The 288358-nt window shown below is 37.4% G+C and overlaps 14 protein-coding genes across 35 annotated transcripts in view; 6 read left to right on the forward strand and 8 right to left on the reverse strand.

Annotated features, from left to right (window-relative positions):
* Positions 1-1513: 1513 nt before the first annotated feature.
* On the reverse strand, positions 1514-22451 carry rfx6 (regulatory factor X, 6). Of its 3 annotated transcripts, XM_088625833.1 has the most exons (20): positions 21792-22450; positions 21537-21690; positions 21154-21277; positions 20391-20452; positions 19241-19318; positions 16642-16669; positions 10287-10394; positions 9966-10043; positions 9774-9887; positions 9627-9676; positions 9001-9160; positions 8567-8711; positions 7684-7793; positions 7483-7600; positions 6630-6752; positions 6031-6237; positions 4717-5220; positions 4018-4227; positions 3228-3440; positions 1514-2452 (listed from the first exon to the last, which is right to left on the reverse strand). In XM_088625833.1, exons 1-19 carry the CDS (start codon positions 21991-21993, stop codon positions 3256-3258), a joined length of 2760 nt encoding a protein of 919 aa, XP_088481959.1. In that variant the 5' UTR covers positions 21994-22450; the 3' UTR covers positions 1514-2452; positions 3228-3255. The 3 variants fall into 3 exon arrangements, with proteins under 3 accessions (XP_088481959.1, XP_088481960.1, XP_088481957.1); XM_088625834.1 differs by having other exon boundaries at positions 1514-3440; positions 7684-7778; positions 21792-22451; XM_088625831.1 differs by having other exon boundaries at positions 1514-3440.
* A 5151-nt stretch (positions 22452-27602) lies between these two features.
* LOC148674986 (G protein-coupled receptor family C group 6 member A-like) lies at positions 27603-43721 on the forward strand. Of its 3 annotated transcripts, XM_088625837.1 has the most exons (7): positions 27603-27959; positions 30808-30925; positions 33350-33656; positions 34478-35308; positions 40372-40581; positions 41156-41273; positions 42363-43721. In XM_088625837.1, exons 2-7 carry the CDS (start codon positions 30876-30878, stop codon positions 43295-43297), a joined length of 2451 nt encoding a protein of 816 aa, XP_088481963.1. In that variant the 5' UTR covers positions 27603-27959; positions 30808-30875; the 3' UTR covers positions 43298-43721. The 3 variants fall into 3 exon arrangements, with proteins under 3 accessions (XP_088481963.1, XP_088481962.1, XP_088481964.1); XM_088625836.1 differs by lacking the exon at positions 27603-27959 and having other exon boundaries at positions 30664-30925; XM_088625838.1 differs by lacking the exons at positions 27603-27959; positions 30808-30925; positions 33350-33656; positions 34478-35308 and having other exon boundaries at positions 39929-40581.
* Positions 43722-47873: 4152 nt separating this feature from the next.
* gprc6a (G protein-coupled receptor, class C, group 6, member A) lies at positions 47874-55118 on the forward strand. The gene is made up of 6 exons (XM_088625835.1): positions 47874-48132; positions 48665-48959; positions 49606-50403; positions 50628-50843; positions 51447-51570; positions 52311-55118. Exons 1-6 carry the CDS (start codon positions 47951-47953, stop codon positions 53435-53437), a joined length of 2742 nt encoding a protein of 913 aa, XP_088481961.1. The 5' UTR covers positions 47874-47950; the 3' UTR covers positions 53438-55118.
* A 7365-nt stretch (positions 55119-62483) lies between these two features.
* On the forward strand, positions 62484-71036 carry LOC148674988 (protein FAM162B-like). Its single transcript, XM_088625856.1, has 4 exons — positions 62484-62904; positions 63425-63524; positions 69716-69824; positions 70513-71036. The coding sequence occupies exons 1-4, from the start codon at positions 62742-62744 to the stop codon at positions 70630-70632; spliced, it is 492 nt and encodes a 163-aa protein (XP_088481982.1). The 5' UTR covers positions 62484-62741; the 3' UTR covers positions 70633-71036.
* A 378-nt stretch (positions 71037-71414) lies between these two features.
* Positions 71415-86802, reverse strand: kpna5 (karyopherin alpha 5 (importin alpha 6)). 2 transcript variants are annotated; one of them, XM_088625844.1, is made up of 14 exons: positions 86652-86802; positions 83719-83852; positions 83428-83529; positions 82256-82355; positions 81828-81922; positions 81148-81279; positions 80455-80543; positions 79846-79945; positions 79209-79372; positions 78953-79031; positions 78148-78273; positions 77282-77409; positions 76907-77085; positions 71415-74876 (listed from the first exon to the last, which is right to left on the reverse strand). In XM_088625844.1, the coding sequence occupies exons 1-14, from the start codon at positions 86653-86655 to the stop codon at positions 74689-74691; spliced, it is 1620 nt and encodes a 539-aa protein (XP_088481970.1). In that variant the 5' UTR covers positions 86656-86802; the 3' UTR covers positions 71415-74688. The 2 variants fall into 2 exon arrangements, with proteins under 2 accessions (XP_088481970.1, XP_088481971.1); XM_088625845.1 differs by lacking the exon at positions 86652-86802 and adding an exon at positions 86343-86587.
* Positions 86803-86956: 154 nt separating this feature from the next.
* zup1 (zinc finger containing ubiquitin peptidase 1) lies at positions 86957-101251 on the forward strand. 5 transcript variants are annotated; one of them, XM_088625841.1, is made up of 13 exons: positions 86957-87190; positions 89012-89591; positions 90292-90390; positions 91475-91554; positions 94646-94772; positions 95393-95506; positions 95624-95733; positions 97586-97754; positions 98503-98691; positions 99662-99827; positions 100007-100170; positions 100591-100811; positions 101062-101251. In XM_088625841.1, the coding sequence occupies exons 2-13, from the start codon at positions 89033-89035 to the stop codon at positions 101107-101109; spliced, it is 2046 nt and encodes a 681-aa protein (XP_088481967.1). In that variant the 5' UTR covers positions 86957-87190; positions 89012-89032; the 3' UTR covers positions 101110-101251. The 5 variants fall into 5 exon arrangements, with proteins under 5 accessions (XP_088481967.1, XP_088481965.1, XP_088481969.1 ...); XM_088625839.1 differs by lacking the exon at positions 86957-87190 and adding an exon at positions 87327-87489; XM_088625843.1 differs by lacking the exon at positions 86957-87190 and adding an exon at positions 87327-87489 and having other exon boundaries at positions 94649-94772.
* A 310-nt stretch (positions 101252-101561) lies between these two features.
* LOC148674991 (amine sulfotransferase-like) lies at positions 101562-117784 on the reverse strand. Its single transcript, XM_088625846.1, has 7 exons — positions 117494-117784; positions 117068-117222; positions 116444-116649; positions 105308-105434; positions 104560-104654; positions 104182-104362; positions 101562-102398 (listed from the first exon to the last, which is right to left on the reverse strand). The coding sequence occupies exons 1-7, from the start codon at positions 117559-117561 to the stop codon at positions 102280-102282; spliced, it is 951 nt and encodes a 316-aa protein (XP_088481972.1). The 5' UTR covers positions 117562-117784; the 3' UTR covers positions 101562-102279.
* Positions 117785-122431: 4647 nt separating this feature from the next.
* On the reverse strand, positions 122432-132938 carry LOC148674992 (amine sulfotransferase-like). 6 transcript variants are annotated; one of them, XM_088625849.1, is made up of 7 exons: positions 132783-132938; positions 130895-131046; positions 129916-130121; positions 125905-126031; positions 125240-125334; positions 124844-125024; positions 122432-122691 (listed from the first exon to the last, which is right to left on the reverse strand). In XM_088625849.1, the coding sequence occupies exons 2-7, from the start codon at positions 131043-131045 to the stop codon at positions 122573-122575; spliced, it is 879 nt and encodes a 292-aa protein (XP_088481975.1). In that variant the 5' UTR covers position 131046; positions 132783-132938; the 3' UTR covers positions 122432-122572. The 6 variants fall into 6 exon arrangements, with proteins under 6 accessions (XP_088481975.1, XP_088481979.1, XP_088481977.1 ...); XM_088625853.1 differs by having other exon boundaries at positions 130895-130967; positions 132783-132913; XM_088625851.1 differs by lacking the exon at positions 132783-132938 and adding an exon at positions 132239-132462.
* Positions 132939-137421: 4483 nt separating this feature from the next.
* Positions 137422-145925, forward strand: LOC148674993 (amine sulfotransferase-like). 2 transcript variants are annotated; one of them, XM_088625847.1, is made up of 8 exons: positions 137422-137569; positions 140196-140324; positions 140421-140582; positions 141242-141450; positions 141720-141846; positions 142301-142395; positions 143655-143835; positions 145079-145925. In XM_088625847.1, exons 3-8 carry the CDS (start codon positions 140426-140428, stop codon positions 145195-145197), a joined length of 888 nt encoding a protein of 295 aa, XP_088481973.1. In that variant the 5' UTR covers positions 137422-137569; positions 140196-140324; positions 140421-140425; the 3' UTR covers positions 145198-145925. The 2 variants fall into 2 exon arrangements, with proteins under 2 accessions (XP_088481973.1, XP_088481974.1); XM_088625848.1 differs by lacking the exons at positions 137422-137569; positions 140196-140324 and adding an exon at positions 141059-141141 and having other exon boundaries at positions 140442-140582.
* Positions 145926-159091: 13166 nt separating this feature from the next.
* rwdd1 (RWD domain containing 1) lies at positions 159092-164699 on the reverse strand. Its single transcript, XM_088625857.1, has 7 exons — positions 164539-164699; positions 163918-163983; positions 162591-162721; positions 160772-160915; positions 160342-160474; positions 159521-159583; positions 159092-159416 (listed from the first exon to the last, which is right to left on the reverse strand). The coding sequence occupies exons 1-7, from the start codon at positions 164609-164611 to the stop codon at positions 159304-159306; spliced, it is 723 nt and encodes a 240-aa protein (XP_088481983.1). The 5' UTR covers positions 164612-164699; the 3' UTR covers positions 159092-159303.
* A 3451-nt stretch (positions 164700-168150) lies between these two features.
* On the reverse strand, positions 168151-178269 carry LOC148674995 (calcium homeostasis modulator protein 5-like). 2 transcript variants are annotated; one of them, XM_088625858.1, is made up of 2 exons: positions 177393-178153; positions 168151-174270 (listed from the first exon to the last, which is right to left on the reverse strand). In XM_088625858.1, exons 1-2 carry the CDS (start codon positions 177933-177935, stop codon positions 173881-173883), a joined length of 933 nt encoding a protein of 310 aa, XP_088481984.1. In that variant the 5' UTR covers positions 177936-178153; the 3' UTR covers positions 168151-173880. The 2 variants fall into 2 exon arrangements, with proteins under 2 accessions (XP_088481984.1, XP_088481985.1); XM_088625859.1 differs by lacking the exon at positions 168151-174270 and adding an exon at positions 174290-174573 and having other exon boundaries at positions 177393-178269.
* A 5776-nt stretch (positions 178270-184045) lies between these two features.
* calhm6 (calcium homeostasis modulator family member 6) lies at positions 184046-187718 on the reverse strand. The gene is made up of 2 exons (XM_088625860.1): positions 187064-187718; positions 184046-185042 (listed from the first exon to the last, which is right to left on the reverse strand). The coding sequence occupies exons 1-2, from the start codon at positions 187601-187603 to the stop codon at positions 184623-184625; spliced, it is 960 nt and encodes a 319-aa protein (XP_088481986.1). The 5' UTR covers positions 187604-187718; the 3' UTR covers positions 184046-184622.
* Positions 187719-194332: 6614 nt separating this feature from the next.
* klhl32 (kelch-like family member 32) lies at positions 194333-275988 on the forward strand. Of its 4 annotated transcripts, XM_088625861.1 has the most exons (11): positions 194333-194531; positions 208740-208840; positions 211850-212030; positions 232706-232813; positions 241140-241238; positions 249463-249678; positions 261775-262501; positions 266790-266848; positions 270656-270848; positions 272197-272291; positions 274247-275988. In XM_088625861.1, the coding sequence occupies exons 2-11, from the start codon at positions 208818-208820 to the stop codon at positions 274406-274408; spliced, it is 1863 nt and encodes a 620-aa protein (XP_088481987.1). In that variant the 5' UTR covers positions 194333-194531; positions 208740-208817; the 3' UTR covers positions 274409-275988. The 4 variants fall into 4 exon arrangements, with proteins under 4 accessions (XP_088481987.1, XP_088481988.1, XP_088481990.1 ...); XM_088625862.1 differs by lacking the exon at positions 208740-208840; XM_088625864.1 differs by lacking the exon at positions 272197-272291 and having other exon boundaries at positions 274247-274381.
* An 8860-nt stretch (positions 275989-284848) lies between these two features.
* The window catches only part of mms22l (MMS22-like, DNA repair protein), a 65815-nt gene continuing 62305 nt past the window's right edge, over positions 284849-288358 (reverse strand). For 2 of the 3 annotated variants that reach the window (XM_088625866.1, XM_088625865.1), the window contains exons 23-24: positions 288120-288287; positions 284849-287194 (exon numbers count right to left, since the gene is read on the reverse strand). In XM_088625866.1, coding sequence (XP_088481992.1) covers positions 287119-287194; positions 288120-288287 — 244 coding nt within the window. In that variant the 3' untranslated portion in view covers positions 284849-287118. The remainder of the gene's footprint in view (positions 287195-288119; positions 288288-288358) is intronic. The other variant, XM_088625867.1, reaches the window with a different exon arrangement.

Raw genomic sequence — 288358 nt, forward strand, 5'->3', positions numbered from 1 at the left:
AGTGACACTGATCCATTTTTCCTGTTTATCACCTCCATACATCTAGATATTTTTTAAGTCCTCTGAATTTTTACTTCATTACATTTTTTAAGAAAAAGTTTACAATAACTAAGCTGAAATACTATGAAATAGGAAATTCTTTAGGTTAAGGAATGTTTATTGAATGAATGAAAAGACAGAAACATTTTTATGTGGTAAAGTTTGTACACTTACTTCACTAAAGTGTAATAGATATATCAGATTGGAACAAGGATGCCTTCAGAATTAGGCCAGTGGCACTAAAGTATTGTGCATACTTTATAAACTGTCTAGTAATCACATAATCACACTGCGAAGTTATAAGCAGGAAACAGTCATGAAGTAAAGAACAACTGTACTTGTGCCTGTTTAAATATTTGCATCATATTGTAACGCTTACGGCCGACAGGTACTGTGTAAGAGCCGGCGTACCAGAGCAGGTGACGTCACCGCCCTTCCCGGTGATAGCAGGACTACAGCTACTGGGCTGTAGAGAGATCTCTCTTTAGCTCACGGGGCTGGGTCGCTGCAGACGACGCGGGAGTCCCGGGTTCGAGCCTCAGTCGGGATGGGGCCGACCTAATGCGGCAAGGGTGCCCGCCTGAGCCCCTGTTGCGTTACAATATTTATACTGTACCTGTTTTCACCTGGCAGTTTTTGGAAATATTTGTGCTTCTTTTGTAGTTTCCAGTAATAATTAAGCAGTTCAGTATATATCAACTGACAAAGATTAATAATTAATTATTTCACTATTTTCCAAATAAGAATTGTTTTAGCAAAACAAGTATAAAGGTGAATAACATTTTCTAAGCCATAAACCATTCCTTCAGTGCCTGAAATTGTCAATAATTGTAAAAGGACTGTAAATACATCCTAGAAGGCAGAAGAAAATTAAAATAATTAACTGATAAACTTCATGAAATGTTCTAAATCGGTTAAGACTTATCAAATAAAGATTTGTCCTGTCTCATAGCCTATCAGTTGGGCAAATATGGAGATGCTCTTTTTCTTTCTTCATATACGTTTTATACACGTTTCGCATTAATAGTAGACACAGAGATGTTGTCAATTAATGGCTTTATCAATAATTATAATTACCCCCAATAAATTAACGCTCATTTATAGATATAGGACTTTAATATTTTACAAAAACTCACAAAATCAAATAAACACTGGCAACTTTTGTGTGGTAAACGTTCATTAGATTGTTTAAAATGTGTCTTTAAATTCTGTCTCAGATTTCAATTTGCTCATATTAAGTTCTTTTGGGATTACAGAAGATTATTCAAAGATTTTTAATTTTTTGTTTCTGTAAATAAAAAAATGAAATCAATGATTTTGTGTGCCAAACCCAAATACGTTTCCTATTGCAATATTTTATATATTCCTAACCATTTAAAAGCAACTGTTATATCCAGACATTTTTCCATCATCTTTTTAAGTTATTAATGCATCATTATTACGTTTAATAAAGAATAACAGTAATTGTAAAAGATAAGAATAAAAATGTATTTCATTAAGTGCTACCGAGCACCTTCAAAATCCAAAATGTTTTATACACTTTTTTCTTTGTAGATTAATCTGATTAACAAAATGTATATATTCAGTTTGCCTATCCCATTTTACAAGTAATGCATAAAATAACTAAGACTACTACTTTACATACAGTATCTTATACAGCATATACAGTATTGCTCATGAAGGACCTAAGTTTTTGAAAAAATATATAGTTCAGCATAACCATAAGAGGTCTAAATGGATTATAAAAAACAGTCAACCTTAAATGTAATAAAAACCTTTTTATACTTTATTAACAGTACAATCATTATGACAGCTCAGTTCATTATGCCCAAAAGCCACACTTTCATGCAGTCAGCAATAGCAATTAATTTAGAAATGTATAAATTTTGTAATACATTTTTTATTAACACTGGTTGAAGAAGAGGAGAGGGAGGCACTTTTGCGCACTATCCTTTCAAGCGCTGCAGTATTGATTGATAAAGACAAGCCACCGAGTACAAACAGGCTTAGATGTAATAATTTAAATGACCAAAATTAACATTAAGAGCACATTAGTTAAGTTGTTAACTTAAGTGGCTTATTGCAGTACTTTATTGGAGGTTTAAGAAAGGTTGAACATGTAAAGACCATCAGCATAGGTTGGGTTCTCCAGGCCAGAGATCAGGGCATTTTGCTTCAGTACTGGCCTACAGTATGTATGTCACCACTTCACTAAGTGGGATTTCCCTGCTGGTGGAAACATCCTGTCAGAGCAGAGAGCACGACAACAACGCCCCTTGTTTCTCGGGCTCTCTGTGCTTTCAGTAACTGCTGCTTTAGTTCTCCATCCGAAGATTCAAATGCTGCTTGTTAGCCGTGATTCCTAAGATGTTTCACTCCCAGTGTGCCATCAGCAGCAAAGTCCTGAACCAAGCTGAAGAACAACAGGCATCACAAACAGGGGCAAAATTAACTCCTGGTCTCCAGTGAAAAAATATACTTCTGACTTAATTAAAAAACACTTATATTATGTTGGTCAGACAACAAAAGAAGCAAATATATTTTATGGAAATGGCTTGTGAGGTAAATTTAATACTGTCAAACGTTCCATAATATTATTAAGGTTCTTAAAATATTGCTCTATGTTTTTTGCTTATTTCCTACATTTTCCAAAAGAGAACATAAAAAAAACATTGGTATCAAACTTTCAAGGTTATGCCATAGCAAACCACGAGATGTCATAAACTGAATAGCCCGTAACCCCTTTGGGCCACTCTTTGTTGTAGACTTCAGAGAACATCAATCCGTTTTCTAACGGCTTGCAATTCAGGGTCACAGGCGAGCCAGACCCCATCCCGGCAAGCAACAGACACAAGGCAAGATATGCTGAACATTTCAGAAAACCTTTTGAGTAAACATATTGAATTTTAAATAAATACATGGCCATATTGCAAAGCCTTTAGTGGAAAATGTAGCAGACAAATAAAGCAAAAATTAAGATTTTTTGTCTAGCTCTCCTTGTCAAAATTAACTATTTAATTGCAACATTAATATGTTGATTTTATTTTACTGTCGTGTTTCATGGTACTTTGCACTTGGAGCATGTGAAATCACTGGATGATGAAGTTGAGGCAACCTCTTCTGGTATTCTTCCAGCAAACAAGATATTTTAATTTCTGAGTGCTACCCAAAAAAGGTATTTTTTGTACCGGGGTTAGTTCAGTTTCCCTGGATGGGTCAGGATCCCCCACTTGCAGTACCCATGAAGACTGTATTGATGGGAGGAAGAGACGGCACCATTTCCCTGACTTCAGAAGATTGCCTCTGAGAGGCCATTATATCCTGGGAGGGATACTGGCCAGATGTTCCATACATGCATTGGGAGGAGCCAGAGGAAGGAATTGCACTTGGTATATTTGAACCTGTGTACAAATTCAAACAAACAGAGAAGGGAGATCAGACCTGTCAAGTCTTCCAGTTTACCTCCTAAAACCAGGAGCATTGCTTCATAATTACAAAACTGCAATTTCAAAATTCCACAAGTAAAATGGGATGTTTTTATGTACCATCCTTTGTTTCAGACATTAGTCTGTTATCCAGACTTCAATCATTTAAGTTTTTGTGACACTCTTATGACTAACACTGAGAGATCCTATTACTAAAGTCATTACTCATCTGCAGTGTGTTGATACTAATGGTGGAGAATAGCCTGCATTTTAGTGGTGGATGAAGTCGGTTACGACTTATACAGATTGCAAGGAAGTCCTTCAACCAATCAGACTAATATAATTCTGTAAAGCAAGATGGCTGGCAAAACAATGTCCACTGAAGCTTGTGCCTTGAGATTTTAAACAGCATTGACCATGAGCAGAAAGACACAAATGCGCATCAAAGCAAAAAGGATAGGCTTTTGAAACATGAGCTCTCTTTTTACTCATGAAGCATTCATTGCAGATATTAATATTAATAAAATGTAATCCTTGGCCGCAATTTACTCACCTAGAGGAGCTCGGCAAACTAATCCTGAGGAGTCTGTGTAAAAAGTGCTTGTTGACTTCCTGCCAGTGTCATCTAAGATGTTGAGAGGATCATGGACATCATTGTATGCTGGGACTGACCGTATAGTGCTTACGCTGCTAATAACAGAAACATGTTGGTCTCTCATGGTGCCGATCCTCTGAGTGTCATAACTGCCATTTCCATAGTAACCTGGAAAATTCATGTTAATGTTAATATTTAAACTTTAAAGGCAGCGTCCATTAGGCCTTTAAGCTATTCAACCAAGGTTCAGATATGCAAGACTGCAGAATTCAGATCATTTCACAACGCACTTCAAGGCGGCAGCCTAAGAAATTCAGTTTCATTGTCGTGAACAAAACAAAATGAGGGAGCAGCTCAATACTTCAATTGAGTGCTACAAAAACACACAGCTATCATAATATTTTGACATGACAGAAAGGGCATAGGTATGACAAAATTCCAAAAGAATAAGACATCCTTCTTTCAGAAATTCAACACAAGCTTCAAGGAGTCACAGAGCAAATGCAATAAAAAGAAAAGTTTTAGGCCAAAAAAAGCTGAAACCAGAGAGAAAGATTCTCTCATAAAGGATGGAGTTCATATTACAAAGACACTTTTGACATAAAAAGCCAACAAGCAGTTAGATCTAAATCTGTCCAAAAAAAAAAAACCACTCACCATTTGGTCCAGCAGCTGGATAGGATGTTCCCTGACAGCTTCCACTCAGCGAGTTTCCAATAAAACTGTAGTTCCCCGAGTTAACAAGCTGGAGGCTCTGTGCCTCTGCACCGCTATCTGGCGGGGAGCCAAAACCTGATGTGGTCCTGGAGTTGTAAGGTGAAACAGCGCAGCTGCTGCTGAAATAGTCCTTGGACAGCTGCTGTTCATTGAAAGACGGGTAACGACTGCTGTCCACGCGGTGGGGATACACCACTGGAGGGGCCTGCGCCTGAGACCGGAACAAGGCCTGGTAGTCGGAGCCCTGCGCATAGTAGTTGGGATTGTTCTGGTACATTGGATCAGAGAACGAGGGGCAGCTGCTGTGAGCCTGTAAGGTTGTACAGCCACCCTGGGCTCTCCCTGCCATGGGACCCTGATTTATCACACTCCCTCTGTTCACCAGCGCTGGAGAGATGGGGGGAGTCATTAGTGGGCCGCTGCTCTGGGAAAGATCCATTTGTCCTAAAGGAAGGAGGGAAGGAAAGGAAGGAAAGACAATGTTTTGAACTCTACAAGTTACAAAGTGATACTGTACATGTAAATCTCGATATTAATGCTCTAGTTGTACAATTTGCAGAATTAGGATATATTATGACTATCACGTTTATCCAATATATTCCTAATTATTATTAGAACTATTGTAATTATCTAATGATTTTATTTTACTCTTGTTCAATTGTTGTAATTGCTTTTCACACACATGAACCCACTATGCATCATTTAACTCTCCAAAATATTTACTTACAAAACACTGAATTCATATTACATTATCAACAATGGTTTTATTATTTCAGTATGGTTTATCAAAAAGAAACACCAGTCCTGTTGAAGCCAGGGAATTATTTTTGTGGCATCGGGATCTCTTTAGGTAACTACGACTGGGAAATTTTGAATCATCCTGTTTCAAACATTATCCTGAACTCTGTGTTACTTATGGACAACAAAGAAAGAGCTGCAAAGAAAAAAAAGCTTCATTACAGCAGCAATAATTCACATCAAAGAGAATAAGTATTGCATATCACCTAAAACTAGCTTAAACCTTTATAGTAAAAAAAAATCTTAGTTCACTTTTAAATGTGAAATAGTAAACAGAAATAACACACTTAAATGGGAGTGAAAAATCAAAGCAAAAGTAATTTCTCACTGTGACAAATGTAAATCTTGACAAGTCAGTAAAATGTTTCTTCTCCATTTTGCTAGTTGAGGTTTGGGCTATGTTCTCTGTGGTGCAGCCACCCTTTGGCTCCCAACAGACACCATGTGGTGGAGTACCTGGGATTTGCAGGCTGTCTGATTCTCCACTAGGGAAGACGGCCATGTTTGCGCTCATGCTGTGCTGGCTGGCTGTGAGAGCCAGGTACGTGTGCTCTGACAGCGATTCACTTTTAACAGACGAGTCGTTGGAAACGGAGCTGGATTTATTACGGTTGGCTAAAAAGCAGGAGCTTGGAGATGCTGTGAATGCTGCTTTGCTGGCATCTGAAAAGAACAAAAGATTTTAGTACATTTATGTCCTTAGAAATACTCAACTCAAGTTATTGTACTACACAAGTCTGTGTTCAGATCACTAAAAAGGGCTAAGCAATCATTTTAAAAGTTTTTCTCTGCTTCCCAGGACCTTTGTCTTTTTTATGCATAGTTTTACTAGATTTCCTAGTAGTCACAGTACTGAGTTCAGGTAAAAAGGCTGAAAACAGACAAAAGAAATAAAAGGTAAGGTCAGTAAAATAAATAAGGGCTTTGAACTATATAAAATAATAAAACAATTCAAAGAACATCTCTATATAATATGCTCATAATCAACAATAATTCATATCCCACTAAGCTTGTCGCTGGTAAAAGCGCAAGTTAATACAGAAGAGGTATACTACCGGCATTTCTCATATACTTGTCTAGCAGATTCTGGAGCTCTTGTTCTTTGTCATTGTTGAACTGTGTTTCAATAGCCAATAGAATATACTCATCCAACAGCATTCGGATCAAGTGAAATGAACCTGTCACAGGCAGAGAGAAGATTATCTTGGTGACCATCTCTTACACTTCACTAATACAACTCCAAACACACAAAGAATTACCAAGACATCAAGTGATTTGCTGTCAGTTCCCATTCAAACAATCCACAATTGTTGAAACTCCTCTAGTCTTTAATCTCTGCCCACTGTTTGACCTATCAGTTTGCTTGATAGCTTTTCAGAGTGTTTGGCAACGACACCAAAGGGCAGTTCAGATGAAAGTGGGAGAGCCTCTCTCTTTCCAAATCAGAACACACAAGAAGCTGATAAGAGTTTGCTTATTCGGGACAGGTCATTTCATTTTATTGCTCATGAAGTTATTTTACACATAAACCTGAGGCCACAGCAGATTGTGTTTTACCATGACATAATAAAGTGTAACATTTTTAATATTTAATTTTTCTTGCTTGTTTATGCATGCTTAAACAAACGCACATCTTTTTTTTTACTTTCTAAGCAGTACTTGTAAGTTAATTAAACCACCATAAAGAAAAAGATGTATTGCTTTTTGTTTATAGATCCTATTACTTTCAAATGTCTGTCTTTTTATGGAAAATGCTTCCAATGAGATACACAACAAAAACATTCAAAATAAATGAAACAATAATATTCTGGTGACAATTTGTGTTTACAAAGTAACCAATACCATACCTTTCAGTATGTTAAACCTAGACAGAGGAGGGTGAAAAAGGAATGTGAGGCTTTTCCTTACCAAAACTTGTTGCATTATTCAAGGTGAGGTTGTGCATCACTCTTGCCCCAAAAAAGCTCCATTTTAAAAGGAAATCTTGAGCTCTCTTTTTTAAAGATCGTCCATTTTGTTTACTTGGCTACAAATAGAAGAGGAAATAGTAACGTAAATAAAATAACCAACATTTTAAGCCTTTGAAAAACACATGTAAAGAAAGAATACCTTGATAACTCTGTGTTCCACCACAGTGTCCAGCCATTCAATGAACGATTCCACAGTCGCATTTTTCTTAAGAAGTTCCTTCAGCTCTTGAAACACTGTAATAGAGTCATCTAGTATGTATGAAGGAAAGCACAAGGAATTTTGTTTTCAGAGATTTATAATGATATCACATTTACTTATAATGCAACAAAGTTTTAACTTTGTTTCAGAAAATGATTATTTGATATATATGTAGGTATACAGTATATAGAAAAGGCCTATTGTTCTAAATTATACATAATTACACATTTCCTCAAGAAGACATCTTTTGCTCGATGGAATCTAATAAGTAGGTCAAAATAGAACAGTGCTCTTTGAAACATTTTGCATTTCTCTCTTTTTGAGAAACAGTAGAACCTACTTAGAATATCTAACTTAAAACTGTATGCATTTATTTTTTAATAATATTTAAATATATTTAATAAATAACATCTACTTTTTCTTAGCTTTCTTTTCCACCCTCATTTACTCAGCAAGCAGTAAATATATATTTATATACAGTACACAAAGATATGCATGCACCTTCATATACAGTACATGCATTTTCAATAAGGAAATATCTAAATGAACTACTGCTATGTGTGAATTATTCTGCTTCTCCTAGCTATTATTTAACATATTTTATTTTCCTTGTTTTCTAAGTCATTTGAAAATGCAGGATAAAATGTCATCCACACTTTTTGTTTAAAAAGGAACATTCCCTAGAGCTCAGAGAACAATGGACAGTAGACATATCTGTTGATGCCATTAAGTGAAAAAAACGTTCTTTGAAGTATTATTTTTACCTGAACGGAAATGCTAAAATAATGTCTAGTGAATAATTTTAAAAGCTCCCTTTACTTACATTCTGAGTACAGGTCTGAGTCTTGGTCACTGCTGCTGGACACAGTGAGAAAGGCTTGTGAACCAATGCTGTTTAAATCCACCTTTTCTATGTCACACACCATTGAGTTCACAATATTCTGGTCAAACAAAGCTGGTCTGGCAATCTGACAGAAACACGCAAACAGCAAATACACAACGATTTATTTACACAATAAATGAAGGATTAAAATAAAGTACTTAAGAGAACATGCATTTGTTATGTGGTATCAAATCCAGTCTATTAATCTGAATTAACCAGCAGAGTCTAGGAAGTACATAACTTTAAACAAATAGAGATCTGACTGGATCCCTCTTGGAATATGATTTACAGGCCATGTGAAAGTCCTGTTCTACTCTTTTTAATAATTTCAAACAATATTTCTTTTTTCAGTTGGATTAGGCCTATTTTACAACCTGTGCGAGATGCAAAAATGATGTCTGGCGTTTTAAGGAGGACACAAATCTGCGTGCGATAGGCAGCTTTTTCTCAGGGAGGGTCTCTGGAAGATTTTCAAAAGATGAGACCATCCAGTGTTCCCAGTGTTTTGCGAAATTCCTGATTTCAGCGAGCAGGCTGACACAGACAAAACAAATCAACACACTATCAATTTAGATTTCAGACAGTACCATATTTAATGGTCATATCAAAATATTTTTTAACTAGATCTGCTTGCCTTTCTGTCAAATGGAAAAGTTATAGAAAAACAATAAAGCCATATTAAGATTAACACAAAACTCTTGATTTCCTACTTTACAGTGCAACCTAAGTGAAATAATTCTCAATTTATTCGTTGAAATATTTGCTATTTGCAATTTGTAAAGCATTTAAAATCTGACCCATTATTTGCCTTTGTTTAGAATTTACCTTTTACAAAACACACATTAGTAATACCAATTAACATTACCTTAACAATGCCAGCTAGAACATGGCTACAGACCCACAACAACCCAAAGAAAAAAGCAATATTGCCTTGAATTCAATAGTTTAAAAAAAAAAACATAACAGCAGATATAAAAGGATGTACTGTACTACATTTTACCTTTCTGGCATCTCCTGCATTGTAGCAGGAATTAGGACATCTGTCAATACCTATAAAACACAAAATAGGACCTAAGTTTTAGGCTTTTTTTTTTTAAAAAAAAGGACCACAAAATCCATTGGATTTAAAGATGAAGTAAATACTTACTTTATACAGTATTGAGTCACAGACACAAAAAATGTCAACAATAATGGGATTATCCAATAGAGGTAAGAGGTGATCTGGCATTCCCTGCCAGAAATGGAGCAAGAAATTCTGTATCTGAAACAGAAAAACTAGTATAAGGAGCTTTCCTTCAATTACAATAAGAAAGGAGAGAATATTTTTTGTGATACTTACCTCTTCAAAGTTGCCATTTATTGCATTGTCCAAGATGCACTGGCAGTGGGTTTTGTACATCATGATAAGCGTGTCAACCTATTTTTTTAAAAAATATATATTATTAAGTCATTATGTACATACTGTAGGTCCTACAGTGGCAAAATAAGCTCAGTTTGTAAAGAAAAATGGGACTATTGACATTTCGAAGAACAGTGAAGCCATTGCTAAGAACACAGCAAATTATATAATGCAATACTGGAATTCCTGTCCAATATTACAAGGTTGATAATGCCTCTCTGAATGGAGGCATGAGCAGGGTATAATTCCTCTAAGGCATACCTTTTCTTTAGAAATGGACCCTTGAAGCAGCAGATGTTGAGCACTTGGAAATTCGGGGAGTAGAGTCCCTGTCTTTGAGCTGAGGGAATACTTGCGGGTGAACCCTCCCTGCAAAATGCCATCGAGAAAACAATTGAAATTCAACATTTAAAGGAACTTTTCATCCATAGAGCACACACTGCTATCCAATCCTGATCTTGGAAGCCAAGTATGTCGACAGATCTTCTAAGCCTCTTTATAACAGCTGGGAGAAGCCGTTAAATTGGCCAGTTAAGCTAACAAGATCATTTCGTTTAATAAGAGCTAGTTTAAACCAAAGCTGTTTTGATCTTTGGGGCTATGTACCATTTCACTGTCTAGCACCGAACGGCACTGAGCCTGTCAAACATGATTTAGATGGATTGATATTTTATTGTCCACTGCTGTTGAAATTTGTCAACTTCTCCCACAGATGTACTAAACACATAAGCAAAACATAAGAGTCACATAAAATCACATGAAATCACAACAACAGTATGTGATACATAAATAAATAGGTAGGGGGGACTACATTCACATATCTTTATTGAGTAGTTTTACTGTGGATATTGTAGTAGTTTAATGTAAGACTTCTTATAAATGTTTTTATTTGAATTTGGTAGCCTTACCATTTCCCTGATGGGGGTATTATGAACTGAGAATGGAGGGGGTGTGTGGAATCATCTGTGAAGTTCCTTGCCATTCTGAAAACTCTATTATGATATAAATTGCAGAGCTGAGCTGATGTTTCCCAATTATTGTTCCTGCCATTTTCACAATCCTGGACAGTTTGGTTTTGATTTTTCAGCCCCAGGTTTCTATGCCAAACATCATGTTAAATGCCAGGATGCTCTCAACTAGGCTCCTCTAGGATATTTTGACTAACATGAAAGTTCTTGGGTCTTTGAATTAAAAACAGTCACTGATCAATTTGTTTCCAGATATTAAAAAATCTCCACAGCCTCTACAGACTGACCATTGAGCATTACTGTCTGCAAAGATTACCCTCCATCAGTTTTAGCATTGAAAAGAAGCTCTTTAGTTTTGGTTTAATTTCCAATGTGCTGGATTGGCACCAGTTTCAGGATACTGATGTTTTTAAAGTAAGTTTGCTCACTTAGAGCTTGGTCCTCTATCTGATCTGCATATTTAATCAGACTGGCTGCGCCATTCTGAATCTGCATCTCATTAGTATATATTGAGAACAGAAGAGACAATACAACCCTGGGGAGCACCTGTATTTAAAACCAATTCGTCTGAGAATATGCCATTCATGTGGACTCTCTTGAGGTCGATCTGTAAGGAAATCTTTGATCTAGCGTATAACATTCCCATTCACATTCAAGTCAAAATGATGTTGTAAAAGAGTATTTGCATGGTTATAGAAGCAGAGTTAAAATCAATGAAGAGAGCTCGAACAAAAGAATTTGAGTGTTGAAGGTGCTCGGCTATGGAATGTATTAATTTTATCAGAATTTAGAAATTCTTGAGCCTCATATTTAATAGGAAAACAAAAACAAAACAATTTAAGAACAGCATATTCATCCAGCCATTTTATAAGCACTTTATCCAATACAGCGTTGCAGGGGAGCCAGAGCCTATCCTGGCAATCAACAGGTGCAAGACAGCATACAGCCTGGATGGGATGCCAGTCCCAGAGCACCTGGCAGAAACCCAGACCGACACAGGGAGAACACACAAACTCCACACAGGTAGCACCCAGGGCCCTAGTGCTGCAAGGCAGCAATACTAACTTACAGCCTTGCCGCCTGCAAGGCGCCTGTTCATTTTATCAGAAAATTAGCCCATAATTACAAACAATATGAGTAATTATGCAGATAATATTGCAACCATTAACTTAATGTTAAATGGTCATTAGAACCAGATGGTACAAAACTAAATGTTGCACGGTAATGCACATCCAAAAAGAATGCTGCTTCAGTCAGGCAAATTAATGTAAGTCCATTAGTGCTACCAAACGATTCAAAAGCCATCCCTTTAAAAAACACTAATGAAATTAATGCCCTACCTCCTTTCAGTACTGGTACATAATGAGTATAGAAAGATTTCATTGTGCTTCAGACAGCTAATGCCATTTATATATAATTTAGACGCCAAGGGGCAAATGTGCTTACTCCTTTCTTTTTGTTGTTATTGTCAGGTAGGATGTTCAACATCTTTACCACTACAAAAAATGAACACCCAACTAATTAACACATTTCCTGTTTTAATGTTTGTTTCAGAAGGTGTTAGATAAAACACTGGGTACAAAAGAAAAAAAAAGTACAAAAGTACAAAATTGACATCAATAATATATAGTAATTGTACAATGCCCAATTAACACCTTATTTAGAAAATTGTACACAATTGCAGTCAGCCGGATACCACAACTACATTTTACAGTTATGGAAACCAGTCCAAGGAAAGCCAAGGAAGTACATTCACAGACTCAAAGGAATGTACTGCACTGAAGCGTGAACAGACTAGGAGAAGTTCTGATTCAAGTATTAAAATTCAACATCTTTAGACTCAGCAGGGAAACAGGAACCAGAGGACATGGTGTTTAGCCCTGGTGTGAGTGTGTACATGTGTCTATGTTCGGGTCTGGCCCACCATGGATTCAGGGTGTCCTGTGCCCGCTGCTTGCCAGGATAGGCTCAGGTTCTCACTCCACTCTATACTGGATAAAGCAGTTAAGAAAATGGATGGATGAACAACAGTATATTTTAAAATCCTTGAAATGTATCGATTATAATGTGAAACCTCTTTATACTGCTATTACTCCCGTGCCAAAGAAGCCTAACATGGCTCTCGACAATCTTAACAACTTTCGCCCCATCTCCAACTTACCCTTTCTCTCTAAAATTCTAGAACGTGCTGTCACACTTCAGTTACATAACCACCTCATGACAAACAACCTTTTCGAACCCCTCCAATCTGGCTTCCGTCAACTTCACAGCACAGAAACCGCCCTAGTCAAAGTCACCAACGATCTCCTAATAGCTTCTGATTCTGGTTCTCTTTCCATACTCATCCTTCTTGATCTCAGTGCTGCCTTTGACACTGTTGACCATAACATCTTACTTTCTCGTCTCGAGACTGTGTTTGGAGTCTCTGACATTGCCCTCAAATGGTTTAAGTCTTACCTCACTGATCGCTGTCACTTTGTCTCTCTCAATGGGTACAGGTCTGAAATTGGTCTTGTCAAGTCTGGTGTCCCCCAGGGCTCAATACTGGGCCCCTTGCTCTTCAGCATTTACATGTTCCCACTTGGTCAGCTTTTAAGATCACATGGCCTCAGCTTTCATTTTTACGCTGACAATACTCAAATATACATCCATACCAAACCCGACACTGATGTGGCTGTCTCTATTCTATCTAATTGCATCTCTGACATAAAAATTTGGATGACTCAAAACTTCCTTCATCTTAACTGTGACAAGACTGAAGGCTCTGTACTTGAGCTTAAATCAAAATTGAAAAACCTTGGGGTTATATTCGATTCTGGCTTAACATTCGACCCACATGTACAGCATACTGTCAAAACATCTTTTTTTCACCTTAGAAATATCGCAAGACTACGCCCTATGCTATCATTAACTGTGGCTGAAAAGCTGATCAACATATTTGTATTCTCTAGAATTGACTACTGCAATGCTCTACTCCCTGGGGTATCTAAATCTACTCTGAACAAGCTGCAGTATGTCCAAAATTCTGCAGCCAGAATCCTGACCAGGTCTTGTGCAAGTGTTCACATTACTCCTATCCTGGAGTCCTTGCACTGGCTTCCGGTCAAATTCCGTGTTGACTTTAAAATCCTCATGCTCACCTATAAGGCTTTACATGGCTTGGCACCTCAATACCTGTCTGAACTTTTATCGCCCTACTCCCCACCTCGGAACCTCCGCTCTTCAAATTCTGCCCTCCTTACTGTCCCCTAAGCCCGCCTTCTCCTGCTATGCCCCCAAGCTCTGGAACTCTTTGCCCAAGGATATTAGAGAGTCACCTTCTCTAAACTCCTTCAAATCTAGACTCAAAACCTTCTTCTTCAGAAAAGCCTTTACTTAACTGGTTCCACTCTTCACCCCTCTGCTCTTCTTAATACCACCTTCCACGGTCTCCTCTATTGTTATTGTTGTATTGTTGTAATTATAATTGTGTCCTATCTTGTGAAATCTTCTTAATTATTGTTGTAGTCTTCTTATTTATTGTTATTGTCATCCTGTAAAGCGCTTTGAGAAGCCACCTTTAAAGGCGCTATATAAAATAAAGTTTTTTATTATTATTATACTCTACATGCACAAGATATATTTGCAATTCTCTATATTCATTTTTCCATAGTTCACTATTACTGATCAGCTCAAGACAAATATTGTACCTCCTGTCAATATATCATGTCATATTTTTACTTTTGGTAAAGTGAAAACTTAGCAATATCTAAAGTTTTTATTTGAAGAAAAAATAAAGCACACGAGTTTATCAGAATTTCTAAATTTAGAAACGGTATTCAATTCTGCTTTAACCCCAAAGTGGCACTGCCACTTCTGTCACTGGCTCCATCACTGCGGGTATGGCTGGTGTTACCATGGTAACCTGCCACACCTCCACTCTCCTGTCAACGCTGGCTACCACGGACGTATAATCAGACAGAAAGCTTGATCACCTGTGTATGACTAGGGGCATCCCAGCCTTAGACAGAGCACATCCTTAGACAGAGCAGGCTACTTGACGTCAGGTCAGAGTGCACTCGGGAATCTGGCATTCTGTTTCTGAGCCTTGTTCTTCCTGTTTCCATGTTACCTAGTTTGCTGCTCTTGTTCCTCTGTTTCTGTGTTGCTGTCTCCTGTTCCTGTGTTCCCCAACTTGTGATATGTCTGGATTTCCAACCTGCCCTTTCTAGATCTGCTCCCCGGTTCTTCCCATGTCTGTGGCTTTCTCGATGTTTCCTTGGTCAGTGACTTTTTTCGGATTTTCCCCTTGTGCTCTCTCACTGAGATTCGCTGGATCTGACCCTCGCTTTGCTGTAACCCCACAGTTCTCACGGATCCCTCTTGCTGCTTAGGATGGTGTGGTACTCTTCGCAGCCTCAGTGCTCAGACCACTTAGCCTGGCCCCCAGTGTGCGCACAGCACTGCTGCCACCCTGTGTGCTTTGCTTAGGATCAGTCAGCGCTCTGCTCACGCCTTGCTCTCTGGTTGGTCTGTGTCTACCCGCCTTTGCTCGTTCAAACCCCAACAGAGGTCCGCCCCCCCAGTCACCCAGCACATAACACGTACTTGCAGTGATTCTGGAGCATGCAGAGACAATGTTTATCAAATTCCTGCATTTATATAGATGTTTTTCATCCCAGTGGATTCCAAAAAGGCTCTGCAATTAATTCTCTCACATCCTTCTCTGGATATACAAATCGCCATCTTCACGGAAGTTGCTATGAAAATGTGTGTGTGTGGAAAAGATTACTCTTCGTATATAATTAACACCAAAGTTATGGAGGAGGCTTGTGAATAGAACGGGTCTTTTCGCAAAGCTACAAAACCATTTTAAAAGCTACTGTTTATGTCTCAGTCTTACAATTTTATACTGTGCCATAACATAAAAAAAAACATGGGTTTGAATGTAAATTGGCGTCTCTCACCAAATATTCCACAAGGTAGCAGATGCATACAGCTACAGTATGCTGACCTCATGCACCTGAATCTCCATCACTGGTTTCCAAACAATTTATATCTTAAACCAAATCAAAACAACTGGAGAACCTGAGATACTGTACATGTATCAGTAATTAAAAATCCTTGCAAGTGTAGGTATACACTTTATTTAAGTACTTTATTAGATACTGAGTTCACTACATGATCACGTGTATGTTAATTAAAATGTTAATGTAAATCATATGCTGGAAAATGAACAGAAACATTGCATCAAAAAGTAAAAAGCACTAGTAATTAAACTTGTACAACTTAGAAAACAGCTAGGCATTATCCTATTAATGTTAGCAACCACATTTGACAACTTAATTACTTATTTATAGTTTCCCCACTTACCACTTACCACTTCAGGACTGGTCTATAAGTAGAAATTAACCCTCTTTAACTGCCTCTGTCCTAAACTTCATACACTAGTAATGTCAATGGGAGACACTTTCACTTTGTGAGGCTACAAACTAGATCAAGAAAATGAAGGATGATTCCTCAAGGAGCTCTGTAACCATAGTGTGAAATTTTCCCCCAAAAAGCACTAACACCATAAACAATCAACATATTCTTAACTTACACTTCTTTGACTAAAATTAAACCTACATATACTGTACAGTGTCATAATTCAATAACAGTAATCTTACCTCATTCTTTAGCTTGCTTCCAGAAAATCTAAAATAAAAAAAACTTTAGATGGTGACAAAGTAACATTTTGAAGAGTAACTCATGTGCCCTTTGTATTTATTCATACCTCAAGTTAGAACAAAAAGTATCATATAACAGAAAGATCTGCAGATTGGATAATGTGTCCTGCTGAAAAAAGTCATACTGTAAACATAATAGCATCACACAGAGAAAAAAACACATTTGTCATAATTCAAGTCCAGAAAACATAGGAGTCACACTTATTCACATCTATTAGTAAACCTTTAAATAAAACCTAGTTAAAAACTCCTTTCTCAATCCTTCTCTTAGTTATGGATTACACTGACAAGACACCCCCTGTTGTGTTCTATAAGGTTTTTGCACTTCTGATGGGAGATTATTGTCTGTTTCTCTAGGCAGAGTTGATTTCAATCCACAAATGATGGACCGAAGTCTACAGATTAAAGTTCTGAAGAACATTTATTTTGTGTTCAGCTTAGCTAAGCACTGACACCCAATGCACTGTATGGTTTGAATCACTGTTATACTATTTTTGCCTAAGCTTGAGTTTCTTGGCAGAAGGAACCAAGTGTTAACCCACTCATGTCCTGGTGCATGTTGGTATTCATGATTTCCCCAATTTTCCCTGTTTTATCAATGAATACAGGACCAGTAAAAGCAGAATAACCATAAAACATGACAGAACCCCCCCCCCCCCACTGTCACTGTGAATGTTGTCTCAATGTAAGCACATTCCAACCATTTTCTCCCTGCTATATCCAATTCAGGGACGCAGAGAAGCTGGGAGCTGGAGCCTATCCCGGCAAGCAATGGGTGCAAGGCAGGATTCACCCTGGACAGGACACCAATCCATCGCAGGGCACACACAGAGTCATAAACATACACACTCTCACTCCAAGGCCACTTTTCTTCCTAGAAGCCAATTAATCTACCAATAAATCGTTGGGCAGTGGGAGGAAACTGGAGAACCCAGATGAAATAACTGCACCGGCATGCTGCCCCGATAGCATGTTCAAAAAGCTCAAATGTTGTTTCGCCTGACCATGTCCTGGGTCTAATTGTCATGCAAAAATATTGGACTTTTTGTCAATAAAGAGACTTCTGCCACAAAAGAGACCTACCCCTTGCAACTCAGCCATGATTGTTCTATTAATGCACGTTTCTTGAAGACACCAATTTGTGTTGGAGATCTTCAACTGTTGCCTGATTTACAGTCTCCTGAACCACGTGTCTCACAGCTCATGGTAGCACGAAACACCTGCATTCTCTTCATGGCAGGGTTGCCATTATACCAGTAAATTTATATTTCCTAATAATGGACACTACAACGTAGATTCAGCTTTTAGTGGATTCTTTTACAGACATCTCCCAGTTAGTGGATGTCAATGCGCATTTGCCTGCAGTCTTTGAAGAGCTGTTGGACCCTAACCATCAAATCTAATCCAAGTTTGTTTATCGAATGCACAACAATACAGTGTGCAGCGGTAGTTGCTGGCAATGAAATGTCTTTTCTGCGAGCTCACAAAAACCAAGAATCACAAGAATCACAAAAATAAAAAGAAATCACAAAAATCACAAAATTAATGTAACGAAAATAAGATTACATAATAACGGATAATAATGTGATAGAAAGTGAATAAAACTCAATATGAATAGAGCTGCTATGTGTCCATGGTGTATGCAATATATACAAGTAGGGCAGTATGCTGAATACAATGAAAACAGAATATCTTTGTAGCCATTACGGGTGATTTGCTATAGGAGCTGCAGGTTGGCTGAGACGGGTGCTGCTTCTGAATCTCTTCCATGTGTTACCTTCTTTCACACCCCAGAGAAACAGAGAACCTTCAGAGGCCTCTACAAAGCCGCAATTTTAGGATGTTATTCTGGAATTGTTTTTGTTTTTTTATTTAAAACAAGATCAAAAGGAGCAAATAAATGTGGCCTTCATGTTTTCCAGATTTTGTTTAAGGATTTATGATAAATATGACTTTGTTCTGAGCAATGATATAATGATGTCACTAGAAGACTTTTGTAATTGTTTTAAAAAAGACACATTATCTAACCCAAAAATCTTTCAATTACGTGACGTTTCTGTTTAAGGGTATGCATCTGGAAGTCATTTAATATTTGTGTTTACTATGTGTTAAGAAAACTACCAATGGTGCAGTTTATTTCAGTCTTTTCAGTTTTTTATTATGCAACAAATACTTTTATACACAATATACTCTCCCTTCTACTGTATTTGTATATATTAGTTCTAGGGTATGAGAAAAATACTTTTCCCAAACAAATATTTCTTGGTAAATAAGAATCAAGATATCATTATTGAAGTCTAAAATGAAATATAGTATCTTTTACGCAGGAAAGATGAACGCAGATTTAATTTATAGCATGGAAACAGATTGCTCTTTGTTTGGTACACTGGACAGCATGTGATGCACTTTTCCGGCCTGCTTCTCCTAAGACAAATACCATTTATGCTATCAAGCGGTTGACTAATAAAGAAGGCTATACTGATAACAGCAATAATAAAAAGAGAAAAAAGGACAGTTGGTATTCACTGCCTGAACTTACCTCGTCAAACCTTTTCCTGAGTACACGGAGTGGTAGTATGCACTGCTTTCTTTAATCCCAATTCCGTAATAATGATATCTGTATGACATTAAAAAAGGATCATTGTATTTTGTTGTGGAAACAAAACAAAAACACTTTTTCTCCTAACTACAACGGAAACCTCAAAAATAGTAGGCACTGACGGCTGTTCAAATACTGGAGAGTTTACTTAAGGATTAAGGAACTGTAACACTTTTCTGACCACCAAAACTATGAAAACATTTTATGACTGGAAAGTAACCTTAAGGTTTTTTCTTATTCCTTTATATTCGGAATGTATACTGCAAATTCTAAATTGTTAGTTTACAGTATAAATACTATTATTACTAGACATTTTTAAAAAGAAGCAATGAGCCAATTTAACTTTATGTTTAAGCCACTACTACATATAATCTATACACAGAATATAAGCTTTTAAAACAATTAAGTGCAACAATTAAGCACTGAATTGTATATATTTTATTATGCTACTTAAATAACACGCTTTGGAAAGCTTTGGAAATGTTTCCCTCTATGCAATGACTAAATTGATGACAATATAACAAACTTTTAATATAGATTTTCCTAAATTATGGCTAATGCAAATATTGTAATTAAGTTTGAACTCTAAATAATGTATTCCCTGTTTTACAATTAGACCCTTATTAGACCCTATAATACAACATCTCATTAAACACAACATATGTTACACTTCCAATACGAAGGCAAATACATTTAAGTCGTTTTTAAAAAGCATATACTGTATACTGACGTTCCTGAAGTGACTGTATTATTTGTACCACTAGAAAGATAATAAATAAGAAATAAAATTGTATCACTGTTCCTAACACATTCAGGAAACTTCAGTACAAAATTAAAACCTCTTTCATCTTGTTAACAAAATAATTCACAAAGCTCAGGGAAGTTGATAACTGGGGTCCTACTTGCCTATTTTAAAAATATTCGTTATTTTTAATATCAGAATTCATTTCTCTGAAAGCAAATCCATTACATCATCTTACTTAACCATTAATGACTGTAACAATATCATATCTGATATTTTTCTTTAAAAAGTATGCATTGCATTGTAAAATTAACATGAATTAGGTGCTGCATTTCAATCTGTCCTTACTTTGAGTGGCCTCTAGTCCCAAGTCTCCTTGTAGTAAGAAGAGGAAATTTTTGTCGAATAGTCTGGAAATAAAAACCAGAGTTTAACTGTAATGTCCCATAACTTTATTGTAACTAACATGAGAAAATAAAAAAAATTAGAAAGTCAAGGTGTAAAGCACAGATTAATACCCTTCATTGGCTATAGGTTCAGCAAGTACTTGTTGACTGTGCTTAAAGTTCTGCTTTTAGCTTTTTTAATTATAGGAATGATTAGTAAATATTAAGTTTAAATTCATGTATCAACACACATTAAAGGTTTTTTTAAAAAAATACAATCAATTGTGCAAAAAATGGCGAACACGTGACGTTCAAAGTATGTCATAACAGATGCACTGTAAATATTAATGATCACTATAAATCACAGGCAAAGGATTTTTGCAGTGGATCTGAATAATTTAATGAAAATAAGTCTAGGAAAAAAGTCTGTCTATGTGTTGGCCAGTTTATATTTGTTGCACAATATCAAATGCAACAAAGTTACAGTATACAATGTCTCCAGCATTCACACAATCTCGACATATTCGCACTCCAAATTGTATGTGCATCTCCAAATCGATCTTTTGTATGAATGTGACGAATGTTTCTTTCGAAAAATTGCCGTAAAGCATTTTCAGTGAAATTTCATGACGATGTTAGAAGTGCAATATATATATAATTAATAATATGAATAATATATAATTATTAATTATTATCATAATATGAGCAGACGGAACGTATTTCACCTTCCCAAATGTCGCGGCGCAAGCAGGGTCTAGTTTTTCTTTCCTGCAGAAATCTAAGTAATGAGCATACAAGATACATCTTGGCAAACACACTCCTTCACATACGATATAGTTTTCTTCAAGCCTAGAAAAAGAAATACATAATTACAAATCTCTCTAAAACTATAAATCCTTCTTGGTGTTTAAAATGTAAATATGAACAAAAAAATCAGTTTTAGTGCTGAAACAGAGAAATGTCAGTTTCTGCATGTCTCCGTGTATTGATGGGTTATTTGAAAGATCTTCACAGGTTTCTGAGATAAATAATTTCCAACTTTTCATCTAGTTTTGCAAAATTGTAATATTATTAGCTAAAAAATATGTTAGAACGTCTTTAAACATACCACTGTAAAGTCAGCTGTGTCTGTTTTTTCTTGTCTTTGATAATCTGAGTAATACTTTTCTTCTGAATGGACCGTTTGAAAACCAAATTCTTTCTGCTTTCTGCCGACTCGAGATCCTCTTCAGAAGAAGGCGTTTCATTGCAGTCATCGATTTCTACCAGACATTAAAAAAGAAAATTCATTGAATCCAAATATTGCTTATTAGTACCGTCTGAATGCCTCCTAAAGCAGACAAAATCAATTTGTAACCCTCACCTGACTTAATCCCTAAATCCTCGTCTTCCTCTTCAAACTTCGAAACGGAACTAGTTGTTAAATCTCGACTGGGCTCCTTTTCATCGCCCAGGAGAGTCAAATAGGGCTCCTCTTCTGTTCTACAGTGGATCTTCGGGGGCGGTTGCAGGTGATGGAAAGCGTCCTCGCCATTTGAGCAGTCAGAACTTCTTTTCGTTGGCATTTTAAAATAAATATGGTAAAAAAAAGAAAAATAAATATTTGGTTCAAAACAGGGATGATGAAGATCCTTAATATTATTGCAGTGGACTCATTCCAAAACAATACAGTCCTTGGCATCCCAAACTTAAAATTTCTGTAATATCTCGACTATAATGGTTTGCTCCCCAGACCCGGTGGTATCGCAGGTTTCCCGTGTAAAGAAGATGTCATTCTAAGCTGTACCGAGTCCATCTAACCTGGGAAGGCAGTTTAACTTCATTGACCCTTTCGATACTCGTGTTTACATTAGAAATTTAAAGTAAATCTAAGGAACACGCCTTTTTGTTGGCACAACGTTAATATCAGAATAAAAGCTGGTGACAAATAACAACGTTTTGCTTTGATCCATTAGCTTTTACTACGAAAACGACACTGCCTTCAGTCCTAATTAAAACTAAAGGCAACGTCACAGTGGTGAATAAGATTTATCATTTGCAAAACACGGGGAGCAGATTCAGGCGTTAATGATTAACTAAAGCAGACAACCATATCTGATTGTGCCTGTGTATATTGTATTCTAACAAGGACCGCTAAACCTTGGGCACAGCAAGGGACGAGTATCTATTCAGAAGTTATTTTAATAACCTCTGGCCCCTGGATACAATTCTCATCTTCTGAGCAGTTAGTCATGTTTAGTATAAGCCTTTTTGTTTTCTGTCACTAAAAGATCATGGTAAGATCAATGCTTAAAGATACTTTGATTTTCTGTACCCATTTTTGTGTTAACATCTCTCCAACAACAGGCCTATTGCAGCCCATTACTAAGGTGCTCAAAATTAGTATACAGTAAACCCATTATGTCACCTTTCTACAGTATATGTCACCAAGACCAGTCTAACACATTATAACTACACAGTAAACGATCCAGTGCTTCATGGTCTTATCTATGTAATTATCTAGATCACATGATCTGAGGTTTACTGTAATTAAATCAGTATTTACATACGTTTTGAGAAACAATATTAAACATATAAGAAATCGGTTATTTAGTGTTGAAATGTAATCATCATCATCGTCATTTATTTTTACTTTTCAATAAACTTTTTTTCTTTTTTGCTCCATCTTATATTAAAATGACACTGATCCAGGTTGTAAATATCCAAAGATTTTCAAAACTTAGAAATAACCTTTCTTTTTCCATGTTTTAAATTGTATAGTAAAAATCTGCAAAATAATTTTATTTCAAACAAAAGTTATAGTAAACAATAGTAATTAACTGAAATATAATGCAACCAACAGAACTAAATTCTGCTTTTCAAAAGATTTTGAAGAATAAATGGTAAAACATTGATTGCAAAATTGTATAATTGTTACATTCATTCTATAATCTTTTCATTACAGGCATTTTAAAATATTCACAGCTGTATGGTGTATTCTGTACTTTATATATTTTTTATCAACCAATATCAATGATCAATTAATGCTTATTGTTGTAGATAAACTATTAATCACATCCATCAAAGCAACTTATTGCTTCCTAAATTAAAGTTGCTCTTTATGAGAATAAATTACCCATCATTTTTAATTGAAGACTAAATTTAAGTATTTTTTAAATGAATGGAAAAAAAGTATTTGTTTTACATGCTGATCACTAAACTGCTAAAAAGTATGTTACTGAAATTAAATCTAATTCAAATTTAATACATGAGTTTTCTTAATAATTAACCTTGTATACCTTGTAAACTTGTATAATTTGTAGAAATTGCATAATTTTTACTGAAGACTTTTTCTTCGGTTTTGCTGAAGAATTGATATGAAAAGTTTTAAAAGCATCATCACAAAGTTGCATGAAAGTTTTGTGACATTGGGAGATAACTGGGATAAAATAGTCATAACTTTTACTCCTCATTCACTCATTCATTCTTCCCTTGACTTTCCTTTTTTAAAGGAAAGCCTGAGTAAACTGTCTCTCAGATATGAGTTTTGCATCAGTTCAGGAAGATTAAAAATGTAATCTCAAGCAGCACAGAAACACGTGGGCACATAAAATCCAACATATTTTTCTGTTGAAGAAGAGTGTTTTTACAAGAGTTTACAGGAGTAAACAAATTTTTTAATGGATTTTTTTTCTAGTTTTTACAAAGCATTATGTAATCTGTTCAACAAAATAAGCAACAACTTCAGTTTTATATGGAAGAAAACTCCAGCTAATATGGAAGAAGGACAGGGCAATTTACCTACCTTTGTTACAGCAACAGCCTGGAATGATATGGCTTGAAAGCACCAGCCTCTTAGTACATGGTCAGAAGAGTGGAAGGGGGATTATGTTACATTTTTTTCTGAGAATGAAAGTCAAATTCAGATCTTTATGGATGTTTCAGATCCTTAATATAATGTAATTATATATTATTTACTTTGTTTTGGGCAGTTAGTTAAGAAAGATATACACATCAGAGTTCACATTAATAATAATAATATCACTTTACAATTTCTTGCATTAGGAATTATCTTTCTGCATACCCCAACTTGCTCTCCATGAGACACACAGACAGGGAGAGAGCCTGGGGTCAGAGTACAGGGTCTGCCATTGTACAACACCCCTGGAGCAGTTGGGGTTAAGGGCCTTGCTCAGGGGCCCAACAAAGTAGGATTCCTTTGCCGGCTGCAGGATTTGAACCAGCAACCTTCCAGCCACAGGCACAGAGCCACCACTCCGCCCTGTTCTATTTGTTAAAAAATATTTTAGAGTAAAAATAATTATGAGCACTTGAATAACATTAATTGATAAAATTACATTCCCAGTTCTTCCACGGTTTCAGCAATGAATCTTTAGTATGTACTTTTAATATCCATAGATTGGCTCATTGATCCATTTAATATGTTGTATACAGCTTTACTCTGAAATGAAGTTACATTGGCATTGTGATCTGATTTTGAGCCGTGCTGTGATATACAGGGTGTGTGTATGAAAAGAAACCAGAAAAGATTTATGCTACTTTTCTTAAACATATTATAATTACTGTTATTTTTCTTTGTTTTTGAAAGTGAGAATTCCATAAGTCTTGAGTAGTTTCAAAGGGAGCTACAGGGTGTGGAAGCTCTGTTTTCTAGAAGAAAAAGCAGAAAGAATAAATAGATGAGTGAATTTTATATAAAAAGTAAAGAAAACAAGTGTAAAAACTAAATGTAAAACAATGGACTATTGTGTGGTACATTAAATGATATGATTGCCTAGTAAAGAGATACTTTATGACCGCCACAGGCTGTACTGCAGATAAGACAGCTTTTTTTAGAGCATTATCAAGAGAAACTGACATATTCGCACATATTATGAGGCTTTGCCACTGTCACTGAGCGATAGATGCTAAAGGTGGAATGTAATACCCCACTTAAAATACTTATGTTGATGTTCAAAGTATTAAGTGGGGAATACAGTACTTGAAAAGAAATGCTGGATTGTAATTGCTGTAGCCTTTAGTGACCCCTAGTGGAGCTTTTCTCTAAGAATGATTAACTGTCTTCATCCTGTTACACACCTGTACATGGTTCATTCCATAAACAGCATATTATAGAGCTTGTTTTCATTCTTTAAATTAATATGTTTTTATGTTACGTTAATCTAGAATATTCTTATGAACTCTCAATTCTGTATTTATTACTTGTCCTCCATGAAAGTGGTCATCAGCCCTCACCCTGTAACACCCAGCAGGGTGTTCTGAAGCTCTCAGTTCTATAATGGAAACATTGGCTTAAAACTTTAGCTTCATTGCTATTTTCTTTTCATAAACTAATTTAACACAATGAATAAAGGATATCCGCATAACACCAGTGTTAGGAAGAACATTAGAAAGTTTAGAAGAGCGGTGGCTAAGGAACTGCCCCTGTGGCTTGAAGGTTGCCGGTTTGTATCCCGCGGCTGGCAGAGGGATCCTACTCTGTTGGGCCCCTGAGCAAAGCCCTTAATCCCAACTGCTCCAGGGGTGCTGTATAAATGGAGGGCATGTTGGGGTATGCAAAGAGACAAATTCCTAATGCAAGAAATTGTACTGTATATGGCTAATAAATTGATCTAATCTTATATAGCCAGTTTAATGCATTTGCCATTAGCTACTGTAAGTAATCCCAGCTACTCCTTGTAAGAAAACAGGGTATCAGCTGCATTGTAACATAACATCCCGTTAGTTGTATCATTCTCTTATACAGTAACTATCTAATCTAAAATTATGTTTGCATGTTTTATTACTTCATGACATTGTTTACAATATGAAAACAATACATCAACATAGACACCTGAGTCTTTCTAATTAGTAGCTTCTTTAAGCTCATTGTTTTCAATCTTCTATTTTGTATGTTTTTACTACTAAGTGTCCATTCGCTATCTGAACAGTTTCCCATTTATTAATTAGTTCTGAATCCAATGGCTTAGATTTCCTTGAATGTTTCTGCCTTCAAATTAATAAATAATCATTATTAATGAGGATCTTAACTAAAATCACTCTAAAAATCTTAGAAATGGCATGTCATTTTGTCTGTTTGTATCCATTACTGCCGTTCCTAACTCTCTGTTGATTATTACCTAGAATTAACATAGAAATGATCATCCAGTTTAATTAATTATATTATTTAAAGACTTCACTTGTACTAGACATTCTACATTAAGATTTATTGGTCTATAATTATCATACAGTATATTATATATTGTATATTCTATATAGTTATTATTGCCTATTTTATGTATGAGTGCTGCTTTCCTTCACCTGTCTGTTGGGAGAGCTTTGTTCACAGTCTATGAATAACATATTTTGTTTCCTGAAGTACTATTGTGAGAATGCCATCTGTTCCATGGGGTTTTTTGGATTTTACGTGATTCTAATATCTATAAGATTTCTGCCTGTTTTTTTGTGTGTCAATGCTGTTTAATACTTTAATATTTAGTACTTCGTTTTTGCTTAACTAGCAGCATGTTGCTAATTTCTTCCTTGATAAACACCTGAGTGAAATATTAATTTAATTTACGAGTCATTTCCATTCTTTATCAAATTATTAGATTTGTGGTACTTCTTCCTTATCATGTCTTCAGCTGTTGTAATATTGAAAAAAATATATATTATGTATTAGTCTCAAATGTTTAGTCTCAAATGCAATATTCTTTTTTATCTCCTGGCTTTTCTATAACACCATTTTACCTGTGCTTTTCATTTAATTTTCTCCATGTCACTCAACAGGATTCTGTTCTTTTTCGTTCATTTTATAAAGTTTTTTTCTTTATCCTTATATTTTTCTTATTTGATTAATTAGATCATTTGTACCTGTGCCTTCTAGTTCTTCTAATTTCTTCTGTGCATCAAACATGTCCATATCATTCCTATCCAGTTCACTAGGGGGCAGTGAAATATTAAATAATATTTATTTTTTTTACCTTGAGCCAATAGCACATCATTTATTGAGATACCATTGTTTCTGTGCAACATGGGGAAGGAATTAAAAAGACAAACAAAATGTTATGATAAACAGTATAGTTGAAAGTGTAGAATTTCAATCAAGAAATGTTATGCTAAAACTGTACAATGCACTGGCAAGGCCCCATTTGGAATACTGCACAATTTTGGTTACTACTGTACATTAAAGACAAGATTGCTGCTTTGGAATCAGTCCAGAGAAGAGCAACCAGATGGGGCTGAATGAAATGTCCAACACTGACAGGATGAAGAAACTGAACCTTTTTAGTCTTGAAGCTACAAGTATTAAAAATCCTCAAAGACATGACAAGCTCAACCCAGGAGCTTTCTTCAGAATGAACAGTAAAATGTGAACCATGTGGCACAACTGATAGCATGTGGAAGTGTATTTAAAACTGAGACCAGGAACACTTCTTCTTTACCATTATACCAAGAAAGATTGCTGAAACAGACAGGTTCAAATGTTTCCAACGTAATTTGAATGAGTCAAAGAAATTGAATCAGATGTTTACAAAGAAAGTGGAATAAGGTAAGACGACTAGCGATATAAAAATATTATATTTAGATCCTTAAATTAATGTCATTATTAATTTATTCAGATACGCGATTCCATATTATATTCCTTTGTATTATAAACCTTTTAAGCGGATTCTAAAAAGTACACTGTTTTTTACTGCAGTAACGACAGCAAATATTCATAGAAAAGGTTAAAACATTCTAGCTCTTTATAAAGTATATAAACAATATAATCATAACGAGCACGTCAAAACTTTCCCAAAATAACCACGGTAAGTAAGCGAGTTAAAGACTTTGATTCATAAAATGTTAATGAAGAAAGTGGAATACTGTAGTAGTTCAGGTGGGTGGAATACTGTTGTGTATTTTTTTTTTATTTTAGCTACCACTACCAGCCATTTACAGTATGTATATTTATATAATATTTTTATATAATAATTTATATAATATGTATTTATATAATATATTTTTATTTCTAAATTAATATAGTTTATGACGTTCAGAGACGTTATGCTCCTGTTAATTTTATGCTCAACTACCAACATTTCCCTTTAGTTGTAAAATTCCATATTAATATTCCATATTATATAGAGGGGTTAAATGAAACAATAGTTTCACTAACTCGAATACACCAGAAGCGCCACCTGTCGATCATTGGCCAGCGAAAGTGTTACGGGATTATAACGCGCATTCTGAATGGTTAAATCTGTGTCTCTAAAGTATTTTACAGAACAAAAATGAGTTATACTGTTTTCAAACAATTAAATGTAGTAATAGTGTTTGATTTGTCAAATATAAAGTCTAGAACACCCCCAAAATAATAATAAGCTCAAGTGACATCCGTAAAAGCTTGACAAAACATATAAAATAAGGACATAGTTTGGTGAACGATGGGTTGCAGATTTAATTTTTTTTTTGCCTCCAGTGATGTGCAACCAGATAATGTCTTTTATACTATGAAATTTACTTAAACTGATTGTGACCCAATACTTACTGATGGTCACTTAAAATCACCTGGTTTAACAAAAAGTATAGTACTGTATGTTTTGTTATGATACGATTAAATGTATGCATAGAATCTAAAGTTGTGTATTATACTGTACTTATTAATTGCAACATCATAAATTCAAATTGATTGTGTTAGTAAAAATAACATTTTCACTTTACTGCTCTGCGAGTTGTACAGGTTGTACAGTACCTTGTCTTGCGCTCGTTGCTTGTTGGGTAGGCTTCCCGCGACACCGTATGGTATACGGCGATTTGGCAGATGACATGACATGACTTTACTGCCTCAATACCTTTGGAGGGCGCTTTGTAATTTCATTGACAGCATCAGCAGCAAGAATAGGCGGCATATACTCTTCATAGCAGTGCCATAATTATTATGCAAAAAACATCTTGGCTTGTGTAATGCTCAAGCACCTGTAATAAGCTTACTGTTATGTAAATATACTGTTATGTCAGAGATGAAAGATATCCAAAACACATGTACAGTATGAAAATACCTAAATAAAATTGCAAGGATGAGGGACGCAGAATGCCATATGTTAAAAGCATAGAGTCAAAAGCTCAACAAAACAAACAACAAACCCTTTAACCAGCTTGGAGAGTAGCCAAGCTACTATACGGTCAGTGCACACAGGCAAAATGTAATTCAATACTGTATAAAATTAATTGGGATTTTTTACATGTAAGTGGTGTTTATCTCTGTTAACTGTTGTTTTACCCATATTACAGGGATGATTAATAAGATTATAATGTAACTATAGCTTTACCCGATGTGTTATTATGTATTGAAAGACTGAAAGCACTCTTTCCAAAGACTTTCCAAAGAATTTTTAATAATACTAATGTAATATCTGCGTAAGTTATCTTTATTTTAGATAAATATTAAATATAGATATAAAGATTTCAAGTAAAACATTTAACATAAAATGTGAGCAATAACTTGAATGTTTGTTTGTTTTATATGAGACATTAAAGGACACTTAAAGTATAACATACAGTGACTGAGATGCTAAGGTATAAACAAATATACATTAAAATGTGTGCTTCTTCTGCTGAAATGTTCAATCTTAAGATTTCTAATAAATATTTTATTAAGAAGAGTACTACAGTACCTAATTAAAAAGGTGGTCTTATCTTGGTGTTATAAATCTATTATTTTTACACATCATGATTTTTAAGAACCTGTTTCCAGATTTTTCTTATAACAGTTGTTAGAGAGTTTCTGTTTCCTTCCTTGCTCATTGAATACTCGGATCAACAGGTTTTAGGCTTTTATTGTGGTAGCTTTACTGATCAACAGATTATTTCATCCTACATTGGAGCTTTCAGACACAAGATGTTTGCATACTGGAATTCTAGGTATGACATTACCACAATGTCTGTTTTTGATTTCGTGTCAGATTATACTACTGAGCATGAATGTCATACTTTTCATTTCAGATGTTATTATAGATTTTGCAGAGGCTTAATGTCTGCGCAAAATATCTTCATATGTGTCTAATATTATTGGATACAAGTCATCTTATTAAAACATAATTAGCAAAACCTTAATTTCAGAGGAACATTATGATGTGCTCCAAATATAACACCAAAGAGGTACAAAACTATGCAAATCTTTGGTGTTCCTTTTTTATGTTAGTGAGTTCTTTGTTCAGCACAAGAAAGCACTTAAAGCATACTATATAAAGGTTTTCCTGTTAGTTGGCTGAGCTCGTGCTGTGAGGCAGCAGACATTTTCAAGCTCTGTAGATCTTTGTGGAGTGGGATCAAGATGTGGGGTCAATCGATCCTGCTACTTTCCACTGTGTTTCTCTTTAAATGCTCCACACCCCTCTCTGACTGCACACTTCCAGGAGGTTCGAGAGGTGTCTGTGTGCCTGGAGACATCATTATTGGTGGACTTTTTCCCGTGCATCAAAGAATGAAAAATGAAACCACCTCAGAATCGTTGAAGTCTTTTACATGCATTTTGTAAGTAAACTCTAGACGAAAAAAATACCTGTTTACCTCTATTAACATTTATATATTTGTGCTTTATACCATTGACATGTTATTAACCATTAGTGGCTAAACAAAATCTTAGTATTTAGTTTTATCACAGTACAAAGACAGAGGAAAGATACAGTACATAGCATGTTAAGAATTGTTATCCACAGGCATTCTGACATTTATCAGACTTCTGTAAAGATAATATAGGTGTTGTATTTTGCATGTATGTTTTATACATAAATAATACATTAAAAACTATACAAATTTAATGGTATACCCTTTAGTATAGAGTGTGTAAATACACACTTAACAGAATATCACAAAAGTGTGTTAAGGCATTATCCTGGAAGCAAGTGATCTTTAACAAAGAATAATGACAGGATTATTATCAGATAATTACAGTATCATGCATATTATATCTATGAAATATACAGTAGATATTATAAGCATTTATAAATACTTGAGTAATTGTTGTTCCAGTTTTAACAACAGTGTTTCTTATGAATAAAGTACAATGAACAACTTTGAAAAAATATACCAAGTGTCAAAGATCCTGGATAGTTTGAACCTCATGCACTGAGAATAAGTGAGCTTGGACCTATGTCCTCATTGGTTAATTCAATAACATTATGAAAGAAACAAACTTTGTTTACACATACAAAAAGCAACAACTGATATTCTATGCCATGATCGTTACATGTCGATCTTAAAACAAAGGTTCAGGGAAGATCCATCCCTAGTCTTGCCTATTCCTGCCTGTCTGTGTATAACTGTCATGCCTGTTGCTTACCCCCTTGCAGGTTTTGTTTTAGCATTAGGCATTGGCTCTCAACAGAGAGGCAATACCATGCTATTCTCAGTGGCTCTTTTTCTTATGCTTTCTCAGAGGAAACTGAACTTTAAGGTTTCCACTGACTAAGCAAGTGACAGATCTGAAAGTGAGGCCAAACTGGGCGTGAAAAAAAGCTTCTGCAATTCCTCCTTCCAAGTCTCCCAATGACTGGTCTCGCCACACCGACCTCCATCTACCCTTAGCCTGCTATGGCAGGACTCGCACAACTTTTCCAGCCGCCGAATCCATCTTCGCTTTCCAAGCATGCCACTCTGGCCCTGCCTCTCAGGACACCACTCCTCCACGAAGCTCCAGCACACGTCCCCCACAGCAGTCCTCCACCCTGCCCTCTGAGCCCGTGCTTTCCTTTTCTTCAAGTTCCAGTTTAAGTTCAAGTTTATTGTCATTACACTCATATACATGGTATATGGTATAACGAAATGCTATTTAGCTAGCTCTCGGACATAAGTAGTACAAAGAGAAAAAACAACAACAACAACAACAACAATACAATTGAGTAGCAAAAGAAAGATAGAGACAACAGGCAGTGTGCAAAAACAACAACAGACGATGTGCAAAAAAACAACAACAGGCAATGTGCCCCTCTTGCAAGGATGGAGAAGGAAGGGAAAGGCAGAGAGTAAAAATACTGTAATAAAAACAAGAAATGTGTAAAACTGATTTTAAAAAGTAGTTAATTTCACATGACACAATTCCTCCCATTAAAGGCAGAATATGTGACAAATGTCTAAGTTACTGTAGCTCAAAAACAAATGATTATATAACAGCATGCAATAGCCAAAATCAAATCCAAAAAGTGAACTGTAAAACTGGTGTCAAGAACACATTTTAGTCTTGCTTTTTGTAATTACTGTATATAATCTCATTCTCAAAAATAATATTCTATTATTTGTGTTTCTAGCCATGTTATTCTTCTAATGTTTAATGTCTAATGCTTGGCAAAGGTGTGATTTGAATTAGTTGCTTTATTGACTTAACTCATCTACTGTAGCTGAGGGAAGGACAACCAGCCTGTAAGGACAAGGCTAACCCCCTTTTATGTGGGGAATAAACCAGAGAAATGCTGCAAGGGTGATAATGAGATGTGAGTGAAGATGTGTGAGTAGCTGCTCTGGAGTGAATGTATATACTGTATAAGTAAGAGAATGGAAGGGGGAGAGATTAGGGATTGACTTCCTCCAACATTTTATTTTAAGACTCCATAAAGGCCTGTGCTTGTGTAAAGATGGGCAAGATGGGCATATGGATTTTGGAACATAACAGGAAAAATCTTACCCTATGGCAGTAGTATTATACTGAACTTGTGAACTTATAAATAAAATAGTAAAAGAACATCCATGTTGTTAAAACGCTGCAGAAATGAAATGCTAATGTTTGAGGTGTCCTTGGGCAGTTGCATTTTGGATTTGGCTACTGTGTTTGGTTACGTTATAAAGATATTTTTCACATCCTTATTCATTACAGACTTTTATTTATCTACTGCCTGTTATTCACAACTGTGGTTGCTGAATCCTTTATATTGCATTTCTAAATAAATATTTTTGTCCTTTCAGATTTGATGTGGAGACATTTCTCGGGACGCAAGTAATGATACATTCCATTGAAATGATAAATAAATCTCCTTTGTTACCCAACGTGACACTGGGTTATGAAATTTATGACACATGTGGAGATGTAACCATGGCAATTAAAACTGCTTTGAAGTTCATGGAAGATCAACGTGACTCATTTGAAAACTGTTTTCCACTGAGGAGTGATTACAGCAACTATGAGTCAAATGTAAAAGCAGTCATTGGAGAGAGTTACTCTGAAATATCAATAGCAGTAGCCCGTTTACTGACCATAGCGCTTATACCACAGGTATGTCTAATAACAGTACAGTAAGAAGACATATCTTCTTATCTCCATAGACAGAATAAATATAAAACATCATGAATACTGCAGTAAAACAGATGAAGAAAAAGTGGATATAATTTCAAAGACTGTAATTTTTGTTGCTAGAATCAGGCATTTTTGGTGAAAATGCATTTTCCTACTGTAGAGTGCTTCTTCGAAATGAATGACATATTGCATTATTCAAGCAATATTAGACAGCAGAATATGAGTAATCATGACTTATCACATCTTCAAAGTATTAATTTGTAATTACTAACTTATTCCTTGTGATCAACTGGTTTGGAGTCCCTACAAATAATTTAAAGCATGTTGTGAAATGTTATTTCCTCACGAAAATCTCACCCAGTGGGTCACAAGTACATTAGGATGGTTAAACATTTGAGAAAGCCATTTAGGCCAATCTAGCCTGTTTGGTTGCTAATAGGAAAAAAAAGTGGATCAGCTTAAACAACATGTCTGAATAGCTTGTGCCAGACTCCCACACCCCAAACAAATCGATTGCAAATGGGTAAAATATCAATGATCAAATTCTGCTCAGCAGATGAATTAATAAATGTCTGCTTATCATTAACAATTTTGTACAGCATTTGTACGAAAATTTACATATTTATTTTTGAGACTGATCATCATTTTCTGGCAACACTTATTGTAATAGTTGTTTGTTCTGTAGATCCTTTAGGAGCAGAGGCAGCATCTGAAATAGTGCTTTTTACAGTATACTAGACATTACAAATATTATCTTGGGTCTATTATTTTTTAATTGGCTGTATTTTGAATTGTTTCAGATTAGTTATTCATCCACAAGCGAAGTTCTCAGTACGAAGTCAAAATTCCCCTCTTTTCTGCGTACAATCCCAAGTGATGCTCACCAAACAAAGGCCATTGCCCTGCTTGCAGTCAATGTGAGATGGAACAGCATTGGAGTAATTGGAAGTAATGATGAATATGGGAAATATGGAATTGAAGGTTTCATTGATCATGCTACGAAATATAAGTTGTGCATTGCCTTCAAGGAAATTCTTCCAGCACTCTTCTCACAAAATGATACTGAAACTCGAAGCGTATTAAATAATTTAATGAAAACCATTAATGAGTCATCCGCTGAGGCTGTATTAATTTTTACAAAAGATGCAAATGTCCAGATCATAATTGAAGAAGCAGTAAAGCTCAGTATAAATAGAAACTGGATAGCAAGTGATGCCTGGTCCACTTCAAAAGCTGTAGCAAGTTTGAAGGGGATTCAGAATATCGGAAACGTTATTGGATTTATTGGGAAAAGAAATGTAGTTCCTGGGTTCAAGGAATACATACATAACTTAAAAGATAAAGAATATAATTCAAGCTTTTTTCATGAATACCTGAAAAACTATCCACCATGCCAAAATTCTATCTTAAGTTCTGAAAACACAGAAAGCTGTGCATTTTATCACACAAGAGATAATTTGGGAAATCTTACAAGCAAATGTGTGGACGTACGCTTCCTTGAAAATTGCATTGATAGTGATGGTTTTTACAGTGTGTATTTAGCTGTGAATGCAATTGCCAATGGCTTGAAACAACTTTTAAAATGCAACAGCACAGGATGCGTAAGAAATTTCAACTTTTCGGCTTGGGAGGTGAGACAATTATATTTTTTATCATTCACATCAGTATTATGTTCACACCACAACTGTTTTCAATTTACAGGATTACAATTTAATACATTGTGACTGCTTAATTCCTTTTTATGGTGTTATTGACCAGAAGTACAGGTGGAGGTCAAATTATAAACTTGCACTTTGGCTTTCCTACGCATGAGAGCTCCTTGACTGTACACAGCACTATTTGCATCTTTGTACCACGTTGAATTTAATATGAGCCATATGTACTGTACCTCTCACTTGGCATTGCTAGGACCTTGCCTTCATCTGGAATCACTTTCTCACTTCTTCAGCCTCTATCCTCCCCTGAAATTAAGCTGCTCTTCTCCCACCATGTTGTCTGCATTTTTCCTTTTTGCTGTCCTAGACAGCACCCTCAGGTGCTGACTCCCACTGCGCCCCGCAAGTGAACCTACTGTAGGCTGCTACAGCAATTAACCCCTACCCCCCCAGATTCCCACCTCCCTTGGTTGGTGTCCAGCTAGTATGGTCCAGCCCTTGTCTCCCCCCCACCCTGAGATTCCAGCTGCATTCTGTCTTCTTTTGGGGGTTCTTGTCACGCCCTCTGCAGCCAGAGGGCGCTCCTTCTCTGTCCTGTCCCTAGTTTCCGGTCTGCTGTCCTTCCTGTCCCTCTCTTTCCCTTTCCCTTCCGCTCTCCTTCTCCCCACGGTTAGTCCCTTTGGACGTCCGTGACAGAATGCTGAGCCCATTTTTTCGACCCCGCGAGCGGCGCCTTTTGTTTTTTCTTGTTCTCTGGGCTGTTTTTTTTTTTCAGTTCCTCTATTCTAATCGCTGGATATCACTCCGAGCATCTGTGTCTGTGAGCGGGTTTCCGTACCTGGCTCTCCTCAGGTTGTTCATTCCGATATCAGTGATTGAATGTTGAGCTGGCTTGCCTATTCTTATTACTGGATATCACTCCGAGCTTCTGTGTCTGGAGCGGGTTCTCTTGCCTGGCTCTTCCTGGTCTTGCTCTCTCCGATATCAGTGATAGAATGGTAAGCTTTCTGCCGTTCCTCCATGCCTTTCGCTGGATATCACTCCGGGCATCTGTGTCTGTGAGCGGGCTTCGGTCTGGCTTTCCTCAGGTTGTCCACTCCGATATCAGCGTTAGTATGCGAACGTGCCCATTTGCCGTTCCTCCATTCTTTTCGCTGGATATCACTCCGGGCATCTGTGTCTGTGAGCGGACTTCGGTCTGGCTTTCCTCAGGTTGTCCACTCCGATATCAGCGTTAGAATGTGAACGTGTCATTTGCCCAGTCTGCGGTATTTTTCCCCGGGGTTTTTGTGTTTTTTTTTCTTGTTTTTTGCCTTTTTTTTTTTTTTTTTTAATTTTTATTAAACATAAAGAAATTTACAAATACAAATACAACAAGAGGATCAGAGTCATGTACAAGAGAAAAATAATGTAGCAGAAAAAAATATTTAACTATCAGAGGTAATTAAGTAATTATGTGATCAAATTGTATATTTTAAACGTATCATATTTCCCTTGTTTTAATATTTCTCAATTATTTATAAACTTTAGTTTCAATATGCATGCGTTCCCTGTAAAAACTAAAATTCAGCTCACAGTTTTATACAAAAAAAATGTTTTTCTTTTAACAACATTTCGAGTACCTCTGACATTCATGAAAAAAATATACACAAAAGCAAATAACTAACTCTAAGACTGTCTAAACTATTGAGTTTTTCAAAGAACTAGAACTATAACAGTCCTTAACACTTAACTACAGCATTCCAAACTAACACTAAACAAACACTAGTATATACTGGTATAACAAATAAAACCAAACAATCATTAACTGAGCAGTCACTGGGAGCGAATCTCCTTCCCGTCCACAAAGGCCCTCGCTCCCACAAAGTAGGCTCTTCTCCCCTCTCTTCTGGCAGCTTCAACCTGGGGCCACAGCTGGTTCCTGGTGCTCCTGTCCGCGGCAGACAGGTCCTCTGCAAACCTCAGTTTGTTCTCATTCAAATACTCATTCCCTCTCGCCGCTCGCCACAGCGTGTCCCTCGCCGTCCTCTTGGTGAACTGTATTATAATCGTTCTGGGGCGCACTTGCCCAGACATGTTCGCTTTCCCGAGCCTGTGAACAAAGTCAATGGCCGATATCACGTCCTCCTGGTCCGGCAGGGTCCTTTTACAGATACCCTTCACTGTTGCAACAAGGTCCTTATCACGTTCCTCTTTAACTCCAAATAATTTTAAATTCCATCGTCGACGGTATCTATCTACATCGTTCACTTTCAATTCAAGTTCTTTAATATGCTTTTCTTGTTCGGTATTTACTTGTTTAAGAACTTTTACTTCACTCTTTAAGTCTTCAACCTCTTTAAACACACAGTCCATGGACTTTTTAAGACCTTCGATTGCGACTGTATTAGCTCGAATCATTTCCTTCAGCTCACCCAAGCTCTGTGCCATCATGTTGAAGATGTTGGTCTGGAGCTCCTCCAGCGTCAGCTCGCCCCTTCCTCTCTTGGCAGCCGGGGTTTTCACAGGTGTGCTGGGCAGGGACTCCGGCTCTACCTCCTGCAGATGAGTCTCACTCGGGCTGCGAGCACTCGCGTACGAGTGCATCTCCAGCACTCTTTCCACGTCCCCTCCAGCTGCTTCACTTTTCCCTTTAGTTGCCATCGATTTTCTTGTAGTGCTATACATATACGATTGAGGTATCTTAGACTTCTCCTTCGAAGACCCAGTACTCTCTTTTCTTTTCCCAGTGTTACTCATATCGGAATTCTTAAACCTAAAAAAAAAAATCGTTTTTTTTTTCTTTCAATTATAACTGAAGTTTGAACAACTAGTGTTAAGTCCTTATTTTTCTGTAGTCAAAAAAAGCAAAAATTAACATTCAGGTCATGAAAAATTCAAAAAAACTCCTCAACCACTAAACTTTACCTCCCACCTGAACGCCATCTTGAACGCTCTCTGTTTTTTGCCTTTTGTTTTGATTTTTTTCTTCCTGGTTTCCCCTCCTTTTTGGTCCCCCCTGCTCTCTGTGTCTCGGAAATTTGGTTCCTATTTTTTTTTTTGTGGTTTGTCTCCCTGGTCTTTCTCAGGTTTTTGTCTGTTGTGTTTGTGCTTGTGTACTTTTTTGTTTTAAGTCTCCGGAGCTCTTCTCTACCCCCCCTTCCTCCACCCAATAAAGGTTTATACCCCGGAGGAAGGGGTAGCTCTCAGCCGTGGATTCCCGGAGGTTTCCTTTCAGTTAAATGAGGTTTTTCCTCCCCCCAGTGCTGTGCAGCTTATTTATTTGTATGGGCGTCGGGAGCCGCCCATGAAGGCTCCTTCTCTGTCCTGTCCCTAGTTTCCGGTCTGCTGTCCTTCCTGTCCCTCTCTTTCCCTTGGGCTTTATATTTCCGGGTCTTGCACTCTGTCCTCGCTCAGCATTGACGTTCGGATGTCCTGAGACCCGCCTAGCACCAGGGCGCCCCACGTCCGCTCCCTGAGGGCATAGGTTTCTATACGGCATTCCTGAACTCTTTGCACTATGAGCCCGGGCCTTTTCCCGTCTCGCCGCTACGCATATGGGTCTTTTTCCGCTCTCCTTCTCCCCACGGTTAGTCCCTTTGGACGTCCGTGACAGTTCTGCTTGTATACATTCTCAGTCATTCCGTTCCGTTAAACCTCAGCAAGAGATTCTACTTTCCTGCTTCCACAGCAAACTACTCTTCTGGGTCACCACAGATTTTTCTGTTGGCCACAGAGTTCCACTTTAAGCTAGCTGGTTCTGCTTCTAGGGCTGCCTGTTAGCTGACTTGTTCCATCAACCGCATCATAACGCGCTTCCCATATACTATAATGTATATCCAAATTTACTTAATAAAACAAGCTCAGGATGGCATCGGACACGTTTGACATTCATTCCATGCTACACAAGCGTTTTACTAAGTTCCAGCTAAACCAAAGCTGAACTGACTTGGTCTTAGCTTAGTGTTCAAAATCTAGTGTTTTTGAGACTAGTTTTGGGGAAGAGAAAGCATTGATCTACAGCCAGCAATGTAATTTTCTCAGAAAGTTAAACCTGAAAGATTTAGCAGGGTATCCCTTTAAAAGTCTACACCACTATATTTGTATACCACTACTATATTCCCTTAACATAGTCATGCCCTCACAAAGCACATCAAATGAATTGCTAGTTTAAGCATCTTGTTCCTTTAAATGATAGTAATAGTTGTCAATAAGCTTTTTGTCAAGAATCCTTAGTGAAGTTTGACCATTTGACCCTCAACACCAAATCTTTCCACATTTCTTGTATTCAACTTATTCTAAAGATTCTCAATTGAATTTTTATTGGAATTCTATAATATTTATTTTAGCCATTCTGAAGAAGATTGTGACATATGTATTCTGTTATTGTCATGTTAGAATATCCACTTGTGCTCTAAACACAGTTTAGAGTTCTGAGGATGCTTCGAATGACTGGGTAGTATTGTGGGGTATACTATGGAATCCATTTCACCACATACTGTAAAGACATTTCGTCTTCATTAATAAAAAAGAACATTACAACCTCTTTAGTAACAGCAGATGTTGTTTTATGTACATCACACCTTAATTTCACCTAGAAATGGTGATGTGATGTGGTGATGTGGTCTTAAACGTTTTGAAAACTGACTCTTTTACTCTCAATCTTCAACCTTTGGTTGAAATGTAAACCTCAGTCTTAATTTCTGCTAATCCACTTTGAATATGATTTCAAGTCAATTTCAGATTGTTGTTACTCTTTCTCTAAAATGTAGAATTTCCAGGAATGTTTTAGAATTACAGTTAGGTTACGTGTTATCATATTGCTAGTGCACATCAACACATATTAAATTATTTGATCAAAGGGTGTGAATATTATGATATTTCAGCTAAGGGTTTTTTGAAAAATAATGCTGTAATAAATAATGGTAAACTCTAAAATCTTAACGTTTCTCTTAAAAGTACTTTCTAATTTCTAGAAAATAGTTTCTATTGTGGGTTTCTTTTGCTTGGCACTGTAAAAATAATACATTAATTCTCAGAACCATATCAACTCTTTCCAGTTACTTGAAGAAATAAAAAAAGTCACTTTCACTGTGGACAATATAACACATGTGAAATTTGATGACAACGGAGATCCCAGTCTGGGATATGATATTGTCTTTTGGAAAATGTCAAAAGAAACTGTGAACATCACAACCATTGGAGAATATAAACACACTGGGGACATTTTTTTTAAAGATGAGTCTTTTTATACATCTAAAAATATTGTGGTATGTGCTTCCTTCTAAGTCCTTTTTGACAGTCGTATCAGGAATAAGTCAGAAAGACATGATTATACAGTATATGTAAAGGTTAAGAAGTGTACATAAAGAATATTCCGCACTATTTAATCTAAAAATATTGTGGTATGTGCTTCCTTCTAAGTCCTTTTTGACAGTCGTATCAGGAATAAGTCAGAAAGACATGATTATACAGTATGTAAAGGTTAAGAAGTGTACATAAAGAATATTCAACACTATTAAAGGGTTTCAGCATATGCACATTATGTATTGTATTATGTTTTATTTGCATTGTACTATTGTATTGTTTCCTGCACGAAAAGAATAAATATCTTTACCAAACAAAATTAAGCACTATTTCTAGAAAGGCAAATTTCTAGCAAAGTCTTTCGTTATTTATTTGGAAACTATAAATGAATCATTTTCTATTTTTTATTTATTAAACTTTAAAAATGCTTTGCTTTGGTGATAAACATTTTATAAAATAGATTTGATAAAAATTGAACAAATACTAATGAGATTAATCTTTTCTACAGTATCTAATGTATGTATGTTTTCACCTCAGGTAACATCTGCTCTGTGTTACAAATCCTGTATGCCTGGATTTGAGTTACGTCCATCGCCAAAGAAATGCTGCCATGTTTGTGAACCATGTGAAACAAAACTATATTCACTTGGAGGAAGTAAGTTTCAAGTCTATCCATTGTATAACAGCTAATACAGTACTACAACTTCCCCCTTCATACCAGCATACTGTAAATAACACCACACAATGGAGAACTACTGTACAACCTAAACATTAAGAGCCTCACAGCATTTGTGATGGAGGGATAACATGAATCTGGGATGAGGTCAGGTGATCTTCTGCTTGTTTCATGCAAAGTGTTTTTTTTTTTTTATTATGACTCATTTCCATGAGTCACTGCAAGGGTCACAGGTCACCTGTGAACCCAAAGATGGCTGTCTGTGTTGCCACTGCATTTCCCCCAGGTACAGCTCACCTACAGTATATCTGATATTTTCTAGACGCCATGGCCCAGCTTTACACTATATATTTTTACTAACACATCTAAAACAGGAACAAAGATCTTACACAGAAGTAAATTCGTGAAACCTGAGAAGTTGACTGAAAGCAACAAAAACCAGTCATGCTGCATTTATTTAATTTACTTACATGCCTTTGGATATTTATTTTTAGAAGAAAACAATACATCTTTCATTGCAGAGTATTGCACACTCATACTGTAGATATCTAAATCTGAGTTACACAGGTCACTTTCAATCTCAAACTCAGGTTTTCAAGTCGTAAACAAGAGATTGGAACAAAATAAAGCATAATTCAAACATTAATATAAATTAGCAGGGACAATACAAAACCTAACTTTCAAAACAGTGTCCTGAAAGTCCCAGTTAATACTATCTAGTCCAACCTCAACTGCTCTGTTCCTCAAATACACAAATCTAAAGAGGCCTCCAGAACTACAGAATATATTTTCTGAGGTTTGGTCATGGAAAGGCCTTTTACATACTTTCAAGTTTTGAAAAGCACTTAGCAATAGCTGTGAATAACACATGATACTTCCACCTGGATATCCTGGGGCTCGTAAAGCATAATATTGGAAATTGTACCTTGACAGGCCCTATACTGAAAATCAGGTGGTCTGGTTGATATCCACCTCAAAGTGGCTAGTCGAAACATAGCATCATTCGTATTAAAGAAGGTTAAAACTGCCTTTTCATTATCCTAACAACATGCTTCTTTTTGTTTTCAGTGGAACCTTGTAAATCCTGCCAAGAAAATGAGTACCCATCTCCTATGAAAGACAAGTGTTTGAAAAAGATGGTTGTTCTCTTGCAGTGGTATGATGGCTTTGCCATTGTTCTGGCAGTATTTGATTTAACAGGGATAATTATCACCCTCCTGATTGGTGTTCTGTTTGCAAGACACTTGAATACCCCTGTAGTGAAAGGTGCGGGAGGGAACCTCTGCTTTCTGACACTTCTTTCACTGTTGGCTAGCTTTAGCAGCATATGGATGTTCATTGGGAAACCCACTCAATTGACTTGTCAGATTGGCCTCCCACTTTTTGGCATTAGCTTCGCCCTTTGTGTGTCATGTATTTTAGCGAACCTGTTTCAGATATTTGTTGGTTTCTCGTTTGATGTAATGATCAATGAAAACTTGAAAAAACTGAACAAACCAGTTTTAATTGTAATGGTTTGTACAGGAATTCAGGTTTCATTATGTGTTTTATGGCTTACACTGGATCCGCCAACTGCCAATGAAAATACTGACAAGGAAATCACCATTTTACTTGAATGTACAACAGGTTCAAAAGAAGCGTTTGGGGCAGTGCTTCTGTACATTGCTGTACTTGCCATAATCTGTTTTCTCTTTGCTTTCAAAGGAAAACATTTACCAGACCTTTACAAAAATGCTAAATTCATTACAATAAGCATGCTTATTTACCTTTCTGTGTGGATCCTTTTCATTCCTGTATATATTAATATGTCCGGAGAGTATCTTGGAGCAATCAAAGGTGCTGCAATATTAGTATCAAACTACAGCATTTTATGTTGCCATTTCGGTCCTAAATGTTATATAATAATTTTTAAGAAAAAAATCAATGTGGAAAATGTAATTGTAGAATATATTCGCAAGCACTATGAAAATAAGGGTATTCAAGCAGTCACATCAAAAACCTAAACACAAAACACCAGTCAGCCATATGTTTGCCTATACTGTACCTCTCAATTTCCAAACTTGCTTCTCAAAAACTGCCCCACTAGTTGTACATTCCCTTCCAAAAGTGTGTATTTTTCCTCTTTATGATATAATGAGATACTACATTAATATCTGCTTTACAGTATGTCTGACTCTCTTCTTGATTTTCACTTATTTGCAATTAATGTCAATTAGAGTTGCTACACTTGGGTAAAAGCATTACTGTGATTTTCAGCGATTTTAGTGTTGATTTTGTTGAACAATGTATTTGTACACACTCTTAATTGTAGTTTTAGGTGTTGTTGAAATATTGTATAGGTGAACAAATCATTCATTTTACTACAGTAATTTAAAAGGTGTACTGTATATACTGTAATATTTGCTTAATTAAATGTAAAACCCCTTATTCTATAAGGTTAATTTTGTTATGGATTTTTAAGAGCTACCCTGTACAAAGATACCCACTAAATAACAGTAGTAGAGTATCAGTGTCCTAGGAATCATTGTGATATTGCATATAGTGTAAAGGGAGAGACAATGAGATGCAGATTTGTTATAGTCTGAAACCTGATTGTTAAAACCGACAATACTGTCCCTTCCTTCAGACTCTATTAGTGAAGAAGCATATCCTTTCAAGGAAAAGTTACATCTCCAGGAGTATGCATTTTCTAGCATCAGAAATGATGTTAGCAACTGAAACTACATGGTCAAAATCCTATCAGAATCAAAATGTATTTTTGGAAATACATTGTGTTTTATGCAGTTTTTTGTTATAGCTTCTGCGTCTCATTTAATTTATGTTTCACTCATTTTTCTTCACTCTGTATTCTAGGATAACGAAAACATACACGTTCTTTAAAAATAATGTTTATTAAGGAATATCACAAGGCACTTGTTTAGGTTAAAGTCATAGCTAGAGAAAGCTGAACAATCTGAGACAGCTTGGCTCAGGGTTTTAGCATGAGCTGATGGAAGGCAGTGATGTAGTCACATGAATCTCATAGCATTACAACTAGAAATGTTGAAACTTAAGAGTTTTTAACTACCTCGGGGTATGACCTCTGTGATTGACAATGCTACTATTTTGTACAATATAATAATACTTCATTGTCTGATTTCTCAGAAACCTGTCTTACATAAAAGCAGCTATTGCATGTTTTACACACACAGAAACCTATAAAACATGCAAACAGTACAAGGTAACATTATGTAACAGACATCAACCTTTACATATTTATTTCACGTCACTCCTACAGGAATCCACATGACTACACAAGAAGCCTGAAAATTTACCCCCCCCACACACACACACACACACACACACAATTACACTCAGTCCATATAATTACACATAACCCTTTTACTTTAGCACATAATGCACTGATGTCACTTGCCCATATTTTAACATCGATACTATTGATATTACTATTATAAAATTAAATCATTGTATTGACAAATGTCATTTTGCTCTTACCACTTTCAGATATTGATTTTGCCCTTAATATTTTCCACTGATAGTTCAGAATGTGTGTTTTTTGGATAAAGGCAGGATTGGGGAGGGGAAGTTGAAAACACATCTGATAAAATGGGGCTGAAGATGAGAGAGGTGGCACACCCATGGATGAAACAGGGCAGAAAGCAGGGAGACAAGGAGAGAGAGTGGGTCAAGAAGAGATTGGAAGGAACATGACGCTGCCCTAGGGGTGTGTTGTGCCAGAGCTACAAAAGGAAGGGTGACATCATCAGAAGGAACCCAGAAAAGAAGAGCAGATATTATGAAAGCTACAGGGAACCTCTTGTTTGGCACAGAGCCTGGATAACTAGAGGTCAAGTGGACAGAGAGGGTGTCTTGGAGGAAGTAAATGGAAGTTGGACCACCAGGTCCAGCCATGCTAGAAAAGAGCACAAGAAGATGGTGCAGAGCAATACACCAATGGATGGGGACTGTGTGATCTAGGGGCAAGCGTGGGGATGAACAGGAATGAACAAGGATGAAAGTCATAGAAGCGGAATTGGAAGGAAAGCTCTGTCTCTGGGAAGAACGAATGCTGAGTGACAGAAAAGATGCACAAAGTCATGATAGCAGTCTAGAGGTTTATATAACAAGCTAGGAGTATCAGAAATAAATTTGATTAGATAGAATATACTGTACAACATTAATAGGCAATTATGATGTTTCTGGAATCACAGAAACCTGGCTAACCAAAAACAATGGAGAGGCATGTACAGTAACATTAGCAGATAGATGCCAGAGAGACTTCAATTTCCCCAACATAAAGGGGAAAAGACCTATATGACTATCGGCAACGGAACCGTTTAAAAATCGGAAGGTTTAAAAATTGCTTTCTTACCTTGAGCACCTACAAAAGGAAATGTTTGCGTCGATCTTGTCTTTTCAAACAATCAAGACAAAGTGAAGCAAGCGGAGGAGACAGAAACAGTTGGGATTTGTTATTATAATAAGATGTGCTTTGAAGTATATGAAACTGAACAGGTTAAGCATCAGCTTGCATTTTCTGGAAAGCAGACTGAAAGAATGAGACACATTTTAAGAGAAGTAACATTGGATTGGAAAGATGAAATCAGTGGAAAATTGATGAAAACACTTTAAATAATTTCTTGAGCACTGAACAATTTTATAACAAAAGTCAAAATAAATTGAAAGCAGAAAAAAGTACCCCAAATAGTTCAACAAATCAATTAGGAAAACATTTTAGGGGAAAGACAGCACTTTATAAAAATAAAAATAACAGGATCCAGGTAAATAAAAAGAGAGGTAAGCAGAGGTCAAAAGGAAATTAGAATGAATAAGAGAGAAATTGAAAGGAATATTGCAATGGTGGCTAGAATAAATAATAGAAACTTCTGTTAGTACTACTGTACAACAGCAATAACCATCAAGGATTAAGTCAAATATATCATGACAAAAACAAGAAGCTTCTAGAGACAAATGGAATGGCTGATGTACAGTACTGAATGAGCATTTCAGGCATTCTCAGATATACACTAATTCAACAATAGGTCCTAGGCAGTAGAATGACAAAGTTCTGTATTCCATACATTTCCATAATATTATCCACTGTATGATCATAGAAGAGGTAGGGGTGTTTCAGGTATTAGAAGCATTCAAGATGAATAATTTCCCTGATGGCATCATACCAATTGTACTCAAGGAAACAAGATACAGTATGTTATTCAGAATCTATTGACACAGCACTTCCAACAGTCACTCAAGACAGGGTTAGTATGCAGAGACTGCAGAATTGTTATTGTAGTGATAATCCTTAAGATTTGTGAGAAAAATAAACCACGTAATCATAGACCTATAAAACCATAAGTTTGACCTAATGATCATCTAGGTCACATTATCATTACCATAACCTTACATGTAACGGAAGTAAAATTTATTGGTCTGTAATTATTTTGGGTTTATCACCATTTTTAATAGTTGTGTGTAACAATTAGAAATTGTATGGTCGGTGGGTACCCTGTCTCAGATAACTGTTGGAACAGTTTTCTTGGCAGGCCATGGATAACATCTCTTGTTTTCTTAAGCACAAACTTCCCAGGGACAATACATAACCTTTTACTTTCACATATAGAAGCTCAGTGTGCGCGATAGACAGAAGCTTTATTTGTCAAACGAGACTAGATATCTGACGTGGCCTCAAGCGTGACTGGTTAATGTGTGTCAAAAAACATTGCCACAAACCTTTGCTAAAAGCTGTCAAGTACTTTATTCAATCTGTGTTCATTTGATTATTATTTTATTTTCTAAGACTAGAAGAAGACACATGCCTGGCAAAGGCAATGCCAGGAAAAAAGTCTGTACTCTGTTCGGACAGAAATGAAAGTATAATGTAAAAGTAATGCCTTGCGATGGACATGCGTCCCGTCCAGGACATCGCCTGCCTTGTGGCCATTGCTCGCCAGGAGAGACTCCAGCTCCCCTACAACCCAGTATTAGATAAAGCGGTTACAAATGGTTAGAAGGATATGAAACTAACTCCATACCTTTCATTGTTTTTTTACAAATAAATGAACCTGCTGCGCACATGAAGAATGGTGAGCGTGAAAAAGAGCAACACGAATGGTTCTACAAATGACTGCTGTAACAGAGTGTGGCTACTGCAGGCTCCTGCCATTTGTGTAAAAGGTGGTTGGAGTTACTTTCAAGGGGATTTAGCAATAAGTATTATAGTGTTATAATGGCCACTTGAGACTAGACTGCAATAGATGTCTTCCAGCCTCCACCCTGCCGGTTTTGTTTCAAGTCATTCATGGAAACACTTAAGGTTTTTCTTAGGGGAAAGGACTGTCTAACCACAGCCAAGGCATCTTCTTATTTATAGGAAAACGCTTTAGTGAAAATGCTTTAGTACTGCAGCTTAAAGCAATTGTGAAAAATTCCAGTCATCTGATCCCTCAAATATTTGTTTGGCATTAAAGCAAGGAGAAAGAAATCATTGTGGCAGCAAAGTAAAGTCAAATTTCTATTGCTCGCCAGTGGAGCAGTGTACATCCCTCTCCCAAAGACATGCAAATGAACCAGGAAGCAGAGTGTTGCCTGTAAAGGGAATTTCGAGAGAGGTTTTCGCACTGTGCAGCGTGTAAAGGCAAGCTGAGGCACAAGAGATGAGTTCTTGGCTCCTATGGTTGTGGTTTATCTCAAGGCTCTGCCAAGCCAGGTCTGCTGTTCCCACTTTAATAGGAACAATAGCCCCAGGGGATATCGTCATTGGTGGTCTGTTTCCAGTTCATCAAGGGGTTGTCAATAGAGTGAACTTGAGTCAGCCACAGGCTCCTGCATGTACCAAGTAAGTATGTAGGCTCTTTTAACAGGTTCATATCATATCATATCATATCATAAAGACGGATTCATGAAATTAAAATTCTCTTATTGATTCATCTGGACAAACATCTCAAATAGATTCTTTGCAAGAGAAAACGTCCAATGCAGAAAATCTTTGAAATTTAATTTTCTCAAATTTAAGTGTCCTCTCTTTACCCAGATGCACTGTAAGTAGCTCGACCATTTGGCTCTCTTATTCCCAAAGAAAACTTTGAGACAGTCATTTAAAATAAGGATGCCTTTATTTTTTCTTGTTAATGTTTAATGTTTTGATTTAACAGTATTGAATATTATGCAATACAGTATATTTAATTTAGCAATAGTGTAGAAATGAATTTCTCTTTAAAAATAAAAAAATCCTGTATCAAAGAGTTACAAATATTATTAAAGCTGTTACTTTTAGAGCCTTTAAATATAACTCTAAAAATTTTCCAATTATTTGCTATAATTTTGATATTGAGTCTTAATGTTCCTTTTTTTTCCTTTGGTGCTTTTAGATTTGACATTGGAGGCTTTACCCAACTGCTTGCTATGATACACGCTATAGAGGAGATTAATAATTCTTCATTACTTGATGGCCTTAAACTGGGGTATGAAATTTACGACTCGTGTTCAGATGTCACCACTGCAATCAGAGCTACCATGGCATTCATTAACACACCTGGGAACTGTGCAGGAGCTCACTGCAGCACAACAGAATGCAACCCTAAAGTGAAGGCTGTCGTGGGAGATTCACATTCTGAAATCTCAATAGCTGTGGCAAGGCTATTAAATCAGGAAATGATTCCACAAGTGAGTTTTCTTTCACCTAAGTTTAAGATGGGACATCCTTTCTGTCAGCATATTTTTGTTGGTGTATTTTATTCTTAGACACACACGTATGCTCTTGGGTTGATATTTAAGGATGAAAAGGAACTTTACTTTTTTCGGAAAAATTGAAATATTTAATTGTCAAGAGTACAATTAATGAGCGTGTGTCTACTTCGTAGAAATTCAACCAGATGATTTTACTTTTTTTTGGTCTTCTTTATCTTTTGGAAAAATCATTGCTGGTGGTCAAGCAGGTCAGAGTATTCAGAATTTAAAGGATGTGCCTTGATTACACCCACACTCTTGAAATACTTAATGCTGAACAATGTATCAAATCATTTGTTTGGTTACATGAGAGTTAATGAAGAATACTAAACATGCTAAGACACATGACTGCTGCCCATCAGTAAGCGAGACTTTCACCAACCTGACTTATCTTGTAGTTTTTAAATAATTACTCAAAATCTTTGATGCTTAAGAATGCAGCAAAAGTACAGAAAGAATTAAAATTAAGTGTTGTAAAATAATTAAAAAGTAGCAGTAGGATTCTTGTAATATTTTAATTGCTGTAATATAGTGCAGGGGAATGAAGTATACAAGTATGCCTCACTTTCATTCTCTTTCTTAGATAAGTTATGCATCATCTGCTGTGATTCTCAGTGACAAAACCCGTTTCCCTGCATTTATGCGAACAATACCCAATGACAATTACCAGACTAAAGCCATGGCGAAGCTGATAGAGAGGAGTGGCTGGAACTGGATCGGGGTTATTTCGACTGATGGAGATTATGGCCGCTCTGCGGTGGACAGCTTTGTGTCACACGCCGCCAAACTGGGCATCTGTGTGGCGTTCAAAGAAATTCTCCCTGACCTCCTCTCCGACAGAAATATCGATACCAAAATAAACCAGACCGTGGAAACTATTCGCAGTAATAACAAAGTAAAGGTCATCGTTTCCTTCGCGAGGCCCCTGCACATGATACAAATCTTACATTTCTTTAACAAGCAGACCCTCGACAAAATCTGGTTTGCGAGTGATGGCTGGTCGACGTCCAAGGACGCTTTTGAGAAACACAACGTGACCAACGTTGAGACAGTTGTTGGATTTACGTTTAAAAACGGAAGTCTGGATGAGTTCTATACCTATCTGAAGAATCTGAAAACCAATGCTGAGACAGTAAAGAATAACATCTTTTTAAAACAATACGCTCTGTATGGAAGCTTGAACGACACTGTAAACCTAACCAGCCTTTTAGAGAAAGATTTTCCACCACTAAATGATACAGGAGTGAAGGCCTTAATTGACAACACATATCCTGATGATGTGTACAGTATACAGATGACAATTAATGCCATTGCCTATGCTCTTGTAAACCTTTGTAAAGAAAAGAACTGCAAAAATGGAAGCCATGTTCAGCCCTGGGAGGTAAATATTCTTCTTGATTTTTGGTTTTTCTATTATTTAAATAAATATTCAAAAGCATTTCAGATTAAAATGCATTAAAAAAATGTTGTTTTAGTTTAAGTGATAAGAAAAAGAGACTTCGGTATGTTGTCCTCATTACAGTTGTGATAATTGGTTGTCTGCACTATAACACCAGACAATAAATCTTGTTTTAACTCAGACTCTTTCAACATAAAATATTTCAGTTACTTGACGCTCTCAAGAAAACGGAGTTCAAGCAAGAAGGAAAAACATACATGTTTAATTCTGATGGGGACATTAACAGTGGCTACAATGTTGTCCTTTGGAAAACCTTTAATGGAGTCATCAATATGTATAATTCTGTGGCTGAGTATGTTATTGAGAATGACACGTTCACTTTCAGCAGCAATGACACAAAAAGACTGCTTGATGATCTACGGGTAGGTTAACTGTCATTTTCATTAAACCCAGCTCAGGTTGTTCAGGTTTCACATCTCCAAAGCACTGTACTTTGCAGAGATCTGTTTAGAAAATCTGTGAAAATTCATAGCAGGTCCCTAGTAATTTGTGCTGAAAAGGAGGTTCTGTTGATTCTAGTGTTAAAACGTCTGTATTATCTTCCTCAAGACCTTATTATTTTTTAATTAGAGCATACTCAATTATTATTAACACAACGTTTTTAACACCTTAAAGTGATATCTCACGTGGTTGCAAGATGTACAGAATTTTACATTTTGGGTTGCCAAAGACATGACTGTTTAATTTACCACTGATATGGTTTGATTGTCAGTAAGTGTATGCTGCTTTAGACCTGATTAGATATGGCAATGTTTTCAAATTAGGTTGCTTATGCATATTATAATTATCAAAAAGACATTGTTGGTTCAAACCTATGATGACAAGAATGTTGAGTTTGTCTTTAAAGAGCAGAAGGATCCTGTAAGTTTGACTTGTAAAATAACCTGATTAGTGATATCCGCCACCAACTATTAATAGTTTTCAAATAAAATAAGGATGAGATAATATATGTGTCTTTTTTCTAGGGTGTAATTTCAAAGTGCTCAAACAGTTGCACACCTGGCCAAGTTAAGAAAACAGCTGAAGGGCAGCACACTTGTTGTTATGAATGCATAAATTGTACAGAAAACCAGTATTCTAACAACACAGGTAAGTATAAACAGAACAACCTCATTGGCTGTAGTAGGTCAGGTGGGTAGCTGCGTCAGCATGCGTAGGCTGCAAAGGAACAAGTAATAGGTTTATTCTATGCTGAAAAAAAGAAGAAAGAAAACACAACGTTTCGGCCATGGAGCCTACTTCAGGTGTGAGAAAGACAAGGCAGTAAGCAAAGGTAATGTAGCGGGACAACAAAAGCTTGGAGAGAGGAGGAGCGAGAGGCGGGAGCAGGGGACAGAGAGAGAGAGGCCAATCAAGAAGTGTGGAGACAGAATAGGTGAAGGGAGGTGTGAAATGAAACCTTCAATGAATGGAGAAAATTGGCCCTTTTTAATCTACCAGCAGGTCCATCTCCAGGGTACCTTGAGCTTGTCCATCCATGTCCCTCCACCAGCTTTCCTAACTCCACCCCCTTTCACTAAGCTTCACATACCAGAATGGAAATCTATCATTTAGAGACATTTCTTGAAAAATAACTAACATTGAGAATCAATTTTTTAGCAAGAGCCTGGTCTTGGAAGATAAATGATTTGTACATCTTTTTGCAAAAGTAAAAAACCACTAAATAAAAGATCTTGTCAATTTATTGTAGTATATGGTGCTGTATTTTTAGTACTTGAAGTTTTTTGTATAGTATAGAATTCTGGAGAAACTATTAGATCTGCCACAATGATGTGCATTATGTGTCATGAGTTTGTTTCTTGATATTTTGTATTGTTATTATATTTTAGATATGCTTCAGTGTTACAACTGTGACACATCCGTGGAATGGTCCTTGCCTGGAAGTTCAAGCTGCACTTCGAAATTGCTTGAGTACTTCTCATGGAATGATGGCTTTGCAATATTCCTCCTGGGAATTGCGGCTCTTGGCATGCTGGTTGTCGTGGTCATTGGGATCATTTTTATGGTACACAGACAAACTCCCGTGGTGAAGGCATCAGGCGGTCCTATCTGCTATGTGATTTTGTTGTCCCTGATGATCAGCTTCATAAGTTCTTTTTTTTTTGTTGGGGAACCATCAAATCCGAGGTGTAAAGTCAGGCAGGTCCTTTTCGGTCTGAGTTTTGCTTGCTGTGTCTCTTGCATTTTAGTGAAGTCCCTGAAAATAATCCTGGCATTCCAATTTAATCCGGAATTTAAGAACTTTTTAAAAAAAACGTATAAGCCTTATGTGATCGTTCCATGCTGTGTAGGGATTCAAGTTATAATTTGTACAATGTGGTTAGCGTTTAAAAGTCCAGAAGAAAGGAAATTGCCACTTTCTACCACAATCTTGGTTGAGTGCGAAGAAGGCTCTTATGTGGCATATGGTGTTATGTTAGGCTACATAGCTTTGCTTGCCTTAATATGTTTTATATGTGCTTTCAAGGGAAGAAAGTTACCAGAAAAATATAATGAAGCAAAATTTATCACTTTTGGGATGCTTATTTACTTCATATCATGGGTTATCTTTATTCCTGTTTATTTAACTACAACTGGTAAATATCTTCCTGCTGTAGAAATGGTTGTCATACTGATATCAAATTATGGTATTCTTTGTTGCCATTTCTTCCCCAAGTGTTACGTAATTCTTTTTAAAAAGGAGAACAACACCAAAGATGCCTTTTTACAGAACATATTTGAGTATTCCAAAAAAAGTGCAAGTTTAGTAACACTGCCCTGCCCCGATTCAGAAAAAACCCTAGATGCAGAAAAGACAACAGATCCCACGTCTTCCACACATAGACCATCATGTTCTGTACTTGACAAGAAAACACTTGCTGTTTTTAGAAACTTTGATAAAATAACACAGAAACAGTGTGCAGCAGAACGTAAAACTGATGATTATTTTTATCGAAAGAGATTTGCCAGTATATGAAGCAGCTTAAAATAATAGGTATAATAAATGGATAAAATGCTAGTATAACAATTGCATAGTATGCAATGACTGTTTCTGATACTTAAGCTTTTAATTGCTTCCACATGATAATACAGATATGACAGGAATGCTTGTTTGGACTTTTTGTGTCCAAAATAAATATCACCAGTGTACATCCTGTATTTACACTGTTTTAAGAGTTTTACATTTTTACATTTTTTTACATTTCCTCAGCCTTGTGGTTAATGCCAAAGTATTAATGTGAGTATACCTATACAGGTATATACCTGTATATATATATCTGTATATTCATAATCTTGGGTATTAGAATATGACCAAACTACTAAAGTAACAATTAAGGGTTTCCTAGTTCATGGAAACTGCATTTGAGGGGACTTCTCCCATGAGTACAGTGTTAGAACTTGTAATTTGCAGTAAGCATCACTAATTTAGATGTGAGTACCTAATTTTCCAATCATGGTGTTACAGTGTTAAAAGGTAAGGCTGAGATCAGGACCTTCTAATCCTGGTCCTGAAGGGCAAATGTTTCTATAGGATTGTAGATGTCCTTAAAGGACCAGCATCTGACATTGTTAAACTGCTCTTATTTGGGTTTTTTAAAGCTAAAATGGAATGAAAACCTACAGATACACAGATATACAGATACCTTCCAAGAACTGAATTGAACACCCATGATTTAGTCTAACCTCCCATGAAAGCAAAGGACACGTGCAAAACAAAGACATTGATATTCACAATGCTGTATATTTCTCAGTGGAGCTGACGGTCAAAGAAGCACATCTGCATTTTAGAAGGTTCTAGAACTATTGTCCCACACTGGATTGGGGCTACAAGAGGGACTGGATTGGATAGGAGTGTACAGCAGAAGAACTAATCTGGGAAGCAGACTTCATGGGTCACACTGCTGCTGTGCAAATCAGAAAGGAAGTACAAAGAGCTGGACCCACAGTAAACTGTCAAGTCAGGGGGGACTGCACCAATTGCATTTACAATAATATAAAATGTTACCGACCACTCCTTACAAAAGCATAGTTGTTGCTTTAGAAACACTGTGTTTATGGCTTCACAGCTATGCTCAGCTATGGCTGTAAGTTGAAAAATAAGGAAAAAGACCAAATTTAGCCTGGAGTTCCATTAATAAACCACAGTTTTCATTTATCATGCCCTGATTATTTTTGGACAACCATATATATTAACACAGTATATGTGCTTCTCTGAAACAATATTACAGTTAACGACCTGATATGGTACAAAAAATAACCAGTATGTTGCTTACAATCTTATTAATTTTGTGTTGGCATGCAATAAAAGATATTGGTCAATACTTATTCTTACGTACAGTAGTCTTTTGGTTTCCTTAATTTGAAAAATCAGACCCTTGCTAACTTGTACAGATTTCCTGTTGTACACTTTAATCTACATATTTTATGTTTACAGCCATTAAACTTAAATTACTGTCCTTTTAAACATCTCTTCTTAATTTTAAGTCTTTTTTACATAAGATCAATAATTTGTATTTCCAGTCACTTTTTGACATGTATTTCAAATGTTTTACTTTATATATTTTTAAAATGCTTGGTATCTGTTTAGTACTTACATATTCAAAGTTGGTTTTCATACCATTTTTATATTGTACTTAAATAAATATTTTTTAAAGATACTCATGTTTGAGTATTTGTATTACTTGATCTTCCTGCCTTTCATCACATGAACTTGTGAACAGTTGCTCAGAACAGTTTTTTTTTTTACAAATCTTAGGATTTCACCTGTTGGATTTTCTTTCATTCGTAAGAATTTTCTGAGCATTATAGTGGTGAAATATATTATGAAGATTACAATTGCAAACATCACTTGAAAATCTTTCTTCAGTTTTTTCTCTTATTCTTCAATTTTTTATCTGCTTATCTGTTGTTTGACCTATAATGTAACTTTTAAAACACCTATCATCTTTTCTATCGCCTACTATTAGCTTACAAACAAATGGCTACAGTACAACTCCTTTACTCCTCTGTCTGGGTAACAGATACTCAGTTCCATTAAGTGGGAATTACATTACAACCATACAATAGGTGACTTAAGGGACAGTTGCAAAAAACAATCAGTCAGTAGGAATAACAATTTTCAAAATGGAAAGCATCTTCATGTCTGCATAGAGCATTTCTATATTATCAAAATTAATTAGAACCTTTCAATCATCTTTGATGTGTTTCATTTATTTCTGCTGTCAAAATAACTTAATGGCTCCAGTTTTCCAAAAGCCTGTTACAGGAGAAAAACAAGAAAGGATTTGCATTTTCACTGCAAACTCAAAAGAGGAGTGAATTTGTAAAAGCTGCATCATTTGATGCAACACACATTTGCAGTTCGGAATATACACTTTAAATACGGAATATACCATTTATCTACATTTGATAATTCCCTGCTACCAAGCAAACAAATTATCTTTACATTAAACAATAGCTATTCACAGGTATCCAAAAAGCCTGGTTTTCTTAACTATATACTGTATATTTCATAATTCATTTCACGAATGAACTGCCAGAAAGTAAAGCTATTTCCACTCTTCATTGTCGTCTTTCCCAAATGTTTTACGTATACTGTATATTGTAATAGCGACAAGATTGTGTGGGTTTATGTAATCCGCAAAGACATACTGTATACTGTACCAGTACAGCATGTCTTTTGTTTTAGTACTGTAGTTGTCAAGCATTTGATAACAAACCGACTCCACCCTTTTCTCGATTTGTTTTTCCACAGAAAGATAAACAAAATTGTGTCTTCTTTCGAAAACGGGAAAGTTCGGTTTTTTTTTTTGCTTTAAAGAAAAACCTACAGCATACTGTATCTTCTTCAGCCTAAATGTATTTATTCAAGAACACTCGGTTAGTTTCATACACTTCCAGTTAACACAACTTCTCCTCAGTGTCACCCTACGCCAGTAAAACAGTTCCTGTTGTGAATCTGTCCCGCATTTAGCTGTTTTACACACTGCCAAATTGAGGAGTTGCTTAGGAAGTGTTGCGAGCGTTAATAAGGAATAATTAACAATACACGGATTTGTTCTTTATTTTCAACAAAATGCCTTTTAAGTTTTGAGGAGCTCGGGAAAATCGTACTTGTTAATGAAGAATTGTTTTAACGGTGATATGAAAGAGTTGAATATACAGTAGAGGGGGAAATAAGGGGAAATATACAATATAAATATGTTATATAACTTGAGTAATAAAACCGTATGCTGTGGAAGTACGGACGAGAAGATAATCGAAAGATTATTAAAACTGAATGAGGAAACCTCGTGACATTTTGGATACCGCAAAATAAAAAAAATATACTGTATACAGTAGCTAATTGATCCTCCTCACTCACCAGGAATCGGCGGTTTAATTGTTCATACCAATTTACATAATAATTGCCACGTTCTCGCATAAAGCAATGAATTAAGGAATGAGAGAAGCACATAAACGAATCAATGATGCACATCACATGAAAGATTACTGCGTGCTAGATAAAAACTATCCGTACACATAAAATATGATAAATTATTCACACGACGGCTTCAACTTCGGAGCCTCTTTTATAGCATCAGTATCAGGATACATGTTGTTAAACAAAACTGACTGCGAAATAAAGCAGAACTGTAAGTGCCCACATCAGCTAACTTTGAATACGTCCCAAATTGTCTGGGGGGACCAATATTTACTGTATTTTTTCAACTGTCTGAAACTGCGAAGAAAAATTAAAAATAATACACAAAATGTGTTTGTTACCAGGAAAATATTGGCTGCATTTCCACTAAAGAACACACCTATTTAAATAATATATATACGCTGTGTTGTGTCTTTTAGAAACTTGCACATTTCAATGCTTAACATTTCTGAGTTATAATTAAGGAGGAAAGTTCTCCTATTAAACTTTAATCCATTTACTAAACGCTTTTGATGAACGCAGTTAATAGGGGGTTTTGTACTGGTCAAAGAATGTTGTTGTTCAGGTCCTCAGTTTCACTCCCTTTTATGTAACAGCTAATAGGGACATTTTATTTTACTAACAGCCCTGCAATAGCAATCCAGAGCCAAAAAAACACAGGGGATTGGGGGATGGACAGAGACACACACTAAAGTACACCAGCACACAAGGGCATTTTAGAGACACGCATTAACCTTGCCTGCCTTTGGAATACAGGAAGAAACTAGAGAAAACCCAAACACATGGGGAGAACATGCAAAATCCACCCCAGTCCAGAATGAAACCCAGGATCCAAGAGCTTTGAGGCAACAGCAATATCTTCTGCACAAGTGCACAGCTCACTAACAGGCACCTGTGTTGAAAATATTGCATTTCTGTTTTTATAGTTCCATCTACTGGCAAGAAGTGAAAATAAGAGGCTTTACTTAAGATGGCAAAACATTAAGCTGCAACAACAGGAATTAGCATCTTTATTAAGGCTGAAAACACTTGATTACAGAAAGCCACAGGGATACTACCTGAACAGAAGTGAAACACAGGTTTCCCTGCTGTTCTGTTCTTCTCAAGACTTTTCTCAACGGTAGCCAACACATCTTTGAGAACCCTGGGGGAGCTACAGTATGACTTTTGTTAAGGAAGACAATATATGTACTGTATGTCACCTACAATACAGCTTCCTGTAAGTGAGCAGCTCAGCCTATTCTTTGTTTTATTTCCAATGGGCAAATTACAATGTGACTTTTAATTTCTTCCTGACTGTACTCCTAACCCTTTTCTATGCTGCTTTTTGTCCAGTTTAATGCCAAATGGTAAAATGGAGTTTCTTTTTTCCACTTATTATTCTTGTTGTTGTGTTAAATTCCTTTCTACTCAGCATTATATAATATTATATACTGTATAAGGGAACAAGTAATAGGTTTATTCCATGCTGAAAAGAGAAGGGAGAAAACACAACGTTTTGGCTGTGGAGCCTTCTTCAGGTGTGAGGGTATTATATATATAATATTATATATAAGTTGTGTATACATTTTGTTATTCACCTCATGTTAAGCTACATATTCATGTAGTAGGTATGTAAGTAGGTGTCTCCAGGTCAAATAAAGTACCTCGGAACCTGACGCAGAACAAAAAGCAAAAGACTCCAGGGCTACAGGAATTGAATTAAAGACCCCTAAAAGTTTTATGCTTTTGCCCTTGACAATCCAAAACGGGGCAGCACAATTGTGTAGTGGTTAGCATTGCTGCCTCACAGAGCTGATGCCCTGGGTTCAATTCCTAGGGAGCTATTTGTGTAGAGTTAGTATGTGTCCTCATGTTAATGTGCGTTTGCTCCAGCTGCTCCAATTTCCTTCCAAAACGAAAGACATACTGGTAGAGTAACTGGCTTCTGGGAAAATTGTCCCTGGAGTGTGTTCGTGTCTGTGTCCTATTCAGGATGTATCCTGCCTAGCGTCTGGTGCTTTCTTGGTTAGGTTCCAGCTCCCCCATGACCAAATATTGGATAAAGCACTTAGAAAATGGGTGGATAATCCAATACTTTGTTACCATTTGATTGTTATACTTGTGCCGCTACAATAATCTACAGCAAGGGCCTCCAACCAGTGGTCTAGAGTCTTACAAGGCCCCCTAAATTTTTAAAGACTATGAATACCACACTCTCGGGGGACCCTCTAACCCCTAGAGAGCGCATCCCCCTTGTGGCGGATGGGGGAGCCCACCATAACAGTGGGGTGGCCCAAATATGCAGAATAAGGGCCCACGGACCAACAGGGATCCACTGGCTTGTGGATAGAGGAGGGATCCTCAAAGGCTAAGAGAGATTACCCTAACAGAAAACAATTTAGTGCAAATGCTTTAAGGGGGCAGCCCCTCCATCACACTTGGGCGTGGGACTAACTACCCCATCCTGTAAAAAGTAAATGTTACGAAACCAAAACCAAGCCTCGGAAACCGGCCTGATCCTAGGAATCAACCAAAGCGAGGAAAAGGATACTATCTTTGGATGGCGACCTGGAAAGTTCTCAGTCTATATAGAGAGGGGGCTCTTAGAAGCTTAGTAAATGAGCGAGACAAGTACAACTTGGAATAGCGGCACTACAGGAGATTAGATGGAGAGGTACCGATATAATGCAATGCAAAGACTATGCTTTTCTATACCGGTAGAAAGACCCATATGCTTGGTACCGGCTTTGTGGTCCGGAAAGAGTATAACAGTGCAGTTATTGCTTATAGAGCCAGGAACAAATGCCTCTGCACTTTACGTCTCAAGACGAGGATGTTTAATGTAATATTGATATGAGTGCAAGCCCCTGTAGAAGAAGACGAAGATGCAGAAAAAGAGAGTTTCTATAATGACCTTGAGGCAGCATATGATGAAGCACCACGTCATGATGTTAAGATCATTCTCGGAGATATTTCCCCACCGTAGGGAAAGAGAGCTTGCATGACGAGACCAATGATAATGGATTTATGAAAATGTATCAGTTTTGCAATGAGCAAAGGAATGACCATAAGTAGCATAAGGTTCCCTAATAAGTGCATCCGCACGGCAACATGGGGGTCACCTGATGGAGCTACACAGAACCAGATTGACCATGCACTGATTGACACGAGGCATGTATCTGACATACTGGATGTCTGAAGCTATCGTGAGGCCGACATTGATTCGGACCACTTTTTTGTTAAGATCAAATACCGACAATGAATGCCCATCTTAAAGACGAAAAGAGGAAGTAAGAACTGAAAGTACAAGAGGCAAATAGTGGCAAGAGATCCGACAAAAGCTGAAGAATATCAAAAAATGGTGAAAGATCAACTTAATGAAGAGTGACGAAAGATACAAAACTCTAGTATTGAAGAGGAATGGGGCGTAATTAAGAGAGTGGTTCTGCGCACATCTGAGGAGGTAGTAGGGCGTCAAGTAGTCAATAGGAGAGAGACCTGGTTTGATGATGAGTGTAGGGTAGCGATCAGAGAAAGAAACGAAGCAAGGAAGAAAATGCTACAAAGACCTACGAGAACCAGCACTGCCGAGTTCTCCAGAAAACGCACATTAGCCAAGAGGTTATGCAGATATAGGAAGAGAGAATGGCAAAATCGAATGTTACAGGAAACTGAGGAGTTATACCGTAACAAGGAGATGAGAAAAGTGTACCAGAAGATAACAGAAAATAAAAATGGTTTTCAACCAAGACTGGCCATGTGCGTGGACAAAGAAGGGAATTTGATTGGTGATGGAAGAAAGATACTAGAGCGATGGGCAGAGTACTTTGAAGAATTGCTGAATGACGCCGGCGAGATGGATGAGACAGGAGAAGAAGAGGAAGCAGATGAAGATACCACTGAGAGAGAATCATGTTGGAACCCCACCTACTGTCTTTGAAGTCAAGGAAGCTATAAGGAACATGAAGAATAATAAAGCGCCAGAGGAAGATGCGATAACGGCTGAGATGCTGAAGTATGATGAAGAAGAACTGGCGGACAGATCGTACAAGCTCATAAGCATAATTTTGGGGGAAAAAAATATACCAGACTAATGGGACTAATGGAGCATTACCCTTGTTTGCCCCATTCACAAAAAGGGGTCAAAACTAGACTGCTTGAACTACTGCAGGATCTCCCTGCTGAACGTTGCGTATAAGGTTTTCCCAAAAGTACTAGCTAGTCGTTTAGAAGCCCACGCTGAACAAGTCCTTGGACACTCCCAGTGTGGGTTTCGATGTAATCAGTCAACGACGGATCATATATTCACTATCAGATGCATCTCAGAGAAGTGCTATGAATATAACATTGATGTTCATAAACTATTCATAGATTATAAGCGAGCATATGATAGTGTTGATAGAGCATACTTGTACCAGACACTAGGACAGCTCGAAGTAGCGTGGCAGTTGATCAGGCTAGTAAAGATGACCATGACCAAAACAAATGGTTAGGTGAAGGTGCAGAACCAGGAATCACACGAGTTTCAGGTGAGACAAGGCCTTAGACAAGGACATGCGCTCTCGAGCTTATTAGTTAACTTGGTTCTAGAATCTGTGAAACGGAACATCGATATCAACAAAGGAGGAACATTACTGAATAGATTGGGCAATATTTAGCCTATGTGGATGATATCGATTTATTGGGTAGGAACGTTTGGACACTTAAAGAAAACTTTATTCAGCTGGAAGAAGCATTGACCAGGGCTGGGCTGACCATCAATATGGCGAAGATCAAATACATGGTGATGACCAGGAAGGGCACCATCACCGGCGCTGCACTGCTCGAAATCCAGGGCTACCAGTTCGAGAAAGTCAGTACTTTTAAATACCTGGGTTCGCTGATCTCAGAGAAAAATGAAAACAGCCTGGAAATTAGAGAGAGAATCAATGCAGGAAATTGATGCTACTTTAGTTTACAGGATCTGATGAGGCCAGACTTTTGTCAAGAAGAATAAAGAAGATGATATATCGGACCGTTATCCGCCCTGTGGTTACCTACATATGCAGCGGAGACATGGGTACTGACAAAGCGAGATCTGGAACTCCTTTATACGTGGGAGAGAAAGATCTTCTGAAAGATCTACAGGCCAGTCCAGGAAGGAGGAGAGTAGCGAATAAAAACGAACATCGAGCTCTACGAGCTGTATGAGGATCCCCCAATAACAAGCAGAGGTAAGAGCAGCAGGACTACACTGCCTTGGACATCTAGAGCGGACAGACAATATCAGAGGGGTACGGAGAGTCTTCAGTCAAAAGCCTGAAGGAAGCTGGAAGAGGCCAGGGCTCTACAAGGGCCGTAGTGCCATGTGATTAGGTTAGTTATGAATACCACACTTTGGTAACTCAGGTTCTTGTGGGTTGAAGATTGAACATTATGATTTTGAGGTTTTTCAAGAAAACTCTAAATTATTTAATTTTACAAATTCAATTATCAACTAGTTCATTTCCAAATCGAAGCCACATCAGGACCAAAGTTTATCCTGGTTTCCATGGCATTAAGCAGAAGACTCCCCAGCAATGCTTATTTACAGTATGCATCTACAGTAGGTGAACTGGAGTAATTGGGGTAAAGTGCTGTAGTTTGCTCCAGATACAACAGCAGTTTGCAGTGGAAGCTTGAACCCACAACTCACCAGTTGAGAGATCAGAGACTTACCGACTACACTACGCTTCTTAATCTGTTAAATTGGTAATTTCATGCTGATATATAGTACGAAACCTGCTGAACTAGAGCTGTTGTTCTCAGAGTCTGTACTGATGTCATGAGCCAGCGGACTTGCCTATAAATACAGATGTAACATCAAAGTGACTTTGGAGAAACAAAGGCTGCTGCGATGCTGAGCGCAACTCTAAACAGTTTTCCTGAGCTTCTGCTCAGGAGGGTGAAAAGATTTATTTGTGCAAGGGTCCCATTCAACAATCAAATGCGTCTTTACAACAGCAATGCAAAGAAACCTTGTGACAAAATTGTTCTTAAACCAGAAGTGACAGATCCAGGTAAGTTGTCTGCAACTATTTTAGATTTTTTTTGGCATGTATCAAAATATTTCTATGTACTGTATATTGTTGACAAAAGTGCTGACTCAAGCCATTGTTTTTCATCGAAGGCTGTGTCAAATCAGTTCATATATATTTGTAACTTTTAATTGTCTAAATTTTTGCATCAAAATACTGCTGATGTGATGTGAGCTAAAATTAAACGCAAAGTCACAGCAGATTAAATTCACTCTCCTTACTGTTTTCAAACTAAACTAATATTATAATACATAAGGAGGAAATTCAGACTTATTTTCATGTACTTACTGTACAGTACGTTACTCATGTATTAGTTTTACCCTTCTATTTCTGTATTGCTCTGGTAATTGTGTCATTTTGAAAAAAAAAAACATTATTCTGTAAGTTTTTTTTCCACACTGCCTTTCCAAAGAGTTACAAATTATGTAAAAAGTGTTGTTTTCTTCTCCACCACACTTTTTCTTTTATTGTACTCTCTAAAAAAACTTTTTCTTGGTATCAGTTCACAGGACTCCTGGCTATAAACCCTCCAGATTTGATAAAAAAATACTTCTGTGGTCTGGCCGTTTCAAAACTGAAGATGATATACCTGCCATTGTATCGTGAGTTACCATAAATTCCATCGCTCTAAGTCATTAGACTAATGCTGCAGCATTAAGCATGAAAATACTCATAGGATTTTGTTATTGCCAGGTTCCATTTGGTAAATGTTAAGGCTCAAATCATTCTTCAATATGCATATAGGGCAGCATGGTGGAATGGTGTTTAGCAGTGCCCTCACAGCTCTTGAGTCCTGGGTCCGATTCCTGACTGGGGTGCCCTTTTCTGTTTGTCTTCATGGGTTTTCCTTGGGTGCTCTAACTACCTTCTACCTCCCAGACAAAGGCTATATGGTGTAACTGGTGCATTTAAATGATCCCTGTGTGTGCCATGTATTTTGTTATCCAGGGAATAGACCTGCCTTCTGTCTTCTGGGAATAGAATAAAGGTTGCATGACTCTTGTCAGGAATAAGGGATTTCGAAGACTGATACTGTATATGTGCATATTTCCAGAACACTACTGCTGTATATTAAATGTGCAAAAGTAATATAAAGTTATAAAAATACTATACCATACATAGCTTTTGATATTTCCTTTCAAGAGAGACAGTTTAATTAATTTGTTACATTTATATAGTATAGCACTTTTCAAAAGTGCTTTCTCAAAATGCTTTCCATTTAGAAGTCTGTTTATATCAGAGTCAATAAAGATTACCCTAGAAGATTATCAGATACAGAAAGGAGTCCTGTAGGGCTGGATACCTTACAGATAAATACAGCGGTGTATTCATCCACAGTGGTGTATCCGTCTTTACCTACAATGCTGTAGACAGAAAAGTAAAACTACAGACTTCATCCAAATAACTTAAGCTTTCCTTAAGTGTTTATTCCACAGTTTAATTTACCCTTAATGCTGGAAACCGTTACAATCGCTGTTATAAGGCTATAAGAACATCTAGCAAGTCCATGAAAACACTGTCATCGCTGGGGAATATCTGGTATTACATCTTAAAAAAAAAGATTCATGGAGTTTATAACAAAAGTTCGGGAGGGATGACAACAACCAGGTTCAATCAGATTCAGCTGTCAGCAATGAGCAATCGCTCCTGACACCCATTCCTCTTCTAAAACACTAAAAATACCTACGAGATGCCTATCTCTCTCTCTTGCACGTCTCTCGCATCCCACCTCCACCCCATCTCCACCTCTGCGGCTTCCCCTTGGTCACCCTGCATGGGAGTCCTGGTCTCCCTGTCCCAGTCCCAGCCAGGAGGTCAGCCCTCAGCCAAGCGGGTTAAGCCACGATTTCGCTCCACGGCGCTTTCATCTTGGGTGTTGTCATTCCTAGTGAACTAAAGTAAAACATTGTTTTGAAAATATTTATATATTTTTAAATCTGTTTGACCATGAATGAAATATACTTTTTATACCTCACAGAGGATGAGATGGACAGTAATGCCTTAAGATCGTGGGAATGAATCTTGGAATGGATCAGAGATACAAATAAAGATTTGCAGGGCACAGCTAGTAGCAAACAATATCCTTGGATGTTTTGCAAATATTTATACTAATCATATATTTTTCAAAATGACTAGACCCTTGGGGTTTAGTGAGAAGACAGTTGTTGGCACACTGTAGCTGATAGCTGTATTGCATCAGAAAACACTGTAATCCTGATAAGAAAAACAACAGTAGAGCTATTAGTAGAACGGAACTTACATTTGTTATCTGTGGGGTACGCGCAGGAATACTTTACAGAGAGAAAACACTTTCAGATCTTTACACTGCTTTTTACATCTTTACCTTTTTATTTCCTGTTGTTGTTGCCTACCCTGCAAGTAGTGGTTGCAGCCTTAACAAATAAGAATATTTTCTGCATCATTACCACTGGGAATTTAAGTTGTTTTTTAAGTTTAAATCGAAAAGCTAATTTAAGGTTAGAAACAAAATTAAATTAAAGATTATTTTAATGGACTTTTTTAGAAAGCCAGACTTTATAATGAAGGCATTCAGATACTATTTTTTTTTTAATTCAAAAATAAAAAGGGAGGGCTCTACCTTAAAAAGAAATAACTCAGTCCACTAAGTAGTTCAGCTAGCAAAGGAGCTGGCTTCCAGTGGCCCATGTTTCTTGAGTTTTGGTTTTGTCATTCTGGCAGTAGATAGTCATTAGTGGGTTAACTAAATAGATGGTGCTGCTGAATTATCCCAAAGGGCCTGAATATTCATATACTGTATCAAATGTTTTTAAAATAAAAACACCTCGAATACATTTCACTTTCAATTGAACCTACCATTTACTGCCAACCTTATACTGTATGCAGTCAACATTGTCTTCATAATGCTGTTAAATGAACCCTAATTTAATTTGGACAGCCTGCAGATTAAATAGATAATCAGATGTGTACTGTTCCTTTTACTGTTAGATTGGTGGTGAATGCAAACTAGGGTTATACAGTACTTTAATCTGGTCACTGCTGTAAAAACGGATAACTGTGAATCATCAGGAAATGCAAAATAATTAGTCCAGAATTTTTTTTTTATAATTTTACATTTATGTAACACAATGCTTATTGCATTGTAGCCCCGCATAGTAATAAAGCAACAATATCAGTCTAGTAAAGGCTTAGTACTCAATTTGCATGCCATTTCAACTCAGTTTCAAGACAACTTTAACATTATGTTCTGTTTCAAAGAGTTAAGGGCCGTCAAAAGATGAATAACTTTGATGGATGAGCTGGTTGAATGAGTGCATCTGCAAATCTGCACTCACTCTGTGTCCCTTTTCTGGAACATGAGTAATTTTGGTCATTAAAACTGTAATTTTACATGCATCTCAGTTCATCTCTCCATTTCCTGCAGGTGACCAGGGTTTGCGCCCAAACCACTTAGCTGGGAAGCCTACTGCAGAGACCCATGACACTTTGTATAAAGACCTTTCTAGTCTTCTGTCCTAAATTAATTCCCTTTTCATTCCCCAATATTATAACATGTTTTGGTTTCACTACTGAGTGTGAAATAGTCCCCCTGGGTAACTCTATCTTAAATTAAAATTAACATTTTATGTACAGTAGTTGCATCATGTCTTGCCTCAGTCACCTTTATTCTAAAATAAGCTATCTTTATATCACAATCTCTTGCAACCAGGAATCATTGTTGTTGCTGCTCTTTGAATCTAAGACTGCAATATCATCTTTGGTAAAATTGTTTATAAAGCCTGAGCATAATTTCTCTGGATTTAAAATCCACACTTCATGCTAGAAAACCAGGCATTCTCTGAGCTTTTTCTGTCACTTGCTCACATTGTCTTAATGAGGACATTTAAAAATCTTAGCTCAAATTCCTTTAATAAAGTTTTTCTGCAGTTCAGAATCACCCATGTGATATACAGTAATGTACAATAGTATATATTACTGCTAACTCGGTGGATCACTTTGTTTTTCTTAATGTTAAATTTCATTTGCCAAGTGTCTGCCCAATCCATTACTTTGTCTAAATATGTTTTATAGCCAGCAGCCATATCACTCTGCAACTCACAACTGACAGCCCACTGAAGCTCAGCAGGTGTGAGCCTGGTCAGTACCTGGATGGGAGACCTCCTGGGAAATACTAAGGTTGTTGCTGGAAGAGGTGTTAGTGGGGCCACAGGTGGCGGTCATCCTGTGGTCTGTGTGGGTCCTAATGCCCCAGTATAGTGACGGGGACACTAAACTGTAAACAGGCACCGTCCTTTGGCTGAGATGTAAAACCGAGGCCCTGACTCTCTGTGGTCATTAAAAATCCAAGGGCATTTCTCGAAAAGAGTAGGGGTGTAACCCCACCATCTTGGCCAAAATTCCCATTGGCCCTTACCAATCATGGCCTCCTAATACTCCCCATCTATGAATTGGCTTCATTACTCTGCTCTCCTCCCCACTGATAGCTGATGTGTGGTGAGCCTTCTGGTGTACTATGGCTGCCGTCGCATCATCTGGGTGTTCACATGTTCACTTTTGTCCCCTTTTTATGAATTTCTTACTGTTACTGAATTTGTTGATTAGAGCTCCAGTCCTTCGTAGAACATCACACTTAAAAGTGCAACTCTTGTTTCCTTAAATCCGTATGACAAAAAATATGAAAATAACATTTGTGATTTCTTAGTTTTAAGCCACCCCAGATCATGATACTAAAATTACTCTCAGCTATGGAGCTTCTTCTATAACATGGGGTATATTATTGATGTCTTCTGCTGTAAAAGCCTGTGTTAAATATTCACTTAGAATATCTATATCTTTATCATTTTAATTTTTAATCCCGTGTTATGACATCACCATGTTTAGTTTTAACTGAAATATTTTTTTGCAGTATTTTCTGTCTCTCTTTAGTAATTCTAATATCTTTTGCACTTTTTTCCAAGTTTACTCTTGATATTCAATGTTGGGCTCTAGAGTACTCTCTTGATTCTGATTCATTCCACTCATTTCTGCATTCAGTGGTTTGAATTATGTTTCAGTGGTTCAGTGTAACCCTAATTTAAGGTTTAGCAGAGGCGTCATTTGGCTTTATTAGCATACTTTCTTGGTTAAGAAATTGACAACCTGGCCTTGAGGGCACAGCTGTCAGAACCAACCTCCTACCTCCCCTTAAAAGAGATGAACAAGGGAGGTGCTGTAAAGGCAAAGCGGGGCAGAAGAAAGGATGCAAAATGCACAAACAAGCTATAAACATGAGATTTCAGTGTATGTAGGTGGAAAAGGGTAAGATTAGGGTTTGACCTCCTCCCAAACTTCTGTTTAAAATGTAATTTCAGTATTTCCCTACATGCACATCTCCTAAGTTTAAGCAGAACAGAGGCATCACTTGAACTAGTTTGTTTTATCGGCAGTAACCAGTCTGGCTAAGAGAACGACAGTATGTCCATGAGGATGAGGCTGTTGTGAAGAATTAAGAGAGACCCCCGTCACAAAGACTATAAGTAGAATATGACAAGGGTACAGTTAGCAGTTTGAATTAATAAATGTTATATTAAAAATTCAATGAAAGCTTTACCAATATTCCAAGTCAACCTGTTAGAGTGGAGAATTCAGGAAATGATGGGTCAAAAGAACATTGTTTTGAATGAGGTTGAAGAAGGGTTTAGTGGAATAATTTCTGAATGGGAATGAGTCAGCATCAGTGCTGCGTCAGTTTCAAAGCAAAGTTTTATGTACACCCCCATGTCCCTCCAAAAGCAAAAAAGAGGTGGTGGAGTATTAGTGGTCTGGCAGGCTCCTATGTGACAGAATAAAGAGGGTATCGAGGAAAGGAAATAGACAAAACAGAGAAGATATTTCTGCAGCTGAAAGGTTGTGGGTAGGCATTAGGTGGTCTCTAAACTGCTTAACCGTTTTCCTTTAGTTCTCTTGGATGGAGATCATTTTTGATTATTTATTTTGATTCCACACAACCACCACTCTTTCCAAACTGCTCAAGTCATTTTAAATTAATATTAAGCCAAAGCCATCATTCTACCTTAACAATATTTCAGTTGTTCCTATAATCTCATAGTTAACTTTGAATGCAGTAGCCACAAGTTCTTCATTTTATATATTGTACTTTTGAAAGTACTGAATTTTATTTTAAAAGAAAAAAAAACAGAAAGACATATATACTGTAGATAATATGAAAGAAATATTGAAAAATGGTGAATGTGTAAGTATTCAAACCCATTGCTGTGGGAAACATAATTAATTTAGGTGCACAAAATTACCAAATTATTAAATTATCAAAGAGCCATGAAATTAAATTAGTAATAATAGTGGTTCACATGATTCCAGAATAAATACACCTCTACATGAATTTAAGCAAAGATTCAACTACAAACACCAAGGAACATTCAAAACAACTCGGAGATAAAGTTGTATAAAGACACAGATCAGAAGAAGGGTAGAGAAACATTTCAAAGTTCCTTAATAGCTCTTTGATCATGGTGAAGTTGACCATTTAGAAGTAGAAAGCACCCAGACATTGACTACATTAAGCTGTCCCACCAAATTGAACATCCTGTCAAGCAGAAAACTCGTCAGGTTTGCCACTGTTATTAGGCTAATGGCAAATTTGAGGAAGTTACTGGACATATTTCAATAGCTGAGACAGGAATAAATGTCTGTGGGTCAAGCAATATCCCAGACACTCCACAAAGTGGGCTTGCGTGGAATTGAAAGAAATGCCTTAAAGTATTTTATGCAATGAACTAGAAAATATTTTACTATAAATTGTCTTATTTTAATTTAGGTTTGAAATGCTGGCAACGGCCAGAAACAAAGCCCGTGTCAAGATCTGCTACATCATGATTGGAATGACTGTCGTTGCCTGCTTTGTGATGATTGCTTCTGGGAAACGGGTAGGAGATGATTCATTTGCTAGCAGGCATCACACAAGCAAGGTGGGCTTAATAGCCTCTTCACATTTGTAGCCTTTGTTACAAACCATACTGTACAGTGTCAGGTATGAATTTTCCATGGCCATTTCTATTTAGAAGTATACTGTATAATCTTCTTGAATGTTAAAGGCAGACCATTTTTCTCAATTTGAGATCTGCTACACTGTGTGAAATCTCTGTAGTGGCTTAATTGTGAGAAACAGTGGCTGCTACAGCAATGACGTCCATCTTATTTTTGACAACACTGGATCCTTGCCCTCACAGACTGTATTATTAGAACTCTTAAGGGCCAGAGGTAAACATGACTGGATTTGGATCATGGGTTTTAAACAAGTTATTCGTGTGGGGAGGGGGGGTGTGGAGGTTTAAAGTGAGTTGCTCAGAGATGGGGTATTTCATTTGATCATATTTGTATGGATTGGTTGCATTATTTTAAAATTAAATGCGAACAGAAAAAAAGAAATTGCAGCAGATTAACACTGCATATTGTGTATTACATTAATTTCTCCAGCTGAGAATGTTACTGTTCTGTAAACCTTTTGTACCAAACAGAATTAATATGACCCACAATCGTAGTTACATAAAGGTATTGCACAGTGACTGTGAAAAATGTAGCGTGAGGTGTTTTTACACCTATTTGTCCCTTTAGGCTGCAGAACGCCATGAAACTCTCACCAGCTGGAATCTTGCCAAAAAAGCCAAATGGAAGGAAGAAGCCAAGCATGAGCAGCAACAGCTCATAAACACAGCTGCTTCCAAGAACCAGTAACTGCATGTTGTAGCACTGGGGTGACAGGCAGCCATATAAAAACACAATTACTTTTATGACACCACAGGTCTGTCACTCTGGGCCTGGAGCGCCATAGTGTCTTCCGCTTTTTATCGCAGCTGAGCTTTAACTCACTGAATTAAATCATTCTGTTGCCTTATTAGAAGACATTAAACTTTACAGATCTCTGCTGCTACCTATAAATCCTACAGCATTATGGTTTTCCAGAACCAGAGTTGCACACTCCTCTATTATGCATATAAGTAGGCTATGTACTAGAAGCACAGTTCCCAGGATCACACCATATATACTGTATACACATACACACTTGCGCTTTCAAATGAAATACTTCCTTTGAAATGTAATTTGGTATTTTGAATAAAATCTTAGACTACTTTTAGGAATGAACATTTACTTATATTTTTGCATTCACTGCTTTGGAAATGGACAAAATGTCTTCCATAGCACAACAACTGACAATGTACAAAAACAACTGGTGCTATAACTGAATGCTGAAGGTAATCACAGAAACTACAAAAGTTAGCATAGATTCCTTGGCAATTTGACCTCCCATCTACACAAAACTGGCAAGGACAGGGGGGAAGAAGTAGCCGAGTACACTGTACACGCCCTCTTGCTACAGTTAAGAACGACATACACTATTCAATTGAATTAAGATTCCTGAGCAAACGGCAAGCTTCAGTGAAATTATTGATTGTGGCCTGTCTTCTACAAGTTTGTGAAACGTCTGCAGCCAAACCCATCCAAATGGTGGTAGCAGGTTCCTTCAGGTAAGGTTTTATTGAGTGCTATGGGGTACAACAGGGTGGAAAATCTGGTACAGCTTTCAATGGGATTGTTGAGTGAGAGATTGTTTTGGCCATGGGCTCCTAAAACAATGTGCATTTCCTGTCACAGAGTACAATACATGCATTTGAGCTCCTAAGATTTTAGACAGTGAGTATAGTTAGTTTTGAGATGGGTGTAATACTTTTTATAGTTTTCATCCCTCAAAAGGCTGCCTTTTTCCAATGAGGGAATGACTGTGATAAGATGCTATTCTTTGGAGAGTAAACATTTTAGAAGTACTGAGTAATTTGACCAGCAGGGCTTAAATAGTGGGGTAAAAACCATTACACAGAAGAACCAAACCATTGAGAAGCTGGTAGACATAAGCTTTCCTCTCCATCAGTAAACAAAAATAGTTCTACAGATTGTGTAATTAACATTCCTTTGTAAAACATACTTTGATGGTGTCCAATTTCTTTATTACATATACAGAAATTACCACTCTCCCATAAGACTGCCTTTTTTAATTAAGGATCTTAACTGGCTGAAAACACAGTCCGCACAATAATTTTCAAGCTCAAGTCTTGGGGCAGGACTAGGACAGCAAAGTTTTAAAGCCAAAAAACAAAACAAAATGTACCTCAAGCATTTTGGAAACAAAAAAAAATACACGACTAAGTATATCCAGCAAGTCAAAGAATTTTGATTCCGCATATCAGGAATTTTTCCCCAATATGACCAACCCATTTAACAATCTTGTCAGAATATACATGCACAAAAACTCAAGATCAACAGGGGTGTTAAAAAAATGAGTTGATTCACATAAAAGGCTATTCAACAGCATAACATAGCTTGTTGCAAAGTTATTACATATTTTAAACTAGTGTAACTTTTGGATTTTGATTACCAATAGTCCTAAACTTTAATTACCAGTGTTCAAAATGCAAGGATAATGAGCAGTCTGTACCTTTTTTTTTTTTACATACCACCAAACGATTTGCATGTAATAAATTAGTTTTAAAAGGTAATTCCATATTAATGTTGAAATGCAATGTGCACATACAATAGTTATTACCTGGTAACACTCAATTCCCATAAAATTTAAGAAACAATGTAAAAACATGGTACCTAACACATTTTGCTTTGTTACTGAGCTATATATAGATTAAATGAAACACTTCAAAAGTGAGGTATACCAGGTGTGACTACAACCCAGTTAACAAGTTGCATATGTAGCTTAGAAGTATGTACAGTACATTTTCACATTTACCCAAACGGTTCTATTTGAAAGAATAATACAAATGAAAAAGGTTATGTAAAAGAAACAGAAAAACCTTCACCATAATGAAGAAAAGAAAAAAAAAACTGTTCTTTATTATGCTTCATATGCTTTCCCATTATGTTACCAGTAGAATATAGCTACACCATGAAACCAATTTTGACAGAACATATACCCAAAGAATAATTTAACATCTATCTTCAAAGCAATAGGTCAAAAATACAATTAAAAAGGAAGATCAATCAAAATAAAGATGACTTTTCAGAACACCATTTAGGGCACCACAATGTCTGTGATATTGCGCAATGAATCCACAGTTTTACACTTGTACCTCACCCTGTTGCACTTTGCCAGGACTGCATTTCATAGCAGACCATTGGCCACCGGTACCTTGGCAGCCTACAGCATCTTGGGGCTTTCCCATTACATCCCGGCCCTGCACCCATTAAGCAGATGTATTCCTGGAAGTTTTTCCCTAACTTCCCCCAAAAAGAGGACCTACAAGATCCACGTCTTAACCCATAACTACAGCTATATTCAGGGAAATGGGGAAGAGAAGAGAAATCATTCCTAGAGTGTAGAGCATAAATAGAAAATCTTTTCTGAAAAAGAAAATCAATAGCACAAAAAAAGTATAACCCCACTTCCTTCCCTGCAACATCATATATTGGGGGGGGTTGGGGGGAGGAGGAGAAGAGAGAAGTGGTGGACGTCAGGTGTTGGTATATATTTCAAGAAATGGCAAAACGTTCCGAAGCCAAAGAAAAAAAAACTAAAACTGGAGACCAATTGAATGTCAACAGTAAAATGCCAGCAGACAGTTCCTGAACTGTCACGCTAACTACTCTTCGGCCATTTCTTACCTCTACTTACATATCATTAAGTAGGCAGAGACCATGATGCCTCTGTGTATACATACAAAAATACAAAGCATTTAAGATTGTGTACATCTTTAATTTCCTTCCTTAATTTTCCAACTGAGGAGATCATAACATGAATCTACCACCCCAAACTCACTGATAAAGTGAAGTTCCTTTAGTGCAGCTCTGGTTTGAAGAATCAAAACACACCTAAAAACAGGCTCTACTTAAGGGAGGAAATACACATGAAAAGAAAAGGCATTGGAATACAAAAGCCAGAGTGCATCATGTACTATTCTCCCTTTTACCTTAATATAAATTTTCCACAAACGCATTGCATCAAACAAGTGTTCAGTGGTACTGCTGTATATGCATGTTTTAGAGATAACTTGTCAAAAATATTTCAAAACAATAAATATCAATCATGTAATGTGGTCAAAATGCTGTCCAAATCACAATCTTCACTGCCAACTTAAAAAAACAAAACAAACTGCAGCTTTGAGTCCAAACTCATCAAGTGTATGCATAATTTGATTTAAAAATAATGATGCAAGATCTCATAACTGTATAAGACATTTTGCATTAAAAAATGAAGTATGAGAATGAGAAATGCTTAAATTTAAAACTTTTGAAAAGTGGAAATTTAATGTACACCCACCTTATTATGTTTGTGCATGGTTCTATGACATCTCTTTATATGGAATTTAGTCATCCCAAAATGTACATTATTCATTCCAAATGAAATGATTCACAGAAGAGGTAGTTGATACTCTGAAGGAGCTGGAGGCCAATGTCCAGTGTCAAACAGTTTCACTGTATTATTAATGGTGGGGAAACCCCCAAAAAACGCCTTAAATAATTACATTGGTTTCCGCTTGCCTTTCGCACGGATTACATACGGAGAAAATTTTAAACCGATATACACACTAAATACATGAAAGGTACATGTTGACCTAAAGAAATTTTGTTTTAAAAAAAAAAGCAAAAACAAAAGTGCTGAGCTGCCTCATATTTAGTCCACTAAATTAAAACAGACCCTTTTGTCCAGGTGCCAGCCTTGTGCAACTGACACACTAGTTTAAACAATCAGGAAGCCTGGGCTGGGGAACTGTGTGGAGTATGTAGTTGTTATAGCTGAAAGCCCTCCATTGGTGCCTCCTGCTGCTGAAAGATGAACTGCTGTTGGTTCTCATCCACCTGGGGAGCAATACTGGAGTCCTCCTCATCCACACCAAAGTAGTGTTCTATTAAATCAAATGCCTTCTGGTAGATCTCCTGATTTTCATGGCTTTGTAAGAATTCAATTTTATCCAGTCCTGCAAAACAAAATGGGCAGGAGTAACATTATACGTGACAGATGGTATTTTGCTATTTCTGTCTGTATTATCCTAGGCTACAGGACAAACAAGGTGGCCTACAGATTTTCCTCACAAAAATTCTGGAAGCACCAATTTGTTTATTAATAAGAGTGGAGAAAATATGACTTGATATTGAAATATTAAAACACTAGTTACAAGATGTAGGTTGTGCTTCATTAGACAAGTTATGGGACGTTTTTAAAGTTGCAAGGTCTTTATTTTCCCTTGAAGTGAATGAATGCCTAAACAATGGAATGAACCTGCAACATTCCAGTTTCCAGAGCCTTAACCAAAATTGGCAAGTTCTACAGCATGGCCTACTGCTAAAATACTGTATAATGGAGTGCTCTTTAAAAATGACAATTTTTAAAGAAATCTCTTCTCAGGCCAGTGAGTGATTTTGAATCTTAAAATAAGATTCTGTTGCTGAAATTATTCGGATACATGGTCTATAACTGCCTTAAGTCATGCACACATCAACTTGTTGACAGAAGTGTAAGGTTCTGGTCATAACTAGGGAAATAAGCATACACATTTTCAAACATCCAAATTCAAGATGAACCCTACAACTTAAATCACAAAGTCAAAATCACACTGTGACAAACTAAAGCAAATGTTACTATACCTCCCCGTTTTAAAGTCAGCAAGAAGATTCCTAATATGCTGCACTGTGCAGCAGTGGCTTCCTACTGTCTGTGGCTCAGACCCACCAAACCCAGAATTCATTACAGAATCCCATGAAAAAAAAATGGCATTCCTAGTACACATACAGGCATACCTCGACATTGGTGAACTAACTGAGGTTTTAATTAATATTAAATCACAAGATTGTACAGAGCCCCGATGTCTTTCATAAAGACTGAGGAACTGGTCGTAAAATCTGCCAGACTGCAAAAGCAAAAAGCAGCTATCTTGAATGTGATAGTGGATTGAAAATCCCAGAGATTTCATAATTAAAACCTGTTTGATTGATTAATGATTGCAAACAACCGCACTGTGTAGCTTGAATGTTTTAACAGTAAGCGATGTTTTGCAGGAGGTTGGCAATATTATGCAGCTATTCAGACCAAATTTGTATAGACATACAAACTGTAGCTATAGAGAGTATTCTTCTTCTTTCAAAGATGCACTAAATAAGTCAGTGTTTTGTGAGGAATTTTATTTCTGAAAAGGGGCATAACGTTGTAGAATGATTATACTATTTCAATTTGCTGAAAGCTGGTAAATCCTATAGACAGAAACCATCCCTAAGATGGAGTGAGAATCGGCCTTTAGGGATACACTGGGCACAAAGCAGGATGAAACCCTGGATGAGACGCCAGTGCAGCAGAGCACACATACACATGAGAGAACAACTGAGACACCAATTAATACAACCAGCATGCCTTTGGACAGCTGGAGAAACCTGTGGAAAACCCAGCTGAATGCCAAGATGCTAATCAAATCTTAAAAATTAGAGCAACACAAAAATAGGACTGCACGATTATTCATGTTCCAGATACTGGTATTTCAATCACCTCATCATGAATATACTTTTGCTGCATCTAATGAAACGGGGATGTTTCCGAGATTAAACACTTGCACTGCATGTTAAAACTTTTCGCTCATTTTAGATTTGAAAACTATAACATCACTAAATTCTAAAGAGCACACAGACACTTAGACCACACTTTAAACTTCAGTTCCCCCCCCCCCCCATCACTATGCTTGATCAGGATAGATGTTTCTTCTTGAACAGTTTCTAATGAGAATGAAACCTTTTCAAATTAATTCATTAGTGTGCAACTCTTTAATAAAATGGAAAGCCTTTTTTATTTTTCTCTTCCATTTTATGCCAGAAAGGTGTTCAGTTACTCTTTTTTTAAATCTGTTTAGTAGCAAAATCACTTGCAAATTAATGTTGTTAACCAGGTGCTTGGTTAAAAGCAACACATTACACGTACAAACCAACAGTAAGTTAAGACCGGAAACAAAACAAGAAGGCATACCATACGCTTCTTCAATAAGGGCACAGTATGGATTGATTCCCGTTCCATTCTGTTTGGCTTCTTGCTCTCCCAACCTTAAAATATTCTCAAGCCCATTTAGAGCCACTTGAACTATCTTGGAGTCCATGACTGTAAGTAGGTCGCAGAGAGGCTTGATTGAGTTCAAGGATACCAAGTACCTGGTGAGAAAAACGGTTTAGGATGAAGCAACAGCTGAAAGTTTCAATATTGATGAGAACTGCCTACTACATATGAAATATTTCACATCCTGCTTTTCAGCAACCACCTTTGTGCAGTGAAATTTAAGGCTAATTTGCTTTCTACATTTGACCAGAGCACGGAGGTAAACCGTCCTTCAGAATTAGATTATCATACCTTATTTGTTCAGGGGTTCCTCCTGAGGTGGCATTAGTAATGGCCCATGCTGCTTCCTTTCTGGTTCGAAACTCGGCTTTTTGGAGGATCTCAATTAGTAGAGGAAAAATATTTGCATCTATTACAGCCTGAAAGAGGAATGACAAATTATTAAATACTTGTATTTGAAAACCATGACAGCAGAGAGATATTTATAGATGGTCCATATTTACTTATGGGGAAAAAAAAGAAACATGACATTTCCTGGAATGAGAATGCTATAGTTATAGCTTATGTACTTTCGCAAAAAGTTGTCAATTTGTTTTAAGTCCCGTGACCAGCAATACAGCTTGTGCAGTGAGGCACTGCAACTTCCCCAATCACACAAAAGCTTGTTAGGCGCACTTTAACCAGATCAGATGGGTCCAGATGGAACACTGCCTGATCAGGTCACCTTTAAAAAGGCCTTAATTTAAAGCTTAGGTTACAACAAGAAAGGCCACACTTGGTTCTCTGTGCATTCTGTAATGCCTCAAGTCACCAGAAGCAAGGGAGAGGACTGTTGGCATGCTGCAGGCAGGCATGTCATGTGCCAGCGTGCAAGACACTATAGAGTAAGCCACTCCCACTGTGTCCCAACTGCAGAGAAGGTTTCAGCAGACCGGCAAGACAAACAGCCGTCCAAGATCAGGTAGCCCGCCAGTGAGCACACCAGAGCAGGACTGACAGACTGGTCCATCTGAGAGCTTGTTTCACATCTGCCACCCATATTGCTGCTGAAACTGCCGGTAGACGCAATGCCCGCATCAGTGAGCTGGGGAAAACGGAACAACTCGAAAACCCTATTGCCAGAAAATGGAGTCAAAGAGACAAAAAGAATGAATTACCTGGATCTGAGCTCTGTTTCCTGCAGTAATATTAGAGACTGTCCAACAGGCTTCCTTCCTTATAGATTCTTTAAGACTACTCAACAAATGTAAAAGACACGGTAAAGCAGAGCAATTAAGTATAACCTAAAAAAAGAAAGGTAAACAGAGTAAAGCATTTTTCAATCTATAGGTTCTATATGAAAGCTTTCCTTTCTCCAGACACTGGCCATCGATAAATTATTGCAATGCATAGTGACATTGGTCTTTAGACGTTTGAAGCTACAGTACCAAGAGGATAGGCCAACTGTTAGCCCCATGTCCTTATGTGTAGTAGAATGAAATCTATTCTGCACACTAATTTAAGAGAGTAATGCAAGTACACAATTGCTAAAAGCAAAGAATTAAGAAACGGCAAAATGTCACTACTGAGAAAAGTCGGACTTAGACCTCCCTTTTATAGTCCAAGCAATATGAAAGACTTTTTAGAGGCATTAGGAAATAAATTAACGTCGATAAACTATTACAGCTCAAAAACTACATCAGGGTATCAAACGCACCATGCATATTCTCATCAACTCTTTTTGTCGTTTTTACTTTCTATCAGCAACTACAATCTTTCCTTTTTTTAACTTAAAGTCCTTATTTTCTAAAGCTTTGGGACATTCCTGAAACAACCTCTTTGGCAGCCTTGGCAAACCTATTTTATTTTAGATCTGAGGTTTTACCTAGTTGCTCAGGGAAAGAAGAAATCAGGGGAATCACTAACGCTTCACTGCCAAAGATTTTCTTCAAAATAAATACCTTTATTCTGATGCATCATTACCTGAGTCTGAATATCGTCTCCTGTAACTATGTTCCCTACGGCTCTTAAAGCAGGAGATACCACCTTATAATCGCTGTGCCTGTGAAACAACAATGGGAGTTTTATTAAAATAATTCACAAACTTACAGCACTTTTACAAGAAAGATCTACTATTAATGTAACTTTTAAGTACTGTACTACAAGGACAGCATTGCTCTGAATTAAGGTTTCAAAACCATTAACAGTTTATATAAACAGATAAAATAGTCCTTCTTACATTAACAGCTCCACTAATCTTCTGCATACGCCCGAGTCAATTACTGCTTGAATTTTATCATTGGGTCCATCCGAGAGGTACGACAGAGCCCAGCATGCATCTGCTAAAACATCTGGATCACTACTGAAAAGTAGTCTTGACAGCACATTCAAGCACGGAGATACCTATAAAAAAAAAAAAAAAAAAAAAAAAAGAGGGAGGGAGGGAGGGCCCCCCCCCCCATTATAAAAGATTAAATTTAGTACCAAAGGTTATGATCTTTGTCGAAGGTCAAACAATTAACTCTTTAATAGACAAATTATCAAATTCTTATTTACGCTGAAATGTAGTATTATTAAATCAAAAACATTGTTATACAAACGGCATTAAGAAGTGGAATTTTCATACTGGACTAACATGGAATTCAACATCTTTAGTCCAGAGGTGTGCTACAATTTACCACACAAGGTTAAAATACCATTTTCATGTAGGCCTTTGCAACATTTGTGAAGTTCAAGGCTTTTATCCATCTTTGATCCCCAGATGTAAACACATGAAATATTTATCAACATGCATCTGACACGTTGGAAAAAATTTAACTCAAAGAACCTGCTTCTTTTGTTTATTTGAGAAAGTTTGATGCTGTTGCGACACATACCTTTGTAAAATCAGGAGGAGGATTTTTCCCCCTGCATAAGTTTGATAGTGCCCAAACAGCATTTCTTGTAGTTGTAAGCCGACTGGATTTTGTCAGCAATCTAAATCAAGGAAAATGTCAGATTAATGTATGCAAGCGGCAATTAATATTCACATACTCTAAAAATACATTAATAGAAGTCAATGTCTATGGGTGACAGCACTGTTAAAACATGATTAACACTGTAATAAAAATACTTCATTCAAAGGTTTGATAATTTTTTCCATCACTACCCAGATTACATCAATTTTGACCAACAGCACATACATTTAATGAGCATTTCATTTTTGTAAATGTACACAATCCTCCTCAAATGCTGAGACATTTCATCACAATGAACCATAAGATGAGTTTAAACAATTTTTCCCGAAATAATGTAAACTGCCTCAAGGGGTGCTATCTGTTACCATACATGGAATACAGGAGCACAACCGAAAATAAAAAACATGCATTAACAACTAGAAGTGACACTGTCCAAGCTAAAAAGTTGCCTCCATTTCTAGAAGATGTTTAACTTTATCGTCTAACATTTTGTCTGAATGAACACAAAGCCCAATATAGCTTGCTTACTGTAAAAGAGAAGGAAGTATTCCACAGTTTAGCACATAGTCTCTGCATTCTGCATTGTCGCCAGCAATATTCCCCAATGCCCAGACTGCCTGAGAAAGGTTATGCAGAAAAGCACTTCAAACAAATATCTTAAGGCAAAGTTTTCCCAAAAGAAAGCTTCCAGTTCACTAGAAAACAGCAATCAGGAATTCAACCAAGCTCCTACCCACTCACATGAATGGTACTGATGAACTTCAAGTAAACAAGGGGAAAATTCAAACTAGAATTATACCTAACAAGTTAAAAAGCTTTAGTACTACAGGCTGCAAAAAAAAAGTCTGGCTGCCATCTTGGTTTATGCAGATACTTATCCTGTTGGCACTAGTATAGCACCTGTAAAGTTTGGCTTTTGAGCAACAAGAATTTGTGCGATAGCCTGCACAAAGTGAAATGAATTCAGTTACTGCTTGGATGCCAGCTTCATAAAATGTTCACAATACATAGGTCAGGCTGCTATCATGGTGGACACAGGACCCAAATTCTTGCCACAAATGCAGTGTCTGTCCCACTTTACCTGTGCAGTATTACATTCCTAAACACCCGCTGTTTCAAACAGGAACAACTTTACAATAGTTTCCAGTCACTACCTGGAGATCTACAGTATATGACTTTGCAATTTATAGAGACATCAACAGAAGTGTATATAATAGTTACCTGCTCCTGTACATCTTCATATTCTGAAGAGAGAAGCTCAATAAAAATTGGGACTGCACCAGTTTCAATAACTACTTTAGTATGTAGGAAAGTTCCAGATGCAATATTTGTCAGAGCCCAAGCTGCTTCAAACTGTAAAATGAAAAGTTTTAAAACAAGTCACAGGCTTATATATACCACAACTTAGCAAATCAATTACTCATGTGTATGCATAGCTATATATGGCCTGTTGCATCAAAGAGCAGCACTTTTGACTTAAAAGTAGGTACGGGAGACAATACCAACCAAAACTACAGGATTTGGCTGCCTGGAGTTGTGCACATGCAGGGCCCAACACAGATGCTCATGCATATTAAACTACAAGTAAACAGATCTGGATAACCCTGACATATTTTGCATAGAACTTTGCATAGTCTTGTTTTCCAAAAGTACAAAACCATACGCGTGTTAAAACTAGAACTAGCTAAAGTAAGAGGATTAATTAGTGTCCAGTCATCATCTACTGTAAAAAAAAACACTGGAAAAGGATCGCACAAAGTTATAAATATGTATGGCCAGGTGCACAACTTGGATTAGCATGCTAAATGTGGTAAAAGTCGAAGCACACTTGGAATTGGTCTCATTTAGCAAAAAACAAGAAAGCGTAAATAGCAGAGAGGTTATCACTACTAGTAACATACCTGTAATGTACAATTTTCACTTCTTTTGAGGAACTCTACAAATCTGTTTACAACTCCTTGTGTAAGAATGACTTCATCTATTGGTGGATTGGGCTCTGATTAAAAGATAAGAAGATTAAATATCAGAACTACTAGCTCATGCATCGAAAAATGACATTACATTGCGTTTAAATCCTTTTAGACATTTTGTGGATGAAAGTGTATAGAGTTAAAAACATTTCTCTTGACTTTTTGCTCATTAAAATACAAAAAAAGCAAAGAACAAACTTGATGTAAAAACTAAGAAACTGATTTCTAAGAGCCTACTAACAAAATCAGAAAAACATAAGTTTGTTTTTAAGTGTTATTAAACATTACAATGATTAAAGATTAGAAAGTGACACTAATGCATTAGTAACTTGCACAGCTTATCATAAACTAACACTTACCTTTAGACAATAATTTCCTAAATCTCTGAGTTGCTATCAATTGCTGATCTGGGTCATCAGAGAAAATCATCTGAATCATTTCAGGTGTTATCACCCCTTCCTACAAAATTAAAAGCACAATTAGCACAGATGCAACCTGCAACAGCACACCACACATGCAAGGCAAAACATGACCACAACAGGAAGCGCATTCTGTTTTATAGCTTTCACAACAACAAATAAAAATTAGAAGCATATGCATAATGGAAATGTGGTCTCTTCTGAACACACCAAGGATGTACTTAAGTTTAAGTAACATCTACCACAGAGAGGAGGAAGTAAAGCCCATGCACCAGGCGGAAACATATACCGGAGGCTAAGATAAAACTTCCACTCCACTGCAGCAGCCAGCCAAATCTTTCACTGACCTGCAGTGATCAAATAAGAGTAGGAGGGAAAAAAAAAAAATACACTGCAACAGAAGTGCCAAAACTATCAGGCTTGGAACCAGGTAAAGAATCCAGGATCGTAAATGGACAACCACAATATGAAAATGTGGCAGTTTATCCACAAATATATATAAACCATCCAGCACGAACACCACTCACATTTGTTTTGAGAAGAATGTGATGTCCCCCCCCCCCACAAGTTACTTAAATAATGCTTAAAGGAAAATCGCATAACTCACTAGATCTTTCAAAAACAGTTTTGATTTCTAGGGGGGTGGGGGAGAACAATGAAGGGCTGACAAGCTCCTCCAGTCTGCTCACCCACCGAGCCATTCATCTTTCTGGCAGGCCTCAAGCTCCACAGCACCTTGCAGGAGAGCCGACACTGACTGGACAAGGGGCACGTCCTTCACTGAAGTCCCTACACACCCAAGAAGGGCTCTGCCAACCAATCTCAATACTACCATCAGCAGCACAACTGAATTACTAAGGTGCGGACAGTGAATGAGTTACATGGCCCAGCTGTCTCGAATTCTACACCACAGTGCTCAACCTGTGCTCAAAGTAGGGATTCTTCAGTTAAGTACTGACTCAGTTGGCGTTCCCCCCCAAAGAGGATTAAAAATGAAAAATGTTTAATCTAGGTGTAATAAACATGCTTGATTTTCAGCTAAGTGCTTTAACATCTTAAATACAATCAAAAAACCATGAGGCCTCAATATATGGCGGCATGTAATAACTTACACCTGAAACAGGTACCGTTGAGCTGATATCAGGGTCCTGTATTGGACTTTCCAACATCGATTCGTCATTAACAGGAAGGGAAACATTCCTCCTCTTGAACAGCTGCAGAAATAGAAAGACAGTGTCTTCTGTATGGTACAAACTCAACCCATTATAAAAAAAAAAACACATTCATTTAATAGGTACTATAAATATTACATTATAACTAGCACAGCTTGCAGTTCACATTCCACTCAGGCAAGGAAAAGACAGGGTGAGGACACATTCCAAGTGAAGAGGAAATGACCCGACCTGTTCCTCCCGCTTTTGTTTTCGGAGCTGAATCCCTTCTTCTTCTCTTCGCCTGCGCATTTCCTGCGGATTCAGCGCTTTGTTCTTGTAACTCTTCATTCGGCAGTTGTCTTTCACGGGGCTTGCCATGGCGTCTGGTTTGAATACAGAGAATAGACTCAGGAGGAGAGAATAAAAAAGTTCACGGTGAAATTTTAGCTGACGCGTCCCAGTGTCTTTGTGCACTTCAATACACCTTTCCCCTCATTTCACATGGGGGTTCACTCCTGGAAAGCCCCCTGGCTGAAGAAATCACATGTAATGAATATTTAAGTTCATGTGGGGAAAAAGGGGTTGAGGTGCAGATGACCAGCATTAGACTCGTAAACCTCATAATAGACCCCACTTCTTTCTTTCAGTCATGTATAACACATCCCTACAATTACTAACCACTTCACCCAATTCAGGGTCACAGGGGAGCTGGAGTCTATCCTGGGAAGCAATGGGCGCAAGGCGGGGAACACCCGTGGTGGGACTCTAGTTCATCATGGGGCAGACACTGATACACACACCCACCCACACCAGGACCAGTCTTCCCAGAAGCCAATTAACCTACCAGTGTGTCTTTGGACTGTGGGAGAAAACCAGAGTGCCTGGAGGAAACCCATACAAAGCTCCACACAGATAGCACCCCAGGGCACGTAACAAGTAAATCAAGTGTACATACACAGCAGAAATAAAGGTAATTTGACAAATTTCCCATACATTAATAAGAGAAAGTTTGAGATGTATCATTACTGTCTTTACCACCATTCATCTTTCCACTGTAACACATGATTCTAACTAACTAGCCACATGGCGCTACGGCCCTTGTAGAGCCCTGGCCTCCTCCACGCATCTCGGCCCCATACCAGTCTTCGCCATCCTCTCACTCTCAGCTTTCTGAGGTCTTCTTCAACATCGTTTATCCATCTTTTGAGGACCCTGTAATCCCTAGAGAGTGTGTCCCCCGTGTGGCGGATGGGGGAGCCCACCATAACAGCGGTGTGGCCCAAATATACAGAATAAGGGCCCACGGACTAACAGGGATCCACTGTCTTGTGGATAGAGAAGAGAGCCTCAAAGGCTAAGAGAGACAACCCTAACAGAAAACAACTTAGTGCGAATGCTTTAAGGAGGCAGCCCCTCCATCGCACTTCAAGGTGGGACTAACTATCCCATCCTGTAAAAAGTAAAAGTTACAAAACCAAAACATGATTCACCCGACTCAAACTGATCCAACACATCTGACGTTATCACAGATCACGAAAGCTAAGAAACACAAACGACTTCCTCACTTGTAACAATTAGGAGCCATGGCTTGTCACTAGATAATTAAAAAAAAAAACACAGGAGGGAGCCACAGTGAAAATGAAAGAGACAATATGCAGCAAGCATCAACACAAACAAAAAAGGACACGCTGCTGGTTTTCTGGGAAGGTGCAGAGACGTGCCACCAGTGACTGAGTCTGCATTAGACCATGTATACACAAGACTCTGCCAAAACTTGCTGAAATTCTGGCATCAATGAACGCTATGTACATCCGTTTGTAAAATCCGAAACTACATGAGACAGGGAAGACCTCTAAGCTGGAATTGTTACCAATTCATATTGCAGTAATACAGTGCTATCCCATTTCAGTCTCCACAAAAATGATATCCACTTTAGACCTTTCATTCGTTTTTTTTTTTTGATGGGGGCGCTGAACATTCTTTGACAAGTTGGTACACAAGCAACTCTGGGACCTTCACTTTCTTTTACCTTGGGAAACCACTACTGGTCATTCCCCCCATATTTTACTCAAAGTATACCCACGTTGACTGAAATACATAAAGCCATTTCAGCTTCGAAGAATGCAGTCTAGATATTACAAGCGTAGATCATAGACAACGTGAAAATATTAAATGACTGCTTTAATGCACAAAAAATAGTGACATTTTAAACTTAAGTGACCTTCAGCAACAGCTAGCGACATTTGCAGAATTTATGACAGGGGTGTCGTCAATCAACAACAGGAGAGACAAGAACTGGAAAGTGTAGAAATGTGAAGCAGCGTTATTAGTAGCTTGAGGGGTTCAAATTCCGGGAGAGGCACTGATGTTGCGCACTGATCATTAACTCTGTTTCCTGCCCATGCCCAGCTCTATAAATGGGTACAAATGGACCAAAACTGTCAGCCAAATAACGTTAACTTGGCGGAGAACACAGACCCGAACCTACGCTTAGAGGAATGCCAATTATTTTATTCGAAAAACATTACTGCCTGACCCGTCATCGCCCATCAACTATTTGTTCATACGGTCACTGTACATTTACGATACACTTCAAACCAGACCTATCACAGGTACGAACTAAGGCTAGGTGACGTTACCAGATAAGATAATAATAGGTAAAAATTACAATATTCAACATTAACCTATAGAGACAATTATATACCGCGTACAATTCACTAAAAAAAACGCAAGTCGCCAAGGTTCCAGTACAAATGGCAAACACATTTAAAGACCACGGTTACCTGTGTCTTCAGGTGGGCTGCACCAGGCGTGCTCACTAGTATCACAAGACACTAAACAAAACCAAGGTAAAATGCAAGACCGCAGCCAACCTTTAGATCTTCTTCCACAGCCTGTCTAGGACTTCCAGTGACCCCAAACGCCTGGTTACGAGCCAGTTGCCAGCCTCTGGGGCCTACACTCTCCGCCAACTGGCCACCTAACACCGGAGCTCAGAACTGCAGGCACTACAGATTTTCTAGTTACATCCCCTCCCACGAAAGCCACCTTAACTGTAAATAAACAGCTGAAACTCCTTCAGCCTGGCGCCCGGCCTCCCCCGTGTACCTTAAAGAGCACGGCATGCCCCGCTTGTCAAACAAGTGACTACGATGACCGTGTAAAGGTTAGGAAGCGCTTACCCATGTACTGCCTTGCGTGCTTAGTAATTGCGCAGCTCTATTTCCGAGCACTGCCTCACCAGGATTGCTAACACAGTTGAGCGCAATATGGCGCACCTCTGTCAATTGCACAGAGGACTCCCAGCAGCCCCCTTATGTCCGTCAGCAGGAGATTGTGGCCAATCAGCGCTGGAGCTCGGTAAGATCCAGGATCCACGACTGCTGCAGGTTTTTCTGACAGGCGAAAACGCCTGCATTGCACAGGGACACTGTGTTATAATAAAAGCAGAACATAATTTAAAAGCCTGACCCGATCAGGGATTTAGTAAAAGCATCTCCGTGCGTTACGGATACTTCAATGCGAGATTTTGAAATAGTATGAAAGAAGTATGAGGTATAGACTCGTTGGGTTAGGATGCCTCCGTCTTCAGCATTGCACACAGGGACATTGAGTCGCCAGAGTCCCGTCCTGACCACATAGGAGGTACACGGAGTACATTAGCACTTATTCCCAACACAGGGAATACTCTCGGAGCACGGTTTACTCATAACATAAAAGGGTAAGCATGCTACAGAGCGTGTTTTGTACGAACAGTGCACAGAGAGGGTTAATGTGTCTATTTCTTCCCAAGCGTCGAGATTCCGCATTACGTCACCCCCACGTTCTCAAATGGCCACGGCCAATGACGTGACGTATTTGCACTCAATTGGCTCGCGGCCTTGCCCGGGCGGGTGGGATTCACGTGCGGAAGAGAGGAGTCGGCTGAATGGAAAATGAAAACGCAAGTGCCTGTGTTGTTGCTGCAATAGTAAGTGTACAGCGGCGGCGATCAAAGCGGTAGAAATACGAGAAAGAAGGGTGAGGAAGCGAGGCAAATTAAAGCGCACCTTTCGGTGTCTTTAAAGAGGATTTTAAGTTGTTATGCTTCTCTACCTTTCCGGAGAAAAGCGCGAAATAGTCTTAACTATATTCTTTTTATCTTTGTTATGCATTGTTATTCCCGGTTAGCTCTTGGCCTTGGTTCTTCAGGATTGTTGTCATTCACGCCGCGGTGTTTTATTATTTGTTTTGTTTTGATTCAGCTTTAAGAGATTTCTTTTAAAAACATCATATTTTCAATGTACAGTATGTTGTGGTGTCCGGGTTCAGGAGCGAATTTGTTGAAACTTTCTATTCTTTCGTTCATAGTTACTGATAAGTACTTATTTCGGATTACATGTGTCAATATTTTTGAACTGAAACGTATACAATTTATGTAACAGAATAACACTCAGTTTTTGGATGAGGACCGAAATATACACTGTGTGCTTATGTAAACGACCATGAAACCTCGCAGTCTCTGGTCCAACTGCACCTTGAGTCTCGTACGTATTTTGTATTTTGCATACGTAATCCATTTCTTAATTTCATAAACCCTTTCCTGTTAAACGCCTTTTGTCAAGCATCTGTAAGTTTCTTTGGATAAAAGTCTGAAAATAATATTGCTATTTGGAATAGTATTATTAAGATACGGACTCCAGCTCATGTCAATTCACGATGCATTTCCACTGGTGTCCTCTGCTGTGTGTTTTTATTCGGAAGACGTCCATGAGGTTAACTTGGTTAACTTTACTCTCAGTGCCTTTGAGGATTTTGAATGTCTGCAAGAAGTCCCTTCATGGTCTTCTGTACCGAAGAACAGCAACAAAAAAAGTTTAGCTCTTTAAACCTGTCAGTGCAGATCAGATCATTACTTCAACCCAGGGATGTGTTAAGTGTAACTTCTCTGGAGAGATTCCAATGTAGCAATATCCTTTTTTGTTATTTGGTTATCAAAGCTGTACACTTAATGTAAATGACATCTTGTGCTTTGTACCATTTTAAGGTTCTGTAACATCTCTTGATATGATTTCTAAGCTGTGACTGTATTATTTAACATTTTACTGCCCTTTCAGAGCTTTTTACAGTGTCAAGAATATGTAAATGATGTCCATACAAACACCTAGGCCTACCGAAAGTCGTGTTTTATGCTGCACAAATGACAATTCATTTTGAACTAACCTTTTCTACGTATTGTGTCCTTTCCACAGATTTTGTACTACTTGTAAATTATGCCAGAACTGTGGTATATATCGTACAGTGTTTAAAACCAACCAATTTTACCCATCGTGGTATAATGTTATAAAAGTTGAAAATACTGTCATCTTTCAATCTTTATTTTCTTTTTGTTCTGTACAGTCAGGGTTTGTGTAATAATGCACGACACTTACATTGTTTGCTTTTTATTAACGGATTTAAAGTTTTTGTAAATTATTTTTGCTATTAGAGGTTGATGTCAGATGTTTGTCATTGTGTACCTCTGTGGCAAGATCTGATCACGCAGCTTTATTTTTTATTTCAGATATAATTGAAGGCTGACATCATGTTTGCTTGTGAAATCTGTGGTGAGGAGGGGCTATCTGAAGCTGACATGAAGACTCACCTCCTCCTCAGCCATTTGGAAAATGAAATTAGGTGCCCGATCTGCTGTCTGTCAGGTGTGACCTACGATGAACTGCTATTTCATATTGATGTAGCCCACTCGGAGAATAACACTGAGCTATCAGAGACCTCCACTTGGACAGAGGTTAAATCGGGTTTGGATATAGAGGTGGTAGAAGCATCCACCTCTGGCCACACGGACAACACTATGGAAGTATCCGATCCTGAAGGTCCCCAGAACTCAAAGCATGTAGTTGGTATGTCTCAAGATGCTGCACACGTGCTAGAGGGTTCTTTTACATGGAAGGAAAATGGATTAAAAATACAAGATCAAGGAGAATCCACAAAAGTCCCCCAAACGCCGAGAGAAACTGGGATGGCTGCTTCAGAAAGAGCTGTGAGTCACGCAGCATGTACATCCGAACGGGAGCATGTGGCGAAGGAATGCTCAGGACCAAAAGTAAAGGCAAAACAAAAACGCATTCATTCACCCAAGAAAGGTAGGTATTGTATAGCAGCGTTTTAACGCTTGTCTCTCATGTAGTTCCTTTCCTAACCATGTGTATCTGGCATTTTCCTTATGGATCAAAGAAGGAAAAATAAGTGTGAAATTAAAAAAAAACCCTGCAAGTTATTTATTAACAGCTAGGCCTTGCACAAATAAGAAGAGTGCCATAAATAATAATATTTCTTCTAAATTTTTTCTAGAATATTTATTCATTATTCTAGGTTTGAAGTTCCCAGCAGGCACCAGGTTTGTTACTGTATGTGTTTGTTACTCTGCTGCAAACACTTGTCATCTGGATTGCATTTCCTGGAATTAGGAGCTAACAGAGTTACGTTCAGTGTGACGCAGATTGCATTTAGGGATGCATCGGATAGATAAGTAGATATTTAACAGAGTTCTTCCCATTCAGTGCTTTTTGTGGAGTTTTGATCCAGTACTTTTAAACCTGTAGCACAATAGGACCGAACAGTATTGACAGTATTGTTCACTTTGGTGTCTCTGAACTTCAAAGCTGTAGTAGGTTCTTAGCGTGGAATCTTCTTCAAGTTTATGACTGCATAAGTGCAAGAAGTTGGTCTTTCCGTTTCCCTTTTTGCAGACAATTTGCATTAGCAGCTAGGCATGTTGTCTATTTTGCTCAGAACTATGTGTCCTTTGTATTTTAATCTTTTGTTATTCTTATTGTTACAAAGAGAGGATGTACCCATGTCCAATGTGTTCCCTCGTCTGCGCCGATTGTTACATTCTGCAGGAGCACGTTGAGCTCCACCTACAAGAACAACACACTGAAGGTATAGTTAGCACAACCGTAATTGTAAGATACTGTATTAGTATGTCCTTTATAGAACATTAAACAGTGTACTGGCCATGGAAAGCCAGGTGATGATTCAACATTAGGTAACTGCTACTTTTCCAGTCCCCTTCAGGATTCTCGGATCCTGCACGTTCCTTAAAATGTCAGTTTTGTTTAACTAGTATGTAACTCCCAGTCTTAAATTTAGTCTTTTTTGTAGTTTGCAACTCTTTCCTGGGTAGTTTTTTTTGCCCCGATTATCCATTGTGTTTCTGGCGTGCAGGTCAGTTTAACAGTAAATTATAAGAAATTATTGGCATTCTTTTATTTACAGTTTTATAAATAATTTTATATTCATCCACTGGTCTGTACAGCTGACTCCACTGGGTTATTACTGGAGTGATAGAATAGTTACCGGAAGTTTTACATCTTCAAACGTTTTAGAACGTAAAATTCACAAAGAAGAGGAAGCCATTTGTCCATTAGTTTGATTGGTTTTTAGTAGATCACAGCCAGAAGTTTCTCAAAAAATGCTGTGGCTAGGTAGATTTTTCCATACTCCCACAATCCTTTGTGTAGAGACGTGCCTCCTGTTCTTAGTTTTAAATGAGCTTCCCATCAGTTTCCACTCGTGTCCTGATGTTTGTGTTTCACTGTTCTTTCTGAAGTGAAAATACACGGTTCTTCTCTGAACAGAAAAATGACTACACATAAGAGTAGGACATTCAACTAATTTATCATGATTAATAGTAATTTATTGATCCAGGGATCTCGTTCAGCTGTTTCTTGAAGGAGCCCTTTCCTAAGATATCATCTTCCAGACTCCAGAGCAGCAAAATGTTTTGCATGGTGGTGACCAAAATACACAGTACTTTGAAAGAGGCTTTAATTGTGCATTGCACAATTATAACACAACATCCCTTTTTGTGTATTTTACACTTTAGCCTATCAATGTTTCCATTTTGTATTGCTTTTCTTTCATTCATTTCAGGTTGCTTCTTCAAGCTTCAAACTGTATATTCTCTAACAATAAAATAAAAGGCTATATCAGCATTACAGTATGTTTTTCTTTACATTTCTAGAAGGACCGTGCTTTACATCTAAAAGCATTTTAAGAGAAAAAATAAAGAAAGAGGATAGAGAAGGACCAACCAATCATTTGGTAAGTTGGAAAAAAATATAATAAGTGTAACCATAGATAATGAGTTTTTAAAGATGTTGTTAAAATATGTTTTCATATATTTTGATCCTCACAACAGAATCCCCCTAACTTTTTACTTCCTTATTAAAAAATGTCCCAGGAGTAATGTTTTATTTGTTTTCCTTAAGTTCTTGTTTTGGTAGATGTACTTGATAACCTTTTGAACCTTTTTAATCCACAATCATGGTTAATTTTGATAGTGGAAGCATGTTAATCTTTGGTACATCTTTTTTTTTTTCTTCTTCGTTTCCTGTGTCAAGCTTTGCCCCAGATAGCAATTTTGCAAATGCAAACAAAACATGTAAGCTGGCTTGGGTTTATTATCATAAGTAGTAAAAGTTTCTGACTGTCTTTTGGTTTGATTTAAAACACCTTTCATATTGTCGCATTATATTGTAAAATCACAAAATTGTTTACTTTTTTAAATTTAATATCGTCTTCAAAACCTGAACACTCACAATAAGGACTTCTAAAGGTAAGATACGTTACTGTAACTATCCACAACAACTAAATAGGAAAATCTAAAATATGTTGATTGTTTAATTATTAAGACTTGTCAACTTTGCACACTGATGTGTCAGACCTCATTGGGACCAGAGATTTTGAAGAAAATAATCACAAATCAATGATTTGCCGTATGGTTGCAGTATCGCCTAGGTGCTTTGTTGCAAACTCTGTGTTGGATATTAAATATTTTTAAGGACATTGTTGATTTTGTTGGACATTGCCTCCTATGTCAGTCACGGACTCCATAATTCTTTCAAAGTCAGCATTTACCTCACAGTGGTGTCTCTAACTAGTTTTCTTCCTTGCCCAGCTGCTCAGTTTGGAGGGACAGCCTGATCTAGGCAGTGTCTGTGCCTCCAAACTGGTTATGTTCTGCTTCACCATTCTAAGAGATATTAAGGTTTTTTTTAAATGTTTTTATACCTTTCTCCTGATCTCTGCCTTTAGACAGCTTTATTCCTGAATTATTTTGAAAGCTCCGAGATTGAATCTTTGCATGTCCCTGACAGGACAGGTGTATATATAGTTTTTCTGAAATACTGTGAACAACTATTGGACACGGACAGAGGTCATTTTATGCCCCTAAATTAATTTAGGTTTGCTACAGCAAAGGGTTTGAATTTTTATGCATTCATGCCTTTCCATTTTTTTTTCATATTTTAATAATTTATGTCAGTGGTTCTCAAACTGTGGTACGCGTACCTGCAGTGGTACGCGGAGTGCCGCCAGGTGGTACGCCAAATTACCCTGGAACTGTCGTGTGCGCTGAAAAATCGGGACGGGTTTTCATATTTTGTATTTTAGTACGTGTCGAATACGCAGCCTACGTACTACGATACAGTGCGCGCTAATACTTCGGTGGACACAAGAGATAGTCTGTAATTCTATACCACTCTATAGGAATGCGTGCTATGGACGCAAGTGACCAATTGTATTTAAAAAAAAGCTACTGTATCTCCAGCAAATAGGGAGGTAGGAGAATGTGCGTGATTTTGGAACGATGCCAATGTCGTAAGTACAGGAATGCATAATAATACGTGCTACGAATGCTGGTAATCTTGTGAGCACAGGAAAGCGTGATAGATAACAGAAAAATATTTAAGAACTGTTCTAGGTTAATTTGAGAAAAATACACTGAGCGTCTCTGTGTTTCGCTCCCATGCGCATGAAATAAAAACTTAAAATAAATACGGAAATAAAAATGGAAACGCAGAAAAATGCAAGCTTGCGGATTGCTAAAGCAGGTAAGCCACACTATTTTTGAAGAACCTTATTTACCGTTGGCAAAAGAGCTGACATGTATTATGTGTGGAGAAAAAGCTGCTAAACAGCTCGACCTGCTGCCCACCGGAAGACACAGTCACTCATAGAACTATTGAAATGAAGGATTATATCAAAAGTATGCTGATAGAGCGCGTTAAGATGAGCAGATGTTTTTCACTGCAATTAGATGAGTCTGTAGTCGATTTGGCCAACTTGCTCGTTTACGTTAGATACGAGTTTGAGGGCATGTCCCATGAGGACTTTCTGTTCTGTAAACAGCTACCAACAGGAACTACAGGAGTGCACATATATCAGTTTCTGAATGAATTTATCGAAGAGAAGGGCATCGACTGGATAAAATGTGTCGGAGTTTGTACAGACGGTGCTAGAGCGATGACAAGCCGACACAGCGGTGTAAATGCATTAATTGGAGAGGTTGCTGCAGAAATGAATGGGCGCATTGCAAAATCCACCGCAAGACTTTTGCAGTCAAGAAAATGCCTGACGATTTAAAATCTGTTAGACTCTGTTGTGAATTGTATCAAGGCTCGAAAAATTAATTCACATCTGCTTTGCTCGACTAAACAGGCTCACCCTTCTTACTGAAATGGTGCTTTTTTATTATTTTTATTTGTTGTTGTTACTGTTTGTTTCTGTAAAACACTTTGCGAAGCCACCTTTAAAGTGTTATTATTATAATATTTATAATATGTATGTGTGAGTGTGAGTGCACGCCCGCTCATGTTGGTCATTGAGAATTTCTGGGGTTCCTATGAGATGATGACTTGTAGGTGGTACTTGGATGCTTTGGTCGGATTAGGGGTGGTACTTGGTCCAAAACGTTTGAGAACCACTGATTTATGTAATACTGGAGTAGCTGGGGTGTATACCAGATTAATAGCGGCTTCAAACTGCCATGACTGAAGGCTTTAATGCAACAGCTTCCAAGGCCGAAACGTTGTGTTTTTTTTCTTCTCTTTTCAGCATGGAATAAACCTATTACTTGTTCCTTTGCAGACTGCATATGCTGACGCAGCTACCCACCTGAACTAAAATTAAAAATGTGCAAGGCACTGTAATGTCCTGTGTCATGCTAAATAGTTCCTAATTTAGTTTTTTTAGTTTTGAAGATCTGTCAATATGTTCCCTTCTCTAAGAAACAAAACGTAAAACAAGTTGGAAAAGCCCTGCAAATCAAGTAAAAAAATAAATAAAATAAAACCGGTTTTGGAATTGCCAGTGGTGTTTTAGATCAGCGAGCAAATTTTATTTTATATGTAAGCAGGCAGTGAAAACGGGAGAAGAAAGCATGGCTCTCCAGGATCCTGATGGAGACGAGGAACCAGTTGAGCTCTCAGGAGCATACTGCTCAGCCAGTGACTCAGCGAATGCAAAATATACAACTTCAAGTATGTATGGGCATTCCTGTAGTGTAAGTGTGATGGATGTTAAAGTGGAAGCTCAGTATTCAGCTGCCCTCTTAGTATTACTGTATACATTCCTGGCAGAATAGGTTTAAAGAATAGCCGTTTGAGCAGAAGGACCTAAACATTCCACTGGTTAATTTTTTCTGTTTTTTAAAATGTTAATTACGCTGATGAATTTCATGGGACAGAACTGTGGGCAAGACTCAATAAAAGCAGTGGACAACAAAATATAAATTAAAAAATATCAAATATGGTAGACTTTCACTCTTTGTAGTTTAGGTACTCTGAGGATCAAAGCTAAAAGATTTGTTAGAAGGCAGTGGTTCTTTGTAAGGCATAAACTAATTTTAAAAAGTAGAAGGGATTTAGGTACTGTACAAATCAGTACTGAAATAACACATGCTTCCATTTGCATAGTAGCTGCAGTGAATACAAATTTAGTGGTTTGTTGTGTTGTTGCTTGTTAGTCCTTGTAACTATTCACATTAACATAAAGTAAAATGTAACATTTATACTTTGAGTGTTATTTACTGTATAACTTCATATCTTCTGTGCACTAAAGTTCTGTATTGATTAACAGATATGCATGTTTTTATTTCTAGAGAGTCAAGCAAAAAAACTGTACCAGTGTCCTTTTTGTTCCTTGATCTTCAGAAATAGCATCATCCTGCAGGAACATGTTGACCTCCATCTTGTGGAAAACAGCATGGTTGCAGGTACAGCGTGCTTTCAGGATGAAAAACTAATAGCTGAGCTTTTGGGAATGCAAACTCTCAAGACAGTAGTCATTAAAATTCTCCAGCTCTTTTGTATTTGATTTAATTTTCTTTTAGAGAATGCCCCTTCCGATCTGGGTTTGGCCATGAAGCTACAAGAGGAAGAGGAAATACAAAGAAAAAAAGAAGAGGCACGGCGAGAAGCTGAGGAATTCAAGAAACTGCAGGTTATTGTGTTTTAATCTGCAACATAGCATTGCATTGGAGCACACACTCTTTTCATTAAAAAATGAAGAGTGAGACTTCAGTCATTCAGTTGTTGTAAGTGCTTTAAAGTTATTTTCATGTATCTTAACTTACGTTAAACTCATATATTGTCGCATAAAAAAGTTCATAGACGCATTGATCATTTTATTTAAAACACTTCATACAGTATTTAATGCTGTGGCTCTGTTTTTCCCACGACAGTGCCTTGCAAAAGTATTCAGACCCCTGCAATGTTTTTACAATTTGTCGCTTTAAAGATTGCAGTCGTGACACTCTGAAGTAGCAATTAATGTATATTTCTTATGTACATAACTTGTACAAAGCAGTCAAAGAAAAGTCATGATTGCATGAGTATTCCAAACCCTATGCTGTGACAAACCCGCAGTAAATTAATATTCCCCAACGTATCTTAATGAGCCATACATTTAGTTTAGTGGCCTCTGTCTGGGTTTAATAATAGCAGTTCACATAATTTCAGAGCAAATCTCTGTAAAGTCTCAGTCAGGTAATTAATTTTAAGCAACCTGGTTCCCTGGTTCAACCAGGAAGGCCATACACAGGCATATTCAAAGACAATGAATATCTCTTAGAACATCCATCCATTTTCTGACCAGTTCAGGGTCGGGGGGGAGCTAGAGCCTATCCTGGCAAGCAAGGGCACAAGCCAGGGTGTAGCCTGGACGGGAAGCCAGTTCATCGCAGGGCAGACAGACAAACATACACTCCACCAGGGCCAGTTTTCTTAGAAACCAACTAAGCTAACAGTATGTTTTTGTACTGTTGGAAGAAACCAGAGCACGCAAAGGAAACCCTTGTGAACATGGCCAGAACATACACATTCCACACAGATATCACCCCAAGTCCAGAACTGAACCTGAGGCCCCAGTGCTGTGAGGCAGGAGAACTAGCCACTGCACCACCATCCCGTCCCTTTTTAAATATGATAAATCCAGTCAGTAAGAAATGGAAGGCACCCAGATGCTGCCTAGATTAAGCTGTTATTAAGATGTTCCTCCAATCTGAGCAGCTGGGAATGATAGAAGCAGTTTAGGTATGTCAGTCTGGAGTTAAAGATTACATGATAGAGTTACAGATTTCAGTTGCTGAGATGGGAAACAGTCTTATGTAAGTTTGTCACGACTGATATATACTGAGCAAAGTGCTGGCAAAGCTTGGAGGAAAACCTGCTTCAGACCTAAAACTAGAATAAAAATGCACATTTCAGCAAAACAATCACAAGCACAAGGCCTATCATCACGCTTACACTGGAATGGCTTAAGAATCAGAAAGGGAGTGTCCTTGAGTCCCAGTCAAAGTCATAACTTGCATCTGTTTGAGAATCTGTGGGAAAAACCTGAAAACTACTGTCTATAAGCAGTCCCCAGCAACGTGAGAGAGTCTGAGTGAATCTGCCAAAAATAATCAACAAAAAAGTCAGTAGGTGGTAAAGACTTACCCAGAAAGACCTGAGGCCGTTATTGCTACCAAAGGTGCTTCTACCAAATATTGCGTTGATAGGTCTGAAAGCTGATGTAATCAACAAATTCTGGATTTTTTTTTCCTTTAGTTTTTGCTGGTATTTACTACAACATATCTTACCCTTAGTCTTCAGTTTTCAGAGTGAGTATTCAGGTTTTGAATAAAATGTTGTTAAAAAAAACTCAGCCTTATTTTATAGGATCACAAAATGGGACATCGTACAAAGGTTGTGAATACTTTTGCAAGCTCCCTGCTTTAATATTCAGATGAGCCAAAATTCATTTTCTGTAGATGTATACGATTAAGAACTATTTGCTCCTTTTTCTGTGACAGGCGCAGTTTGGTTTAGATGGCAGTGGTGGATATAAGAAGCAGCACGTTCGGAACATGGAGAGGGCGGTGTCCCGTGGCCAGATGACAGCTGTTGAGTTCCACAGAAGGAAAGCAGAAATGATGGAATCCTTAGCTTCTGGGGTAGATGACGGGAAAACAAGGACATCAGGTTTGTAATATTTACAGTAACATTTACCTACTTAAATGACGGTTTTGCAGTACAGTCAGCTGCCTTTATATTGAAAAATTGTTGAATTGCAACCTAGTTATTACATTAAATATTGATTTTGATTTTTTTTTTCCCCCTCAATTTCAGAAATGTAGGATAAATGTCTTTGTACGGGTACAAAATACGTGTGGGTGTCTTCGATAAGAAAATTGCATTTGTAGTTCACAAGGAAAAAAGCATTGCTAGGTACTTGTAAAATTGTGAAATTTCCAGAATTTATGTCTTTTAATTATAGAAGCACTAATGAAATGAAGTCGATTATAATGCAGTATTTAGGAATTAAGTGCACTCCACTTTCTTATACTTTTCAACAAGTATTCAAAAATAGTTCCCTCTTCACAATAGTCCCCAAGTCATGAAGAGTTCATCCAAGTTCTATAAGAAGGTAGTCCACTGCAGGGTCCTGGTGAGCCTAGCCTGGCAGGCTGTGGGCACCAGCCAGGATCAACCCTGGACAGGATGCCAGTCCAGCACCACACAGTGAACAGAATCATTTGAACTTCTAAAACTGAAATTCAGTCCCATTTTTGAAAACAAGTCATAGAATATATATATATATTAAGGTAAGGATTCATTGTGTGCATATTATTGGATTCATAGTTTATCAATTATTAATAGGCATTTTTGAATTTGGTTCTGGGATATATGATGCCAGGGTTCAGTGAAATATTATTTTTTTATGTTGTAGGTGTAATTGGAGCATTATATGAATACTATCAGAGAGAAGGAAGAGACACTGCACATGTGTGGCTTTGTGCTGAAACAGATCATTTCCACTCTTCTGCTGGAGATAAGGGCTGGGGATGTGGCTACAGGAATTTCCAGATGCTTTTGTCCTGTCTTCTGAAGATGGATCTGTACAAGGACTGCCTCAAATGTAATCTGCATCTCCTTCTGTGCGCTTTATCAATTTCAGATGTTTGTTACATTTGTGTCTGATCTAGTAACTTCAAAAGAAACTATTTCCAGGGTACATCTTCTGGCTGTAGTTCCAAAGTGGCAGTATTTCCCCACAGATTACTAACAGGTTGCCCTTAGTTTCTTATTTCAGGGATTCCCAATTCAGGTCCTAGAGGTTCACACACCTGCTGGCTTTTGTTCCATACATTTAAAAATGATTTAATAATAATTTAAACTGTTTGACTATATTTAGCTCTTTAATATGTTAGGGGGTGCCTTTTAACGACTGTATTTTATAAATAAAATACAATCCTAAACTTCTGATTAAAAAAAACCTTGCAAGTGTTCAATTAAAAAACGTATACAGTAGTTCGGCTAAAGCTTCAGTTAGGTAATTATGTTCTTCAGGAATGAAAACCAGCAGTTGTGTATTTAATAAAAACAGTACTTAAGTAACAACATTGTAAGAATCATCTGAGCATCATGATGAAGATGAGAGAACTTCTCCATAAAAGTTTGGAAGCAAAATGCTAAGAAGCACTGTATTTATATAGACTATACCGGAGAAATACAGACTGTGCTGGGTCTCACTCGTACTGCCTAACTAACCAGTTGCTTTAAAAAAATTGTTTCTCTTTAGGAAATGTTTGGGCTTTTCTCGCATATGAAATTTACATCTTCAATTTCTGCGCTTCACAATGCTTAATCATCTCAAAAAACAGAAAACTGAACCATACAACCTGTGTTTTACACTTTGAGCCATTAAACCTGAACAGGACACGGGTGGATAACTGATTAGAGTTATTCAGTAGTTATTCAACATTATTTCAACAATAACGATATCTTTTATCAGTTTCTTGAGAAATGTTATGAACCGATTCTACCACCGAAGCTGAAAACGGGACTCGGTGACATGTGCTGGTTTTATGTCGTTCTTTGTTCCGGAGGCGGGGCAGTCCCATGTATTCCAAGAGTGCAGGCGATGATTGAAGATGCTTGGAGAGAAGGTGCTGATCCCCAGGGAGCCTACCACTTCAACCACAAGCTGCAGGGCTCGCGCGCCTGGATAGGAGCCACCGAAATCTATTCTCTGCTGACATCTCTCAGGGTGAAGTGAGTGGCTCTTCACGAGACGGGCGAGGTGCAACAGCAAGTGCACGCTATACACTATAGCAAGAGCAAGGACCAGTGACTAACAAAGGCTGTGCCAGTTAAAACAGAGCAGTTCTAACAGGAGTAATGGGCACATGTTTAAAACGATAAGAGGGATTTCTTTTGATTTCTTTCAACAGGTGTCGCATTGTTGACTTCCACCGGCCCTCAGGCCCCTCTGACACCCATCCCAGGCTCTTTGAGTGGGTCAGGAGCTACTATTCTGTGGCCACAAGCAGAGCAGCAAGACTTCCTCCCAGGGTTGTCCAGACCACCAGGCCTCCAATATACCTGCAGCACCAAGGTAAATGTGCACTTGTAAGTGAAGGTGTGCACATCCTTTGAAAATATAAGTAAACTCAGTTCTTGAGGAAAAATGCCTGTTTTCCGAAGGAAAGAAACTTTTGCTTGCAGATCTATACGAGGTTCATAAACCTAACATCATTAGCAAGGAAATAAGGTTAACCAGGATTTTCCTTTAAGTCTCTGTACTCTGAATTCAGTTCTCTGCAGTACTTCAGAAAAAGAAATGCTACTAGTTAGAGAGTTCATGAATGTTTTAGGTGGACTAGCTACTTGTTTGTGCTCTTCTCACCAAATGTGATGCAATCTGAACTGTTTACAATATCAAAACATTCGTCTGTTCTTATTGACTTTTAACAGTTCTCGTTTTCTTTGCTGATCAAAATTTATGTTCAGCTTAAAATTGTTCTTGTCTCTGCAGGTCATAGTCGTTCAGTTGTGGGGATTGAAGAGAAGAAGAATGGAAGTCTTTGTATTTTAATATTTGACCCAGGTTGCCCTTCAGAGGACATGAAGAGGTTTTTGGGAAATGACCTGAGACCTGGCAATCTTAGGCACCTCCGCAGATTCCCCAGTGGATTAAAGCATAAGCAGTACCAGCTGGTGGCAGTAGAGGGAGTGCTTTCCCCAGAAGAGAAACAAGTAACCTTTTTTGTGTCAAATCTACTTTATAATATCCATAAAATATGAATTCATAAAATGTCATTAAAATTCAGATTTCCTCAGATCTTCCTTATTTTGATCTTAGTTATTTTGAAGAATAATGCTTTATGGTATTATTTAACAATTTTAACTTTGAAAAGGAAAGTGTAAGCAAGTACAGACTATAACTTGGAGTAATTGGTCCACATTACATAATACAAATGCTCTTTGTTCTTATTTACTACCACAGGTTCGACTTCAAAGCTCAAGAAACCTATGTGCAGAGAAAATCCCCTGAGTCAAGTTCAGCTCCGTTTACGTCTACAGGAAAAAGTTCAGTTGCTAATGTATGTATAAAGGTATTCATATTGTAGATATGGATTCTTACTTGAAATATTATATACTTTTTAACTTAAATAAATCTTGGCTTTTTTACTCCATTGGTAGTCTAAAAGTTATATTTCCTCTGAAGAACTGTTTTTAGAAGAACACAGGTATTATTATTCAAATAATTCATTTGTTATTAAATTTATTTAAATATGTAAAATTAAGCTAAAAACATGTATTTAATTAGTTAAATTAGTTAAATAAATTTAACAGCTTATGTGATTTAATTACTAAAAATTATAGTCTTGAGAAATAGCTGATGCAATAGTTACTGTAAATATTCCTGATTTGGAGTTTTCCAGAACCAGAGATGATATCTGGTTTTGATTCAGTTTTACAAGCAAGAAAACCAAGATACTCATGTAGCTCTAATTGTACACTTTATAGAATATTAGAAGGATAAAGCACAAAAAGAGCAAATTAATTAACAAGGTAATCAAAGCTTAAATAACTTTGGTAGTTGTTCACTAGTTTTATTAATTTAAACTGGGATTAAGGGCTCGATACTGCTTTAAGATCAACAGTGAAAAGGATGAAGAAGAAAGTGATTTTTATTTCCACGGATCAACCACTGTCGAGATTAATGCTTCCCACAAAGTACATAGTTAATTATACTTATGATTAAGTGAGTAAGGTGTGCTTACTAGGTGCACTGTACTCAGGGCTTCTAGTTCTCGATTGTTAATGTCTACCATGTGTATCACTTAGTATTTTTTCCCCATATGGTTTCTGGCATTAAGTTAGATTTTTATTTTTCTGTAATTCCCACCTAAGCTTGTGAGTCCTGAACTTTTTTTATATTGTATGGGAACACTTCTGCTAGTGAGCCAATCAATCAAGCACCAGTGAGCAGCATAATAATGGGACAGAGGCTTATAACCACCACCCAACTGCAAATTCACACTTTTGATTGAGTTACATTGGTTTTGTTTACAAAGTTGAGGTTATAAATGTTACAATATGTATTAGTATTCAATTGTGTGAAAGTTTCTGTATGGCAAATACACTTTATATTTCAATAGATTCAATATCTTACTCTGCAGAAGAAGCAAAAGTAGGTTGAAGTATACAGTAGGTGGCTCTATTCACAAAGATCCCAAATGAAATCTAGAGGAACATCTTTCATTTTCTTCCAGTAGAACTCATCAAACTTCTCATTGTGAGCCACAGTGAATATGTTCTTCCAGTCCCCAACTTTTCCTGAAAGGAAATTAAATAACAGGTTTTGCTTTATTACCTGCAGACAGAGCATTAATATTATCACTTAACCACTGCAAGCAAAAGGAAAGCCAGTACCACCCCATCTTTTGTTCTGTTCTGCTTGTTTAACCATCATGAATTATTTTTTTTTCATTACAATCTACCTAAAGTACCTTTAGGAAATGCAGTTTCTTCATTATGAAACATTAGCTGGGTTATTAAGGTAGCTTTTGATTGTTTTATTCAGAGGAACAGGTTTTACACTTCAATACTCATTTGTTCAGAGTGGTATTGAAAATGATCTCTATCTTCCACCAGTTGTTCCCCTCCCCAGATTTTCATCTAGAGAATAAACTTCACCAACACTGGAAAATATTCAAAAGGAAACATGTTCCAGTGAAAAATGGTTAGGGCACTTTTTGCCTCCTGTGTGAAAGGCAATCCATTAAGGCCCAAATATTACCAATTATTGATATCCTGAATTTTTTCATCTTTCACAGCAATGTCTGTTGAAAGGAAAAGGGTTAGCAAATATTTGCAGGTTAACAGATCGCACCTTACCATCACTGAATGCAATATCCAACTAACTACCAATACTGACTTCCCACTAAATGAAGTGCTCTTTACAGATACATGAATACACTCTATACATTTCTAAGTATTGCTGCATTGTAATTTTAACATGAATATTCAGTTCTTTATCAGAATAATAGCATGCTGTAGTACAGTATTATTCATATAGATTTTTTAATAAAATAGTTTGGGAGAGCATGCCAGACTCAGTCTCATATTGAGTTTTGTGTTAGAATTCAGGCACAATTGGCCATTCATTTGTGTGAGGAAAGGGTATTATTATCACTAACAATGGGTTTCCAATAAAATAGGAAAGATTAAAGTGCTTGTTCAAGAAGGATTTTCTGAAAATAATAGCATTATTCTTCATGTATGAGAATTCTTTTCATTACTGGTTAACAGACTGATGAGAGAATATTTTGCAAATCAGCCAAGTCAGGAGATGATAAAAAACAGTTAAATCTGAGGACTGTATTAAGGTAACTGTGTTTAGATATAGGTGCTGACAACTATGCCATGTCCACAGGTTTCCTGAAAAGCCTAAAGTCATGTAAAAAAAAAAGCACCAAGTGAGCTTATTTTAATGAGGGGGGGGGTTTGATGTCTATACATCCAGCTGATTTCTAACCACTTTATCTGGTAGATGTCACAGGAAAGCTGAAGCCTGTCACGGCAAGCAACAGGTGCAAGGTGGGATACACTCTGGATCCATTAAACAGCACCCATAGACAAAACTACACACACTCACACCAGGGCAAATTTTCCCAGCACCAATTAGGCTACCTATGTTTCCTTGAACTATGGGAGGACATTAAAGCACCCAGAGGTAACCCAAGCAAAAACAGGGAGAACAAAAATCCACACAAATAGCACCCAGGATCCAGAATTGAACCCAGCGTCCCAGTCCTGTGAGGCAACAATGCTGAACACTGTACCACCATGTCACTCATATCTGCTCGGAGTCCTTTTTATTCAACCTGATGGTAGAAATTGTTTTAACAAGGTTTTACAAATATCACAAGAATTTCTCAAAGTAATGTACGTCAACATGTATTTGTTTGTACCTGTAAAAGATACTGGATGGACCAGTGAGACTTAGTTTCATCTCACGCTTTCTTAAATCCATGTTTCACATCCTGACATGTAATAAGAGTACACTAAGCGTTGTGCACTCTGCTGTTACCTTAGGTTAAGTATAACAATCGATTACCTTTTCTAAGAAAGGAGCCTTTGCTACGTTCAAAATATTCGGAAGAAAATCTCTCTGAATTGGCAACTGGATTGTTCTTCATGTTCTTGAAAGAGCCGTTTTCCACAATCATATCAACTGTTTTGTCATCCAGCTTCTTGCCAAGAAAGTGTGAGATTTTGAGTACAGAACTCTGCAAGTCCTACAACAAAGGTTGTAATTTCACATTGTAACTGAAGTACTTTTTTCAGGACTGAAGTAAAAAGTACCATAAAACAATTATAACTGTGTTTAAAATACCATTTTTCATCATCATCAAACATCAACAGTTCAATTAAGTTTAATTTCTATTAAAACTTAAATGATTTTTCCTGATCTGGAATGCAGCAGTGTCTTTACCTTGATCATTTCCTCATATGTGATGTACAGGAAGTCAAACTCATGTTTATGACTGTTCCAGTCTTTAATGTGGTCAAACCAAGAGCTTCCAAAAACTGTATATATAAAAAAAAAAGACAAAAATATGGATGTCTGGTTCAAGGTGAATTGTAGTAAGTAAAATGTGTACATTAATATCACAATGAAAATAATGGAATAAGGGCATCGCTAGTTAACATTACATAGACATCGATGCACAACATCTTCAGGATTCCACCCAAGCTTCTTATCTGAAACAATTATTATCCCTGTTAAACCAATTTTACATTTTTTGTTAGAAAATAATTTCAAAGGAGATATAAAATTGTGTCATTTGGGATCTTCAAGTATCAGAGTTGTGCACTGTCAGCTCAGGGAACAGATAAAGCAAATTGTTCATCTAGAACTGCTTCTACACAGTCAGAGAATATGACCCTGATTATAAAATGCAAATGTTATAAATGAGAAAAAAAGCAACTCAGGCTTATCCTGCAAATGTTCTGATCTATGCTCTAAATTCAATCCCAAGAGGGTGTTAATTCTTTTTAGTAAACATGATTTGAATGCTGAAACAGTCATTATATTTTAGAACACTGCTAAAAAGTAATGTGTAGAATAACTAGAATTAGCAACAGCACACCTGGTAATATATACTGTACCTGAATAAGAACTGACTTTATTAATACACAACATTTAAGTTGTTGTTGTTGTTGTTAACGATAAAGCTTACCATTCCCATGAAGAAACTTATTCAAAAAATCATCAAAGCTTTCTTGGTTTTCCAGAAAATTAGAAAAATTATGGAAATGGAAAAATGACACAGCAACATCTTTGGGATTTCTGGCAACATAAATGACCTACAAAAGTGTAAAAAAAAAAACCATAACAGGACACATAATATTTGGCTTTTACAAGTCACAAAAATTAATCCAGTATATCGAATCTTAAAAAAAAAAGTGAAGGAACTGAAAACAAAATACAGCATTTCAACACCTAGTCTGTCACAAAAATCCCTTAAATCCTACCAAAGGTTCCTTAAAATAAAATGAAACAGCTACATTAGAGCACAGTAATCAACACTGCCTCAACAGCACCAAAACGATCTGGACGTCGGAGAGCTACATATACTCTAAATGACAACAGGACAGAATCCAATGATGTCGGGGATGGGAATAAAAAGGCTCCTAAAGCATCATATTGTTTGCTGTAGTCAGACCAGCCAAGCAGAGCCATCAAACCTACTTCAAGGGGTCAAGAGTAGAGATTGTTTAGCAAGATTTTTAGGTGAAAACAAGGACTATGCTAATTTAGATTAGTACGGGGGGGAAAAAAAAACAAGATTTGATTTTTGTGGAAGACCAAGTGATGAACTCCTGAGAAGGGTCAAGACAGTGACTATGCATGGGAAAGGTTTTCTGTTTGCACCTAAGACAACTGTCTTTCTCCATGCCAAATGGCATGTTCCTGTCCTGTTTGTGTTTGAGAGACTTCTGACAGTGTCCTGTGCCTTGCATGTTCCTTTGATAGGTTAAAGTCTAGCCTACATTTAATGTATAAAAAGGAAAGTGTAACTTCAGTCAAGAGAGCATATTTACGGAGTGCTAGGGGAAACCCTGACTGCGTGCTATGCTCCCCTTCAGCGGATTGAATAAAAGATTTCTGTTTGACAATCTCCTAACCTGAGTGAAGACAGTTTTTTTCCCCAACATTTGTTTCCAAAACATCACCATATGTGGGTGCTCTCAAAAATATGCGGAAAGAGGTGCTGTTACAAACATCAGCACACATCTCCACAATCCCAACACTACCAACAATTCACTTCAGTTTGTCATGTTTTGAGTGGTCTGTCCCTAGTCTTTCAGACACCTGCCAGAGTCAGAACTCTCCCATTGTTCTCCTTTTGAGCAAGAAAGCAAGTCTTCTTCCTTCTAGGCTGCGCTTCACTTGGCGATACTCACAGAAGTCATTAGATCTTCTCACTAACTTCATTTTCGGTCTTCATTAATCACCAGGAGCTGTAGATGACCATCACAATCCCTAGATCTTGCCAGCTCTTCATGGGGCACTGGACTATTCAACTTGATTAACTTTTGAGTTGCCCTGTTCTTAATCTTAACTTCAATAAAACACTTCAAGTTGGATACGCCAGTGCCTGGTTGTGTTAATTCTCAGTCTCCACTAAAATCTCTTTGATTGAAGACTGACTGCAAAAGAAAGGACTAGAAATATCTTTGAAAACATTGATCATTTAAAACATGTTCCCCATCCCTACAATCCAAATGTAAAAATCAGAGAACGCAATGTAACAGTTTCTTTAGAGCAGGCAAATGAGTAATCAAACAAAAATACCTCACTGTAAAAACACTGAAGTGTTTGAAATGTGTGACACTATCACGTCAAAAGCAGTTATGTTGGCTTCTCCAAATTATGTTTTTACCATTACAAAGCATGGGAATCAAAAAAAAACTAGAAGATGTAAGAACTTTAGATTGCAGTTACTCTCCCTTTGACAGTGAATTCAGCAATAGCACAAGACCATCATGAGTATCACGTATGCAGTGGGTTGACTGCTATCATATGAAGATGTAATTGATGATTCTGCCTCCTGAAAATATTGGCAAATTAATTTATAGATTCTTTACAAAACTATCCCATCTGCTCAGCCTTATTGATCTCACCTCCCTTATTATTGAGTGCACTTGTTTTTTATGTCTTACTCAATTTCATTTCTACAATTCCTTCCTACAAAGGAGGAATAAGTTTCCGCTGAACCCTGTTTCCATCCAGGGTGAGGACATAGAGGTGATGCAGTCCTACAAGTACTTAGGGGTACACCTGGATGATAAGCTGGAGTGGACTGTTAACACTGACACTCTGCACAAGAAAGGTCAGAACCGGCTCCATTTTCTTCGGAGGCTCAGGTCCTTTGGTATAAGTGAAACACTGCTACACATTTATTTATGAATGAGTGGTGGCAGCGGCCATCTTCTACACTGTTATGTGTTAGGGCAGCAGCATCATGACAAGAGATGTATAGTAAATCGACTCAATAAACTCGTCAAGAAGGCTGACCGTCGACCCCCTGGAGGTGGTGGCAGAGAGAAGGTTGCTGATCAACCTCACAGCCATTATGAACAATGCCTCTCATCCGCTTCATGGGACTGTTACTGGGCAGCGGAGCACTTTTAGTAACAGACTGCTCCAGCTACGGTGTTGAAGGGAACGTTACCACAGGTCCTTCCTCCTGGTAGTTGTCAGGGTGTATAACACTGCACTAGGCTAGGACTGCTAGCCCTCCATCTGCTCATCTATGGACAGCATGTTGCACTAATGTACTTTTTGGACACTGCATTGATATACTGTTTAGAATAATAATAATAATAAAATATACTTTTATATAGCGCTTTACAGGATGACATTAACAATAAATAAGAAGGCTACAACAATAAATAAGAAGATTTCACAAGATAAGATAAGCTTTTCAGCCACAGTTAATGATAGCATAGGGCGTAGTCTTGCGATATTTCTAAGGTGAAAAAAAATATGTTTTGACAGTATGCTGTACATGTGGGTCGAATGTTAAGCCAGAATCGAATATAACCCCAAGGTTTTTCAATTTTGATTGAAGCTCAAGTACAGAGCCATCTACAGATAGGGTTACAGGACTGGCTTTACGAAGTTGATGGGGGGTACCAATAAGCATGACTTCAGTCTTGTCACAGTTAAGATGAAGGAAGTTTTGAGTCATCCAAATTTTTATGTCAGAGATGCAATTAGATAGAATAGAGACAGCCACATCAGTGTCGGGTTTGGTATGGATGTATATTTGAGTATCGTTAGCGTAAAAATGAAAGCTGAGGCCATGTGATCTTAAAAGCTGACCAAGTGGGAACATGTAAATGCTGAAGAGCAAGGGGCCCAGTATTATACTGTGGTACTTTCAATCTATATACACACCTATGCACTTATTTTATTGTTTTACAGTGACTATTAGCATATTTTGCACACACCTATTTTATTTTGCAGTGCTGTACTTATTTTACGTTTTAGTCTATTCTGATGTCTGTTTTTGCTTGTCTTGGGCTGGGCTACTGTAACATCTCCATTTTCCTTCAGGATCTATAAGGAGCAGGACTTGGTACAGACGCAGCCATTCAAATGGGTGAGGTATTTCGCGGCATACCCCGGTGGGCGTGTCGCGGTGTCACGCGGTATCACGTGGTGTCACGTATCATTTGACGCTCTGCCGGAAACTATCCGCCGTCGCCTTGTAAAACCGCCAGGGGAAGCTTAACCTCTCATTTACAGCATTTGAGCCTTTAATTTTGAACTGTGTATTACAGCATGTTAATCATCAGTCATTAAAATGTTGGTATATTTTATGAAAGCAAGATTGCTCAGTTGGACAAAAGTACACAACCTACCTTTATCAGAAATATTTATGCATCAAAGCCTTTACTGAAGATATTACTAATAGTATTAATAATGGATGACTTTGGACATACTTGGAAAAATACACACCGGTATTCCATTTCTCCCTAAACATTGTAAGCTTCGAAGTCTTTAACGAACGTGATACAGGAGTCAACAAGCATACTTTTAGAATTTAATTAAAAGGGAATATAATATGGAATCGCGTATCTCAAGAATTTAATAACGGTATGATTATATCCGTGTGCTGCGGCAGGGCTGTGTAGGGCCGTTTCGCCTGCCTGTTCATGCGAGCGGTCTTGTAGCCTACTGGTCTAGGTGCGTGACTACCAACTGGCAGGTTGTGTGTTCGAATCCAGCTGGTGCTGGACCTTTCAGTTTTATTTATTTATTTTTTAATCGCGTAACATAAACATATTACCGTATGCAAACTGTACTGTATACAGTATGTATATGTATATTTAATGTCTTAACTGTGCCCGTTTAAGTATTGAATATTCATATCTAATTTTACCACTGAAGGGAAATCTTAGTAGCTGAGCATAAAAAAATAGGAGCATACTGTAACGCGTGTGAAGGCCATAAACGATATTAATTTTGGAACATAAACATACAGTATATGGCTGGTCTCGGTACTTTAAAGAAAAAAATACACACCAGTATTCCATTTCTCCCTAAACATTGTTAGCTTCGAAGTCTTTAACTAACGTGATACCGGAGTCAACAAGCATACTTTTCGAATTTGATTAAAAGGGAATATAATATGGAATCGCGTATCTCAAGAAATTAATAACGATATAATTATATTCATGTTGCAAAAGAACTGCAACGGACATAAAAACTCCCTTGCTTTTAACAGAGCGTTCCATAATTTCTAACTACGAAAATGCCAGGTGAAAGGATTTGTAAACATATTTTGTTAAAGCAAGTCAGTTTTTTCCGCAACGCGTAAAATACATTTTTCCAAGAAAGTTTAGCCTTTGTCACTAATGAAACCACTAAATAAAGACATAAATATAGAAATCTTAAGATTTGTTTTATTTAATGTTGGTAGCAGGATGAACTGTCAGAGTGTATATTTTGTCGCAGAGTTGCTGCAAGATGTTAACAGTGAAAAAGGTATTTAGAAATGAGTTATTTCAAGATGAAAAAGAAAACATACACGAAACATGGTTTCATTATGACCAGAATCGGTCTTGAGATATTTTTAACTTGATTTACAGTATTTGAGAGGTATGTCTTAACACCGATACTACAGTGCTTAAGTACTGTTCACGTACAGTGCCTTGCGAAAGTATTCGGCCCCCTTGAACTTTTCAACCTTTTGCCACATTTCAGGCTTCAAACATAAAGATATACATTTTTTATTTTATGTGAAGAATCACCAACAAGTGGGACACAATTGTGAAGTGGATGAAATCTATTGGATTTTTGAAACTTTTTTAACTAATAAAAAAAATGAAAAGTGGGGCGTGCAAAATTATTCGGCCCCCTTGCGTTAATACTTTGTAGAGCCACCTTTTGCTGCGATTACAGCTGCAAGTCGCTTGGGGTATGTCTCTATCAGTTTTGCACATCGAGAGACTGAAATTCTTGCCCATTCTTCCTTGCAAAACAGCTTGAGCTCAGTGAGGTTGGATGGAGAGCGTTTGTGAACAGCAGTTTTCAGCTCTTTCCACAGATTCTCGATTGGATTCAGGTCTGGACTTTGACTTGGCCATTCAAACACCTGGATACGTTTATTTGTGAACCATTCCTTTGTAGATTTTGCTGTATGTTTGGGATCATTGTCTTGTTGGAAGATAAATCTCCATCCCAGTTTCAGGTCTTTTGCAGACTCCAACAGGTTTTCATCCAGAATGGTCCTGTATTTGGCTGCATCCATCTTCCCCTCAATTTTAACCATCTTCCCTGTCCCTGCTGAAGAAAAGCAGGCCCAAACCATGATGCTGCCACCACCATGTTTGACAGTGGGGATGGTGTGTTGAGGGTGATGAGCTGTGTTGCTTTTACGCCAAACATATCGTTTTGCATTGTGGCCAAAAAGTTCGATTTTGGTTTCATCTGACCAGAGCACCTTCTTCCACATGTTTGGGGTGTCTCCCAGGTGGCTTGTGGCAAACTTTAGACGAGACTTTTTATGGATATCTTTGAGAAATGGCTTTCTTCTTGCCACTCTTCCATAAAGGCCAGATTTGTGCAGTGTAAGACTGATTGTTGTCCTATGGACAGACTCTCCCACCTCAGCTGTAGTTCTCTGCAGTTCATCCAGAGTGATCATGGGCCTCTTGGCTGCATCTCTGATCAGTCTTCTCCTTGTCTGAGCTGAAAGTTTAGAGGGACGGCCAGGTCTTGGTAGATTTGCAGTGGTCCGATACTCCTTCCATTTCAAGATGATCGCTTGCACAGTGCTCCTTGGGATGTTTGAAGCTTGGGAAATCTTTTTGTATCCAAATCCGGCTTTAAACTTCTCCACAACAGTATTACGGACCTGCCTGGTGTGTTCCTTGGTCTTCATGATGCTCTCTGCGCTTTCAACAGAACCTTGAGACTATCACAGAGCAGGTGCATTTATACAGAGACTTGATTACACACAGGTGGATTCTATTTATCACCATCAGTCATTTAGGACAACATTGGATCATTCAGAGATCCTCGCTGAACTTCTGGAGTGAGTTTGCTGCACTGAAAGTAAAGGGGACGAATAATTTTGCACGCCCCACTTTTCATTTTTTTATTAGTTAAAAAAGTTTCAAAAATCCAATAGATTTCGTTCCACTTCACAATTGTGTCCCACTTGTTGGTGATTCTTCACATAAAATAAAAAATTTATATCTTTATGTTTGAAGCCTGAAATGTGGCAAAAGGTTGAAAAGTTCAAGGGGGCCGAATACTTTCGCAAGGCACTGTATATGTTTCTAGGTTTATATTATGCATTTCATACGGTCAAATTACTTTTGAGCAACTAATAAGAAGCGCGAAACGGTATGCGTTTTAGTTTCGTTTTGTGCTGGGACCCGTGGATTGATTAGAGATATCAAATACATACAAGTCATTTTTTAAATGTTGTAGTTCGTCTTGAAAAAATGTTACGAGTACATCATCTATCAACAATTACACAGGTTCTGTTTCCATATTGCGGATTGTGGTTAGGTATTATCAAATCCGGTGGCGCTGTGTGTTAGTTTTCTGACTCCCATGTCACATGGTCTGTGATTGAAACCTGTAAAACCGGTTTAATTCGTCACAGCCAGCACTCTTCAGGTGTGAGGGTCTTCTGCTCAGAATGAAACGCTAAAATGTTTGTGTATATTCTAATGGTAGTGGGGGCAGGGTGTGTGGCAACAGGTTTGGTTGAAATTGCATTGGAGATCTATGTTCTTCACACCTGAAACATCTTCTCTGAAAGCATTTTCTTCGCAGTTTAACCGATCTTGTTACAGCATGTTACAGTTTACTATTATTAACCATATTAATTTTAAGTGCTTAATGTAAAATCTTGTAAAAATATATTTTCATTGTTCAAATATACATTATGTCTGACTATCATATAAGAAGTTAAATACAAAACTAAAGAAAAAATAGGGTTAAATATAATTCAAAATATTTTGCTAACAATGTTAACTGTTTATGAATAATAAAATGTATTAACTAAGGAGTAGGATGGCACAGTTGTTAGTATGTTTTTTGTTTTGTTTCTTTTTCATAAATACAACAGTAGAACCTGATGTCTCAGTGGCTTTCAAAATTAAATTATGCATGCAAACCTGTGAACTAGAAAGATAACTAAGATATCCATCCATTATATTCCATAATATCCATGAAATATATGGCGCTGAAATATGTGTGACGCAGTGGTGGCCTGACACGGTGAGGTGCCCCGGCAGCTGTGTGATGCAGTGGTGGTCGGGTATGTAGAGGCGCACTGGCAGCTGTGTGTTGTGACACAGTGGTGGCCTGGCACGGTGAGGTGCGCTGGCAGCTGTGTGATGCAGTGGTGGCCTGGCACGGTGAGGTGCGCTGACAGCTGTGTGGTGTGACGCAGTGGTGGCCTGGCACGGTGAGGTGCGCTGGCAGCTGTGTGGTGTGACGCAGTGGTGGCCTGGCACGGTGAGGTGCGCTGGCAGCTGTGTGGTGTGACGCAGTGGTGGCCTGGCACGGTTACATGCGCTGGCAGCTGTGTGTTGTGACGCAGTGGTGGCCTGGCACGGTGAGGTGCGCTGGCAGCTGTGTGATGCAGTGGTGGCCTGGCACGGTGAGGTGCACTGGCAGCTGTGTGGTGTGACACAGTGGTGGCCTGGCACGGTGAGGTGCGCTGGCAGCTGTGTGGTGTGACGCAGTGGTGGCCTGGCACGGTGAGGTGCGCTGGCAGCTGTGTGGTGTGACGCAGTGGTGGCCTGGCACGGTGAGGTGCGCTTGCAGCTATGTGACACAGTGGTGGCCTGCCAGTGCACCTCTACATACCCGACCACCACTGCATCACACAGCTGCCAGCGCACTTCACCGTGCCAGGCCACCACTGCATCACACAGCTGCCAGCGCACTTCACCGTGCCAGGCCACAACTGCGCCACACCACACAGCTGCCAGCGCACCTCACCGTGCCAGGCCACCACTGTGTCACACCACACAGCTGTCAGCGCACCTCACCGTGCCAGGCCACCACTGCGTCACACCACACAGCTGCCAGCGCATGTAACCGTGCCAGGCCACCACTGCGTCACAACACACAGCTGCCAGTGCGCCTCTACATACCCGACCACCACTGCATCACACAGCTGCCAGGGCACCTCACCGTGTCAGGCCACCACTGCGTCACACATATTTCAGCGCCATATATTTCATGGATATTATGGAATATAATGGATGGATATCTTAGTTATCTTTCTAGTTCACAGGTTTGCATGCATAATTTAATTTTGAAAGCCACTGAGACATCAGGTTCTACTGTTGTATTTATGAAAAAGAAACAAAACAAAAAACATACTAACAACTGTGCCATCCTACTCCTTAGTTAATACATTTTATTATTCATAAACAGTTAACATTGTTAGCAAAATATTTTGAATTATATTTAACCCTATTTTTTCTTTAGTTTTGTATTTAACTTCTTATATGATAGTCAGACTTAATGTATATTTGAACAATGAAAATATATTTTTACAAGATTTTACATTAAGCACTTAAAATTAATATGGTTAATAATAGTAAACTGTAACATGCTGTAACAAGATCGGTTAAACTGCGAAGAAAATGCTTTCAGAGAAGATGTTTCAGGTGTGAAGAACATAGATCTCCAATGCAATTTCAACCAAACCTGTTGCCACACACCCTGCCCCCACTACCATTAGAATATACACAAACATTTTAGCGTTTCATTCTGAGCAGAAGACCCTCACACCTGAAGAGTGCTGGCTGTGACGAATTAAACCGGTTTTACAGGTTTCAATCACAGACCATGTGACATGGGAGTCAGAAAACTAACACACAGCGCCACCGGATTTGATAATACCTAACCAAAATCCGCAATATGGAAACAGAACCTGTGTAATTGTTGATAGATGATGTACTCGTAACATTTTTTCAAGACGAACTACAACATTTAAAAAATGACTTGTATGTATTTGATATCTTTAATCAATCCACGGGTCCCAGCACAAAACGAAACTAAAACGCATACCGTTTCGCGCTTCTTATTAGTTGCTCAAAAGTAATTTGACCGTATGAAATGCATAATATAAACCTAGAAACATATACAGTACGTGAGCAGTACTTAAGCACTGTAGTATCGGTGTTAAGACATACCTCTCAAATACTGTAAATCAAGTTAAAAATATCTCAAGACCGATTCTGGTCATAATGAAACCATGTTTCGTGTATGTTTTCTTTTTCATCTTGAAATAACTCATTTCTAAATACCTTTTTCACTGTTAACATCTTGCAGCAACTCTGCGACAAAATATACACTCTGACAGTTCATCCTGCTACCAACATTAAATAAAACAAATCTTAAGATTTCTATATTTATGTCTTTATTTAGTGGTTTCATTAGTGACAAAGGCTAAACTTTCTTGGAAAAATGTATTTTACGTGTTGCGGAAAAAACTGACTTGCTTTAACAAAATATGTTTACAAATCCTTTCACCTGGCATTTTCGTAGTTAGAAATTATGGAACGCTCTGTTAAAAGCAAGGGAGTTTTTATGTCCGTTGCAGTTCTTTTGCAACATGAATATAATTATATCGTTATTAATTTCTTGAGATACGCGATTCCATATTATATTCCCTTTTAATCAAATTCGAAAAGTATGCTTGTTGACTCCGGTATCACGTTAGTTAAAGACTTCGAAGCTTACAATGTTTAGGGAGAAATGGAATACTGGTGTATATTTTTTTCTTTAAAGTACCGAGACCAGCCATATACTGTATGTTTATGTTCCAAAATTAATATAGTTTATGGCCTTCACACGCGTTACAGTATGCTCCTATTCTTTTTATGCTCAGCTACTAAGATTTCCCTTCAGTGGTAAAATTCAATATCTACAACGGGCACAGTAAAGACGTTTACAGTAAGTCTTTCTACCACAGACCAACGGACCACGAGTGCCCCTGTTGGTCAACCAATCACGCACCGTGGTACCCCGTGTCATCTTACCTGCGGTACGTGTCTGTACCGCTCACTTTGAATGGCTGCATCTGTAAGTTATAATTTGCTGCAATTTTGAAGTAAAGTGCCATCTATCTTTATCATTATTAATGTTCCTATACATTTCTTTTCAGTGTTAAAATGCTACTTTGTAAAATGTGTGCTTTGTGTTCTCATTTACAAATTGTTTAGGATGTGTTCTTCAAAGCATGTTAATAAAAGTTTTATATTAAAATTAATTAAATAAATGAATTAGCTGAAATCCTGGGCTGTTATATATAAAATGCATTAGCATGACCTCACGGACAGGCCAACCTCTCAGCAGGTGGCTCGTGGGCAGGAAAAAGGTACATTAAAGAACCGGTGTGTAATCTTCCCAAAACAACTCTGCAAACAGGGAGTGTTATACTAGGAGACCTCTGAATATACCACAGCAGAAAGCACAATAATCCCTAAACCTATCTTGTCCAGTAAATGAAACTGCACAAAATTCAGGTTGGTGTGGTTCCCCTCTGTTGTAGACTATTGTTCCGAACCTCGTATATTATGAAGCACTATTCCCACAATTCTTTTTATGAAACACAGTGTTAAAGGTGCATTTTTGCCATGTTCACATTCCTTGTCAAAGAATCAGTTTTATTATTTGCTTTCCTGTGATGTCCGGATACTTGAGCTCTTGGACAGATCAGGTTTACGTTCTTGCATCTAAACGTGGTCTTTTTTTTTTGTTTTAAAACACTATTTTTTAAACAGACATTTCTACAGTTTTTAGATACCTCATCTCATCTCACCTTTCCTTTTTCTTTCAGACCGTTGGGAATTAGACTGTAGGGTAGGTGAGACACAAACAAACGTGGGGATGGTTTCTTGCAGAAGTCTTGTTTCTCCATGTGTACTTCAATCCAGGGAACAACCTCAATTGTCATTTTGGCATCTTCTCCCTCTACCTCATTACTGTAATACAGTAGAGATAGGAGGTACTGCAACCATGTAGTGCCTGTGTTTGAAACAGTTTATAGAAAAACGTTCAAGAAACTTTAAACAAACACTCAGAGGAGGCTAAATCCTAATCTAATCTTGTCCACTTGTACACAGAGTTGGAATATAAATATCACTTTTCATTCAGTCAAACAACCAAGTTAAAAGAATAAAGCAAACTAATTCAAATCATCCCTCTACTCATTTGAACTGCAAATGATTTTGCATCATACACTCTTATGACTATGTTCAATGCCTTTTTGCTCCGATACAAAATTTGCACCATTTGTTAATTTGGAATCAAATTCCCCAAACCTGTTTTTAATGCAAAATCTCTCTTCAATGTCGAGATGGCATATATATTTCATTTTTTGTGAATAATGAAAATAATAAATAATCTTTTGTCGTAACATAGGATTAGTAAACGGTATCTTTACCTGATTTAGGATAAGTCACGGCAATAATATCAGTTTCTCGGATATCAAATGTCTCTAGAGAATCCAGATATTTCTGATCATGCACACCAGAAATAAAATTAAATCCTTGGTATTTAAAAGTCATGGGAGGCTGACAGTCTTTTGTATCTTCCATCCTAGCGAAACAGAAACTCAGTTAAATATATCACATTGAACACTCTGTAACTAATATAATTTCGGTTACGTTGCTCCTTATGCGTGGATGCATATCTTCTTCTCACCATTAAAATATCTGAATATTCGTTTACATTCTCTGACATTATGGTAAAAAAAAAGAGTAACACTTAATATTTAAGACATTTAACGAAGTTCCCTATTTTTCCTAAATAATTACGGTAGCAATTTCAATGTTATTTTACACTGGTAATTGATATTTCGTTTACGTACCTCACGCAGATCTCACACATGAGGGGGAAAAAAAATACGCGTGAACCTTTTAATCCTTCATTATTCATCCAAATTTAAATAGACTGTATAAAGAAAAGGGAGGGATGACGGCAGCCAAGCCCAATCAGCCTCGGCTGTCAGAAATTTGTAATCATTCCCGACGTTTCTTCCTCACATACAAAACTCAAATCTGTATGAAAGGAGGCCTCTTCTCTCTCTTATTTTCGCATGAGGTGCCTCTTCATACCTACTGCTCCGACGAAGAGCTTGCTGATCTTGAACAGGAATCTCCGGCTCCTCGTGTCCAGCCTGTTGGTTCCGCATTTTGTAGTTTCTCAAAATTGGACACGAAAGGGAAGGGTACTTTTCAAAGTTTTGCTGAATTAAGTTTAATAAAATAAATATTGCTAGCGACAAATTGTGACATTTCTTTAATTTCTGATTATAGGTGCACAAATGAAACAACTCAATTAATATAAAAATATGAATACAATCTTTAGGAATTGTGCACTACCCTTTGTTTGACTTTTTAAAAAACTTTGCTTGATGAATGACTATTTCTTAATGTTGTCCCTCTTCACAATGCATATCCTATTTCAAGAGCAGGTCGTCCAAGTTCAATAAGCACTTAGTTCACTGAAGGACTGGCGAGCCAGAACCTAACCTGGCAGACAGTGGGCACTAGACAGAATCAACCCTAGACAGGATGCCAGTCCATCATTTGAACTTTCCATCTATTTTCTAAGTGCTATTTCCAATACAGGCTCAGGCAGAACAGTACCCTATCCTGGCAAGCAATGGGCACAAAGCAGGGTACTTCCTGGATGGGATGCCAGTCCATTGCAGGGCAAACAAACAGACATAAATACTGGCCCACACAGCTAAGGCCTATTTCCAAGAAGCCAGTCAAGCTACTAGTATGTTTATGGACTGTGGGAGGAAAACGGAACACTCAGAGGACCCAACATGGGGAGAACATGCAAACTCCATGCAGATAGCACCCCAGGTCCAGAATAGAACCCAGGGACTTTGAGGCAGAAATAGTAAACACTGTGCCACTCTTCTGCCCTTGCTTGAACTTCTTAAAATTGAAATTCAGTCTCATCCTTGAAAACAAGTCATAGAATGTATATTAAGGTAAGGATTCAATGTGCTCAATCGGTTTAAAAGACTTTTAAGAATTTGCATATGCACAGTCAAGTGGGTAATTTGTACTGGGATACATGATGCCAGGGTTCTGTGAAATATTATTTTTTGTGTAGGTGTAATTGGAATATTATATGAATACTATCACAGAGAAAGAAGAGACACTGTACATGTGTGGCTTTGTGCTGAAACCGATCATTACCACTCTTCTGCTGGAGATAAGGGCTGGGGATGTGGCTACAGGAATTTCCAGATGCTTTTGTCCTGTCTTCTGAAGATGGATCTGTACAAGGACTGCTCCAAATACCCACACACTGGCAGGTCTTTGCTCCAGACCTTTAAAAATGATTTAATAATAATTTAAACTGTTATTTATTTTCTACTCTTTAACGTGTCACAGTTTGCCTTTTAAATATTGCATATAGAATAAATAAAAATAAATTGCAATGTCAAACATTTGAGTAGAATATACCTAGCAAGTATTTCAGTCACACAATTGGTTAGTTCAACTGAGGTTTAAGTTCTATAATTAATATAACTATAATATAAATGAGTCTGGAATAAAACCCGGCAGCTGTGTATAAAAATGTAAAAATATTGTTGTTGAATTGTTGTAAAGCATCAGGAGAATATTAATCATACACACCATGCACAAAGTACTCATGCAAGCAGTTTTTATCATTTGCTTATAATGCTTTGCTTCAGAAGCAAGCAACAGAAAAACAACATTACTGTGTGGGTTACAACATGAAGGTGAAAGGCCTCCTCCATAAACATTTGGATGCAAAATGATGAGGCACTGTATTTATATAGTAGCCTGCAGGAGAAATACAGACTGTGCTGTTTCTCCCTCATACTTCTAGTCTGACCAGCTGAGTTTGGATTTATTTAATTCTAAAATTTTATTCTCTGTGAAAGGTTTGTCCTTTTCTTACAATTGGAATCCATATCCTCCTTCTCTGTATTTCATGATGCCTAATATTCTATGAAAAAAAAAACAGAAAATCTCATAGTGTGTTACACCGTGAGCCATTAAACCTGTACTAGATTTGGTAGGTAATTGATTAGGGTTATTCAATAGTGTAATATTCAACACTATGCTGTACTTTACTGGAGGAATTTGTTTGTTTTCCAGGCATCTGAAGATATGACTCAGTGATTTCCTGCTGGTTCTGTTTTGTTCTTTGTCCCAGAGGCAAGGGAGTCGCATGTGTTCCAAGAGTGCGGGCAATGATTGAAGATGGAGAGAAGGAGCTGATCCTTAAATCCCAAACTGCAGGGCTTATGCACCTGGGTAGGAGCCACCGATATCTATTCTGTGCTGACATCTCTCAGGGTGAAGTGAGTGGCTCTTTACGAGACGGGCGAGGTGCAACAGCAAGTGCACGCTATACACTATAGCAAGAGCAAGGACCAGTGACTAACAAAGACTGTGCCAGTTAAAACAGAGCAATTCTAACAGGAGTAATGGGCACATGTTTAAAATGATAAGAGGGATTTCTTTTGATTTCTTTCAACAGGTGTCGCATTGTTGACTTCCACCGGCCCTCAGGCCCCTCTGACACCCATCCCAGGCTCTTTGAGTGGGTCAGGAGCTACTATTCTGTGGCCACAAGCAGAGCAGCAAGACTTCCTCCCAGGGTTGTCCAGACCACCAGGCCTCCAATATACCTGCAGCACCAAGGTAAATGTGCACTTGTAAGTGAAGGTGTGCACATCCTTTGAAAATATGAGTAAACTCAGTTCTTGAGGAAATAAATGCTTTTTGTTTTCTGAAGGAAAAAAAAGCTTTTGTTTGCAGCTCTGTATGTGGTAAATAAACCTATTACATAAGGAAATAACAAGGAAATACAGTAGTTAACCAAGATTTTTGGCCACTCAGTACCTATTTGACTTATCTTCGAGCTCCTCACCTCACAGTCATCGTTTGTTTGATTCTGGTCTTGCGTTTGTCCCGCAAAGCTCTGGAATTCTATCCCAAAGATATCGGAGAATCACCTTCCCTGAGCACTTTCACACCCAGACTCAAAACCTACTTACTCAGAAAGGCTTTTAATTGGTGTCTGTGTCCACTCCCCGCATCGTCTCTAATTCCTTATTTATTTGTGCTCATTTTGCTAACTCCTATCTTTAACTATTTTCTTTTGTTTTACCTTTTTTTACTTTTCCTATAAAGTGCTTTGAGAAGCTACTTATAGAGGTGCATTGCAAAATAAAGTTTATTAGAATTTGGTTTACTCTGTACAGTACTCCAGAAAAAGAAATATTTTACTCATCTCCATAAAGGTTTTAAGTGCTTGTTTGTACTCTTGATGCAGTCCAAACTGTTTTGGCAAGGTTTATTTTTATTGGCTTTTAAAAGTTCTTGTCTTCTTCAATGATCATATTTTACATCATATTTTACATTCGGCTAAAAATGTTTTTTCTGTCTCTAAAGGTCATGGTAATGAGGTTGTGGGGATTGAAAAGAAGAATGGACATTTTTGTCTCCTAATATTTGATCCGGGTTGCCCTTCAGGGGAAATGAAGAGGTTCTTGGGGAGTGACCTGACACCTGGCAATCTTAGGCGCCTCTACAGATTACTGTTTAAGCAGTATCAGTTGGTGACAGTAGACAGAGTGTTTTCCCCAGAAGAGGAACAGGTAACTAGGTCACGATCTTGTTAATTCCACAAAAGCTGCATCCATAAAATGTGATTAGTGTTTATTAGTGGCATCCCCAGAAATCCTTGTATTTTGTTGATACACCCATTCAGTCACAATTATTAGAATAATGTTTTACAATATTCAACACTTTTATTTATTTAACTGAACTGAAAAAAAGTCTTAGTCTGTACTTGCTATAACCTTTGGTACCACATTAATTGACAGTTTATTGGTCCACGAGGTCAAAGGCTGTAATGCAACAAAAGCTTTTTGTTCTCAAACCACTTCCACTGTAGGTTCAACTTCTTCTTTCAAAATCTTCTTAAAAAATAAACATAAGTGCAGAGAAAGTCCCTTAAAATAAAGCTCAGTTAACATCTACAGTGTGTACAGGAAGAAAATTTGTTACTATGTATGAAGATATAGATATTGTAAATATGGATTCTTATTTGACAGATTCTAAAGAATTTTTATTTTTAAATAAACTGTGGTGTTTTGACTTTATTCCTAGTCTAAGTGGTATAATTCCTCTGAACTGGGAAAAGCTGTTTTGAAATTATTATTCAAAATGGGATAGATGTGCCAAGAATATAGTATTTTTTTGCCTTTTTATTTGCTTCCTCACATTGTCTAGAAGATGTATATGATGTCAACATTACCACCTAGACTTTTTTAGAAGTAGATTCTTCTGTCAGTGTTTCCCATTTCATATTTATAGTATACATTTTACTACATACTGTACGTGCGATACTCTGCAAATGTCTATATACCATATTTTTCATCTACCAGGTCTATCTAGTTTAATCTAAATCTTTGAATTTCATTTGCTTATTCTATAGTGCTTGCTGATCCCACTTATTTGGTATCACCTGCAAACATGACAGGTTTACAAACTGTCATGTTGTTAACAAATTATATCATGTATATTAGTCCTTATTTTCATATGGTTTATGACATTAGTTTGGGTGAAAATAATTTGTTTTCAATTCCTGCTTAAGCTTGTGAGTCCTCTTATGATGACTGAATATTTTTTCATGTTTTATGGGAACAGTTCTGTTAGTTATGTAGTCAATAACAAACACCAGTGAACACCATTATAAGGAAATATAGCCCTGTAACCAAAACCCGACTTGTGACTGATTTCTCATCACTTAAAGTATGTATTAGTATATTGAGAAGGTTACTGGAATTTTGCAAAAGTTTCTGTTTGATAAAAAGCATTCAATACACTCAATATATTTCACTCAGAAGAAACAAAAAGCAGACTGAAGTACAGTACATGTGTCTCTATTCACAAAGATCCCAAATGAAATCTAGAGGGACATCTTTCATTGTCTTCCAGTAGAACTCATCAAACTTCTCATTGTGAGCCACAGTGAACAAATTCTTCCAGTCCCCAACTTTCCCTGAAAGGAAATCAAATAACAGGTTTCGCTTTAATTAGACAGAGCATATATATTTACTTAACCAGTGAAAACAAAAATTAATCCAGTACCACCCCTGTCTTTTATGTGTTCTTTGTTGTTTGGTTTGTTTAATCATAATGAATTACCTTTCCTTCCTTATTTAATTATCTAAACTGTACTTTAGAAAAATGCAGAGTTTCTTCATGATGAAATATTAGCTGATTATAAAGGTGCGGCCTTTTGAATATCCTTTTGTTTTGAGGGACTGGGTTTACACTCCTTCAGTATTTCAATACTCCAGTGCTACTGAAAATGTGCTTTCCCTCTCACCAATTGTTTTGCAAATCTTTCATTCAGCGAATAAGCTTCACAAACATTGGCAAACATTGAAAAGTAACCATGTTCCAGTGAAATAAGATAGCAGCACTATGTGCAGTGCATTTTGAAACACAATGTTTAGTGCACTTTTTGCCTCCTTGGGCAGCATTTGATGGGTTTGTCTTTCACAAAGGTTTCGCTATTTTGGTTTTTCGCTATTAATGATATTTGCAATTTGGTTCTTTCAAAGGAGAGCCCTTTGAAATGTCTGCAGGTAAATGGCTAGATGGCTCATCGCTATCCACACAGTTTCTAACCAGCTTCACAGGGGAGCCGGAGCCTATCTCAGCAATCAATGCGCTAGGCAGGGTACAAGCTGGACAGAGCACAGGGCACACAGACATACAGTAGACACACACACTAACACCAGGGCCAATTTCCCCAGAGGCTAATCAAACTACCAGTCTGTCTTTGGACGGTGTGAGGAAATCAGAGCACCCCAAAGAAAGCCACAAAAACATAACATACAAACTCCACAAAGATAGCACCCCAGGAAATGAACCTAGAGCCCTATCACTGCAAGCTAGCAATGCTAACCACAGCAACACTGTGCCGCCTTGCTATTACTGAAATCAGTATCCAAATCACTAGTAACACTGGCTTTGCATCCAACTAAATTGAGTTTTCTTTCTAATTTAGCTATACATTTTCAAGTATTGCTTTGTAATTTTAACATGAATATTCAGTGCTTGCTTTGAAAAGTGAGTGTGTGTTTGAGTTGGAAAGTCACGAGAATAAGAATAACAGCACTAGTAAACAGTAAACAGCATAAGTAAAGGAGTATTTATACTGAGTTCTGAATAAAATGATATAGGAGAACTAGCCAGTACCAGGCTCATATTGACCTTTGTTTTGGAATTCAGGCGCAAGTAATTGACCATTCATTTGTGCGGGAAAAGGGTATTATTATCAGGAACAATGGGTTTCTCAAAGAAAGTGCAAAGAGGAAAGGACTAAGGTGCTTTTTCAAGGAAGATTTTCTGAAAATAATAGGATTATTTTTATGTTTTAGAATTATTTTAATTATAGGTTACTGAATTGCTGAGAGAATATTTCACAAGTCAGCCAATTCAGGAGATGATAAAAACCGGTTCAATTTGAGGGCTGTATTGAGCTAACTGTGTTTAGATATAGGAGCCGACAAAAATGCCATGTCCAACGGTTTCCTGACAAGCCTAAAGTTATCTGACAGACAAAGCATCAAGTGAGCTTCTTGTTATAGGGGAGATGGCTTCCATTGTCTTCACATTGTTCTTTATTTCAACCTAATGTCAGAGGGATTTACTTTTTTAATCACATATTTTCTAAGAGATAAAAAATTTCCCATCCATCTTCTAACCTTCAAGTATGCGTTTGGTCTGTGGGAGGAAACCGGAGCATCCAAAAGACAATCATGGACAAACATGGGGAAAATGTACCATAAGAACTCCACCCCTATACTGTAGCACCCCTTGTCCACAACTGAACCCAGGGCCCCAGCACTTGTGAGGCAGCAACGCTCACCACTGCAGCACCATGCCACCTATGTCTACACATTGTCCCTTCTATTCAAGCTGTTGTTTTAACAATTTACAAACGGTTTACCCTTTTTATCAAACAGCCATACATGTCAGCATGCTTTTTTATACTTGTAATGATACCGGATGGATGAATGAGAGTTAGTTTCATCTCATACTTTTCTGAAATCCATGTTTTGTGTCCTGATGTCCAAGAAGAGTACACTTAGCATTGTGCACTCTGCTGTAACCTTAGATTAAGTATAACAATCAATTACCTTTTCTAAGAAAGGATCCTTTGCTACGATCAAAATGTTCGGAAGATAATCTCTCTGAATTGGCAACTGGATTGTTCTTCATGTTCTTGAATGAGCCCTTTTCCACAATCATATCAATTGTTTTTTCATCCAGCTTCTTGTCAAGAAAGTGTGAGATTTTGAGTACAGAACTCCGCAAGTCCTACAACAAAAGTTGTAATTTCACATTGTAACTGAAGTAGTTTTTGCAGGAGTAGTTCATGTATGTTTTCACTTTCACTTTAAATGTGACTGTCTTTAAAATACCATTATTAATCGATCATTAATTAATCATCATCAACAACTCCAATGAAGTTTAATTTCTACTAAAACGTTTTAAATGATTTTTCCTGATCTGGAATGCATCAATGTTCTTACCTTGTTCATTTCCTCATATGTGATGTACAGGAAGTCAAACTCATGTTTATGACTGTACCAGTCTTTAATGTGGTCAAACCAAGAGCTTCCAAAAACTGCATATATAAAAAAGACACAAACATGGATGTCTGGTTCAAAGTGAAATGTAGTAAGTAAAATTTGTACATCAATATCACAATGAAAATAATGGAATAAGGGCATCTCTAGTTAGCATTACATAGACATTGATGCACAACATCTGCAGGATTCCACCCAAGCTTCTTATCTGAAACAATTAATAGCCCTGTTAGACCAATTTAACATTTTTGTGGCATCTTGCTGTTGATCGTTTCAAAGGACATATAAAATTGTGTCAACTGGGAGCTTCGAGAATCTAGAACTGCTCCTACAGAGTCACTAACAATATGACCCTGATTATGAAAAAAAAAAAGAAGCAATTCAGGCTTATCTTGCAAATGGTCTGATTGACAGTCTAAAGTTTCAGCTGTACAGTATATACACAGAATAACTAGAACTAGTGACAGCACACCTGGTAAAATGTACCTGAATCAAAAATAACTTTATGAATACAGTACACATAACATTTAAAATTGTCTCCATTAAGTAAACGGAGAATCATTTCCTAAAAGAAACATTATTTTTTTATTATTAAAGATAAAGCTTACCATTCCCATGAAGAAACTTATTCAAAAAATCCCCAAAGCTTTCCTGGTTTTCCAGAAAATTATAAAAATTATGGAAATGGTAAAACGACACAGCAACATCTTTGGGGTTTCTGGCAACATATATAACCTACAAAAGCATAGAAGAAACTTAAAAGGACACACAATATTTGACTTTTACAAGACATGAAGATTAATCCAGTATATCAGTTCGTCTAAAAAAATGAACAAATTGAAAAGAAAAGAACACAGCATTTTATCACCTAATGCGTTACAAAATCCCTCAGTGGTGATTCCTACCAAAGGTTCCTTAAAATAAAATGAAACAGCTACAATAGTGCCCATACAATAATGATCTGAAAGGGTGCACTAACCCATGTTAACACTGCCTCAACAGCACCAGAAAGATCTGAGCATTAGAGAACTCCATACAAATAATGACAGTAGGGCTGAATAAAATGGGAATAAAAAGGCTCCTAAAGCATCATCTTGTTAGCTGTAGTCAGACCAGCCAAGCATCAAACCCACTTCAAGGGGTCAAGAGTAGAGTTATTGCTTAGCAAGGTTTTTAGGTAAGAACAAGGAATATCCTACTTTAGATTAGTTGAAAAAAAGATGTGATGTGTTTTCAAAACGTTACCATAGCTGGTTACTCTAAAAAATATGTGTAAAAACTAAATATGCCAAAGAAAGCATATCATGTTTTGAGTGGTCTGTCCCTAGTCTTTCTGACCCCCCCTGGAGTCATAGCTCATCTCGTTGTTCCTCTTTTCACTTAAACAGTACAGTCTTCTTTGCTGCTCTTGGCTATATTCAAATAAATCACTGATCTTCACTTTCTATCTTCGTTTAACCCCCAGGCCATAACCATCACAATCCTATATCTTCTCGCCAGCTCTTCACTGGGCACAGGACTATTCAACTTGATTAACTTTTGTGTTGCCCAATTCTTACTCTTAATTTCAATAAACCCCTTCATCTTAAATACTCCAGTCCTTTTGTGTTAAGGAGGTTTTAGTGAAGACCGAGAATTGATTAAAGACAATGATCTCAAAAGAAAAGAATAGAAATAAGTCATGCTTAAAAATGGGGAATTTAATACTGTACGTGCTCTGATAAAAATGTAAGAATCGGCATCTGTAGGGTGGGTGAACGAGAATCAAAGAAGTACTTTACTATAAAACTACCGAAGTGTATGAAATGTATGACGCTGTCAGAGACAACTCAATGGCAGCAATGCTGGTTTCCCCAGATTATATTTTTACCAGTACAAAGCAAGGGATTCATCAAAATACCTAGTAGATGATTTAAGGACTGGGAAATATTGCTTACAAAAAATATAGTACCTGTATATCCACTGCACAGGTCGATAAGGAGTTTAGAGTATTGTTACAGGGGTCGAAACTGTAAAGTGACAGACTTCACCAGAAGTAATGGAAAAACAGAAGAGGTGAGATCCCAAACAAGTGCTCCTACAGCCAGCTAGCTGGAAAGAACACCTGTTTCGCAACAAGGGGAGGCAGCTCTTATTTTAACAAATTAATAAATAAGACTTCAGCCAAATGCATGTGATCAAACATTGTAGAAGCAACTAATACAATTAAAAAATATTTACATAAAATTAAAAACTGGGCAGTCACCTGGCTGACACCAATACGTAAGCACAGGGTTTTGCATACAGGTAGTACAAACTATAAGCCTACAAATATAAAATGGGAAATGCTGAGCTAGAAGAGGATACATATGAAAAATACAATTATGGTTGCCAGGTTATAAAAATGTATATTGCTGTTCTAGAATCAGAACAAGAGCAATCAGATACATTCATGTCCTACACTATCAGCCTGAAGGAATCAAAGCTATTTGGTCTTGAATAGAAAACATTACAAGGGGACCTGTTACATGTACAGTAAACCCTCACTTTAAAAGACTTTTGGATGTAATGGAAAAAATATGGTAAAGGCGGTTGTGTCCACAAAACACACTCTAGTCTTTGTCTGTCTGTTTATGTGCATGAGTTATCATCTTGTGCGGGACAGTGTAAGTTCAAGTTCAATACTTTATTTCCATAACAGCTAGTCGCATTAAATTTGATTTTTACAGTAGAAATATACAACGTAAAGCTAATAATAAACAGCATCCACCCACCCCATCTTCACATACCATCGTAAAAACATCCCAGCAGTAAAATAAATAACCACGAGACCAGATAAAATAACAATGAGCTGTGCAAAAACTGCTAAATCAAAGTGCAGAGTTCATACATATCACTGGGTAGGTGCTGTTACAGAACCTAGAAGTCCTTGCCTTCATGGACCTAAACCTCTTACCAGAGAGGAGAGAAGTAAAGAGAGGTTAGGCAGGGTTAGAAGGGTCACAAGGATCTTTAGAGCTTAGCTTTTCAGTGTTGAGAAGTCGAGTGAGCTTACAAAGAGAAGATGGCACCCTGCAGTTTTGGATGCAATATACACTACTCTTTCTAGCTGCTTCTTGACCAGGGCAGTGATGGAAAGGGCCAGAACATTCTCAATAGCAGATCTGTAGAAGAGGGTCATTACTTCTTGTTACACTCCAAACTTCTTTAACTGTATCAGAAAGAACAGCTTCTGTTGAGCTTTCGTAATCATAGAAGATATGTTTACCTCCCATTTAAGAGTGCTGGTGATGGTGGTGCCAAGCGACTTAAATTAGTTCTCCACCTGACCATTGATGTATAGTGGTGAGATTGCTCATCATGCCTTGCCTAAAGTCATCCACAAGTCCTTTTGTTTTATTGACTTTTAGTTTTGGGTTATTTAGGATACACTATTCAACTAATTCAACTACTTCATTTCTGTATACCTGTTGTTTATGATGAGCCCTATACAAGTGGTATAAGTGGTTTATGAAGTGGTATCATCAGCTAACTTAAACATCTTGACTGAATCAGAGTGTGCAATACAGTCATGTATGTACAGTGAATAAAGGAAAAGTGATAAGACACAACCCTGAGGACCTCCTGTGCCCAGGATGAGAGGCTTAGAGAAGGTATCTTTCAGCTCGCCACCTGCTTCCTATCGGAAAGGACATTTCGATAGCCAATTTCACAGTCTGATTAATACCCATCTCTGCCAGTTTATCAAAAAGCTCGAGAGGGATAATTTTTAAAACTGTAGTCAATAAAGAGGATCCAGGCATATGTGCTAGGTGCTTCTTGATGTTGAAATATATCACAGAGCCCCAGGGAGATGGCATCATCAGCTGACCTGTTTGCTCTGTAGGCAAACTGGCATGGCGCTGAAAAGCCAGCTCAAAATCACCAGAGCCTCACAGCACAGCCAGTTGTGCCCTGGGATCCAGGAACACTGAACTAAATCTTATATGGAGTTTTAAGCACCATTTAAATTGCCTTTTTGGATATTTTGTCTTTTATTTCATTGTGTGATGATGGTGTATTATCATCTTATTGTCCAACCCCTTAATGAACCACTGTGAACTCTCCCCAAAAAACAAAATTATCTCTGCGGGCAAGGGTTGTCACACTGGAATACTCTTGAATATACCACAACAAAGAGCAGAATGATCCCTAAACCTAACCTTTCCTATAAGTGAAGTTGAGAAAAGTTCAGTTTGGTTGTTTCCCTCTGCTATAGAGTGTTATCCAGAACCTTTTATTATGAATGACTACTACATATATTCCCACTACACTTTTATAAAATCCAGTCTTAAAGGTGCTTTTTCCATATTCATGTTCATTGTCAAAAAACTCATCCATTTTCATTATTTAGCTTCATGTGTTGTATAAACAGTCGGACAGATTAGGATTTTTATGCTTGCATCTTGATTTAATAATAAAAATAGTAATTTAATCATTTTAAATTAGGCAAAAAAGGTAGAGTCACACAATAAAATGCCTTACTCTTGCTCTACCTTAAACAAAATGCATGGGCTGATTTAAGCATAGTCTTTTTTCTTAGTTTTAAACTACTGTTTTTTAAACAGACATTTCTACAGTTTTTAGATACCTCATCTTACCTTTCCTTTTTCTTTCAGGCCCTTGGGGATTAGATTGTAGGGTAGGTGAGACACAAACAAACGTGGGGATGGTTTCTTGCAGTAGTCTTGTTTCTTCATGTGTACTTCAATCCAGGGAACAACCTCAATTGTCATTTTGGCATCTTCTCCCTCTACCTCATTACTGTAATACAGTAGAGATAGGAGGTACTGAAACCATGTAGTGCCTGTGTTTGAAACAATTTATAGAGAAATATTAATGAAGCTTTAAACAAAAGTTCTCAGGAGGTCAAACCCTAGTCTCGTCCACTTCCACCTCTATGTATAAATATCACATAACTTGTTTGAGTATTTCATTCCTTTTTGCATTCCCTCCTCTGCCCATCTTCCTCCTGGAGTGGCTCCAAGGCTCATACTCCTAAATGGACTGGGCCTTCTCTTCATGTCCATGTTGTTATTCACTCAGACAGCCAAATTAAGACAATAAAGCAAACTAATTCAAATCGATACTCAACTACTTCAAGTAAGGTTGTATGCATGTATTTGAGTTGCATACTGTATTTATGGTGTGAATTATATAAAATGAAAATATTGTAACTGTAATTAATCAGTTTGTTGTTATTAAATCTAATGTTTTCTACATTTAAAATGTGTGAAGTCCTCCATCATTAGTAATTGGTTTGTAGATAAACTTATCATAAACCTGAATGAATTTGCATTATACATTAACTACGTTACGTTTTCCCTCTTACTGTGGGAAAACATAATAAGAAAACATAATACTGCTTGCAAAAACTTAGTATTATACCGTGCATTAGCAGTTCTTCTAATACCTTTTTTCTCCAGTACAAAGTCTTCACTAGATTTGCTGTTTTAATAATGTTTGTAATTGTTTTTTAAATAATAATGGAAATTAACATGCGATTTATGCATTCATTTAATCAGACCATTTAGGAAGATCTGGTTTCAGTAACATAGGGTAAATATTACCGTTTCTTACCTGATTTAGGATAAGTTATGACAAAAACATCAGTTTCTCGGATTTCAAATGTCTCTAGAGAATCCAGATGTTTCTGATCATGCACATTGGAAATAAAATTAAATCCTTTGTAATTAGAAATAATTGGACGATGGTCTTTTCTATTTTCCATCCTAGTGAAACAGAAGATTTTTAAAATACAACATATTGATGAAGTAACTTGGAACTATTATGTAATATGTCTGTAATGTTGTTCCTCTTGCATGCTTACATATCAGCTAAACATACTGTAAAAACTCTGACATAAAATAAAGTACAATTATTATACAGTTTATACAGCAACATGACCACAGTAACACACAAATACTGGAAAAATCTCTGCTTTTTTCAAATGATAGATTCAAATCTCAGTTTTATTCTGTGCACTGTACAATTTCAGAGTTTGGTAAAAAAAAAAAGATTAACATAATAAGTATTAAATGCATTTTACCATACGTTTTAATCATTACTTTTCCCAGAATAATCATGGTAGCAATCTCAGTTCAATTTCAGAAATTGAGTTTTGGTTAATCATTCTTAATACTTTATTAAGCACCCTTGGCTTAATATCAGTTTTTGACTTAAAAGCAAAAAAATATATTGTATACAGCAGTTTAAACCACTTTCTGTTCTGGTCATCTAATTAGTTAATCTCTTTGTCTTTCTCCACTGACAGTGCTTTCTTAAGTGTGCTGTAGCAAACGTTACATGAACAACTTTACAGTGATAAACATAAAATTCCAGTTTTACAGTAACCTTTACCTTCTAAATACAGTAGTCCAGCCTATAGTGAAAATTATAATTTGTAAGGCAAACCATATAAAATGTTGAACTATATCATACCAAAATCCTGAAACATATCGAGGAAAATGCAAATGCTTTATCAGAACTTTCAGATTTTTACATTACAGATAAATTATTATTTAGTGTCATAAGGAAATGCTCACAACTGTCACGCCCGACATTCCTCCCTAGAGGGCGCTCCACTGCTCCCATTATTGTCCTTGTGATTGTTAAGCTCCCCAGGTGTACCCTCTTAGCTTTATTATTTAAAGACTAGCTCCTCCAGTCCTCGGGGCTTATCATTAGGGTAAAGATGTCGCGAGGCCCGCCTAACACCAGGAAACCCTACGGCTGTCTCTTGAGGGCATAGGCCTCATCCCCGACACCTTCCGCTTCCCGACCCCGGAGTCTGGAGGATCTCGCCCCGTCACCCTTGGACCTCCATGTTTTGCCTGTCCGTGTGTTCCCCTCTCCCGGGGATTTTAACTTTGTTGCGTCCCAGGATGGATTATTCGTTGATGGACTCTTGGACTGTGCCCTGACCTGCCTTCGGACCCATTTGGATTTGGATGCCGTTCTGTCTTCCGCGTTCACTGTCTCGCGGATTGTCACTATTACTTTGTGCGCTATTAAACACCTGTGTGTTCCCTTTTACCACGCCTCCTGTTTTCTCCAGCTCTTACCGCATCGCATAGGGTATTCTATAAGATCTGATACGGATCTCGGTCCGTGTTCGTTACAACAACCATAGCACTTCGTGTATGTATACTGGAATTTGGTAATACAGTTCTTAAGCACTATAGCAAGTATTGGGTAGTTAAGCTATAACTACCACAAATCTAAAATAGCAATGATACAGTAAATCCACAAACTTTAAAAAAGCCAGTCACACGTAATTTTGGCAGGCAAGCCACGTTCCAGAAAAGAAATAGGCCAAACACTATATACTGTATTTCTGAAGATTAACTACAAATCAGAAACTTTGTGTTTTAATAGAATGTTATGTTATACTGTATGTTTTTGCACATTTTTACCTATGCATCTTCATAGTTACTTAACTAGTAGTAAAGTATACTCCACATCCTACCTTAATGTTAAAAGTTGGGAAGTAGTAGGTCATCCAGGATTCACCTGTCCAAGTGTCAGTAAGGGAGCAGAGCACTTCATGTGTAAAAGAAACCCTTTTAATACACACACAGCATAGGCCCACCTACTATTGTTCCTGAATGAGAGCCAAATGTTAAGCAGACTGGGAGAAAGTCCATTGCTGGGAATTATTGAATACAGACTTCCCTGTACAACAATTAACCCTGCCTTTAAAATACTAATAGTATTTGGTAAATAGTGAATGGCTAAAAAAATTATAGGTGCATTATAATAAGCTTAAAGTCAAATTAAACAATATATTAGTGATTTTACTAATCAGAAACAAAAGTAATATTTTGGAAATTATGTATCATATGTTTTCACAAAAAAGATATATGCTTTTTTATAGATTCAAATCTCAGTTCTATTCTGATCACAGTACAATTTCAGAGTTTGGTCCCAAAAAAAAGAATAGCAAGATTAGCATAATAAGTATTATTAAACACATTTGACTAAACTTTCTAATTATTACTTTTCCCAGAATAATTATGGTAGCAATCTCAGTTCAATTTCAGTAATTGGGTTTTGGTTAATAATTTTTAATACTTTATTAAGCACCCTTATCTTCTTTTCCATTTTTTGCATTTACTGTAAGTCCAAATTTAAGTGAAGAACCCTGTGATCTATTTCTTTGACTTCAAAAAATGCCCTACACTGAACAACTATATTCTTGGATAGAGGATACTGTGGTGGGATCTGATACAAGTATTTGAAATTCTCAAAGGCACTCACAAAGTCAGTCCTGAGAACTTTTCCACAATGAACAGTAAAACATGAACCAGCTTCAAGAGCCTAACAGTGTAGTTTGTTCCAAACCATGACAACTGTCATTCACAAGGAATGACAACACCCAAAATCAAAGCGTACGAACTATTGTGGAGCGAATGTGTAACGATCAGTTCTTTCCGGACCCTATGCGGACGACACAATCCGGGTTAAAGTGAGAAAACATGGGGGGAAAAGTCATGCAGGAGACGGGAATGAAGACGGGGGCGTGTCCTTGGTGCGCTGGTGTATGGGGAAGGTGTGGCCGAGGCAAACAATCCAAAGCATAAGTCCATAGGCGAATCCAAAAAACGGGCGAAAGTCCATGGCCAGGTGATCCATTCAAAACGAAGGATTAAAAACAGGAACCGGGTCGGAACCGGCAAGGGGAACAGGAACAGGCATAGAAACTTAAAAACATAACGGAGCCAGGCACAACCTGGTGTCCCGGGCTCGCACGATATGGGAATCAGATGTAGAGCCCGGATTTACGTCAGCGCCTGGCTTTTAAGGGGGGCTGGAAGGGGGCTAGAACAAGGAACAGGTGCGGGGAATAAGGCAAACAAGGAAGAGCCAGAGCGCCCTTAAGGAGGAGGGACTACAATCGTGACAGAATGTTTGGCTTAACCCGCTTGGCTGAGGGCCGACCTCCTGGCCATAGGACGAGGAGGCCAAGATCCCCCTGCAGGGTAACCAAGGGGTCGCTGCAGAGGTGGAGTTGGGGTGGAGGTGGGATGCAAAAGTTGCACGCGAGGGAGAGAGATATTGCATTGGTATTTATAGTGTTTGGTGGAGGAAGGATGATGGGAGCGATTGCTAATTACTGACGGCTGGGTATGATTGAGCGTGGTTGTTGTCATCCCTCCCGAACTTTCATTAAATAAATTCCATTAAAGAAATGTCTCCTATTTTCAATCTTGAATAATTCATTCTTGCTACTTGTTCTAACAGGTACAGTAATTGTCTTATTGATCAGATTTTCAGACTGAGGTCCACCCACTTGCTATATCTTATATACATTCCTGCTGCCCGCATGCAAAAGTCTGTGTTGTTTACCATGTCATCCGCAGTTCACAAAAGTATTCCTGGGAGCACAGAACACACAGGGATATGGATCGCTGTTGGTTTACAGGTACTATGCCAGATCTGACAAGATATTTCCCGTGGCTCCAGCAGCACATCAGCATGTGCACACAGTGTTCCTCCAAGCCAGACCAGACATTGCTTGCCAAAACCAGGAATGGTTTTGGAGGTGGGGAGATGTAATTCTATGTGTGGATTGCTGCCAGCAGACAGTGTCTGTCATGGGGAGATTGTGCTGGAACAGTGGTTGCGAGTTGGGAGCAACTCTTGAGGACAGCAAATGGCTTCTGACCTATGGGAATGACTAATGAGCAGTATTTGGACTGCCCTTGACATGACTAGAGTGATCCGAGAGTCAAGACATAGCAAATAAGCAACTTAACTGAAATGCAGTGGCATTTTGATAATTGGTAACTAACCTCACTCCAGGATCTTGTTTTACACTTCTGTAAAATAACCACCCCTCATTAAGCACTGCAGTAATTTGGATCATCAGATGAAACTACCAAATCTCCATACACGTTTTTTCAAGTTTAAACTTAATGTTATTTTATCCCCTCAAGTGGGTAATTTCTGAAACATCTATAAAGATAATTTATTTGCAAATGTAAGGATACATTGGTAGGAAAGTACCCAAGCATTAACAACAATTTAACAGGATAATTTATTTTATGTAACAGCATCCTTAGCAGATTGGATCATTCTGTACATTTTATACATAAATAGATTACTTTGACAGAACTACAAACTAAATATTGTGTGTGACAGATATGCCTTCAGGGGTCTTTCCAAATTGCCAATAGGAAAATTGTAGAGTGAGATTTAGTGCACAAGATTACTTGTTATGTTGCCAATTCTTGGGATAGCTAACAGTATTTACTTTCTACATACAATCAGCATCATTTGAAGATTAATCATACTGTCATAAATATTTTGTGTGTGTTTCTGAACAAGTGCTGTATCAGATATGCTGGAGTTATCTGCAGTGGTTCCTGATCTAGTGGAATATTGCAGATTGCAAGTTTGAGCCTGGAGTGTTGCTACCCAACACAGATCCATACAGATATTTTCAAAACAAAACAGTTTAAAAAAACTCTTGATTTGATGTGCCAAGCATCACATAAAATACTTAACTCTTTTAGTGATGTTTTCCACCTGATGGTGGTGAACTGTTTAATGCCAAACAAAGATGTTTTTATGGAGAGATCATTTGAGCATTTGTGTCAGGTAAAAGAGAAAAAAACTATATGAAAAAGTAAAGACTGCAATTAAGTCAAGGAAAAGCTTATTTTGGCTCAAGACAGTTTATAAAAAGCTGTGTTTGATTGATGTTTTGTTTATAACTAGCAATATGGCTAATTCCATTGACAGAGGGTTGTTTCTTGAAAGAAAAAGATGATTCATGTGTCTGAATTGCAGTACAAATCTTAATCTGTTAGTTTCTCCATTTAATTTTCAAATCTTTGTCACTTTAGATTTGGCGTCTTCTGTCAGTACCTTTACTGCAGCATGTATTTCGTAATTCCTTTGAGACATATTTCTGACAGGGTGTGTCTACAATGAATGTAGTATTGCTACCCAGAACAATTTATCTCTTTTGTTAATCTTTCTTTAGCACAATGATAGGAATGCTAAAATGTACATAGAACTTTTACAAATAATTATTACTGTTTATTACACTGTTTTTGTCAGTTTACTCATTCTAATTGTAACATATAGTACTGTCTAAACTCAGTGGTATTGCAGTGAAAAGAATACTGAATCTTTTCATTTACCCACATTAGTTGTTTCAGTTTAAAGCCCCAAACATGAATAAATGATGAATGCCAGGGTTGACAGTGCCAAATACATAATTTTAATATTAGGAAAAAAACATGACAGTTGTCTTAAGAGATGCCTTTGTAATGTAATCTTGCAAAGAAGCAAAGTTACACCAGCAAACCAATGCAAGCTCAGTCTTATATACTGTATATATATTCTGTCATTAATCTTCACATATTACCATTCAAGCAAGAAAACCAGAATTGTTGTATTGAAAGCAAAAAAGTTATCTGCAACAGCAGAAACCTAAAGTGATCTGATGTAAATTATACTAGAAAGAGAAAAATCAATTAAATGTGACAAAATGTCAAATCTATTCTATAGAACAGAACTATGTTTCCAAGTATCACAGCCATTGTTATTAGTAGTAAAATGTATGTACTGTACAATCAATCCCTAGTAGTTATGTGTGGTAGAAAAGAAAACTTTTGTGTGCACTGCATTGACCAGTCAGAAATCTGAGGAAGACTTTGTGCCAAAATGTGTAGTCTGCTGTTTGTTTGCACCCTTGAATGAAATAGAAATCGATCATATTATACTTTTTAGAAACTTGAAACAATGAGTACCTTGTCTTAGTGTTAAGTGTGTGACCCAGTTAGTCTGCTTGTACTTTATGAGATGAGAAGGCTAAAGTGCCAGAGAATTAAATACTGGTACACACTTTTGTTTTTTTGCTTTCATTTAAATACATAACAGCCAGCTCATTTTTTGCTCAGGTACTGCTATACTCATTTCTATTTATACTCAAGAATCACTTGAGAAATTGTACCCTCATAATATTTTTATATTTCCAGACCAAATAAATGGTTGCTTTTCATTCTCTTATACAGTATTTAACATTTCAGAAGTTGCATTGCAAGCTCGCTCATCTTTTCAGGCTGAACATGTTTCCCCATCTCTATTCTAAGATTTATTTCTTTGAATGGCCCCAGGCTCTGACAATAGTCTTTTCTCGAGGTGATTGTAATCTGATCGTGGCAAGGCCACCCTTAAAAGAGGAGCAAGCTCTCCAATTCTTTTACACCTCGATGAGAATGGCAGCTGTATAACGAATGACAGGTAAGCAAAAACTTTCTCGCTAATGCTGTGCATAAGTAAGTGCAGACTTATTTAAATTACATTGTTTCCTTCAATGGGTTTACCTTTTCATGCCAAGAAAAGTGTTTGACAAAATCCAGTGTGCATACAGAGCAGCCATACAAGTTTACATAATAATACGATACATGTTCTTGACTAACCTAAAAGATAGGTTAACAAAATTCATATCTGCAGGACAGAAAATTTTAAGTTGCCGTAACTTATAATACATTGGTTCACATGGAGAACCTATTCTCCAAGTGTGGGAAAAGGTAAAAAAATAACCACAGGACTTCAGCTTCAAAGCAGTTTAACCGTTATTGTTCAAAAGACGTTGTAATGTAATAATGTTAGAATTCAGTGGATACTGAAATTGAGAGTTCATAAACATGTATTTACAAAATCTGTTAGTAGCATGAAGCAACAGGCAAAGATTTGTGTTTTGCTATGTTTTTTCAGGAAGAAAAAAACTTGTAATTCAAGTGGTGTACTACATAATCCTTGAAAAAATATTGTGCAATACTTCTCAGTGAGACAGAAAAGAGGATAAAATCAATGTGAGGCATTTATAATATCCCCACAGAGAACTTTCTAAATAATTGTATTTATTTCATCTGTCTTTAGAAATGAAGCAGATTTGGCTCAATGTGAAACAAGTGTCTTCAGTCTCTTTCCACAGCTAAAACCCACAATATAACCTACAATCAAAATGATATAAATTATGTGAATAAAAGTTCCAGTTCTATTCATCTCCTTTGTTAGTATACAGTAGCTGTAAAACTTTAAATAAATATGTTTAGGTCATGCAATTTATATGCCTCAATTTATTTTACTCTCAATTGGAAAGTCACTGGAGTTGTGTATTCCAAATTACACATAAGGCATAACATAATGTATAGCACAATGATCATGTTGTAAAGAAATCCCTGAACTTCATATTTTAAGTTTCAAAAATGATAATTTCTTTGTACTAAACATTTTTAGTTGATCTTCCTGTATCATACATAGTAAAGTTCCAACTCTGAATAAATCAAACGTCTTCATAAATGTCAACCTTTTTTTTACTTAGGAATAAGTGAGTTTTAGGAAAACAGTGTTTCAAACAGGCTTTCAGGTTAAATATTTTCCCAAATCCTATTTTTTGGAATTTTGATAACAGATATTTTAGTTACAAACTGAGCTCTAAGTTATTCCCATACACTGTTTGAACTAAATTATTTACTGTACATCTTTACAAAAACTGGAGATCTTACTAGAAGGTTTCATAGGTGATCGATCTAGAAATAGTCGTGAAACAAATGAAAACCAATTGAAAACCAGGCAAAATAAATTAAAATTGAGTAACTGGAATAAATCCATTCGTAAAGTGAAGTTCAGTAAAAACAAGAAAGAGACTTTGACCAGGGCACTGAATCTGGGTTATGTTGCAATAACTATTGATGCTTTTTTTTCTGTGCCAAAGCACTTTCCTTGGACTTAATCAGAAAATATGAAGAAATTAATTTATGTTACAGATTAGAGGACAGCATGAAATTGATTTTGGAAAGGCGACTGCATATAGTTCATGTGTACAGTATGTACTTCTATGTATACAAGGTGAATAAGCAGAGAATAGTAGGCATTTCTTTACACAAAGGGTGGTGGGGGAATAGAACAAGTTACCATCCACATTATTGAAGCTGTTGCTCTGGCTTCTTTTAAAAGACAGATGGATGAGATCCTTGGATTATTTAGCTACTAACAACCAAACAGGCCAGAGACTAGATGGGCTGAATGGACTCCTCTTGTTATAACCTTTCTATATGTTCTTATACAGCAAATATAATACGAGTTAAATATTAATTAAATAGCTTCTGCTACAATCAGGACGCAAAACATAACATTTTATGGAAAAGAATGCAATACATGTTTGTTTATACCAAAAAAAGGGTACTATTCATTCAGAGAACATGGCTGAGTGAGCCATGCAGTACAGATATCCCGAGTTTGATTCTGAGGGCACCGGGGAAATCTCAGTTCAAGCAGGGCCTTACAGCTGGTCTAGCACTGGTGGGTTTGGGTGATTTCGAGATGGCCAGGCTCTCCTCAGCTTTCTGTGCACCAGCAGTCCCTGTGATCTGTCAGGTGCCCAAGAGAAGGACTGCTGGAGCAAGGCATTCACTCCTCATATCAATGCTAGTGGGCACTATGCAATCATCAACTGATCAAAAGCTGATGGATGGACAGGTTTTATTTTGTTGGAACACTCCCTGTCCTCAGCCCCTTCTGTGCTGCAATGAAGGTTGTAATGGTGAGACGAGTTTGACAATTGCAGAAATAAGAATAAAAATCATTGTCAAAGATTTGTTCTCAAATGAAAATCTATGCCTTATAGAAGACAATTCTCGGCATAAACAAAACTTGACAATTCTTGAAAAAAGAACACTGAAGGTGTTACGGATGATTAGATTTCTGTAGTAATGGAAATTTAAAAGGAGATCAAATTAGGAAGGGGTCCTCAGGGGCTATACAGTAGTGCCAAAGGGTTGTTTGGTTTTAGTCAAACTGTGTTTTATTCCACTTGTATAATTAAAGTGATTGTTTGTTCCTTTGATCCAATTTACTGTAGGTCTGGATGAAGGTCTGGATAAAGAAACTCATTAAAATTGCTGAGTGTTTTTTTCCTCACTTGCTGAGTCCTGGAACTCAGGAAAGAAAGTATTACTGTAGTTCTACCATTGCAGACATACGGCACAAGGTAATAGACTTTTGTTCTGAATTGCCATGATTCCAGATTGCATATACAATAACTAAAGATGAATAACTACTGATCATGCTAACGGTTTCTGTTTAGGCACCATGGCTGAGAGTGAAAACCAGATGCTGGACTATACTCTTGTTCCATACAAAAACTTTCTTCTAATATCAAATATTCATTCAGCTGAAGATCTGGATCAGCTGCAGAAATGTGAAATCAGGGATTCTGATATCTTTGTAGTTACATATCCAAAGTCAGGTAAAAACAAATTTCAGATTACTACTCAAAGATGAATGCGAGATTTTGCACACAAACAAATCTGCTCTGTGGTCCATGAACACAGGAAGTGTGTGAATGAATCAAGTAAACCCGAAGAAATAAAGATGAGAGTTCTGTTCCACTTTCAGATTGCCCAATACATGTTCCTTGTTGAATCTTCTTGTCTCCCTTCTTGTGTCCCTTCAGGGTTATCTACTATAGAATTCAGTTTTAATTTAGTGTTCTGTAGTCTCACTGGAATGTGGCAAATCCAGTTGTCAGACATCTTTTACACAATCATATTTTCTTAGAAAACTAAGGCATCAATTTACAAAATATTGTACTATAGTGGTTATCTAGTAGTTTAGAGAACACAGATACCATATTCATTTCTCAAAATGATAATTGTTCATAACCACAGTACAGTTTGACATGTCTGATATACTGTAAAAACTACATATTTTCCTCTCTCCCAGCTGAGCTGAGATGCAATTGAATTCCACCAGGATTCCTGTTTTTGATGTTTTGGTACAACTGATGTCTCTTCACAATATTTCACGTAAAGAATGCTGATACATGCCATAACTATTAAATACAGAGCAATAACAATCTCACAAATTATAAAGACTATGTTGGCTTACTCCTGTTCTAAATAATAGGGACCATATGGATGCAACAGATCCTGACTTTGATTGAAGCAGGTGGAGATCTCAGTGCAACACAAAACCAGACAACTTCTGACAGAATTCCATGGATTGAGCTGAAAGGCAAAGTGCACGATTTTGTGGCTGCTCCTTCACCTCGCATCCGGGTTTCTCATTTGCCATATAATATACTCCCAGAGGCTCTAAGGCAAAAAAAGGGGAAGGTTTGTACTTTACCCGATCTTTCGGAGGGGTTGTGGTTGTGCATGATTGTTTTGTATATAGTCTCTGTGAGAGATGTACTTGAAAAGGAACAGATATGAAATTCAAAATGTTAAGGTAAGGGATTTCAAAGCTATTCTCAATCATATTCTCAATATGTTCTTCATATTCATAGTGTGATACCCTCTGTGTTTAAATATAAGGGGTGAAAGGTCTGTACGATATTTGGTCAATCTTTTCCCACTTAAAGTTTTGCACTTTTTTTCTGCAGGTAATTTATGTAGCTAGAAACCCAAAAGATATACTGGTGTCATACTACCACTTTCATTCCTATGCAGTAATGTTGGAGACACCAAAAAACTTTGAGGATTTTTTTGATAAATTCCTGGAAGGAAGAGGTAAGTGCATTAACAGCAAATATTACATTGATTTCAGAGTTTCTGCAATGGAACCTTGCTTTGACAGTCTCTTCAGTGTTAAATTTCTATTTTACTACAGTTCTTTAACTGCAGGTTTCTATTATTTTAAACATCAGTCGATTTACCTGTTTAATGTTTTTCTTTCCTAATTCAGTGTAAGAAATAAAACTATATAATATAATTTTTTGTTTTGTATTTTTTAAACAAGTTTCTTTAAAGACACAATGCATTTAATAGGACATTCAATAAAACTAACATAATCATGTTATGATTACATTAATTTAATCTGTAAACCTTCCATGTATATTCCATCTGTAATCCTTCTGAAAGAAAGTGGTAAAGGTACATAATTACCTAGCTGCCCAATTGCAAATTGATGTTTGTTAAAGGAATCAGCATTGTCTTTAATAATGCTACCTCATTTATTGAACAGTTTTTGGCAGCTCCTGGTTTGATCAAATCAAAGAATGGTATAGCCACAAAGATGAAATGAACTTTCTTTACTTGACATATGAAGAGATGATTAAGGTAATCATTCAAACTGAGTAACATCTTTCTACAGTATGTAATAAGTAATTCAAGCTTACTTTAAAGTATAAGTCATTCAAACTTATGTAATGGTGTGTGGTTTGGTTAAAAAAAGCCTACATTGCCATACATTTGAAATTTCAAAAATAGTTATGCAGATGCATACTTTCATTTATTTATCATGCTCAATTTATAAATGTCTTTTTAAAAAAAAAAGATGTTCCCATACTGGTGGTACATCATCATCTAGGACGATTCAGATACACTGACACAAATAAAAATACTTTTTTGTTGATTAATAAAGGACTTCAATCCTTTATTAACGAGATCATTGAGGTCAGTTGAGGAGGGCAGCACAGTGGTAAGCATTGTTGTCTCACATTGCTGGAGTCCTGGGTTCAGTTCTGGACCTGGAGTGCTATCCGTGTGGAGTTTGTATGTTCCCCCTGAGTTCATGTGGGTTTCCCCTGTTTCCTCCAGTTTCCTCCCACAGTGCAAAGACATTCTGGTAGGGTAATTGGCTTCTGGGAAGCTGGCTCTGGTGTGAATGTGTGTGTGTCTGTGTATGCCCAGCAATGATCTAGTGTCCTGTCCAGGGTGTTTTCTGCCGTGCGCCTGCTGCTTGCCAGGATAGGCTTCTGCTCCCCTGCTGCCCTGAATTGGATAAATTAGTTAGAAAATGGATGGATGGAAGTCAGATGAGAACAAATTTTTAATGATGACCAGGCCAAAGGGCTGACATTTGTGTTGCACAGAAGGCAAACCAACAAGCAATACAATGTAAATAACCTAACCAGACATAGCATAACTGGATGTGATAATATTAACACAGGCTAAAATGATCTAACCATAAATAACTGAAGATACAAAGGTGGATAGTTTCGGTTTACTGATATGTCTTGTACACCAAAACAGTAGTTGCTCTTGAATCACTAAAATGAATCACTAATATTTCTCGTTCACAAGAAAGGATATATTATATATTTATTATATATTATTTATATTATAGGTGTATATATCTGCCACCTTTATGGACTGCTTTAAACAATCTCTGTGTGTTACACATACATACAGTATGTGGTGATTTTTCTTATTTTCTTTGTTCCCCTGATTCCAAGGTATAGCTGCTTCCTTAGTCGGCTAATCAGATTTTAATATTTTGACTACTCAAAAGAACAAACACACTATAAATACTACGTGGCAGATTTAGATGACCAGATGACTTTCTGAGATGTTTCTGTTTTTATTTTTCTTCTAAGGACATAAAGACCTCAGTCTTGAAAATATGCAAATTTCTGGGAAAGCAGCTTAATGACGAACAGATTAACAATGTTGTGGAGCACTCTACCTTTAAAAACATGAAAGTCAATCCAAAAGCCAACTACCAGTTAGTCTCCAATGACCTGCTGAACCAGAGAAAGGGAGCTTTTATGAGAAAAGGTATTCAAAATTAATTTAAAAAAATACAGTTTTGAGAAATGAAAAATAACATGGTAACAAATGGAAGTTCTTAACTGACATTCGGGAGGGATAAAGACAAACAAGTCAATTACATCCAGCTTTTTTATATCACAATCATTACCGATTTTTGCTATATACAGTGTACAGTATGTCCCTTGCCCACATACATTCTTGTATTGATCCCATCTCATCCTCATCTCAAACTTTGTAGCTACCCCTTGGATAACTCCTCTCACTGACTGGTAGTTGAGCCTCCTCGTCCTATGCCCAAACCAAGCAGGTTAAGCCAAAACGTATGGCGCTTAAATACTCAAATATTCACAAGGAATCTGATTGATGGCTTTCGTTACTCCCAGTGAAACTTATTTTGGTGTGTGAATCACTGATTTTTTTAACTCCAAAGTAATTTTAACCAAAATCGATACGTGGTTCAATTTCTGACTTTTAATTTTTAATGATGGGATAAAAACATATTCCAGTCAATGTTCTTACTGCTCATGAGGTTTTAGTTAAAGAATTTTGAAGTCTTTAACAGCATGATACTGGAAAAGATTAAATGTAAAACCTGTAGTTCCTGTAGTTTGGAGAAACTGACACACTCTCATCTCAGTGCTCATCCAACACCTGATAAACAAAGAGTGACACCCAAGAACTGGATGCAACAGAGAAGGTTTATTGAGTAGTTAGAATAGTGAAGTCTGGCATTACCCACTTGCTGTAGCTGAGGGTCAACCTTCTGGCCTTCAGACAAGGAGAGCAGGACCCCCATGATAAGTGAGAAGTTAAACCAAGAAGCAGCTGCTAACGTGCAGGTAGGATGGAGGGATGTAGCAGGTGAAATGCAAGAAGAAGAGGTTATTGGGTACTTTATATATATAACTTTGAGAAGTAATGTTGGGAATGATTATGATTTTGAAGAGCTAGGGAGGATGGCTTGGCCGTCGTCAGCCCTCCCGAACTTCAGTTAAGAACTTCAGTCCACTTGGCCCCCAAGCTACCATCCTCCAAGCCAGTAGTGCAGAACTTGTAAGCAGTCGTGCCTACATTACCTTACAATAAACATTACATTTGTTTGTCATCTAATAGTAAACCAGGTCAGATGCAGGATGGTCTCAAAATCTCAAAAGATTGTGCTTTTCTGATTAGTAATAATCTGATTAGATTATTGTGTGATTCTTGTACAGTTTGTTTATTGTTTTCTGTTTGTTTTTTTTTTAATCAGGGACCATTGGAGACTGGAAGAACTACTTTACAGTTGCTCAGAATGAAAAATTTGACAAAATATTCCAGGAGAAAATGAAAGATTTTCCCCTGACGTTTGTGTGGGATATCTGTGACTAAATCATCACAGGCTAAAATAAGAAGCACAGAAGAAAAAAAATGTTACAATACAAACTGTAGTCACCTGTACCTGGGCTGTTTCTTTTGATATGCACTCCTATTCACTCCTCAGGTTATGTATATTATTTTAATGACTTTGTAATGGCACATATACATGTTTTGAAAAAAAAATTTAAACTTCACTATAAATATATAAATACTATGCTATTTTGTTTTTGTTTCAAACATTTTTATACCAATTCTGTTTAGCAAAACTTACTGACTAGGCTTTTGTGAATGTTACAGTACTACAGAATTCCCACCACAATTAAAATATCTTATATTCCATCATTGAATTGTAAAGCAGTAGTTTGGTCTCAGAAGTTTTAATTCACTGAAATTGCAAATAAATCTTTTGGTTTTCTCCTTTTCTCCTTCATCAACGTTCTACCAAAAAATGGAACAGATTCACCATATTGCAACTGTGTTACTGAGATGGAATGCCTATACTGTATGAACATAACACTTTCTTTTCATTATTATTGAGATGTAATGTTTGCAATTAACCTACTGTATGTGAGTCCATCAATTTACTCAATTGTAATTAACAGATTTTTTAAATGAAAGCTAATTATTCACATTATTCATTAAACACCTCTGTCTTTTCTTTCCTTAATTATACACAAATTTTTATTGTAGTCATTTTAATTTTGGGTAGAAAATAAAATATATAACATGTAACATTGAAAGGCTTCTTTCAAAATCTCTCTTAATGGTTTTACTGTTGTACAGTAATATCTTTGTGTAAAAAGCAAATACAATTCCATTGTGGTTAACATGGTTATTTTTCACAACATTTTGAGTTAGAAAACATAAAATAACTGTAATTATTATATATAAGTACATAGAAAAAAAATATCTAAAATTGTTAGAATTTCCAAAAATATGGTCTTTTGGGGGGTAAAGTGCAGCACCCCTCTACCCAGCAGTTTGGGTGGAAAAGTGAGAGATTAGTTGCCCTTTTGAATTAAGAGGAATTTTAGGAAAGCCTAAAAAAGAAAAGCCTAAGAAAGGACATTGAAGTTAACACCTTTATTCTTTTGAAAAGTCCCAAGTAGTCAGGACCTCACTTTAATATCTCATGCTATAGGGTTAGCACCTCTAATAGCACCGGGTCCCCTGTCACCATTCTGGAGCGCTGGTTGGGAGATTGAGGTCCAGAGGAAAGAGTGCCTACTAGTACACCCACTGCAAGTCGTGTTTTCATGCATATCTGAATAACTGATTCAATTCAAGCTTTATTGTCCCCTAGGGGAAATTTGTTTTACAGCACAGTCAAACACAACACAATGACAAATAAACATCATCAAAAGGGAAGAGAATACAGTAGTGTTACAGGAGAAAAGCAACAATAGGTGGTTACTTTGCATTGTTTAAGAGTGTAATTGCAGTGGGAATGATCTGTGCACAAATCAACCAGTCACTCTACACAGAAAACACTGAAATGTTCCCCCAATTATTGTTGAGGGAATTTGTTTGCTTTAAAACTTTGCAAGAAATCTGTTCAAGCTCAAATACACATGGTTAGTGTTGAGCGATGTGACATAAGTCAAATAATAATAATGATGATAATGGTAACAGTTGCAGACCCTCTGCTGGGTGTGGGCAGTGACTTCAGGTGGTGTGGTGCTGCACACAAGAAGACCTGTATCAGCAGATGTCCAGCACTTGATCTGACAGTACACAAGCAATCAGCCCTTACGATAACCTGCAGCTATTCAGTGTCTTGTGAGTGAAGTGAGTAGGAGAACCTTAGAGTCTCTTCTACTTTTGACAGGAAGCCAGTGTACTGTACATTTCATGGGAGGTGTATAATAAGGCAGAGTAGATTCAGTTTCCTCATGAAGCCTCAGAATGCTGAAACCTCTTTAGCACCTTAAAAGATGCCCCAACAAGTTAAATTACAATTAAAAATGTCAGCTGATTGTCGACATCGGAGCCTAATAATGTAATAGTGAAGCATCACAATATATAACAGATTTCCACCAGAAAAAAAAATTAAGATTTTATATTTGATCTCCTATAATGTACAACATTTTCAGTCTTAAATCCCTGTGAAATAAAATAAAACCTTATTTGTAACCTGTGTAACCAACCTGATCAACTGGTTATATACATGTCTATCATCTTCAACTTCATGTGTCTCATGATGTCTTCATGGTTTTGTTATCTGGTCTTGTGAAGGTGTTGATGGGTTTCTAGGATGTAGTACTAGCCTGCTTCCCAAACATTGTGGTGCTGCAAATTGCGAGGGCAATGGAGCACAACCTAAACCTTGGTTATGGAGTGACTTGTGTTTGTCTTCTGATTTTCATACTGATTTTGGTCTCAATCAAGATAATTTACCCTTAATTATTGAGACTCCAAACAAATTGAATGGGTTCCCCTCTAGTCTTCTTCTGTCAAGAACAGATTAAAAGAGTTTAGGTTTTTTTTTACCTATGTGGAATGTGGAATAAGCAAATTGACGAGAGAATGGATAGATCTCTGCTATATTTCTTTGATAAATCATACCTACATTAGGGTTTTTCTGAAAACAAAGGATGAGTGCAGAGATTTACAATGGTTTTAAAAGGGTCTTATCCAGCATTCAATTACAATAACAAGAATCTGTTAGCCTCAGTGACTAGGAGAACAGAATCACAAAAAACAGAAAACACAGAGAAACAGTATTACAATAACAGTTCAGATCCACTGGACTACAGGTCTGCCCACAGTATGCACATCCACTGTCCTCTAGACAGCATATACTGTAAGAGCCTGGAACAAGGTGTTCTGTTGCAGCATAATGCTATAGATTTTTTTTGCAGTCATGCCAGTTACAAAAAGTGTTTGCTTTTCTGAGTGTAAAATTATAATTAAACTATAATTAAATTATAATTTAAATATAATTTAATTCTAAGTGTTACCTTTTACTAGTATCTATCCCTTCTAATGCCTTTTCAAAATAAGAGATTCACAACACACATACAAATTTACACAAATTCTATTAGAACTGTACACGCTGAACAATATTAGACAGAAAATGCAATAAATACACTCTCTCTGTTGTATCTCCTTGTTCTCTGGCTAGGATTTGTATTACCCAGTTTGTTATAGACCTTTAGACATTCTCACAGAATCCTCAGGCCTCATCCTTCTTTCTGATGTCTGCATCAAGTCTTAAACAATCTTTCCATAATATTGGAGCTGGCAGTCCAAGCAGTCCAGTGGCTTTTGCAAAGTTCAGAACTATGTTGGAAAACTTGCCAGAATTAGCAAGGAAAATGATACAGCCAGGTTTCTTTTTTCTACGGGAGCAAGTCAGTTTTCTGCTAATCCAGAATTCTGCAGGTCACAATGTCAATTATCAAGCCATAAAGTAACTAATGTCACAGAAATGCTGAGAACATAAAATTCCATTATGTGTGATACTGTACTGCAAAATACCAAGATCAATCAAAATAAGCTAAAAAGAGTGGTTAGCAGAGAGAAAAGATTTTACAGGGCAAAGGAGGACAGCTTCTTCATACAGTATATAGGATGCTTCCTGCCTGAGATAGAGGTGTGTGTCTATTGTCTTAAACGTCAGACATATGGACTTTCCCCCAATGTAACAGTAAATAATAGTAATATAAGTAATAATATTGTAACGCAACGGGGGCTCAGGCGGGCGCCCTTGCCGCATCTGGTCGGCCCCTGCACCGTCCGGGGTTCGAACCCGGGACTTCCGCGTCTTTCTGCAGCGACCCAGCCCCGTGAGCTAAAGAGAGATCTCGCTACAGCCCAGTAGCTGTAGTCCTGCTATCACAGGGAAGGGCGGTGACGTCACCCGCTCTGGTACGCCGGCTCTTACACACAGTGCTTGTCGGCCGTAAGCGTTACAATATCTTACAATGACAATGACAGACAATGCAATGTATGAGTGAGCAAAACAAAAAGATAATACAAAGACATGAAGCAACCAAATAAATAATACATACACTAGGTTTGGCACTGTGGCATTGTGGTTAGTTCTGCCTTACACCTCATCAATCTTTCCTGTCAAAATGCCTGCACCCTATTCTCAGAATTGTGAACACTTTTACTAGGTGAAAACCTTTGTTTATTATTCGCGATTCACCTTTATTTGTGGTTAAGTGGTATGTACCGACCAACTTCTTATATAAAGAGTGGAGTAAGTATTCAACACATTGTTTACCAATAGTTAACATTACAAAGCTTTCAATAACTGTTAATAGGTGAGCCTATCTAATTCCATGTGCTTGTAGATGTGTTCTTCATTTCCATGCACAAAGCACTAATTGTCATTTACTACTGTTAGATTGATAGTTATCTGATAGATTGAGTTCTTGGGAACTCTCATGAGTTATTATTTTGATGTCCTTATCACACAGGCCAGTAGGTAAAGGTTATTGCCCTTATTGCTTACACTAAATGTATTTTGTTATCTAGTCTTTCTCTTTTCCTTCACTTTCAAATCCACAGTACATTCTGTACATTTTGTTCCCTTTAGGAATGTCAAAGCTGCAAATTGTATTTTCTTGTCCATCCAGTTATATTCAAATGACAAAGATAAACTGTAATACCAGAAGTCTGTGTCAGGTACTTCAAAAATGCAGATGTGATATGCATCTATGCTTAATCTGACAGATTCAGACATGTTCCTACGCATTCTAAACCCGGTATCTTTGTAAATGTGAGAATAAAATGTTGTCCATCCACACACCCCCATTGAAACTTTCTGTCAGAAAATGAGATGCTTATCAAAAAGATGCCTCAAAGTGTTTCTTTTTTTAATTACGAACTGACAGTTTTCAACTGTGGTTACTTGTATAAAAGGGCATTATTTTGAAATGTACAAATCAGATGTTTCACTTGATATTATCAATATCTATTCAGCAGTGAAAACACTTTATTAAGTTTTAAACATAATCCCCTTTCCTTTTTCAATCCCTTTTCAACATGAAAACACTTTTTGTGACAAGTGAAGTAAAGTACTTTCAAATATATTTTTAAAAAATTAGTTGTTGTGACTGTTATTGTAGTTTATTGCAATGTATTAAATGACTTTTGAATACTTTAAGCCAGGTGTAGAACTTCAATTTCTTTTTTTTTTCAACAAATGATTATTGGATTTAGATTTAGACAACTTAAAAAAAAAGATCTGTTATGTTTCTTACTACTAGACACTTAACAACAGGCTGGAGAGGCAGTTCCAATCTCACCTTATTTTTATAGGTATATCTAGTGATTCACAATGAAATCACAATCGAGATATGTTTTAGAAGTATTGTTCCCTGGGATACCAAAATACTAAGTTTGTGGTTTCATAAAATTGCCAGGAACAAAGTGAAAATAAAATTGCAAAGTAAGTTCTTTACCAATTTGTATAAACAAACAAAAAACAAAAATGACATGTTCTTAATGCAAGATTGGCAAATGATCTGGCAATGCCCTGCTTGAATAATGAAGATCACCTGGTTGCTCCTGGTATGACTGTAGGTGGATGTACTGTACATGCCCAGAAATGTTCTGTATTAATAATCAGGTGTCTAGTTCAGAAAACCACGGAACCAGTTCTGTACAATAGTGAACAGAAAACCAATTCTGTTAGAAATTGGAGAAGGTCACCAGACCAGTACAGGATTGTCATAATCTTGTGTTCAATTCGATCAATCTTCGATCTTTCAGACTGCAGGGGCTGCAGCGTAATGAATTCCAAGGAGAATGCTTTTAACCATAAGCCATTGGAACTATCATGACAGAAAATAGTTTTAAATAAACATTTCAAAACATTTCCAAAATAATCACAAGTGACTGAGTTAAAGATTAGATGCTCATGCTTATGAAAAAAGTGGAATGCCCTACCATAACCAGCTATATATTTATATTTATGCATATTAATAACTTAAAATTGTTCATTACATTTAATAATGCATTTTTATTTTCATGTACCAAGATTACCCTTTAGTAACATTACTCCATGTTAATACTCCATTCCAATCCAAAGTGGATTTAAAAAAGTACTTTTTTATTGGCGAATGTTAATGTTCTTTCTAACATCTAATACACCACAAGTCCCACTGATCTATTGTCTTTGGCCAGCAAAACACAGAGCTAATCTACACTATGGTACAGCAAAGCCACAGTCACATTATCGTGTCAGTGGGTTCTACAATGCATTTTGAAAAGCTGTATTTGTAAAAACTAATATTCTGTATGCCTTTTTTATTGCTTCCCAATAATGTCTGGATGAAAATGATGTGCATATTATTACAAATGGAACGTTAAGAAACTGGTGAAAATCAGGAACTGACTGAGCGGTTTAGTCAATAAGTGAAATTATTCATAAACCCCAGGTACGTGATTTCTATCCATATACAGTACCTGAGCGCCTGGTATAACTAGAGGCACGTTCTTTATCCTCTGGCACAGCTTTGTTAGAAGAGTAATAATCCAAGCACACTTGGTTGAAACAAATATTTATTACAATGATAAAACACACAAACAACACTACACATAAAAACACAAAGCTACATTATTTACAGTATTTACAGACAATGGGTTTCAGAGGCCTAACATTCTGCTCACCCAGAAATCCCCAGACTGCTACTAAGCACTGAACTCTTAATATGCCTACAGAGGCCACGTGAGAGATGAGCTGCCTACTAACTAAATACAAAGCAACTTGCAGTTAAATCTCTCTCTGCATCCTGGATGCCACAAAATAAATGGGAGCCTATATCCATATCCATAAAATGCATCCTAATCAGGAAAGATGTTTCTAACTGAGGCATCTTTTACGCAGGAAACCCAAGTTCCCCAAACACACAGAATAGCATGCTCTAATAAGGTTCAAATATTTAGCTCCAATCAGGTTTGGTTGATCTCGCCTGGCACAAGCTTCAAGTCCCTACTCCTCTGGACTCCTCTTTATTCTCCCTTCTCTCCTTGTTTCTTCCTTCTTCCTCCCCTTTTTTCCCTTCATGTCATCTTATATACTGTAGTCTGTTACTTTCCTGCTTCTTGGAAATCATTGATCTACAACTTTCCTAGGTATACTAAAGTAACTTTACCATTCTTTCTGTTCAAGGGACCCCCCAGACATCAGCAAACATCCTCTCTCCTTTGAAGTTAGACATTTTAACTCTTCCAGTGTCACAAACTTTATCTAAAATCTAAGAGACACTTCTCAATCACCCAAAGCTGTAACAAGATTACACTTTCGAACTGTATTCTCTTCAATGTCTGTATATTAATACACATTTAATATACTAAACACAGTTTATAAATTTGCTAGTTGTATGCTAGTCTGACTGTAGTATAAGTCTTTAACAGCTTCTACAGTGTTTACTAATATTCTTAATTCAGTATCATCTTCTAACTTGACCAATTTACTATTTACAACTGTGTAGTCAGGCAATTGTTATTACTGTTATTCTGGGAACAGTTTGGCTGGATGTGGCATATGTATAGGACCATATATGGGTTATTATATGGGTTACCTGTAACTGTACCAACTGCTTGGGTATATTCCTGGCTGAAAGCTTTACAAATTGAGGGTTGTGATTGTTTATTTTACTTATTGACTAATCCACTTGGTTATTCCCTGGTATTCTCTCATTTCGTAACCTCCATTTGTAACACTCTCTAATAGTCATAAATAACCCAAAAAAATAAGAAAAACATTACTGTCACGCCCCGCACTCTCCCTCACAAACGCCCTTGCATTCCCAAACCCACTGTTTCACAATCTCATTACTAATTTAACCCATCACATTCTCACATGCACTATATTCCACAAATTCTGTGTGTGTGTGTGTGTGTGTGTGTCTGCGCGTCCCCCAAGCCTTTTTGATTGATCTTCTGGTACCAAATCTTTGCTCCTGCCTTTTGACCACGCCTTTTGGATTTCTCTTGTTGCTGGACTCATTGCCTCCCTAATTGACCTAGCCCCAGGATTTCGTCTTTTAGATTGTCCCTGTGCTCCTCCGCATTCTGCGGGATTCACGGTTACGCATAAGGATCCTCCTAGTCTACTAGTTGGTTCCCGGAGAATTACAAGATTCACTGTAGCTCTGGGAGTTAAGACAATCCTGGCCTACAAACCCCAGCGCTACACCCAGCAGTTTAATGCTGGCACTGCATGGAGAATTCCAGTTCCACTCTACCAGTGTCTGGGCAATGGGGTTCAGCTTGCACTGTGAACAAGCACCTTTGATACTCAGCCACTCAGAGGCCCCAGTTCTTTGAACACTCAATCTTTGATGTCGCAAAACAATTCAAGACCTGTTAGTAGTTAAATTTATATCATCCTCTTCATCTACTGTATACATACAGTAGGAACAGGGATCTCTTAGGAATCATTTCTTTGTCTGTAAAACTGAACCTTTGCTCTTCATCTCAATTATTCTGCAAACCTCAGTAATTATGAAAATTGACCCATGGTTCCAAAACCCAGGGCTTATATACGCAACAATTACTGTATAAAGCAGAAAGCCAAAGAACAGACTCATCATCTCATAGTTCAATGAACCATAACTCCCTCCCAAAGGTAAAACATTAATTTGATTAGAATGTTTTGAAGTATTGCAGCCTAATGTAAACTGAAAATATTGATTTAATAAGCCATGTGGGTTTCAAAGTTTAAAGTCTTCATTTGGAGTGCAAATCCAAATCTAGGTTCTGTGTGCTTATTGGCTCCTGTCTGGGGACATCACTTGTCAATGTGGCAAAGCAACGTTCCTTTGCCCTACAGCTGAGAGTGAGAGAGTCCACTAGGCACAGGCTGAACTCACAGGTTGTTTTGTGTGCAGTTCTATCTATTAAAGAGCAAAATCTAAGAAAATGCTGCCAAATAATAGAGCAGCTCCTGAGAACCAGAACATATTGGGACATTCCTATAATGCAAATAGCCCTTTTGGAAACTAAATGGCATCTTCATTAAAAAGGTCAAAAACTGTTTGTTTCAGGTCTATTGTGTGGAGTTTCATTTAATGTACAGACAAGTAAATGTGTGGGTATATATTGGGAGTATCCCAGAACTGTTGAGCTCCTGAGTACTCCCTGTACTTACCAACAACACAAACATGCTGACTCAGATAGTGAGAAATGAGGGAGAAAAACAAACCGGCTGCTTCTGTGTCAGGGATACTATCACTTACAGAGCCGTATTCCCGGCTGGAAGATTTGTGAAAGATGAGAAAAGCTACCAGTTGTTAGTGAAGACTCGGTGATTACTGTGTGACTTAGTGATTACTGAATATTGCAATTTGATGACAGCTGCATCTACAGTATCTAAGCATCTATTTACCACAACCTGGTTTGTTAAAGTGTTAAGTGAAGTGAAGACTATGAATTGGGTGGTACAGAGTTAATTGGGTTGAATACTTCTGTGCCTGATGATTAATGAAAACAGAGACTGAAGAGTAAAATGATCTAGTGAGTAATACCGAGAATATAACATTTTGTTTGCCTTTTCTATTGCTTCATCTAACAACAACAATAATCATCATCATCATATTTTATATAGTGACTTTAAAGGTAACTTCTCAAAGCTCTTGTCAACCTTCTTCCAAAAGTCCATAGAAGACTTTTTTCAGAAGAAGCCTTTTCTAACTCAGCCTTTCCCCATTTTATCATTTGTTTTTCCTACCTGCATGTAATATTCTCCACAATGTTTTAATGTCTGCTTTAAACATAATCTAACAGGTGTTTTCCCAGTCATGAATTTTAATTAAACAGTTTCAATTCCATTTACTTTGCAACCATGGAAGAGAGAATTCCAGAAGAATGGACAAAAAGCAGTGTGGTTACCATCTACAAGGAGAAAGGAGACCCAATGGAGTGTAAAAACTATAGAGGAATAAAACTTCTGGAACATGGATTGAAAATCCTGGAAAAAATTCTGGACAAGAGACTCAGGAAGATAGTCAGGATCCACAACTCACAATTTGGATTCTCAGCGGGGAAAAGCACAACAGATGCCATTTTTGTGATGAGACAGTTACAGGAGAAGACACTAGAGAAAGGGAAAAAGCTGTATGTGGCCTTTCTGGACTTGGAGAAGGCATATGACCGTGTGCCCAGAGAGGTGGTGTATTGGTGCTTGAGGAAGAAAGGAGTACCAGAAAGCATGGTGAAGTTAGTTCAAGCAACCTATAGAGATGCAACTACGAAGATGATAACACAACGGGGAGAGACAAAAGAGTTTGAAATCACAGTTGGAGTACACCAAGGATCAGCACTAAGTCCTTTCCTTTTCATAAACATTATTCACACACTGACAGAGGAGGTAAGAACAGAAGTGCCTTGGGAACTCATCTTTGCTGATGATGTGGCACTGATGGCAGATTCAGAAGTAGAACTACAGGAGAAAGTGTTCAAATGGGAGAGGAGTCTGGAAAAGGGTGGACTGAAAATGAATGCAGAAAAATCTGAAATAATGGTAATGGAGAGAAGAGGAGATACTATGACCAATGTTGAGGAGACAAATGGAGGAAAACTGAAACAAGTTGATGGCTTGAAATACCTTGGATCAAAACTGGTAAAGGGAGGAGAAACACTGGAGGCAGTAAAACAAAGAGTGAAAGCTGGATGGAACAAGTGGAGAGAAATAACTGGAATAATCTGTGACAGGAAAATTCCTAGAAAGTTAAAGTGCAAAATGTACAAGACTGTGATTAGACCTGTACTACTATATGGAGCTGAATGCTTGGCAGTTGGAAAGAGGGAAGAGAACTTGATGAGAAGAACTGAAATGAGGATGTTGAGATGGATTCTGCAGATTTCAATGAAGGATAAGATCAGAAATGAAGAAATCCGTAGACGATGTAGGGTGGTGGATGTGGTTGAGAAGATGCGAGAGGCGAGGTTACGGTGGTATGGACATATCATGAGGAGGGATGTTGAGGAAGTAACAAAGAGGGTAATGGAATTTGAGGTGGAAGGTAACAGAGGAAGAGGCAGGCCTAGAAAGAGATGGATAGATTGTGTGAGAAAAGATATGGAGGTATGTGAAGTGAGTGAGGAAGATGTGCTCGACAGAGACAAGTGGAGAAGAGCAACCAAGGCAGCTGACCCCAGGTCAGTCTGGGACTAAGGCTGTGAAAAAGAAGAAGAAGAATTCCATTTACTGCTTCTACGGTGTTTTTACTAATCCTCCTATACTGGTATTATTTGCAAACATTACTAGTTTAATAACTAAACAAGAATCTAGATCATTGATAAATTAGGAAAAGCAGTGGTTCTTGTACACACCCAGTACAGATCCCTGTGGATATCCACAAATTACAGCACCACAAAATTTAGCATTCTCCCCTTATCTGTAATCTGCTTCCTATTTATCAAACATGTGTGCAATTTTAATACTTCCCCAAATACAGACTGACTATAATTTAAGAATAAAACTTTAATAAGAAGCTTTGTGTAATCATTGTCTTAATTTGGGTAATATCTGAAAAATACAACTGGTTTACTTACTATACCAGTGTCTAGATCATCTATATTAATTAATAACAGTAATTCTAGTACAAACCCCAGTGTTACTCCACTAATTATGGCACCGCAGTTTGAATATTCACCCCTCAAATTTACCTTGTTTTTTATTTAATTACCAATCCTTAATCCACTCATTTCTCTGAATGCCTACCACACGCAAATAGTAAATCAGTCATTTATGAGAAACTTTATCATGTTAACACCTCCTTACCGTGTGTACAATATGTGATATACCCTGAGGTTCTGGGGATTTATCTTGCTATCTTGCAGCTGTATAAATGGCTGACCCTGCGCTCTGACCCCAAGCTTCTCTCTGTGTCTGTGTGTCTCATGGAGAGCAAGCCCGGGTATGTGAAAAGACAAATTACTAATACAAGAAATTCATAAAGTGATCTTATCTTATTTAATAACTTTGTCCCTCCCCTGCCTGAGGTATGTTCTTCTGGAATGACGACGTGTGTGGAATACTCATTTACTGCATCACCGATTTGGTTTTCACTGTCTAGTGGTTTTTTCTGGTGGTGTGGTACTGAGATTGTTTTTATTATTTAGCCTTCATTGCAACATTCCTTCCCATCTCCCTCTTGCCCTTTTAGCCTGTTCTTGCAATTCATTTTCTTAAGCTGGATCCTGCTGGTTTTGAATCATTTGATAAAGAGCTTTCTTTTCCGTAAATTGATTTGTTGGACTGTTTGGGATACTGTTTTGTAGCTTTTCATTTACTGAATTACTATTTGGGAATTGAGATTTACTGTTTACTCACTGTTTAAACCGTTGCCACTCATTCTCCACTGATTCCACATTTATCTTATCCCATTTTATTTCGTCTTTTCTTACATTGTATTCATATCCTGAGTGAATTCAAAGAATACATATTTGTCTTTTCAGGAAGTAAGCTATTAGAATTGAGTTGAAATCCTAGAAACTTCATTAGCTAGGTATTATACCCATAACGTGCAAGCAACATGTGTTACTACTATAAATATTTTACTAAACATCTACAAACAGAAGTAAAAAACTCAAGTTTATATTTTTCAGAAAGTAGTATTTCATACAGTATGCCTTGTGCATAAACAATTACCGTAACTTTTAAAGATCTTTTTTAATCCCTGCTGATGTTTATGTGACATTTTGGTGAAAAAGAAACTAAATCCTGCCCTCTCCTGTTTATTGTGAGAAGTGCCCAGGAGAGGAAATTTTGTGCAGCACTGTTTTTTACTCTGTGTTGTGGAGTGACACTCTGTCATATAGCTTTAATTCCATCTTAGATACCTTATGAGCTATTTAAATAGTAATGTCCCTCTATTACCACTGTCTGCAAGTCTTTACTCAATGAGAGTTATACAGTATGTTGCCTATGAAAACTAGTGGAACCTGGTCCTCTAGTAGTATTAATAATAATAATAATAATAATTGTTTACACTTATATAGCACTTTTCTGGACACTCCACTCAAAGTGCTTTACAGGTAATGGGAACTCCCCTCCACCACCACCAATGTGCAGCACCACCTGGATGATGCAACGGCAGCATAATGCTCCAGTCCGCACCCCACACACCAGCTATCAGTGGGGAGGAGAGCAGAGTGATGAAGCCAATTCATAGACGGGAATTATTAGGAGGCCATGACTGGTAAAGGCCAGTGGGAAATTTGGCCAGGACTCTGGGGTTACAACCCTACTCTTTTCGAGAAACGCCCTGGGATTTTTAATGACAACAGAGAGTCAGGACCTTTGTTTTTACATTTCATTCAAAGGGCAGCGCCATTTTACAGTGTAGTGTCCCTGTCACTATACTGGGGCATTAGGACCCACACAGACCGCAGGATGAACCCCCACTCTACTGGCCCCACTAACACCCCTTTCAGCAGCAACCTTAGTTTTTCCCAGGAGTCTCCCATACAGGTACTGGCCAGGCTCACACCTGCTTAGATTCAGTGGGCTGCCAGTTATAATAATAATAATAATAATAATTGCTTACACTTATATAGCGCTTTTCTGGACACTCCACTCAAAGCGCTTTACAGGTAAAGGGGACTCCCCTCCACCACCACCAATGTGCAGTATCCACCTGGATGATGCGATGGCAGCCATAGTGCGCCAGAACGCTCACCACACACCAGCTATCAGTGGGGAGGAGAGCAGAGTAATGAAGCCAATTCAATTCATCTCAGTTGTGAGTTGCAGGGTGATATGGCTGCTGGCAGTCATTAAATACTGAATATCACTGTGTATAGTAAAAAAAAACATTCAATACAGGTCTATTATAACTATTATAAAGATTATTTTTCATCCATTTTATGCTGATTTCATATGAAAGTGCACCAATTCATACGTTCAGCCCAAATGAAAAAAGCAGTTAAGGTGAAGACTAGGTTGGTTTCTAAAAAGTTTTATTTTTAAAAGGTGCATTTTTGACATCACTTTGATGGGAGATTAAGTAAGGCTGCATCATTTTTAAATTTGAATTTGTTTATTAATTACAGCCAATAGAATATAAACAACTGACGTTTAAACCAAAATGGATGCGATCATGCTGGATTACGCTGAACCACAGATACTGTGGCTTGCAGAGTATGAGTTCACGGTTAATCCTCATCACTTCCAAATGCAGCCGGATCAAAATCTGGATCGTCTTCATCGAGCTCTAGATCGTCCATGTCCTGGAATAAAGACTCGTCCACTTCCACATTATTTCCAGCTGTAAAAGACAAATATTTAAATATTTTCAAATTAGCATTCGAATTAACTATGTTCATATTTCCATAATCAAATTAAAAAAAAACAATTTGTTAAGCTACCCACCTTCCTCCAGAAATTTAATGTCAGATGTGTCAAGATTGTGGTCCGTTTCAAATAATTGTTTACCTGAAAAAAAAAAGTCAGGTTAATTTAACACTTTTAAAAAAATGCTTTTCTGGTTATTTATATTACTAGCCTCAGTTACTGCAATACATTGCAGTGTTCAAGAGATTTCACCATAGCAAAAACCTCACCAGTGTGATGATTACACTGCTGTTCTTCATTGACATATTTTGTAAACATATAGAGGAGGCTTTGCCATTGACTGTTCATGTACTCTTATTATACACCTAAATAAAACCGGATGATCAAGATAAGAAAAACACAACAGGCTTTCCATATGCATAAATAACTCTTCATATCATCAGGGTTCAATATTCTGCACCTCTTTACTTTGATTGTAGCTCCGTCACCAGCCAGCTGGGACTGGGATTCCTGAAGGTACTGCCTAGAACTGTCCGAGAGCAGCCAGAGCCATGCGATGAGGACTGGCCTGGTATACTTGGCATGGGACGTGCCAGTTGCCCGAAAGCTAACATGTTGCCAGTGTGGGCCGCACCTATTCTCCTATCAATGCTAGTTCTTCTGTATAGGCCCTGTGGGCATCATGGCATTACAAATGGCAGATCACCCTGACAGGTGCTCATTTCTGCACAAAAATGTACATGGAATAGACAACATCCTCCCACAACAAGGCTCACTCAGCCAAGATGATTAACAACTGACGACTGTCATAATTCTGCAATTCTTTCTTGGGTGAGAACAAGAACCTGTAATCACTGTAACCTGGCGAATGTATCATTAGACGAAAGCAATGTGCCTACCAGTAAGTTTACACTTCCCAGATTGCTCCTCCTCTTTCATTTTTTTCCTTTTCAATTCTGTCATCTCGAGCTCAAACCTTGCTTTCCAAGAGAGGAAATTTTCAATTGTGACAGGCGTGCCATGGAACTGGACCTGTATAAAAAGATATAAAACACAGACCACTGTGCTTAGAAAACTGCAAAAGCAAGCAAATGATGATTGATCTAATGCTTCAATTTCAAAGTAGTAATTATTAATTGAAAGCAAACTAGTCACATCAAAAGCCATCTTGCATGGTGCTTAAAAGATCAAACAAACCATAGTGAATTTTCACTACACATAATTTGCATAATTTCAGAAAAGCCAAAATCCAAAACGTGTGAAAGATGCATCTCAGTGTCATCTTTAGTTCGCGACAGAACAATTTGTGCAAACATTTCCTATACAGACCTTCTCCGCTTCCTCTGCCTCTTTCTCTTTCCTTCTCTTCTCTTCCTCTCTTCGTTTTTTTATCTGGTCAACAATTTCATTTAGTTTTTCCTGCACTGCAGTTACTAATGTGAATATCATCACCATTCCAAGATTTTCTTCTGCCTATAGGCAATGAGAGAAAAAAATGTTCATATACACAAAATTTGTCAATACTGTAAAAAACAGATGAAAATCAAGATGTCACAGACCACAAACATAAAACCCTCTAGCTGCAACACCTTAACACCTTTTTTCACCTCTCTAAAACTGAAACCCACCACCTAAGCTCTATGAATCCATATTCCAATACACTGTCCTGTTTTTAACATTTAACATTTTATTCAATCTGTATACTCAAACTGAAGACTTTTAAGGGTAAGTTACAGTAAATACCAGCAAAAGCAAAACAGAAACAAATGAAATATGTTGACTGAAAAATTGAATATGCCGATTTAGAACACCAATCACATGATCGTATTCTGTCACCGATTCAGCGATCATATTCAGATCGTCTCCAAGTTCAGTTGGGGCACTTTTGCTCATTCTTTGTGGCAATCTTCTTGAGATTTGCTCAAGCTCTCTCTAGGTGCTTGGTGATCACATATGGACAGCACGTTTTCAAGTCTTTCCAGAGATTATCAATCGGATTGAACCATTTAAGAATATTTTCTTATTCTTAAGCCACTTAAGGGTAGCTTTGGCCTTGTGCTGTTAGTCACTGGCTTGTTGAAACCTGATCCTTTTTTCAATTTTAGATATGAAGCAGTTTTTTTCTTCAAGATTCGCCAATACTTTTCTCCATCTATGTTCCTATCAGCCTTTAGAAATTTCCAGTTCCATTTGTCCGCCTTGCCAGTTTTCTCCTTGCCTAGCTGCTTAGTTTGAAGGGACAGCCTGATCTAAGCCATATGTGAGTGCCTCCCATTTCTTATGACTTCATCATGCTCAAAGAGATATTAAGGATCTCTGAAAAGGCACCTTTCCTTATCTGTGCCTTTATACAACTTTATTACTGAGTTGTTCTGAAAGATCCTTGGTCTTCAGAGTTGAATCTTTGGATAAATTCACCTTCTAACTGAAGGACCTTACAGAAAGAGAAGTATTAATTCTGAAAACAAGTGAACCATAACTAATGCAAACAGACAGAGGGCACTCAAATAATTTTATGGCACATCAAGGTAATTTTGTGCACTTTTACGTAATTTAGGTTTGCCACAGCAAAGGGTTTGAATATAAAACACTTAAACTTAAAAACTTTTCCATTTCTCTATCACATTTATTACCCATTTTCTTCTCGCTTTCTTTTTTGCTTTGAATGTGTGGAATAGGTTATGTATATACTGCTATTGAAAAGTGTCATGACTTCAGGTTTTAAAGCAACAAAAGTGAAAACTATGAAAGGGTCTGGATGAAACTACAAAAATAAAGGCACAATTAACTGAGGGTTTGGATCCATTATTAAATATTAATTAGTTATTTTGATCAAATCAGAGGTGAATAGTTGTCATCTTATGAATACAGCATGACAACCAAGCCCAATATAAAGATACCTAAAATCAATCACCACTTTGTTGGTTTTTTTTTACTAATAATATGAAACAATAAAACTTATGCAGGCCTAAGAATGGACACTGATGTGATAGTTTGCAACATGTCAGATACTGTATATGTCAGGAACTGCAGCAATCACTTTCTCACAGACCATCAACCTGTTCTTACAGGCAGATGTGAAGCACAAAAGGGTGTTTCAGTTGCCAAGTGAAAATGCACAGGAATACAATGGGAGACATCTCTTCACCTGTTGCTGTAATAGTGTTAGTATGTCTGTGATGTCACTGTCTTCAAGGTTATCCTGTGAAAAAATTTCATAAAGTGGAGGTTCATCGGGATACGTCTCTACATACGTAAACTTCAAAGTAGTCTGAACAGCTAGAAAAAAAGAAAGAATTTTCAGTAAGCATACATCAAAAAAGATCATGGATTTTGCATAATCAAATTTTAGTTTAAATTTGCAATGTTAGTTTCTGTTATAATTATATATTCTGATACAGTTAGTTATTTATACAAAGTCACTTTATCACAAGTGAAATCCATATTTGCAAACATTCATTATCCTTTCATAAATAAATAATACCGTCTGAAAACAGCTGTGCACAACAAACACAACCATGATGACCGCACTTCTAAAGGTCAGGGGGCAGTGTTTTTATTTCTAATTCAATGACTGACACTGTGTGAAGTAACTCCCTGGCTGAACAGATAACATTCTGTGGATGTTATAGACACCTGCATGCTCTGCCATGTTTACCTTTGACAGTTTTTTCTCTTGCTTCTCCGCAAAGTCGGTATAACCAGTTCTGTTAGCTTTGAGCTACCAAGATCTATGAAAACTTCATAAATAACTGGTCAGTGACTGATGGCAGAACATCCAGTGCCATAAAGATTTCCATCAGGCTTCTAACAGCATTTGATTAAAACAGCAGCACTGTAAATATAATCTACCTGAATCGCCAAATAGATTCCTCCCATGAGTAAGTAAATATAACCAAGAAAGCAGTGACACAAATGGTTTAAGAAAATCTAAGACAATCAAAAAATAATGTTAGTTGAAAAAATTGAATGTACTGCAAGTACAGGTAAAAATAAAATATCAGAAAGGAAAAGAGCTGTGATAGTCTAAGTGTTTCAAAGAGAATAGGAAATAAAAAGGAAACGACTAATATATTAAATTAGATCTGGTTCTGGAGATCTGCAAGTTAATTTAATTCAGCAACCAAATGAACTAGATGGGCTGAATGTCCTCCTCTCGTTTGTAACTTTCTTTATATACAGTATGCATATATACTGTACTTAAACATCGATTTGTGTTTATGTGCATATTTAATATTTTATAACAAAATATTTTGGTTTTTGTGAATATGCATGATACAATCGATACACACACAACAAATATTCAGGAACAAGTAATGGTGACCCGAAGTGACACCCGAAGAAGGCTCCACAGCCGAAACGTTGTGTTTTTTTCCTCCCTTTTCAGCACAGAATAAACCTTTAAATGTTCCTTTGCAGTCTACGCATGCTGACGCAGCTAACTACTTGAGCTTCAACAGAAATTCAGTACTTACTTTCATCATTTTCGCCTGCGTCAGAAGTCACAGTAATAGTAAAACTTGAAGGGTTTTCTGAAAGCACTGGCCATAAAAAGAACAATACAAATTAACCATTACAATACTATTAAATTACTATATAACAACAACAACGTATATAATACGAGATATAAATATGTATCAAATAAGGCGTATGCATGTATGGATTTGATAGCTTTTATTAACATATAGTAGATAACCAGTACGTTTGTACAGAGAATGTGGAAATGTATAAGCCTGAGTTATTATCGGAAATGCTCGAATGTTTTGCGTCTACATTTAACTATTGCATTGTATATTCACGCACTGCATAACTGATTTTGCTGCATAAACTGAAGCTGCTTTATTCGACTGCCCAGCTAGCCTTGCAAACATGACGCTTCATTAAAAACCAAACAGCACTGGAACAATAACACCTAATATATTACGACATATCTAATTTTGTAGCAGATATAGTTTTTCGAAAGCTTAGAAAATAAGAAAAAATAGGAAACCCAAGTACAGATTCCTGACAGAACTTGCTGCAGCTGCAAACACTACACGTTTTCTCTGAAATTTCTACAAACTCTATGCTTAGTTTAAAAATATTACAGTACATACCTGTAAACGAATCCGGGTATATGGACTCCAATGCCTCCAACTCGTTCCGCTGCTCCTCTCCGTAATCTGTCATTTTTTCTCACAATTTCCCATTGATTACTATATTACAAAAAATACAAATGATCAACCCGCAAATGAGGCCTGAAAGAGATCGACTTCTCGGCAATCACAAGTCAGGTCTTCATCGCTGTTGATAAAACGCGTTTAAAAACAATATTGGATGAATTATTATTTCTGTATACAATTAAACACTCGGAATATTTTCTTTGTATTTTATTTTTCATTTCAAATGCCATTTTAATCGTATTTAGTTGTATCTTTAATTGATTAGTCTGGGCCTTACGTGGAAGGTCGCACACTAGTCACATGGCATGGGTGTATAGTTTGGAATGAAGAGTTTGTAGGTGGTGAGCTCTAGCACGTTAAAGTATAGTATTCTGTGTGGTGCGATTTATATGTTAATTAGTTTGTATACGTTAACGATGCGTTAAGAATTGCGGGAATACTTCTTCCTGTTTTCAATACGAGATATACTGGAGTACTAACCGAAAATTAATGTAGGTTTTTTGTATTTGTTTTCCTGCTCACTTTGTCAAATATTTAAAATTATCTTTCTGCTGTACGCTAGAAAGCAACACAATATTGGCGTTCGCAGGGCTGGATCAGGGCTCAAGAGAAAATAGTGCATTTATGTCCAGTCTGGGTGCCGGGGGTGGGTCGGTGTGTCTGCTGGTCTTCATCATTAGCTACCCACCTGAACTATCATGCTCATGCCCATGCCCATGTCAGCCCCCCTTGTAATCTTTACTGTTCAAGACTAAAGGGTCCGTTTCTCCAGCCTTTCAGTGTTGAATATACCCTTAAGGCTGCAGTTATTTGGTTTGTCTTCTGTGGACAGATTCCTGAGCAGCAATATATTTCCTATAACATGGCGATTAAAATAGTATACACTCTTCTAAGTGTGGCCTAACTGGTGCATTAGACATTTTAAACATAACATTCTTTGATTTTGAACTCTACATTTATGAAGTATATATTATTTTGTTTGCCTAATTTACTGCTTTCCTACATCGTCTAGAAGATTTAAATTAATATTAATTAAGAAGGGCAGTGGTCCAAGCACATACCCCCATAGTAATTCACTATTTCCCCAGTTTGAATATTCATCCCATATTTTTACCCTCTGTTTTCTATTTAATAACCAATCCTCAATCCAAACACTAATTTCCCTGAATGTCTTTAAAATGCAAATTGTGAATAAGGCTTTTTTTAGGAACTTTATAAAAAAAATCAGAAAATCTAAATACACCATATTGCATGTCATGTGTGTATCCATTGCAATTGTTGTTTGTCCAAATAATAAATTGGTCAGGTAAGACCTACCTTTTCTAAATCCATCATGAACACCATGCCACCCCCAACCCGAAAATTACCAAAACAATTCCATTTTGTATGCTAAAATATGAACACTAAAGTCTTCTGTTAGGATACTGCATCACACAACTAGCTTAAAAGCTCCATTATTGGAGAATACTTTGTTGTTTAGTAATATTATCAGAAAGAAACAACAATATATACCTGGGTTTGCAAAAGCAATATATCACACAGAAAAGTGATTGTTTCGCCGAGGCCATATCAATCACAATAATATTCAATTTAACTTTTGCACGCACACATTGGAGCCAACGGAAGGTTACGGTAGTAGAAAATAGAATGAGAGGAGATTTAGCACCACTAGATGGCAGAGACTTGCACAGTCTTCTAAGTGAAGACCAGAGGGAAAATGGTGTTTGGGATAAAAGAGCAGTTCAGGAAGGCAAACTTATTATGCCACACCCATAGATGGAAAATAGGGTGCAGCAAATTGGTCATTACCAGAGTCAGTTCAGTGGCAAAGTTTTAATGGTTTATTGAACAAGAAATGGAATAGGAGAAATTAGAATGGGAAGAGTCCTGGGGCAAAACCAGCAACTCCACATGCTATTGTGACTCAATATCTGAGCATAAATAGTGAATGCGGTTCCTAATTAGTGGATAAGCCTGGCCTGTGCTTAATTGAGTTGGCCCTGATGAGCTCCTTCCATGTGTGGAATGTTGAGGAGGTGTTGATACCACAATACTGCAGGTCATCAGGGCTCATCAGAGATTTCCAGGGAGCAGGTGGTTGTGCTGATGACAGTCTGGTCAGCTCCTGGGGCCATATAACCAGTGCTGCTCAAATAGAAGACAGCAGCTATATCACCCTACAACTCACAACTGGTAACACACTGAAGCTAAGCAGGTGTGAGCTTTGCCAGTACCTGGATGGGAGACCTTCTGGGAAAAGTGAAGACTGATGCTGGAAGAGGTGTTAGTGGGACCAGTAGGGGACACTATACTGTAAAAAAGCGCTGTCCTTCGGATGAGACGTAAAACCAAGGTCCTGACTCTCTGTGGTCATTAAAAATCCCAGGGCGTTTCTCGAAAAGAGTAGGGGTGTCCTGGACAAATTTCCCATTGGCCTTTACCAATCATGGCCTCCTAATAGTCCCCATCTATGAACTGGCTTCATTACTCTGTTGGTGCTGGTGTGGGGTGAGCGTACTCTGGCCACTGTTGCTTCATCCAGGTGGTGGAGCGTGATAGTGAAGGGGAGTCCCCATTACCTGTAAAGCATTTTGAGTGTCCAGAAAAGTGCTATATAAGTTTCAGGAATTATTATTATTTTTATGATCGCCTGTAGAGTGAAATCAGAAAGAAGAGGAATAGATATCTGAGGGAAGGGCAAAAGGGTTGTTAAGGTAGAGTGAAAAAAGATAGGGATGAGGGGGGACATGCATACAGTAGATACATTGGTTAGTCTTAACAATGCACTGGCTGTGCAGTTATTAGGTGAAGGCTGTCCTAAGTATACAGTATATTAATAATACCAATCATGCATCTCAGCTATAGACTTGGCAAACCTATCACATGCTCATTCCTCACACCGGGACTTGTTTATATTCAGCAGAGGTGAAGGAGAGAGTAACTTCTAATACTCCTTGAGCACTTGGGTATATACAGTACTCTTGTACTCTTCATGGGATTCCAGTGCTTACATAATTCACACTTCGGACCTTTGACCAAGGTGTTATATGATCTGTCTACAGCTGCATTAATAGAAAGTATGACCAATTAAACTCTCCCAAAACATACAGTAGTATCTGTAGTATCTTCAAATATATATTTATCTTCTTCCTCCCTCTCTTCATCTGCTTTTCCATCTACTGGAGTAGTTTTCGGACCTGTGCAACCAGCTATCCTTGGATCGTGTGATAATTCCTGTTGCAATCTAGATAGTTCTTAGAGGGACATAAATAGCATACACATCATAAGCATCAGAAAGTTACCATATTTACATTATACAAAAAAGTATTTGTTTGGACCCAGATGGAAAATTCCATCTGCAGCCACAGAGTGTGTTTGTGGACATTGGGATGGTTTACTGGATCCATAGGGAGAGGTGAAACAGAGCTCACATTGACATCTTAATCTGTGAACTACATTTCCCCTGACAGGACCGCTCTTCCATGCCTGGTCCCCAGAGTAAGGAATGTCTTTTTACCCTACTTTTACCCCATGATAAAAAACAGGTATCAAGATAAGATAAGATTTTATTGTCCCCTGAGGGAAATTGTTTATGGACACACAGCACTCTTGTACATTTAAATAGAATGCAAACACAAAAAAGAAGAAGAAAAGAAAAACATTGCACATTATGCTATTACAAAAAATAAGAAAAACATTGCACATCACTCTATTGCACATGTAAAGTAGACAGCATAACAACGTGTAACATTTATAACACATCACAAAACATATTGCGCTTTGAGTTGTTGTAACAGACAAATAAGTTCTGGATTCCGAGATGAAGTTTAAAGAGATTGGTTTTATTGCATGCAAGGAACAATAAAACCGAAGTATTATTCGAAATACCGGTACAAAACTTCCAGTTTATATAGCACTTTTCAGCAGCTTCTGGCGGTAGCTCCTTACCATGGTAACGGGGGGAGGTCACGGTGTTCGGACAGCCCCCAGGCTCTGACCACTCTTAATGGTCAGTTTTAGGTTTCCTTCCTTGGGGGGGGGTTTCTAGCTGGCATCTGGAATCCTTATCAGTTATTCCACTTTCCTGCCTTAACTTGCCTGGAATGTCTTGTGTCACAAGAAGTCCAGTCCTTGTGCAGAAAGGAATCAGTTAACCCCTTCTTTACTTCTTATATCTTTCTTCAGAGTCAAAATTGTGTTCATCCTTGACATTTGCGTTGACAGCTTTAATGGATAGTGGAACAAAGGAACGTTTGTATCTGTTTGACTTACATTTGGGAACTCTAAAACGTTTGCCAGAAGGAAGAAGTTGATATTCACAGCTGAGGATGTGGGAAGGATCTTATATCATTTTTCCAGCCTATTTGATTTTGGATTTTTTCAAAGATTGTCTGCGGGGAGGGATGCTGTTTCACTCCCATGACCTTCAAAGCTGTCTGGAAGAGGTGGTAATTTGTGATTTTAAATGAACTGATAGATTACCAAACCACACTGTAATACCATTTCTGATAATGCTCTCCATTACAGCATGGTAAATGAGTAGCATTACATCCTGTCGAACCCCAAACACTCTTAGTCTTCCCAGGAAATATAAGCGCTGCTGAACTTTGGAGCAAACACTCTCAACATGAGTAATCCAGCACAGGTTACAGTCTAGACTCTATGTGTACACCTAAGTACTTATAATGTATCAACCTGAGTGATACGTTCGTTGTGGATTACTACATGTGAGTGATCACCAACTGCTCTGGGATCAAACACTATTTCTTTTGTTTTTTGTATTACATTTGTTTCATTTTGCAGTTGTTTTATTTTTCTTTCAGGCTCTAATTCTCTCTATACACAAAAAAAAGACTTTTCCTGTCCTTTCTTTTCTCTGACCATTCCACCACTCCAACTGATAACAACCTTTCTTCTGGTTTTGACAGTTCTTAAGCTCTTTTCTTCATATAGGCCCCTCTACATGAGAATATTATGAGTATGAAATATTTTATTTTCATCTAGATTCTGTGGCAGCTAGCACAGATGTACAGGTAATGGACAAACAAATGGATACACCTGGGAAAATGGGGGATACTGAGCATTTTGAAAGCAAGACTTCCACACAGGTGTGGCTTTTGCATTAATTTAGCAAATAACATCCCAGCATGCTTAGGGTTATGTATAAAAATGATGGACAGGCCTGATTACCTATAATTATGGCCAGTATGGTTCAGGAGGAGACCTCAAAGTCTTTAAAAGAAGGTAATTACTAGGGAATGTTTGACAGGAGCTTCAGCTTCAGACCAAGACAGCTCAACTTGCTGATGTTACATGAGCAGCAGTCTAAAGTGATGCCAGCATGAAACTCCAAGGGATAGACATCAGCAGTAAAGGCCTCCATGTGTAGAAGAGGATACCCCAGGTCTGGGATATCTGTACACAGTTTTAGTGTGTAAGAACAAACAGACCAGTAACTGCAGATCAATTAACTGCAAATTACAACCTTAGTCAGAAACAGGCTGCTGAGAATTGCACAGAGTGGAATATCATAGTCGAAACTGGTCATCGCCCCTGGCAGTGCACATGTGCAAATCATGTGGTGCAAAGGCAGTGGACCACTGAGCAATAGAGAAATGAGACCTGGTCAGATGAATCACCCTTCACCATGTTCTCTAAGACAGTAGTATACACTTCCATCAAACAGGTGTGAGTTGATTGGCTTTCTTGTGAAACAATTGTTGCATCCCTCCTGCAGAATTCTGTATACTGGTAGACTCCATGCCATGGCACATACAGGCCTTACTGGTTACATGTGGTGGCCCAACAACCTATTTAATGACTTTACATTGGTGCTTCCATTTGACTGTTTACTGCCTGTGATATGGCTGTTGGAACTCCTCCAGGATGCTCCACATGTCACACAAGCTGCTGTAGTGATGTTAGGGGATTTAATTTACTGAAGAATTTAGAAATGAGAAAAGTAAATTGAGAGAGTGCTTTGGCGACTGTTAGAAATCAGTCTAATGCAATAACATGCAACTAGACATGCAGATCCTAAAAATACAACACACAATTTATAAACACAACACCAAAACATGCATAGCGCACCAACATGTGCTGTTTACAGATGATTTATCATTCACTCAGGGATTACAGAGATAATCAATAATAATGTCACAGTTAAAATATATTAACTATAACATTCGTTATTGTCTACCTCTGAGGTTATATCAGTTTCAAATAGTTAATCACATTCATACACTCAAAGACAAGTAAATATGCATTTACTTTTGGGATCAAGACTTTATCAAACATGTTTAGAATAGTAGTTTTATACTAAAAAATCCACTGGCCAAACATTTCAAGGGTTTTGAATTTCCTACTGAAAATGGACCTAGACTGCTTTCGTTGCAGTGGTCCAATCTCCTTCAGTTTACTGGGTCTAGGCCAGTAGTGTCCTGGTGTGCAGAGAGAGAGGAGGGTAGTAAGATTGTTTAGCTGCTGCTGGAAGAACAAGAAAGCTAACAGTGTACGCACAGTGTCTGACTTGGTCCGGCCTTAAGTGATATCAGTTGGTCCCTGCTATACCTCTATACTGAATATGCTGTGATATTCAGAATGCCAACAAAAAGAGTTAAACTCTTAATCATTTTGTTGATCAGGTGAAATATCTATTACTGTAGTTCGCATGTCGCAAGATTTCTTTTGTTGCAAAAAGATTTGTAGGCAGAATTCGGTTATGTCTGGCTAGGCCTGGCATCTTGAATAAAGTTAAATTCCTGAATCTGACAACTTGCAGTCCCGTGATTGGTGATGTTGTCAGATTGCAAAGTTAGATGGAAAGAGCAAGAAGCTGTCCTTTTAAACCAGATGATGATTGGTTGTGATGTTTCCAGGTGGCGTGGTATCCACACCCTGCATGTTCCTCATTGGTTTGTCATCTTTTGGATGATTGACTGTGACCTGCAGCTTAAGATCATTGTTCAGTTGTGGTAGTACAGTATGTCTGTGGACACACGGGCATTCATACCTGTGCATCCATCCGCCATGAAGAGTACCCTCCTGGTTTGTGTCACAGTTGCAGGATGTGCTGCTTTTTAGAGATGTCCTTTTCAGCTGCATTCCTAGTGCTTTAGACAGACTCCTGAGCTTTTAAGTTATCTTCTCAAGGTCAAAGAAACATTATTAGAAATCTTCAATAATAATAACATCTTAGTGTGATAATATGTCTTGCTGCTACACTGAAGATTACTGGTTTAAACATTTTTTTTTTAGGTTTGAAGTGTACAATACATTTGGAGAATTATTTTTTTGGAGATGGCAGCTCAAATACCGTCAGCCTCCGAGCCTAGAATTGGCATCTCTGACTAATCTCTATCTGTCATCTACTGTATCACTGCAGGTAGTAATAATAATACAATTAGAGAGCAAGAGAGAAATTACATAATTTGCCAGAATAATTCTTTGTGATAACAGAATTTGAAAGAGGATTTTTTTTTTGCAAACAGTGGTCTTTTGAGATGTTTCTTGAACAGCAGAAAGAAACAACTTTGTTAGAATGTTAGAAAAGCACTTTGAAAAACAGTTTCAAAAAGTAATGTCAGAATACAAACAGACCTATTTGTATCTGTGACACAACTGCATGTTTTTTCAAAAGCAGAGAGTACTTCAAATACAAGCACTGTAATCTTTGAATTTTGTACTGTATAGCCATGGGTTTGCAATGTCAGCTCTCTTACCTGTACCTAGAGGAGGAGGTTTTTACATGCAACGCTGTCCACAAAAGGGGATTTTTCTTTTGTTTTAGAATCAGTGATTATTTTTTCGCCATATCACTTCTTGCACACTTCAAGTAATAAATGATCCACTTATGAAAACCCTACCACAAATACAGGACACAGCATGTTTTTCCATGATTCTGTAACACAGCCTTTTGATAATCCCCAGAGGAGTTTTACACACCCAAGTCCTTCATGCACTCTGGTCCCACAGGCGTAGTAAAATACTCTTCCTTTGTGCTGCTGACAGCTATACTGTACCTCGCAAGCTCTCGACATTTATCCCAGCATTCTCTTTTTACAAACAGTAAAATACAATACCAAAGATAAAAGGAAACTGCAGACCCACTATTAAAATTCAGGCTCAAGACAATTTCAGGACAATAATGTATTACCAATAATATCTAGCTAATGGAATGGATGGTATACAAATCCATTTACTTCTTAATATACGGTAGGACTCCATTAAAAGTAATTGCCCAAGCAGAGTGATTTTGGCAGTAAATAAATACACCTTGAACGGAGACACATGAGTTGTGCTAACTGTAAGGGAATACAATATGATTTGTGTTTAGTTAATTGATTGTTTCTCAGAATACATTAAGAGTTGTCCTAACTTAAACTACTTTGGTTATTGTCAAGACTTGGATAATCCTATGTGTCAAAGACAAGACTTCATTTTCCTAAATTTATGTTTTACAACTGGAGGGTATCCAGACAAGAAACACAATAAATTTTAACACACTGTGAGTGGTATTATTTTGTGTACCATGTTATTAAGAGTACCTAGGGTCTTGTATTAAAATGTTTAAAAATGTCTTTGAGTAAAAAAATGAAATGTTAGTTAAGGCATATTGTTATTAGTTAATTGTTATAAGCTTGTATTTGTGCAAAGACATTTACATCAGTATTTTTTTTTTAACCAGGCTATTAGTGAAAATTGCACTGGAAATATTTTGAAGCATTAATTGTTGTAAAAATGATCCAGTATATTTTTAAAATGAAAGGCAATACATGTTTGACAAAAATATATTTTAGAGTTTGTTAATAATTCTGGTCAAAAACAGAATTGCATTGACAAAACTTAAGAAAGAATAATCTCTACATTGACGATTCAAAAGCAATAATACATAGTTCGTACGGGACTGACTTTGATATCTTTTGAAAAAAAATCCACAGGCTTTGCCATTTTCATTTGCGCTACAGATGTGGTGCACAATAGTTTGGCTTAACATGGATTGTTATTATTCGGATTAGTATGGGGTGTTACAAAAACAACACAGTCCTTCAATTCAATTTAGAAATCAAATTGAAATAAAAAATAAAATAAAATACACAAAGTAAATTGAAATAAAAAATATTTTTAGAGAGCAGGAATTCATACTATTACAGTACTGAATTGTAAATAATGGAACTTTATAACAGAGTTTGTGTTCTGTAGTCTTTAACAATGACTGTACATTCAATGAATAAAAAAAGGCTTACGATGCTTTATGGAGAGGGAACTTCCATCTCCTTAGGACATTTCTATTCCTTCTTCAAAAGCCAAAACTGGTTTTCTTTCATCTGTATGGTCCCTCTCTGCACGATCTACATACCTCTGCAAGGTGCTGTAGTACTGCTCACTTGTAGAGAAGGTGTACAGTTTTGAAATTTCTTCCCAGGCAGTGTGATCTGGGAAAGGGAATGCCTCAGGATCTCGGTTTTCAAAGAAGCTCTTCAGATTTCTGTTGGCCAGCTTGGTTGCGTAATCTTCGGCGTAGTGTTCAAACTGTTCCTTTTCCTTCTCAATGTACCTTCTCCAGAAGGTGAGCTGTAAGTAGCTCACTTGAGATCGACAGTTATTACAGCAGATACCAATCAATCCGGCCGTTGCAGCACAAATAATGATACACCACCCTAGAATCTGACAACACAACAATAGTTTATTATTATTATTATTGTTATTATTATTGTAGTTATTATTATTATTGGTGGCAGAGTGACGCTGTGTTTAGCATTGTCCATTTTGTTGCAGAGGCCCTGGGTTCAATTCTTTCAATTCTGAACTTGGGGCGCTCTCTGTGTGGAGTTTGTGTGTTCTCCGTGTGTTTCGTGTTTGTTTGTGTGCCCTGTGATGGACTTGCGGCCTGTCCAATGTGTAACCTGCCATGCAGCCGTTGCTTGCAGCATAGGCTCCTGCTCCCCCCTGCCCCCTGGTACAAGATCCCTGAAAAAAGTAGGTACAAATGAATGTGCTATATAATATTTCTGCACTGTACATCAAGAGCTTTTTTAGGATGATACTGTTTACACATTTGGAACACCATGTGCAGAGAGCATATGGAGGAGGGTGATAATGCTCATTCTTCTTTGCTATGTCTCAAAATTTGCTTTTACCTTTGAATCCAGGATAATGGCCTCCTCTTTTTTAATCATCTACAGATATCAGATATTGAGCCTAGTATTTCAAATTGTATGTACGCATAACATAATTAGACCACACGCATAATCTGTCCAAGTGATTGGATCTCCTCATGTAAGGAAGGGGCATTTCTTGCCTTCACACATAAGAGACAATTATATATTAAAAGACAGGATAAGTTATTTGGGGCAGAGAAACTATTAGTACTCCAAAGAGCTTTCAATTGAATTCAGTTTGCCTTTATTAGCTATCTTATGGTGCCTAGTCAAGAAGAGCTCTGCTCAATGTTTTCACTTTGCTTCTTTATTCTGACAACTTTGTGTCTCAAAGTAATAGACTAGCTTCTCAGATAATCTTGTTCCATCTGGTTCAGTCAAGGGCGGTAATAACCTAGCAGCTGATATTGATATTGGTCTTTATGCGTGCCTTAACCTTATCTTTAAAAGCAGTGTAGAGGTCAATTTTGAATTAAATTGACAATTGCTGATAAACCACAAAACTAAAATAGTCTCAACGATAAAGATTGGAATTTAAATTGGAATGAAAGGATGTAGAATTTAATTCCACAAATCCTAATTATTTTAAAAACTTGAATGCCTCATTTATTTTATATACTGTATCAATAGAAACAACACTAATGTGTTTGTACAATAGCCATATCTAAAACAGTAGAAAATATAAATGAAAAAAAAAGATTTATTAAATGAGATGCCTGAAGTTTAAAGCAGACTGCTACTTTTTTCCATTCATTATCTAACCACTTATTTCAGTTTGGGGTTATAGGGGAGCTGGAGCCTGTCCCAGCAAGGTAGATAAAAGGGTACGCTCTTTCCAGGACAACACACCAGTCCGTCGCAGGGCAGAGATGGACACAAACACACTCACACCAGGGCCTCTTTTCTCAGAAGACAATTAACCTGCCGGTGGATAGAAACCAGAGCACCCAGAAAAAACCCATGCAAACAGAGGGAGAGGGAACAAACTCCACACAGTTAGCATCCCAAATCTGGAACTGGGCCCAGAGTCCCAGCGCTGTGAGGCAGCCATGCTAACCACTGTGCCATAGTGACTCCTGTAACTGTTCATAATGCTCCCCAATCCTTCTTTGATAAGGCTTATCTTCAGAGACATGAAGATGGCAAAGATTAACCAAGAAACTCAGAACCATTTAATCTGAAATGAAAGGGAGGAGAATTGGGAGAGAAAATGTTCCCAAGTAGATGCAAAAAGAATAAATACATAAAACAATATATCCATCATAGGGCCAAGTCATTCATTTCTCACAGGTAAAAGCAAAAAAAAAAGGCTACAATCCCTTGCAGTTATACTAGCAGGCAACTATGGAGTAAATTGAAACAGTTAATTGAAACAGCAGTAAAGGGATAAGACATAATTCCCAGATTGATTAGGGGATAAAATTGAATAAATGGGAATGAATAGCAGCATTTAAAAATAATTTGCTTGAGGCATAGATTAAAATTAATTCCAAAAGTAAAGCAACACGCAGAGGCCTAAATGATTACATAGAGTGATTCATAAATATACAGCATATATCAGGAGAAAACAAGCACTATACGGGACAAAGGCCAAAAGCCAGGTTAAATGCACGATGAACTGCAAGCACAAGATGTTAGAAAGGCTAAGAGAGAGATCAAATGGCTGTAAACCAACAGTAAGGAATGAAGCATCTTTCAGATATAATGGACTATGAATGGTTATGTAATGTAAATGTAAGGTTCTCAATAGGTTCTTCCTCTAAAACATTAAGCTGTTGTGAAAATTTTAATCAAAAGATGTTATATTATAATTATACAAAGTATTAGTAAGACCTTAAACACAACATGAATTTTGCATTGATTTTAGTAACCACAGGACAAAAGGACTTTGCTGTGCTGGAATCAGTGGAAAGAATATTGACCAGCTGCCAAGCAGGGCTCAAAGACACATCCTACAGCACACTGACTAGATTCTGCTTAATTCTCCACATTTCCATGAAAATCATTCACATTACCTTTTAAATGCTTATCTTAAAATATTATTAATTAAAATATCTTTTTAATTTACTGACCAAAGAAATAAAGGCAATTAAGAACATGAGAAGTCTACACTGATAACAGAAACACCATTGGAGCATTTGCACTTTATAAGCACTTCACAAGCATTTACTAACTCCCCCCCCACACACACAGTTTCATCTAAATAATAAATGAAATACATCTTACTGCATATGCAAGTTCTGTCTTGTCAGACACACTGCTTATCTTTATGATCTTGTTTCTAATATACTGTAGGCCTGACACTTTCTGGATAACAATAAAAGACAGTGGTCTTCTTAAACTTTTATGGGGAGGAGACCATTAGCAATCAGAGACATAGAAAGGCTGTTGTTTGTACTCATTAAAGAAATAATTGATATAATTAAGTCATATTTTCAGCTGCAATGGAATTTACAAGACGCATTGGCTCCCAGGACCAACATCTCTTGCATGCCAATATTGCTGTGAATCTGAATTTACTGTATTTAAGAACATTTCTATAATCATAGACAAATATTCTTCATTCATTGAAAACCAGCACAGCTTTGTTTTCTCGTTTGTACTTTTTATTCTCCCCCACCCCCTTACCTGAGATTGTGCACGCAGCATCAGCAAAAGCTCCTGATTGTCTTCTTTGGGCAGGTTAGATTTCCCACAGGGTACTCGCGGCAGCTCCATCTTGCATTTGTACGTTTTATTCTTACAGAAAAGGTTGACTACTTCATTGGATTCCAGACCACTCACCGCACATTCATAGAATGTCCCGTTCAGCAGAGCCACGGAAAGCCACATCACAGGAGCCACACAAGCCCCCACGGAGATTCGGATGAAGACTTTCACACAGCCCAAGCAGTTGCCTCTGGGACACAGTTTCAGAGGGTTGAGGCAACACCCAGTGAAGAGTCTCCACATTCTCGTACTGAAAAAGTACCCAAGAACTAATAAAACAAAAGCTGGGCTTAGAAGGAAAGTCAGGCCATAGAAAAAATTTTGGCTTCTGTTGCACGGACACTGGAAGGAAACCATAGAAAAGATACGCTCACCCCCAATTGTCAAGATAGCCATGAAACTGTATCCTATTGTAGATTTCTGATTCATTACAAACCGCAGCACAGATTGAAAGGCATCCATGTTGAAGATAATAATATTAAGGTTCGCACACTGTTCAAAAGTAAATCAAAATGCACAGAAGCCCACTCCACACACAAAATGCAACAACTCTGTGTACTTCCTTTATCAGACACGCAAACTGTGCAGCTGCTTCACTGAATGTTTTTCTTTGTGCTCTGCTTCTGTTTTTTTCATTGCTCCTCCCATTCTTCCTCTTTCTCAAAGTGAGAACTAGACACTGGCTGCACATACATATTTTAGACAAATGGTCTGTGATTAATCAGACCTGAAACCGGAAAATCAAGTTTAACTGCTAGAAGCTGTAAGCTACAGTAGTTTTTCTCTAATGAAAGTATAATCATGTCAAGTATTTTGCTACTTGAGCAGAAAACTATTTTTCATACAGTTTATTTTACCCACATGCAGTATGTAAAAGATTTAAATAAACATTTTTCTGACACAACAAGGCTTTATAAAAATAGCTCAAACTTGATTATTATTATTGAATGTTACCAGGTGTTTAATTATAATTTTGTACCAAATTCTTTTTGTACCATTTTGAAGATATAACTCAGTACAAGACGGCAGACTACTTTACGTATGTTTTTAAGATATTATAGTGCTTAATGTTGCCCAAGCTTAAAATATATTGGATCCCACTGATGTAAAAAGGCATTTCCTAGCTGAGGAATAAATAGAAGAAAACATACAATACAAATGCAAGTTGCTTCAACAGGCTAAGTGAATTAATAATCTGTAACAGGTGGTCAATTATGTGAACTGATAACCAGTAGTGATTTTTGTGGGCATTTTCAAGTGGATAACTTTACCAAAGTGATAAGCTAAACCACTGGTGCACATCTTTCATCCTCAAGGCCCAAATCTAAACTGGGTGAATTTTTCAAACAAATACTTAAATGTGGCGCATACTGTACGTAGCTTAATGCTCAGGGGGAACTTAAATCTGGCACTAAAGCCTCTGACTATTGGAGTTAATCTTACATCACAACCACTGCTAACCATGTGGAAGAAAAACAGTTGCCATAACAAGACCTCTGACCAGTTTCAGTTTCTATGCAAAAAGTGAAGCAAAACCTTTGCTTACGTTATCAAACATGTAACTTTGTTCCATTACTAAATGCAAATCTCAACAGCGCAATAGAAAATTACAGGATACATACGGTGTACAGTATGTGCAAAATTTTAATATGGCACATACCTAATATATGACTAATTTAATCATTTCTTTTTATGGCTTTAGAAAAACAATTTTATCAACAACATCTGTGCACTGCAAAACCCAGCTGGTTTTGGGTTTAGAGAAAAATAAACTCACATGAAGAAACAGAACAGTCTTTACCAGAAAGAGCTTCACCTTGGCAAAATACCCACAAAACATCTTAATGTCCTCTTCAGCAAACTATTACGATTAATAGATGATTAAGCTACTGTACAACACATCTGACTATAACATATGGAGGTACAGTAGGCCTTATTCCTTTGCAGATGGACTCTCCTAGACAGGGCGTGCAGTGCCATCCCAGCATGACACAGAGTCATGTTTCAGATTGGTTCCTCTAAAGCACGTTAAGATTGCAATTGTTTTGCCACATTTAATTAATCATGCCATGGGATTGCTGCTATTATGATTTTTTAAAATTCCTCTTTTCGCAAAAACTGCAGGCACCAGAAAATAACACTCTCAGAGAACATGACAGGAGATGTATTTTCCTCTGCAACTTCCAATGCTATACATAGAAAAATACTGTTTATTACATAGTCATATGTTTCAAAGGAGTGACTCCTTCTAGTTCCTGAGCACTAAAGCAGTAGCAGACCAGTTGCCATCTTTAGTGTTCTGTCTGATGGGAAAAATGCTCACTTAAGTGATCTCACATGAGGCATGACTGATGCATTTGCCTCTGATTCGTTGGTGAAGGCAGCAGCAAACCTAGCTAATGGGTCTATTCAGACAGCTTCATCCTTAATTGGGGCTAATGGGTCAATTCATACAACTTCAGGAATGTTTACAGGCTGTTAATGAAAGATACCAGTAGGTAGGACAATTCAGGCCAAAAGAACTGCTATCCAGATCCACATTTCATGCCATGCAGAGCTGGGCTAGCAGCTGTTGGCTGTTATCCCACATCTCCGAGGGCACCTGTGAGCATCCAGTAGGATCATGACTGTAATTTGTTGCAGATGTGATTGCTTCCATAGTTGGTTTGATACAACGGAGCTCATAGCATCGTGGAAAAAATTGTTATCTATGAGAATATGAGTTGTATTAGTTCCGCCTTGTGCCTCGTGTCCTGTGGAATGTAAACTGATGCACAGCTTGTAAAAAAATTAAAAGAGAAGACAGAGTTATTGTTAGCCATCCAAGCCAACTATCTGTTTCCTGATTACCAGAACTTGTTGCTAATTTTAATTCCTCATTGAACTCACAGAGACACTTGAAACATAGGACAGAATCTAGAGTTGCTGTGCCGTACATTATGTACAGTATCTACTGATGGTAGGTTTTTGTTTTACATTAATCTATGTTTGTAAAAGTCTGTATTTTTTACTCATGCAGATGATTTAATAAGTATATTTCCTAGTGTGTAATGTGAGATAATTTACCACTGAATGAGTACCTTGAAAATGTTATTGATAAGAAATGTTGATGAGAACCTTTACTTTCATTAAACAACACTTAAGTATGAGAACAAAAATAATTTCCATACCGTCTTACCCATATGAAGGAACAGACAAAGATTTTCATATATTCTGAACTAACGATTATTAAATGCTCTGTAGCATGCTTACTTTTTGTTAGTTATAAAACTATGCTAAATAGAAATGCATATGAATTTTATTCTCTTACATTTTAGCAAAACAATCCATATTTCAAAGACATGTACAAATATTTTTGTCAGAAAATCATTTATATTAATCTCATTTTATAAATGTATGCATTTTAGTCAGAAGAATAAAGCTTACCACTAAATACCATTAAAATGGTATTGGTGATGTCCATGTTAGCAACACATTGAGGTACCAATCTTGAGCTCAATTCTAATTTAAAAAAAGAACACAAATTGGACAAAGTTAGAAAAATTATTATGGTGTCTCCATACTTTCTCTCATCATCCTACCATCCTGCATGAGAAACATTAATGCGCTCATGTCTGCCTCTCCTGTGCTATTGATCTTGATTCAATTTGACTTTTCCTAATGCATAGAAATGCAACTCTGAAGAAACATGAGAGGTTTTTTATGATTTTCCATGCTGAGTAACAGTATAATATTGTTTAACAGTAATATTATTCTTATCATTAAAGGCTGCAGATAGCTTATACACTGTTAGAACAATATGGCTGGATTTTCTAGATTTTGTTAAAGATTGTATTAGAGCATTCACATTGGACTGAAATGGTATGGTATTATTTCTTAGTATACAGTGTAAATCAATTACATTGTGTATTAGAAAGCCATAGGTGGACTCAACCCATTCCATATTTTTGTATTGTTCATTAAATATACCGCATGTTAGGATATTTTTCAGTACATTAAAAAGCAGACATGGATATTAAGTGGTTTTCCAGGTTACAGAAGGATGATATTGTGAGTGGTTGTTCTAGAACTCTCTTCTCTCTCCTTGTATGTATTCAGTCTCAGTCTAGATCAGTATGTTAGTTTTATAACCAAAAGCAATTTTCCTCCAATATTCTGTGCCTATGGCTTCTTACACCAGACTTCCCTAAATTAACACAATAATTTCAAAACATCCTATTTCTGACAGCTCAAAAACTTTAATCCCTTACAATCCCTTAGCCAGCAGCCATATCACCCTGCAACTCACAACTGGCAACCCACTGAAGCTAAGCAGGTGTGAGCCTGGTCAGTACCTGGATGGGACACCTCCTGGGAAAAACTAAGGTTGCTGCTGGAAGAGGTGTTAGTGGGGCCAGCAGGGGGCAGTCACCCTGCAGTCCATGTGGGTCCTCATGCCCCAGTATAGTGACGGGGACACTATACTGTAAACAGGTGCCATCCTTCGGATGAGACATAAAACCGAGGTCCTGACTCTCTGTGGTCATTAAAAATCCCAGGGCGCTTCTCGAAAAGAGTAGGGGTGTGACCCCGGTGTCCTGGCCAAATTTCCCATTGGCCCTTACCAATCATGGCCTCCTAATAATCTCCCTCTATAAATTGGCTACATTACTCTGCTCTCCTCCCTACTGAGAGCTGATGTGTGGTGAGCGTTCTGGCGCACTATGGCTGCCGTCGCATCATCCAGGTGGATGCTGCACATAGGTGGTGGTGGAGGGGAGTCCCCATTACCTGTAAAATGCTTTGAGTGGAGTGTCCAGAAAAGCGCTATATAAGCGTAAGTGTAAATAATAATAATTATTATTATTACATACTGTAGTAATCATGAGACATTGCCCACACTCATAATACAGATCTATCTGATTACACCAAATACATACTGTACACAGATACTTTTATGTGTTTACTGTATGTAAACTCATATCATACTGTACCTTTGGTCTCTAACTTATCAATGATTTCTTCCACTGAAATTCTATTTCTTCAGTCCCCAATATTTGTTGTTTATTAATAATGGAGATTAGGCATGATAGTGTATTCATAGAAGCAAAGCCAGCAGCTGTATGCCTTCAACCATATAAATCATTCTGATTGTGCTCATGTCATTCATTTTTCAATGTATGATCACAATCTCTATAATTACAATTAATTTAAATATATATGATTATTTAATATTGACAAGTAATTTGCTCGATTTCATCCTGCTCTGCTCTTTTTTCACCCAAGACCCTGTATACCAGACTGAATATTGAATAAGCTAATGTGTGAGTGCCATACTACTGTATAAAGGCAAAAGAGATTTTGTTTTGAAAATGTGTAAAATTGCAACCAAACATCTGATAAGTTTGAGGCACAAGGTGAGTGACATCGTCTTTGATATCCCGTACATACCAGTTCAGGCATCTGTTGGCAGCATAGCACCTATTTATTCATGTTTAACTCCTGAATCCAAGGCTTCTTCATCACTTCACTACAGCTGATGCCGCCAGTGTTTCAGCACCTTCTTTATCGAGCACTGTAAATGCTCATGTGTGCGGTTAGGAGCTTGTGGCTTTCTGCCGGCTAGTGTAGCCAACAGACGGATGTGTGCACATCTGTGAGTTGCTTCAGTCCCCAAAAGTCTTGCACTATCCATGTACAATGAAGGAATCTGTCTTCCCTACTTATGTCTTCAGTGTGGCACATGTTCTCATCTGTGAAGGAGGTATTTGAATGTCCTGGTCTCTGATTATTTAATAACATCTCACTGTTAGCAAAGGGATTGTTTCACAACCCACCATGTTGTGTGACAAGGGGCTAGGCACCTTCCTGAGTTGGCAAAACACTCTTTCACTCAGAAACGTGGATGGATCATGCTGGACACCTCAGTGTTTAACCACATTTGCACATGGTCATTTATATGTAAAGTAATACTTTGTGTTATTACAATAGAGTTTACCAATCAACTATACAATTTAGGTAAGTAAGGCGTTACTGTACTATATAAAATTCCATCAGGATAATTTATTTTCAAGCAGGACAGCTATTATTACCTTATTACTGTCACAATGTGTAGTGTAGGACCCTGTGCAGGGCAGGAGTGAAAGTTACCGAAGTCCAAATCGTATAGCAGTACCGTGGTCAGGAAGGAGGGCCAAGATCCGTTATCCAGAGGGCTGAGTCCGAAAACCAAATCCAATCGGAGAGGCAGGTCCATAGTCGGTGGGAAGGCAGTATTCGTTAACCAAGAGTTGGGAGAGATTTCCAAGTCCAATTCATAAGGCAGGTCCATAGTCGGCGGGAAGGCAGTATTCGTTATCCAAAAGGTAGCAAGACAAGCAGGCGACGAAAGGGACAGCTCGGGTGAGTAGAACTCAATAGTGAGCACGGAGAGGTGAGGTGGAAAGGTTTAAGTAGAACATAAGGGGAACAGTGGTTGGATAATAGGTTAACTGGAGTGGAGAGAGCGCGTTGGAATGCGGCGCCGAGTGCGTGGATACGTGGAAACTCTGACAATTACCTTAAATGAAAAGCTCACTCAATGACATAAGCCATTTTGTTTATTATTTTATTTTAATTATGCTAATAAAATTGTACCTAATTGTACCTTTCACTCCAAGGGAAGAGGTTCGTTAACTGTGGCTCAGATATGAATGCAACCATTACAACTCTCTCGGGCAATCCTAAATTCTACAGTAGGTCTGTCTCAGTGAAAGGCTTCTGATTCGTGGGTAACTTCAGAAAACACTACAAATAACCTCACAACCTGACATGGGACTCTCTAGCTTGCATAGTTCTACAGACAATCAATGGATCACTCACATCAGTAAAATCACAAACTTACATCTATATAGTATTTGGATTAAAATGTAAGTGACCACTTCCTTCACAAATTATACAATTCCTTTATTCCTATATATTGCTTTAAGTATATTTTTTTCTGGGTTATGGATTGTTATTGTAAAAAAATATAAGATGAACATACAACATAGAACATACAACATACAACAAAGCACACATTGTGTTTTTATCTAAGTTGTTTTTTACAAGATCCTTCAGTAAAACAAAATTAGATTCTTGAAAGCTGCAGCTTCTGATACAAAACTTCACAGGATCATAATTAATTGCATCTTAAAACATGGCTTTTCCATCGTCCACAAAGCTGAGAACTGAAGGATTTCCAAAACCTCCACTCTCCGATTTCACTGATACTCTGTTAACATCTTTACAAGTTTCTACATATTTATGTAGGATACTGTAGTAGTGATCAGTATTGCTAAATTTATAAAGGCCTGAGACTTTTTCCCAGGCCTTGTTGTCAGGTGTCACAATCGGAGTGGGTTGCTTTAATTCAAAAAAGCTGCTCAGATTTCGTTCGGCTAGCTTCTTTGCGTGTTCGTTGGTAGCGCTCTCAAACAGGTCATTCTCGCTTTTTGTATATGCCCTCCAGAACATTAATTGCAGGTAGCTGACAGGAGATCTGCACCGGGCCACACACGTCAGCAAAAGCGCCAAGGCGGCGATGGAGGTTATCACCAGCCAACCCAGCATCTACAACAAATCACAAGTTCATATATTAGCTAGGATTTTGTGAGATGCAGTTGACTTTGTTCCTTTTTTAAATACTGTAGGAACCCCAAACACATTCCCACAATAAAACATTCACTGACTAAGTGTGACATCAATAAAAAAAAAGCCCTGATAACTGCAAACTTATTAAGTACAAATGCACAAAAGAAATGCAATTCTCTGGTCGAAAGAAAACAACATTTTAAACATGGACATAAAACCAATTCACAGAAAATGTTTGTACAAATAATTAAAACATACAGGTCAAAACATCATGACAGGTCTGGATCAGTATGGCCCCTCTGAGCATTATCAATTCCTGTCAACACTGACGCAAAGACCTGATCCCCCTCTGGACAGACTGCTGTGGGATGTTCTCTGCAGTTGCAATCAGATGGCAAAGGCTGGATCCAGCTGATGATATTGGTAAGTCGGTCCCTCGGATGTTCACTGGAATCAGGTCAGACAAGAGAGCTGGCCACTGCCATACCTCCACATTGTTTTCGTGAAATCATGCAGGTGTAATCCCAGCACTGTGCACTGTGCATTGTCCTGTCTGAAAACTAAAACCTCAAGATTTGGCCGGATAGCTTGCTCTTGTATCAATGACTTTGTCACTGTATCACTGATTACTCAGTAATCTTGCCTTCAATCTGCATAACAATCATTTTTATGTTAAAGGAGATTCACCCCACATCTTCACACTTCCACCAACCCACAAGCTGGATTCCCCAATCCAATTGTTAGCTTAGTGCCCACAACCATGTCCCCAAACACACTGTCTTCTGTCACGTCTGTAAAGGGCAAAACAACATTAATTGGTGAAAATAATATTCCACCACTTTCTCTGCCCCCATTCCAGATGCTACATGACAACAAGAACATGGTAATTTTATCTTTCATCTGTCATTTTACTCCTGAAAAGACACCAAACATGCTTATCGATTTCATGTTGACATGTGGGCCATCCTGGAACTGGAAGAATCCTGGAACTGATCATGCTGTAGCCACTACAGTCTGAATATAATGGATCTGTTCCTGTTCCTCCCAGAACTGGTACCCTTGGTTACCTGAACTAGTTCAGTTCAGATAGTTCAGATAATAAATCTCATTATCTGCGCATCTTCTCTCACAGACAGTTCAAAAATGCCAGGAACAACCAGGTGATCTTAATTACTCTTGTGGGGGGCATTGTCCCCTCCTTTGCTGTTTTAACATTCAATAAAACCCTACAATGAGCATGTGGCATTTTGTATGGAATCACGTTTGATAAAGAGATGGTGAGACACTCAGTTTTAATAATGATTAGTATTAAAACATATAGTCATCAAAACTCTTCATGCCGCACAGAACTACAGTATCATCTGATTCACTGTTTTTAGTTTTTGTGTTCTTGTAAAGGGTTTTTAATCGTTTTTTTAAATATATTTCTGTAGTTTCTGGAACATTCTGGGAAGTTCATACCACAACCTACTTTCACCTTCTGTATCACACATTTACAGTATGGTATATCCCAGTTTTACTTCTGTATTTTAACACTCATTTCCATTAAATTGTGAAAGTTTGGAACTTCCATACTGGTTTGGTTATTCCAAAATGATGCAGCTCTAACTCAGAAGAAAGAATGCATAAACCTTTTCACAAATTGAAACTTTTTCACAAAAGCAGAATACAGTATAATTTGCAGAGAAAAAATGACAACTAACACAAATAATGTTATTAATATCTCCAAATACATTATTACTGAAAAAAGTAGCAGTTTAGCACTATCAAGCAACCAAATAAACAAAATGAAAACCATTTATAACTATTCTGGGACAATAATAATATGGATAATATGTAGACAGTAATAACCCTGAAGCTAGAGGAAGTTACATTGAACCGTACAATGGAAGTTCATGAAAGTATTTCGCCAGGTCCAGAGGAAGTCACTTGGTTCTGCTTCGCATTTAATTTAAAAAGTGATTTATTTACATGGTAAACTTGGAAAGAGAGGTTCCTACCTGTGACTGCGCTCGTATGATCAGTAATACATCTTCACTGTCAAACGGCGACATTGAAGATTTTCCGCAAGGAAGCTTGTGGAGATCCTTAAGACAAACCTCCGATTTTCCGACACAGACTTGCTTTTTGTATGATGTACTATTGAAGCCTGTCATGGCACACTCATAGTAGCTGCCGTTTAGAAGAGCAACTGCAATCCAGCTGGCAGGCGCTACCACTGCATTTAAAGTTATTTGTGTGATCACTTTAATAAAGGAACACAGTTTTTCTTTTCGACATACTTTGGAATTATTGGTACAGGCTCCAGTAAACAATTTCCAAGTCTTGTTACTTAGGATGTATCCCAGTAAGAGCAAAACGAGAGCGGGAACTGTAAGAAATACATTGCCGTAGGTGAAGTTCATTGAACTGCACGGGCATCTGAAAACAACAGTCGAAAATATCTGCTCCCCACCTGCTGTCAGTAAAGCAACTGCCCCAAAACTGAAGGTCGCTTGCTGTTTTTGGAAAATATTCAGAACCGTTTTAAATTTATCCATCTTCCACTCGCACGTACTGTACACGTCAAAAATAAGGTGCAACTTCACTCATGTCTTACTGATGATGGTGGTAATCCTTTCCCTTTTGCTTTTACTAGTCAACTTTCACTTCCTGAATCACAGTTGAAATTTAGCCCAACCGCGAAGCAACATCTAAATATGAATTGATTGCAAAATGTGTTTTTTTCCCTCTACAAAATGGTTCTGTAAATTTGCAAACGTTTACATTTAATGTTTACTATTTATGTTTTATGTTTTCAAATAATTTGGTCGAATGTAATTTCAGTTTTAAAGCAACTAATGAAAACGAAGACATCTTCCCACCACCACCAACAACAACAACAAAAAAACCATCAGAAGAAGAACTAATTCTGGTAGATTATCACCAGCAAGGATTTACTAGGCAGGCCTATTAAGAGATACTGTACTTTAAATTCGAGATATCCTCGTGGTATTTCTACATAGGAAGTAAATTACATGGGTTGGTATTTCTACATACTGTAGGAAGTAAATTACATGGGTTTTATATTCAACTTTAAAGGGTTTATGAGGAAAGTTCATAAGAATAAACATAAGCAGAGAGTTACAAACCGCAGTACGCCATATCACTTAACTAGCTCCTTTAATTGTGAGGAGCTAATGACTAGCCATGTGTTTTTGATGCTGTGAAACTAGCAGTATTTTAGTCAATATTTTGTGTTTGTCATACCATTTGTTTTGGAATTTTTCGAAAATTCAGGCTTTATTTGAGAATACCACAATTACTGTACTTAATACCAGACTATATATATATAAATTTAGTACATTCAAAAACAAGAACACTATCTGCATAAAAACACTGGTCACTTTCCATCATATTCAACAGGGGTCAGCCCAACCACATTTTCTTTGCTAATCAGATTTTCTGTGTGTAGCCACAATATAACAACTACCTGAAACTTCAATCTGTGAGAAAAAACTCTGGTTCAGTTTCAGTTCAGAGAAGATCTCATATGCAAATTGAAGTGTCAGGTCAAGAGTCTTTAGCGCAAAGAACAGTATATTTTGCTTATTACATGATAGTAACCAATTACATTGTACAAGTGATGAAATACATACAAACATGGCTGTGAAGTTTATAAAGATAAGTAATCAATTTGCACGGCAACAGGTTTATAGCAATAGCATATTAGCCTTGAAGCATTGACGACCACACTGGTAGAGCCCATTGTCTATGGTCAGCAGCACACAGATGAGTACAAACTGCACCTTTATTGTCTCTCATATCTTTTAATACAGTAAGAATGTTCCATATAGGAATATATAGGAATAAAAGCTACTACTTAGCTGGTTGTCAGTAGTTACAGTAGCTAGAAATATAAATATAAATCAGTAAACATATTAAGAGTGATAATTTTTCAATCTCAGGTATAAATTAGTATGCATAATGCAAGCTTTGCATGCATTTCACAGTGCATATACTGTTTAAAGCATTGAGACAGTTTAAACATTTAACCTTTTTCCTCTCAATCAAACTTTCACTGTTTTCTCTGTGGGTTCTGCACATTAGAACATAAGAAAAGTTACAAATGAGAGGAGGCCATTTGGCCCATCTGGCTAGTTTGTACTGAGTAGTTTATTATTCCAAGGACCTCATCCAGCTGTTCTTGAAGGAATCCAAAGTATTGGCTTCAACTACATGAGAGGGAACCTTGCTCCATACTCCCACAACTCTTTGATCCTAAAGACGTGTCTCCTAAATCCCAACCTACTAGATCATATCCCATTGTAGAATAACACACAAAAATCATTTCAACAAACTATAATTAACCTTTGTCAAGTCATCAGTGTACTACAGAGTGTGATTACAATATGAGTAAGTCGTCAAGCAAATCTTGATCAAAACAGGACATTGTGATAATTGCATAATAGCAAAAACCCAAATTGAACTTCTGGGATATGGTAGTCTTTGAGACATACTGTACTTTGAGACACATTTGTTGTGTTTGCAAGAATCATCTGTACACCTACAAAAAATGAACTGTGAAACCAACTCATGCACTGCATTATTTTCTCATTTACTTTATGTGATACATTCTTCACAACACACATTGCTGGAATCAGTCATCAGTTGTGTGACAACATAGAATTTAAACATTGTTGTGACAATTCTGCTCACAGCTATTGTTCATTTGTGCAATCTACTGTAGCTCGGAGAAGTCTTTGATCTATTTCTCTATAACTAATTTACTAGTTATCATCAACACAGATCAACATATTTAATTAACTGGTTAAATTGTTAACTTTCTGCAGGCTTTTGTTTTCATCTTTGACAGTGTCATTGTATGCAGTGCCACCTACTGCAGAGGTTTGAGATTAACAATCCATGCAGTAGTTCACAAATCTATGTCCATTTACAAATGACAATTATAATGCGAATGTTATAAAAGGACAATAAAATACAGCATAAAATAACAATATATAACATAATACAAAATAACAATACACACTATTTTTACACTATTGCTAGGAAGGAAGCTGGAGGAGATGCAAGTGGGTGCCTTCATGATATCATGGATCACCAACTGTCTGACGGGCAGACCACAGTTTGTGAGACTGCAGAAGTGTGTGTCTGAACAGGTAGTGAGTAACACAGGGGCTCCCAGGGGACAGTTCTATCTCCTTTTGGCTAAGTTGTGTTTTCTTTCTGCTCTTTTTAACATGGAATAAAATAAACCTATTACTTGTTCCTTTGCATACTATATTATTAACTTCAACGGCATGTCTTTGGACTGTGGGAGGGAGAATTTTGCTATTATGCAATACAAGAGAAAGCTCACATGTCCAAGGAAAGAACACACAGACTTCACACAGAAGGCACACTAGGCCAGAATTGAACCCAGGACCCGAGCACTTCTAACTGTCATGTCACTGTATCACTCACTTTTAAAATACAAAATTGCTAAATTTACTCAGCTTGATGATAAGTATTTTGATTAGTAGTGATGACAATTAAAGTGTAGACGTGGTTAGTCAATTTGAAGACCTGTTAGTCTTAGCATTTTGTAGTTATGGAATCCAGTGCTTGCTAACTGATGCCCCCACCTTCAGTTAGCTGACTAAAATACCCTTAAGTACAATACAATAAGAAAAAATAATAATAAACTTTATATTACAAAACACCTTTAAAACTGGCTTCTCAAAGCACTTCACAGTAAGAAAAAAAAGGCACACAACGAGGGAAGACAGCAGAACTACACAATTACAATACGGGTTAGTATTGCAGCGGGAAAGCAAAGCAGCCGACACAGAACCAGTTAAATAAAAGCCCTTCTTAAGAAGAAGGTTTTGAGTCTAGATTTTAAATAGCTTAGGGAAGGTAACTCTGATATCTCTAACACTGATATCTTTAGGAATAGAATTCCAGAGCTTTGGGGCATAACAGACATAGAGTTTAGATTGGCTTGGGGGACAGACAGGAGACCATAATTAAACAAACGAAGGTTGTGAGGAGGGGAGTAGGACGATAGTAAGTCAAACAGGAATACAATTATTCTGTTAGAATGACACTTACCAAGTAAACTCCAACTGAGTTAATATTTATTGATATTTATCATGCATGGCTCCTCCCTTTCATAACCTGTCTTATGTTCTTATGCCCTTCAAATGAATTGTGGGTGAATATTTTGAAAATATATGTAAATATACTGTACAAGAAGAAATAAAACATGCACTGATCATGTACTGTATATTGATGGTTTTAAATATAGGACCTCTCCAAATTCCCTCGGTAGAATAATGGTCGAAGAACTATTTTTATTAGTTCTTATAGAGTAGCACAGAATCAGCTTCAACCACATGACTTGGGAAATAGTTTTAGAACCATCCATGAAAATAATTGTTTACAATTTTTTTTATCTTTTCAGCATGTAGTTAGTTCCTAGGTTTGAGCTAGCAGCCCTACTGTCTATCCCAGTCTCTGACCCCTGGATGCTATTAGCTGAGAGTCCCATGAGGTTCAAAGTGATTACTTTGAAACAGTAAGGTACTGATGAAAAATAAAGAATGTAGGATTCTTCTGAGGCCTTGCAATTGGGATGGCTGCACTTTAAATCTCTTAACAAAGATCCATTGGAGGGCAAGTCTGCTGCCTGTAGCCTCTGTAATTGTTTGTAAAGCCCCTGCAATTTAAACAGAGGTCATACGGCCATAAACTTAACTTCCACTTGGGTTCTCATGTTGTAGCTTATCTTGATGTCCCCTGGGGGCACCTGCCCAAAGCCTTCTAGGACTTTGAATATCTGAATGAAGCCACAACATAATTGTCTCTGTTCCAGTCTAAAAAGGTTCAGTCTTAGTCTGTTCCTTAGTCTTGTTAGTCTCCCTTCAGATCTGAAATTAGCCTGACTGCTGTCCTTTGTATTGCTTCAAGATTTGCATTGCCCATCTCTTAATGTGGTGAAGAGCAGTGAACGAAATATTCCAAGTGAAGTCCAATTAATATACTATTATTTTTAATAAGACAGTCTGTTGATTTAAATTTCAAATTTATTTTTTTTAACAATACATACACACATTTTGTTGGATTGTTTTATGTCTAGTTAAAGTAAGACCATCCATTTAATTTCTTACATGTACTGTAATACCTTGCACTTATTCAACTGTCATTTATATTTGCCAGGTTTTCAATATAATTACAGTAGATGTAACAGAGATAAGACTGATTGGTCTTCAATTCTCTAGCTCAGTTTTAGCCCACGCACAAGACTGGGAATTATATTTATAATGTGAAAGTTGTGTTAAAATAAGCATCTAAGTCATCTCCTTAAGAAGCCTCTTCAAGCCCAATGTTTCCCCATTTTCTAATTATAGAATATGTTTTTGCTACCTCCATGTAATAGTTTGGTATTGAATGAAGCCCTTGAAATTAGTTTTCACTGCCACATATATTACTTCCTATACTAAATCATCACTGAGGCACACTGAGGCACACTGAGGCACACTGAGGCACACTGAGGCACACTGAGGCACACTGAGGCACACTGAGGCACACTGAGGCACACTGAGGCACACTGAGGCACACTGAGGGCAAGGTTAATGACTCAATGTCTGGGCCCTGAGGAATGATTCCTCATGGCTTAAATACTGTGCGATGTTCCCTAATTGGCCTGATAGGCCCAGCCTGATCTTGTTGAGGATGGCCCCAGCGAGTCTCTAGCATGTGCGGAATGCGCATTGGCAATTGGTGGAGCTAATGCAGCAGTGCTGAAGCTCATTGGGGCATAACAAATACATGTAAGATTCCTTGGACTATTGAGCAAGCAATATTTGAACAATTTAAAAGATCAATAAAAATCCATATATGGAATGTTAGATAATCCCTTAACAATTTATAGATATAATGGTTACTTTGTCACAGTATTCCCTGCTATTTTTTACTACAGGTTAATAGTTTTTGAAATGTCAGATTCATGTTTAGTCACCAGAATGCTAATTTCATGTTTGTGTGTCTGCCAGGTCAATACTGTATTACTGGGACAAATGACTGCTTTTAGAGGTAATTTAATTCTGAATCTTTTTAGGATTCTATTTATTTCTGTGACACAAATACAAAAGGACATTGGAAATCTCTGCTGCTATAAGATTGTCATTGTAAATCTCTGACTGCTATTCATATTAATAATTGTCATTGACTCTTTTTGTGATATTGGAGTCTAAAAACTGTATGTGTTATAGTAAAACCCAAGAGTTTTACAGTGGGGTTATTGGTGCAAAGAGTTTAGGTATTTTCAAATAGTCATCATTTTTTATCCAATTTAATCATCATTATAATTTAATAATCGAATTGACATTATATAGCGGAGGCTCGTATGTATTTTTCATGTTTCCAAACTTTCTCCTTCAGATCAAGTCAAATCTTAAGTGTTTCCAGCAAACTCAGGCCTGAGTGCAATCACCAGACAACTGGAGTTTGATCAAAAGAGAAGGGAATACGAGACGGCATTATGGAATATGTTTAAATCATCCCCATGTTTCCTTTTAACCCTCTTTTCTTGTTTATTCTACTACATGTCCTGCAAGATTCAGTGTTTTTCACGCTATAATTATTATTTGATACAATGACACACGGGTAACGACGATACTATGTGAAAGCGGATGAAAAGGAATGAAGTAAGGAAGTACCATATATAAAGTAAATTCTGTTTTCACGGGAATTCGTAAAAAAAAAAACCTTGGGCAGCAGAATCTGAAACATGGACTTACTGGTTTCTCTTGTGTATGCTCAACGGGAATAAAACTTGAGAACTGAAATTAACTAGGCAGGACATGAAGAAAGATTAATAAAAGAAACAAAACTCATTGAAGTCAAAATTAAAGTCTTAACATTACGTGGTTGTAAATACATCTAGATGTAGTCCAAAAGACACTGTTATGTACTGTACTTCAAATATATGCTGCGCAGAATGCTAATAAAGATAATATTTTGTATAGGGAATTTGGTGTCCTTTAAAATTAAAGGTGGAAGTTAACGTGGATTAAGATGAAGCCATTGACAACCTACCGACTTCACTCCAGACGTAGCCACTTAACTACCCGCTCAAAATATTTATCTATAGTAGAGTATACTTGTACTGTATATCGCACAGCAACTTCGACATGTCCATGTACTGTATGTTTTCAAAGAGTCAACGTTAGATGGAGCTGTATCCTACTTGGAGACTTGCACGTGACCAAAGCATGGAGGCGGAGTTTGGATCTGACAGTAATCAATACAATGTAAACGTAAACTGGATTAGACACCACTGTCATAGAAATAACGCTTTGCCCGGTACCTTCTGCCTTGCTTATGAGTATCATTACCGGAAGAAATGCAGACGATCAAATGACACGAGTCATTTTCTTTAGAAACGAACGAAAACATTAAGGACAATTCAACAACCTTTATGAGGTAGGTAAATCCTGCAGGACAGTGTGCTGCTGGCGTGAATATGAGAAGGTGAATGTGAGTAAGATACAGTTGCTGTTATTTACTCAGGCAGTATAAGGCATTCAAGGTCAGAGAGACATCTAGAAGATGCAGTCAAGTTTAGTAAAAATGTAGTTAGCGAAAGGCTGAACTTGAATTATTTTAGAATAAATTTTTAGCTGCCTTATCCGTGTCTGAGCTGCCCTGTTGCTAAGAAACCTTGGACAGCACCTTAGGTTCAAAAGTGTAGGGAACACGCAGTCGAATCATTTTGAGCCGTACAGCTCGCTGCAGAAGACCGTAACCTAGGCAATACCATGTTATCAGTGTGAAATACGCTTATTGATAAATGTGCATTCTATTTATAATCAACGATGCGCTACTCAAAAGGACAGAAGTATTTTATTTATTCTAATAAGGAAATATTATTCAAGAACGGAACGTACTGTACCTTTTAGATTATTTTAAAAAACCGTGATAGTCTACATTATTTTGGTCTTTAAATCACGCGCTGAAATCACACTGAAATATAAAATCAGGTTTTTAAAAAGATTGTTTCCAGCAAAATATTATTTTGTGGCAATTTGGTGACCTTTTCCTCGCAAATGCTGGTATAATGTACTTAACGACGTTAATTACAGTGATTTATGATCGTGAATAAAATTTGATAAAAGAATGGATGATCGATAGATGAATAAATCTTTCCATACTATATACAGATGCATATACATACTGTAGACGTTCTATTCACCTTGTGCTTGGGATTCTGATTTTCATCCTGTGCAGTTTATACTACGTTTTTTAGAATGTTCTATATTTTGACTAACAATAACTCTACTAATAGCAAAAAGCACCCCTGCACTCACCTTTACAATGTTTTATGGAAAGATGAAGTATTTTAATGTTTTGTTATGTCTGACCATGATCAGTACCATCCGAGTTTACAGGAGACAATGCCTGTTACAGGAGTGAGCTGAATACTCCTGCGATAAGGGTGTCCCGCAGATGCTGTGATTGGCTTGTTCTGGGCAGAGTGCTATAGTGTTCTGTAGTTTTTATATTGATATTTGCATCGCCATCATTTAGAAATGTATAGGAACAAGTAAAGGGTTTATTCCATGCTGAAAAGAGAAGAAAGAAAACACAACATTTCGGCTGTGGAGCCTTCTTCGGGTGTATAAATGTATTACCTGATTTTGTTATGCCACACGCTAAACTATATTAACACTATCAGTCTTTCAAAAATCAGCAGTCTGAAAACCATATATTAATTGAACAATTACACTTGTACTGTAAAAAGAACTACATTGTTTTGCAACAAGCTTCTGAAATAATAAGATCTAGGTGTACAGTATGCTTGGCATTGTTCTGAACTGTGTATTTTGTGTTTTATTATAAATCCAATTTATCCAGATGTTTCACTCTAAATCTGTTTTTGCAAAGAGAGTGTCATTCAGTAGTTTCACTTTGGTTCAGGTTTTCAGTCAGTTGGTGTTTCCACTGTAGGAAACTGTTCATTAGATTATTAGCAGGTGATTGATCTTGAGCAGCTGTACATTTTGAAATACCATAGTTGTAAATGATTTAACATATGCTGTTTTTTTTTTTGGCTTGTTTGCTACCTTATTATTTTTTGTTCTTTCAGAATCTGTTGAAAGGAGGCGGTTTGTCAGTGTTTGTTTGTGTTGTTGTTCTAGTTCACTCGAATACTTAGAGTAAGCAAACATGGACTGACAGCAGTCTGCTGTCTGATGACACTAAACATACTGCAGGCTGGTACAGTGACTGCCCCTCAAAAATCAAATAAAATGATACCAAAGGTCAAAGACCACAGCTCTGGGCACATTCCGGTTGTAGAAACAGGTATGCTGTGTTCAGAGATAGTAATTTCTGTTGTACATAATGCTTGAATTCTGATATTTGTTACATGGAATTGTTGTGGGCAGTTTTTTTAACTTGACTAGAGCTTTTAATCTATTGTTTTCCAAATCTATATATAAAATATATTTTTAAGGTATCAACAGAACAGCAATGCTTATGTACTGTACATGTTTTCAGGCTACAAAAATCAAGCTTGGCATTGTTTTTGCAACTACTGTATTCGATGGAGTTTGCAATTTCATAGCTTTGAAATTGTTAAAAACAATAATCAAAACGTTTCCTACTGCCATTTTTAGAACATTATCATGTTACCTTTGTCTGAATGCATATGAGTTTTGAAAAGTGTATTTTATATGCTGTAAAAACCTTGCTTTTGTGGACAGCCTTCTGTATGTGGTATAATCTATGCTGTTTCTACTGAGGAAATTCATGTGATTGCATAGCAGGGCCTATGCCATTAATCTACTTTGTGCAGAGTTTCAACCATTGCAACCAAAGGTGTATCCATCACATGTATAATGGCAGAAAGTGTTCACTTTGGGATTGCACCAAAGCCTTTAAATTAAGGATGTAGAACACAAAGTTGGCTGAGTGGGCTGTTCTGGAAGAGACATTAAACCAAGGTCTTGACTCTTGGAGATATTTTGTTTGGAGAGCAGTGGTGCTGATTAGGGTTGGGTAACCCTCTGGAAAATGTACCGCGATACATACTGCGGTATACCACAAACTATTTTTCATGTTTATATATGGAGACTCTCTCATAGTTTGATTTCATGATTAGTAAAGCATATTGAGTTGTATAGAAAATAAAGTAATGAAAATGATGTTGTTTTGTTGTTTTATTGGAACCAAAGAACTAGAAATAACACTGAATAGTGTAACAGAACAACTTAACAACATGCAGATTTTTGTCAATCATAAATAAATGATTAAAACTTTTTTTCACAAGGTATTGGAGGTTAACTTTGCTTAGCAATATAACAATGTAAAATTCAAAATATGACAGGTGCTTGTAAGTTGTAAAGTTTTTTCTTTACAATTACTAAAGTTTACAATGAGTAAACCTTATGAAACATATTTAGCATGTTCGATTTCCCTTGGCTATTTCATCTTAAACTTCAAAGAATCCTCAATACCTGTTTAAAACATTGCTGAGATAAGACATATATTGCCTTTGTATATTGTCAGTATATTGACTTAAACGGCTTAAGACAATCTTGCTTGCAAAAAATAAAAAAAATCAAAGCATGTCTCATGGTAGTAATGGAAATAAAAACATTTAAAAACAAGACTAGAAGTTCTTCCCTACTAGAGTTACAGTAGAATCAGAAAAACTAGAAAAAACAGCACATGTTCAATGGGTCATTGGGAATACCCGTATCGATGAAAGTCAAGGTACACTAGTTCTGAACCAATCAGCTGCGATTATTTCCGCGTGACTTCCGAAAAAACGTAATATTTCTAAATTTACTAGTCAATGATATGCGGGAAATACCTTTAGTACTCACTCTTTTACAGTTAACGACTTTTTTATCACGGTCATTTCGTTCTTTGAATCAAATTTGATTTTATGAATATAAACAGTTCAAAATCTTTGTTAAAATCGAAAAAATAAAACCGCTGACGGAAATTACCGAGCGTGGATGCTGTGGATTTCTCAGCAGGTTGTTGCAGCATTTTAGTGGAGAATGAAGTGGATTCCCACCTTTATATAAATATTTTGTGATCCTCTGGGATAAAGCACTATACAAAAGCAATGCCTCTGTCATTATGGACATTATATCCATAACTGGTTGACTGCAATATCTAATTTGCCTTCTCCAGTACTGTTGCATAATTGCTGCTTGTGTCAGTTATGAGCAGTTATTAGAAGTTGCAAGGACAACTTTCTGCTAACATCACGATTTTGCTAAGATGACGCTTTTAAATTATAGTCAAGTATACAGGAGATTCCAGTATAACTATAGATGAGAAACTCCAGACGACTGATCAGGATCAACCTATTGGTGATATCCTGAGTAATATATTTAATAATAATTTAAAATTAATCACAGCAAAGTTAAATACCTCTAATTCCTCAGTTCAGTTGCTTCCCATTTTTATATAAGAGGGAAAGAACCATTTTTCACATTGAAGATGTTATAATACCTTTAGACCTTAATACCTTAATATCTCTCATTATACCTATACCACCTAGCCCAGTTTCTGACAGGAGGTCCCAGAATATTCTACAGAAAATTCGGTATGCAGACCGTCCATCCCTGGCAATTTCCAAACCAAAAAACCCAAAAACTCTTAAGTCAGTTAACAACACTGATACTGTAGATGGATTTGTCTCCAAATCCTTCCTAAAGTTAAGCAATGTTGCTTAGATCTTCATCTACCACCCTTGCATAGAACAAATCCTCCTATTCTGAGAAAATGTCCAACATACCCTGCTCATCACTAACCACCTCACCATCCTTTCTCCTCATCCATAAAAAACATGATTTCCTCTGCACCTGAATAAACAGATGGTATCATTTATCTGTGAGCTTCGCTCTTAATTGTAAACACAAATCTTATCCTCCTAGCATTACTGCAGTTCACTGCTAATAGTCAAGTCAGGGGTAGTTAAATATACATCTCCTAAAGTCGGAGTTTCTTCAGTTTCCCATGCTTTCTTCCTTTAGTCAATGTAGATGAATCCCAATGCCTGAATCCCACCTGTCCAGGAGAAGGGTTACATGTACACATACAGTATACTGTATAAATAATCAAGATCTGTAAAAATTACCATTCTCTGCACTGCCTATGCTGCAGTCTTCTTGTTTCCCAACAATAATGCTACTTCTTAAGAACGTACTCCCCTGCATAAAGACCATTACTGGTCCATTCAATTGTAAACTTGTCATTTTAAAAACAAAGAGAAAAGTTTTATGTATAAAGGAACAAAAAATACATTTAGTTATATTCTGCAGGCCTCTAACATTAAAAAGTGGTAAATACAAAATCAGAATCCCCCATAGAAGAAAAAAAAGAACCTCATGCTTGTAAAAACATCCAAGGCAAGGAGACGTAAAAGAGTGTTCCCTTTTTTCCCTAAACAAATCACACACTCTTCAAAGAATCGGCTGTGGAAAAGAGCCGAGATTAGAGTCAATGCGCACATTTAGCTGCCACCATCGCTCCTCCTGCACTTCACGGTGCCACCCATTTGAAATGCACCACCTCCACCATCCTCCTCCCTCTCAGGTCTCTCCTGCTGTACTTGAGAGGTAGCATCTGCCAGCTCATCGGGATGGAAAGACCAACTCTGTGCAGCAGGCAGGAATCCCCCCTCACGCATATCAGCAGAGCTGAGAACTACAGGTATGCCTGTTGTGGAGGCGGGAGACTGATGTGTCATCAGTCATGTCCACCTGCCCATAAGAATTCTTAGTTTCCGCTACAAGCTGGGCCCTGGCTCAGCACACCTGCCTGTCTGCTTGTAATCTGGAGATAAGTACCTTGCACAGAGGGACAATTCTTTCTGTTCCTCTTGGCCTTACACTTGTCACTCACTTTCTGCTTCTTACCAGTTCTTTAATGTTCCACACTGTTAATGAAGGTAATGGGGATGAGAAAGGCTTTGTTACTGTGAAGAAATGTTAAAGACGAGGGCCCCAATTTTATAATTTTGAACATTGGGCTCTTGTGATTATTCCTCAGATTTATTAAAGCAACAGTTTAGCGGAAAATGTGAGTTGTTTAGTGAATTGAAGTGGAATTGATAGTTGTGAACCAAAACAAGGGCAGTTCAATAACCAATTCAAGACTTTTGAGAGTGTTCTGAATTCCATTTCATTACAGATTTCACACTTCACCAAACTGGAACTGACCTCCACATTTTGATTCAGTTCAGAAATGCCCCCAGCTCTTTTATACAAAAACACTTTGATCAACACTTGAACAAAAATGTGGAGGAATACCTTACTCCTCGTACCATAAAATCAGCTTTGCTTCTGATTAAGACTTCCTTTTCATTCTGAATACTACTGAACCTTAACATTTTTGTCATATGGACAGAGGAGATAATATATGGGAATCATGTCTGAAAGTAATGTATTCCACTGAATAGTGCAGGAAATCCAAGTTGCAGAAGGTAATAAAAAAATAAATGCTGTAAATGTACTACTGTGCAGCTTTGTGGTCATTTGGGAGTTATTTAAAACTTCTGGAAGATTTTAGACATTTTGGGGATGTCACCTTGACATCTGCTTGGTGTGAAAGGAGGCTGCATAGAGAAGCGATGTAGTCAATATCATGATCAGTAGAGTCAGTGAACTGCAAAATGTCTCAGGCAGAAGGTTACTGATTTCCACAGGGTGGGTCAGGTCAATAATAAAATCACAGAAGGTTAAACCTCCCCGTTGGACAAAACAAAGATTTATCCAGTGTACAGTGAGAAAGGTTTGGTTTGGGAAGGTAACTCCCAACAAAAGGGCAATAATTACAGTATAGAAATCTTCTCAATACTGTGACATCATCATAATTCAGTGTCTCCCACAGCACCTTCTGAGGGTGATAAAGTCTATGCTACAGAGTTCCACAGCAACATAAAAAGAAATGACGTATTTGCCACATGATAACCATCCATTAATCCGTTTGTCATCAGAAATCTGCTTGTTTGCGGTAAAGGCCATGGTAATAATAATAATAATAATAATAATAATAATAATAATAATAATAATAAACTTTATTTTATATAGCACCTTTAAAGGTGGCTTCTCAAAGCGCCGTACAGAATGACAACAACAATAAATAAAAAATACACAGGATAAAACACATATACAATACACAGAGAAGATCTTGGATGGTGGTACTAAGTATAGTAGGAGCAGAGGGTGACACAGAACCCGTTCTGGAAATATAGGGGACAGGACTGCGTTCTGGACAGGACACCAGTCCATCACAAGTCACATACATACTGCACATCATGCACAGAGGGACACTAATGAAACTAACTAGCTTGTCTTTGGGGGTGGGAAGAAACCAGAGCACCCAGAGAAATAAAAAACTGTCATGAGACAGCCACCTCGCTGGAATCTATTGAAAGTCACCCCTCGATCCAATCTTTTGTTGCACTTTCCGACCTAGCGAGGTCGGTGGTGGTGGCCCGGATGCCCTGCTCACTCCTGGTGACCCACAGGAGTGGGGGACGCCCCACCCTACCCACAGCGAGGGAGCGAGGCCCGGTGTACCGCTCCCTGGCGGGGGACCAGGTGACACTGGGGGGTGACCATAGAGCCAGCCGTGAATAGTGGGTGACCAGGAGACTTTGGGGCGGTGCGGTGGCTCTGTGGCTAAGGATCTGTGCCTGTGACTAGAAGGTTGCCAGTTTGTATCCTGCAGGGGAATCCTACTCTGTTGGGCCCCTGAGCAAGGCCCTTAACCCCAGCTGCTCCAGGGGTGCCGTAAAATGGCTGACCCTGCACTCTGACCCCATGCTTCTCTCCCTGTCTGTGTGTCTCATGGAGAACAAGTTGGGGTATGCGAAAAGACAAATTCCAAGTGATCTCTTATCCTTTATAAAAACTTATACAGTGTGTAACATTTGACAGTTGCTGAGAGGTAACCTCTCAAAGTTCTGTCCTTGGCCCTACTCCGTTTTTATATATATCAGGCTTTCTGTTAACTGCGTCTCCTGCGGAAACCTTCAACACCTACTGAACAAAAGAAAGTGGGAACAAGTTAAGGTCTGTAAGTACAGTACATTGTCTTGAAAAAGTATTCACCATATTTCAATGATGTCCATTTCTTTTAATTACAAGTGATGTATGCACATTTGTAGTTGAATATAATGAAAAGTTGAATTTTCCACTGAATGTTTTTTAAGGGTTAAAGCAGTTAAATGCCACCAAAAAAATTGAAAAAAACAAAGATAAAAATATGGTAAAAAATATACAGAGTAGGCTGAAACTATTGACCTTAATATTCACTGTAATTGAGGGGATTTTCAGTTATATGATTAAATCTTTGCTTAGTGACATATTGCATGTACTTGTGAACACTGCCACATCCTGTACTGTCATTTTTTATTGATTTCTTTCTTTTTAGATTTATCTTGTATGAAATGTCGATGTGAGATCAGTGATCTAGATTCTGGTATAGTTTGTAAACTAGTTCACACACAATATCAAAATAGGAGGATTACTAAACATGGTAAAAGGATCGAAATTAAAAAAGATTAAGATAAACCTGAAGACTGGGTTAGGCAAACACCTGGCAGATGACTTAATATACACAAGTGCAGTGTATTACATGCAGTTAGCAAAACCATAAACCATAAATACAACATAGGATATGAGCTTGAAGATGAGAAAGTAACTTATGAGAAGGATAATGTGTCCAATTAAAGAGATATAAAATCAAATCACATTATTAAGATGGTTACAAAAATAAAACAATGGGTATTAGAATTGTACAGTGCACTAGTGAGATTTCATTAAAATGCTGTTTCTGTTTTCTGACACTGTGGACAGGCACACTTAAACATCAAGAGTTTTAATATTGTCACCTTTTTAATTACTTAAGGATATAGATTTCCAATGTTATAAAACACATTTTTTGGAAAACAACTGATGAAAAACTAGATTAGCTCTTTAATGCATAGAATCTGACAAGATACAAAATCGTAATCCTCTGAAACATCCTACAGGATAAACATTAAGAGCTATTTCAGAAAGCACAGTGACTTATTTAATCTGGTATAGAACATCTTTGTAGATCGGTTTGTAGTAAAGTGGATATTTCCCTTTTATGAGGTGTTTGAACCTTTTGAAATTTCAAAGTCTGCCCCTTTTTTATAGCTCAGTAGAGCTGTAGCCACTAGAGATAGTGCTACATTGGGGCATAGGCTACCTCACTAAGGTTGTAAGTCAGTTACCTGCTACAGTAATTTGGCTGGACACATAGCATACTAGTTATAAGATAGTAATGACTTCTACAAGGACAGTCTATAGCTCATCTTACACATTAGAAGAGCAGTCCCTTACAGAACATAATCTGGTTTAAGTAAAATGAAGTAAAACTAATAGAGAATTTTGATACAGATATGGAGAAAATTAAGAAAATTGGTCTCAGAAACAGTGTTGCAAATATTGTAATGGGATATTAAGGAAAAAAGTGAAGAAAGTAAAATATTTTCATGTAACAGGAACAAACAGAAACAAATGAAATTAAAAAGTTGCAAGTGTGAGCCATAAATATGAAGATGCTCATTAGAAATACACAAGCCAAAAGGAATGTAAAGAGAAATGTTTAGTTTAAACTATATTTAAAAAATAATAATTAATTTTAGGGAATGAAAAGGAAGTGTGTTGAATAATTTTTTCAGGAATTGTCTAATGAAGAAACTAATAACATGTATCAGACTGAAGTTGAACCCTTCAGTGTTTTCCAGGGATATAAAATACTTAAGACCAATAATAATCAGGTCCTGATGCTATTTTTCACTTTCAGAGGAACAAAAGAATGCGTGCACAAGTAAACTAATGTTCTTTTTTATTTACTGTTCATATGGCACAAAGCACCAATGATTTTGCAGAAAACAGCTTTGCTTGGTGAGAGTGCCACACTGACTACTATTTTCTTCCTTTCGTAGTCAGTAGAATGAGGAAAGATATTTCCACCTCATTAACTTGTTGTAGACTTCATTACAAATAGTATTTTGAAGCCTTAAACCATATACAAGCACAGTACCAGTGACATGGGTAACACAGGATTCCTGTGGGGAGACATTTTTCACATCACATCAGTAATGGGTTAGTCCACAGTTAGAAAGGCAGCAGTGATTCATGGCTTGAATGACTTCATGCAGCTTCTGTTAGGAATGCCATGCTGTTCCTTTGAGAGAGTTGTGATCTGTGCTTTCTGTTTTGGCCATCAATGATGTCTGCCAAGCATGTGTCAAATGTGTCCTAGTGGTGATAAGTCCTGAGGAATTGTGGCCAAGGTAGTGCGAGAATATTCCTTCTGTATATATCAATGACGTGTCTGGGGAGTCTGGATTGTTCAATTTGGAATCACATCTGATTTGGAATCATGATGGTGAGCAAACTACATAATGTGTTGCTTGCTAAGGATTATGCAATTATAAATGTTTTGACTACAAGTACATACAGTATTAGATGCATTTTGCATTGTAATAATATTACACCTCTGGTTTCCTCTTATAGTCCAAAGACATACTAGTAGGTTAATTGGCTACTGGGAAAACTGGCCCTGGTGTGAGTGTCTGTGCCCTGCGGTGGACGGATGTCCCATCCAGGATGTACCTTTCCCAGTTGTCCCTTACTTGCCGCAATGGGCTCCAGCTTCCCTTCAACTCTGAATTGGAAAAAGCAGTTAGAAAATGTATGGATAATATAAGAATAACGCCTTACATTTGTACACGTACCATCCTAAAGGATACATACAGTATACAAGGTGACCAACTTCACCTACAACTGAAGTAACCAGCTTCCACCTGGGTGACATATAGCAGCCATTCTGCACAAGAAACCAAACTGCACAGCAAACTACAGTAGGTGGTAAAGAGAAATAACTTAACCCACTGAAATTTAAATACAGTAGGTCAAACTGTTAAAGCCCAGAATGAAATATAACCAGGACACCAGGTTTAATAATACCAAGGGATCTTTAATCAAATTTTCTCGATAAATATAAATATACCTTTAATTCCTCTATAAATAAACTTTGAAAAATGTTTTCAGAAGCCATAGGGAACCATAAGCTTGAGTGCAAGGTTTATTGTTTGTGAAGGGTATTCTTTGTAATTTTGTGGTGGTTGATACAGTATATAACTTTTAAACAGATTAAAACTGAGTGCAGCAGTGAACCTTTTGTAAGAATAAAATAGGGAAAATACAACCAGATGTTCTAGCAGTTGTACAGTGTAGATTGTACTCTACAGATCCCATAAATTATACAGTGAATTAACATAGTATAGCACTTTGTAATTCCCATTTTCAAAATACAAATGTCAGAATGAATCAAATATATCCAATAGCAAGAGTAAGAACAAGGCTGGAACACTGGATGTACAATATGTGGATTTCCAGGGTTGTGATACCATGCTGACTACTGAATATTCATGTTGTTATTTGAACAACATTGTTAATATTTAAGGATGCCTGATACTGTATCTGCAGAGCACCCACTGTTGTTTATTTAGCTGGTGTGGTCTAGTTTCTAGCCTGCCTTTTATGATATTAGTTAAACCGTAGGGAATTAGACAAAGAATTTAAGACTTCTAGGTTGCATAACCCCTCTACTGTGTGCTGAAAACAACACCATGAAAGTGGCCTTGCTGAGATAAATGAAACAGTGCTGTTTGAATGGCTTGAGTGTGTATCTAATCACAGGTTTAAAGAATTTTCTTTTGCCCCATTGTGCATCTGTGTTGTCAGTCTTGGCAATGTGACCAGTGAAAAACAGTTCAAAGAGTTAAAGCCTAGTCCTACATCACAGTTGTTATTGTGTGAAATTACAGTACATTAAAGTATTCATGATTTTTGCATTTTTATACTCTAACAAAATTAATCAATCTTTGTTCTGAACCTGTTTATTAGGATGCAGTTAAACATTTTTGTTCAATATCATCCTATTTATTTATAGAAAGGTCATGAGTATCACTGTGTTACAATAAGCTGTTCTAACCGGTTTATATTGCAGTGAAAGATTTTCTGTCTTAATAATAAAGCATGTACTGTAAGTAAGTTTCTAGTTCCAAGACTTGTTCTAGTCTAACAAATGGAAAACTTAAATACTCATTCTCAGATTGCTTGTGGGAAATGAACTGGAAAATGTCTCACACTTCTAAATGGTCATGCACAAAAAGTGATTCTTTTCAGTTTCCAAAACATGTTTTTTAAATTTCAGATGATAAAAAAGAAAAGTTTTTGCAATTGTAACATCTAAGACACTATTTGTTTGTGTTTGTCAGTGAATTAAATAATGTTTACGAAACATTTATAGTTTTCTTATTTTTAGGGTACCACTGAGTGAGATGCATTGTTGTTTGCAATGTTTGACATAGTACTTGAGAAAAATCTCAATTCCAAAATAATTACAGTGTTAATTCAGTATGCACACCGATAGCTCTGAGTAGAAGACACAATTTATAGTTACAACACTTACAGTATTTTAAAATGATTTGTGATGGATTAATATATTTTACTCCTTTATTTTCTAGACAAAGGTATAGGTGACTCTCGGAGAAATGTGATTTGAAATTTACTAGCTCATGCCTATTTACAGATGTAATTGATCGTAGTCATACTGTCTTTGTTGTAAATTCAGTAAGCCAGTGTGAACAAAATAAACCTGTTATATTGTAAAGAATATAAATATACAGTGCCTTGCGAAAGTATTCGGCCCCCTTGAACTTTTCAACCTTTTGCCACATTTCAGGCTTCAAACATAAAGATATAAATTTTTTATTTTATGTGAAGAATCACCAACAAGTGGGACACAATTGTGAAGTGGAACGAAATCTATTGGATTTTTGAAACTTTTTTAACTAATAAAAAAAAGAAAAGTGGGGCGTGCAAAATAATTCGGCCCCCTTGCGTTAATACTTTGTAGAGCCACCTTTTGCTGCGATTACAGCTGCAAGTCGCTTGGGGTATGTCTCTATCAGTTTTGCACATCGAGAGACTGAAATTCTTGCCCATTCTTCCTTGCAAAACAGCTCGAGCTCAGTGAGGTTGGATGGAGAGCGTTTGTGAACAGCAGTTTTCAGCTCTTTCCACAGATTCTCGATTGGATTCAGGTCTGGACTTTGACTTGGCCATTCAAACACCTGGAAAAGTTTATTTGTGAACCATTCCTTTGTAGATTTTGCTGTATGTTTGGGATCATTGTCTTGTTGGAAGATAAATCTCCGTCCCAGTTTCAGGTCTTTTGCAGACTCCAACAGGTTTTCATCCAGAATGGTCCTGTATTTGGCTGCATCCATCTTCCCCTCAATTTTAACCATCTTCCCTGTCCCTGCTGAAGAAAAGCAGGCCCAAACCATGATGCTGCCACCACCATGTTTGACAGTGGGGATGGTGTGTTGAGGGTGATGAGCTATGTTGCTTTTACGCCAAACATATCGTTTTGCATTGTGGCCAAAAAGTTCGATTTTGGTTTCATCTGACCAGAGCACCGTCTTCCACATGTTTGGGGTGTCTCCCAGGTGGCTTGTGGCAAACTTTAGACGAGACTTTTTATGGATATCTTTGAGAAATGGCTTTCTTCTTGCCACTCTTCCATAAAGGCCAGATTTGTGCAGTGTAAGACTGATTGTTGTCCTATGGACAGACTCTCCCACCTCAGCTGTAGTTCTCTGCAGTTCATCCAGAGTGATCATGGGCCTCTTGGCTGCATCTCTGATCAGTCTTCTCCTTGTCTGAGCTGAAAGTTTAGAGGGACGGCCAGGTCTTGGTAGATTTGCAGTGGTCTGATACTCCTTCCATTTCAAGATGATCGCTTGCACAGTGCTCCTTGGGATGTTTGAAGCTTGGGAAATCTTTTTGTATCCAAATCCGGCTTTAAACTTCTCCACAACAGTATTACGGACCTGCCTGGTGTGTTCCTTGGTCTTCATGATGCTCTCTGCGCTTTCAACAGAACCTTGAGACTATCACAGAGCAGGTGCATTTATACAGAGACTTGATTACACACAGGTGGATTCTATTTATCACCATCAGTCATTTAGGACAACATTGGATCATTCAGAGATCCTCGCTGAACTTCTGGAGTGAGTTTGCTGCACTGAAAGTAAAGGGGCCGAATAATTTTGCACGCCCCACTTTTCATTTTTTTATTAGTTAAAAAAGTTTCAAAAATCCAATAGATTTCGTTCCACTTCACAATTGTGTCCCACTTGTTGGTGATTCTTCACATAAAATAAAAAATGTATATCTTTATGTTTGAAGCCTGAAATGTGGCAAAAGGTTGAAAAGTTCAAGGGGGCCGAATACTTTCGCAAGGCACTGTAAGCTTCTGCAATACTGCTCGATATCCTGTTCCAGGCTAATTCTGATTGAACAATAACTAGAAGCTATACATGATTAACGAGATATCCTGTGCATTAATCTTTCTAAAAAAATAACTAAACGTAGATGTATATTCTTTATTAATGAATTAAAAAAAAACAGAAGCCTGTAAAGGTTAAGGAAAACAGTAGTATCTTCGTAAACAAACAGTTTGCGGTATATACAACAAGACAAGAGTAACTGTGCTCTCATGAAGAGATTTCAACAATGCTCATTTACATGTATTCACCTATCTCTTTCACAGGCTGCTATACTCACTAAGCAAGGACGTCGTCCACGAAAAGGATTCTGAATCCCTCCTCTGCTGACATCAGACAGGAACATGCCGTCTGAAATCTGTCTTAGGTACTGTAGCATGGACCTGCATGAGTGATGTAATCCTCATTCATCTTGTATCTAATTAAACCATTAGTCAAGCAGGCAGTGAGATTGGAGGTGGAAGGTTTTGCTGCAAATAGATCTCCCTTCTGTGACCCTGAATGGTAAAGATGCATTGTAGGATTTGCTGCACTTCACATAATTAGATGTAGGAGGTAACAGTAAGTTATTTGCCTTTTTGGTTATTTATCTGCAAATCTGTTGTTTTCCAGATTACTTATGTTTGAAGCTGATCATATTTGTTTTTGGTAATAAGGTAGTGTAATTGAAGGTGTGGTTTTGAATGCAATGTAATGTTAGAATTTTGTTATTATTTCATTATGTTAATACATTTTTTCTCTTTGTTCCCCTGTGTGCAGTGGCTGTTTTGTGCAGTACCTTTGTGTTGTGAGCGATTAGATCAGTTTTATAGTACAATCTGCTCAGATGGAAATATGCAGGCCATGTTGCAGAATGAGCTGCTACAAAATGCATTTCAGCTGACCTGGAGACAATTATGTCACATAAAATAAAAAAGCAGCTGTGCTAAAAAAGAACATGTAACTTCAGAGGACTTGTATCTCGTTTTTTGGAAACGAATTATATAAAAATCTGTGTTGTCAGGTTCTGAACAGGCAGGGTAAGCCAACAGAATGTAATACTGGCTTAAATCTTTAATCTTACATTTGTTAAAAGTTTGAATATCTTTTATTTTGTTGTAGTTCACATAAAACTGAACGGCAAGAAAAAAAGATTTATATCTGAATACAATATACTATGCTGAGAAAACGTTTGTGAATCCCCTGGGTTGGTCCATGTTCTCTTATATGTTTAAAATATACATGTTTTTAGATCACAAAGGCATAACATGAATTTGAAATACAGTATTAAATCAGTTCAACAGTCATCATCCTCATGTATCTAGGTATGTGAATCCTTAGATTCAGGAACTGGTGGTACGTGTTTGAGCAGCAATGCTTTCAATTAGATATTTCCTGTAACTGTTTACAAGTCTCTCTCATTGTTGTTTAGACACTTTGACCCATTTTTCTTTCCTTAATTAATTCCAGAATCAATTCATGTCAGTGCTTTTTAAGGGTTTCCTTACATGAGCAGCTCACATCCGTTCCTGCCATAACATTCCAAAAGATATTATGTCCAGACATTGCCTTGGCCAATCCAAAATAAAGAATTTCTTCAGACATTTTTTTGTAGATCTGGTTGTATGTTTAGGATTATTGTCTTGCTGCATGACCTACTTTCGGCTCAGCTAAAGTTGACAAATAAATGGCCTGACATTCTCCTTCAGAATTTGCTGATACAACACTGAATTCATAGTTCTGTCATTGATGACAAGCCATTTGGGTCCTGAGGCAGCAAAGCAGCTCCAAACCATACAATACCTATCACTGTGCTTGATGTTCAGGATGATTTTCTTCTGTTGGAAGACAGTGATTAGGTTTTGCCATACAGTGTTTCTCATTATGGCCAAAATGTTCAACTTTTGATGCACCTGTCCAGAAAAAACATTCTCCCAGTGTTCTTGTGGATCATCCAGGTGCTTATTGATGAGGTTGAGACAGGCGGGAATGTCCTTTTTAGAGAGTAATGATTTCTTTCTGGCTATCCTCCAATGAAAACCATTCCTTTCAGACATTTCCTGATGACTGAGGCACGGGCACTGACATTGGCTGCTGAGAGAGAAGCTTGCAGATCATGAGAAGTTATTCTATATTTCTTAATGACTTCCTGATTTGTTTTCTGTGTTGCTCTTCAAGACATTGACAGGACAACTAGCCCTGCATAGAGCCACTGTGGTCTTGACTATTTTCCCTTTCTGTTTGTAGAGTTTTTGACAATGAATGGATGAAGACCAAAATGTTTATAAATGGTTTTGCAAGTCTCTCCAGAATGTTGAGTATCAATTACTCTTTTTTCAGAGGTCCTCTGATATCTCTTTGGATTGTGGCATGATGTATTTCCACTAATCTGCACGGTTGAGAATTAAACTCACAAAATGTTTGACGATTATATTGGACAGAGCTGACCAAACCCAGTCTTTTTTTAGGTGTTCAATACCTGAAGAAGGCTCCACGGCCGAAACGTTGTGTTTTCTTTCTTCTCTTATCGGCATGGAATGAACCTATTACTTGTTCCTTTGCAGCCTACGCAACTACTCACCTGAACTTATTATTTCATATATACTGATTCTTAATTATTATTTTTTCTAATTCATTAACAATTGAATTTCAAGAAACATTGAATTGGTAAACAGAATAAACCTTTCTGGTTATCAAAGAAAAGGATATCTTTTCTCTTGTGCTAAAATTTTGTAATTCCCATAATTACACTGGTGGTTGACAATCATTTTCTCAGCATCTTATATAACATGAAATCTCCTGGTGTGTAATAATTGGAGTAATTATGAGTAATTATTTGAAGTAATAATTAAATAGGAAATTATGAACAATTTTGACTATATATTAAAAGACGTCTGTCTGTACATAGCTACAGTATAAAGATACATTTATTTTATGGCCTTATACTTATATTCTTCGTAATTCTTCAAAAAATTGTAAAAATGCGACTTTCTCTCAATACTTGTATTAAACGCAGATTGTCTTCCACGAGAGGATTTGTTCATTCAGCATGAATGGGTTTGGAAAGAATGTCCAATGCAGCAGACAAAACTGCTGTTTCAGTCCTCAGTATGCCCATTCTCTTTTCACCTTAGTTAGGAGGATTTAGCTGTGATACATGTAGTGTGGAGATTTCCATAGCTTCGTTCTTAATTTGGCATGTGGGTTGTCAGAGCCAGGTGGTCTGTAAATATGGGAAGAATGGACACATCAGAGACAGAAGCCAGGGGGTTACATAGTATTTTAACCTGTTGTCAGTGAGATACACATTTTTGCTACCTTCCTTATTTCATCTTGTAGCTTCACCTATTTAAAATGCTCTTTAAGTAAACCTTTCTTTCTTTCTCTTTTCATCCAGCATTCAAGAGATGCTGACAGGTCAAAGGCTATGTCTATCCAAGTCTCACCAGGATGCAGTTCTCGCTGCCCTGAACCAGCAGAGAAATGATGGAATACTGTGTGATGTCACTTTGGTTGCCGGGGAACAGAAATTTCATGCCCACAAGGCAGTTCTCGCTGCCTGCAGTGACTATTTCAGAGTAAGTCTGCGGGCTTCCTTCACTCTCAAGATGAGATGCGTAGGGGTACAGTAAATATATTTATTTTAATGTCAGTGAAGTGTCAGACCTTTTGTTTGGACCTCAGTGGTGATCAGTTCTTACCAGTCTCCAATCACATAACTGTATACTGTACTATTATGTCACTATTAACCTGGAACTAGCTTAGTAAACCCGAGAACATGGTTGGTTCTCTTTTTATCATTGTTTAACCTGTTCAGTGATTTTTGGCTTTCCTCCTTGAACCTGTTTCTTGACGGCACTAGGGGCCAAAGATTATTTTTACTCAGGTTTTTAATCCCCTCATGTTTTTTATATGCCTTCTTTAGGATCAAACATTTTCTCGTGAAGTAGGTATGCTGTCAGAAGTAGACATTTTTAATTCCTGTGGCAGGAATCCTGAAGCTGTTGAAAGCTTAAGGGTGTTTTGCTTTTATTTTACTTGTAACGGCTGATTATTGTACAAGCACGTGCTCTTTTTGTCGTCTGCCTGTGCCCACCTTGAGCAGGTGCGCAGGTGGCTTCAGACCAGAGTGGAATGAGAACGGGGTGACCGAGGGCTGCTGTTATAGGAAGTGTCACCATTGCACAGGTGTGGCATCCCCAGAGTTTGCCTGTGCCCCAGAATCTTGACACTTCAACTGGGTAGCTGTGTCAGCATGTGCAGGAACAAGTAAAGGTTTATTCCATGCTGAAAAGAAATGAAAAGAGACACAGCGTTTCGGCTGTGGAGCCTTCTTTGGGTGTGAGGGAGAGAGGAAAACTGGCAGTTGATAAAGCATGGGAGAACAAAAGATGGGAGTGGAGAGGAAGCAGGAGCAGGACAGAAGTAGTATCGACACTCAGGTGATGTGAAGTCAAGGCAGGTGAAGAGAGGCGGGAAGTCAAAACCTGCAAATGAATACAGAGGATTACATGGAAATGTTGTTGAGAGAAGGGGAAAGGTGTGATCCTAGTTTAAGGATAATTTAGATTTCAGATGTTTTTCTGCACTAGGAGTTCCGAAACCCCTCAGTGAGAATGCAAACTTAGAGATCAGCATGATCATGGCCATTAGAGGTGAAATTGGAAACTGTGGGTTTGGAAGATAGGTTTGGAAATCATGATACTGCCAGACTTTACTGGTGGCAGAAATTCTGATTGAATCCTGGCAGCAGGAGAGTAGACCCACACACTAGTCTCTGGTGTTTTCTTATGGTGGAAGACCCATTTGCCCTGATGGAGTTATCCGCTGTCCAGGGAGTGGCACTATGTGTGCTTAGCACCTGTTTGTGATGGAATTGAATCCCGAGATGGGCAGAGGGAGCTGCACTGGTCACTACAGACAGTATTGTAAGCACAGATGATAGGGAGTCTAGTATGGCGTGTTGTCTTTTTGGTGCTAAGGATGTATACGTCTTTGAGCATGTGTACAGACTCCGGGCTAGAGCCAGAGTGATGCAGTTGTCATGGTCTATGTTAATACAAATACCATTAAAAAGAGTAGGTTGGTAATTCTGTACAACAGTTCAAAGGACTTAGCTTTGGGAACTATGGTGTTTTCAGGAGTTCTACTAATGCAGAAGTAAATATAGATATTTAACACATAGTTAAAACATTGGTGCAGAGAAGTCTGGTTTAGATTTATGGGGCATTGAACGTACTTATGGAAAACATATGGCATACGGGACATATACAAGCAGGATAGGCTGTGCTCAAACCAGAAAGGAACCATATTTTGGGAAGAGTAGACAAGAGGTATTTAAACTGGGAAAATGGGGACAAGAAGCTCACAACAATCATTGTCAGCCCTATGCAACACTAAGAAGAAACAAAATAAATAACTCATCCATTTTGAATGATTGTACTTTAATGCTAAAAGAATAAAGAATAAAGAATAACATGCAAAATTTGAGGCTACTGCATTAACAGGAAACCGTGACATTTCAGAAATAAATTAAGCACAGTAAAGAGAAGATGACTGGAACAAATGTAAAACTGACAAGACAGAATAGAAGGAGTGGTGGTGTGGGATTATATATCAAAAATAACCTGTTGCGACAGCTAAAACCGAATAAATCACTCGTACTCAGGTTTAATAGGCATGTTATTCATACACCAATAGCTAGGATATTTCAACTCTCACTTAATATGGAAGCAGGTCCCATAGAGTGGAAAATAACATATTTAACACCGGTTCATAAAAGTTATGAAAACAATATCTAAAGATAAAATAGAATAATACTTAGAACAACTGCATTCTCCATCACACGGGTGATTCTGGGCAGCAGGAAAGTATGAATGAATACATGAATGGGATCTGGTTGTTTTTGCAGATTCCTTTATGTACTAAACAAGGTAATGTGAAGAAACAAGAAGAAAGCAAATTGCTGTAAATGCCTGGGCTTATAGCAAAACATGTGGAGTTTAAATCCAGGAAAACTTAACAATGCCTTAGTAAGAACTCGATTAAAATATTTTGTTTAGTTTTGGTCACCATACCACAAAAATGATATTATAACCTTAGAAAGAGCTCAAAGAGGAGCAACAAGAACAATTCCTGGTCTCAGGTCTCAGGTAAGGGAACTAAACCTCCTCAGTCTTAAATGAAGGAGACTGAGAGGAGATTTTGCCCAGATATATGAAATCCTAAGGCACATACAGTAAATAGGGTCCACCTTGGGGACTATTTCACGCTCATAATTGAGAACTAAAAAGGAATTGTTTAGGACAATCAGAAATAGTTGTTTAAGCAAAGAGTTAGGGCTGTCTTGACCAGACATTCCAGCTAGTTGGTATTAAGGATGCAAAGTGTGGATGTCAGGAAACAACTGATCAGAATTTTAGACACACTTAAATACTAAACTCTGCAAATACTTATACTGTGTAATTAATAATAATAATAATAATAATTGCTTACACTTATATAGCGCTTTTTCTGGACACTCCACTCAAAGCGCTTTACAGGTAATGGGGACTCCCCACCACCACCACCAATGTGCAGCATCCACCTGGATGATGCGACGGCAGCCATAGTGCGCCAGAACGCTCACCACACATCAGCTATCAGTGGGGAGGAGAGCAGAGTAATGAAGCCAATTCACAGAGGGGGATTGTTAGGAGGCCATGATTGATAACAGCCGATGGGGAAATTTGGCCAGGATGCCGGGGTTACACCCCTACTCTTTTCGAGAAACACCCTGGGATTTTTAATGACCACAGAGAGTCAGGACCTCGGTTTTACGTCTCATCCGAAGGACGGCGCCTGTTTACAGTATAGTGTCCCCATCACTACACTGGGGCATTAGGACCCACATGAGCCGCAGGGTGAGCGCCCCCTGCTGGCCCCACTAACGCCTCTTCCAGCAGCAACCTTAGTTTTTCCCAGGAGGTCTCCCATCCAGGTACTGACCAGGCTCACACCTGCTTAGCTTCTGTGGGTTGCCAGTTGTGAGTTGCAGGGTGATATGGCTGCTGGTGTAATGATCGTTAGGACTGCTGCAAACTTTCATTCAAAAAGGTTCATATTCAAGACTATTAAACAGGTAAAAATGATGGTTAAGTCTCTAAAGATAGAGGCATTAATGTATTTAAAGCTACAGTGTCTTCAGAGAAATAATGTGAATCAATGAGAATGCTTGCTTCTACTTAAGTGTAACTGACAAGAATCACATCTGTCTGCCTTCTTACATAAAAGCGTTCTTTCCGGACCCTATGCAGACGACACAATCCGGTGATGAGTGAGGAAAACACGGGGAAAAAGGCATGCAGGAGTCAGAATGAAAACGGGGGGCGTGTCCATGGTGCACAGGTGTTCAGGGGGGTGAGTCCAAGGCAAACAATCCAAAACAGAGTTCAATAGGAAATCCAAGAGGAGGCAAAAAGTCCAAAGCCGGGCGGTCCATCCGAGACGAAGACAAACAGGGTTAAAAACCAGAGCGGGATCCGGTGGAGGGTCGGGGGGAAAAGGGGGGGAACAGGACCAGACGCTCCAGATCCCGGACTCGCTTAGTACGGGAACCAATGCAGAGCCCGGAACAGAGTGGGCGTCTGGCTCTTATAGGGAGGCAGGAACAGGGAGCAGGTGCACGAAATCAACACGGAAGTGAAAAAGCCGGAGGGCCCTTAAGGGGGAGGGACTACAATCATGACAACAATGACAATATCCGCACGTTTACTGTACACTGCACAGATTACCATTACACTGCCTGCTCTCGTAGTGCATATTCGCCGCCAGATTCTTTCCATACAAGACAATAGGACTTAATAAACTGCTTTAAAATTCTAGTTTGCTGTAGTAAACTGTTATTTGTAAATGGTATAAGACATTTCTGCTATGTCTTTATTTGTCATTTATCAGCTAAATGTTTTTGTAAAATCATCCATACTGATTGTTTGGGTGCTGTGGGCTGGTCTTGCCACTGCTGTGCAGGATATTTCCATTTAAGCCAAAAACGGCATGTTTTTAATTTTTTTCAGAAGTACTGATTAACACAAAAAAGTGAACATGAGATTTTCGCATGTCTAGCAGAACTGTGTCCGCTGGAATGTACTAATTGATCCATGTTATTAAGCGCAGGCTAAACTGTAGGAATAATGAATAAATTATTTCTGTAACAAATCTTTTGCTAAAATATAAGCTGTGCCATTAGTAGACATCACTCTTCTAATTCATCATGTGCTGTTTGGCCCTTAGTAGAAATGAAGATGAAATACAGTAGCAGTTCCTGGCAATTTGAACTGTTGAACAATCTGAAAAGTCCATATGACACCATACAGGATAGAGTATTTCATTAAAAGGTTAAAATAAAATAAAAGTACCATCTTTTCATTTTATCACTTCTTTTTCAAAATCATATTTATTGAAGCATTAGGCATGTGTCACAATGCAGTGCCTGAAATAATTTAAGTGCTGTGATAATTTAATACCGGAGGCAGATTCCCATGAACAATCATACCATCTCTGACCTTCATCACAATATGGAAACATGACTTGGAGTGCCAGAGCTTTGCTTTTTGCATACAGCATGCACAGTATACTGTATAAGTACAGTTCAAAACAAGTATACTACCACCCTACAGTATATGCAAATTATTTGTATTCAGTAAATTATTGTATTTCTTTCTTTCTTTTATTTCTCTTATAGTATAACAGTATAAAATCCTTTAAAGCATCTTTGTAAGTGGTGTTTAAGACTATTGAATTACTTGGTTTAAAGTACTATACAAGGTGCACTTCTCTAATATTTGCTATGGGTCATATTAGCTCATTGTTTCCTTATTTGAAGCCTTGATTTCTGCAAATCGTTTTCTCAGAACTTAATGACAGACAGGGTTCTGATTGACATTAAATCCTCATTCTTTCTCCTCATACTGGTCTTCGTCTGATGCAGTATTGTATTTCATTTCTAAACTATCCCACGTTTCCTGCTAAATCTAGCTCGCCACAGAAGAATGTTGGAAGAGCTTAGTAAATCTGCAGCTCTAGAGTTTTCTGCTGTTATGTCCCTGAGGTCCACAACATCCTTCCTGGTAGGGGCGTGTCATTTAAACCCTAGATTTTAGTTAACTGTTCAAAAACTCTTGTATAAATTTGTTTGTTGATCGTGCTATATTATCATTATAAAAACACTCAGGGATGCTACTGTATGTGTGAGGAGCATTGTGTTACATTTTAATTTAAAGCTCTTCTGAAAGCCAGAATGTTTTTATAAAACACACTAAATGCTCGGTGTGTGGGGGTCCTGAACTGTCACGATCATAATCCCTCCTCTTAAGGGCTCTCCGGCTCTTTCACTTTGTTGTTGATTTTGTGCACCTGCCTCCTATCCTTCCCCTCCTTATTTAAGCCAGACGCTCTTACTATTCTGAGCTCAGCAGTGGGAGATGGATGCTCGGAAGCCCGCCTACCAGCGGGGCCTGGAGTGACCCAACGGCATAGGCTTCACCACGGCGTCCTGACCATCTGGGTCCAGGGCTCGGAGTGCCTGGCCCTGTTAACCCACTTTTATTCCCTGTCCCTGCACCGGATCCCGTTCCGGTTTTTAAACCTTGTCTTGTCTTGTCTCGTTTGGATTACCTGGCTCTGGACTACACCCTGGATTTCCCTTTGGACTCCCTTGGACTTGTACAGCTGGGCCACGTCCCCCCCGGGCACCAGTGCTCAGTCGTCACGCCCCCCTGTTTGTCAACCTTCCCAGTTCCTAGTCATCTCCTCCCCGTGTCCGTTTCACTACTTCCGGATTATACATCTGCATAGGGTCCTGCCCAGCGCATCGTGATGCTGAACTAGTTAAAAAGCAACAGTTTGTAAAACGACTGTCACGAAACAAAATTGTTGCAGACTTCATGGCTTCTTTGCCAGTGACAGATTGTTTATAATTAGATTTTGCAATCCAAACTGGAAACAGATCAGCCTATTAAGTTACTGAAGCAATTTGAATAACAAGCAGCTGGATGTTTAAAAAAGTAATGGGACACTGTGCTGCTTTGTGAAAACAGATTTGATTGATTGTGTTTTAGGCATGAGTAAATTCCATTTCTAAAAACATTGGTCTTCGCATAAGCAGAATAAAAGGATTTGTTTGTTCCCCGCATGCAAAACCAGAACAACAGCAATAAAAAATGTGTAATTTAATAATCGTGTGGTTAGTCTGGAAAGATTTGATTTATTTCCATTTATTCCATATGTTAGATCTACTGTATATTACAGTGTAAGCTGTAAACTGACTGTATATAGCTGTAATATTTTACATTACAATATGTTCAATAACTAGATGGGCAGTGCTGTCCTGTCTACTATGACAGAATTATGGCACCTTCTTATGAATATCTTTTTATTTTATTTTACCATATATAAAGATACTTACAGTATGCCAAACTACAGCTTATTCAGTTAGAAAACAATTTTTACAAACAGTATTCCCTTAAACCAGGGGTGGCCAACAATTTCTTTTTTGACAGCCACTTCTATGTAATGAAAAACATTCCAGGCTACATCTAGCCTGTAGTTTTATAAAGGTATACAAGGGTACTTTTGTACTTATAGATATTTTCTAATCCTTAAAAAAAAACATATGCATACAGTACCTTTATTTCAACGAGCTTGAAATAGTTTGATATCTACCACCCATTTTCTAAAGTACTTTATCCAGTATAGTGCCGCGGGGGAAGTTGGAGCACGAATTGGGCACAACGCAAAATATACCCTTGACCCTCGTAGTCCAGCTAACAGATGGCATTCAGCATTTCTGAATTCCTATGACACAGCTGTTTCTCAAAGGTCTAACTTTATTCTCAGAGGTCTAACCTCATTAATTGGAATTGGCAGGTTTTTAGTTCTGTTATTTCAAGCAGTTACGGATAACCAGAGTTTGTTCACGGTAATGCTTTTAATATGAGTGAGAACAGTTTATGATGGTGCCCAGTGGAAATAATTTACACAACTTGGATAACATAATATCAGGGGTTTTGTCAGATTCACGTTGTGATCTCCTTATTAACACGTGGATAGCGACCGGTTGGTGGCAGGTCCTTGCCCTCCAGTGACACCCTGAAACGACATGGTGGCCCTGCTGGAAATAACCATCAAAACGTAAATTATGAAGATTTAAAACTCAGCTTGGAAAACAATGCACAATTAACAAACATTTTAACAAAATAAAACAAATAGTGGGTTTATGTTTCCTAATTTTTATTTTATTTTAATTTTTATAAACACCAAGATTATCATTTTGCTTAGATTGGGGTCATATGATATGTTTCAAGGGTCAAGTACTTGAATGTTTGTTCATTATGAAAAAAAGTGCCTTTCCCGCTTTTACAGTGCAGTTATACATCCGACCGACGAGTCTTTCACATTTTAGTCCTAAAGGTTTTAAACGTTGCTTATGAAGGGGCTTAAAGGGCAACTTTAATCTCCCCTGTGTCATTGGCAAGAATGCTTCAGTCCACGGGGTTTTTCTCAGACTTTATCCTAATTCAGAGAAAAGCACCATTTCTAAACCTGCCACTTAAGGTCATAAAATCCTTCTTCCAAAGGAGGCTGACACTTTACGTTTGTAATGTACAGTGTTTTACATCTGAGATTGAGTTTATTAGACAGACTGGAGCATTGGAATTTACTTTAGCTGTCACACCAACTGAGTGCAGAGCTGTATTTCACAATCATTGAGAGAGCACGGATCATTCTGACGGACAATTCCAAGTCCTTAGCAGGCAGCACTGTTATAGAGATTCAAGAGGGGAGCTGTCTCAGACTGCAACGCAACAAAGAATGTTTGATTTCATACCGAAAAATAGACCGAAAGAATACGTTTCAGATGTTGAGCCTTCTTTCTGTGTGAAGGAGATAGAAAAGGTCCTGGGATATGAAGCAAAGGAGAACAAAGGAGAAGTTCAGTGAATTTGATTCAGCCATGTAACTTAAAGCAGGAAGTCTGTGCAGGAATTTTTACTTACATCCGTCCATCCATCCATTTTCTAACTGCTTAATCCAGTGCCAATACGGGATCATGGGGGAGCTGGAGCCCATCCTGGCACGCGATGAGCAAAGGCAGGATACACCCTTGACGGGACTCCTGTCCATCGCTGGCCTCACGCAGACACAGACGTGCAAACACACACCAGGGCGAATTTGTGCATAAGCTACCAGTGTCTTTGGGCTGTGGGAGAAAACCAGAGCACTTAGAGGAAACCCATACAAATAGGGGGAGAACACACAAACTGCATGAAGATACTTCCCCAGGAACTGAACCCACAGCCCCAGTGCTGTGAGGCAGCAGTGCTAACCACTGCACTACCATGATGCCTTGCTATCTACTGTACATGTACATTGTAAAATTAAGTTAATGTGAGAGAAGGCAGATTCACACATTACGCCAAACAGTTTCGCTTGCTTTACTTTTAAAATAAAAATGAACATCATTCCTTGCCAATGATGTACAGTACACTTCCTTTTTATTATGGTTGTTGTAGCAGTGTCATACCTAAACTTCTAGATTCACACTTTAAGTGGTGGGGGCCCTAATTTTACTCTGTCTTTTTGTGACATCTACCATAGCAGAGAGAAAGTCATTGACCAGAAATCTGTCTGAGTGTGCAGTGCTACTGTAGTGCCATGTAGGGAACTTTGGAGCTGTAAAGCTTCTTTGTGTTGTTAAAACACAGAGTTTTCTGTGACACATTGATAAGGCTATAGAGTAACATACTTATATGCATTTATGTTCAAGTTAGACAAACAACTATTTCTTAATCAAATTGGATCATTTAGTGCTCCGTGAAATCTAGTATTTCTGTTGTTTTGGTTATTGCAGGTGATGGGGTCTGCTTTGGTGTTATATTAATTAACTGCCTGATAGTTTTTTAGTTTATAATCCTGTCTGTGCTATAAATAGAAAAAGCAATCAACCATGTGTAATTAAACTGAGTCACAAGAGTTTCAGACAGTGATTTCATTGTTTTTTCAGAAGTTACAGTAGAACTGGATAGTCTGGATCACGGTTTCTAAAGAAAGGTATTGTTCAGAAGCTGGCTTTCTTTCCTCTCAAGAAGTTACTACTTTGCTGTTTCTTTCAAGCCCCTGCATTGCTTTTAATTGGGAAAGAAATTTCACTTTCATGTTTGAAGGAAGCCTTTTCCTATACATACAGTATTTTATAACATATCTGTGTTATTACATTTATTTGTGTTCTGCCTAGCAATAATTGCTTGTAGTTGGCTCTTTGCTGGAATATTGCTTAATTTCCCATAACATAAAGCCTAGTACTCATACAGTATATTCACATAATTTTGTTTGTCTCTTCCATACTTACAAAAATGTAGCATGACAATGACAATGATATATACCCAGTGCAAACAAAGGGTTTATCTTGAGGCAAAAAATGAAAACCTTAGACAGACAAAGTCAATTTCTGGATGTAGTCTGAGTTCGCATTTTACGTGCCAAAGAAATAATTTAAGTCAGAACACCTCAAAAACTGGCAAGAATTCAATGTGGCTGCAGCAAAGGTTTGAGTGTCTCAGATGATTGTCACTCCAATCAACTATAGATAGAAACTCTACACAAAGCGTTTGCTGAGCTTTTACTGACTTCATGCAGATATTACCTCAAATAATAGACAGTCATCACTGACTATATTCAATGAAGTATATTTTTGTTCCAATATGATTATAATCTTGTTACATTATATGTGGATGAAATTACCCAAATTATGACTGTTAATAAAATAGAATATTGCACTTATCATTCATTTTAATATCATAAACGCAAATATGAATTTCTTGAATGTAACAGTTTATGTGACAGTCATAGACAACACAGGGCGAGCCTTGAAATGGAAGAATTATGTTTTTTAGACTATACTACACATGAGGGTTAAATGTCAAGTCAGGATCGAATATGACCCCCACGTTCTTCAGTTTTGATTGAAATTCAAGCACACTGCCATCCACAGATAGGGTTACTGCATTGGCTTTACATAGTCGATGGGAGGTGCCAAATAGCATGACCTCAGTCTTGTCGCAGTTTCATTAAAGGACATTTTGTGTCCCCCAGGTTATGTCATAGATGCAATTAGAGAGTACAGAGACAACTACTTCTGTTTAAGTTTTAGCATGGACATACAGCATCTGAAGTAGGAACACGTAGAATGGAAGCACCAGACTTAACAAACCCAACTTTAGAAGTAAAAACCCTCAAGAGAAACAAAGTGTCAGCAATGAGTTCGATAAGGGCTGAACCATTTAAGAGCATGTCAGAAACCCCAAATACAGTTTTGAGATGGGAGAGTAAAATGTAATCATTAACAGTGTCAAAAGCAGCACTAGGTCTTAGACAATTAGGATAGATAGAGAACTGGAATTAGCTGACATAAGAAGATAGTTAGTAACTTAACTAGGGCAGTTCTGTGCTATGTAATTGTCTGAGGTAATTGTTAAATTATATTACAACCGCATGTTCTAAAATTTACACAAAAAAGGCAAGTTAGCTATAGGACAGACATGTTTTAGGTTGTCCAGAGCCATGTTTGTTTTTTTAGGCACAGGTGTAACTGAAGCCATTTTAAAGGATGTTGCTCCAGTAATCAAGGACTCATTTATTATGCGGAGGACAGTAGGGCAGAGGGCTGGAAAACAGGATTGAAATAAAACAGAAAGAATGGGATCTTGTACACAGGTGATGAGAATAATACGCGATCCCAATTTATTAAGGCACACAGTTTCAAGTTAAGAGAAACAAGAAAGAGGAGAACTGCTAAAAACAGGCATGCAGGGAGAAGGTGTGGTAGTAGTAAGCATGGTGGAAAAAATGTGATGCCTAATCTGATCTAATCTGAAAAAAGTGTTAAGCAAAGTTGGAATGAGGCAGGTAATGTAGTGGCGCAGTTAAGCTTTAGCATTTGAGCGATGGTGGAGAACAGGTATCTAGGATTGTTTAGGTTATTCTCAATGATATGGGAGAAGGATCAAGCTGGATCTAGCAGACATGTCGGTGTACCATGTGGTACGGAGAGTTTTTTTTTGACTGAAAGTTATGAGACCCTGCTGCAGCTGCTGCACTCTGCTACACTAGTACAGTATGCATGAACTAAGTGCATAAACTAGTGTGGAATCAGTTAATTAAGCATATTTTCACGTTCAATTTCTACAATTTAAAAGCACAAGTACACATGTTAAAATTTTCCCTACTACACTATATCAATAAAGTTAATGACAAGCACAATAATCTATATTCTGGGTGAAATGGGTGAGCATGGAACACGTTTGTAATGTTTTATAAAAGAGTTCTGATGGGCATATTTTAGCACACTTTGTCAAACAAACCTCACAACTTTTTCATATATAAATAAAACTCTGATGATACACAATTGTTCTTATTATATCTTTCCTCCTAGAGGGAGACTCATAGAACAGAAATTGACATTTTTTTCTGTAAAAATATTGAAAATTTGGCTCATTTGACATTTTTAGTTTCCTGTTGATAGCTGGCTATATACATAAATAATCCAATAATATTCCTTTTCGTAAACATAACTTAGCCGGTCACAGTCTGTGAGACTGACTAAATCAAATAAATCAAGCTCAATAAGTATGACCTCAGAGGATTCCTTTCTGTGTGTTTATCCAGTTCTCTGGTTGCCATGAAGACAGGGGTTTGCAACTATTAATAAACACTCCCGGTGAGCCGATTAAGTACACGGCAAGAAGGAGGGTTGATAGCATGATTACTGTCCTTCAGGTATTCACAATTCTCAAAACCACTCACAAGGTTAAGGTAGGGGATGTACTCAGAATCATCAGTGCAAACAGACCAGAGCACCCATGTAGAAACAAAGGTGTTTAAAACTTAGAACAGGAAACTTCTGTATTTACACAAGCATTCTGGGAGTCTGGATTACGCTACCTAACCACTTTATTGAAGCAAATATTGTACCATCATTTCTTTCATGTGTAGTTTCGTGAATTTACTGGGACAATTTACTAATTGTAACAGTAATTCATGTGGTGGTTCTTTGGCTATTAGGATTCAATCGTCAGAATAATCAGCAATACCCACATGGGTTCAAATACACAAAATACACTTATTAATACATAAGATTGTGCATATAAAACATATGACAATCTGCCTGGATACAGACAGAAGATCTTATTGTGAGAGTTACCAAGATACAGAATATATCACAATCACGAAGAGATACAGTACAAGGCAAGGAATACAGGTATGCATTTCGTATACCATTCGGCTATACTATCTCATTAATCAGTCTCATTAATACAGATTCTACATTAGATACTTATAGGTAAATACATAACTTATATGAATTAAATTGATATCAACCTGTGTTGAAATAGCAAATGAATTCTCAAGGTCGGTAATGTAGAATTGGGGGTGGTGCGGTGGCTCTGTGGATGAGTTTGTATCCCCCGGCTGGCAGAGGAATCCTACTCCGTTGGGTCCCTGAGCAACGCCCTTAACACCAACTACTCCAGGGTGTTCTGACCCCAAGCTTCTCTCCCTATCTGTGTGTCTCATGGAGAGCAAGTTGGGGTATGCAAAAAGACCAGTTTCTAATTCAAGAAATTGTATATGGCCAAAAAAAGTGATCTTATCTTATCTTATATTGAATTTATACTAATACAGTATTGGATTCGTATCTCCCGGCAAGGACAGTGAAGAAACAGCTGACAGGCTCTGTCGAAGCGGTATCCACTCAGTGGTCTTCTGGCTCGATGCCCCACCAGCCCTGGTGCAGTTCGGAATCGTGGGGAGAAGGAGAGAGAGTGTTCCTCTGTCAGCTTCATGCTGGACCATTGTTACTCTCCGGGGACCTGCTAGTTAGTGTCGAGCTGGACGAGTGGAAGTCTGTGCACAGAGGTGACTGCGTAGTCAGAGCAAGTCACTCTTTGGGGGGAGAAACTTGGTTTGCTCCCAGCGTAGCGGCTACCTCTGAATAAGAGTATTCATATGTCGACAAAAGTCCAACCGTATTGCTCTGGTGATCAGATGGATACAACGGTGGTTGCTAGCAGTTCACGCAGTCTTGCTGCAGGCTTGACCCCGGGCAGAATTCTGTCTATATGTATAGTCTCTCTCTGGCTCGGAACTTGGAAAAAAGTTACCAACACTCAGACAACAGCACTGGCAGTCACGTGATTGTCAGACAGCCAAGTTGCTCAAGCAAGTCTGATGGAGCGCGAGAGTGAACTGAGGAGCAATCTCAAAGCTCTGTGCAATGCCTTTTAACTGGACGACATACAGTATGGTTGGTGATTGGTCAAAAGGTTGCCAGACAGTTGGGGTTCCCATATCCTGCAGGTTCCTGATTGGTTGGTCAATTTGAGGAATGACTGACCATGACCTCTGACTCTAGGACCACAATCCAGATGTGCTTAGGGTCTCACTAGAAACCAGGACGAAGAGTGGGCATCTATCATGATACTGTAGCTGGTGGCATCCCGATCGTGGGAACTGTTCCTTATCAGGAAGACAAACATCCCTAAAACGGTGTACAAACATGAATAGCTCCTCTATGGCTTGGACCACAGAAATGAGAGAGATGGACCTTACTGGGAAAAGCACAGCAGCACTTAATTCGGTCTTAATAATAAGCATTGCTGCTACAACAGTGTAAGATCTTAGCTACTTAAAACCAAACAAGCTACTGTAGTAGAGCCCAATGGCCTCTTACTGGAAAACTTTATGTCTCCTTTTTCTCCCTTTATTTGATTAAATTGATAAGATTTCCTGGGTTTAATTTTGATTGCCAATACATCTATTTTTCACAACCATATAGGGAAGAGTTAAATGTGTTGTAGTCAGAAAATGCAGGATAATTCTAATGTAATTTGCTGACAAAGTAATTTTTGTACTTAACCACATAGGAAGAGGCTTAGTTAGATTAACACACTTGTTTAATCTCCTTTTTTGGAGATAGACTTAGATAGGCGAGATAGCTGCCACTGTATTTTTTCCACAAAGCAGACAAGATGAATATTTCCATGGGAGAAATTTACTTTACCTTGTTGAAAACCAAGTGGGGTGGCATTTATTTCCATTTTAAGCATGGTTACATACATTCAGCATTTCATATGAATCACAGTGGAAGTGAAATTCAAGGGGTTGCTAAGAATATAAGATGAGGAATATCAGCATTAGCATTAATTATTTCTTTGAAAATGTATTGATCTTCTCAAAATGAGCTGGTCATACTAAAAAAGCTCACTGAAAATTAGTGTTGCTATGTGTAATTATCATGTTGGAATATAAATTCTTCACCCTTTGGTTTACACTATTCATTGTATACAGTGATATTCTTCTATATACAAAGCACTGACTTTTCATACAATTGCACTCATGGAACACATGTTGTTGCAAAACATAATAATGCATGCTTACGTATCAGATTTTTTTTCTTTTAATATTCTGAATTGCTTGTTATACCATTGAGGTGTTAATGAGAAGGTTAATGAGAAGGTTTTGGCTGCTTTAACATGTATACAAGAAAAGCAAATGGTACAGTTTTAGAAATGTAAATTTATTATTAGTCATGTTCATGTAGAGCCTGATGTAAACTTGTAAATAAAAAGATTACATTTTAAACATTATAACAACAATAAACACTCAGTCAGATATAAACCTCGACTTCTCAAACTGGCAAGAAGCTCAAAACATAAAACAATTGTTACAAGAGTGTTGTTTGCAGTAAGATGACAGTAAAACATTTCTATTGTGTTTTCTTGTGAAGCCAATTCTGTATATACAGGATCTTATACAGTATATAAATGCTGTCATTTCATGGGTTGATCAGGAATTAATCATATGTGGCAAGCAAAGCAAATGTCACTGTGGGCTGTAAAAAAATTGGCACGATTGGTGATAATTGGTTTAGATTCTGTTCTGGTATAGAATGTAACTTGCATCTAGTTAGAGGCAGACAGATGACCCTGAGGTTAAAAATGACTTTTCTGGTTATTACATGTGAATTGATCATTCCTTTCTGTCTGAATAATCAGCCCTTTAGATCAGTTCTGCAATTCAAGATGACAGGGAGAAAGAAGCACACCCTTAAATCTCTTAATAAATAAGTTGTAGTTTTTAAATAAATTGCCATCTAATAATTATTTGGAGATCTCAAATTGTTACAGAAAATTTTACAAATAGCATAATGGTCTGCTTCTTGAGATAAAGATTTGTTTGAAGAGAATCTGCTTATTTAATTTTAAGTACAGTAAAAGGAGCAAAAAAGGAATCCTGAATAATTCAAAATTGTTGTAAGAAAGAAAAATCCCATGAAGCCACCTGTTGTTAACTTGGGCTGAAAAAAATTCTCAGACAGTAAAAAGGTTTTTTTAGCTTCTAAGAAAAGTTTGAACAGAAGTTTCACATTAAATATTGACTTAGGTGCAGTGTGTAAGAACAGAACTTGACTGGGATTTTATGAATATGCACAGAAAGAAATTTTTCCTTTTTCTGTGGTACCTCATGTCCAATTCAGTATGTCATTAAGCATTGTTTTACAAATATTAATGAGAAATGGTTAAATGCACCTCACAGAGAGCTGATGTTTTGCTTTAATGCAAAAGTTTTGAACATTTGAACATTAAACTGAATGTGACAGAAGCCTTTTATCCTTTTGGAATGCCCCCTGTCTGTATAATTCTTTTTGTGCAAAAAAGTAGCATGCTTGAATGGTTTTAGATCCCTTTGATGCCCACATATATTTTAATACAGCCCCTTTTAATTTTCTGGATGTTTTATATTGCAAGGCACAATGCTGTACATGGAACTCCTATATCATACATGTAATTTATTGTTTTACAGTGAGCATATTGCTTAAAAGTCGAAGTGAGTTGAAGTATAAGTCCTTAAGTATTACGAATTTTAATTTTACTCTGCATTACTCTGTCATGGATGTCCATCCGAAATGCTATTTAACTTATTATTTACTTTTTTGCTATTTTACTTTTTAACTATTTAGGTTCTATCCCCTTGCCTTCTAGCTTCTGTCTTCAATACAAAAACGATTTGACTGACAAAATAGGGAAGTCACATGGCTTACAGAAGAAAAAGTTTGTTATCCATGACAAGTAAATCTGATCTCCAAGGTTTTTTTTTGTTGTGTAACATACAGTATGTCTGTCAGAGTTCAGATCAGAGTGCTGTCTTGGGTTAAGGTTTCCCATAGTTCCAATTGAGATAAAACATGTTGTTGTCAAAAGATGTAATCCTTTTTACTGCATTTACTGTGACAGTTCATATGTGTATTTTTGAAACACGACACTTAGGTACTAACTGTAATATGAATAGGATGGGCATTTGAGTTTGTGTGAATAAATGAGGTTGCATATCAAATTCAGTGTGCCACAAAACGTCTTAGCCATCTAAAACTGAACAACCTTCTGTAAACAGCTCCTTTATTAACACTAATTCAATCTAACAGTTGTTACTTTGTCTGGAGGCTTGTTAAAAGCAGCTAGATGGTACTCTGCTTTCTGTCACTCATGCCATTGCAGAAGGCTGAACTCAGCCAATGAAGGTGCTGGGCGGAGTGCAGATTGAGCTCTGTCGTGTAGGAGCTATGGATTCGAACCTTGGTCACTGCGCACTAGTCAACCGTGACACGGGTTCTCCAAGCAGCTGGCTACAATTGTGCTGATCGGGGTGGGTGAACCCCTGGAGGTTCGCAGCTATGTCAGTGCAGGACACTCCTGGCCCTCCTGTGTGAAGCTGTGCAGACTGTGTAATGCTAAACTGCAAGTGACTCCTAGGCGGGTGCCTTGGAAGAGCCTGCCCGTGTCTCATTCTCCTCTTGTGTCGGCTGGATCTGAACCGAGACTTGAAAACACATGACTACAGCGATTCCAAAGTGCACAAAAAGGCACCCACTGTCATGTTATCATGATAAACCAAGTTCCAATTATGATTGCATGCTAGATTAGGCAGCCAGTACTTGCATTGCTTAATTAGCCGCAGGAATAAACAGTTGACATTAACGTTGTTGTTTTTTAAATTAAACATCCTATTAAACCACGGGAGATTTGCTGTCAGATTTAATCACTTTTAATCTATCCAAGTGTTGTCTCAAAAAGCATGTGACTGAACCTTCTTACCAAGAAATCCTTTTTTTACTGACTTCTTAACTCTGTCAGATACGGTAAGTACTGGTGCTTCAACGTGAAGATTTAGTCTCAGTTCATTCAGCCATAACTGTTTTAATTATGACCACTGCAAAGAAATTGCCTGCTGAATACCATAAGAGTTTGTTGGCTTTGAATCCCAACCTTACATATGCAGTTAAGTGAATAGCAAATGTACCGTACATGTACAATTACTTTCTATCAATATAATAGTTCATTTAGTAACATTCAGTTTGATATAACCTAAGCGTATTAATAAAGGTAGGAGGTGTACGTTTCTGACTAACTTGTATAAAATAATATTAATATCTTAAGCTTTCCCTTGTCACCAGTGCTATCAATGATATCTTATAAATATGTGAACTAAATGTCTATATTTTATGCTTTACTGCAATTATAATGTGATCATAACGCAATTCGGCTTTTTTAGAGGTATATTTTGAAATTGTTCAAATAGAATCCAAAACAAACATTGGTGCCTCACGGTGCTGGGGCAAAGGGTTGAATTCCTGGGGTGTTATCTTTGTTGTCATGTTCATGTTCCTCTCGGTGCTTCAGTTTCCTCCCACAGTCCAAAGACATGCTGGTAGGTTAATTGGCTTCTGGCAAAACTGGCCCTGGTGTTGCATGTGTCTGTGTCTCTGTTTGGCCTGTAATGGTCTAACAGGGCGTTAGACCAAGGTGTATCCTGCCTTGTACCCATTGTTTGCCAGAATAAGCTCCGGCTCTCCCGTGACCCCAGATTGGATAAAGCAGTAAGAAAATGGATGGATGGATATTATACTGCATATACTGTACAGTATAATAAAACATTTTACACTTTATAAAAATTCTAAAAAATCTTTGACGAAAAAGGATGGACTTTATAAGATGATTAAAAGGGACAAGAACCGGTTAAAAAGGACTTCAGTGAATTTTAAGATAAGATACCGCAAGGACCAAGACTAAGTAAAGAAAACTGTCATGGAAGTCAGAATAATTTTTAAAAATATATATTGTTTTCAACATTGCCACAATATCTGAACAGAAGAGAATTAAGTAAAGTGTCGGAGAGACAGAAATGTGCTGTGTGGGTTAATCAGAAAAACTATTTGTGCACATGGTTTTATTCAAAATGATCCCAGCGGGAGATCGGCCACTTTTATTTATGCTGAAGTGACTATAAATTTGTTACGCAACTACTGTAGTAATTACATTAAGTTCTGTTTGCACAATTTTGATAGAGAGATGAAATAAATAATATAACTCCAACAAATTTGAATCCAATCACTGCCTTCAATCAGAAAAACCCATCACGACCATCAAACCTGGTGGTGGGAGTACTGTAGTTTGGGGCTGCTCTGGTACCTCGGGATCTAGACGGCTTGCTAGCATTAATAGAGCCATGAAGTCAGGGTTACATCAGCAAAATTTTGGAGAAGAATGTCAGACCGTCTATTCATCAGCAGAAGCTGAGGCTAAAGTAGGTCATGCACCAAGACAATGACCCTAAAGACACAAGCAAATCTACAACAGAATGGCTGAAGAAGGAAGTTTCACATTTTTGATTGGCCAAGTCAAAGCCCAGACCTTAATCCCATTGAAATGTTTTGGCATGATCTGAAACGAGCTGTTCATGCAAGGAAATCCTCAAATGTCACAGCACTGTAAGGAATAATGGAACAAATGCCTAAAACATTTGCAGGAAAACAAATCTAGTTGAAGTCATTGCTGCTGAAGGAGGTGCCACAAGTTACTGAATCTAAGGGTTCAGAGACTTTTTCACATGTAAATATTTTACTGTTAGATCATTTTGTTCATTAGATAATCCACGTATGTCTTATATCTTTAAATTACACATTTAATTAGGTATCCTAAGATTTTATTAAGACTTCAATAAAAATCGAATTATATTCAGGACTAAAAAGTACAAAAATACAGATCAATCTAGGAGATTCACAAACTTTTTCTCTCCACTGTAGGCTAGCAATGTGTGTGGACACCATTTGAAATAATACAGATTGTATGTCTACAGTACATACTTTGGACTAGGTTGAAGGTGCTGTCTTATGGATTCTGCCCCGTTCCACTTATATAGAAGGAGCTTTTACAACAAGCATGTGCCTGTTCACTTGTGTTTGCATTCTGCTTCGTTGCACTTTAGTCCTCAATTCATCCTAGCTCATCCCACAAATGTTAAATGGAGCTCAAGTCTGCTGTGCATAAAAAGTCACATTCCCATCTTGTAAGAAAGCTGTTTTACATGAGAAGACTTGCATTGTCCAGCTGAAATGTTATCAGTTCAGAATGAACCTAAGGAAGGGCAACAAGTAAGGACTTAATCAATCATTACAATTGGACTTCTGGAGGGAATAGTAACTCTTGCTTGTCCAATCACAATGGGACCTTAACATCAAGTAGTCCGTTGTGCTTACCGGTTAACATATTGTTCTACACATCTGCACCACTGCTGACATTCATCAGGGTGGTCTGCATGAAACCTTGCTTCATCAATAAACAGGACTTGGCTGTACTGCTGGTGAATCCACCTCAGGTTCTGCTCTAACATACCGATGATGGCTTGAAGGTTTTGTTCTACTGATAGGAAGGTTCTTTTCTGTATTTCTTTTGCTTGAATTTCACCAGATGTGACCATCATTAAGGTAAATCACCTAGTCACCAATGCCCAATCAACTATCTCCCTAATGAGATGATTCATTGCTTGCAGTACAGCAAAACTGAGTTTTCCACAGTCAGTCATGTATAAATACAAAATAATCTCAAAAACACTTTAACCAAGATCCAAAATGCTATATAAAATAGAATGATTGTTTCTTTTGATGCTTAGTATATCCTGTGTACATGTTTTTTTTAGTATACACATAAGGCTGTGTTGTGTTGAGTATGCTAAACAAAGTTTGATTTAAGCACAGATTCCTGGAGCAATCTGTTCATTTCACTAAAAGGTTTTGGTGTTTTTATGTCATGTTTAATAAGTATTTGTTTTGAAAAACATAACAAACATGTACTTGAACCATAAATGCCCTTTTTAATTCTTTTAGGCGATGTTCAGTCTGTGTATGGTGGAGAGTGAAGCTGATGAAGTGAATCTGCACGGTGTTACTAGTGTAGGACTGAAGCAGGCCCTGGATTTTGCATATACAGGACAGGTAAGTAGGATTTCCTTACATGGGAAACTACTGTCTAAAACAATACTGTTGTAACATCATGCAACTGTTCTGGTAACATAAATGTGTGTGAAAGGTTTTCTATGCTACGTGGAATTTCATAGTTTTTCTGAGTCGATGTCACAAACTAAGCAGAAATGCAGAACATAGCAGAACTAAGTCACTTCTAAAAGCTCATTGGAAGGGAGGTCTTTCTTTTATATTTTTATTTGTTTATCTCCTTTCTTAGTAGAAGAAAGACTGCTGACTTTGAGTGTTTTACAACTATATCACCCTGCAACTGATATAGATTGGTAACCCACTGAAGTTAAGCAGGTGTGAGCCTGGCCAGTACCTGGATGCGAGACCTCCTGGGAAAAACAGGTTGCTTCTGGAAGAGGTGTTAGTGTGACCAGTAGGGGATGCTCACCCTGTGGTCTGTATGGGTCCTAATGCCCCAGTATAGTGACGGAGACGCTATACTGTAAAAAGGCGCTGTCCTTTGGATGAAATGTAAAACCGAGGTCCTGACTCTTTGCGGTCAATAAAAATCCCAGGGTGTTCCTCGAAAACAGTGTGTTGCCCCAGCGTCCTGGCCAAATTTTCCATTGGCCTTTACCAATCATGGCCTCCTAATAATCCCCATCTATAAAGTGGCTTCATCACACTGTTCTCCCCCACCAAAAGCTGATGTGTAATGAGCATACTGGCACACAGTGGTGGTGGTGGTGGGGAGTCCCCATTACCTGTAAAGTGCTTTGTGTGGAGTGTCCAGAGAATAAGTATAAAGTGTAAGAATTAAGATTAGACACAAAGGGAGCAGTTGAAATGATTGCAAGCAAGAGCGGTACATTCATGCTGTACACTCTTGATCATGTTAAGTGCTACATTGTAAGTTTATTTAAAAACACTGATGTTTTTCAACCCTCTTCGCCCTTGTAGCTAATGGCTTTAAATAAGAAGACCTTTCCCTCGTCCCTGCTTGCAGTTTCAGCGGGTTATGGGAAGATGTGCCAGTGTTGCAAATAAATGACCATTTTTTGTCCATAAAGTTATTCCCTAACAGAATATAGACAAAGGCAGAGTCTTATCTAGGTCAGCATTGAGCTGCGAGTGCATTTGTGTTTTCCACAAAATGAGCAATTTGTCTGTCTGTGTATACTGTGTTACAATCTGTCTGGCAAAACAAACCCTGAACTGCTAGTCCTTACTTGTTAGAAGTAATTGATGCCTTCCTTCTGCCTGACTGTTCTGACCTTTACACCTCCCTTCTTGACTGAGAAAGACATTCTATGCCTGCACTTGACAATCAGACATCTTGGGTTTGAGGATCTGTATCTGTTAGCTGACAAATCTGATTCCTTTGCAACACATGCTTTTGTCCCAGCACATTCACAGACCTGTCAATTACATTACAGTGGACCACTCCTCTTGCATTATACTGTACGTCATAGCCTGGAGGCAAGGGGTTTCACTTTTCTATGTTTGCTTTTCCTTTATCCTTTCATTGATGTGATCTCAAACAGTAGAGTAGTGAGATTACTTTCTGCCATGGTAACAAAATACTTCTCTGCTCTTCAATATCAAACCTTTACATATCCCGATACTGTGACATTGTCAAGGTTTTATCTGCTGAGAATTCGGTAACATCAAGTTAATATGAGAGACATTTTATGTGTTTACTGGTATTTTATTATTGGATAAACACTTATATATGTGTTACAATGTAAACATTATAATGTGTCACGGAGATGATAATAATAATAATACCAATTTCGATTATTATATAGTGGCTAAGCATTCTCGTGACCACTTAGTTCAATAGAGAAACCTGTGAAGTAGTGATAAGTAAAAAGTATCAATAATCCTAGAGATTTACATTCTAGAGAAATTCCCTAATAATGGAAAGAAATCTCATACAAAATAGTGACCAAACTACAGCAGGAGACTAACTCAGCAAACCAGACATTTAGCCATTTTAACTCTCTCTTTTAACAAATAAAAAGCTGCTTCACTGTGTGAATGGGCACTGCCTTTTAAGAACCAGACTTCCAGCAATCTGATGCGTATCCCAGGAGGACAAAAACTAACCAGGTAATAGAATTCTAATGCGACGTAAATGGACAGTATTTTTAGAATTGTGTAAATGTTTATTTCCTCTTTGTGGTAACCACCAGGCAAGAGAAACCCCTCTTTGCCGTATTTTGATACATTTATTGAGTATAGGTTTCCTTCCAGTCTGGCTTTAGTTTAGGGAGCAAGTTTGTCCAGAGTGGTTCCTTTTGTATTATAATGGCTTGAACTCCCTAATACTGAATTTGTCTCTTACGGACTCTTTTGGAATCTGTTATGATTGAGAGACCCAGGTGACCAAGTTTTGGTTCTGATGAGGGCAGAGGGCCCTGGTACTTGGAAATTTTTGTAAACAATAGTTAATGTGTTTGTCTTTATCACTCTTTGTAAAGAAAAAGATATTTGTGCTTTCTAAGTTATTGGCTGTTCTTTTTCTGTCCGAGGATCAAAGAAGACCCATGCCCATAACCAGCTGTCCCTAACTAGTGAGGTATTTTATTATTTAACTTTTAGAAAATTACTTGCTAGGCAGCTGGTGTCGGGATATGATTTTTTACTTTTCACCTTATTTTAAATGTATTTACACCCCTTAATTATGACAATTAGTGCATGACTTTGACTAATCACACATTACCCCTCATCAGTTTGTAACAATTTAATACAAAAAACATTTTTTATCTCACCTGGAAACATTTTACTTTAGGTAGGCTAAAAACCAACATGGTAACTCATTGTTACCATGTTGTTATCTTGTGTTGTAGAGTGGTTCATAAACACTGTACAACACTATATAACAACATGCATTATCTACAATTATGATTATTTGAATAAATGACATCACTGGCAATATAATAAGATTTACATTTAGTCTAAAGAGCAGATAAGAGCAGATCTCCAGGCTGAGAGAATAATGGTGAAAATTGGAAGGACTAGAATTGACAAGGACTTTCTGCTACTCTTCTGCTGCTGCTCAGTAACAGTGGACCTGGTCTGTAAAATTTTATTTTGGTATATGGTTTTCATGCATGTAGTTTTATCACATTGTGTAGTGTTTATGAATAAATTATGTTTTTCTTTACAACAACCGTTACCAGAAAATTTCAGTTAGGTTTCAGTAACAGAAATATTTATATACTTTGACATAGGGATTGATCATAAAGATTGAGCCAACAATCTATATATATGTAGTAGGAAAATCTGTGCAAGCGTCATATACAGTAATTGTCCCTATACTCATTGGAAATACATCTTCAAATGAGAGTCAGTAACTGTCAAAACAAATGTTTTTTTTTTTTACCAAATATCTTAAACATGGTTATACATTCAAGATAAATTAGGATTTTTATAACAACAGTTATTGCATCAAATAATATGCACATCCCATCCATCCTCTGACTGAGATGTTAAAAAGAGGCCCTCATTGCTTGGCCACTAAACATGGCACTGTACTCAAGAGTAGGGGTGATAACTTCAGTTTCTGGCTAAATTATGCTCTGGGTTTACACAATAGCTTCTCCCTAATTTTCCTCTTTAATTCAGTTGATGAAGTCATTTCTCACTTCTCCATATGACCTGTTGCTGGCTCAGAAGAGCCGTCACACGTCAATGCGCAACATGGGCATTGTACTTCAGTGGCTCCCTTCCAGAGTGCAAAGATTTGATTGAAATGATGAAAGTTAAGATTAATTGGTTTAATGATCATCTTTATTAGGAGTCGAACTTGGCCATTTTTAAAACCTTTATTTTAAATTAGTTTTGTCTGAAAAAAGTAATGGAGATAAATTGATTAATATTCTGTCCCTCATTTTAAACGTTTCAATATCTACCAGTCCTGTTAATTGTCAGTGAAGATTTCCTTGCCAATGACATACTGTACATGACATTACATTATAATGCAGGAAAAAATGATTCTTCAGTGGACTGTAAGGTATAGAATTGTATTTACTTAATAAACACTGTGGGAAAATTTATAAAGAAAGGGTTTCATTTGGTTTGAAACGTGCGTGACACCTAGTGGCGTGTTTGTAACTTACAAATACTGTGGTGGTGTTTTATACATCAGATCCTTTAGTTTTTCCACTGCCAGCTCATATTCATTCCATTGCCATTTAACATTGTGATTCAATAATGCACAATTGTAAAGTTTTAACAGAAGCATTTTTACTTTTATCACTTGGTCTTGCATATTAAATAATGTAAAATGAAATATTTCTTTTCAATAAATATGTATTTTCAATACAGATATTTAAACAAAGGGGCATTAACGTCCTTGCGCACAAGGCTGGGTACCATTACGATACTGTATTGCCAGACTGTGCATCTATGGAGTGAACAGCTGTGTAGTAACTTTTGCTATAGTTACAAGAAGTGGCTGTGTGGGGTTTGCTTCTGACACTATACTGTGAAAGGTATTTTAGCTGTGTTCTCATGAAAGTTGCATGCATTTCAAATAAATCAAATATCAAGGATAGAACAGGTACAGAATTTCGGCTTTTGTTTCTGGGTATTATTTTGCATACGTGTTAGGCCATGTTAAAACATTGTCATTTGTTGCCGGCCGACCCCCTATTTCAGGGGAGGATAAGTATTGGAACAAATTAAATTAACATTAAGTTCACATTTGGTTACATGCAATCTGCTTCAAGTCTGCAACCCATCAACATCACCATACTATTGAAATATTCCTTGGAGATGCTTTGCCAAGTTATAACTGTAATCACAAGTGGTAGTTTGGGGGTGTTCCTATGACTTATTTTCTTTTTCAACAAATAAAATGTTCAATATACAGAAATTTTACTTCAGTGACTCGATACGTATGATTTTCACTGTTATGTAGAGCTGGGGAAGGAAAACCTTTAGGCCAGTGGGCCAAATGTGGACATGGAAATTGTACAGCAGCCTCATGTACAAGCAATCTCATGGTTAATTTCACTCTCGCTGCAACCCTCAATAGGATGAGCAGATTTAGAATGGAAACATTAATCAATTTAGAAAATAAGAGATTAAAATATGCTAATATATATTTTTTATTATAAATATTGTATTATAACAGTGTACTAAAATACTGTATTAAAGCCATTCTTACCGTTAAACATCTGAATGATTGAAGATTTCTAAGGCTAAAAGTACTGTATATTAACAGCTGGTGCAATCTGTGCCCATGTACTGTATCTAGGCAGATTCGCTCAGGCTCTCTCAGGTTTATTTAAGAACATTATCTTTCTTATTCTTAAGCCACTCCAGTATTGCTTTGACACTGTGCTTTGACTATTTACTTTTTTAAAATGTGTGGAGTATGTTGTACAGTATACAGTATAGAAAAATATTTATTTTTACTTCATTGTCTCATGACTGCAAGCTTTAAAGCAAGAAAATGTGAAACCTGTACAAGGATCTGAATACTTTTCCAAAGGTCTGTATCTGCATCTTGGAAAATGAGCAAACACTTTATCCTTCATTTTATTTGAGAACTGCACTAATTTGACTTCACAGACTCAAAAAAATAACATTATAGATGTTCATTCAATTAACATTGTTAGTTCATTCAGACATGCTAAGATTTCCACAGTTAAATCACACGCACAGTTTGCTTTGCAGTTCCAGAAAAAATTGTTCTCAGTTTCAATTCTTGTAGTAACGACTTTCTTAAACTGAACTGACAGATGCTATTTTCTGTTTTTAGCAATGATGTATTTGAAAAACTGTTAAAACTCAAAATAGCTGGCATGGGATGGCTGAAAATATCTCACAAGCAGCTAGACTGTGCCCCTAGACTCTTGGTTTGCCTGTTCTTGTTTTAAAGCTTCATATTATAATATACTGTATTTTGATTGGTGGAACTAGAAAAGTATTTTTCTGTATCCGGTCAAAGAGTTGGTTATTGGTGCCTTGAACATGATTTTTTGAAAGTGAAAAAAATCAGCCTACTAGAGCTTGGATGTTGTTTATTGAATCTATTTGAAAGATTTGTTCAGATCAGCAATTCACCTGAAGGAAACAGCACCACAGAATTACTGAAATGAGTTTGATTTGTTGAGTGAAGTGTTATTGACTTGAATAAGAGTAAGTGAATGACTCAGAGACATTGAGTACAATACAAAACAATGGGAATAAACTTTCCAAGAAAAAACAATACTTAAAATATCAGAAACCAAAGAACCCCCAATTGCTGGTGTCTATAGCAGAAACTGGCACACACAAAAGATTTGTGAGACACTATTTGTAGGGGAGCCAACTTCACAGACAGGGCCATTGCTCCTCCAAAAAAAGAATGCTGTAGTCCTTAACTCTGCGCCAGCAGAAGCTATACTTCAGTTCTCTCACCACTATATCTATCTGGTTTTCTAGTTGGTTTCACACATCTATTTTTTGCTTTACAGAAAAGTCTGAAAATCCATCTCAGACTTTCAAGTCCACTTTCAGTCCTATCTGTTAGACAGTACCCTCACATCTATGAAAGCTACAGTACCGGACTCTCCTCTATTCTTTCCGTCATACTACTTACTCTGAGTACTCTCCATGTTGTTACGCAGTCTTGGCAGGCTACTTTTCAGGCTACATGCTCTGTTCCTCATTTCAATAAAAGGGTAAGAGTATTTATATCACCATGTGTTACAGGCTTATCTGCTGCTTGTGATGCTGTTACAGGAGTTTGTTCTAATTCTGGACTGGAGATTTTACTGCAGCGAGAATCGCTATTAGTGTAATCAATTGTAACATAAATCTCTGGGATCTCCTCACCAACACAAAGTTCCTGAATGTCAGATATAATTATTTAAAGGAAACTACCCTGGACATCAACTTTGATTGCAATTAATTACAGTACATTGCCACTAACTGACTTGAATCTATGCCTTATTATATTAAGATGGTCTTCCTGGACCAGTCACCTATTAGTCTTTCCGAAGCCCAGTTCTGCCTAAGAAACAGACCTCCCACTGGTGGATAGTTGGAAGCACTCTAAATCATGCAACTGGACTTGCACTTTCTGAAACTCTGCAACTCGGGACTTTACAACTGCAAAGATCTCCAAACGTAGTGTGGCCACTTCAGAGAGGTCTTGTGTGGCCCTAATGGTTATTTTGTCTTTTCTGGATAAATGTTACTTAAGGTCACCTTTAAAGGTTACTTAATGTACAGTAATATGCAATGTCCTCTGCCAACTGTGTGCCTACTCTTCAATTTAATCTCTTTTGAATCCCCTTTGTCACTTCTACAGTTTGCTGATCCTCTTGTCTTGGTATCATCTGCACATTAGTCTAAAATAGAACTACTGTATATCAGAATATTTATCATTGTGTAAATATAGATCCCTGTGATATTCTATGGGAAAGAAGGCTGAAAGTGACCTCACAAGAGATAGGATTGTTGGTGCATGTGCATCAAATGTGGTTAATGTGCCAATTGAGACAAGGGTTTAGAGGTAATGGTTGGTGGATAAAACACTTTTTTGTGCATGTAGCACAGATGAGGCTGAAAAACCCACTGAATGTCTGCCTATTTATGTCTCATGGAAATCAGTGAATTGGTGAATTGGTGTTCACTAAATGTTCCGATATCTCCAAGCATATCAGTGAAAATGTAATGAAATCAATGCTGTGATGTGTTGCAAAATTGTGGCCATTTGGTCACTTGTTTAATAAACTATTGTCTGTCACAACAATAAAAAATATGAGGCAGGAATAGATCTCATTATTGTGTTAGCATTACTTCCAAATTTAGGAATTAGAAGTCTGATATAAAAATTATATTATATTAAAAGTCTGATATATTTTTTTTAAAAACTTGATGGATATTTATAAAATACAACCAATTTTGCACCTTATTTCAAAATCAATATGTTGTGATGCCACGAAAGAGTCTGTGCAAGATTACTCTTGCAAGATGATTCTTTACTTTTCTCGAAGTGCCAGCCAAACAATGTTTGATACTGGCATTCACTAGAGCACATAACACCTGTGCCCCCTGCTCCAGCCTATACAAGTCGATCGCTGAACTAGGAAGAGAGCACAAGAACAAGTGACACATATCGTGAAGACGGGATCCTGCAGATGCTGTGCTGAGATAGAAGACTCTGTGCTGTGATAAATGCTCCTGAATATGGAGCTCTTTGTATAGAAGCTGGTAAACATCTTACCTAACCAAATTATTATTAGTTAGGGTCCAAGTATAAAGTACAAACCAAGTACTATGAATATCAATATAAGTACTACAGCATGCCACTATAAATATCAATTTCTTTTTTCTTCTTTTTTAGATATTGTTGGAGCCAGGTATCATTCAAGATGTACTGGCAGCAGGAAGTCATCTTCAGCTGCTGGAGCTCCTCAGCCTGTGCTCTCAGTATCTCATTCAGGTAGGCAAAAGGCATGTTCTTATAGCTACTCCAGGGCTTGAATGAGGGACAGGAGTGTCCAGGTGATCATGGGAGATAGGTAAACCTAAATTGGGTCTTAGTTAAAGAAGTGACTGCATGCAGTTGTCCATGTGTCACAGAGCATTATCCCTTCTTCCTTTGTACCCTGTGCTTCTTCTCTTTCCCCTTTGTCATGCCCAGTACACCTAGAGAGCGCTCTACTTTCCTCCTATTCCTAGTTCCCTGTGATTATTCTTGTCTTTCTGGTGCGTCTTGTTGTGTAGCCTATTTATTTCCTGCTTCTGCTCTGCTACTGGCTCAGCATTGACGTTCGGATGTCCTGAGACCCGCCTAGCACCAGGTCGCCCCACGTCCGCTACCTGAGGGGATAGGTTTCTATACGGCATTTCCTGAACAGCTGAGCCCGGGCTAACCCCCGTCTCGCCGCTACGCGTAGGGTCTTTTCGCTCTCCTGTCATTCCACAGTTCGTCCTTTCCGACATCCTTGACACCCATGTTTCAGGTCCAGATCAGCCTGTTCAGTACCCCCACACAGTCTAATGTGTCACCACTAACTATGTGGTAATTGATTAACTATGTCATTCATTGATTGTCACCTGCCATACTGCTTGCACATGGAAAGCTTGGAGACCTTGATTAAAGGAAGAACATAGACACAAAGTGGAGAAAAAAGCACACCAAACCCTGACAAAAGCACTTGCCATTATATGTGGAATATAATACAAATCTTAAAATCACAGTGAGATAACCAGGGAAAGACCTATGAAGAGAACTTGCTTTCACTGAAACAAAAATGGCTTAATACGGTGATAAACAGATTAAAAAAAATACACGTTTTATTATAGCAAAAATTATTGAATTGAGCATTCATGTAGCAAGGGGTCGGTGTATATCTTTGCGCATTTTTTTTACGCTTGTTGAACGAGATGCTCCAACAATATTCTTTTTAACAGAACTGGGACCTAAATAGTGTACAGTAACCGGAATATGATGTTATATACTGTATTAGTAGAGTTAATGCCAACAACATCCCAATGTTAGAGGATAATGAGAAATATTAACTGCATTTAAATTTAGTGAAGACAAAATGCTAATTGCATTTGAAAGGAGGTTGCAAAACAACAAAAATGAACAATACACAATCAAGAAAATAGTTTTCGGGAGAACACTGAGAACAGTGAAAATATGGAGAATTATAAACTCTGCTTTTCACTCTAATCATAACTGAGTGTTCTTGTCAGGGTTATGAAAGATTTATTTATTGTGTCAGACACTGGGGCTGTAAGTGTTCTTATGCTCCCTGATCCTAGTATGGTTTTTGATACAGTAAAGCATTCATTGTTACTCAAATGCTTGCAAACATTATTGTCCGTCAATGGTACGTTTTTTTTTAGCTATTTCCACTCATATCTGACTGGCAGGCAGCATGTTGTTTTTCCTTGGTCTTCAAAAATCCCCCATGGCCCCAGTCAATCAAGGTGTGCCTCATGGTTCAGTCTTGGGCCCATTGCTTTTTATTATTTATATGCTTTCTCTCGGTCATATTATATACAAACTTGGTCTTCAGTTTCATTGTTATGCAGATGATACTCAGATGTAGGCTAATACCTTTTCCCCCCCCTGATATTCCTCCTCTGTCACTTATGTCTTCTCTGTGTGACATGAAGCTCTGGTTGACATAAAACGTCCTAAAGCTAAATAGTGACAAGAAATTGGTAGCAAATGTCAGCTGGAAAAGCTGGAGAGCTTCACAGTAATACAGTAGTTGAATGCTTCCCATTCACACGTCAGCCATAGTCAGAAATATGGGAGTCACACTTGAACTTCTCCTGTCTTTTGAGCCCCATGTGAAAAATTTGACATCTTTTTACACCTGGGAAATATTGCCCACATTAGGCAATTTCTATTTATGTCCGATGCCGAGGTCTTGATTCGCACATTTATAACATCAAGGCTTCATTTCTCCAACTCTTTACTCTATGGGCTCCCAAACACTCTTCTCAGTAAGTTGCAAATGTTCAAAACTCTGCAGCTAGCCTTCTAACTCCCACAAGACACTGGAAGCACATCACTCCTACACTTTAATCACTACATTGGTTGCCTATAAAGTCATGTATTCAGTATAAGATCTTGTAACTGACTTTTAAGGCGTTAAATAATCTGGCTCCATCATACATATCTAAACTGTTTATAACTATAGATAACTCATGTTTACATTCCCTCCCATAGGCTCCATTCAGTTGAGGCTGGTCCTTTGCTTACTGAAAAACCGGACTAATCTTGGACTTTCTGAGACTGTTCTTTTCCTGCCACTGCTCCATTGTTATGGAATGCCCTTCCTTTGACTCTTCGAGATATTCTTTGACTCTTTTCAGATCTAAACTTCAAACTGACCTTTTTACTAGGTCCTATGTTTGACTGTCTTAAAGTTTATCCTGTATGTTCTCATTTCTTTGTTTCTTTTACTTTTTAATGCATTTTTATAACTGTATAATCCTTGGTTTTGGAAAGGCACTTTATGAATAAATGTTATGCGTAGATATCAAATATTTGATGTTAGAATGCAATTTTTGAAAATCGTGCATTAAATTGTGATCACCAAAAACAAAACAGTAGCTTCAATTTAAACAGACCTTAACAGTTTCATATTGTTATACAGACTTCCCTATCAGCTTTCTCTGAGCAATGAAAGCTTTTGTGGAGCCCTGAGAGCTTTTGTGGAGCAATGCACAAACAATCTAACACATTGGTTCTTTCAATTACACTGGTGATAACGTACACTTTAAAATGCCTCATATAAAACAACACACTGTGTACATATGTACAGTACTCACATTTATATTGCTAAACACATATTACCTTATATATTCCATGACACATACTTATCATAATTACAACAGGAAATCCTGAATTACCTTTTTTTAGGTCATTAATCCAGTTGAAGAATGAATGTTAAAGTACTTCACAAACAATCTGATCACAACCATTTGTGATTAATAGCTTTAACTAACATTTCAGTTACGTAGGAATTGTTATGGGAGCCGGTTCTGACTCCCGTGTAGTGCGTAGTTAAAGACCCTATGTGTGACAGTATAATCCGGAAGGGTCTGGAGAAGGACATCAGGGGAAGATACTGCAGGGTCAGGATGGGTTGACAGACAGGGGGGAGGCAACCAAGTCCAAAGGGGTCCAAAAAGGGGTTATCAGGGTGCAGTCCGTTGTCCAGAGGCCGGGAGATCATTCTGGGACGAAGACCATTAAAATCCCCGGGAAGGGGAACTGAGACCAGGATCACAAAACCTTAACGGGACCAGGCGCTCCGAGCCCCGGCCTCAGAAGGTCAGGACGCCTGGGGAAAAGGCCTTGCCCTCAGGCTTCTCCTGAGCACCGTGGATAGGCGGGCCTTCAGATGTCCGTCTTCCAGTGCTGAGCCCGGAACTGCGGAGACGCTATGCTTTTAACCAAAATACGAACAAGACACACCAGGAAATAATAGATCCTAATCATAACAGAAAAGGGTAGGAGCGCCCTCTAGAGGAAGGATGTGGAACAGGAATATACATTATGAAACAGGGAGGTGTAAAACTCTGCTGTGCAGTCAACCAGCCTTTAGGTGAGGTGGGGATATGGTATTGGCTGTCCAGGGAGTGGTGCTTTGTGTGCTTGGAGTCTGTAAGCATCCGTGATCAAACCCCTACAGGAGCAATAAATATACAGTACAAACAGTAAACATAAACAAATAACACAACATATTTTTATTCTCTTCTCATGAAAACTGGACATAGCTTCTTACATGTGCCTGATCATTATCAGTTAAGTACACTTTTCCTTAAAATTACACTTTTTCCACAGGTTCACAGAAATTATTAAATTGCATTATTAATTCAGTTAAATTTCACCTTTATAGACCCTGTGCCTGTGTTTCACTATTGAGACTAAAATATTCCTCTTGGATGATCCTATCTGTTTCCTTCAGCATATAATTTACTTCTTATATTATATACATCTCAGACTTTGATGACATCATTTAATTAATTTAGTAGATAAGAAGTCAGTTCATTTGTGTCATTTGTGTTTTCTAAATCTTAATCCTAATTCGAAGCAGCCTCTATAACATGCTTCTTTGGCACTGGAAGAAACAGAAATTGGTGGATTTTTTTTTTCATTTCCTTTCACCATTGCTAAAATGATTGAGTGAAGTAGTGTACTGTACATCTGCAGTTTAAAGTTTAATCCTGAAAGGAAAATAAAATACATTTGGGGAAAAATGTTGTTTTAATGTCACTGTCATCACAGTGCAAGTAATATATTATACAATTGCACTGTACTAACATAACACCAGGACCCCTGACCAATAGAGCGAGCGCCTCAATGTACCTTCTGTGTCGGTTTTTGCCAATACCTAGTGCTGTTTGATCTGAAGTCAGTTCTCTGCACAAATTGGATATGGTATGAGTTTTTAGCACTGATAACACATGCTGCTGTCTCTGCAGTCTAAAGAGAAGTAGATAACACTCATATAATTAATTAAAAACTTATATTGTTTTTAGAAAAAAACGTTGTGGAACAATTTTGAAAATAATGGATAACAAACCACGAAAAAAGTCTTAAAAATGAATCTTTTGTTGTGAGGCAGTCATCTCAGTCAATTTGAATCATAAAGTGCATCATTCTCATTAATCCAGCAGACAAAACTGTGATTTTTTGCTTCTGTGCATTCAGTAGTCTTGTAAAAAACGTACAAAAATTATTTTAGTTGTTCACAATTTTTACATGCTCCATACTGCATATTACAACATTTACCTTATTTGTATAGTAAACATAAATGCTATTAACTTTACCGTAAAATGATTTGGCATATCTTGCTTGTTTGGTACTTATTGTGATATTAAAACTCTGTCAACCTGTTTCGTGAATGAACCCCGAGTATAGTTTTCTATTCTCTGTCCTAAATGTCTAATATCCATTGTGCAGTTTATGTTAAAACATAAAACCTTCCGTGTGGCTCAACTGATCAACCGTGGTCTACGGCTCTCGCCTGAGCCATAACCACGGTTTCGATCCTAGATCATGTCACTAACCGACTATGACCTGGATTCCCAGAGCAGCAGTGCTCTATTGGCTGAGGAGAGCTTACTCGCCGTATCCTCCAAGGCACGTACGGACCTGCGGCGCTGTTTGTGAAGGACACGCCCCTCCTCCCGTGTGTGCGGAGGCACCCCTGCGGGACTGTGCTTCTTGGGATATGTGAAACGGGAGTGTCTTGAAGGTAGGCGTGTCTGCCTACACTTCCTCGTCCCTTCCCTGCTGCGCGCTATGGTGTGAAAGACAACTTATCCGTTTCAAATCAGGTGGATCCATTTTTGTAACAAAATTCTAAAAGTTTCGAAATTTAAAAAAAAATAGACCTGAATCTGAAGCATTGAAAATATGCACTTGGGCATATTTAAAAAGTTAAGCAAAGCGCATTAACGGTGTTAAAGACGTAAAAACGTAATTTCGCTTATTGACTAGAATGAACAAAAAGACAATTCTGGTGAAGTACATAAATCTCTGTATTTTACTATCCACAGGAGAGTAATGCAACAGCATTCGATATCTGATTTTTAATTGCTGTTAGAACTGAAAGTACATTTTACTTAACTGTAAAATTTGATCCAGCTGTCAATTACAAATAGCAAATCCAGTTCTTGACAGCAGGGAAAGCAATAAGATGCATTTGTTAAGCAGCTGGTTTCTATTTTAAGACAGGTCCAAAATGTAATATAAAGTATATAAAGCACAGATAACAGATAAGAAAACTGTAAACATAGTGGTAACTTAATGTAAGTCACAAGTTAAAAGAGCACGTACTGTACAGTAGCTGTTTTATTGCCCTGCGTAAAATAAAACAATGAGCTCACATCAACAGCAGATGGCAGCATTCCACTGTTTTCATTCAATACCTCAGGTCTCTCCTCTAGCTCAGATGATAAATTTGGTTTAATAATAGAGACCGCTGGTTTAATCAGCTGTAAATTACCTTTATTTGCCTAACACTATCTAATGTATGGTGTAATTTTAAAGCAGATTACAAAAAAAAGCATTCACTGGCAGCTGATTCTTAGGTTTGCTGGTAGTGGTGAAGGCCATTTATCACTCTGCATTGCAAAATTGGTCATTTGTTCTTATTGAATGCAGATTACACCCAGGTTTCACAAATAAGGTGACACACTCACACGAAAGTAATTGCAGGGTTCATCTCCATTTCTTTATGTATCACTCATTAGGTTATGAATTAAATACATCTTATTAAACAAGGAGCATGTCCAATAATGATACTGTAAAGGGAAATTATTATCTCACTGCTGGAGGTGTATTTTATCTGTGCACATTAATTTGTTCTTAAACAGCATTAATTCAGCACTTTCCTGTGCATGAGGAATGCATCCTAAAAGATGGCGGGTTAACATACAGTGAACAGCTCCAGTTTAACTGTGGCAATATTTTAATTCAAGGCTTATCAGTGTCACTTCCTAAACAAAATCCTCTGCCTGACTAACAGGATAGTTATCTTTTTTATTCCGTTCTGTGGCATTTTTCTTTGTTCTTATTAGCTTGTGCTTTATCCTGTTTATTTGGAAACCCAGTCATTTTAAGTTAAAAAATACAAACAGCTAAGCAGAAAATGCTATTCATTACACTATGTAGTTCTGTAGTGCACATCCATTGTATTTACTTTCTGTATTTTCTGTAGAAACTCAATACTGAAAGAAAAGAATGTAAACTAAATAACATGAAGCATACAGAAGTCTTCCTGCCCCTTAATTTACTGAAGTTTGGATACTATTGTCATTGTAAACTGATATTTGTATGGATGAAGTGATAGAGAACAGCAGTCAAATATCTCAGTATTTCTAGTCTGGGCAATTTTGATATCAAGAGTGTTTCATATTGAAACAAAGGGTGGAATAGGAGGTCATGTAATTGCTTCCTCTTCAGAGCTATGGGTCTGAGCTAAGAGAAGCTCCCAAACAGACTAGGGGCTTTTCTTTACTGATTATTTTTTATTTTTCATTGATTGCTGTTGCTGTTGTGCTCTGCCTCTCATGAATGGATTGGAGTAAACATTCACTTTTAAAAATATCTATAGTAAAATACATAGAATAACAAATCCTACTTAATAACAGAATTGCTGTTAATCTTTCAATATAATCCAATTTTGTGCTATTCAGATACCTGTCCTTTTTTTTTACTTAAGCAGGGTCAAAGAAATGGGCCATAGTTATTTGTTGAATGCAAAACTAAAAAAGAGTATTAAAGAGATGGCTTTGAACATTAAAATATACTACGAAGAAAAAAATACCTGAGAAAAAATCTTATTAAATTTTGAAGGTTAAAGTTCAGTGTAAAAAAAATAGATGGCTTGAATCTTGATTTATTTTTCTAATAATACATCACTGTAAGATACAACTTGGCACTGTTGTGCTTTAAAATCATTCTGCTGCCTAACATAATTTCTACCTTTTCATGCATGCAGTTACATGACATGGTAATCATTGGTTTGTAATCGTAAAATACGAGGTAAGATCAGTTTTTTGCTATTCAATTTAAATTGTACTTGCCTTCCTCTAAAAGAACTTTCTGTTCAATGCAGCCTGAAACATTTTCTTCATTACATTTACAATCAGTTCTGTTAAGTGAAGAGGGTTTTTAACAAAACATTTGTTTTTTGTTCCTTGTATATAGTATATAGTAATGTCTAATAAAACCACAGCCATTATTTTTGTTGTTGTTAACTTTACTTGTCTGGGTGTTTTGCATTCTCTTTTTAAATCTCCAGTATCTACAGAAACGACGCAAAAAAACGACCTTTGTTCTTCCAAATGTTCACTGAACCTTGCAATGCATTTTGTTTTAGATGTAGATGATGATGCGATTACTCATATTTTTAGGACTTGCATATACAGTATTTTAGTATACTGTACTTGGTATTTACTAAATATATTTTATACAAAGGAATGTATAATTACAGTATTTGTCCCTAGAGTTAAAAATTTACTAGCAAGCATCTATGTGTATTTATTGTCAGTTTGAATACAAAGTGGGTCTTGACTGTTTTTATTAATGCCTTCCTTTCCCCAGCGCCTGCCTTGTATAGCACCGTCTCTCTCTATACCTGCTGGTAACCCCGCTGGCCGATGTGCTTTGTGTTTGGCTCCAGGAGCTGAACAGTTTCAATTACCTGGACCTGTACAAGCTGGCCGACCTGTTCAACCTGACGCCACTGGAGGAGGCGGTGGTGGGCTTCCTGGTGAGGCACCTGTCCGAGCTGCTGAGGTCCCATGAGGAGGAGGTCCTGCTGCTTCCCTACAAGCTCCTGCGGGAGGTTCTGAAGAGCGACCGGCTCACCTCGCTCAGCGAGGAGCAGATCTGGCAGGTAACGAGCAGATGTCAGTGCTACCAGATGTCTGCTGCCGAGTTCTGCTGTATCGAAACCACGTCTTTTTGGCGGTTTGATGGATTTTTTCATATCAGCATGTATCTAGCGGTGTGTTTGTTTATTAATCCATCCATGGTTTCTCATGTGTTGATTATGCTGCTCTTGACACTACCTGACACTCCAGCATTCTGGTCTTTCTTTGTCCTCTGATTTCTTTCTCCTCGGATGAAGACTGTTCTCCTTGAAAGGAATATTTGTTTGGACATTCTCCCCTTTGGTCTACATTTGACCACTGACTGCACTGTGAGGTTTTCTCATGTGATATGTGCTCCTAGTATATCACTTATCCAGACCTCCTGTAGAAAACATATGGAACCTAGTTGATATGACCCTGTTGGTTGCTTGCATCAGTGTATGTACAAGTCTTCATATAATGTTTAAATGTATACATAATTTTATGCCCTTTCGTGTAAAACATTTGATGGCAGATTGAGTGTGACATGTCATTAGGTCACAGTGCAGCTGAGCAGACCCTCACTCAGTATCACCTACCCTAAAATGTCAAACAGGCCAGGAGCTGGGCTCATGAATGTGACCATCTCTGTGCATACCAGCACAGATGACATGACCGTTTCTTTCTTTTCACCCCAACCTTAGAGCTGTGCTGGGAAGATATGACAAATTACATGATTAAATTTGATCATATGTGACAAATTGTATTATATGTAGGTACATGTTAGTATGTAAAACAAAGCCAACACATTGCAAAAATATTAGCTTATAAATGTCCCATGTCAAATATTATAGTTAAAAGAAATCCTGGTTTAAATTTCTCTGTAAAGCAAATATTGGTCTAATATACAGTACAATGAGAATATTTTTCATGATACTAATGCAAATTATACCTAGGAAATTGAATTGAATGTTCAGGCTTTATAGTTTCTTGCTATTGTGTGAAATGTGTTTTATTTTCATAGATGAATCACAAATTGTGTGCTACCCTAAACCTGATATTTACTCTGGATCCCCAATCCCTTGACACCCAGTTTCTTCTCAAGTCGGGGTGCCTGGACAGTGCCTTTAAAGCTATAGACAGCCATGGAATGCAAAGTGGGGCTTTCCCCTCACTTTATCTTTCGGCAGCTATATTTGCAGAGCTGCTTTCCATGCTTCCCAGTTCTCTGCTGAGCAGGCCCTCATTAGCATATGAAACAAAATGCAGAACAAAGACGCCCGCTGTGGTTCAACACGCCAACTTCTGAAGGTTCTGACCCTGCGCTGCGGAGATCAGTGCCCGACAAAGCCAGGTTCAGGTCAGGGGCCGGAGCCGGCGGAGGGGTTCTCCGACAGCCCGGTCCCGCCAGGCGGCCCGAGCTGGCTCCTTTCCCACCGGCCGCTCAGGAAGGGGAGCCTCGGCACGCCCAGCCTCAGCCGTTGTGTGCCCCGGTGTGTGACTGATCCGCCGGAGAGATCCTTTCAAAGTGCAGGCAGAGGAAGACAAAAGGATGTAAATAAGTGTGGCAAAGCGCAGAAGCCCATCGAGCCCTGAACTGACACCATTGATGTGCTAATAGGGAGCCATCTAGCATGAACTGTTCTCTTTCTTTTTATTTCCTACACACAGCTTAAAGACAGTTTCTTTATTCCGACTGTTCAGATAGCATTGTTGTTTTGAATATGCGTATGCGCTGTAGTTAAAAGGTACTAGAAAGAGGCATAACCTTGGTTTCAGATTCATCAACAGCACGGCATATGTCCAATGATCAAAACATGTTTTTTTCACCTCCCTTCTAAACATCCTGCACGATGAAGCACATTAATATGAGATATGATGGGATGCAGTGCACGGATAGCCAAGTGATGTGAATAAAGATAGATCTCATGGTGCTGAAGGATCATTAATTGTTATTCATCATAATTTAAGAACAAACAGTTGTAGGGATTTTTTTATTTAAGCACATTTACTTGTTAACTCAGTTTGAAGCTAACACCGATTGCACTTACAGCCCCAAAGCATCTTGACTAAAAGCAAGATTTCATTTTTCTTTCATTTTATAAATTAGAACCCAGTATGTGAAATAATTTACAATAAAATATACTTTTACCTTGTCCTGTATATAGAACCTAAAGTATCCATCCTTGGGTATCTCATTCTTGTGTAAGCATATCCTTCTTACAGTAATGTTCCTAATTACAATAATTTTCTACACTTTTCAGGCAGCAGTTCTCATTGATTTTTCTGCTGGGTCATGAAGTTGTATTTGCTTTATCTTTAGGTATCAAGAATGTACAACAAATGCAATGTCTATGAGTCCCTGTAGACGTCTTAATCACGCAATAACACACCGTACGTGTAGTGGCAAAGGGGGCCCACAGAGAAAGCCTAATGTATGCATACTTTGAGCCATTTTTATCGCTGGCAGCATGTATCGTCCCTTCTGCAAGAGATCAGACACTGAACAGCTGACTGAGATCCTCGGGGCATTTTCTCTTTGTAATCGTTTTGAAATTTATCTGTGCGTCAGACAGAAGGGCAAACAGTCCCCGGAGGCCTTTTGTGTCAGTCGAAAGTCTAGACTGGGGCAGCCCCATCTGGGGATCAGAGGCATGACCTCTCAATCCACTAGCCGCTAAGCAATTTGGTCAGTTTAATGCCTGTTTTAGGCAAACTCATGACAGGTCCGCACTGCTCGGTGTGAGGTTTCTGTCCCTAATTGACTGGGCAGGGGTCTGAGGCTGGTGCTAAGAATGCTTTTTTTCAGAGTAGATAGAATGGATACCCCCCTTTACAGGATTACTATGTTCAGGAGAATGGCTCCAGCATAAAGTGAAGCTGTTAAGTTCCCGCAAGAGGTACAGATAGCATCTGAGCCTTGTTCATTACTAATTACTTATCGACTGGTCCCTTCAGGTCAATTCATTTTCTTCAAAGCTTTAACGCCTTCTACTGCTATGTAAGGGGTGGCATTTTGAAATTCTCTTTGTAGGGTCTGTGGTGAACAGTCACGTGACCCATACCAATATTTTTACTGGGGTCATTGTGGCTTTAAGCAGGATTACCTGACAAGGTGAAAAGCAGGCTTTCTTCCAAGGCTGAGTTATATTACAGTAGTCCTCTGCACTTGTTCAGGGTTTTCAGCTCATTCATGAAAGCATTTATTAGGTGTTTAGGAGTAAAGAGATGGTTATTCTTTCTTACTAAAATATGTTAGTTTAACTGCGTAAAATAAAGACAGATTATTCACACAAAGGATTATTGTCTCATATATAGTTGATTTTATATGCTTAATAGGAGTTTTATATGAGCTCTGTATGACTTGTTGGCAAACACATCCCCAGACTTTCTTAGATTTTTTTTTTAATTTTGTAAACTTGAGTTTGCATCCTGGTACTCTTGTAGCTCTCATCTTAATAGTTATAATGATTGGTAGTGTTAGAAAATATGCAGAACATGAATGCATTTTTTGTCCCTCTAAAGGTTTTAGCATTTTGTAGATGAAAGTTTAGGTTATTTTGATGGTGATAAAAAATCAATGACGAGATTATACGTATACTGTATATAGCCTAGTTCTAGGCTACTGCTCATTTTGTGTTGCAGTGTGCTACTTTGTATTATCAAACACCTGAGACACGTCAGCAGACCCAGACCCAGCTGAAGTCAAGACTTCGATCCACTTGCCAATCATAATTTCCTAAAACCAATACTTTGATGTTGCCAGAAGCCTCTGGCAAATAGAAAGACACCATCAATTGATGCGTTGGGAATTTCTTGTGGTTGGGGAGGATGTTTGAATCTGGGCTTCCATCTGTCGGGGCTTGCTTTGACACTAGAGCAGTGCTTTCTGACGGCAGGCAGGATGCTGTGCAAGTCACTCAGTATTGAAACTGGGATCAGTTAGGATATTAAGGGAATTTTCCTATCCAGTGCTATTTTCTTTGGCTTGGATAAAATAGAATCTATAAAAAACACAGTACTATTTCAGCCATTAAAAAAATAAATAAATAAAGGTAGCAATTGTTCCTTCAATTGGTGGGACCACTCATTACACTTACTTGACTGGTAGTTTTATTCCATCATCAGTCACAGCAACCTGCTGCATTTAAAATGCACAATGGAACAGGAGCATTAAGACTGTTTTGTGCTCTGGTTGGAAGGAGAATTCTCCCAGGGGTCGGTAAATTAATTGAGCCAGAGCTCAAAGGAAGGGAGAGTTACACTTGCTAGACCTCAGAAGGCAGATTATTATATTTACAGTGTTACATTTGTGTAATGTTCCATATGTATTTAGAAATTACTTTTAACACAATTTATCAGAGGAGAAAAAATGCTGATCGTTTCACAATTTTACATTTCAGAGCAGCAACCAGGATTTAATATACACTTACGCAACGCCATAATTTAGAATTCTAACTGCAAAATAAATTGCTGATGATTTAAATGCGTCTAATGACTTTCCTTTTTCCCTGAGACTGTTAATTTTCTAAAAGACTATAGATGACATAGCTTATAACAGCAGTGATAGTGGCAATACTTAATAATGTCTTATTTTTGGCTGTAGTAAGGTGTTTTCAAGATAGGTGTTGAATACAACCCTATTGTAGCCAAGCACGTTGAAACCATTCATTACCACTGTGCTGTATACACCTCCCCCACCCGAATGATTTATTCATTCGAAGAATAAGGGATGGGGGATTGCAGGGTAGAATAAAACACCCTTTTTTGTGGATTTATTAGGTGTATTTTATTAATTTATTTATATATAATAATATATAAATAAAACATAGATTATTATTATGATCAGTATTTTTTAATTGATTTAGTTCATTAAGTATTAGGTTATACATCTTTAACTACCCTCAGCAAATAAACACACGATATCTATATGCTTTTACTGTGTTGACATGAAAAGAATTAGATGAAGTATTTTATCTTCAAGAAGTTAATGGTTATAAGCCCTCGATTACAGTGGGAATACCTTGTTATTTGAAAGCTTCTAAAATTCTTTTTCTGAAATAGTTAACCCTAAGATTTAGAGAAATGAGACAAATATTTAATAAAGGCCCATGAGTAGATGTTTTAGAATTACAAGGATCTTCTTTCGCTAGTTGAGAAAATGCCTTTATGCTTGTACTACAGTGCTGAAGAAATCAAATCATCCTGCCTGTAATGCCTCGAGTGCAGTTAAGTTGCCTGGATTTCTGCTGAGGTTATACTGTTAATGCAATATACCATGAAAAAATCTAATATCCAGCTCTAGGTGAAGATTGGGCGGGTGGAGGATTAGTGTCGGGGCGCTTTACAGAACAGAAACTTGATGGACAGGCTAGAGACAGATCTACAAAATCTCATTAAACTCCTGAATTGCTCATTACCAAGCCTGCCTCTCTTTAATAAAGTGCTCATTGACTTTGCCCAGTCCTCATCCCTACAAAAAAAAACACACACACACACACACACACACACACACACACACACACACACACACACACACACACACACACACACACACAACAGGAGCTTAAAAAATAGAGAGATAAAAAGTGACCCTTCTCAAGAATATGTAAAGCTTACCGGTATGACAAAAGAACAAAATCAATTCCTGTGGCAAGATCCCCTTCGTATTTGGAGCAAGGCTCATGAGCAAAAGCCCCTGCTCTCAACAAAAAATGAGTATATCTGGATAAAGAACAGTTTGGCTTTAGTGCAGATTCAGACAGATTATTATTTTGTTTGTTTTGATGTCTTGATTTTATTTTCAATGCTACAGTTCACAATTAAACATTCATTGAAAGTGGGGAATGCAGCCCTTTAGTGTGCATGAAAGATGATTTTACTCCTTTAATTTAACTTTGCGTAGAGCGAACATACTGTATATTATAACTGTCTGATTACTACCACCCACACTAAAGCAGAACAAGTCTTTCCTGTCAGTTTATGACCGTGATGTTCTTTCACAGAAGCTAAGAACTGGGAAGGACTAAGTAACATAGACGCTTTAAGTGGTACTGTATATTGCTGGGAAGCGCATCATCGTCTGTGCTCTGACAGATGGGTGCTGCAGCTGCTGACACAAAGGAGCCCGGCTCTGCTGCACCTCGATTGGAGCTCTCTGCTGAAGAGGGTGGGCTTGTTGTTTCGTGCCCAGTATCTGTCCATTGCACGGGTCCTGTGTTCAAAATAGTCAAAAGAACTGGCTCGCATGTGAAAGCGTTTCAGTTTGGCAGCAGGAGGGTCCCTTAAGTGAATGTATGAAGATGCTCATGTCAGGTTAAATTGTAGATGGACTGTCAGGGCTGAATGACAGATTACACTGGAAACTAAGAGTTTCCTTTGTGTGTGTACGAATGAAAAAGTCTCAAGATGTCCGCATAATACATTTTAAAAAATAAATACAATGCTCAGTTAGGAATAACAGTGTCATGACTACAGAGTTTTAAACCATTAACATTTTAAGGTCCTTTTCAAGACATTTAACATTTTTTATGTTTGTAATCAAAGGTTTGAATCACAAACACATGCCAAACTAATTGTGCTGAGTTGGATTCACAGAAATGACTCCATCCATTAAATGAATGAGCGGAAGTACAAGATTAGAGTGAGACCTCCTCCTGAACTTCTATTAAACAAGACTATACGACTCACTCGGGCACAAGGCAGAGACTTCAGAAATAGTAGCGAGTCTCAATGTGTGTACTGGTGCAGGTGATTACCATGACAGAGGATGGTTCGGAAGTGTGGACCCGGCTCATCTTTAAAAGCAAAGTGTGTGTTTTTATTTGTTATTTTCCCAACATACTATTTAATTTAGTATATGGAACACAACATTGATATTTTGAGCTCTGCCAGACTTTGAAATAGTATGCTGTTTTACTGGGATCCTTTAGACTGCAGAAAGTATGCAGAGACATTCTGATTGACAAAAGTTGATTATTTTTTGTTATTTGTAATTGTTTTCCTGATTCGGCGGAGTATCTGACAGTACCCTTGTTGGAATTATATTTCCATATCTATTAAGATGTAAATGATTTAACTTAACAACAAAAAGAATAATGTGTAGTCTGGGGTGCCAGTGTAAAACATCAGTAGAATCCTGTGTGTTAGTGTCGTCTTAATTGTGAAGTGATTGTCTGGGTCATTGCTTCATAATAGAGAAAGCAGTGTAGCAGGAGGGTGAAACAGTGAACTGTATAGCCTTTTTATACATTTTGGTTTTCTAATGTTGTGATAAAACACGTTTTATAATTCTATTAAAACTAACAAAGATCACCCCGTTCCCTTAAACTATAAATTAGCATATTTTAAGAAAAATGTATCTTTAATCTAGTAACTATGCTATATTTACAGTATGTGGCCAGATAAATACCTTTAAAGTATTGGGCACTTGCAATATTGCCCCATTCTGGCTCAAGCTAATAATGTTGCATACATGTTTTTTTTACGTGACAGATTTTCTTAAACATGTATGGAAGGTTTTTTTGTCTCTGATTTCATGAGGCTGGTGAGTCTGGTCTTTCTTATAGTGTTCTCTCACCAATGCACAAAGGAGAATTCACATCATCAGGAGTCATGCCTTTTTCACTCTTGTGCTGCTTCCTTGAAATGCACAGTGAAAGAGTATAAATAGCTCTAGTGACCTGGCTTGTTGTTACAAGCTGATGTATCCACACATTAAGCAAGGCTCAGAATGGATTACCCTACTTCTATTAAAATAGCTTGCATTAATTAGAAAGTTAAATAAGATTTGCTTTAGGGGGTATAATATATGACACTGAATGGTTGAAAATGCGATTTTACACAGCAATTCATTAGTGCTTGAAGCTGTATTGAAAAAGTATATTTTAAGTCATATGAAACACTCCTTGTTATTTCAGAATGGGTTTAGTGGGAAGCTGAGTGACTCAGTGGGGAAGGGTTGTTTTGTTTAATTTCTACAGGCCAAGACCCGGTTTGTGTTTTGTACTTGTTTTTTATAATTAAAATTAATTAGTCTTTACAAATAAGCACTTCTCTTTTACACACTGCTGTACATTGAGGTTTGAACAAGCTGCAGAAAAAAAATGTATTTTTTCCACAGAAACCGATTATAAAAAAATGTCAAGAAAAAAGAAGAAAAATATGAATAGTACAGTATGTATGCATTACTTTGCAAAGTTGAAATTTAAAAAGAAAACTACTGAATCAATATTACACAAAAAAGATATGGATGTATAATTGATGTAAGAAATTATATATATTTGTACTGTAGACTGTTTCAATTGTCATTTTTATTGTTTACTATTTGTACACCACCCAAGATGTTCCCTGATGCCAATCTGTTTGCAGATATATTTTTGTAGCAAAAACTAAAAGGCTGCTACAAAATAATATATTCTAATGAACAACCAGCTGAAGAGTAGAACTACATACATTTTATACTAAAATTGTTAGTATGAAAAAAGAAAGAAAAATAATACCAAAGATATGAAAAAGAGCTCTTCAAAAGTTTTTTAATTTTAAGTATTTAAGTATCTAAAAGTAAAAAATAAAACAATTAAAATACACAGCTGAATCCTACTATGTTTTTTTGCTTTGGATTGATTTTTAGTACATGTTTTGTACATCTATTTTCTTTGTTTTTTTATCTATTCCAAATTGAGTGCTTCTGTAATTTCAGAAATGTAAAAGGATTTCAGAATTTATGGATTGAATTTGAAAGAAGTATAGAAAATATTTAAAATCATATACAGTACTGTATACAGTATATATATTTACTAGTTGATATGAGTCGTCTTGAACAACGATTTTAGATAGTATACCCTTGCATTCTCTTGGTGTTTAGAAGGTTACAAAAAGAACATTTTGTGATTTTTCTTCCTGCAATACATTTCTGTATACCCTCCCAGTTATTTTGTTCTCTCACATGCCCACACTGAAGTCATCCTACCTGTGTTTCCTAACACAGTGCTGTCATAACTCATAACAAATCAAACCTTCTCTCCAAATGCACTCGTAAGGGAAGAAAGCAAAATTTAAGGGTAATTTCAGATTGTGAAAGAAGAGGAGAGGCATGACTGTTCATTTGCACCAATCATGCCTCCCTTTCATCTCCCCTGATTAGGCCTAGTGTGGTTTCATCAAACTGTTCAATCACCAAGCTGTCACTCTGGCCGTCTGTTGATTGAAAACAATCAGGGCTCTGATGGCACAATTATTCTGACCCTTTAACTAGACGCTGCTGTGATAATGAAAGGTTGATTATGATAGTTTGTGCCTCCTTCAGTTTGCAGAGAAGGTTAATTTGGGCATCAGACGGATGTTTAATGGGCGCTAGCTGGCAATGCTGAGGTAAATGAGAACGTGCGGTCTCCGATATTGCACGGATATAGTTTAGCTGTCAATCATTGTCATTTAGAGTTTGAGACTCACACTCTGGAAATCACATTTTCTTTTTTTCTTTGGGATTTAATTTATTCTCTGCCCTGAGGAAGTTCTTTTATGCTATGTGACCTTCACAGCCAACTAACAAAGTAGCATTCTCAGCCTTTTTTCCTCTTAATCACACTGTATTCCAAAAGTGGATTTTTTTTTTCTTTTTTGGGGAGTGGGGGTTGGAGTGAATACAAAGCCATCTGAAATAATGTGGTACAGGGTCTTTATCTCTCAGCACAGGTTTTTGAAAATCACACGTGATGTAATTATTCTGAAAGCTCCTACCGATGCTGTGGTTCTTGGTAGCTTTTTTAAATCTTCCTTTTGTAGTTGCTTCTGATGTTAAAAAAAAATTGAATGAAGTTGAGTGTAAACTAAAGAAGAAAAAAATGGCCAGAAATAGAAAATAGAAAACAAAAGCTAGAGGACAGTTCTCAGGGTATTTTAAAATAAAAGTTGTATTTTGATAGTGAAGCTGCTTGTATATTGCAGCTACAATAAGATGTACTTGTACATAGCTGAGTCTCAAATGAGTAAAATAGCCCAGAAATAAACAGACAGATGGAAATATTGTATTTTAATGTTGTTTTGTCTTTTTGTATTTGAATTTTTTGAAAGTCAATCTGTGATACTCTCATAGTACCATTTGGTTCAAATAACCCCATATGAAATATACATTCAGTAATAATGTATAATAAAAAAGGTGACTAAATGGCTTAGACTCTCTGGCTTCTTCTCTTAAATATAGAATTCTGGGAATTGTAGTGTCAAAGCCAGCAAAAAAAAAAAAAGTAGCACATTAACTCTTTTTGTCAATCTGTTGTCATGCATTCCCCTGAAACCCAAAGCAGTACACTGTATGTTATCACCAGTTATTACATTATGTCATAATGTACAGCTACACAGTAGAAACAAATAATTTACAGATTTTTCTATGAGTGTTAATTAAATATTTAAACCTGACAGTATTAAGAGGACATAAATACAACTGTGAAAATCTTAGGTCTTTTTTTAGAATATTATCCCAATAATCTGGAATTTAAATGTTCCAGATTATTTTATATTTTATTTTAAATAAAACAGTGTTTAAGATATTCAAAAAAGGAAAATTACAATGGAAGTTTGGATTTATTTTTTTAAAAACAGGTTACCTCCTTCATAAATTAATTCTGAATTCAGAATTCAGAATTAATTAAAAGAATGAAAAACTAGAGATTTGGATAACCACCTGTGTGAACTGGAAGCATCAGCAAAGTCATTCAAATATATGCCTAACTGTTATCTGTTGTTCATATGTGATTTTCAATATAATTGGTTAAACACTCAAAATGGAAAAGCATTATGTTCAAAAAGCACATCTTACATTTTAATCCTGGCAGGCACATCCTCAATTTTTCTAGCTTGAAAGGTGTTGTATTGTTTTACAATAATATGAAATAATTGCAGGGTCCTGTAAAGGAAACTATTATGCTTGATTTGTGAAAGAGTGAAACAGATTTGTGATCTTCTCTCTCAGAACCGGGCTGTTTGAGGTGAATTATCATGTTAATATCAATCAATCTGTCTATCTCTAAAATACCTTTAAAGGAACCATAGCCTGCTTGATTTAACCTTTATTAAATTTAAATTTTCAGATACAGCTTTATGAAGTCAGGATATTGTATGTGCAAGAACACATTTTACTACTGTACATTTAAAGGCATAATTCTGAGGAAAAAGATTTATAACTTATGCTGGCACTGGCATTTTACAGAATTTCATGTCACAGCATCCCAATAACCTCATTAAAACCTGGTTATTTCACATGGTAACAGAAATGGTTAACCATGCTTGGAAAAAAAAATCCCTGCATTTTTTATTTAATAAAAGTGTATACCTTTAACCATTCAATTCTTAACATGGATTGTTGACTTCAAGAAACTGTAACCTCTTACATGTCTTCTTTAACTATGCAAGTTCTTTTAACTTGTACCTTAGTGTCTAAACCAGGGTTGGACTGCATGACCATCAAGTCATTTTAGAAGTTCACACCACATCAGCCTTGCTTTGGAGTTGGATGTTTTAAAACTCACTTTGTTTCCCTGATAATAGTATAATTTATTTTCAGCTATGTTAGCACAGATTGATCAGTCTTCCGTGCAAGTGTTTCCCCAAGCTAAACAACCTGAAATAGCTCTCAAGTTCAATTAATTTCGCTTTGTTCCTCTCTCCTTTGTCACTTTAACTCATTCCATTGAAAGTTCCGTTTGGATCTGGCTCAAGGAGAATCAATAGAAATTTCAAGCTAGCAGGTGTTAGGAGTTCATTTGCTGTCACCCAGGACCCTTCATAAACTATAAAAGAAGAAACTCTCCTAAATTGATACAACAACAGACGATACTGATAGGTGTTTTTGTCTAATATAAAACTAAAACACTTCTAATCAATTTTCTGGCAAGAATGGAATATTTGACACTGTTTTGAGATTTTGATAGTTTTCTTGAAGCTGAAGCACAATATTCTCAAGGTGTTTCTTATTTTCCATTAACAATGTAATGATTGACTGATCTTAATACATTTTGTAGATTTAGCCATACTTCTATTTTAAATATGCCTGTAAATGTTTGCCCAGTGATGCCCTGTGTTAGTGTGATTTTGTTCCATTGCAATGAATGGTAACTCCTACTGTTGATGTTCTGGTACAGCTCGCGGTGAGGTGGCTGGAGCACGACTCCCGTTACCAGTACATGGAGGAGCTCTTACAGTATGTACGTTACGGCCTTATGGACATGAACTCCCTCCACACTGTTGCCAAGTCCCACCCTCTGGTCCAAGCCAGCGAAACAGCCACATCTCTGATCAATGAGGCCTTGGAGTACCACCGAAGCACCTATGCACAGCCGATCTGGCAGACTTTACGAACCAAACCTCGCTTCCAGTCGGAAACACTCTACATCGTGGGGGGGAAGAAGAGGGAGATCTGCAAGGTCAAGGAGCTGCGGTTTTTCAATCCCGTAGACCAGGAGCACGTTCACCTCGCCGGCGTGTCGAACTGGAGCGAGCTGGCCCCCATGCCAGTGGGCAGGAGCCACCACTGTGTGGCGGTCATGGGAGACTTCCTCTTCGTCGCAGGGGGAGAGGTGGAGCATGCCACAGGCCGCACCTGTGCCGTCAGGACTGCCTGCCGCTACGACCCCAGGGGCAACAAGTGGGCAGAGATCGCTCCCATGAAGAACTGCCGCGAGCACTTTGTGCTGGGAGCTTTAGATCAATACCTCTATGCAGTAGGAGGCAGAAATGAACTCAGACAGGTGTTGCCCACTGTCGAGAGGTACTGCCCTAAAAGGAACAAATGGACTTTTGTACAGTCTTTTGACAGATCGCTGTCTTGTCACGCGGGATGTGTAGCAGATGGTTTGCTCTGGATATCAGGTAAAAAAACAACACTTTTTGTAGTTCTATTCAAGTTTCTGTTTGTTGCCAAGATCATTTTTTTCTATACTGTTATCCTTTTCCTGTCTGCAAATTCCATTATGGGCTTTCCAATAGGTTTTACATTTCACAAAGTCAAGTCAATGTGATTGCCATTTTATTCTCAGCGAGTTACTGGGCAGAATGTGTGAAGTTTTAAATTTGAAATGTTCACAAATAGCTGGCATGAAAATCAGGAAGAACAGAAAACACAAATCGCTCCAAAATTGTTTTCCCCTGGTGTTCAAATATGATTCATTAAAATTTGTTTTAAAGTTTCAGCTTATGTGATTATCCAACAGAATATAGTGGTTTTTGAAAGCCAAACTCTTCGCATGACAACAAGTGATGTCGAATAAATATTCAACAGCCATTTTGCTCCTTCTGAAGGTGTTTTTTTATTTCATCTTTCGTTGCACTACATTTCACACTGTAGTCATTTGTATTATCGTTCACCAGTTTAGCTGTAATGAAAATGTGAAATTCTTGTTCAGTTAAATGTATTTTCTATCAAAAATCGGAAGGTTTTGTTTGTGATAATCTAGTGCTGTAGTCTAAGATGATGATATTGCTGCGCAAGGACAAGAAAGTGATATTGTTCTGGGTCTTTACAGAAGAAGCCGGGTGCTGCCTGTTCTGATTCTTGTTAAATGCCGAACAGGTATTGTGCAATTAGTCTTGCTTTGGGACTGTAGCAACTATCCATATTTTTTAACCTTGGAACCACATTTTAATTTGTACTTATAATACAATCAAAAATGAGATATGCCACTGCTCAAATTTAAATAATAAAAAGGCAGAAAGAGGCATGTTATTTTCACTTAAAGTAGTCTTAAAGTCTGACAGTAGTTACTTGTTTTTCCCTCTTGGGTTATGTCATTGTGGGATAACATAATTTGAAATCCCAGTGCAAATCAATGGAGCAGTTGGCGCTCCCCATAGAATTAAATGAAGCAGTAAGATACACCTGTCATATAATTAAAATCAATTAGTATAGTATAACAAATGAAGCATGGTAGTACCACAGACACGCTGCATTTGTAGGCTTCCGTCAACATGTTGTTTTTGATCTCGTCATGCATACAGAATTAAATACGCCTTCTAAACAAAAGTGACTCGATCCTTCTATGGCCTTCATCTCCAGAGTCCTGGCGCTAAATTAAGCTTAGTTCACACATGGAAGAAATATGGAGTAGATTGGCAGCACAGCTTGAAAGAGTTGGAGAACTTGGGAGGATTTGAGGAGATCTCTCACATCTCTGGTAAACCCATAGCCAGCCAGTAGCTCAGACTGGAGCTTCCTGTGTTTGATAGTACCTAAACATTGCGTAAACAGACTTAGTGTAGTGTATCATCTAATAGAGTACCACAGTCAGGGGTAACGGTTTGACCACCATTATTTTTAAATAATGTGGTGTGTGATCTTTCCTCCTTAACAAGAAAACATCATTTTATCATGTGATTGTGTTTTATTGTGTCTCTTCATTTCTCAGAGAGAAAATGTGGTGATAACGATTATGTTAATGGTGATCATTTCTCCGTCATTATTTTCAGATAATGTGTATCTTTTTCCATACTTTAGATTTCTACTCTAGCTTCTAGGGAGATGCCTGATAGTTTTCTTACAGTGACATTAGTTCAGCAGTGGACTTTATTTTAAACTTACAGCATTTCAAAAGCGTGATTGATTGATTGAGTGATTTTTTCGGTTATGAGCCTTAAGTTAAATAAAACAAAGTTGAAACATCGTGTGTAAGTTCTAAATGAATCCCAGTGAAAGACATGAGCAATACACAATTGTCTGTATTGTTCAATGTTAGGGGTTGCTGTCCAAGGATTTATTCGGAATAGTTTTTAGCTAAGCAGGTCTTAGATTACATGCTGTTTGATTAGATAGATTGCCCAGATTGATTGCAACATTCTTATAGATCTGTTCTGATCTTGCACCCTGTGTTTTTCTACTGGCACTCAGTGTGAACACTCTAGAATTCTTGCAAAATTATATGTTTATTGTGGGTTTGGAGGAAAAATAGCATTTACAGAAAAAGACCAATGTTGATACTTGCAAATTTAAAAACTTTGCCACACTCTGAAAGGCATAGAGATTTGATATCACCGGATATTTAAATAAACCAGAATCAAAAGATAGCTAGTTTGCCATTAGAGACATACAGACCAGAGGAAGTCAGAGCTTGTAAACAACCTGCCAAAAAAACAGAATATAGAATAAATGAGAATACATACTGTCTATGCTCTGACAGTATTCAATTGTAGTTTTATAGACTGTAAAAGACAGCTGGAAATCCTGTCTCACTGTATTTAATTTATAATGAGCACAGTATCATTTTTAAATATGTTGTGGATTTAGTTATGTGAAGGCCACGTGACTGTGTATGTCCATATGCACTGTACTGTATGTAAATCACTAAAGAATAAGTCACGCATACTGTATACAGCACATATATTTAGTTGTGTTGGCATTTTGACCTTCAGTATTAGAGTGAATAACTGATTCTTAATAAGAAAACAAAAAATTGAAATACTGTAATTAAGTAAAACAACTATAAAAGAATAAATAAAACATTGTGTTAGCAGCCCAAAAGTAATGGATTAATTTCCTATAATTACTGGCTGTTTGCAATCCTTCTTTTTGCCAGCAGGGTGTATTGGAGTGTGGCTGTATCTTCCCTTGTACCTGTTTTGCAACATTACCAAATTTCGTCATTATTGAACTCACAATAGCCTGCCTCTTGCATGGGACCTTGAGACCTTCCTTCGGTTTGGTCCCACCCACCTGGTTCTTTAATTGAATTAATTAATGTAATTCTATGGACACATACTGGTAGAGGAATTGCCTTCTGGAACTATTGGTCCTGGTGTGAGTCTGTGTTTGTTTCTGTATGTACCCTACAATGGACTGGTACCCATCTTGTGCCAGTTGCTCTCTGGGATAGGCTGTGGTCCCGCCTTGACCCTCTATTAGATAAAGTGGTTAGAAAATGGATGGATGGATGATATATACTGTGTATTCACTTAGGATATATCCCTAAATAAGCCTTAAACCATTGTATGAATCATAGCTGAAGTTTTAAAGTGGAAAAAAACGAAGTAGAAAAATGAAAGTGTTTGGAAGGATAGGGTGCTTTAATGACAGTTGCTTGCACAGAAAGCTCTTAAAATGCAGATTAGCTCCCTGGGGTGGCGAATCAAAATTGTCAATCTATATAATATACTTGTTAGAGAAGCCACCAAATCTAAGCAGTTGCTTTGATTGCAAGGGACAGTGTGCCAGCATGTGGTATCATAACCTAAATGCAGACAAATCAGCTTGATGACTTTCAAAGCTGAAAGAAGCGCTACAGGCAAGGGTACTTTGGTCTTGCAGAAATTAAAGAATACAGTAATCAATATTAATATGTTATCAGTTTAAGACCAGTCAAATCTGTATGCAAATCCTCAGCTTCTTATTCTGTAAGACTTGAAACATTAAAGGACAGTGAGATACAGAGTACATACAACATGCAGTGCACTGCAAGATACAGGAGAATTCATCCATGTCTCAAGAATCCAGTCCCACCCTCTGTATTTATTATGAGATAAGCAAACAAAAACTGTAGGCCTATTTATGTAAAATAACAGAAGAAGATCTGCTTTTTCATAGTATGTCACAAAAATAAATCACCTTTCTACGAATATGATTCCTTTTATAATGACATTCAATATCGTAATACATGTTAAGTAGAAGACCTCATCAGAAGCATGTTATTTGCTAGGCATCTGTGAAATTGTAGTAACAAAAAGCAATGAAATGGACTAAATATGCCAATATTCTGTATGTTGCATGACTGAAAAAACATTTTATTGCATGTTTATGTATTCTAACTGATCTACACAGCAAAACATTAAATAATAAAATTGACACTTTTTCTAAATTCATATTAAATATTGTCCTTTCTTACAATAGTATAACAAAGGCAACTTGATGTCTTAAATTTCAACAGAATAAGATGTTACATGAAGTTCTGAATAACATTTAACATATGGTAATGTTTTAATTAATAAATAAAAACAGCACAAAATATTTCTTAAATGAAGCCGATGTAGTTGTAATTTAAGAATATGCTTTTCCATTTGGATGAAAATTTGGAGTTAGCTGCCACTAATGCAGTGCAGGTTTTGGAATATGATTTGTCTTAAGTGGTCTCACTCTTGTGTATGTTGCTCTGATTGCGGTTGTCCTTGGTTGCAGGTGGTGTAACAAACACAGCTCAATACCAGAACAGATTGATGGTGTACGACCCCATCCAGGTGCGTATTACTCTCCAGCAATTATAGTCTTTTCATGAAACTTATTGAGTTTAAAGCCTTTTTCTTTACAGAAGTTCTTTATTGAAATCTTGAAGCCACACAGGCCATGCAATTGCACACTGACTGTAGACACACAGGTATACAAACCAGTAAATATGTGAATTGTGCTATTTTTTCATCTCCTCTTAGGACTAAATATTACATACTAGAAAACACCTCTCATTCTCTTTGGAAATAACTGAAAGTATTTTCAGAGCTACGTCCAATGATTTATACTTACTACACCCTTACAGGTTTATGAATAAAAACAGATCCTCAGGCTCCAAAGTAGCTCAACCCATTCCAACAGATGTTTGGCACCAAGGCTGAGGTCTATAACGTTATGGCAGTGAGCATGTCATTAGCCCACTGTGAAATAAATATTCCACACATTGTAGCAATGCTGTTGAAGAGCCACTGGAGTTGGGTAGGCTTAAGGTTTGGCATGAGAAAATATATTTGGTTTGACACAAAACAGTGCCACCAGCAAAGGAAAGCTTCTGTGTCTGCATCCCTTAACCCTGGCACAAGGGTTGTACTGTAGCACTAAAACCGAATTATTGGTCGTTCCAAATGATAGGGCTACTCTTTATATTAGATAAAGATTTGGACAAGCTGGATGGTTGCTCGGGTTCTCTAAACATTTTTGCAAATATTATACATGCAACCACAAACTGGCAGTTCCAAATGAAGCTACTGTAGCGTCTGGCCATGTCATAGGTGCTCTCATGCTGTACCTGGTGCCTTTTCTACACCTCTCCTAGAGCGCACTAGGATACAGTATATACTGTATGACCCACATGCTTTCAAAAGGAGTGTTGACTGTCCTGCTGTCCCTCTGACTTCAAAGACAACCCCCAAGTTGCTATTAATCTTCAGGTACAGCATCTTTTGAGCTCTGGTCTACAGTCAAAACATCTCTTTGGCGGTTGCCTGGTGGCTGGAAGATTCTTAGGTTGCATTATTTTAACGGTTGCCATTTTTGTATAAGCTAGTTGACCGCATCCAAATGATTTAAAAAAAAATATTTTGTCTTAAATATTGTCATTTGGGAAGCATCTTTTTTGGCAATCGAGGATGCTTGTGAGCATCATTTATGGTTTGGATTGACTGAAGTGTTCCCCGCAGCACATGTAAAGCTGACTTGTCCTGTGTCCTTGTCCTGTGAATTTCTCTGATCTCAGTGTCTGTGATTTCAGTGGCAAGGCTGATAGGGATGGAGACGGGGGTTGTAGGGTCCCATCCTATTCACTGAATTCAGTACTGTACAAAAAATTATTATTTTTAATGCTGGTACAGCTCCTTGAAAATAGATGGCAGACCCTATCAGCCTCAAGTACCCTTCCTTAAAAACATTGTATATAGTACAGTATGTACATCACGTTTTCCTGCTGTTTAATTTCGCACGTGCTGCGTCTCGTGAACTGTAATCAATTGTGAAATGACAAAACATCCGTCAATTAGAGGCGGCTAAATTCAGAGATCTGAACCGATGAGCAGGGAGGGGACAGGCCGTGATCTGAAGGAGGTGTGGAGAGCCCGAAGGAGCGCTCTGCTCTCCACTCCCTCTTCTCTCTGTCTGAAAGCTGTGTGCTCTGCGCAGACCCTACACTGTTTAAACAAGCGAGCGGGCAAACATTCCATCTGCCGGGTCTGGTGCAGAATCCCAATCACTTGCCTGCCAATGCTGAGCCTGGATTGCGTTGTTTTGTTTTTCCTGCTCTGCGCGCGTGTGTGTGTGTGTGTGTGTGTGTGTGTGTGTGTGTGTGTGTGTGTGTGTGTGTGTGTGTGTGTGTGTGTGTGTGTGTGTGTGTGTGTGTGTGTGTGTGTGTGTGTGTGTGTTTGCAAGTGTGAGTTTGTTATGCGTGTGGAGCCCCGATAATGCCTGCCATCTGCTGCAGAGCACACAGCTACCTGCTAACAAGCAGGCAGCAGTGACCTCCGCTTCCCTGCGGCTGATTAGTATTCAAACAGTGGTTTATTAGGAGTGACCCCTCCAGGCCCCAGCGTTTCATTGCCGATGTGGCGCGTGATGGCTCACCTGGCAGTCCTTGCAGTGACAGGAAGTGGAGATAGAATCAGGGGACCCATCTCAGGCGCCGACAAGCAGATGGTGTCTACTAGCTTCTGTCAGGGGACTTAGCAGCTAACCCAGAAATTAATTCTTACTACACAAACATTACAAAGTTTAATATGGCGATATAAATAATTAAATCGTTTTGGAAGAGCGAGAGACAGACAGATTTCAAAGATTTTTTTTGTAATTTCAAAACGTTTAGAATTATTAGAATAAGGTTGTGATGTACAAACTGCTGTACTGAGGTATTGTTTTGTAACGTAATTTTATTGAAATACGTTGATCATGAACATCATTTGCCACATTAATACTTTTAAGGCTTTGCTGGCAGTCAAAGGAGCAATCCATAATCTCTTTACATTATATCCCTGAAAAATGATTATCTCAGTTTTAGCAGATGATCTTTCATTTGACTTTTCAAAGAGCATGTGAATTTTGTTGTCTGGAACTTGCAGAAAGTTTTCAAATATTTTCCTAGATTGATCTTATTTTTGAAGTGCAGTGTAAAAAACAAGACAAAATATTCAGAACAAAAAAATGTATCAAACCAGTGGCACAGAATGAATACATTGGCTTTTAAAGCTATTTGCTTCCAGTGCAAAATGCATTTTTATATTTTCTAGATGAATGTGAAAAAAATACGTGAAGAAGATAGGAAAGTAATAGCTTTGTGCAAATTTGTTGTCTTCACTTTGAATTGTTTTTTTTTTCATTAAAAATAGTAGAGCAAAACTTGTCTTGATGCAAAACATTTGGAAAGTTATCTTTCAGTCTCTAGAAAAGATAGAGACTATAATGCAACTATACTGTATATAATGTAAATGCCCAGAATTGTAAAGAACACCTGCTAATTCTGGAACCATGTGTAGTGCACGGAAGATAATTGGACAATACTTTCATCTTATTCATGGCAGTGCGCTACATGCTGGCTAGTACAGTAACAATGCTAGTAACAAGGCCGCAAGTTACTCTCTTGTGTTAGGGAGAAGTGAAGAATGGGAGAACTGCAAAGTATTAACACCAGCCATGCTTTGCCAGAGATGTACAGTATATGGATCAAGAAAATAAATAAAGTTTTTCCTACACAACCTTTTTGTTTTTGTTAAAGTTTTGTCCAGTTTTTTAATAAAAATTCTAAAACAACAAGTGTTTTTCATTAAAAAATCAACTTTAGTTTCTAAATCCTAAAATATTTAGAGTCTCCACTTAAAGTGTTACAAACCCAAGTCGCATTTTTAAAAATACCTAATATGGCATAACAATGATAATTATGATATTCTACCGAAGGTATAAACAACATGTGTCTAAAGAAACAATATTATAATAATTAAACCAACGTCCATTTATTGTAGAATACTGTACACTTCTTCAAACATTAAAAAGCTATAGATGTCCTTAAAATATCTCTAAATTCTTTAACCATTCTTTAAACAGTCGAAACATTATAATGATCCTGTTTTAACAGAAAATAAAGTGGATACTGTACACATTACCCTCTAGAAGATCACGGTATTTGTGATGTGGGTTACTGATCATTTGCATATGTGCTGCAGGTAGGTGCCTTGGAGTTTTAAATGCGACAGCTGTCTGGAACATTCCCTATTTTATTACCTACAGTATTCCACTGCCTCTCTAGGTGAGAACTGGATTGATGTCCTTTTTAATTCTTCCTTTTTTTTCTTAAACTGCAGAACAAATGGATTGGGCGCAGTCCCATGCTGCAGAGGAGAGTGTACCATGTCATGGCAGCTGTCCACAGGAAGCTGTATGTCCTTGGGGGAAACGATTTAGACTACAATAACGATCGGATTTTGGTCCGACACATAGACTGTTATGACATTGACATGGATCAGTGGACGCGCTGCACCTTTAGTTTGCTTACAGGTAGGTCTGAAACTGTCAGTAACATGTAATAAGAGAGAATGCGACCCTAGGAACGTTCTGTACTGCACAGCAGGAGGTTTGTACTTCTACAGCCTACAATGAACTCTGAACCCCTAGTCACTATTAATGTACTATTTCCAAACAGTTATACAAAACACATTTCTGAAGCTTTAAAATGGATTATTTGTCTTTGAGCTTCACGTCAATGTTCACAGCAGAGGCTTTGGTTTCTGATATTCGAGTTTTATTGTTATGTGGTGCTTTATTCCCATCACATCATATCACCACCCAGAGGTCTTATCAGATTTCATTAATAAAAATCAACAGCTGATGCTTCTGTGGCAGCAGATGATGCAGAGGTTTCCTAAAATATTTTTTTTTTACCACCAGTGTTTCATTGGTCAAGTATTCAGGGAGGAAGCCTGCATGGTAATTTGCATGAACAGTTGCAACCTGTATAAAATAAATACAATAAATTTCTGTCAGACACACTGCAAAGTATGAAACTGAGAGTTTTTGAAGTACAAAGTCTCAGAAGGTCTTCTAGTAAATTTTCAAGCTGCAGCCCTTACCCGAGGTTGTCAGTTTGCACTATTTTTCAGAAGTAGATCATCGAGAAGCAATGATGATGGATTTATTTACCTCTTTAACAAAGTGGCTCCTGCTGAAAGTCTGGCAAGGGCAGACCTCATTTTCCCCAGTTTGGTCAAACAATCTGATTATGTTTGTTGGGTGTAATTATGATCAGTATGATGAATACGATGTATTGATCTTCAGCACTCAGCACTTATTTGTTTGTTCAGTATACACTGTAAAGGGAGACCTGCTATAATATCCTTTAATATTGTTCCTGCAGGATTTCAGGAGGGGTAGTTTAAATTCTTCTTATGATCTTATGCTTTTACAATAGTATTCTCCCAGCTTAACCAACAAAAACCAATCTGGATTGTGGTAAAATGACTGGGAACAATTGCAGGCTTCTGGAAGGACTTTCTTGCCAAAGCTGTTTTTTCCTTTTTGTTCACTGTGCTGATGAAAGACCTGTTTCATGCAACTCAACAACTAAGCGTTGAAACAGGGGACTGAAAAGACTTACTGCTTTCAGAATCCTATTTGTGCATGTAATGTGACATACGGTACATTAGATTTCTCAGTTCCTGCGATCTCATTCTAAAGTAATCTTTTATGCCTTTTCTCATCAATAATATTATAGATGGTACATATTCCACAAGTATACATCACAGTTATGCATTTTATACTAGGAGGAACACATCCTCAACAAATGTTTGTATGAAATGTGTTATCACATTAAAGTGGAATTTATCACCTGGTGTTTTATACTTTGAAGGGCAAAATGAGTCTGGAGTAGCAGTCCACTATGGAAGAATATATCTTGTTGGAGGATATTCTATATGGACAAATGAGCCATTAGCATGTATCCAGGTTAGTAAACCTCAACATGCCAGGTCAGAAACACATTAGGCCTCATTTAATTCAGGAACATCCACTGACATTTTTCTTTTAGAGTTTCAAGGTTGTACATTATAGGTGTGCAGCATGTGGAGATTATGATAATTTAGCGGAGAGCAATCCTGTAGTTACAAGAGTCATTTTGTGTTATTTGGAGGACAATATTTCCAAAAGAAAAAATGTTGAAATTTCAAAATACCTGTTTATTAGGCAGGATTCAGTGCATGATGTGTCTTTTACAAACAGCAAGGTGGTGTTTATGGGCGAAAAGGAGTTTATGTAAAAAGGAGTGTATTGGTGCCTTGTGATAAAAGACTCACCACGTTCACAGCAATTTAAAAACCCTTCAAGAAGGGGAGAAGTAAACAGCCCTGAAGTGGGGCCATGCTACGTCCCAGGGGAATCAAAAGAGAAGAATAACACCTTTGGTTTGAATTATTTAATGCGTTGCATATATGAGAGGCTATTTACCAGAGATCTAAAAGCACCATGACAACCCCACTGCCAATTAGCACTAGTCAGTCGGTCCATACACATTAATTAATATTCTCCTCAGTCTTTTTTGCTAGTGTCAGTTTTCCCCATGGCATGGTGCAGTATAGAATGTGCTTGACATGGAGCAGTTAAGATAAAATTAACTGCTGAAAATCAAATAAAATTTTTATACAGTTATATTTTTTTTCAGTGTCATAAGTAGTACAGTATATATTGTACAGTCCATTTGTGCTGAAGGATTGATTCTCAGGTGTACCACCACAAAATCTAAACTGTTGTATCAGTGCATATCTGTAAAGCAAATAAAAAAACACCTCAATTTCACTAATTATTTACTGTTAAGAAGACAAAGCCCGTTAAAAAACATTAAAATATATTTTACATTTTATCTTTTATTTGGTCAACAAAAACAAACAACTTAGATTATTCGGTCCTCTATCAGAAATTATCCAGATTACCTTTGCTTAGGTACAGATAGAACAATATTTATTTAAATATTTACTGTTTTTTTTTAGAAATAGAGTTTCATTACATGATATGTGTATCATTTAAATAACTGAGAAAGAAAGTAATTCAGCTCTTGAAAGTCTTGTGTGTGAAAGAAATGATTGTTCAGTCGATTTAGATTTGTGATTAATCTCATGACTATTTCATTTTCCCATTTTAAAACATGTTATTTCTCTTATCTAGAAGTACTGTTTCAGCTAAACAATTTATTTTTATTATTAAATTCCTTCATTAAATAAATCGAACCATTTTATGAAGACATTTGACCCAACATACAAAAAGATCTCTGTGCAGCTTGGATCCTTTTAACAAATTATGCATTTATTTGTTTAAATAGTCTGTTATTTACCAATTTTGCTGATGTATTTGAAAGATAATTCCGCAAGAAACTAAATTAAAGTGTATAAATCACAATAGAAAGTTTTTTAAATTAAGAAAGCTCATAAAATTTATTAAATTATTGCACACGCTGCATTTTCTGTTTGTTTATTTTCTGTCAGTTTAGTTCCTGTTACAGTACACTAGCCAAAACGTATTCCACTGCAATACATTAAAAACAAAAAGAAATGTATTCTTCTATCTCATAAAAACACATACTATTTTTTTAGATCTCTTTTTAGGCATACTGTATGTATATTATAAAATCTTATATTTATATAAAGATGCATATCTTTTTACTTTTATAAATGATGAGTCACTTAGATTTTAATGTTCATCACAAGGCTTTAATACATAATGTTGTGACTGCAACATTTAGAAACCATCCTGTCCGCATGAACTCCTTCACTGCAATGCCAGCTGTACAGACTTAAGTTACTGACTTTACAGTACATCTTCCTTTATCTGTGCTTCACTCAGGTATTTACCCCTGTGCATATACAGTATATGGCAGATAAACCATCCTAAATGCATCTCTTACTCTGTAGGTCCTTGATGTCAGTACTGAAGGGAAAGAAGAAGTTTTCTATGGACCCACTCTTCCATTTGCTTCCAATGGAATAGCCACGTGCTTCCTCCCAGCACCATACTTCACATGCCCCAACCTCCAGACCCTACAAGTGCCTCACCACAGGATTGGTACTGTATAGCTGTGGCCATAGATAATGGCAACATCTGAAGCCCTCAAGATCCTTCATGGAAACGACGCACAATAAAGCTCCCAACAGCCGAATGTCGCCTCTTCAAAGGCAGGTGCGGTTTTAAAAGACGCACTAAATGGGGGGTGTTTGTGATTGAGTGTGAGCCGCAGAAGGCGATGCTCTTGGCTCATATTGCAAACATGCAGTACATACAGTGTGACCAAATAGCTCTGTGATAAGAGTGGTGCAACATGAACTTATCTGACTGTTCCCATGAAGTCATTTACATTCATCAAGGCTGACAAAAAAGAATACGTTTCTAACTGTACTGGGATAGGGCGGTATTTCAGTGCTTGTTAAGTGTAGTTCCTTCTCAGTTGTGAATAGCATTTTTAGGGTTGATTTATAGCCTCTGCCAGATTTTATGCAATTGATTTTTTTTAAATGTAACCTGAGATTATAAAACACTGAAGTTTTGCCATAGTCTTCTTTTCCTTCCATGAACGCTCTCAGTGTGAACGTCTGTTTCCTTGGGATTTTTTAAATGGTGTTTCCAAAGAAATCCTAATCTGTCAACACAGGAAACTCGGACTGCAACATTCAAGACTGCTTTTAGACTCAACTTCAATAGATTATAACCCCAGCGAGGGTGAGGTAATGACCAAGAAACAATGACTTAGTACTACTCTTCTTAATAGTCCAAGAAGAATTTGAGCAAAGTTGAATTCTTGAATTTTATGTAAAATAATCCAAATGAATTGCAAATTCCTTATTTCGATCATTTTTGCAGATTGCTATTTTAGTTTCCGCTAATTTTGCACCTCAGAAATTTAAGTTATTTTCCACAAGAAGAATCAAAACAGTTATACTTAAAATCTGCAGAAAATTTGCATAATCATATTAAACAGCCAATTCAGATAGTTGGCTATGCATTTCCGAGTGACGGTTTCCCATCACCACATCATGGTTTTAGGAATGCTTTTGTTAACCAAAGCAAAAAAAAAGGTGTTTTAATTTCCAAGCAGTTTAGGTAGACAAATATGCATTATGTTAATATATTTATATTTATTGTATTCTTTGAGGAGGTCCATTGATATTTGTAAAAGTAATTACAGAAATGCTTACTGTAACAACAGCCAAGTTCTGCCTATAAATTGAATACTAATAGAAAGAACTCCTGTAATGAGACATGATATTATTTCATGTGTGACAATACATTTACTTCTGGAATTGTGTTTCTACATGCTTCTATGGCAAAACAAATCTTGGCCAAAAGTATGTTGTTCCCTTCTGTAACTCCAACAGCTTGTTTACAGTTAATGTTATGGAAATAATTATTTTTTTCACTAAGCACTGCCTTTGAAGGGCTCATTACTTTCTGGTCAGGTGTGTTATACTAGAAAACAAATATCGCTGTTGCTACTAGGCATTTATGACCCATTGCAGAAAAAAAATCTTTAGTGAGAGTTTGCTAATAGCAACAAAGCTAAGTAAAGGATAACAAGACTAAAATCATAACCTTATGTAACCGAAGCAATCAGGTGGGCAGTTTTACAGAGAAAATATGAAATAAAAGCAATTTTGTCAAACTCTTTTGTGTTGTTCTGTAGTAATATTACAATTGGCTAATCTTTTTTTTTCTTTTGTGAACTGTTCTAAAATTAATTTAATGAAAGAATGAATTAGAATTAGTGAATTGTGGACCAGGACAAGAGCTGTATGAAAAAGGAAAGACATGAAGTTACATTCAATACAAAGGGAATAGGATTAAATTTCAGTTAGTTAAAAGGATATCTGCAGATCTGAGAACACTGCAATTGTTTTTGTATATGTCATGTGCAAAGCAGTCCAGCTGGGAAAGGAAGGTTTTTAATGAGATTGATGTGTAGTGGTTTTATATCAATTAAATACAGGTAATGTTAACAAACATGTTCCTATATCCTATTCAAAATACTACACAAATTTTCAAAAACGTATAAAAAACAAAATGGTTTTGGCAAGAGGAATCCATTCAGAATTAAACATTTTCCTCCAGCAAGTTAAGCCTCAGTTTGCTCTTTCTAAAACAATATTACATCAGTATCATGATTACAGAGATAACCTTGGATTCGTAACCGTGACTGTGAAGTAAGGAGAACCCTAGCTGAGTGGTTTATCTGATACATGGTGCAGCATAAAAGAGGCACAGACTCTTTAGACACACTGGTGGCAGTGTTTCAACAAGAGACCCACTTCTCCTCTCCAGTGGTACTTTATAAATGACAGAATTTAGCTTTCAAGAGCCAGGCACCCTTATGTACAAACTCCTTATCAGATACCTGCTAATTCTGGAGGGGGTTTGAAGAGCTAGGTTTACAGTGTTTGTTTTTGGTAGTACAATAACATGTTCAGTTGAACAGTAAGTGCTTTTACAAAAGTTTACTTTTGGGTGGAACAGCAGTGTAAAATGTAAGGAGAGTGAAATCATATTGAAAGTAAGGAAAAGCATAAAGGTGCTTAAGGACTATTCCTTATTAAAAACCCCAAAGCATAAAGGTGACCTGAGTGTTTCTTTGTTTACTCCAAGGTCCAGTTATGGGTGGATGCTTCTGTGAGATGGGGCCCCATTAGTGCCCCCTGTTTAAGCCCTGCATAAACTCCAATATAGATTTGTTTCAGGCATGTGAATTTTCCAAAGCATAGTGTCTGTCCAAATGTGTCCCCTAAGGGAATAAAGGCTGTGGCAGGAATGATGCAGGCACTGTACGTGCCAGAACCAGCTGCACCACTACATCACTACTTCATCACTTTGTGCCATTTTTGATTGATGTATTTCAATACTCTTTTCTCCGACAAGAAAACATCAAATGACTTTTTATTAAACACTGTTTACTTCACATCCAGTCATTTTGAAAAAGTTAAAATAATGTTTTTTCTTTTATTTATATTGACCTGATTTCAAGGCACTTAGAATAAGAGCTAGGCTACTCTTTGACATGGAAACAAGTATTTAATATTGTGATACCCATTTTATCTAGCTGTATATATAGTACAGACTGGCACATTTAAGGCACCACCACAACTTTTCAGTGATGAAACATCCTTTTAAAATAGACTCGGGCCATGGAATGGAGCCGTCTCTCCAAAGGAGAGAAATACAAAGGTTTGATATCATGGAAATACTCAAACTTAATTACAGATATGACTATCTGGAATACTTGCTGATTTGGGGGGTAAATTACAAGAGCTGAAATACCCCCCCCCCCCCCTCAGAGGGCAAAATTCTGCCTTGTTGATAAAAAAAACATTTGCTTACATGGTCACTCGTCAGTTGGCGGATAACTGTTTTGTATTGAAAGCACTTAATTTGAGAGGGAATCATGACCATTCTCTCCCATTGTTTGCACAGCTTCATTTCTGCATGGAAATAACAGATTCTCCACTTTCAAAACCAGTCACATAACAGCTAATGCAATTACAAAGCAGGGTCCCTGATCCTGGGAAACACTAGTCCCGAACTGCCCTGCATTTCCATGGGGAAATCAATGAGAAAGAAGTACCGCTAATGCTAAAACATACATCATATACTAAACAATTTATAGCACCTTACAAAAGTATTCATCTCCCTGCAATTTCCATATTTTGTTGATATATGACCTTGCAATCAAGATATTTTCAAGTACGACTTTATATTTAGTATGAATTCTGATAAAGCTAAATCAATTCTGACAGTATTGTATGTAAATGATTCAGAAAATTAGATCATTCGCAAATATTCAACCCCCTTGGCTGTACACTTTATGAGTTCAAAAGATTAGTCTAACAGATCACAAAATTAGTGAAATGGTCGCTGTGTGTAATCAAACCTTATTTCAGAATGAATGCATCAATCTTTGTAAAGTTCCCTCAGTTTGATACTGAACATCAAAGCACAGCTCACATCGTGCTATACTACATAGGAATGACCAGGAGCTTTGATAGAGAAACACAGGGAAGGAGACACTGCTGATCAATGTGAGCTGGAATGGGCCATGTAGGGGCACTGCCTGGGAATGACCTTAATGGTGTCCATCCAGGAAAGCAGGGTATTGGTTAGGGAAGCTGATGTGACACATTGAAAGATGTGTCAGTAATATTGAAAGATTTGTGAAGTTCCGTGTCTGAGGCTAGAGTCTGAATTCACACACTGACACTACTCCCATTGACCAAATCCCTCTACAAAACTAACCTGCATGGACAAGGGGCAAGGAAGAAACCGTCACTGAAAAAGACTCATCTTAAATCTCATACAGAGCTTGGGAGAAAGCAACAGTATTTAGTTTTGCTAGAGTTTTGTATAAAAAAAAAGTTAATTGGAATTCAGGAACATGTGACACGATTGACATTGGGTAAAAACGTTTCATTATATTTCAGTTCATTAAAGCTGCAATAACAGATAACCACAACAACATAACACACATTCCATAACAACTCAACAACAATGAATAATGCTCTGTGTGATAGCCTTGGTCTAGCATGTGCAGTATCGGTACGTGGCACCGGTATCCATTTTCTAGACTTCGAACTGCTCTTGTTCCCAACAGTCAAACTCATAATCCCTGTTCTTTTCCAAGAGGTTTGTGCTACAAATAGAAACCTAATGTTCCCAGTAGATATGGGAACAATAGCCATTACTTCAAGAGGCTGTGACCACAGGGACATCTTCCCCAAACTTGTGAGCTAGAAGATCGGCCATGTAGCCTACAGAAGGGGGCTCATTATGTGGATAATGTGCTGTACTCTAGATGTGGAGGGATTTCTGAAGAAGTGGATGGCAAGTTGCCTTCCTTGATTAACACATCAATACTTCTGGACACGTTCGGCTTCTATCAAAATTAAGGCCCTTAGAAATAGTCTGAGGGAGACATGGACACTCAGAAAATGCAAATCTAGGAAAATTAAAATGAAATTATAATATCACTAGCAAGACTGAAGAATTGAAACAAAGCACCAGAAAAGGAAAGAGCAGGTCTGAGCCTTAACCACAGAGATTGGAGGATCTGGTGAGTTAATATACAGTATTTCAACACTGTGAATTGTACACACGAAGGTATAGAAACAAATGTTTAATAATCATAATAATAAATGCAGGACTTGGTGGGAAGTGGGAACCGTTCACTTACCTATATCCTGTGCACAGCATTTATGGGCAGAGTACAGTGGGTGTGACTTTAATGTTAGTCCTGGAGTCACTGTACAGTTTTCTAGGTCACCTGTTTCTAAAGACTGAGAACACCTGTAAATTGATGATGAATTAACCAAGTGAGAATTCTGGCCCTTGAGGACTAGAGGGTCCTGTGATTTTGGTCCCAAATAATCTCTAAAGTACCTCGTTTAATAAATTAACAACCGTTAATCAAATGTTAATCAGCATAATGAATTGACCAAGAGCTTTTGGCTTAAATGTCAGTGCACCTGCTACATAAATATGGTAACTATCCTGATAATAACTTTATGAAGTTGTTCCAGTTGTATTATTTTGATAAATTTTTCTGCACTATTAAACTGCTGTAACACTGACATGGATAATGGAACAAAACATTTTAATTACTAGAAGATTTATTAACTAAGCATATTTTTTCCAGATGTTGGCAGGAACTAGGTTTCCTCCCACAGTCAAAAGATATACTGGTAGATAAATTGGCTTCTAGGAATCATGGCCCTGATGTGAGTGAGTGTGTCCTGCGAAGGACTGGCTTCTGCTCCAGGATGTACCTGCCTTGTGCCTGTCGCTTGCCAGGACAAGCACTAGTTGGAAAAGAAAATGGAAGAAAATGAAATCATAAATTTTAATAATGAATATAAGGAAAACAGGAAGGTAAAGACTGGTTTTCAGTTTTGTATCCATGACACACACAGACCCATCCTTCTTATAAGGCACACTGAATTTTGAAGTTGGTTTGGTAACAAAACCGGTAAATTTCTTAATAGCTCAAGTAAACACTAGACAAATTAGTTGTCCCTTGAATACTTACTTTAACCAACAACCTGTTTAGAAAGAACTTGAAAGCAGTATTTAAACAGACCATTCTTTCACTGAAGCATGGAAAGATGGATGCACTATGATGAAATTCATTTGAAAAGGTGGTATCATTAACAAAGAGATACAAATAATGTCTCTATTGTAATCACAGAGGCTGGAACTGCATAGATATGCCTACCACTATGGAGACTGCGAAAAAAAGGCTTTAGATGCAGCCTCTCTCCAGAGACAAGTAACAGGCCTCCCAGGTGCTGGAGCCTTACAAAGCCATGTGGTTGCTCTCTAGGTTCAATACACTGCTTTCATAATGAAAAGATTCATGTTCTCAGTTAATAACTGGCCTAAAGAGGCTTTCACTGACTGCATTAAGTGCAGTTATAATGGCTAGGTTTATTGAATAGATTAATATTTTACACAGTAAGGAGTATTAGGTAATGTTGAGATTGTTCTAACTGGTAACAATAATCAGAAACTCACACTCAGCATTTACTGAAGCAAAAAAATCTATTAAGTTTTTCAGAAAAAAAACTATTGTCTGTTACATTTAAAAACTAATTCTAAATTTGAGGTTTATCAGATAAAAACCTCTTGTTGAAGGCATTAGCTTTTGCTTCAGAAAAGTCAGTGCAATTACACTGCAAATGTGAATGTCTACAGCTCTTGAAATCCACTTCAAAATTAATAATTATAATGTGAAACTATACTTTGGGTGTTTCTTAACATTAATATATACCAAACACATCTGACACTATTTCAAACAGTGAGCCAAAAGCATATTACAGAGAATTATCTGTGAAAAAACAGGCTTTTCTAAGTTTGCTCTAACAACTGCGTGTTTAAAATAGAAATTCCTTTCTAAACAATTCTCACCATTTGTCAGTAATAAAAGAGCATTTAAGGTCTTCACCAGCGTTGCTTTCAAGAATTGCGAGTATATTTAAATCAAGAGCTGGAAAAATTCCAACACAGTCCACTTGCATGGGTTTCCTCTCTTAGGCTTCCTTAACATCCCATCACTTTCAATAACCACGGATGTGATTCAGTGTCACAGTGGTCTGGAGCCTCAGGAAACACTGGGGGGCAAGGTGGGATACAAGTCCACACACACGCACAGACACCAGGCCCATTTCAGAGAAGTCAGTTAACCTGCCAGCATGTGTTTAGATTGCAGAAGGAAACTGGAATACCTGGAGGAAACCCATGCAAACAGAAAGAAACATACAAACTCCAGACAGAAAACCCCCCAGGGATCAAACTGAGGACCCCACCGCTGCGCAGCAGCAGTGCTAACCACTGCGTCACTGTGCCAGCTCCCTGCGTGCATCAGATTTTGTGAAGTCGCCAAAAGATGTTCAAAAATACATCTTATCAAAGTGTTTTATTCGAAAAGCTGAGTGCTCAAACTGAAGACTGAAGATGTGTTGCAGTAAAATGTGAGCAAACACTAAAAAGAAAAAACTGAAATCTCTTGATTGAATAAATTTTCAGATCCATGAACTCAATGTTTAGTAGAAGCACATTTGGCAGCAATTGCAGCCACAAGTCATTTTGCTCATATGTTTGCTCATATGTTCTTGAGGAACTGCAGTTTTCAAGTCCTTGAACAGATTTCAAGTAAGGACCTTGACTGGGCCACTGAAAGACATTCAGTTTCTTATTCTTAAGCCACTCTAAGTTTCGATCACTGTGCCGTTGAAAGGTGAATTTTTGTCCTAGTTTCAGGCCTGAAGCAGATTCTTCTCGATGACTTGCCAATACTTCCGTTCCTATCAGTCTTGAACAGCTTCCTTTTGATGCAAAGCAGAATTAAACTGCCATTCTAGACAGTAGGGATGGTGTTGACTGAGTGATGAACTACTGCATTGCATCTGCATTTAGCAACTTCCAATTTACAACCAGCAACCTCCAATTTAAGTCTTAATTGAAAAAAAGCCTTTTGTCACATTTTGCAGTATCTGGTAAGTGCTTTCTTGCGAACCCTGTGAGAATTTGAGATGTTTTGTTGTCAGTTTCTTACAAGCTCCTTTTGTGGAGTAACCTGGATCTTGTTGACTGTTTGAAATCCCCCCCCCCACCATCTTAGCCACTGAACACTATAACCCTTGCAAAGTCACTGTTGGCTTCACTGTAGCATCCCTAACCACTTTCCTCCTTGCCCAGCTGCTCAGCTTGGACAGACGGCCTGTTCATGGCAGTGTCTAGGTGCCTTCCAGTTCATAATGATCAAATTCATTATGCTCAAGAGAACCAGATATTATGGGTCTTTAAAATGTTTTTTATAGCCATCTCCTAATTTCTGCCTTTATACAACTTTATCTCTGAGTTGCTGTGAAAGCTCCCTGGTCTTTATGGCATGTTTGTTTATTCTGAAATCATGTGAACCACTATTACACACAGACAAAGAGCATTCAAGTTGCTGTGTGGCTCATTTAGGTAATTGTTTGTGTGCCTAAATTGATTCAGGTGTGCCACCGCAAAGGGATTGAATATTTCTGTAGTCATGACTTTTTCATTTTTTGTTCATAACATGTACTTTTTTGCACTCAATGTATGGAGTAGGCTGTGTCTGTAAAACATACTCATTGCTACCTCAAATTGTCCTGACTGCAAGCTTTAAGGCAACAAAATGGGAAAATTGTGCAAGAGTTTGAATACAGTTGCAAGGCTACATACATGATCTATTGGTTTGTATAACATTATATATATTTCAAGGAACTGTACAATGTAAAATATTTTAACTGGCCTATAAAATACATCACAAACAGAACTTGAAAAAATTAAAACTTTAAAACTAATCTTGATTAAATTCTATTTTCTAAGCTTTGGGGAAAATATTGGTATGTCAATTTAAGACTAATAAATAGTTCCTAACCTTCCAGGGTGAAGAAAAATTCATTTATATTTAAAAAATGCATTCAATTTTATTATTGTTTATTATTATTTTATTAATGTCAGTTGAGGGAGGACTAAATTCATGCTTAGGGGATAAAGAGTTACATAAAACTGGTAAATAATGCAGCATAATTTAACCAGCTAAATTTATTCACACGATAAAATTTTATATACTATGGGAACCTTTGGACAGAAATCATTATACATGCATTAATGGCTATTTAATTGGAAACAATAAAAAAATAGGGTTTGTAGGGAGCTCCACACCCCCACAACTCTTTGCGAAAAGAAGTCTTTCCTTCTTTCAGGAATGACATTTCTTAATACATTTTTAAGTATACATAATACTTCCACTTCAAAATTGTACAATGGAATCAGGTGTACATGCTTTAGAATGCCTTCTTATACAGATGACCCCTTTGACATTGCTCAGAATGTTAAATAACATCAAACGTCATCCGCTAACAGAAGTTATAAACTTGAAGACTTGAAATAAATGAATTGCTCTTACAATCACTCTATACATTTAAAAAGAGAAAAAACATGAATGGCACATACAAGTCAAATCATTTAAGGCACACCTCCAGCAATTCCAAGTTATCATAACATCGCAACATAGCAATATATAAACAAAACTCTCTTGCCATCTCATGATATTCCTAATTTCATAATGCTGCACAGTTATTATTCTCTTTGAAATAAAGCAAAAGTGTGATATCATGCGATTCCTGTTGCCATTTTATTTTCATATCTTATGATATGACTAACCCTAAAAGATCAAATATGTGAACACACAATAAAACTCTCAACGCGGATCTAGGTGTTGCGGGACATTGAATAAGAAATTATCCATATTGAACTCAAGGGTTAATTTAAAAGACAGCCTTTATGTGCATGAAATGCCAATTTGACCCAAGGCATCAGCTTCCAGGAAGGAAGTAAGAGAGAAAACAAAGCCTGAGCAACTGGAGTCCATGTGCCATATTGTCTCTCTAACAGGCAGAAACTGTAAACATGAGAGCTTTTTGAAAAAAAAAAACATACTTATGTAATTGCGACTCCTTTCTTGTCAAATAAAGACAGGAACTAATTACCCCTTCACTTTCTTGAATACTAAGTGATTATGATTTTTCCACTTCACCCAATATTTAAATAACAATGTCTTTTCTTTAGTCCAAAAGAAGGCTCTAATTACAAAAGTAAATCCATAAAAATGAGAACAATAAAAAATCACTTATATTATCAAAGTACTATTCACTATTTTGTGAAAAAAGTGCTTCTTGTCTTTGAACAGTGCACTCCCTCTTCATTCACAAGCAGAAGTACACCAGCTTTGACTGTATTTAAATAACATTTTATTAAGAGCAGGCAGGTTAAGGTGAATGCATATATGCTTCCAGGTACTGTAAACTGGATGTTCTTTTCTGACACTGTAGGGTATCATGAACAGCCTCTACTTTGAAGGGCAACAAGTGCTAAAAATAAAATTTTAAAATTAAACCGTTTACAGCTTATGCTCTAGATCGATGCAAATGTTTTATGATAGTTTAGGAATATTGGTTCAAGCCCACGTTTATTGTCGTATGTACCTGTGTACAATAAAATGGTTACTTGTATGGTTCCTTACATGACAAACTGCACAACAGATGACATAATGAAGACATTAAAAATTACATTACAAATGACATCACATCACTACAGGTATGTGTGAGTTTGAGTGTGCTTTGACAATTACTAAATAAAATGTCATAACCATAAATTTTAATCTTTCTCTTTTTTATAAGTTTAGAATGACCAATTATTTTTATTAACCAAATGTGCGTTTTTCATTTCTCAATCGCAATCGAGTTCCGAAGTGTGGATCTGCACACGGGAGTAGGAGGAAGTGTGGGCAGACCCCTCTCAGACTACACTGGCCTGAGCTGGAGGCTCAGTGTTGAGTGCAGGAGAGGAGCATCCCTCACTAACAGCACTGTATAGCTGCACGTGCAATTTAGGAGGACAAATTTACTTTTTATTCATGCAGAACTGTAATGATTACTTTTAGGATTTTTGTATTTCAATAATGTATTATGATGACATGCTACAAAAAGCTAATAATTCTGGGTGGTTGATACATACATTAAAGAAATGCATAGTTAAAACATGATATCATGTGGAAATTAAATGTAGATTGGAGGACTAACTCTTGTGTGCCACTAGGTGGCGCTGTGTATTAGCTGTGGTAACCACATGGTCCTTCCACTCGACATTCACATTTTTGTCATAGAAACAGATGTTTACTGTAGCACGTATTTTGAGGAACATTTAATCTCTCATTTCCAACTGCATTCATTTTTTTTCTTTTTATGCCCTATCACTTTTAAAATTTTACCTGAGAAGGAAAAAACAACAACATTTCAGTCGGTTACAGAGCCCTTTTCAGCCCTTTTTTTTCATGTAGTGTTCAGACGTCTTGTTGTTCCTTTGCATGTCTGCCTGCTGATGTGGCTAACCAGTCTAACCACTTTTAACACATTTTAACTGAATCAGTTTTGTCACTACAACACCTCATCCCAGTACACACAGTGGGGGGTGAGAGAGACTGCTGTCCTTAGAAAAATACGGTTGGAAGAGCCTTCCATCATTCCTCATGCTGGGATCATGCAGTGTTTTCAACAGAGTAAGCAGTGATTGCAGGTCAGATCACCAACAACACAGCAAGCTCCCAGTTGTACAGCAAGTTGAGGCCACACTGCATCTTTAGTCCACCCACCCTGCTGGAGCTGAGCCGCCCTGCACTCCACCAGTTCAAGAATTTCAGCCTCTGTCACTCAAGACAAAGGCCAGACTGGCACCCGGTTACAGATGGTTACGAGCCATTACAGCTTCAGTCACAGGCAGGCAACCCATGGATACTTCGCACTCAAAAGGCCTGTTCGCATTATGAAACCCTTTAATTGTGCATTTAAAGTATGTATTCAAACAGTAAAGTCCTAGCACTTTTGTGCTAGTTAGAGAGAAATTTATACTGCACTTCTAAATTTAGTCTTACCGTGTTCTCCAATAAATCTAAGAAATTGCTGTAATCAGATTTCACAAGAATCAAACCAGGCTCAGAGAATACATAATTTATAAGGCAGCTTGATTTGAGATTCTCAGGGTATTCCCTGTTTACACGGAAGGCCCCGTGTTAGCGGACGTCTAAACATTTGCATATGTTCATAGCTGTATCTCCTCTGAGCCTTTTCTTTCCAACAGTAGAGACTGAGCATGCCATTTTGCCCCAGGGTTTTGAAATTTTATTATGCTTTTACACCTCATTCCAATTCTTCATCCATATCTAATATTTTTCTCATACTGTTGTTTGCTGGTTTTCGGAATACGGTATTTACAATGTCGGTCTTCATCCGGCCCTAGTTTTAAATAGACATGAGTTAGGCAACACATCTAAGTAGGAAAAAGAACTTAATTCAAAATGAACATTAATTCACAAACAATGCAATATATGCCAGAATAACTCAATCTGACAATCACATAAAGAAAGGAATTCGAGGTCTTATAAATTAAATAGATAAAATAAGACTTTTTTTACCAGCGCAAGTCTCAGAAGGACATAATACATATGCCTTTGGACCTAAAATTCCACCTACAGTCTACATTTTTGTAGTCTTTCCTGCAGGTTAGAAATGTCCATTGCTGCAATTGTGCTTAATATTTCATAATCCTATTGTTAAAAACGTAGTGAGATTTTTTAAAAATAACAAAACAGAAATGTACAATGCAAGTGAGAAGAATGGGTCCTGGACTGTCTCGTACTGTTGGTTTCAAATGATCGATGATGCTGTCAGTCATTATCAAGGCTGACAATCTCGGCTTGACCACTTTCCCCAAGGTGAGACAGCAGCTTCCTGTAGGCACTTCTGGGAGACAGCGAGACAATAATAATCAGAACGCTTTTCAGAATCCTGGTATAAGCAAGTGAGACAGTGGAATGGCCACCTTTGGATTAGTTAACATTCCAGATGTGATGCAGTCCTCGGAAATATACAGAAAACACTGTGATACTGATTAGTGTTCATGTGTTTAAAAGGAACTTACATATTAAAATGTTCAGAACTTTTCAAACCATGTTGAAGAATAAATGCTGCGATTCTGAAAATTGTTTAAAAAAAAAATCTCATTTGGGATCTGCAAGAAACCGAACACTTCTGAAAGTGATATACATACATATCTATGGAAGCTTGGATTCTAAACTTACTCACTATGACCAATATCTTGTTTTCAGAACATATCATAGCAAGATAACTTTTTTTTTAAATCAGTTATCAGAAATTGTTTGATTTTTTTAAGGATTACAAAGAACCACCTTCTTGCTTAGGCTAATATTAGCGGGCATGCTAGAGTACATCAGAGGAGAAGCCTAAAGAGTTAAATCTTAGCTGAAACATCAAGAAAAATAATTTAAAGAGAAAAAAGAGCACTTAACAGTAATAGCACACAAATGACACAATTATTACTTCTTGTCTTTTTCCTCCAGGGCATTCTCATGTAGTCGTTTTTATATTTTGCGAGCTATTCACTATGCATCCAGCCACTGTATTCAATTTGCTGCTCTGTGTACTTATTTTCTTTAAGATTTCCAGTTGTTTTTCCAGCACGGTGGAGGAGCAGAAGGACAGAGAGTGGACTGTTGTTAACAATCAAGTATGACAGACTGGACAGGTAACCCTGGGGACTAGAATCCCAGTCGCCTGTACAGCTTTGATTAGCATAACGTTTCAACTGAGCAGTTTATGAGGCAGTGCTAATGGATAAGGTGTAAGTAGAATGAATGTGGTCTCCTACCTCTGTGCAGTGTTCTTGCCCAGACCTCTCTTATGTTCTGAGTTCCTGAGACAGAGAGACATGGTAGGTATAAGGCTGACAACCACAGGCTGGTCCAGAACTGCCACAGCCTCTAGGATACTGAACACCTGCTGGTCATACACCCACATTTGCTCCTCAATAAATTGCCTGAAAAACAAAGATTGCATCCATCAGTTATGGTTTTGTGCATTGATCTCCAGTCAATTCATATGTTTTAC

This window comes from Lepisosteus platostomus, chromosome 3 (genome assembly GCF_059453375.1).
Source record: "Lepisosteus platostomus isolate fLepPlt1 chromosome 3, fLepPlt1.hap1, whole genome shotgun sequence".
NCBI lineage: Eukaryota > Metazoa > Chordata > Actinopteri > Semionotiformes > Lepisosteidae > Lepisosteus > Lepisosteus platostomus.

What these genes read in the sequence shown, in the direction of transcription:
- rfx6 (XM_088625833.1), bottom strand. Translation starts at nt 21,993, where the DNA reads ATGCCAACGAAAAGAAGTTCTGACTGCTCAAATGGCGAGGACGCTTTC. An exon ending in GGTCCATTTCTAAAGAAAAG is followed by an intron (nt 10,044 to 10,286) that starts GTATGCCTTAGA and finishes TTAAAAAAATAG; the next exon opens with GTTGACACGCTTATCATGAT. An exon ending in GTGACTCAATACTGTATAAA is followed by an intron (nt 9,677 to 9,773) that starts GTAAGTATTTAC and finishes TGTGTTTTATAG; the next exon opens with GTATTGACAGATGTCCTAAT.
- LOC148674986 (XM_088625836.1), top strand. Translation starts at nt 30,726, where the DNA reads ATGTGGGGTCAATCGATCCTGCTACTTTCCACTGTGTTTCTCTTTAAA. An exon ending in ATACATCTAAAAATATTGTG is followed by an intron (nt 40,582 to 41,155) that starts GTATGTGCTTCC and finishes TTTTCACCTCAG; the next exon opens with GTAACATCTGCTCTGTGTTA. An exon ending in ACTATATTCACTTGGAGGAA is followed by an intron (nt 41,274 to 42,362) that starts GTAAGTTTCAAG and finishes TTTTGTTTTCAG; the next exon opens with TGGAACCTTGTAAATCCTGC.
- gprc6a (XM_088625835.1), top strand. Translation starts at nt 47,951, where the DNA reads ATGAGTTCTTGGCTCCTATGGTTGTGGTTTATCTCAAGGCTCTGCCAA. An exon ending in ATCAGGAAATGATTCCACAA is followed by an intron (nt 48,960 to 49,605) that starts GTGAGTTTTCTT and finishes TCTCTTTCTTAG; the next exon opens with ATAAGTTATGCATCATCTGC. An exon ending in GACTGCTTGATGATCTACGG is followed by an intron (nt 50,844 to 51,446) that starts GTAGGTTAACTG and finishes TCTTTTTTCTAG; the next exon opens with GGTGTAATTTCAAAGTGCTC.
- LOC148674988 (XM_088625856.1), top strand. Translation starts at nt 62,742, where the DNA reads ATGCTGAGCGCAACTCTAAACAGTTTTCCTGAGCTTCTGCTCAGGAGG. An exon ending in ACCAGAAGTGACAGATCCAG is followed by an intron (nt 62,905 to 63,424) that starts GTAAGTTGTCTG and finishes TCTTGGTATCAG; the next exon opens with TTCACAGGACTCCTGGCTAT. An exon ending in TGATTGCTTCTGGGAAACGG is followed by an intron (nt 69,825 to 70,512) that starts GTAGGAGATGAT and finishes TTGTCCCTTTAG; the next exon opens with GCTGCAGAACGCCATGAAAC.
- kpna5 (XM_088625844.1), bottom strand. An exon ending in GAAACAGAGCTCAGATCCAG is followed by an intron (nt 77,410 to 78,147) that starts GTAATTCATTCT and finishes TTCCTCTTTCAG; the next exon opens with GCTGTAATAGATGCAAATAT. An exon ending in GGAACCCCTGAACAAATAAG is followed by an intron (nt 77,086 to 77,281) that starts GTATGATAATCT and finishes TTTTCTCACCAG; the next exon opens with GTACTTGGTATCCTTGAACT.
- zup1 (XM_088625841.1), top strand. Translation starts at nt 89,033, where the DNA reads ATGTTTGCTTGTGAAATCTGTGGTGAGGAGGGGCTATCTGAAGCTGAC. An exon ending in CGGGAAAACAAGGACATCAG is followed by an intron (nt 97,755 to 98,502) that starts GTTTGTAATATT and finishes TTTATGTTGTAG; the next exon opens with GTGTAATTGGAGCATTATAT. An exon ending in CTGACATCTCTCAGGGTGAA is followed by an intron (nt 99,828 to 100,006) that starts GTGAGTGGCTCT and finishes TTCTTTCAACAG; the next exon opens with GTGTCGCATTGTTGACTTCC.
- LOC148674991 (XM_088625846.1), bottom strand. Translation starts at nt 117,561, where the DNA reads ATGAATAATGAAGGATTAAAAGGTTCACGCGTATTTTTTTTCCCCCTC. An exon ending in ATGTGTGAGATCTGCGTGAG is followed by an intron (nt 117,223 to 117,493) that starts GTACGTAAACGA and finishes CTGTTTCGCTAG; the next exon opens with GATGGAAGATACAAAAGACT. An exon ending in AGGCTCCTTTCTTAGAAAAG is followed by an intron (nt 102,399 to 104,181) that starts GTAATCGATTGT and finishes ATTTCCTTTCAG; the next exon opens with GAAAAGTTGGGGACTGGAAG.
- LOC148674992 (XM_088625849.1), bottom strand. Translation starts at nt 131,045, where the DNA reads ATGGAAAATAGAAAAGACCATCGTCCAATTATTTCTAATTACAAAGGA. An exon ending in CATAACTTATCCTAAATCAG is followed by an intron (nt 130,122 to 130,894) that starts GTAAGAAACGGT and finishes TTTCAAACACAG; the next exon opens with GCACTACATGGTTTCAGTAC. An exon ending in AGGATCCTTTCTTAGAAAAG is followed by an intron (nt 122,692 to 124,843) that starts GTAATTGATTGT and finishes ATTTCCTTTCAG; the next exon opens with GGAAAGTTGGGGACTGGAAG.
- LOC148674993 (XM_088625847.1), top strand. Translation starts at nt 140,426, where the DNA reads ATGGCTGAGAGTGAAAACCAGATGCTGGACTATACTCTTGTTCCATAC. An exon ending in AGTTACATATCCAAAGTCAG is followed by an intron (nt 140,583 to 141,241) that starts GTAAAAACAAAT and finishes TCTAAATAATAG; the next exon opens with GGACCATATGGATGCAACAG. An exon ending in GGGAGCTTTTATGAGAAAAG is followed by an intron (nt 143,836 to 145,078) that starts GTATTCAAAATT and finishes TTTTTTAATCAG; the next exon opens with GGACCATTGGAGACTGGAAG.
- rwdd1 (XM_088625857.1), bottom strand. Translation starts at nt 164,611, where the DNA reads ATGACAGATTACGGAGAGGAGCAGCGGAACGAGTTGGAGGCATTGGAG. An exon ending in ATACCCGGATTCGTTTACAG is followed by an intron (nt 163,984 to 164,538) that starts GTATGTACTGTA and finishes TTTTATGGCCAG; the next exon opens with TGCTTTCAGAAAACCCTTCA. An exon ending in CGCAGGCGAAAATGATGAAA is followed by an intron (nt 162,722 to 163,917) that starts GTAAGTACTGAA and finishes CTTTTTTTCTAG; the next exon opens with CTGTTCAGACTACTTTGAAG.
- LOC148674995 (XM_088625858.1), bottom strand. Translation starts at nt 177,935, where the DNA reads ATGGATGCCTTTCAATCTGTGCTGCGGTTTGTAATGAATCAGAAATCT. An exon ending in TGCTGCGTGCACAATCTCAG is followed by an intron (nt 174,271 to 177,392) that starts GTAAGGGGGTGG and finishes TTGTGTTGTCAG; the next exon opens with ATTCTAGGGTGGTGTATCAT.
- calhm6 (XM_088625860.1), bottom strand. Translation starts at nt 187,603, where the DNA reads ATGGATAAATTTAAAACGGTTCTGAATATTTTCCAAAAACAGCAAGCG. An exon ending in TCATACGAGCGCAGTCACAG is followed by an intron (nt 185,043 to 187,063) that starts GTAGGAACCTCT and finishes GATTTGTTGTAG; the next exon opens with ATGCTGGGTTGGCTGGTGAT.
- klhl32 (XM_088625861.1), top strand. Translation starts at nt 208,818, where the DNA reads ATGCCGTCTGAAATCTGTCTTAG. An exon ending in CCGTCTGAAATCTGTCTTAG is followed by an intron (nt 208,841 to 211,849) that starts GTACTGTAGCAT and finishes CTTTTCATCCAG; the next exon opens with CATTCAAGAGATGCTGACAG. An exon ending in GCTCTCAGTATCTCATTCAG is followed by an intron (nt 241,239 to 249,462) that starts GTAGGCAAAAGG and finishes GTTTGGCTCCAG; the next exon opens with GAGCTGAACAGTTTCAATTA.